Source organism: Capricornis sumatraensis, chromosome 6 (assembly GCF_032405125.1).
Source record: "Capricornis sumatraensis isolate serow.1 chromosome 6, serow.2, whole genome shotgun sequence".
Classification (NCBI taxonomy): domain Eukaryota; kingdom Metazoa; phylum Chordata; class Mammalia; order Artiodactyla; family Bovidae; genus Capricornis; species Capricornis sumatraensis.
In genome coordinates, this window is record NC_091074.1 from 83540679 (window position 1) to 83792474 (window position 251796).

A 251796-nucleotide genomic window follows, 5' to 3' on the forward strand; every position below is an offset into this window, starting at 1 on the left:
GCTCCTCTGTTCATGAATTCTCAGGCAGGGATACTGGAGTGGGTTGCCATTCCCTTCTCCAGGGGACCTTCCCAACCCAGGGACTAAACCCTGGTCTCCTGCATTGCAGGCAGATTCTTTACTGTCTGAACCATCAGGGAAGCTCCCTTTGTTTCTGAGCATCATCAAACCAAACAATGGGCTCTGACTTCAAAGGCCCATCAGCTGTGTGACCTTGACCAACTCACTTCACTGATCAGGCTCAGGGAGGGCCACAGACATCACGGTGGCTCAGTGGTAAAGAATCCACCTGCAATACAGGAGACCTGGTTTCAATCCCTGAGTCGGGAAGATCCCCTTGGAGGAAGAAATGGCTACCAGTATTCTTGCCTGGAAAATTCCACAGACAGAGGAGCCTGGCAGGCTACTGTCTGTGGGGTCACAAAGAATCAGACGTGACTTAGCCACTAAACAGCAAATGGAAAGGAAGCTCTTTTACCTCTAGAATTCTGTGATTTGGGGGTTCACCTCTAGGGCTTTTCATGGTCTGCTTTCCATCCCTGATCATGGTGAAGACATCTGGGTCCTCCTTGTGGGCAGGGAGCATGCCTTTTCCTCTTTGTATTAGTATCTCCCAGTTCCTCAACTTGCACCATGCACATAATAGATGCTTAGTAAAGTGTGTCTCTGCCAGAGCCTTCTATCCATTCACATCCAGGTATGAATCAGCCTGGGGGAGACCCACTGAGGCAGCCCAAGGTCCCAGGAGGTACCTTAGACTACAGATATGTCCCTGGAGAGACCCTAGAACTTTCCATGGCCCTGAAGAAAGCATGGGGAATGGTACACCTAGGGCAGTGGTTCTCAACCTTGCCACATATCAGCATGATCTTGGAAGCTTATTAAACTGAGGCCCTACATGGACACAGGGGAGGGTGGAGTGGAGGGCAGGATGAACTGGGAGAGTAGCATTGACTTATGTGCACTACCATGTGTCAAATGGCTAGTAAGAAGCTGCTGTATGACACAGGGAGCTCAGCTCAGTGCCCTGTGATGACCCAGAGGAGTGAGATGGAGGGGCGCTGGGAGGAAGACTCAAGAGGGACAGATTGTATGTGTTCGTATAGCTGATTCATTTTGCTATACAGCAGAAATTAATTCAACATTGTAAAGCAATTATACTCTAATAAAAAAATTTAATATGAAAAAAACCCACTGAGATCCTCAGGCACCATCCCTAGAGAGCCAAGATTGGTGGGTCTGGGGTTAGGGTCCAAGTACCTATAGTTTTCAACTTTACACCAGGTAAGTCTGGTGCTGACACTTGGTGACTCACACAAGTACTGATGCAGAGGCATTGTTATAGGTGCCTAGCAGAGCAGACACCACACAGCTATCTCATCCTACCTCTTGTCTTCACCGGTGGGCAAAGGTGAAGAGGGGTCAAGAACCCAGAGGAGTGAGGCCCACCCACACATCTGCTCTAACATCGTGCTCATTTGAGGCTTATCTCACCCCCACAGCTCTTCCTCCAGACCTTGGACTTTCCCAGCCTCTCTCTCTCTATTCCCTGTATCTGCTCACTGGACGGATCCCTAGGTTCCTGGACTCCCTTTCCCTGGCCTCCAACTGACTCCTTATCTGACAAAAGGCTGGCAGAATGCTTGTGATCTGGTCTTCCTGAAACAAGCATAGAAAGAGCCACCTAGACTCATAGTCAAAGAACTCAGTTCTGTTCCCAGCTCCATTGCTTAGTGGCTATGTGATGCTGGGCAAGTCATTGGACCTTCTTCTGACATGGATTCTTACTGGTAAAATAAGGATAATGCCCCTCCTGCTCATCGCATTGTGAGGATAGGGTATGATAAAATAAAAGTGTTTTGCAGTCTTTCAAATTGTATATCATGGCTTTATCCTCAGTATTTGTCTCAGGTTTAGCCGGAGTGCCCAGGCCACAACCTGTCCCAATCCCTGATTTCTTTTTCCTGCAAGAGTTTGTTCCTACCCATCTCTCAATAACTGAGGAAGCCTGAAATCAGACCCAGAACACTTCCCTCCCATCTGATACTTATGGAGGGCTCGTTGCCCCCCAAAGAATGGAGAAAGAGAGTGGATGGGGGTTGCCACATGCTGGCCAGCTGCAGGGCCTACACAACATCCAGATCCCCTGTGAAGAAACCAGATCTTTCTAGGAGCTGTGCCAAGGGCCTGAGACTCTAGGTAGATGGGCAGGAAGGAGCGGAGACCACGCTGCTCACCATGGGATGAGGCCACCGATCGGGTCCCGGGAGTCACCGCGCGGCAGGCGGCGCCTGGAAATAAAACACAGAGCTGGAGCTCTCCCAGGAGCCGCAGGAGAAACTGGGGCAGCCTCAGGACTCAGGAAATGAGGCCAGCATGTTCTCAGCAGTATGGGCTGTGCTTCTGCTGACACGCGGGACCAACCCCCATCTCTCACGTTTCTCTTTTCAGGTGACATCGTTAGGTTTATTGACAAAAGGCAGAATATTGGAGAGACCGGTGACTCACTCAGTCCACATCAAGAGGTCTGGAGAGGATCATGTTTCCTGCTCAGTGGGCAGCTCAGCTGGTTATGCCCGTGGCCTCAAGCCAAGAGCTCAAGTCAGCATCTTTCATTAAATCAAATCAGGGCATTTAAGGATGAAGCCAGGAATGTACAAAAGCATTCGACAGGCTTTCTCTGGAAGATAAGTGGTCTAATCTCCCTCGGACAATGAGAAATTTCAATTGTGTAGCTGGGCAATTCAGCCCCCCAAGGAATTCATGGTTTTTGGTTCGTTGGTTCATGGTTCTTGGCTCAGTTTATGGTTCTTGCCTGCCATCTCCCAAGTAATTCCTTGGAACTCTCTAAGGATCTAACCTAACAGAAATGTGGCCACTCCTGCCTGAGGCTACTTGCTCCCTGAAATGATAGGCATGTCCACTGTACTTGCCGTGGAAGGAAGAGCAAGTCCAGGAGTCTCCTCTCCAATCCAAGGCCTCTTACCTTCTCTTGCAGCCGTTCCAACATGGCAGCAAGGTGGGCCTCCCGGTTCTCCTTATTGGATTCCATCTTCTGGGCCAGTTTTTCCTTTGCCATCTTGATGAAGTTGTTGTTTTCCTCGATGGCTTTTTGGATCACCTCCCGCTCGTGTTCTCTCTTCTCTGCCAGGTGCTTCAGGAGCTCTGCTTCCTGGTACTGTGGGAGCATGAAGTGAAAAGGAGGCCCTTGCAGGTGAGCAAGCCAGGGTGTGATTTTATCATCATAACTTAAGAGCTGCACACCCAGAGTGCACACCTCCCTGAGCCTGGGCCCCTGGCCTGCTGGCAGAAAGCAAAGATGCTTCTTGGGTTCTCCCACTGGGCTCTCAGTCCTCTTTTTCTCATTGCCATCATTCATCCATCTATCCATCCATTCGTTCATTCACAAAAAAGTGATCAATACAGTGTAGCAGGCATTATTCTAGCAACTTGGGAAAGAAAAAAAAAGTCTAGTAGAGACAAATCATATATAAATAACTCTAACCCAGGCTAGCGTGTGACATATGCCTTGAGAGGCAGAAATGAAGTGCTATAGGCATTCAAGGGTGGTCATCATTTTCAGCTTCAAAGACGAAGGAACGCTTACACAGAAACGGCACTGGAGTTGAACCATAAGAATCCATAGAAAGCAAGGAAGGCACACCAAGGGGTGAAAGTATCGGGCTGGACAAAAAATTCTTTTGGGTTTGTCATAAGCACTAACCAAAAACCCAAACAAGCTATTCGACCAACCCAATATACCATGCCATGACCTTCTTCCCTCTCCCCCAGTTAAGGACCCCTTTCCCTAATTCTCCAGCCTTTCCTTAAATCCTTAGTGTTGACCCCGGTCACTGTAGGTCACCTCTTGGAGGCATGTAATATAGCATCTTCTTCCCCTAAGCAAGTTCCTAAACCCCTGGGGCTTTTACATCTTTGTTTCTCTCCATAGTGTCTCATTCCCTTCCTGGTATCTGGAGGTGCTGCCTTCATATCTAGAGGTTGGTGGTGACTCGACTCCAGCTCACAACCTGTCTTCTTCAACTTCCTCCCCATCATGGCCTGACAGGGAATATAAGGAGAGCCACTTACCTTCCTCCGCTCCTCAGCTGCTTCCAGTTTCTTCTGGATTTCTTCCAGCGATGGGTCTCGCCGTCTGGGAAGGGAGGCATTGAACTCAGGCACCCCATCAAAGGAGGGTGGCTTCAGGATGACTTCAAAGGACTGACCGGAGGTGCATTTATTCAGCTCGATGACTTCCATGTCGGAAATGACGCACCAGTTCAGGTCCACTGTGTCTGCTGCAGAGAACAGAAAAGGGGCTGCTCACCCCTCCTTGAAGACCATACGAGCCCCCCTATAGCATGCACTCATATGAGGGAGGGCCAGGGTCCCCAAGGCTGACCAAAGGCCAGGGTTCTGGGTCTGTCCTGAACATAGTGCCCAAGCTCGCTGGGCTCTGATGGGGCTGGAGTGGGCAGCCACTGGAGGGTCTCTGGCTCTAAGAGCTGGAGCCCCAGGACAGGGGATTTCTAATCATGGCTGTAGCAACTGCTTTTGTTTTGCTTCTGCCACAAGGGTTTCCCTCTTAGCTGGGCTCTTGATCAAACTGGCTTGCCTGGGAAATTCCATGGACAGAGGAGCCTGATGGACTACAGCCGTGGGGTCTCAAAGAGTTGAACACAACTAACACTTTCACTTTCAAATTGGTGCACGTGGAGGCATTCACCACCCACCGCCCATCGACTCCTCACCCCACTACAGATCTGACGCTCGGCCTGAGGACCTCTCCCCCGACCCCCTCCTACCCTGCTCTCTTCTTTCTCTCCAGTCAGCACTGTCTCTCCGCTGGCTCTCATCTTTTCTCCTACACTGTCTCCCACACCAGCCTAAACAGAAAAAACAATCTCAGGTGACCCGAGCATTCCCATCTCTCATTTCCAGACCAAACCCCTACCTTCCTTTTAAGCCCCAGGAAATTAAGAGGTGACCTGGCTTCCCCAACCACCAACCCCCCTCAATCAGGACATGGCCAATCAATGTTCCTTGTCCGTATCCTGGGACCTGTCACAGGGCTCGGGCAACACGGCCATCCCAGAAACTCCTTGAGTGGCCAAAGCACAGAAGTCCCTTCCCACCTCTGGACTCGCTCAGAGCATTCTTAACCCTTCACTAAGGAGACAATGGGCCAGGGTGTCTGGTGATTGACACATGACTGCCCCTCTTCTACGCTAGGTGTCCCTGAGGACAGACTCTCTGCCGACTTGGCCTCTACATCTTCCACCACATTTGTTTCTCACACAAGTGAACAAAAGCTGAGATCAAGGGCACTCTGAGAGGGTCTGACTCAGACCCTCAGCTGCTGTCTGGTCTCCCGGGTTGCAGCCTCACCCCCACCATCATGTTGCACATAGACCCCCCAGAATCAGCTGCGGTGACTTTACTGGCTCTGGGAAAGAAACTGTGACGTAGGGTGGAATCTCGGGAACCTAGGGTGGGTATGCTGGGCTCCTGGAGACAAGTTACAGGAAGCCTCAGTCCTTAGTCCCCCAACGGTGGCCCTCATGTACCTTCATATTTATAGGACGACTTATTCAGGGGGTCGGCCAGGAAGCAGGAGCAGAACAGAGACACCAGCGGGAGCTCCTTCATCTTCTCCTTGTAGGCTGTGGAAACACAGACAGGTGAAGAGGGCGAACCCCTTCCTAGACTCAGAAACAGACCCCGGGGCTCACCAGGCTCCACAGAGGCACCCAAACCACCCAGACCCTTGCACGGTGACACAGCCCTTTCTGCCCTGAGCAGCTCTCTTTAGAATCCCTGTGTATGATTTGGACCCACTTCTGCCCACCTATGAGAACCTGAGCCTGCCAGAGCTCCCAGAGGACCCTATCCTCTTGCCAGTGTATCATCTCCCTTTGTGATACTGAACGCAAAATATGCCCTCAGGTATGGACCCCGATGGCTTCCCAGGTCTCAGTGATAAAGAATGCAGGAGACTTGCAGGAGATGCAGGTCTGACCCCTGGGTCAGGGAAAATCCCCCGGAGAAGAAAATGGCAACCCGCTTCAGTATTCTTGCCTGGGAAATCCCATGGACAGAGGAGCCTGGAGGGCTACAGTCCTTGGGGGTTGAAAAGTCAAACATGGCTGAGTGACTAAACAGCAACAACATGGACCCCAAGCACCAGTGCCCTCAGGCCAGCGTGCACCCTGGACCTCTGTCTATTTCCCCCACGTGCCCAGGATATTCCATTCCTTTCACTCTAGGATAGAGGCAACACACTCTCCATTCTCAAGGTACTTGGCAGTACTGTGAGGGCAAAGAAGGCCGCCACCGTTCTTGTGATCCTGTCCTTCCCTGGGTGACAAGGTTAGGCTGTGAGCCTTCCCTGGTCATCCCAATGCAGTGGTCAAAGCCAAAAGGGCTGGTGTCCCTCCGTGAGGGCTGGACACATACCCCCACCCCTATCTGGTCACTCTGTGTCTGGAGAGGGTTTGGAAACCAGGAGGTCATGTTTAGAGCTGATGTTTTTTCCACACCACTCAGCTTAGAGGATCTTAGTTCCCCAACAAGGGCTCGAACCTGGGCCCTCAGAAGTGGAAGCACGGAGTCCTTCCCTTCCAGGGAAGTCCCTAGAGCTGATATGTTGAGTCCAGTCCAACCTAACTCCTCCAGGCCCTAGTGTGTGCTCCTGTCAGTCCCTTCCCCACCCCCACTGCCGCAACTCACCCCTCATTTCCTTTTACAAATTGAAAGCAGGATTAACTGCAAAAATACTACAAAGCCATTGTAGAAAACAAAAAACACACTCAGATGAGTAAAAGGAAGAAAAGCTCAGCTAGGATCCCACCCACCACCTAGAGATAATCTCTTTAACCCTTAGGTGCATTTCCTGTCAGCCTTGTATCTTCTCTGTGCACAAGTAAGTACAAACACGTGCGTACAGAAATATCCTGTGTTGTGGTGCCCATAACATAAGTGGGTTTTTGTACTTACCAGCAAGGGTCATGTTTTCCGGAATATGAGAGCTGAGTCCTAGTGAAAGTCAAGGTAAGTCTGCTGCCAGCTCAGGACACTGTCACAAATCCAAAAAATAAGATCATTTTAGCTGACAGGTTATTTACATGAGGAAGGTCTTTATACAACCAGGGAGGAAATTTCAGGATCATCTGTCCCCCACCTCCAGGCTGAATTTCCCTTCCCTAAACACCAAGCCACCCCTTCCACATCACCCCAGTCAAGTTCAGTTTCCAAGCACAATAAGAGTTTCATCATTGACTTCTCAATCTCAAGACCCCTCGAGCCTCAAACACGGGTTTCCCCAAACTGAATGTATCAGTAGATGTTCATCTGTCTCCTTGTGCAGCTCAGTGGCCTGGTCCAAGGCAAAGGTTGAGGTGAGAGACCAACCCTAAGTCAGAATCACCTGGGACATATTCACAAAATGACTCTGTGCCTTGAATTTCTCTTACACTCACCCTGGACCTTCCTGTCCAGACCATATGACAGTGGACAGAGGATATCAAAATACCTCTTCAGTGTGGTACATGTATACAGTGGAATATCAACTGTAAAAAGGAATGAAAGTGGGTCATTTGTAAAGACATTGATGGACCTAGAGTCTGTCATACAGAGTGAAGTAAGTCAGAAAGATTCATCTGGTACAGATGAATCTAATTAAGGGAAGAACTAGGAGATGCAGATGGAGGTAACGGACATGTATGTAGCAAGTGGACATTTGGACACAGGTAGGGAGAGGTGGGGTGGGATGAACTGGGAGATTAGAATTGACATATATGCACTAACCATGTGTAAAATAGATAGAGAGTGGGAACCTACTGTATAATGCAGGGAGTTCAGCCTGGTGCTCTGTGATGACCTAGAGGGGTGGGATGGGGGTGGGCATGGGCAGGGGAAGGTCCAAGAGGTAGGGGATATATGTACACATACAGTTGATTCACTTTGTTGCACAGCAGAAATCAACACAACATTGTAAAGCAAATATATTCCAGTTTTTAAAAAAGAAAATTAAGAGTATAGTTATTCTACGATGTCATAATAAAATGAAATACATTTCTTTTAGAAAACCTAAAGAAAAATCCAACAAATCAACCTCTTCAGTTGCCCCCTCACCTTCTTTTGCTCATTTCCAGAACCACTGTACTAAGCACTGCTTGACCCCCTTTAAGACAATCCTAGACTATGAAAAGAAACAAATATTGAATATTAATGTGATCATCATGTGATTCATGCAGAGATGGAAATCAGCATTGGGGATTACTGCAGGACCACAGAGACAGCGCTTTAGACTCTGCATGAGGTCCTGGGAGCTAGAAAGGACCCCTGGTGTTAGCAGCACCAGTACTGAGTCTTAAATGATGAGTCAAAATTAAGCAGGACCTTTTTCTGGGAGAATAGTACACGCCAGAGTCAGGGTGAGGGAGACTTCCCTGGTGGCCCAGTGGTTAAGACTTCTGCGAGCCCAGTGCAAAGGGCCCGGGTTCTATCTCTGCTTAGGGAATTAGATCCCACATGATGCAACTGAAGATCTTGCATGCTGCAGCTGGTATCCAGCAGAGCCAAACAAATGAACACTTTTTTTTTTAATAAAAGAGAGTCAGGGTGAGAAAGCTATGGGGGTACCAAGCTGATTGATGCTGGACCAGAAAGTGTGAAGGAGGAGGTGAAACAAGAGAGGCAGGAAGGAAACAGACTGGAGCGTGTCTGGAGGACAGATAGAACGCAATAGGATACTGAAACCTTCTATCTGGTGGAGTGAGGAACAACCAGCAGTGAGCCACCATCATGGGCACCACTCAATCCTTGGTTGCTGTGATGGTTCATTCTTGTGTCAACTTGACTGGGCTAAGAGAGATGGCCAGATGGCTGGTAAACAACATCCTTGGATGTGTCTGTGAGGGTGTCTCTAGAAGAGGTGAGCATTTGAGTCAAGAGACGGTGCAAAGAAGATGGGCATCACCCAGTTTGAGTGGGCATCACCCAATTTTTTGAGGGCCAGAGTAGGACACAACGGTGGAGAAAGGGAGGATTTTCTTGGCTTGAGCTAGGAAGGACATCCATCTTCTCCTGCCCTCAGGCATGGGAGCTCCTGGTTCTTTGGCCTTTAGACTTGGACTAGGATTACTCAGGATTTTCCTTATGGCACTAGTGGTAAAGAACCCACCTGCCAGTGTGGGAGACATAAGAGATGTGAGTTTGATCCCTGGGTCGGGAAGATCCCTGGAGGAGGGCATAGCAATCCACTCCAGCATTCTTGCCTGGAGAATCCCATGGACAGAGTAGCCTGGTGGACTATAGTCCGTGGGGTCGCAAAGAGTCAGAAATGACTGAAGCGACTAAGCACTCATCCACACAGGATTATACCACCGGCCTTCCCAGGCCTCCAACTTGCAGACAGCTGATAGCGAGACTTTTCAGCCTCCATAATTGCATGAGTCAATCCTTCATGATACATCTCTTTCTATATGTAGCCTACTGGTCTGTCTCTCTGGAGAACCCTGACAAACCCAGTCATCCTTAGTGGTCACTGTGCCAGCAGAAGGTGACATGAGCTCACTGCCTGCCACCCCAGGAGGGAAAGGGACTCTGAAACCAACTTAGAACCCTTTTCCTTGCTTACTGGGGTGTTTTCCTTCTGTGATCAGAATCAGTACTGACTGGAGATGGGCAGGGGAGTGGATGGGAACAAGAAGCGCCACCCAGGTTTTAAGGCTGGACCAGTGTGGGGTCAGACACAGGCTTCATCTCTCTTGTAGCAGTCACTAGTCACGTCACACATCTAACCTTGTTCTCCCCATCTTAATTCTGCACAGAGTTGTCCAAATAAAATGAGAAAAGCATCCAGCAAAAGGGAGCATTTCATAAATATTAGTTGCCTTTCCTCAGCCTTTTACATCAAGCTCACTACCAGGTATCGCACACCTACAGGTAAGGACTGTCATCCCCGTCTGCACACGAGGAAATAGAGGCTCAGAGGGTTTGTGCAACTTGCTCAGAGTTGCTCAGCTAGAAAGTGAAAGTGCAGAGATTTGAAACCAGGTCAACCAGACTTGAAGGGCTCTGTTCCCCTCAGGGCCTCTATGTTCTCCTTGTGCTTTGGAGCCAGAGGTCCCCGCCAGGGCCCCTCCCGATGCAACACAATGGGGCTTTGTCCTCGGAGTCAAGTTGATCCTGGCAGCACCAGTGAGTCCCCGAGCAGAGATGCAGGCAGAATGCCCAGAAACAACCGCTCTGGTCATGAGCTCTGTTCCACACCATCTCCCACTCATGACCAGGCTGCTTGATGGGGCGACTGGCAGAGGGAGTGAGACCTTGCCAGGAGAGGGCACAGCCTCAGACCTCAACCTGGGTAATGGATCAGAAGTGAGGGTGGTCCGCTGGTTAAGACTCTGAGCTTCCACTGCAGGGGGCAAGGCAGGGCAGGTTCCATCTCTGGTGAAGATCCCTCATGCCACAGAGTGAGGCCAAAACAAAAAATTCTATAGAAAAATAAGTAAATACTTGTTTTTAAAAGTGGGGGTCCAAATAGGAAAGAGGGGGCAGAGTAAGTACAACACTCTGAGGAAGAAGACCAAGCTGGGCTCTTTTAGTGAGCATGGCTAACTAGAGTCAGGGACCACATCCCTTGGCTTGAGCTGAAAATGATAATTAAGACCCTACACTCGTGGAGCATATGACTGATTACAGTCCTGGTTGCCAAATTATCCCAGTTGATCTTTGCAGGAGGCTGGGCTGGGCTGATAAGACAGGCATTGTCTATTTCACTTTTAGGTGAAGAACTTGGGGCTCAGAGATGTTAAGATTCTTAGCTAAGGATACACAGCTAGTTGGTGTAGAGCTGGTCCAAGTCTTCTGACTTACAAGCTCATCTCTTATAGCCAGTGGAAGGACTGAATGCTAACTACTGTTTCCTCCATGGTCCTGGGGACTCAGGGGAAGGCAGTCTAACCTCAGGATATGATTTGATAAAGTCTACGTACTAGCTGGTCTCTATACATCAATGAAAGATATTATGCGAGGAGTTTTAATTGCAGGAGGAATCAAGTACAGGTCGGATAGGCAGAGAAGGAAGACAGGGCAGGGAAGAGGAGACTCCTAAAGATGGGCAGAGGGGACTTCCCCAGCAGTCCAGTGGTTAAGATTCTATGCTTTCAATGCAGGGGGCAAGGGTTCGTTCGATCCCTGGTAGGGGAACTAAGATCCCACAGGCCACGCAGTGTGAATAAAACAAAAGAATTTTTTTAAAAGATGAGCAGAGGTATTCATGGCCATAAGATTTGCAGTTGCAAGCTCTCAGTTTCACAGGGTTGAAATCTGCATCATTAAACGTGTATTTATAGAGCATCTACTATGTGACAAGTGCTTTCACTTTAATTTTCATCATAACCTTGTGATGTAGGTCTTACTACCCCTGTCTTAAAGAGGCGTGAATTGCAGCTCAGAGAGGCTAAATGACATTACCAAGGTCATTCAGTGTAGTGCTTTGAGTGGTGTCCTCGAGCCTAAACTGTCCACATCCTAACCCTTGCACTTTGGGAATATGACTTCTTTGCACATTTAAGTAAGTTGAATCTCAAGATGAGATCATTCTGTCTGTACAAGTGGTACAAGCGCCCTTATAAGAAACATGCCGGGGAGAGATGCACACAGAGAGGACCTTGGAAAGGTGGAGAGAGGCTGGAATGATGCCGCCACAAGCCAAGCAAGGCCTGAAGCACTGCAACTGGAAGAGGCAGGGGAACCCTCCTCTGAGTCTCTGGGCAGAGTAAGACCCTGTTAACATCTTCATTTCTGAACTTCTGGACACCAGAACTGCACGAGGATGAATTTTTGTTGTGTTCAGCCGCTAAGTTTGTGATCATTTGTTACAGTAGCCCAAGCAATCTAATATACTTGATAAGCAACAGGGCCAGGATTCATTCAAATCCATGATTCATTCGTTCATTGTATCTCAGCTACCAGTATTTTTACATGGTCTGATTTGGTTCTCAGGATAATCTCTGGTACTTCCCTGGTGATCCAGTGGTTAAGACTCTGAGTTCCCACTGGAGGCATCATGGGTTTGATCCCTGCTCGGGGAACTAAGATCCCAAATGTCTTGGAGCTCAATCAAAAAAAAAAAAAGATGATCTGTGTATGTGTACCTGAGGTACATGGTACCCTTATAAATCCTCAGGCCAATAGTCACATCACTTCTACGGCACTCAAGACTCAAAAGAACGTTCTAAGAAAGGATATAACGGTGGGGGCAGGGTGGGGAGAGAAGATTCTTCTGGAAGGGCTCAACAATGCAAGTGGTCCTGAGTCCCTGGGTAGTGGTGGCCACAGCAGGGAGCCTGACTGCATCCCTAATTAACCTGTGGCATCAATGTGGGTGGTGGGCCAGCCCCACTCCCTCCCCAGCACTCAGCGTTGCTGCCTGAGGACTCCAGGTTTCTTGTGGATGACACCCAAATTGGACACTCACAGCTAGAAAGATCTAGTTATGCTAACCCCTGACCTTCAAGCCCTTCGAAGCAGCTCTCCATCCTCTGTTCTCCCATCTTAAACACCAACAGCCCAGGCCATTCTCCTGGGTGCATCCCATGAACCCAAGGGCCCACAGACCAGCCTTAGTTTAGAGACCTGGGCCCTGCACGCTTGTCTCAGTGCTGTGGAATATGTCAAACGGCTTGACAGTGTGGGTCGGGTTGTCAAGTCACAGCAGAATACCTGCAATGGAGTGGGGTCACCAGGCCTATCCTGGGACTACCAGAGAGGGACAATATGGGTGTTATTGCCAAGGTCAGGGAAGACAGAATGCTAGGAATTCAGGGAGGCAGGTGAAGTTTAAAAGACCATAGAGGCCAGAGTAGGGGGTAAGGCTAAGAGGTCAGGCCCATCAGTGGGAGATTCTATCCAAGACACCAGATATCAGAACATCATCTGACAAAAACCCTTGCTGAGGCACAGCTCTGGCCCTCCCAGAGTCTTCTTGCATGTTTTCTATTAAGGCAGAGGCCAATTCCAGGCCTTGGGTTGCCCCTAAGGAAGACCAGGAAACTGACCATATCCAGCAATAGAAGCTCAAAGGGGCCCGCAACAGAATGGGAACATGTCTCAATCACTCAGCCGATAGCCACAGAACCAGAGCCAGAGTTCAGGACCACAGCCTCCCAGTCGCCCCCACCTCCCCCATCCCATCCCCTGGTGCTCACTCCCACACCTTTCTGACGGGTGCAGACTTGTTGTTGGAGAGGCAGGGCCTCCCTGGGCAGCCCAACCCCTGTGCTGTCAGGTACGGTCAAGCTCAGCCAGTGGCGAGAGGACTCACTCTTCAGGTAGCAAAGGTGAGAGGCTGATGGGGTTATGATGCAGTGTGGCTTCTGCCGTGCTTCTAGTCTTAGTGGCTCTGGAACTTGCCTGTGTGCTGGGTGTGTGGACTGGTTTTACTGGTGAAACAGAGAGGGCCCTCTGGGCTGCATGCAGGCTGCATTGGGACCAGTTACTAGAATAGGAATAGGAAGATCAGAGACCTCCAGACCAGGGAAAGGTACTTTATCTTCTATTCAGTAGGAAGCCACTGGCATCTTTTGAATACAAACAAAGGGGAAAAATGGTGATGCTGAGGATCATTGCAATAATAACAGCTACCACTTCTTGGGCACCTCCTTGGTACCAGAAAAATTATAGGCATTATCTCAATTTTATTTTCTGAGGTCCTTTTATAATGAGGAAATTGGAGCTCAACAGAGTCAGGTTAATTACACTAAGTCCTACCGGTAGTAAGGGGCAAAGCTGGACTTTTCAGTCTAAAACCCATCTCTCTCTTTAGATTATACTGCTAGTGCAAAAAGATTCATCTGGGCAGCACCAGCTTGGGGAAAAGATTAGGAGACTAGAAGCTGAGATGAGGCACAAAGGGATGAGGGTCTGCCTAAATGAGCTAACCCCTGGACTGTTTGCATCCCATGCCGCACTGTTTTCCCATTTGCAAACTGGTCCCTACTCTTAGTCCAGCTCCAGCATCTAAGAGTCTGTGTATGGAAAAGCAAGCATTCACACATTTTTGTTGATGGATTGAACCATTAGCACAATTAGTAAAATTAATCAGTTAGCAGTAATCCCACCGAGCTGAGGTCCAGGTCATCAGAAGACACAGAAGGAGGAAATCTTGGTTGAGTGTAGGGCAGCCGACCATGAAGATCTAGAACCAAGGCTGTTGACAGAGGAGGGATCTCTTGGTGGGAGGAAAAAATGAAAGTGAGGAGATCAGAGCCTCAGTTCCCCCCAGAACATGAAAATGTCAGGGCAGGAAGAACTGGCCATCACTAGCTAAGGCATTCTCAACTAGGGGCAACCTCACTCCTGGGAAATATACGTGACTTTTGGAGGATTGTTTGACTGGAGGTGCTACAGGCATCCCTGTGGTACCAGGTAGCCTAAATGTCCTTCGTGGTACACAATGATCACACACAACCAACGACTGTCTCTTCCATAATGCCAATGTGTTCCTCCCTGGGGACTGGGTTTCTAGACGCCACACTTAGTTGGTGGCAGAGATGGAACCAAACCTCTGAATTCCAGAGTCAGTGCTTTCCCCTCTCTCCTCCCATACAACAGGAACATCCCATACGGTGGTGGGGGAGACTTGGGGGGCCCACCAGAGCCACTGATGGTGATAGGGATGCTGAAGGACTCTTTTACAAGATGAGAAATGGTGACTCGTGCCCTCAGGCTTTCTATAAATTAATCAATAGCCAAGAGCCAATAGAGAAGAGCATCCAGCTCTCAGATGCCATGTGGCCATTTACTGGGTGCATGCCTGACCTCCGGAGGCATCTCTGACCATCCATATGACCTGAGTGAACAAGCATTTTATTTGTCACTGCAAGCTCTGCCCAGAAAATGCCATCAAAATGTGTCAAATCCCCTGTAGACTATTATCCAGAAGGAAAAAAGCTAACGTGCATCCAAATGGTTTGAATAGAGTGGTCCCTGGCAAGAGTGTTCAGAGACAGTAAAAGAACTCATAGAATCATGCTGTGGAAGCTCTGAGTTCTGACCCAGTTCCTTTAACCACAAGCAGTAGAGGAAGCTGGCTCTTTTGATTTGTGCCAATTACCAGAATTTTTTAAAGTTCTGTTGAAATTATAACATTAACCTGAAATACAATGCACGAGCTGCCTAAATGTCATGGAATCATATCACGTCCATTCAGTAAACCTGGTTATTTCATGTTGATCCAAAGGCTCTGATTGGCAGTCATGTGTCTCATTTGGGTTTTCTTTAAAAGAAGAGATAAATTATTTTTTCATGATTGTGGTTTTCATTCTTTCCACAATATTTGTTGAATATTTAATTCCATGCCCAAGCCCTCAGCCAGGTCCTAAAATAACCAAAAGGGTTTTCAATAAGGAAAAAAATGAATGGGTCCCCTGGGTGTGAATTTAGAGTCTTGGAAGTTTCTGCTAGCCTTGGGCAAGTCTCTGGCAGTAATAAGGACCATGTTATAAAAGGAGAAAGAGTAGGTATTAGGATATGGGCCAAGAACGGATGGTTGAGACTTGCAGAGAGACACTAGACAAAGCAGAATATAGTCATTCCTCCAGATCCATGGGGGAATCTGTTCCAGGATACCTGTGGATACCAAAATCCCTGGATGCTCAAGGCCTTGGTGTGGTTCAGTGGGCCCTGCCTGTCCGTGTATGTGCAACCTGTGATTTTAAGTGATTTGAGGAACTGACAAGTGTTTGATCAGCACCTGCTTAGGTCTGCTTCTGAGGCTCCAAGGGGAAGAAATGGTGGGAGCCCTGGCCAAGAATAACCTCCAGACTGTCCCTAGCAGGCTGAGAAATGCAGCTTCATTTCCTAGAAACAGTGCTTCTAGGAAATAAGGAGCCATCACCGGCTGGCAAATGCAGAGCTCTGATGGCCTAAGTCTGAGGGGCCCCTGCTTGTTGTTGGCAAGCCAGAGGAGGAAAATGAAGTCTGGAAAACAGACAGCTCCAAATAATCCACAGTGATGGTGCTTTGGGGGCCAGTTTTATTTTCCATTCAATAGATACAAGAGAATCAACATACTAGAATATGAATCAGGCACATGGAGGAGTTGACACAGACACACTCATGGTACTAAGTATAAAATAGACAACTAATGAGAACCTGCTGTATACTCAGGGAACTCTACCCAGTGCTCTATGGTGACCTGAATGGGAAGGAAATCCAAAAAAAGAGGGGATATATGTATACACGTATAGCTGACTCAGTTTGCTTTACAGCAGAAACTAACAAAACATTGTAAAGCAAATATAATCCAACAAAAAAATTTTTTTTAAAGCATAGAAACACACACACACACAAGTCAGGGGCATGGGCTTCTGTGAAGCGTTGCTGGATGGAGAACAGGGAACTGGGACCCAGCTCTGTGTCACATCCTGGGGTCAAAGCCTTTGGAAGCATCAGCACATAGAGAAAGTCCCTGTAATCTTACTCCTAGTCACAATAGGAAGGTTTCATAGTGCTTTACAGCTTGCCAGGCACTTTCATGTGTGTGTGTGTGTATGTGTATATATATATTCCTTTTACTGATAATGTTTTAATTACAGACATATTAATACATTTCAGAACATCTATGTGACAGAGAAAAGGAAACGAATCTCTGGCATTTTGCTACTCTTTGCTATTGGTATTTCCTTCTAGTTTCTGTTTATGTCTATTATTTTTACATCGTTATCATCACTTTTATCCTTTCATTCTCTCTAAATTCTATCCAACAGATACTATTAAACCCACTTAACAGATGATCAATTCAGGAAGGTGACTTGATTTGCCTAAAGTCATATAAATCGAAAATCATAAAGATGAGATTTATGGGATCCCATCAAGATGGGATTTATCAAAGTCTTCCTATATTGGGTTGGCCAAAGATTCATTCAGATTTTCCCGTAAGATGTTATGGACAGTGCAGAATGAACTTTTTGGTCAGCCCAACATCACAGTTCCATGGTACTTCCTGAGACTCGAGGCCAAGTGTAAATGTAAGGAAGATGAATGATTGCCTGGGGCATGTGTTTGAAGGGCACACAAGAGCTTGCCTGTCCCAACTCTCCCTCCCAGCCACAAGTACCCTAGTCTCAACACTGAGCCTTCTTTCACGTTAGGCATTGCCTCGAAAAGTCCCTGTTAAAATGCACACACATGACCTACCAATTGCAATCAATTAAATCATTTTCACTGTCAACAGAGAACAAGAAACAGATTTGGGAACACTTCCAGGAGTCAAGTTCTGTGCCCATAAATGGGAGGAGCCATGGAGATCTTACAGTGCTTCTGGTTCACATCTATGTTCAGATGAGAAGACAGAGGACCCAAGAGGTCCAGTGTTGTTCCCAAGACTGAGTAGGAGGGGCAGAGCCTGGTTTCTGGCCCCACATCTAGCTACATGAGAGGGAGACTCCTCTTTTGCAATATTACTCCGGTTTCTTTGTTCTTTCATTCTTCTCCGATGCTTTGTTAAGTTTTACATCTTGATTTTATCTTGAAGTTAAAATCATTTGTGTCTACAGGCAGACCTTGGAGACGTAGCAGGATCCATTGACGACCACCACAATAAAGCAAATGTTGCAATAAAACAAGTCAGATGAATTTTTTGGTTTCCTGGTAGGTATAAAAGGTATGTTTATCTATACTAGAGTCTACTAAATGTGCAATAGCATTTTGTCTAAAAGATACTTTATTGTTAAAAAATGATGGTTATCCATCATCTGACAACATAGGGTCGCCACAAACCTTCAGTCTGTAAAAACTGCAATATCTGTGAAGCGCAATAAAATGAGGAACACATGTAATTTCATTACATGAAGAATAGAACAGTATCTAATGATTTTCTTTAGGAGATAAGAGTTTAGCACACTTTTACTTCCTTTCCCTACAAACCTGACTTTTGTCATAGTGACTTGGATTTTCAGTTCTAGAGTATCATTATTGATTTCTTTCTTACATTATTCACTCAACAAATACTTTTGGAGAAATATTTACTATAAGCACAAGGCAAGGTACTAAGGAGAAATACGATGATGAATTTAATATATATATATATATATTCCCTGGCCTCCAGATGTTTAACATTTGCATTCACGTTTCTGAGCAATTGATTATACTTAGACAATGACTCTAAATTCTAGCATTTTCTTTCTTGGTGGTCATTATCAATACCCCATCTTTTTTGTACTTGAGTCCTTTGATGTGATAAAATTCTTTGATTATCTAGATTATGCTGGAATAATTCTTTTCCAGGAGGGGTTCATGGAATCCTTGTTGAGTCCTTGCCTATCTGGTTTGGTGGCAGGTGTAGGAAATAGACCTACTGTGGGATCAACAGCCCAGATAGTTTGTGAAGTCAGCAGATAGTCGGTCCACCTGTTCACACACACTCAGTCTGAACCATGCTCTCTACCCGGTCTGGATTTCTGGGCCCCCATACCCAAATGACCCACTGGAACGCTGCACTCTGCCCAACCCCCACCCCAGTGGGTCTTTCAACACAGTCTGTGCTTAGCTCCTTTCTCAGGATTCACACTCACTACTTTGTTCTCTGAGCTCTCAGGTCACCTGTGCCCTGTCATAAATTAGGCCGCCACCCCCAGATTCCTGCCCCTTCTGATCTGTTCAGTCTGGCAGAAGCCCACCACCCACCACTAAAAGTAGGACCCTAAAAGAGTGGACATACAACGATCAGTCTGCAATGATAGAAAAAACCAGTGAGTTCTACTGGGGAAGCAGAATCGGTGTGTATCGGGATGCAGGCATGGTGTATTGTGTTGGCCAAAATGTTTATTCGGATTTTTAGCCAGATGTGATGAAAAATCCACACAAACTTTTTGGCCAACCCAATACCTCTATCTGTGTGTCTCCCTGTCTTTCTCGCGGGACTGAAAATGTACACATCTCAAAAATGCTTTTTTAAATGTCAAGGAAGATTTTTCTGGGGGGGGGTTCTCACTCTTCCCCCAAAGAAAAGGACAAAAAGTAACCTTTTTCCAAGACTACCACATCTCTAAATACAGCAAATTCTAATTTTAAAAGCAAATTAAGTTATGTATGATGCATGTTTATTTCCCAAGCCAAAAAAGGGGGGAGGTGAGATGGGAAGGGAGAGAGTTTGGTTCCCTACAGGGCATTATAAAAGTCTAGTTCCCTACAGGCCATTACACATGGCATGTTTTAGAATTTTCCTCCAAATTTCTCTTCTCCTCCCCACCCCACCCTCCAAAATGTCCACCTACTCAGGATTTCAAAATCTCTGGGAATTCTTTATCTCTGTATCTCCAAACGATAGTCTCCAGGTAAGTGGGAAATAATATAAAAATATCAAGGGGATCTGGAGAGAAGATCTTAGGAATTCAGGAAAAATGAAGCCTTTGTTTCTGATCTTGATTTTTAAAAAAAATATTCAATGATTTTAAACCAAGAACCCCAAAGATCTGAATTTCCCCATTCTATATGGCTGGTTTCATGTAGGCACTTTCTCTCTAGCTCTCTCTTATGCTCCTTCTTCGCCATTGTCTCTCTTTTCTGTTCCAGGACCTCGCTCACTGGATCTCAGCTTATGTCTTTATTGCTCTATTTTAAATCTTGCCAGTAAGCTCACGTCTGTCCCACAGGGAAAGTGTGGTTAAAACGACCTAGTTGGACAAGAGAAGACAGCTAACCTCACTTGCCCCTAGAATGTCTATGATTGAGCCACAGTAAAATCTAGATATGAAGCCAGAAATAAAAGACACTCCCACTACCCATCAGCATAGTATCTATTCCATAGTCTGCTCAGAGGGGACCATCTTACACCAGACTTCTCTGTCTTTGATGGGTCATTTAGAATTGTCTCTCCCTAAAGAGATATAGTTTTCCACTGAAAACAACACTTGGGGTTTGGGCACTTATTTTGTACCTGGGGCACTAATGAATCAGTTCTTCTTGTAGGAAGCTCACAGTCCACAACAGGGATGAACCTTGAAGACACTCTGCTAAGTGAAATGAACCAGTCATAAAAAGATAACTACTGTAGGATTCCACTTTGCTGGGGGACCTAGAGTACTCAGAGTCACAATAATGAAAGTAGAAGGGGAGCTGCCAGGGGTGGGGTGGAATGAATGGGGAGTTATTGTTTTGAGGACAGCTTCAGTTCGGGAAAATTTTAAAAGTTCTGGAGATGGTGGTGATGGTTACACAACAATGTGAAAGTATTTCAAAGCACTGGCTGAACACTTAAAAATGGCTAAAATGGTAAATTTCATATTATGTGTATTTTACCACAATCAAGAATTTTTTAAAATGTTAAATGAACTTCGTAGTCTAGTAAGAGTTATCTACAGGTTTACTGTCTTATAGTTAGAAAAAGTGGTAAGAGGTTATTTAGGCCAGTTTTTCTCAATCCTTTTTCTTACTGGAATCCACAATAAAGAAGCACATTTTATATCATGATCCAATACGTATATGCCATGATACTGACATATATATGTACATGTATTTACATATATATACACAAATATGTATGTCTATGTCTATGTATATCTATGTATACACATACACATATATATAACTGAAATATAAACATAAGTATATTCATATTTACTTATGAATGTTATTAAATATATTTATAAACTTAATAATATATTTATATTTAACATAACTGAGAATATGCAACTAAAAATGGTATAGGAAAATACTACTGTATGGAATGCATTTTTACTTTTTTCCTACTCTGTTTTATCCCATTTTATCTAAAAAAAGAAAATAACAAGTCACAACCCACAAAACTGATTTCAAAATCCACAAACAGGTCTCAATCTGCAGTTTGAAAAACACTGATCCAGACCAATCTCCAAGACAATGCAGAAATCTCCTCTATAGCTACCCTGCTGGGTGGTCATCTGACTTTGGCTTGGATGCCTCCAGTGATGGGGGACTCACTCTGTACTTTGCTCTGTGGCAGATCCTCCAGCAGTTAAGGATTCTTGCCCATTTCAAACCTGTTCCCTGAGCAGCCTGGGTGGAGCCAGGGATCACACATGGGCTGGGACTTGCTGACAGGTGCTCCAGCCCTATCAATGATAAGTGGGCTTCAGGGAAAATGACAGATCTTCCCAGCAGCAAGATAGGGACATGGCAGAGCCGAGGCAATGCAGGTCTGGCTGGCCCTGAAGGGTGGGGCAGGGTCTCTGGGCGACTCTACCTCCGTGCAGTGGAGCTGCCGATCAGACCTTTCCTCTCTACTAGCTCCAGCACTAGGATTATCCCCTAGTCTGAAGGATGATCTCATCTCCCTCTGGCACCCTGACTCCTGCCTGTGGGAGAGGCTTCCGCCTCTTGAGGGAGCCTCAGCCTTGGTGGAGACTAGATTCCCCCACATCCACCCTTAACCTCCCACCCACCCCACAGGTCACTGCTTGCCGCCTCTCCCCCACCACCACTATTCTAGCCTCTGGGGTCCCTTCTCCAGGCATTTGGACAGGTGCTATTGGTATATTTCTGTGCTGCCCCAGGGGGTCCTGCCCTTCTCAGGACATTGAGACTCCTCCACAACTGACTATGCCTTCCAAGAGGAATAAAACAAAGGCAGCATGCCACGCAGGGACACAGCTGGCCGCTGGCTGTCAAAACCCTGTGTCCCCAGGATGAGGCGGGGACAATGCCTAAACTCCTGGTGAAGGCAGGGGGCTTAGCACTGGGGCTGGGGAGGTGTCGCGCCCTGGTTGGGGCCACAGGCAGAGAACAGGGTGTGGCAGGTGTGGGTTCCCACAGATTGCAGCCTCACAGCCATCTGTCCCTGCCGAGGTAGGACCAGGTTGACCTCAGGGGTGGGGCGGGGCAAGAAGAGATGGTGAGCTCATTGTGTTATTAGAACCAAGAGAAAAAAGCAACCCAGTACAGACTGAGGAGAAAGCAAAGGAGGCTGCCAGTGGGCAAGGGAGACAGAATAGCTGTGGCTGAGAAAGGAAATGTAAACCACAGTCTGCTTTCAGTTTGTGAGGGCTCTGTGGGGCCAGAGATGATCCAGAGAAAGCCAGACTCTGAATAAAACCCTTCTCCCTCAGCAACAAAACATTTTTATGCAGAAAGAACTCATTGTGGATGGCTGATCCATAAGAAGCTCTGGCGATTCCCACCCATCCTCTGTCCCCTGAGGTCCAGAATAGAAGAGACTCCTGGAGTCCATCCTCGCCCCTCTGCCAGGCACCATCCTTTACGCTTCACCCCATTGCCCCCAGGATTTGGCAAAGTTGAACTGAGTGAAACCAAAAGGCAACACAATAGATACCAGACTCCTTGCTTCTCCTCTCTACAGCTGCTGTTTTTCTTTTCTTTTGTATGAAAAGCCTAAAATAATTTGCATTCCATTCTACTTACCTGCAGTCCAGTTAGATGCGAGCTGCTGCCTTCTTCACTCCCTCAATTAGTGGTACCCTGGGCTTCTCTCCACATCAGCACCACTGCTCAGCTCTCACCATGACATCACCTCCAAGCTCTGTGATTGGCTAACAGTGGGTTGCTTGGCAATTGGACAGTCTCCTCTGGCTGAACAGGGATTGCCTGAGTGAGTAACTCTTAGCAGACCAGGGAGTAGAAGATGATGTCAGACAAATAGCTTGCCTTCTGCACTGCCTCTGGAGCTGGGGAACCAGAGGGTGAGGTTGGGGAAGAAGAAAGAGAGAAGGAGTGGTACGGGAAGGTAGAGGTGAGGGCCCAGCTTGCAAACTGAGCTGCCCAGCAAAGAAAGAGCACCTGGACAGAGGGACTGATGAATGGTGTCCAGAATCTTTAGCTTTTTCTGATCTGGGGGTGGGAGAATATAGAATCTAGAGGAGAAATCAAAAGGAACAGATGAACCCTGAAAATAGCTCCCTGGAGGGCTTTGTGCCTGTTTCCGGCTCTTTCAGAAGGGCTGGTGGGTTTGAACAGTGAGTCAGAAGGCAAGGAGGGGCTGCCGGCACCCCAGGCCCTGGAGCGACAGGGTGGGAGCGACATGGTGGTCCTAGAAGAGCAGAGCCACCTTCTTGCCAGCTGGCTGGCACGTGGGCCACACATTTGCTGTAGCCACCTGGCCAGCACTGGTGGGTCCTCGCAGTCCACCTCACACACCTGTGCCTTCCAGAGGGAGGGAGACATGACTGATGCTGAGGGTGGCACCACCCTGGGGTTTCCCAAATGAGGTGGAACCCCACAGGGAGGTGACAGGGCATCCGTAGTGGCTTCAGCAATCAGGGGCAGGGCACCGGGACACAGCCTTCTCAACACCACAGGCGGCTGGAGGTGGCAGAGTGAGGCAGTTAGGGGCAGAGAACACTGCTCTCCATCAAAGCCTCAGATGAGCCCTGCACCCCCACGCCCCATGGCCGGGACAGAGCAATCCTCCACCCAGCCTCACTTCACCACCCCCTTTTGGGCGGGGGAGGTGATTTCTGCTACTGTGGTAAAATACACATAACCTAAAATTTACCATTTTGACCATTTTTACGTGCACCGTTCAGTGGCATTAAGTACATTCACAAGGCTATGTTACCATCATCCCCTATCTTTAGATCCTTTTCACCTTCCTGAGCTGAAACGCTGCCTCCATGAGGCACTAACTCCCTCTCCCCACCACAACCTCCCATAACCTCGAATCTATTTTTTGTCTCAATGAATTCACCTATTCTAGTAAATTCATTACCTCATCTATTACCTCATGTAGGTTGAATCACACAGTATTTGTCCTTCTGTGTCTGGCTTACTTCACTCAGCAGAACATCCTCAAGGTTCATCCAGGTTGTAGCCTGGGTCTCAATTCCACCACTTTTGGGAAACCTTTCAGAGGAGGGTTTGTTCAACCACCATCATTTTCAGGGGCTCTCACCTGCCACCACCACAGCCCTGCTGACTAAGAATACACATCATGACAGAAGGTTACCTTGAGGGTGTCCCTGTTGGCTCAATGGTAAAGAATCCACCTCCCAATTCCAGAGACATGGGTTTAATCCTTGATCCTGGAAGATCCCACATGCTGTGGAGCTACTAAGCCCGTGTGCCACAATGACTGAGCGTATGCTCTAGAGCCTGGGAACCGCAACTACTGAGCCCCATGCTGCAAGTACGGAAGCCCATGCACCCTAGAGCCGTGCTCTGCAACAAGAGAATTCGCCGCAACGAGAAGCCCGCACAGCGCAACAGCTCTCTGCAACTAGAGAAAAGCCCATGCAACCACAAAGACCTAGCACAGCCAAAGTGAATAAATAAATTTTAAAAAAATTAAAGTTACCTTAAATTCAGCTCATGCCTTGAAATGATTTCTTCTGACTACAAGAGCACCAGTGAGAGTTTAGCTGCACGTTGCAGGTCCTGCATGTGTAAGACATGGGTGTGTTCATTCTACAGGTGGGCTGGGGAAAAGGTAGGTTCTCAGGGTCTGCTGCTGACCCTCACAAGGCTGCCCTCCTCAGCTGGGACCCACTGGTTGGCATCTCATGCCCACTGTCCCTGTGTTGTCCTCTAGGGGGTCCCATGCAGAAATATATCTCCAAACTCCCTACTTCATGTCAGGAGGGGTGAGTATTCCTTAGGCTGCCCCACTCTGGCCAACCACATTGGGAATGGCTGAATAACCAATGCCCCCTGACAGCCTTTGGCATTTGCAAAGCTCATTGCCCCTGGTTCAATCAGGTAATCCCCCAGCCCCTGCCCCACCATGCTGCAAGAGCAGCAGAGACCCATCTTCTGGTTGAACCACACGCTTACCATGCCTGCCATGTGCCACTAGCCCCCCACCCTCAGGGCCCATGCTGGCCCTTTCTCGGAGGGAATTGGGGGTGCCTAGGGATCCCCAAGTGGTTTCCACAATGTGTGGGGACAACAGAGGGACCGCTGCATGCCAGGCTGGGATCAGGGACCCAAGCCAACCTGAGCTGCGTGGCCAGCTGCCTCTGCAGTCAAGGGAGCCTCCCTTCTCCCTCAGCCTCTTTCCTCTTCCCTCCCAGCCCTAAGAAGTCTGGAACTCCATAAATCTGCCAGCAGCACTGGAAAATGGGGGGTGGGGAGGAAGGAGGAGACAGTGAGTTGCCACGGTGATGGCAGTCAGGGAGCGGTCCTCCACTGCTGGGTAAGAGGGGCGCTCTGTGAGTCCCCTTGAGTGACTGGTAAGAGGATCGGGACTGGAACCAGGGTGTGGAGGACAGGTTATCAGGATCTGAGAGCAGAGATCAAGACGGGGACAGGAAAAGGAAGGGCTGCCCATTTCTAGAATTATCTAACTACGGTTTGAGTACTAAGACGTGATGTGATATATAAGTATAATTACAATGATGTGCTGCCATGCATCTCCAGAAATTGAAAAATTGTGCCCATTTAAACAAGAATTTCCCTTTCATTATACCATCACACCCCCTGGTATAACGGAATCCATCAATTTCACATCAGCCTTGTAAAAAAGGGACCCACTAAAAAGGAAGGGACCCCATTTATAAAGGAAGCAGAGTCAGCTAGGAAAGGTAAATTGCAGACAGCTTAGCTGGTAAGGGGGAGGGAAAATAATATTGGGAAGAGGGAGGTAGGCAGAACCGCCCCACCTGGAGCCTTTCTGGAAGGGAGAGTCCCAGTGTTGCAGGAAAGAGTGTGGGGCATGAGAAGACGGTCACATCCCAGGCCACATCTGAGAGCCTGGGACCACTGCCAAGTGTGGGTCTTGGCTTTGCACAGGGAAGAATTCAAGAGCGAGCCATGGTAAAGAGAAAGGTTTATTTGTGGGGAAACACACTCCACAGACAGAGAAGGCCAGAGAGTCACCAGGGTATGGGGTTGTCAGTTTTTAAAGGAGTGGGCAATTTCATAGTCTAATGAGTGGGAAGGGTGTAACAGCTATTTTAGGGAAGGGGTGGGGATTTGCAGGAATTGGCAAAAAGTCATGCCCACTTTTGACCTTCATGCAGGCACCTGTGGCCACTCCTTGAATCTCCATGTGTTGCCTGGCTGCGCCGTGGGCACCTCATTCATTTTGCCTCTTCTAAGGGTAGAAACATGACTGTCTAATGTGTGGGAATGTGTTACAATGTGTGAAGTTGACTTTTCCTCCATCTTGGACTTAGGTGGTTCTAATCCATTTACGTAGGGTCCTCAAGCTACATCATTCTTTTAAAGGTTGTGCCCTGCCCCTTCCCTGTCTCACCAGGGCTGCTTCCTTGAGGTGGCATAGGGCAACACAGTGGTAGACTAAAGAGAAAAACACGGTCTGGAGTTTTGTAAGAAAATGGGTCAAGCCTCAAGTCCAGAGGATAAAGGGTGAGGAGAAACAGGTCAAACCTGGGAAGCTCAGAGGGCTGGGTCATGACCAGGGAAGAGATGGAAAGGAGGGCAGTGGGCTGCGTGTTTCTCACACCTCCAGCACTGCCCTGAGTTTCGCGGAGAAAGATGTGCGGGCAGAGGATATCCCAGGACCTGCTGGGCCTGCTGGGGTTGGGATAAATGACTGTGACCAATCCATCAAAATGCGGTTGCTGAACATTGGTCCAGGGGACTTGGCCTAACAATGCCCAGATCTGTGGCTTCACTCTGCATGACGCCGCGCTGTACTAGGGCAATGGTACTGGGACCAGGCAGGCACCTGTGGCCACTTCTTGAATCTCCATGTGTTGCCTGGCTGCGCCGTGGGCACCTCATTCATTTTGCCTCTTCTAAGGGTAGAAACATGATTGTCTAATGTGTGGGAATGGGCTTTGCATCCTCCTGGGTTTTTGTTTTTCCTTTTTCTCTTTTTGGCTGCATAGCACAGCAAGTGGGATCTTAGTTCCCCAGCCAGGGATCATACTCACAGCCCCTGCACTGGAATCCCAGACTGCCAGGGAACTCCTGCATCCTCCTTTTGACTGGAAGTGTGGAAAGCAGCAGCAGCAGAGATGATTGATTGTGCAGATGCCAGGGGCCCCAAGGCATCCTGCTCAGTGACTCACCAGCAACACACAGTTACAGCCCTAAGGCACAGAGGAGTGTGTCCTGTTCCCAAAGGGATCTTGCCTGTCACAGCGGTGTTTCTACTGTAGGGCCAACTCACAGCCACCTCAGGACACTCCCCAAACCTCCCACCTCTCTCAAATCTCGGTAAATATGGTCCTAAACTCATCCAGGAATTCAGAATATCTGATCACTGTATTGTATCTGCTTTATTCACACCAATGTGGTTTTTTAAAACTATGTAATGTAAACAGGCATTTATTTTCTGCCTTGTTTTAGGAGGAGATGAAAGCTTGGGGGGATTTTTCTTTTTGCACAATATGTTGAACCGAACATTGACAGATATTTACTTAAAACAAATAATAAAGGTGTGTCCTATATGATATGTCTTGACTGTGGAAACAGATTTTCACTTGAAGAGCAGCTTTCCTGACTTGTACATCAGTGGCTTAGAACTTTTTCACACTTTTTAGACTAAACACAAATAGACTGAGCCAATTCGAATCCAGGCAATGCTGTGTTACCAGAGCTGTTTGTTTATGCTGACGGTTACTCGTAAATAAATTGCAGTGGTGATTACAATTTAGGACAGGAACACATGATATTTGTAAAATAACATATATACACTGAGCTAAAGCCTGTGAGTCACATAGGTCAGTGCCTGACAAAATGTGTGCTCAATAAGCATTAGCTGTTGCTATGATTGTCACTAAATACAACGTACACCACCCATGAGTCTGCAAGTACCAACAGCCCATTTCAAACTTATTAATGAAACAAGATAATTTATATCAAAACTTGATAGTAAACACATACATACAACCAATTATAAAATGGGCAAAAGATACAAAAAGACCTTTCAGCAATGAAGACATACAGACAACAAAGATATATGTGACAAAATGCTCAATATTATTAGCAATAAAGAAAATGAAACTTAAGACCCCCAGGAGGTATCACTCTATTCCTAGAAGAACAGGTAAAATAAAAAGTGACAGTATTGGAACTTCCCTGGTGGTCCAATGGCTGAGACTCTGTCCTCTCAAAGCAGGGGGCCAGGTTCGACCCCTAATCCGGGAACTAGATCCCACAAGCCACAAATAAGATCTCAAATGCCACAGCTAAAGATCTCACGTGCCACAACTAAGGCCCAGGGCAATCAAATAAATAAATAAAAATAAATATCCAAAAAAAATGACAGTACCCAGTGCTGGCAAGGATACAGAGAAACTGGAGGTCTCATGCAGAGCTGGTGTGAACATAAAATAATACAATCACTCCAGAAAATAGTCAATTTCTTAAAAAAACAAAACATACCCTCATTGTAATTGTACTTCTGGCATTATTCCCAGAGAAATAAAATACATGTTCACACAAAACCTATATACAAATGCTCACAGCAGCCTTTATTTGTAATAGCCTCAAACTAGAAACAACCATAATGTCCCTCCCTGGGTGAATGGTTAAACAAATGCTGACTGGTCCATCCTTCCCACGTGTTGTTCCTTCATTTATCCGTTGTTTAATTGCTCAGTCGTGTCTGACTCTTTTGTGACCCCGTGGACTGTAGCCCACCAGCTCCTCTGTCCATGGGATTCTCCAAGCAAGAATACTGGAAGTGGGTTGCTATTTCCTTCTCCAGGGGATCTTCCTGACCCCCGGTTCAGACTGGCATCTCCTGCATTGGCAGGTGAATTCTTTACCACTGAGCCACCTGGGAAGTCCCCCTCCCATGGGTTACTAGTCATCAGTAACGTGAGTGGATGAGTGAGACACACACCAGCTTGGATGGGTCTCAAGGGAATGTGCTGAGGAATAGAAGTTAGTCTCAGAAAGTCACAAACTGTGATTCCACTTACGGACTATTCTCAAAATGACGAAATGATAGAGATGAAAAACAGACTGGTAGTTGCTTGGGGTTAGGAATGGTGGGAGGAGGTAGCAGGAGGATCTTTATGGGTTACATGGTTCTAGCCCTTGACAGTAGTGAAGTAGTTACACAAATCCACACAGGTGATAAATCAGCCCATGATACTATGTATCAATTTCTTGCTCTAATTCTGTCCTATAGTTGGATAAATTGTAACCATGGGGGAAACACTAAGGAGTACATGGACCCATGGACTCATCCCCTTGTCCTGTCTTTGCAACTTCCTCTGGATCTGTAATTATTCCAAAACTAGACCTTTGTTTTTAAGGTGGAGGGAGGGTCAGGGATTCTCATGGCACCTGAGCATGGTACAACACCTTCTCCCAAGAAACAAAAACCAGGAAAGCAAACATGGATCAGTGTGTCTCCCTGTCTCTCTCTTCCTGTATCTCTCCATCTTTATCTCAATCCCTGTCTCTCTCCTCTCTTTGCAAACCTGCCTCCTTCTCTACCATCTCTGCTGCTCTATGCCTATAGCTGCCTTATTGCCTTCTGGCTGTGCCAGTATCATTTGTAATTGGGCTGCACAGAGAAATCCATTAGCTCTCTTTGAGTCAATTCAAAATTTCTAGGAAAATAAAGTCAACTAGAGACTGTCTGGTCCTGGAGTCTTGCCTCATCCTATGGCAGGGGGTCACAATAGCACGGACGTGCCTACCAATGTCAGGACCTTCACCTCTCCCGTGGGGGGCCCTGTTCCCAAACAAAGTCCCTATCTCCAAGTCAGTCCCCAGCTGGTACAACCTATAGAAGAGATGACAACAGCCTGCCATCTCCATTCCATCTGATATAGAATGCAGAGAAATCAGACAATACCCACAAAGCCCCCACTTAGAAATGAAGAAGGAGGAACCTCCAAGCAGTAACCCAGCGGCAGTCACTGGATATCTGACAAAGCACGTGGCCATCGCATGTTGACTCCAGTAGGAGGAGCTCCTTGGTTCTCCAGTAAAACCACTCCAGATTCTGCCCCTGGGAACATGGCCTTTGTCCTGGATCCCGCAGGACCACCCCCTGAAAGGAGATTGAGAAGAACTTCGCGTGTGGGGCACGAGACACCTTCTGAATGGAACTGGCCACCTCTGAGCATGGCCTTCCTGAGGGACCAAAAAGCCCTATGGCGTGGATTTGAGTCTCTCCAAAGACCCTGCTCTCCATGCTTGAGGTTTCTTGGCAGTGTAATGCCTGTAAGACCTTAACTGGCAGCCCATTGACATAAGTTAGAGATTCAATTTGCTGGACACCTTTCCTAGACATCTTGCACAACTAGGCAGCCAGAGGTGGGCCATGCCTGGGAGGCTTCAGTTTCTCAGAAGGCTGTGCCCAGTTCTGTGCTTAATGGGTTTCACCTTTGGGTGCAGAGGGCAATGGAGAGCCTGCTTCACCTCATTAGCTGAATAGAGCACCCTGAATCTGTCCAATGGTGGGTTTCACGGGGTATCAGTACCTCTCTCCAGCAAGAGGGCAGAGAAGACACTTGGAAGAAGCGTTGAAGGATCAAGATTCCCCAGATGTCCTCTTTCTAACTGCCACTGTCACTGTTTCATAATTGGTTCACCAGATTTCATTTTTGATGCCTGTTGCCACACAGAGTGTAAGTGCTGCAGTTCAGTAAGTCCTATGATGAATTTCAAAACTAGCCTGGAAGTGGTCTCAGCTCCCATACTATAGGCAGAAAGGACTTCCAGGAGCAGAGTTGCATAACTGACCTGCTCTCCCCCATCCACCTTAAGCCTCATACAGGTGCATGTCTCCCACACACCATACTGGAGTCCCAAGGAATCACCTGCATACTTCAAGTTGGCCCTGGAGCCTCCTAAAGCTTCAGCCTCAAGGAAAATCATCCAAGTCCCCCAAAACCACCGACACTAATTTCCCTGGCTGCTTTAGTCTCTGTTGCACCAACATTCCTCCGAGCATGCTGCAGTCCACGGGGTTGCAAAGAGTCGGACATGGCTTAGCAACTGAACAACAACATTCCTCCATATCCCAAGACATCATAATCCTTATTATTCCCAAGTTCTGAAATGGGCCATTTCTGTGGTTATGCGCAGCTTCATTTCCTGGTACCAGGTTGCATCTTATTTAGAGTCTTTTGGCTGCAAATTAACAGGAAATTACTCCAAATTACCTTAGGCAAAAACAGGAAGTTCATTCAAGTTTACCAGGCTATCACAGAGAAACTAACACAAAAGAACAGCTGGGCTGAACTAGAAACTGGGAAACCGACAGAATCTGGGCAGCCAGTTTCTCTCCCCGTCTCCCTCTGTCTCTCGGCCTCTCTCCTTCTTTCTGAATGTTGATGCCCTTCCCACCTCTGTCATCAAGTGGTCACACGTGTCCACATGTACATTCATCTACATGGCTATTTCCTTCCATCTCCATGACAGATTCCCTCTGCTTTGTGAGCCCTGGACATCTCATGTTCTTGGGGTGACAGAGAGACAGACTAGCTGCCTTTCAATCCCCATTTCAAATGTCTAGGGAAAAGAATCCACCTGGCCCAGTTTCACTGAGGTGTGTGTGTCTGAGGTCAAGGATTTGGGCCAGGGGCTGGGTTTCATTCCCTGAATCTGCAGGGAGTAAGGGTTCTGTTCTCAGAGGGGCATCGTGGAGAGTGGAGCAGATATCCCATACGGGTACCCCTCCAGGGTTCGTGACTCATAATAAAAGAGCAATATTGCGTTCGCTGCAAAAATGTCCTTGAACAAGAGCTAACTGCCAGTAGCAAAATGCTTGAATCAGGACAGGTGTAAAAGAGAAATGCGGAGGATGAGAAGAGTATTTGCCTTTCTGCATAGTTTGGCCTCTAGCACTAGAGCCAGCTCCATCCCCAGTGCAGAATTCCTGGGGGAAGCAAGGGTAGAATCCCTAGAAAGATGCCTCCTCTGACTGGTATCATAGCAGGGAGCTAGGAAGGGAGGCTTCAGGGACTTCCCTGGTGGTCCAGCAGCTAAGACTCCAAGCTCCCAATGAAGGTTGTATCCAGCCTAGGTTCTATCCCTGGTCAGGGAATGAGATCCCACATGCTGCAACAAGGAGTTCACATGCCACAACTAGAGATCCTGCAACAAAGATCAAAGATCCCATGTGCTACAACTAAGACCCAGCACAGTCAAATAATTCAATCAGTATTTAAAAACAATAACTGAAAAGAAGTGATGCTTCAAACACAGTGTGTCAGATGGCTTGGGGCTTGGGAGATGAGGGGACCACCTGCCCCTCAGTCAAGGTCACAGGTAGCCCAGCTGCCCAGGTCTGCTTGCTGCATGTTTCTGCATGTAGATAGAATCAGGAAGCTAGTATTATCTCTGGGGTCATCTTGATATGTTCCCGCCTTGCTCCACTCAGGAGGGTAAGAGAACAGTGGCGTGTGTGCTAATTCGCTTCAGTGGTGACAGACTCTTCGTGACCCTGTGACTGTTTGTCCATGGGATTCTCCAGGCAAGAATACTGGAGTGGGCTGCAATTTCTTCCTCCAGGGGATCTTCCTGACCCAGGGATCGACCCCATATCTCTTGCATCTCCTGCATTGGCAGGCGGATTCTTTACCACTACACCACCTGGGAAACCTTTAAGGTACTATAGGGATGAGGAATAGGGTAAGAGCTGAATAGGAAGAAATACACATAGTCCTGCCACAATGACAAAAAGCCCTGAAGACTCTCATTCACCATGTAGGTTAGCATCTGCCTCATTCTGTCCAAAGGCTTCATTTTAGATTGATGAACAGGCCAAATTCAAGCAGTCTTGAAGACATATTAGCCCATGAAAAATCTATTTATGTCCCCAAATCCAAGGAAATTAGAAACAGCCATAAGCAGAACGCCAATAGCATTTTCATACTGTAGTAAAATAAGTAAGACATCGAAGGAAAATGGCAACAGATAAATTGAAGGAAGGGCACAGCAGGAGGAGGCACAGAGATGTGGAGCTAATTGGAATCCGCAGTCAAGAGGCTACACTTCTGTGTGTTTGCCCTCTAGAAAGAATGAATATTGGTTTGCTCCTTAGAAGGAAATGATTCACATTTTTAAATGATTTTCTTATTTTTCAGAAAGAAACTGGCTTTTTCTTATCTACACAGGTTTCTTTCTTGAACTATCACATGTTACTTCAATTATATGAAACTCCAGGAAAAGACTAGTCTCATCTGAAGGGATAGAAGGCAGATGAGAGGGTATGCGGGGCTGGGTTGGGGTGTGAGGACTCTCTGGGGAGGGGCCCAGGAGAACTTTAAATCAAATTTAGTACAAGTTAATTTTGTTGTTGGTAACTTATATGTCAATAAAGTTGATTTTTCAAAAAACCGCTGCTGGTGCGTCACTTCAGTCGTGTCCGACTCTGTGTGACCCCATAGACGGCAAACAAATACCATATCACTTCCATGAGAATCTCAAAAAGTATATACAAATGAATTTATTTACAAAACAGAAACAGAGTCACAGAAGTAGAAAAGAAACTTACGGTTACCAAAGGGGAAACACAGAGGGGAGGGATAAATTAGGAGCTTGAGATTAACATATATACATTACTATATTTAAAGTAGGTAATCAACAAGGATCTATTGTATAGCACAGGGAACTCTACTCAATATTCTATAACGATTTATATGGGAAAAGAATCTGAAAAATTACTGTCTAATGTTCAGAAAACATCCCAAGTCATCTCTGGGCATTTATCTCTGCCTGACTCTCAGTTCACCATCTGTGACCTTCCTCAGCCGATGGGCATGCTCTCTGCACCTGGGGAGAGGCCTGCTAGCAACAAGCCCAGTGAGAGATGTCCGTGGGGGAAGGAGGCCTCAGGTCACAGTGAGCATGACATCATCCTGACTGCTGAGGCTCTGAGACTCCAGTGATGCCCTCAGTTCCCCCAGCAACTTCATGGGGCAGGTCCTTCAGGGACCCTGAGTAGCTGCATTTCTCTAAGTAATGAGCACCATAGCTTTGGAAGTCAGGTCATTATTGTCATCCTTTCCTATGGGGAGAACAATCTCACTGGGCTGGGGACCAAGGAAAGAGAAAGAGGGGAAACCTGCTCTTGATCATACCTTGACCCTCCTTTACAATCACCAATGGCTCCCCAGAACCTACAGAAAAGAGACCAGACCTCTCTGTGGGTCCCTGAGTCTTCCATGGGAAACATTCTCCCCTCCTGCCCTCCATTCCTACCATACACAGACTCATGCTACATGTGGACCACTTTTCAAGACCCAGTTAGTTGGCCAGAGATGTGCCATGTTGTGCTAAGTTGCTTTGGTCATGTCTGACTCTGCGACTCCATGGACTGTAGCCAGCCAGACTCCTCTGTCCATGGGATTCTCCAGGCAAGAATATGGAGTTTGCTGCCATGCCCTCTTCCAGGGGATCTTCCCAACCCAGAGATCGAAACTGCATCTCTTACACCTCCTGCATTAGCAGGCAGGTTCTTTACCACTAGTGCCACTTGGTTGACTAATAATTATGTAAGGTATTTTTAAAGTGTTCAAAGAATTTCTTTCAATAATGACTCTGATTCTTTAAACTTTCCAGAAACACGCTACATAAACTATTTCATGGCACAGAAAAAACAAGAAAGTTGTTCAATTGCACTATAAAAAGGGATGAACCCTGAAACAAAAGCTTGACAAACATAGTACATTACAAGGCAACTATGTGCCTATGTACACCCACTAATGTACCTATGAAAAAAACACTCAAGAAAATATTGTCAAGTTGAATTAAAGGTCTTGCACATGGGTTAGAAAAAAAAGCAAACATCCTGATATAAAAATGGGCAAAGAAGACAAAGAACGCAAAAAAGAAATATAAGAGGGGACTGAATACATGAAAACATGGTCAATATCACCAGTAATGAAGAAGATTAATTTTGAAAAAGCTTCATGAGCTATCTATCATTTTGTACTGGTTTGTTTAGGATGTGAAAAATTGAACACTCTTGTAGACTGTTGGCAACGTTTCTGGAGAGCAGTCTGGGAACATGCATTTTAATCTTTGACACAGGAATTTCACTCAGGAATTTATCTTAAGGAATTAATTGGACAATGTATATCAATGGACATGAATTTGAGCAAACTCTGGGAAATAGTGAAGGACAGGGAAGCTGGGTGTGCTGCAGTCCTTGGGGTCACAAGGAGTTGAACACGACTTAGCTTCTGAACAATAACAAAATATACAAAGTATATACAGTAGTGTTTGTGACAGTACTATTTTCAGTTGTGATCAGGGCACTTTTAAAATAAATTATGATATGCCCATACAATATTTAATGGGATACTTATAGAATGTCCATTTAGTTGAAAAGTTTTGCAGCCATTAAGTACTATTCATTTGAAGATCATTAATTATTCACAGCAAATAAATTTAAAATGCTACAAAAATTATAGTGGGAGTTAATTTCCATAAAAATCCCACACTTCTGAGTTTTAAAATGTAGGAAGAACCTGCATCGAAATGCTTATTATTGTTAACTCTAGGTGGTGGAATTCAAGTAATTCTTTTCACAATTTTTTCAGTGAATATATATTACTTTTATACCTTAAAAAATGGTATCTAGGCCTACATCTACAAAAGGTTTCCCTGGTGGCTCCGACGGTAAAAAAAAATCCGCCTGCAGTGCGGGAGACCTGGGTTTGATCCCTGGGTTGGGAAGATCCCCTGGAGAAGGATATGGCAACCCACTCCAGTATTCTCTCCTGGAGAATCCCCATGGACAGAGGAGCCTGGCGGGCTACAGTCCACGGGATCGCAAAGAGTCGGACACGACTGACAGCACGTATCTACAAAACCTAGTATCTGCTCTTATTCAGTTTATTTCCAACTCCATCTCCTTACTCTGCTGGCAAAGAGAAACCAGAAAAGATGACGGGCACTGCTTTTGCTTGCCTCTATGGTTTAGGAAGAGTTAATTAATTCGTAATTAATTCCTTTGCCTAGGAGGAAATGCTGACTTCAGATTGGCTGATGGTGACATCATGCCGAGAGCAAGAACCAATAGTAGCATCCCTGCCTATAAAGTGTCCTTAAGCCCCGGATGCCTTAAAGAGGCGTCTGGACCAGCTAAGGAACTGACATTTCCACCTGAGACGTGGGCGGCTGAATGCTGTGGACCAGACCTGGGGATCTGGATGCACCCCCACCCCCAGGCTGGGCTTAGACATGGGCCAGCTTAAGGTCTCTGAGTGCGGTGCTGGCCCTTGTGCGGCGGCTCTTTGAAGGGCTCTGGCTTCCTCCCCCAGCCACTCTATCCAGAGCTTCACCACTCCCCCCCCCCCCCCCCCCCCCCCGACACCTCTGCTGCTTGCTTTTTCAGCAGACGGCTGAAAACAATAGAAGGTTCACAAGTCAATGTGGCTGCTTCCGTTTGTCCTCATATTGTCACTCCTCCTCTCTGTGGGGACCGAGTTCAGCGTCGTAAGATTCCTGTCCCTCGTCAGTTCAGGCATCGCCCTCCTAGCCTCACAGTTCTGAAAATAAAACCCGGCATCATTTTACAACCACCCGTAACAGGCTCTGCTTTTCATAACGTTACATTTTTCTGAGTTTTAAGGTAATGCTTTCTCTTTTTAGAAAACAGAGGAGGAAAACAGACGCTAAGGGTGAACACTATCCAGAGATACCCATGGTTAACAATATCAGTCACTTTAGAAAGATGATAGATTTGCGAATTTGGAACTGCACTGATTAGAAATACTTTGTCCTCTCTCTTCTTCGGCTTTTCTCATGTAAGCATTTCCTCATGTCTTTAAATATTCTTAGTGGTTTGATTTTGTTTTAGTGGCATCACAGTTTTCCAGCAAACAGAATAATTTAACTATACCCCTATTATTACATATTTAGATGATTTTCAACTGTTCCCTATTTTAAATGTGTTGAACGAGGGGTCTTTTGTACATAATTTCTGGACCCAATATCATTAGTTTTCTTCCAGATGCAATCTTAGTGATAGGATTATCTTAAACACTTTTTGCCACAAATATTTTGGTTAAGCTTCCTTTCTACTTATTCCAAATTAAATTTAAATCACTTCAATTTTGAAGCCAAACCTTAGTTATTTTGATTTATGACTGGTCAGTCTAGTCAATTTTTTTTCATTAAAGTTTCTATTCAGTTCAAGGTAGTTCTATATTTTGGTTGATTTTGTGATTGGAATCTTATTTCTATATCATTTTCCAGCTGGATATTGCTGGCATAAAATTTTGTTTTTTATAAACTAATATCGTTTGGATTCACTTTACCAAATCTCTTATTAGTTCTGCTTTCAGTTGATTTTCTTGGGTTTATAGGCAAATATTATAGCAGCAAATCTGTAACGTATGTCTAACAACTTACCTTATATACTTTGATGCTTTTATGAGTATGAAATATTCTTTTAAATTCCACTTTGTCCTTTCCACCCCATTAGAGCCCCAAAGCCCAATGGCAGAACCCTGTAACACCTGGTTCACACAGTACAGATAGAGAGATAGGGGAGGATAAAGTAGCTTTTGATGTCTCTTGAGTGGACATTTCAAGAAGCAAAGTTTGGGTGGGAGCTAAAACTCAAGTTCCTCTGCTTTGTAATTTGGGATCATCCCTCCTAATCTCTGCCAACAGACTGGTCACCCATTGCTTCTTGTGGATACTGTACATTTTCATCTTTTCTCTGTTTTCCCTGATACTGGGAGAAACTGTGCCAGGGCCTGCAGGTAAACTGGAATCAATGAATTCTTTTTCATCTTCCCTTTACCTGACTTTCTGGGTCTTTTGATGTTGTGGCTTCCTCTGTTCTGCCTTTTACATGTTCAATTTGCTTCGGCCATACCACCTTGCCCTGCTTCCGCTTCTCTATTCCCTCATGTCTCTGATCTGGAATCCTCAGCCCACCTCCAACATGTCAATGCCCCCAGGACCCTGTCTCTGCTCCTTTTATTCCAGATACTCTCTACACAAGATCTCAGACTCCAGTAGTCTCAACAAGACAACTCTGCCAACGACTATTTCCCATCCTGTTCGAATCCTGGGCTATAGAGCTTCTCTGTAATTCTACTCGATGTCCCCTACACAACACTGAACTCACCTGCTCTCCTATGGTCCACCGCTCGGAGACTAGATCATCACTCAAGCTAGCAAACTGGCAGCCATCAGACTCCTGATTTTCCTCCTCTGGAGGATATTCCTCCAGAACCTTTCCTGACCCTCTTACCTCCTCCAGTATATCTAATGCCTATTTCTCCTCTTTATCCCCACTCCTCATCCTTCAGTTCAGGCCTCACAAACAGAACTGCCTCCCTGATGCCACATTTGATGTTGGGGACCCCAGAAGGTGTTTTTGGATTTGGAGATGCTAACTCCAGGGGACCTGGGGTTGAGGTCTGGATCTGCTGCCAGTTATAGGCCAGTCTCTTGACCTGGTGAATCTATCTCACAGGGTGGTCAAGGGAGAGTGGGGATTAAAACAAGAGGGCACAATATCATTTTCTGAAAGGACATGGAAAAATGTAACTGTAGTTAACACTGGGGTTAGGTAAGGAAGGAAACACCACAATATGAATATACTTAACACTATCAAACTGTACACTTAAAAGTAAATGAGATGGTAATTTTATGTGTATTTTACAATAAAAATTAAAAATAAGATAACGGAGAAGTGGGGGCATGGTGGAATGCTTTATAAATAAACAATGGAGAATTCACATGCTAAACCTTCTTATTGATGGACCCTTTAGTCAATGGGGCTACCCTGGTGGCTCGTCGGTAAAGAATCTGTCTGCAATGCAGGAGACCTGGGGTTCGATCCCTGGGTAGGGAAGACCCCCTAGAAAGGGAATTGCTGAGACAAAAAGGGGAGCAAAAGGGTATTAACTTTTGTAGAGCTCTCGGTACCTGTCACATCCTGTAGGGGGCGCCTTTCGCACACCACCTCCCTGGATCCTCGTGCTCCAAGTTGCAGCCTCTCCAAAGGGTGGGGATCTCAGATCCACGTCCCCGAAGGGCTGAAATGGAGCTTACCTACCCAGGCCCTCCAACTGTTTCCACGTGCCTCTATGTTCCTCCTGAGCCCACGTTGTTCCTAGACTGTCTCTGAAATACATGATGCAAATCCCAACTAGATGCAAATCCCAACTAGCCCAGTATCCATAGAAACCTGAATTTCCCATCCTCAGCCTGTTCCCTAGAGAAAGAAACCTACCCAAGCAACACCCACAAACAGGGACTGATGGCACCCACAGGAGCACTTCCCATGTGCTAGGGAATCAGGCTTTAATAGCCAGTGATCTGTCTTGCTGGGTCCTCCAGGCATGGCTGGGGAAGGAATAGGAGGCATAGAACCTTGTAAGAAGATGCATTTTCTTTCTGAAAATTGAAGGGACCTACTATAGTCCCCACCATGAACAATGAGTCATCTTTTGCCCAATCCAGCAGCTCTGAGGCCACAAGGATTATGGTGCACTCGAGTCAATATTTGACATCTTTAATCTTGCACATACAAGCACATGAACCATCTGTGAAACATGACTGTCAATTTTATTGTGCATGATTGATTACTAATCTTAGGAACAATTTCCCAAGACTTGCTCCTCTCTGGAACAACTTTGCCATCCTTCAAACATGATGACTATTTAGTTTTTTCTCCAGACTCAACACATGAGGAAACAAGGCTGCTGGTACTAAACCACACTCAGGTTCTTGAAAGCTGGTCAGCTGCAGCACCTGGAATCAGCAGCCCCTACTGTGTGCAGGATACCAGCCTTTGCTAGCGACACAAATTGTGAATCAAAGGACATTAGAACTGGAAAAGACCTTGAAAAAATCATGTGCATGTCTTCATTTCCCTGTTTACAGATGAGAGGTTGAATGGCTTTATCTAAAGTACCAGAGTAGCACAGCCAAGTAAAACAACAGTAAACTTTCAACTGTCAAGTACATGTCAGATTTTGTCCTGTTTTACACATCTGCTCACTTAATCTCACGACCACCTTATGAGGTAGGTTATTATCTCCACTCACCTTAAGATTTCCATTTTTCACATAATGAAACTAAGGCACTGAGAAGTTAGGTAACTCTCCAAAGGTCACACAGCGGCTGAGGCAGACTTTTAACCCAGGTCATTCATCCCCCACTAACACACTAGCTATATAGGTCACTAGATACCTTGGTAAGGACTGAGATTTTAAAAACGTATGTTGAGGTCTCAAGTGTAAGCTTTGTCTTCTATGTCATGAGCAGCTAAAATTCCACTCTGTTTTTTTCCCTGTTTTAAAACCTTACGGTGAAATAAACAAGCTGAATGCACCAGTTGAACTGACTACATGAAAACATCCATGACAAACCTCCTCTTAAAGGGGAGGAGATTATCTTAATAACATCCTTTGAGTTGTCTCCTTTTGTTGGGTTGCTTAGAGATACAGACCTAGAGTATCTGCTTTTGCTATTTTGGGTTGTGCTGGGTCTTCGCTGCTGCGCAGGCGTTTCTCTAGTTGCTATGAGCACCGGCTACTGTCTAGTTGTGGTGCACAGGTTTCTCACTGTGGTGGCTTCTCGTTGCAGAGCACGAGCTCTGGGGTATAGATTCAGTTGTTGCGGCACACAGGCTTAGTTGCCCCATGGCATGTGGGATCTTCCTGGACCAGGGGTCGAACCCATGTCTCCTTGCACTGGCAGGTGGATTCTGTGCCACCAGCGGAGCCCCCAAGTATCTGCTTTTAAATTAGAGTGTATCAGGGGAACCAGAATATACTCACAGCAGAATACTGCTGTACATGAAATCCCTCTGGAAGGATTTTTTTCATGGTAATATGACTGTCCACAAAGAAGGGGACTGAGTGTCTGGGCAGAAGTGGGAAAGGCTGTTCTTTTGTACCTTTTGAATTTACAGCCACATAAGCAGGTGATCTCATCAACACCACACACAAATTAGAGACAAATTGGGTGTTGCATGTCTATATGTATAAATCCTAGTCTTCTCGGTCATTACAACATAACCATTTTCCCACATTGTTTTTAATAAACATAAGTTTTATGTCTATAACCTTCCAGTCTCAAGAAATTTAAGCACTCCCAATGTAAGTTCATTTCTCAATTTCCTTTGGGGTTTTTCCTTAATATGAACCATAATGTTAACATTCAAAATCTTCCACTTTCTGAAGAATTAGCCAACACGCATTGAGTCTATAGTATGTTTAGGACATAATACAAAGCATTTGTAACCCCCAAATCCCCTCATTTAATCTCTACAACAACCTGAGGTAGGTACCCCAAATCCTCATTTAGATGAGGGAGCAGAGGCTCGAAGGCTCAGTAGCTCATAAATCATACAGCTGGAACTTGGGTGTAGGAATCTGGGTTTCTGGTTCCGGCTGCTTTCTCTTTACCAAAGATGCTGCCAGCTTATAAAACTTCCAGGTACAGCTTACCTGGGCTCCCATGCACACACTCAATCATCATATCATGTGGATAGGAGGGCTCAAGGGAAGAAGGAATGGGCTCCTGGACTACGGCTCTTTGTCAATAGAATGGCTACCCATGCTGAGATGGCTGCCCATGCCTGAGCCAAAACCTAGAACTGGCTTAAGGGCAGTGTCAAAGGTAAGAGTTCCAGGATACACAAACAGCAAAAAGAAAAATAAACCAGACCCCAAAATGAAAACTTCTGTGCTTCAAAGGACACCTTCCAGAAAGTGAAAATACAACTAGAGTGGTAGAAAATGTTTGGCAATCATGTACTTGATGAGGGACTTGAAGAACTCTCGCAACTGGATAGTAAAAACAATAACAACGAAAAAAAGATTTTAAAATGGGCAAAGGATCTGAAGTCGACCTAAGAAGGTAAACAAATGGACAATAAGCACCTGAAAAGAGGCTCCATACCATGAGTCATTAGGGAAATCCAAGTCAAAACTACAATGAGACATGACCTCACATCTACTAGGATGCCCAAGTTAAAAGATGGACAGTAACAAGTGCTGCTGCTCCTAAGTCTGCTCAGTCGCTTCAGTCGTGTCCAACTCTGTGCGACCCCATAGACAGCAGCCCACCAGGCTCCCCCGTCCCTGGGATTCTCCAGGCAAGAACACTGGAGTGGGTTGCCATTTCCTTCTCCAATGCATGAAAGTGAAAAGTGAAAGTGAAGTCGCTCAGTCGTATCTGACTCTTAGTGACCCCATGGACTACAGCCCACCAGGCTCCTCCGTCCATGGGATTTTCCAGGCAAGAGTACTAGAGTGGGTTGCCATTGCCTTCTCCGAACAAGTGCTAGTAACAAGTAATCAAATCCCTTACGATTATACAATGGAAGTGAGAAAAAGATTTAAGGGCCTAGATCTGACAGACAGAGTACCTGATGAACTATGGAATGAGGTTCGTGACATTGTACAGGAGACAGGGATCAAGACCATCCCATGGAAAAGAAATGCAAAAAAGCAAAATGGCTGTCTGAGGAGGCCTTACAAATAGCTGTGAAAAGAAGAAAGGTGAAAAATAAAGGAGAAAAGGAAAGATATAAGCATCTGAATGCAGAGTTCCAAAGAACAGCAAGAAGAGATAAGAAAGCCTTCTTCAGCGATCAATGCAAAGGAATAGAGGAAAACAACAGAATGGGAAAGACTAGAGATCTCTTCAAGAAAATTAGAGATACCAAGGGAACATTTCACGCAAAGATGGGCTCAATAAAGGACAGAAATGGTATGGACCTAACAGAAGCAGAAGATATTAAGAAGAGGTGGCAAGAATACACAGAAGAACTGTACAAAAAAGATCTTCACGACCCAAATAATCACGATGGTATGATCACTCATCTAGAGCCAGACATCCTGGAATGTGAAGTCAAGTGGGCCTTAGGACGCATCACTACAAACAATGCTAGTGGAGGTGATAGAATTCCAGTTGAGCTATTTCAAATCCTGAAAGATGATGCTGTGAAAGTGCTGCACTCAATATGCCAGCAAATTTGGAAAACTCAGCAGTGGCCACAGGACTGGAAAAGGTCAGTTTTCATTCCAATCCCAAAGAAACGCAATGCCAAAGAATGCTCAACTACTACTACTAAGTTGCTTCAGTCGTGTCGGACTCTGCGACCTCATAGACGGCAGCCCACCAGGCTCCCCTGTCCCTGGGATTCTCCAGGCAAGAACACTGGAGTGGGCTGCCATTTCCTTCTCCAATGCATGAAAGTGAAAAGTGAAAGGCAGGTCGCTCAGTCGTGTCCTCGCGACCCCATGGACTGCAGCCCACCAGGCTCCTCCGTCCATGGGATTCTCCAGGCAAGAGTACTGGAGTGGGGTGCCATTGCCTTCTCCTAAGAATGCTCAAACTACCGCACAGTTGCACTCATCTCGCATGCTAGTAAAGTAATGCTCAAAATTCTCCAAGCCAGGCTTCAGCAATACGTGAACCGTGAACTTCCTGATGTTTAAGCTGGTTTTAGAAAAGGCAGGGGAACCAGAGATCAAATTGCCAACATCTCCTGGATCATGGAAAAAGCAAGAGTTCCAGAAAAACATCGATTTCTGCTTTATTGACTATGCCAAAGCCTTTGACTTGTGTGGATCACAATAAACTGGAAAATTCTGAGAGATGGGAATACCAGACCACCTGACCTGCCTCTTGAGAAATCTGTATGCAGGTCAGGAAGCAACAGTTAGAACTGGACATGGAACAACAGACTGGTTCCAAATAGGAAAAGGAGTACATCAAGGCTGCATATCGTCACCCTGCTTATTTAACTTATATGCATCATGAGAAACGCTGGGCTGGAGGAAGCACAAGCTGGAATCAAGATTGCTGAGAGAAATATCAATAACCTCATATATGCAGATGACACCACCCTTATGGCAGAAAGTGAAGAGAAACTAAGAAGCCTCTAGATGAAAGTGAAAGAGGAGAGTGAAAAAGTTGGCTTAAAGCTCAACATTCAGAAAACGAAGATCATGGCATCCAGTCCCATCACTTCACGGGAAATAGAGGGGGAACCAGTGTCAGACTTTATTTTGGGGGGCTCCAAAATCACTGCAGATGGTGACTGCAGCCATGAAATTAAAAGACGCTTACTCCTTGGAAGAAAAATTATGACCAACCTAGAGAGCATATTGAAAAGCAGAGACATTACTTTGCCGACTAAGGTCCATCTAGTCAAGGCTATGGTTTTTCCAGTGGTCATGTATGGATGTGAGAGTTGGACTGTGAAGAAGGCTGAGCACCGAAGAATTGATGCTTTTGAACTGTGGTGTTGGAGAAGACTCTTGAGAGTCCCTTGGACTGCAAGGAGATCCAACCAGTCCATTCTGAAAGAGATCAGTCCTGGGATTTCTTTGGAAGGAATGATGCTAAAGCTGAAACTCCAGTACTTTGGCCACCTCATGAGAAGAGTTGACTCATTGGAAAAGACTCTGATGCTGGGAGGGATTGGGGGCAGGAGGAGAAGGGGACGACAGAGGATGAGATGGCTGGATGGCATCACTGACTCGATGGACGTGAGTCTGAGTGAACTCCAGGAGATGGTGATGGACAGGGAGGCCTGGCGTGCTGCGATTCATGGGGTCGCAAAGAGTCGGACACGACTGAGCAACTGAACTGAACTGAACAAGTGCTAACAAGGATATGGACCAACTGGAACCCCTCTACATTGTAAGACTATACAAAGGTGCAGCCATATTGGAAAACAGCCTAGCAGTCCCTCAAAAGGTTAAACGAGACTCAGGACATGATCCATCAAGTCTGTACCTAGTTACCTATCCAAGAAAACAAAAAACAAATGTCCACACAAAATCTTGCACACAAATGTTTACAGCAGCATTATTCATAATGGCAAAAAGTGAAAGCAATCAAAATGTTTTCACCAACTGAAGAGCTGGTAAGTAAAATGCAGTATATATATATCCATATAATAGATTATCCATGATAAAAACAAAAACATTGAATATATGCTACAAGGTAAATGAAACTTTTTGCTTATGAGAACACAGAAAGAAAAATGTCAAAAAAAAAGTATACTTTGGCTCAAACACTTTATTTTGGTAAAAAGGGGCCTAGGCAATCCACAATATCCTGTAAAAACAAACAAAGCCCTTCCAACACCTAAGGTAGAAAGGAAAAACATTTTTAAAAGTTTACAACTAACAAAACAGTTTCAGGTCAAGATTTATTAGGTAGTGATTTGCATTTAACGGTCTAGATAAATACTTTATGGTAGAAAGTGCACAACAGACTCAGATGTGTTGGGTCCAAAGTGCCTTAAGCTTTGCTGAATCTGAGCATCTTTAGAGGGGCCACTCAGCTCACATCCACCCCTTTGCCAACATCCTCACCCCTCTCCTGCACCTGGTCCCCTTGACTCAGTGGTATATCCTACCACTTCCCTCCCCTGGCCACCAATGATGGACACATCACACTTATAACCAATTTTTAGTTTTGAATCATCATTTCTAAAATGTCCATTTTGGTGAACCAGGAGACACAAGCAGGAGAAAGTGTATGACTCTTTGGTAAAAACACCTCCATTAGAACACTGCGCCTACAGGGAGACATTCCCTGTCCCAGGACACAAGTGAGGAGGTGACCATTAAAAACTCTGCACGGGCATGTGAAGACGAAAAGGTGAGACAGGAGTCTGGAGGCACGGCAGAGGGAGAAGAAATCAGGATGAAGATGTAAAGGGCAGCAGAGCAAGAACGAGCAGGCTGAGGTCAGCAAAGACCGGAGCCCTGGAGAGCCCCCCTCCTCATTCCTGACACTGACCCCCCTCCCTGGACAGAATCGCCTCCCTTCCCTCCTGACACAAACGGCCCCTCTTCTCCTCCTTCTGTACCTCTGTGAGAGGAACCACAGAAAGGTCCTCCACACAACTGCAGCGCACCCATCCCCTTCCAGATCTACCATCTCATTTGCAGATGAGGAAAGTGAAAACCATGCTATTTAAATCATGTTTTTTAAAGTGCTCTGGAAACTCTGTTGAGAGGAAATTGTGCAAGAAGTCTTAATCTATAAGTTAGAGCCAATTGGGTGGGCAGCCTTGTCCCCACCCCCGCCCTGAAGGGCGCCACCGAGGCCCACAGAGCAGCTTTAAACAGTATAAAGTGACAGACAAGCCAGGGCATGGGTCCTGCCCAAAGCCATGGCAATGGTGCTAGAATAATCATATTTTCTACTTTTCTGAATTCCTGACACTCTGGCTCCTGGGGCCACTCTGGCTCCTGGGGCCTCCCTGGCCAGCAAGTTCCTGCAGACAACAAACAACTCCCCTGTGAGTGTGCCTTTTGAATGCAGTCAATCTTTTACATGCAAAACGGTACCCCAACCACCTCCTGTGCCAGGCTCTCACCGGGATCCACTCCAAGCCAATAATCCCCTGTGCTAATCAACCCACAGGCTTCCCAGGTGGCTCAGCAGTAAAGAAGCCACCTGCCAATGCAGGAGATGCGGGTTCAGTCCCTGCATCAGGAAGATTTCATGGAATAGGAAATGGTAACCCACTCCAGGATTCTTGAATGAAAAACTGCATGGACAGAGGAGTCTGGTGGGTACAGCCCACAGAGTCACAAAGAGTAGGACATGACTGAGCACGCACACATGCACAGTCAACCCACAGCCAGGTTTCAGGACAACCAGGGGCAGCCACTATGCCCCAGAACCTGTGAAAAGTACTCAGACTTGCCGATCATAAACCCACTCACCCTGCCTCCTCTGTTCCTTTCCAAGAAAAGCACGGCCCTTGCCTCCCAAGGACTCTGGTGCTTCCCCTGGTGCGCCCCCAACGCCACCCCCACCACAGCACCCCTTCTCCTAGGAACTGTAAGTAACAAACTCTTTTCAACGGCAGTCCCTTCCCATCTGCTGGCCTCACAACACTTGAAAAGTGATTTTTTAAAAAACCTACATTTTTTAAACAGACCCACTCTAGAAACAAACATTATCCCCAGAAATCTTAGAATCTGGACCAGGAAATTCACATCCAGAGGATGCCACAACTTTGGAAAAAGCCTGACCCAGGAGATGTCTCCTAGCTGACTTTCAAAGGAGGGGAGAGAAGGGACCGAAAAAAAAGGAGGAAGAGGCCCATGGCCTGGAGCCACAGAAAATGACAGGGCAGGCCAGTAGGAAGATCCTGGTAAGAAGGCAGGCGGTAGAGAGGTACCAAGGTGAGCGTGGCTTTGGGAAGGGACAGGAAGGAAATGGGACCGATTGCTGGATGCAAGTGGAGTCCCGCGGGCCTGAGGGTCCTCAGCTGTCCAGCTCCTCCTTGATGGTGATGCGCAGCGGGCAAATGCGCAGTGGTTCTGGGGACCCGTCACCCCGCGAGCCGCCCAGGTAGAAGTAAGGCCGCACCTCCCCGAAGCGGGCGTGGAAGGTGTACAGGTGGCAGTGGCGCTCAGCGTCATAGAAGGACAGCTCGCCCTCCTCGCACTCCAGCTCCACGCGCAGGCGGCGCGGGATGGCGGGGACCAGGGGTGACGTGGCGGGATCCGAGGTCACGCAGTGGTCGCCGTCCACGCCCTGCGTGCGGCCCACATACCAGAAGCCCGAGCGCGTGTCATGGTAGCAGCTGTGTGCGTGGCCCTCGGTGCCCGCATCCTGTCGCGTCCGCACCACCCCCACGCGCCAGCTGGCCAGTGCCCCCAGGTCCACCTCCCAGGCATGTGAGCCCTGCGACAGGATGCAGGAGCCCAGCAGGCAGGGCGCCGACGAGAAGCGCTCTGGGTTCTCCACCTGCACCCGGTAGCCGTGGTTGGTGACGCTGGTGAGGTCATCGGACACGGAGAGCCAGCCAGCCGCGGTGTTGGGATCAAGGCTGAAAGGCACTGGGTGCAGAGGGAAGAGAGTGGGGAAATCAGACCAGCCTGTGGCCTCGGGTCCCCCTAAACTGACCCACTGTATTCCACCTGGCCCAGTGAACAAAGGGGGCTGCCCTGGGCTGGGGGTTGCATTATAAGTTGAAATGTGCCTTGCACAGCCTGGATGAGAAGGGAGTTTGGGGGAGAATGGATACATGTATATGTATGGCCGAGTCCCTTCACTGTTCACCTGAAACTATCACAACATTGTTAATCGGCTACACCCCAATACAAAATACAGTTCAAAAAAAACAATGTGCCCTACAAAAAAGCTATGTTGAAGTCTTAACCCCAGCACCTCAGGAAGTGACCTTATGTGAGAATGAGGTTCTTGGCAGATGTTAACAATTTAAGATGAGATCAGATGGGAAGAGAGGGGGCCCCTGATCCAATATAACTGTTGTCCTTATAAAAAGGAGAAAACCAGTTACATGACGGGAAAAGCCCTCTGATGATGGAGGCACGGGTCACAGTGCTGCAACTGCCTGCACCGAGCTCACCAGAAAATACCAAAATTTAGGAAGACGCGAAGAAGGATCCTCCCCTACAGGTTTCAGAGGCAGTGTGGCCCTGCAGACACCTTGGCTTTAGACTTCTAGCCTCTGGAACCATGAGAATAAAATTCTGTCATTTTAAAGCATCCAGACTTCAGTCTTTTGTGAGGATAGCCTCAGAAAGCCTGTGAACCTCACAAGATGCCTGTACCACCTTAGAAAAGCATGTGACATGCCCCTGGTCACTGACATTCCTCCCCATAAAATCACATCTCAGTTTGGGATGCTACTGAGAAAGTATCAGAGATGGGGTGGCTTAAGGGACAATATTTCCCATGGTTCTGCTTCTGGAATTCTGAGACCAGGGATCCAGCATGCTTACATTCTGGTGAGGGCCCTCTTTTTGGTTTACAGATGGCTGCCTTCTTACTATGTCCTCAAAGGCAGAGGGCGAGAGAGAAAAGAAGCCAGCTCTCTGGTGTCTCTTCTTAAAAGGGCACTAATCTGGTCATCAGAGGGCCCCATCCACATGCCCTCTTCTAACTATGATCACCTCTCAAAGGCCCTGCTTTCAAATTCCATCACATAGAGGTTCGGCCTTCAATATACGAATTTGGTCGGGGACACATTCAGTCCACAGGGACTTGCATGGGCTAGCATCACCTTGGGAGAGGCAGCCCTAAACTGAGGAGCTCTTCTCTTTCATTATCTATACAATATGGTTCTGAATAGAAAGGGAAGTCAGCTGCTCTTTCCAGAGAGGTGGCCAAGTGTCAGGACTCAAAAAAGGAAGGCACCCTGTCAGGAATGGTTTGAGCAGCAGGACAGGAGTGGAGCAGGGCACAGGGACCTGCGTGAAAGAGGCTGGAAAGATGACCAGTGCAGGGAGGAGGAGATCTTATGCGGCAGGAAGCGGGAAGGAGTTCGTTCAGCTGGCCCTCTGCCCAGCATTAACTCCCTCGGCCTCTTACACCTGCCTAGGGCCCCCACTCACCAGATTCGACACACATAACCATCTTCCTCCAGACACGGTACTTCAGGGAGTCCAGGTACTTGCAGACGTCGATGAGCATGCCGGGCTGGATGGGCTCCGGCTCCATAGTGCAGAAGAGGCTGGGAAAGGAGAAGTGGGCTTTGGAGGGCAGGGCCAGGGCCAGGCGTTCTGGGCCTAGCTCAGTCAGTTGGAAACAGGATCCCTTGCCTCAGGTCTGCATTTCCTGGCTGCCTTTTTCAAGGCAAACCTACAACGGGCTCTGTTGGGAGATGAACTAGGAACCAATTGGGCGGCTCATACCCTTCAGGACTCAGTACTAAAGCCCTTCCTGCCCTCGCTGGGATAAATATAAACAGGAGGTTCTGAGACATGGTTTAATTTCATGTGAGCAGAAATGACACATACACATCAGTTCATAGGATGTCTGAGTCGGAAGGCACCTTAGGGGCCCTCTAGTCCCACATGTTGAAAGTGTCACTGGCCTTTGCTTGAACACCTCCAGTGACAGGGAACTCACTACCACCCAAAGCATTCTCTTCCATCTTTGTACAGCTCTGACTGGGCCACAATTATTCCATATTCATCTCTGTGACCCCAACAACCATCAACACAAACTAGTATGTCCTGAGACTCTCGGTGGGGGGGGGGGGGGGGCGGGTGCTGACCAAGAAACAAGGTTAAATGTTGGGCTGACCATCAGAGAACTACGAGTACCATGAAGGATGACGATCTCTCCCCACAGAGTAGATGGTCACACTCCACCCTCAACAAGACGACGCTGCACCACTGCAAACTGGAGGTCTTGAGAGAGGGCTCTCCACTTGGCCGGTCCCACTGCTGCCTCTGTACTGCACCAGCTGGCCTCACCACCTGCCTGGCCCGGGAGCCACCTGAGGTTGCACCCCTGGTATTTCTGCCTATGCTTCCCCTCCCCCATCAGACCTGGCAACTTACCGGCGTTTTCGGCTCTTGTGTTTCTGGAAAAAAAAAAAAAACCAGATACACAAATGTAGACAGAGAAAACATATAAACCTCTGACCTCAAAAGGAGGCATACATCCCATGTTGATGGATTAGAAGTTTAATATTATTAAATTAATAATAATATTAAGGTTAATATTGCTATAATTAAATTATTAATAATATTGTTATGACGGCAATACCACCCCAAAAATAAACACTTTAATAAATAAATAGATATTTTAAAAGCAACATAGCCAGGGCTGCTGACCTCAGGGTCCCCACTGGCCGCTGACATCTGGCCCCTGTCACTAGGTCTGGACGCTGCACTCCTCACCATGAGAAAGGAAACGTCATCCTCCTTCATCTCCATCTGCAGCCGCTCAATCTCGTGGGCCAAGGCCTCTGTGTCCTCCGTCAGCCGCTTCATCTTCTCCTCCGCCAGGTGCTGCTTCTGCCTTGCCTCGCTGGCCATGGCATCCAGGATGGCCTGCTCTTCCACACGCAGGAACTCGCGGAGCTTGTCAAATTCCCGGCGGATCCGTGCTTCCAGCCAGGCGGCCTCCACCTGTAGCATAGGGTGGGGCCGGGTTGGGCAGAGGAGGGGCGGAGCCTCAGCCATCACCCAGCGGGTGGCCCCCAGATGTTTAGCAAAGGAACTCCATTTTTTAAGAAAAGAAATCATGTGCAGAACCTCTGAAGATAAAATAGAGATTCAGCTTTCTTAGCACATATTTGTAAGTTTAAAGTAAGTCAAACAGCATAGGGACTTCCCTGGTAGTCCAGGGGTTGAAAATCCCCCTTTCAGTGCATGGGACGTAGATCCCATGTGGCTTGGGGCAACTAAGCTGGTCCTCCAAAAGGAAGACCCCGGAGTGCAGCCAAAAGCTTTTTTAAAAAAGAAATGTTTTAAATAAAAATGTCAAACAGCATAATGAGATTGTTTAGATAAATGAATAAAACAAAATCAGTGCTTATAGAGGACAACTGCAATTCTATAAATTCCGCAATAATATTTTGTACTTGTACAGGTTGTACGATAGTGAGGGAAACTCTGAATCACAGAAGTGAACTGTTGCAAACAGCAACGATTTTTAAAAATCACTCACCTTCCAATATTAGGACTTCAAATTTGATAGATCTGATAGATGCTTACCCAAAAAAATAGAATTTATTTTGAAACCGAATCAATAACATGCTAATATGACTAAGTGATTCACTGAAAGGGAGGGAAATGATTTATTGAAAGGGCTTCCCAGATGACACAGTGGTAAAGAATCTGCCTGCCAATGCAGGAGACAAGGGTTTAATCCCTAGGTCAGGAATATCCCCTGGAGGAGGAAATGGAACCCTACGCCAGTATTCTTGCCTAGAAAATCCCATTGACAGGGGAGCCTGGAGGGCTACAGTCCATGGGGCCACGAAGAGTTGGACATGACTGAGCAAGCATGCACAATTTATTGAAAAAAGGCAAACTAGGAAAAATATTTCCAACATATATGAGATTGCTATTCTTCATATACAAAGTGCTCTTAAGTCTCTACAAGAAGACAAACATCCCAAGAAAAAGAATGTGAACATTCACAGAAAAAATACAGATAGCTGTTATTCTTATGAAAGGAAGCACACACTTTGTTTGACTTACTTTAATAACCAAAGAAAAGCATAGGAGGAGAGATGGCATAGTTGAAATATCAGGTAAAAAGACTGACAATGTACAGTGGAAGAGAGTGAAATTTGGGAGGATTCTTATCACACAGGGGGATAAAAAATACAGTGGACAGGAAAAGCCAGCCAGTGCAAAGTCAGCTCCAGCCAGCCTCACACTGGCCACGGAGCCTCTCAATAAAGGGGAAGACACAACCTTTCACCTCTCATCCACCAGGATGGACTGAATTGAGAGGAAAAGTATTAATCAAGCCAGAATCCTGACTCTCCACAACTGACTACATGAGAATTCTACAGCAGCTGGGATGGACAGACAGGGGCTGTCACTTGGACATACGGACACAACCCAGGTATCCCCAATGCATCCCACATCAGGCCAGCCAGGCAGATGGCACTGGCCAAGCTTGCGGGGAGATGAAGCTGGGGGGCATAGGGGTTGGATGAGGGCCCTTGAGGCCATGGTGAGGAGCTTGAACTAGACAGTTTTAAGCAGAGGAGTGACACAACCGATCTATTTTATTTAAAAGATCAGTCCACTGCAAGGAGTGTGGACTGCATACAAGAGCGAAAGCATGAGGCCCAAGTAGGAGGGCAGGCAGAGGTGATGGGGACCTGGAACAGATGCTGGGAGTGGAGAGGGCGATCAATGGACAGGTGCATTCTGGAGACGGTGGATGTGAGGTGTGAGAATCGGGGTGTCGCTGGTTTGAGAACCCCAGCAGGTGGTGCAGCATTCCACCTGTCATCAGTCTGAGTTCACAGACACAGGGGGCTGCGGAAGCTGCTTGGTGGTTGCTGGCGTGGCCATGCCCAGGTGTTTGAAGATGCCACAACATCACAATCAGCACCCAAGGGCACAGCTGTGCTCGCCAGCAGGGCTGGTGAAGGCTAACCCTGTAGCAGCAGCCATGGCCAGGGCCAGGGCCAGACCACCCGCACCTCTACCCCACGGTAGTCCAGGTGTGCCCATCTGCACCCTCAGCCCCAGTGTTCACTCACCTGATTGTGCTTGGCGATGGCCTCATAGGAGCGCTGCATCGCCCAGAAGGCCTTGGCTTTCTCCCGCAGCGCATGCTCCATGTTCCTGCACTTGGCCTGCCAAGAGGGACCAGAAGGAGGTGGGTTAGGGGCAGAGGCCGGGCAGGGACGCAGCACGCCACATCACAGCTGGAGGTGCACTTCACTGTGGGTACCATTATTTACTGAACCCAGTCCAGCCACATGCTGGGGGACACAGTGGGGAAAGCACAGCTCTGACCCTCCACCTGATAGTGTACAGCACAAAGGGCCTCCAATACCCTCTAACCCAGCACCTTTGTTTACACCCGATACAGAAAGGGAAACAGCTGAGGAGGCACAGGGACGAGTTTCCATGCTGGTCACAGGACAGAACAGAAGGACATCCTGCTAAGCCTAAAGCTGGTGCAGGCAGAGGAGTGAACCCGAGCTGGGGGCCAACAATGTGCTCACAGGCCTCCTTCATGACTTCGTGAACTGGACTGGTTTACAGTCATGAAAGAACAGGTCTGATCACGAGGTTAACCCAGTTCTTCCCACAGGACCTTGTCTAAACCACAGTCATCCTGGGTTGGTTCTAGGATCCCCACAGATACTGAAATCCCAGGATGCTTAAGTCCCTTATGTGAAAATGCTTCAGTGCTAGTATAAAAGTCTGTGTAAGTAGTTGCAGGTACAATGTAAATGCTATGTAGATAGTTAACAGAGTGGTAAATTTAAGCTGTGTTTTTAGTCCCTAAAGCCTCATCCCCACCTAGGCCTGGTTTAGATGACAAGATTCTGGACTTTGAGCTAATGCTATAATGGGACAAGATGACTGGGGATCCTGGGAGGGGGTGGGAGTGCTCTGCAGGTGGGAGGGACATCAATCACTGGGGCCAGACCGCAGGAAGCAGCCTTGGAAATGGCCCTAAGGATCCCCACTTCCCAGTACTGCACTGCGGAAAGCCCCTCCCTGAGGGCTGGATCTACAGAAGACATGTTTCTAATCAACAGAATATGGCAAAAGTGACGGCAGATGAGCTGAGGTGACAAAAAGCCTGCACTGACCCTTTCTCGCCCTCTTTTGCTCCCTATCAGATGGAAGTGATCCAACCAACAGCCCATGAGGACCTGAGTCCTGCTGCCAACCACACAAGTGAGCCTGAGTGGGGATCCTGGCCTCCTTGGATGGCCTCCTCTCAGATGAGACTGCAGCCCTGGTCCACACCGCCGCACCACTGAGACCCTGAGGCAGAAACACCAATCCAGTCATGCCAGATTCCTGACCCACAGACACCGTGAGACAGCAGACACTTTTGTTCGAGGCCACTATGTTTGGGGTAATTTGTCCCACAGCAGCAGATACCTAGCCCATGCGTCCTACTCCACAGTCTATTCTTTTAACCACACTTCTACAGAAAAATAAACAGTGATTCCCTTTACTGCAGGTTTAGTTTTCTTTTCAGTTCATTCTGGTCATCCTTATGTTCTTCTTGACAATATTTAACAGATTTTTTTAAAATATTGTTTTCTGTAATATCTCTAAGGTGTGTCACTTCAATAGCAAAATAACATTAGCATAAGTGTCCCACAAAACCACTGAAATGTCATCCCAATGTGTTATTTGATGGGACGAGATGTTTTGTAGCAAAGTAATGTAATATTATGCCAAAGAAAAATTCCATGATTTGTGAAATAACTGTGAATGTCAGGGTTAAAGCAACTGCCCACACACGTTACCCAGGGCTGTGCTGGCCCCAAAGAACACACCCCTGACCCTCTGCCCTTCAACCTCAAGTTAGGGAATTATGGGGCAATGAAGAGGGAAAGGGGTAACAGTCCCTTGTCTTTCTCAAACTTTTTAATCACTTGGACAGTTCTGCTTCAATTCAGCAAGTCCCAGCCCTAATATGTGCCCTTCTCTGAGTTGCTCGCTGGTGAGATTTACCAATGATTGTATTATTGCTGTGCTCTGCTAAGTCACTTCAGTCATGTTTGACTCTTTGCAACCCCATGGACCATAGCCTGCCAGGTTCCTCTGTTCATGGGATTCTACAGGCAGGAATACAGGAGTGGGTTGCTGTGCCCTCCTCCAGGGGATCTTCTGGACCCAGGAATCAAACCCACATGTCTTATGTCTCATGCACTGGCAGGCAAGTTGTTTACCACCAGCACCACCTGGAAAGTCTGTATTATCACTAATGAACAGTGATTACTGAGCATGCACTTTGCACAAGGCACTAAATCAGGTCCTTTACAGATATCATTCTATTGAATTCTTACATTTCTGCGAGCTAGGCACTATATTCCTAACACATAAAAGAGAAAAGAAGCCCAGAAGAATTAAGTAACATGCCAAAATTATAGTTAGCAGCAGAACCAGGCTCTGTCTGCAGAACTGCCCAAAAATAAAGGCCACAGTGTTAACCACAACATTACCTAACCTGTTTCATTAAGGTAGCTACTACTATGTTGCCCAGTTGTCTTCTGTGTTTCCAAATGTGCCATCTTATTTCCAAATTAGTTGACATCAAACATACTGTCAATGTTTTTATTTCTGGAGAATAAAAGCTTATAATTCTGGCCATACTTTGCCCAACTCCTTAAATAACCTAGCATGTTAATGAAAATTTCCTCCCATAAATGTCTAACTGAATGACACATCTTAAAAACTTAAGGAAAATCAAAAATTGGAAATGACCCAAATGTCGATCAACAAGAGATGGGTGAATAAATGATGATATTATTAAATGGGAAGCTGGGCTTCCCTGGTGGTTCAGATGGTAAAGAAACTGCCTACAAAGCAGGTGACCCAGGTTCAATCCCCAGGTCGGGAAGATCCCCTGGAGAAAGCAATGGCAATCCACTCAATATTCTTTCCTGGAAAATTCTATGGACAGAGGGGTCTGGTGGGTCCATGGGTCACAAAGAGTTGGACAAGACAGAGCAACTAACACTTTAACTTTTACATACGGAAAGCTACTTAGCAATAAATAAGGAATAAATTATTGATACATATACAGACGCATTTTCTGTGATTATGGTTTCAGTGATTATGGTTTCAGTGTGTGTCTAGACACACACTGAAACCATAATTACAGAAAACTACCCAATCTGATCACACAGACCTCAGCCTTGTCTAACTCAATGAAACTAAGCCATGCCGTGTGGGGCCACCCAAGACGGATGGGTCATGGTGGAGAGGTCTGACAGAATGTGGTCCACTGGAGAAGGGGATGGCAAACCACCTCAGTATTCTTGCCTTGAGAACCCCATGAACAGTATGAAAAGGCAAAATGATAGGATACTGAAAGAGGAACTCCTCAGGATGGTAGATGCCCAATATGCTACTAGAGATCAGTGGAGAAATAACTCCAGAAAGAATGAAGGGATGGAGCCAAAGCAAAAACAATACCCAATTGTGGATGTGATGTGATAGAAGCAAGGTCTGATGCTGTAAAGAGCAATATTGCATAGGAACCTGGAATGTCAGGTCCATGAATCAAGGCAAATTGGAAGTGGTCAAACAGGAGATAGCAAGAGTGAACATCAACATTCTAGGAATCAGTGAACTAAAATGGACTGCAATGGGTGAATTTAACTCAGATGGCCATTTTATCTACTACTGTGGGCAGGAATCCCTTAGAAGAAATGGAGTAGCTATCATGGTCAACAAAAAGAGTCCAGAATGCAGTACTTGGATGCAATCTCAAAAACAACAGAATGATCTCTGTTCGTTTCCAAGGCAAACCATTCAATATCACAGTAATCCAAGCCTACGCCCCAACCAGTAATGTTGACGAAACTGAAGTTGAATGGTTCTATGAAGACCTACAAAACCTTTTAGAACTAACACCCAAAAAAGATGTCCTTTTCATTATAGGGGCCTGGAATGCAAAAGTAGGAAGTCAAGAAACACGTAGAGTTAACAGGCAAATTTGGCCTTGGAGTATGGAATGATGCAGGGCAAAGGCTAAGAGTTTTGCCAAGAGGACGCACTGGTCATAGCAAACACCCTCTTCCAACAACACAAGAGAAGACTACACATGGACATCACCAGATGGTCAACACTGAAATCAGACTGATTATATTCTTTGCAGCCAAAGATGGAGAAGCTCTACACAGTCAGCAAAAACAAGACCAGGAGCTGACTGTGGCTCAGATCATGAACTCCTTATTGCCAAATTCAGACTTAAATTGAAGAAAGCAGGGAAAACCACTAGACCATTCAGGTATGACCTAAATCAAATCCCTTATGATTATACAGTAGAAGTGAGAAATAGATTTAAGGGCCTAGATCTGATAGACAGAGTGCCTGATGAACTATGGACAGAGGTTCATGACACTGTATAGGAGACAGGGATCAAGACCATCCCATGGAAAAGAAATGCAAAAAAGCAAAATGGCAGTCTGAGGAGGCCTTACAAATATCTGTGAAAAGAAGTGAAAAGCAAAGGAGAAAAAGAAAGATATTCCCATTTGAATGCAGAGTTCCAAAGAGTAGCAAGGGGAGACAAGAAAGCCTTCCTCAGTGATCAGTGCAAAGAAATAGAGGAAAACAATAGAGTGAGAAAGACTAGAGATCTCTTCAAGAAAATTAGAGATACCAAGGGAACACTTCATGCAAAGATGGGCTTGATAAAGGACAGAAATGGTATGGGACCTAACAGAAGCAGAAGATATTAAGAAGAGGTGGCAAGAATACACAGAAGAACTGTACAAAAAAGATCTTCACGACCCAGATAATCACAATGGTGTGATCACTCACCTAGAGCCAGACATCCTGGAATGCAAAGTCAAGTGGGCCTTAGGAAGCATCACTATGAATGAAGCTAGTGGAGGTGATGGAATTCCAGTTGAGCTGTTTCAAATCCTGAAAGATGATGCTGTGAAAATGCTGCACTCAATATGCCAGCAAATTTGGAAAACTCAGCAGTGGCCACAGGACTGGAAAAGGTCAGTTTTCATTCCAATCCCAAAGAAAGGCAATGCCAAAGAATGCTCAAACTACCACACAACTGCACTCTTCTCACACGCTAGCAAAGTAATGCTCAAAATTCTCCAAGCCAGGCTTCAGCAATACGTGAACCGTGAACTCCCAGATGTTCAAGCTGGTTTTAGAAAAGGCAGAGGAACCAGAGATCAAATTGCCAACATCCGCTGGATCATGGAAAAAGCAAGAGAGTTCCAGAAAAACATCTATTTCTGGTTTATTGATTATGCCAAAGCCTTTGACTGTGTGGATCACAATAAACTGTGGAAAATTCTGAGAGAGATGGGAATACCAGACCACCTGACCTGCCTCTTGAGAAATCTGTATGCAGGTCAGGAAGCAACAGTTAGAACTGGACATGGAACAACAGACTGGTTCCAAATAGGAAAAGGAGTACGTCAAGGCTGTGTATTGTCACCCTGCTTATTTAACTTATATGCAGAGTACATCATGAGAAACGCTGGGCTGGAAGAAACACAAGCTGGAATCAAGATTGCTGGGAGAAATATCAATAACCTCAGATATGCAGATGACACCACCCTTATGGCAGAAAGTGAAGAGGAACTAAAAAGCCTCTTGATGAAAGTGAAAGAGGAGAGTGAAAGAGTTGGCTTAAAGCTCAACATTCAGAAAACGAAGATCATGGCATCTGGTCCCATCACTTCATGGCAAATAGATGTGGAAACAGTGGAAACAGTGTCAGACTTTATTTTCTGGGCTCCAAAATCACTGCAGATGGTGATTGCAACCGTGAAATTAAAAGACCGCTTACTTCTTGGAAGAAAAGTTATTATTAACCTAGATAGCATATTAAAAAGCAGAGACGTTACTTTGCCAACAAATGTCCATCTAGTCAAGGCTATGGTTTTTCCAGTGGTCATGTATGGATGTGAGAGTTGGACTGTGAAGAAAGCTGAGCTCCGAAGAATTGATGCTTTTGAACTGTGGTGTTGGAGGAGACTCTTTAGAGTCCCTTGGACTGCAAGGAGATCCAACCAGTTCATCCTAAAGGAGATCAGTCCTGGGTGTTCATTGAAAGGACTGATGCTGAAGCTGAAACTCCAATACTTTGGCCACCTCATGCGAAGAGTTGAGTCACTGGAAAAGACCCTGATGCTGGGAGGGATTGAGGACTGGAGGAGAACGGGATGACAGAGGATGAGATAGCTGGATGGCATCACCAACTCGACTGAGTTTGGGTAAACTCCGGGAGTTGGTGATGGACAGAGAGGCCTGGCATGCTGCTATTCATGGGGTCGCAAAGGGTCAGACACGACTGAATGACTGAACTGACTGATACATAGATGAGTCAAAAAGTATATGTATATATTATTTTGCAGGAAAGTACATACAGTTTCAACCCATTTATGTGACGATCAAGATCAGCAACACTAATCCAAGGTGACAAATCAGAATTAGTGCTCCTTGGTTTTAAGAAATACCTCCCTCCGCTGAGGTCATAAAGATAATCTTCTACAGTATTTAAAGCTTTACAGCATGTCCTTCCACATAGACTGCTGCTTCTATCCGATCCCCGCCTGCTTCAGGCAACTATCCCAACATGGCCTTGAAAACTCCACTTGGGCCCCTCCCCCACTTCCTCTAGAACCCTGCTTTGATTTCCCCAGTGTAGTTTAGTTGCCCCTCCATGGACACTTTTACTTCATACCCAGCATCATTGTCTCACATTCCTGGAAAGGCTGCAGGCTTCCTGGGGGTAGGTCCTCATGCCTGGTCCTCTCACCAAGCACACTGATGCTTCATAAATTGCAGACAGAATGAAGGCTTGCTCTGCAAAGACAGAGGCTTTCATCCACTGCTCCCTGGTGGCTCAGGCGGTAAAGAATCTGCTTGCCAATGCAGGAAATGGGTCCGGAAGATCCCCTGAAGGAGGAAATGGCAACCCACTCCAGTATTCTTGCCTGGACAATCCCATGGACAGAGGAGCCTGGCAGGCTATAGTCCATGGGGTCGAAAAAGAGTCGGGCATGCCTGAGCGACTGAGGATGCATGCATGTATTCGATCATGCCCACCTGACTCCAAGAAGGCAGGGGATTGGCCTGGCACAGAGCAGGCACTCAGTCCATATCTGCTGGCCCACTGATGGGGGCCCTCATCCACACAAGCCTCTAAGAACCCAAACACAGAGGCAGCTGCCCTCACAGCTCCCGGAAAAGTGGGCTGGTAGGGAAGACCTTAGCCCGACACCAGAGAAGGGTCTATCAATGTCACTCACTGGAGTAAGAGCAGAGCAAGGTCCCAGGTGAACTCTACAGTAACTGCTCTGGCTTTGGACAAGTTACTTAATCTCTCTGAGACTCAGTATTACTGTCTGTAAAATGGGAAGAACAGTACCCAGGTGTAGTAAGCTGAGTACCAGTTCCTCCAGAGATGTGTGCTAAGTTGCATCCAATTCTTTGGAACCCCATGGACTGTAGCCCACCACGTTCCTCTTTCCATGGGATTCTCCAGTCAAGAATACTGCAGTGAAAGTGGGCTGCTATACCCTCCTCCACAGATGTCCTTGTCCTAATCCTGGGAATGTGTTACCTCGTGTGGCAAAAGTGATTTTGTAGATGTGATTAAAATATGGACTTTAAGATGGGGAGATCATCCTGGGTTGTCCACAGGGGCTCCCTGTAATCATGAGGGTCTTTCCAAGAGGGAGTCAGAGAAGACAATGAGACAGCAGAAGCAGAAGCTGGAACGATGTACTTCAGGATGATGGAGGAAAGGGCCTCCAAAAGTTGGACAAGACAATGAAAGGAACCCTCTTCTGGCTTCCAAAAGGCACAGAGTCCTGCCAACACCTTGATGTTTGGACTTCTGACCTCCAGAACTGTGGGATAACAAATCTGTACGGTGTTCAACCAGAGTCTGTGGCAATTTATGACAACAGCAATTGGAAACTAATACACAACCTCATAGAGTTTTTGTGAGGATTAAATGTGTTGACAAAAACACTTATGAGTACCTGGTACACAGTAAGTGCTCAAAAAGTATTGGCTGCAGACTTCTCTGGTGGTTCAGTGGTTAAGAATCTCCCTGCCAGTGCAGGGGACACAGGTTCAATCCCTGGTCCGGGAAGATCCCACACGGTGTGGAGCAACGAAGTGTGGGCAACTGAGCCTATGCGCTGCAACCAGAGAGTAGCCCCTACTTGCCACAACTAGAGAAGACCTGCATGCAGCAATGAAGACTCAGCACAGACAAAAAAACATACATAATTATTTTTAAAAAGAATGTTGTCTGCTATGGTTGTTATTTTTGGTGGAGTTCCTCATGTGGTTGCCAAAGTAGTCTCCAACACACAAATCAAATTGCCAAACCCCCATGCAAAAGCTTTTTGGGCTCCCCATTGGCCCCTTCTCACCTCTCCTTCCTTCCCATGCTACTCTCCCTACACCTCCACCTACTCCAATCATCCAGAACTACAACTTGACTCTCTGCTGGCTGACTTCCCCCAGCTCCATGGGGCGAGGGCTCTGGTTTACTGACCTCTGCAGCCTCAGCACCCAGGACAGCCCTGGCACACAGCTGTCTAATACAAGTGATGCCAGTTGGCACCAGGCTGAGCACACTCCTCAGATCTTTGGGACTGGACTCCTTGGCCCCTCAGACACTGTCCTGAGTGACCACTGCTCGGATGGCATCCTTCCTCTGCTTAAAACATTCTCACTACTTCCCAGTCTTTTGGGAGGTTTTTTGAGATTTTTTTGTTTTGATGTGGATCATTTTTAAAGTCTTTACTGAATTTGTTAAAATATTGCTTCTATTCTATGTTTGGGGTGTTGTTTTTATTTTGGACTCGAGGCATGTGTGATCTTGTCTCCCCAACCAGAGATCAAACTCACACCCCCTGCAATGGAAGGTGAAGTCTTAAACATGGGACCACCAGGGAAGTCCATCAGGATAAAGGACAAGCCTGGGACCTCCTGGCTCCTTCTGCATCTCCATCCTCATTCTTTCTCACCCTGAAATTCTCTAGGTACTGGAAAATCTGGCCTCCCTCCTCTGGACCCTTACACATGCCACTGCCTGAAATACCTTCCCTGACCCCTTTCACCTGGCTGCTGCTGCTAAGTTACTTCAGTCGTGTCTGACTCTGTGCGACCCCATAGATGGCAGTTCACCAGGCTCCCCCATCCCTGGGATTCTCCAGGCAAGAATACTGGAGTGGGTTGCCATTTCCTTCTCCAATGCACAAAAGCCTGGCTAACACCTCCCTATTCCTTGGGTCTTTGCTTAAAGCTCCGTGAAGGTATGAATTACTGTTCAGCTCCTGTTGTACAGTATCCCCAGGGCCTAGCAGTATAAGACATCTGTTGAATAAACAGTAACAGGTCATTAGACCATATGTACTTGCTGGTACCTGGCTCACTGATCTTGAATCCTGGCTTAGCCCAGACCTGGAGGTTCTGCCTTAGTGTTCTTGGCCTTGACCCCCGCGCACCTTCCTGATCTATATCTGCCAGCCCCATAGTGACTCATCACGACTTGATCCATGGTATCCCCTTACCTCGACACCAGCCCCCAGGATGCCCAGAATGCCCACACTTATTAATACATCGGCTGTCTCATATCAGGACCTGGCAGTTCCTTCAGGTATAATAAGAAAAAGCACTGCTATTCAAACACTCTTCAAATAAGCATGTTGATGACACTCTCCTTCACTCGGACTTTGCCAAAATGTATATGGAACTGTCTACTTTCACTGTGAACTTCCCTGGTGGCTCAGGAGTAAAGAATCCGCCTGTCAATGCAGGAGACGTGGGTTCGATCTTTGGGTCAGGAAGACCCCCTGGAGAAGGAAATGGCAACCCACTCCAGTATTATTGCCTAGAAAATCCCATGGACAGAGGAGTCTGGTAAGCTACATTTCATCGGGTCATAAAAGAGTCAGACACAGCTTAGCGACTAAATAACAACAACAAAGGCATTAAACCAAACTAAAACAGTATCTGAAGAATAGGCATTCTTATAGAATTATTTTCAACTTTTTGAAATACACTTATTTTCAATACACTCATCTTCAGACTAGCTAACCAGTGTTCTCCAAACTGTGGGTCTGACCTATGTATTAGTTGGTATTAGTAGGTGATAAAATAATGTTTTATAGCCTGTGCCATTTTTAAAATACAATGACAGAAAATGCCAGACTACAATAGAGATTTTCACAGAATTTTTGTTTCCACTGATACAGAACATGATACATACATGTGGCTGTTCTGAGTCATAATGGAAAAAAATATTTCTCACTGTGGGAAGCCTGGTGTGCTGCAGTCCATGGGGTCACAATCAGAAACGACTGAGCGACTGAACAATAACAATGGGCCAGCAAAGGTCAGAAATTCTGAAAACTCCTGAGCTGGCTAACCCTTATTTCCTGATCATTTTCCTTCCTGTGCCAAAAACTTCATGTTAGTTTTCCCTTATAAGTTGCTCCTTTATTTTTCTTGTTGTTCAGTCACTCAGTCATGTCTGACTCTTTGGCACCCCATGGAGTGCAGCACCCCAGGCTTCCCTGTCCTTCACCATCTCCTGGAGTTTGCTCAAATGCCTGTCCATTGAGTCGATGATGCCATCCAACCATCTAATCCTCTGTGGTCCCCTTCTCCTCCTACCCTCAATCTTTTCCAGCATCAGGGTCTTTTCCAGTGGGTTGGCTTTCCACATCAGGTGGCCAAAATATTGGAGCTCCTTTATTTATAATCAGTGAAACTCCAGGCATGGGAGATGCTGAGAGAGTGATCCAGGATATACTAGCTGGCCAGGGCCAGAGGCCTCCCCAGAGCTATCCAATACACGGGGCCCACGAAGTAGGTGAGGGAGGTGCTTCTGCTGCTGCTACGTCACTTCAGTCGTGTCCGACTCTGTGAGACCCTATGGACAGCAGCCCACCAGGCTCCCCCGTCCCTGGGATTCTCCAGGCAAGAACACTGGAGTGGGTTGCCATTTTCTTCTCCAATGCATGAAAGTGAAAAGTGAAAGTGAAGTCGCTCAGTCGTGTCCGACCCTCAGAGACCCCATGGACTGCAGCCTTCCAGGCTTCGGGTGAGACCTAAAAGCTCCATATCCTTGACCAGGACTTCGGGTGCTGCACCTCTGCCTTCTGTGTACCAAGTTCCAGGGTTACTGGACTTACTCACTCTGTGCTTCTAAAATGGGCATGAGCCACATTCGCCTGGTAGAAAGGGTGCAGAGCCTCAGCCCTTCAGACGTGGGCGGGCGGTCTTAAGAACATCTTGTAACCCCAATTCTCAGACTGCCTGTTGACAGTCTCTCCTCCATCTCAAGACCCCCTGGGCGGTGCTCGATGTAGGCTCTGTATGTTACCAGGAGAAGACGGGGTCCTGAGAAGGCACCAGCAAGCTGGCAGGGGTAAGAGGGACGGGACTGGGCACACCCAGCCCTGGCAGGCTGGAGTGCAGGAGCAGCGGGGTCAGGATGCTAGGTTCCGGTCCACGTGCGCGCTCGGCCAACTCCCGCCCCCAGCAACTCTTACCCGAAAGTCGTGGGCGGTGTCCTTCACCGGCTGCACGCGGTGTCCCTGGTGCCGGGGGTCGGCCTGGCACGAGCAGCACAGCAGCTCCTTGTCGTCGAGGCAGAAGAAGTTGAACTGGCCGCGGTGCAGGCGGCAGAGGCGCGGGGAGCGGTGGCCGGTCCAACGCGCGCCCTCCGCCTCCTCGCGCAGCAGCTTCTCCACCAGGTTGTTGAGGGTGTGGTTGGTGCGCAGGTCGGCGGGGGCCGCGCGGTCCTTGCACACCGGGCAGGTGGGCGCCACCTGAACCTCCCAGCAGCGGGTCACGCACCCGCGGCAGAAGTTGTGGCCGCAGCGCAGAGTCACGGCATCGCGGAAGGGGTCATAGCAGACGGCGCACAGCAGCTCCTCTTTGAAGGAGCGGGAAGGCCCAGGGGAGGCGGCGGGGCCTGGCTCCATAGCCTTCCCGGCTCTCGAGCCGGTAACTTTCGCTCCAGCCCCTCCCACCCGCCTGACTGCTCCCCCGACCCTGAGAGAGGCGCCCAGCCTCTTCCGTTCGGAGCACTGAGCGACAGCGGCCCCGGCCAATTGCTCGGGGCGTGCTTAGGAGGCTCCGCCCCAGTTCCGGTCAGCTCGGGAAATCCCGGAAGAGTGGGGCGCAGCCTATCTGCTCTGCGGTCTGCGCGGGTTCTAGGCGTGCCCGTCAAGTTTAGCCAAGAAAAAACTACCCGTCCGTGCTCAAGGGCTTCCGTAGCATTGAAACCTACTTCCGATTTCAAATGGAAAATGAAGTCTAGGAGACACTTCCTTGGTTCCCGGAAATCTCAGGCCCGCGAGGTGGGAGAAGCCAGAGCTCCTTACTTCCTGGTTCCGAGTAGAGTGTGATCTTACAGCGTTGTTAGCGTTTTCACCGCTTGAGTTTGCAGTGCCCCTTTGAAAGGTCTATGCCCGCCCTTGAATTAGTTGTTTACTTATTTTGGCCTGTTTAGTTCCTGCCTGCTGGGGTAAGGAAGAAATGAGAGCAGGGGGCAGTGGAAGACCTCTGAGAAGACCCAATTCTTGTCTTGTTTGGATAGGCAGGCAAGTCACAATCTTTAACAAAATCTATTTCCTCCTGAGTGAAATAGAGATCAAAGACGTCTGCAAAGTTAGCTATGGAGACTACAGTCCAGGCTGAATTTTCCTGCCAGGTACAACAGGTCTGAGTCGCTCAAGTTGCCTCAGGTTGATCACTTTACAGCATTCAGATGTAGGATTCCTTTCATTAACAGTTTCTGCTGGAAGACAATTCTCCACCTGTATGGTGTTCCTGTATGTTATCCAGAGACACTGCCATTTTTGAACTGTCATTTCAAGGATGTTTCTATGATGAAGAGCCTGGGATGAGAGACAATGTCACCCTTCAGGCAATCTCTCTGCATTGTAAAAGTTTTGGGTTCTCAACCCAATCAAAAAGTGGGCCAAAGAACTAAACAGACATTTCTCCAAAGAAGACACATAGATGGCTAATAAACACATGAAAAGATGCCCAACATCACTCATTATTAGAGAAATGAACATCAAAATGATATAGTGAGGTATCATGTCACGCTGGTCAGAATGGCTGCCAGCAAAAAATCTACAAACAATAAATGCTGGAGAGGGTGTGAAGAAAAAGGAACCCTCTTACACTGTTGATAAGAATGCAAACTGGTACAACCACTATGGAGAACAGTGTGGAGATTCCTTAAAAAACTGGAAATAAAACTGCTATACGATCCAGCAATCCCACTGCTGGGCATACACACCAAGGAAACCAGAATTGAAAGAGACACGTGTACCCCAATGTTCATTTCAGTGCTGTTTACCATAGCTAGGACATGGAAGCAACCAAGGTGTCCATCAGCAGACAAAATGGTTAAAAAAGTTGTGGTACATATACACAATGGAATATTACTCAGCTATTAAAAAGAATGTGTTTGAGTCAGTTCTAATGAGGTGGATGAAACTGGAGCCTGTTACATAGAGTGAAGTAAGTCAGAAAAGGAAAAACCAATACAGTTTATTAACACATATATATGGAATTTACAAAGACAGTAATAATAATCCTATATGCAAGGCAGCAAAAGAGACACAGATGTAAGGAACAGACTTTTGGACTATGTGGGAGAAGGCAAGGGTGGGATGATATGAAAGAATAGCATTGAAACATGTATATTACCATATGTAAAATAGATGACCAGTGCAAGTTTGATGCATGAAGCAGGGCACTCAAAGCCAGAGCTCTGGGAAAACCCAGAGGGATGTGGGTGGGGAAGGAGATGGGAGAGGGGTTCAGGATGGGGGAACACATGTGTAACCCATGGCTGATTCATGTCAGTGTATGGCAAAACCCATCACAATATTGTAATTATCCTCCAATTTTAAAAAAAGATTCAGATTCTCTAAGCTCTATCCTCTGGCCCACTCTACAATGCCTTTTGGGAATTAAGTCAGGAAACTGGCTCAAGTGACTATAATCTGACTACTGAAATTGCTGTTAGTAATAAACTGTCCTTTGTCTCTGAACCAAGAGTTTCATCTACCAGCATTCCTGAAATTTGCATACTAAAGTGTCAACTGAAAAAAAAAAATCTAAAAGTTGAGGATCATGTTTTATTTGGTGAACAAAACTGAGGACTTAAGCCAGGGACACAGCATCTCAGACAGCTCTGAGAGACTGCTCCAAAGAGGTAAGGGAGGAGCTATATATAGTTTTTGCAACAAAGACCAAGTAGTCAAAACTTCAAAAGATTGCTGTTAAGGAAAAGTAGATATCTCAAGGAATTTAGCACTTTTTCTGTGTACGGGAAAATACAACAGTCTGGACTCACTGAAATCATTCCTTTGGTATGCACCTCAGCTTTCTGATGCCAGTGCCCTCTGCTTTCTCCTGCTGAGTCTCTTCAAGGCACATCATTGATGGGTGGCTGCAGTAGCTGACTGCTAGGTTGGGGCAGCATTACTATGATGGCTTGATGGCTGCAGCACCCTTTGTTGACTGATAGGGCAGGAACCATTTTTTTTTTTCATTGATAATTTGTTACCTTGCAAGCAGGCTAAAATGTCAGACCTTTATAGTGCTAGACAATTTCCTTCCAAACTTGTACTCAGAATAGGCCTTTAGCCACAATGCCTAGGGGATGGATGCCACTAATTCTTATTGCTGTCTGCAGTATGCTGACAAAAAAATAGATAATGTGAGAGTTGTGAGTTAAATTTCATTGGGGGCAAAATGAAGACTATATTCTGAGTTTAAAAAAAAGAAAAAGGACTATAGCTGGGGAGTTAGCATTTTAGATAGCTCTGAGAAATCGCTCCAAAGAGGTAGGGAGGAAGGTCAGTATATATGTGATTTTGGTGAGGGGAAGTACATGAAATAAAGCACATATATTTTGCCAAAGGGGTCTGCTAGTCATGAGGAGCCGATGTCACCGTGAAGGATGTTAGTGCTTTTCTAAATATGAGGAGATACAAGAATTGGGCTCATAAAATCAGCTCCTGAAAATATCTAACTATTTGAAGATCTATCCTGCTAGTTTTTCCCAGAGTACAGAGTCTCATTTCTGCTGTCTACCCTGAACTCCTTTCAGAGGTGTTGAAAGTCAGCATCTGCAGCAGTACAAGATTTAATCCTTGTAGAGGTAGATGGCAAGTGCCAGTTTATTGTTGACAAGTGTTTCTTGCTCAGTGCCAGTTTGTTTCCTCTATAATCACCTGGGGCGCTTTCTAGAAGCACAGATTCTTGAGCCCAGATTCTTTGATCTATTTGCCTCTTTGGATGGAAAGGCCTAGGAATCTGCATTTTCACACCCAGGTGATTTTTTTTTTTTTTTAATCGGATACTCCAGTTGAGTTTGAAAGTATAAAGAGTTAGTTGCTCAGTTGTGTCCAAGTCTTTGTGAACTAATGGCTCCTCTGGCCATGGAATTCTCCAGGCAAAATAACCCAGGGATTGAACCCAGGCCTCCTCCACGTTGCAGGCGGATTTTTTACCATCTGAGCCACCAGGGAAGCCAAAGAATGCTGCTCCAGTTATGTTGACTGGTTCAAAAATGAACCTTAAGCAATATCCAAAAGGGCCACAAGATGGGGCTCATAACCCCACATGATAGGATGTTGTTTAGTTGCTAAATCATGTCAGACTCTGCAACCCCATGTACTGTAGCCCAGTGGGCTCCTCTGTCCATAGGAATTCCCAGGCAAGAATACTGGAGGGGGTTGCCATTTTCTCCTCCAGGGGATCTTACCCACCCAGGATCAAACCCATGTTTCCTGCTTGGCAGGTGGATTCTTTACCACTGAGCCACCGGGGAAATCACATGCCAGGCACCTTGCTGGAAAATCTCATCTTCTAATCTTGTTTTCTTTCACTGTTTTATCGATGTGTCTCAGTTGCTCTTTGAATCTGTCTTGCTATATATTTGTTTCCTTCTGTTCTTATGATGTTCCTTGTTTGTTTTGTTGTTGGTTTTTTCTCAACTCTCTAAGTAGAGCCACAAATCAAAGGTAAACAGTATATATTAACAAATGGATTTTTATTTCTCCTTAAGTAGAATACAAAGGTTAACATTAAACCAGTAAGGTCCTCCTGTCTTTCTGGAAATCTGGAAAGGATTTGATCCTATTCTACGCTCTACCATTAGCCAGGAACATGACCTGGGGAATAATGTTTCACTTTTCTTACTTCCTTTTCCTCAACTGTTAAGGAAAGATTGGACTAATTGCTGCAAATTCTCACAAGCTCCAACACTCAGAACTTTTTTTTATTCTTTGCATAATTTCAGGAAAGAGGGTGACTAAGACATAGAAACCAGGAAAGAGAAGTCTTGGTGATCATAATTCATGTGTCAGCAGCTCCTGTTTCTTCTTCCAGTATAAAGGGCCTTCCTTAGAGGCCCTGAAGTTCAGATCTTCTGTACACCAGTGAAACTATTGCAAAACTTGACTGGCAGTTCTCACTGCTATAACTTCCCCCTTTCCATTCCATCCCCAGGCATTTTTGCCAGGGCATACCACATTTCCAACCCCCTGCTATCATCATATACATTTTTCTATTTATTTTAATTTTATTTTTAACTGGAGGATAGTTACTTTACAATATTTGTGATGGTTTCTGGCATACTTCAACAGGAATCAGACATAGGTAAACATATGTCCCCTCCCTCTTAAACCTCCCTCCCACCTCCCTCCTCATCCCCCTCCTCTAGGTTGTCACAGAACACTGGGTTAGGGTTCCCTGTGTCACACAACAAATTCCCACCAGCTATCTATTTATATATGGCAATATCACACAAATGTATGTCGGGAATGACTTCTCTTTCTTAAGTGTTGTGTTAGGAGGAAAAAATATATATTCCTGGGTGCAGAAAGAAGAGTGACTTTTTCTCTCCCTTTTTTAAAGCAGTTGATTAGAAAGTGACTACTGCAAATAAAAAAGCAGAGATTGTTAGGTTTAAAAAGGCAAGACTCAACTATATAAGGAAACCACTTCACATGTAAACCTACAGGTAAGCTAAAAGTAAAAGAATAGGAAAAGTTATACCACACCAACATGAATCAAAGACAGCTGGAGTGGCCCTATTTTTTTAAGATTTTTTTTCTTTTTATGTGGACCATTGTTAAAGTCTTTATCGAATTTGTTACAATATTGCTTCTGTTTTGTGTTTTGGTTGTGGTTTTTTGGCCAAGAGGCATGTGGGATGTTAGCTCCTCAACTAGGGATGGAACCCATACCCCCTGCACTGGAAGGCAAAGTTCTAACCACTCAACTGCCAGGGAGTCCTAGGAGTGGCCCTATTAATACCAGACAAAGCAGGTTTACTATTGGAGAATATTATAGGGATAAGGAAGATGACTTCTATATTTGACAGTTACAGAGCTGGAAGTAGCATGAACCATTTTTAGAAACAAGCAACCAGAGATGCCGACATACTTGAACTTGTTCAGCAACATTACCAAGGACGTCTTTGAGGAAATCACTGTAGTCTCACGCTTGATAGTGGACCCACTGGTGGCTTGGGCCTTCTCTCAGGCCTACACCATGAAGAAAAGGAGCTGGGGGTGGGGGCAGTGGGGCTCTGAGTTTGCTTGACTAATGCACGGAGAACTGTCCTAAGAAATAGTCCTTAATGCAAGTGACTAGGGAAACATGAAATGGCAACCCACTCCAGTATTCTTGCCTGGAAAATCCCATCAACAGGGGAGTCCGGCGGGCTACAGGCCATGGGGTGGCAAAAAGTCAGACATGGCTTAGTGACGAAACAACGAAAACAAAAGAGAAACACCTGAGGTAGTAAATCACTGGCCTCTGGATCAGATTCAGTTACAGACTTCTTTTATTGGATCCATATTCCCCCTCTGTATCACTTATGATCTTCTAAGCTGCCACTTGTAAATTTCAACCCAACAGTAAGAGTATGTATGATCTCACGTAACAGAAAGTCTAGAGGCAAGAAGGCTACGTCCAACCCAATGACACTGAGACCCCCGGATTCTTCCCATTTTTCTGGTCTGCCCATGGCTGCCTTTGGGTTAGAATATTACTGCACTGCCCCAGACATCTTATCCTGATATAAACCAATGTCCAGTAATGGAAAGGACCATTTCTCCTTAGTATGTCTCCTTTTCAGAGCCAAGAAACCTTTCCTACAAACCTCCAGAAGACCTTCCCTCACACCTTATGGGTCAGAACTGGGTCACATGCCTACCTCTAAATCCATCACCAGCAAGGAAGATGAGCCTACTATGACTGGCCTGAATCAGTTAGGTTTTACCTGAATCAAGTGCTGCAGAGATTGTCACTGAGATACACCCGGGGCTTGGCTATTTATTACCAAAGAGGGGGAAATCACCACAAAATAGGCAACTAGAGGCTCAAAACAGTTGTCATCATATGCAAATTGGGAGATTTTCCATTAAAAAAAATTTTTAACTTTGCTTTCCCATTGTTTAAAAAAAATTTTAATTGTGCTAAAATAAGCATAAAATTGGCCATCCCAGGGACAGGGGAGCCTGGTGCTGCCATCTCTGGGGTGGCACAGAGTCGGAGATGACTGAAGCAGCTTAGCAGCAGCAGCAGCAGCAGGCATTTTTAAGTACAGTTCAGCAGTATGAAGCATCTTCCCATTATTGTGCAACACAACACCCAGAACTTCTCATCTTGTAAAGCTGAAACTCTGAACCCTTTAAACAAACAGCCTCCTCCTCCTTTCCCCGCTCCCTGGCAACCACCAGTCTACTTTAGGTCTCTAACAATTTGACTAGGCTAGGTACCACAGATATGGGGAATCAAATAATAGTTGTCTTTTTGTGACTGGCTTATCTCACTAAGCATAATGTTCTCAAAGTTCATTCATCTGGTAGCATATCTTAGTTTCCCTCCTTTTTTAAAGCTGAATAATACTCCACTGTATATATGTACCACATTTTTGCTAACCCATTCATCTGTTGATGGACATTTGGATTGCTCCCACCTGATGGCTATTGTGAATGATGCTGCTGTGAACATGAGTGTACAAATATCTCTTCGGGACCCTGTCTTCAATCCTTTAGAGTATCTGCCCAGAAGTGGAATCCCTGGATTGATTTTTACTTTTTTTAGGAACTGACATACTGTTGTCTACAACAGAGTCACCATCTTAACATTCCCAACAGTGCCCAAGGATTCCAAATTTCTCTACCTCCTGGCCAACACTTGTTACTTTCTTTCTTTCTCTTTTTTTCAGTGGCAGGCACCCTAATGGATGTGAGGTAATATCTGCATGTGCTTTTGATCTACGTTTCCGTGTTGATTAGTGATGTTGAACATCTTTTCCCATGTTTGTTGGCCACCTGGATTATCGTCTTTAGGGAAATGTCTGTTAAGTCTTTTGCCCCTTTTAAAATCAGGTTATTTGATGTTTTTGTTGTTGAGTTGTATGAGTTCTTTATATGTTCTGAGTATTATCCCCTTGCCAGATCACTTGAAAAATATATTCTCCCATTCTATCATTTTGTTGCCATCCATTTTCATTTGGCTTCACAGAATTTTTTTTTTAGTTTGATATAGTCAAATGTATCTGTTTTTATTTTTGTTGCCTGTGCTTTTGATGTCATATTCAAGAAATCATTCCCAATGTCATGAAAGTTTTTCCCTATGTTTTCTACTAAGAACTTTATAGTTTTAGGTCTTATGTGTAAGTCTGCATTGTATTTTGAATTAATTTTTTATACATGAAGTAAAGGAAGGGTCCAACTTCATTCTTTTGTATGTGGATATCCAGTTTTCACACCACCATTTGTTGACAAGACTGTCCTTTCCCCCATTGAATGGTCTTGGCACCCTTGTTGAAGACCATTTGACCGTATATGCAAGGGTTCATTTCTTAATTCTCTGTTGCACTGACCTATATGCCTGTCTTTATGCTGGTACCATACTGTTTTGATTACCGCAGCTTTGGAATAAGTTTGTAAACCTGGAAGTATGAGACCTCCAACTCTGCTTTTGTTTTTAAAGATTATTTTGAGTGTTGGGGTCTGTTCAGATTCCATATTAATTTTAGGATGGTTTTTTAAAATCTATTTCTGTATTAAATGGTGTTCAGATTTTCATAGGAATCACCTTAAATCTATAGATAGCTTGGGAGTAGTATTGCCATCTTAACAATATTGTCTTCCAATCTATGAATGCAGGATATCTTTCCATTTACTTGTGTACTATGATTACTTCCAAATTGGGAAAGGAGTACATCAAAGCTGTATATTGTCACCCTGTTTATTTAACTTATATGCAGAGTACATCATGCAAAATGCTGGGCTGGATGAAGCACAAGCTGGAATCAAGATTGCCGGGAGAAATATCAATAACCTCAGAAATGCAGATGACACCACCCTTATGGCAGAAAGTGAAGAAGAGCTAAAGAGCCTCTTGATGAAAGTGAGAGGAGAGTGAAAAAGCTGGCCTAAAACTCAACATTCAAAAAATGAAGATCATGGCACCTGGTCCCATCACTTAATGGCAAACAGATGGGGAAACAATGGAAACTAGTGAGAGACTTTATTTTCTTGGGCTCCAAAATTACTACAGATGGTGACCGCAGCCAGGAAATTAAAAGACACTTGCTCCTTGGAAGAAAAGCTATGACTGACTTAGATAGCACATTAAAAAACAGAGACATTACTTTGACAACAAAGGTCCATCTAGTCAAAGCTATGGTTTTTCTAGTAGTCATGTATGGGTGTGAGAGTCAGACCATAAAGAAAGCTGAGTGTCAAAGAATTGATGCTTTTGAACTGTGGTGTTGGAGAAGGCTCTTGAGAGTCCCTTGGACTGCAAGGAGATCCAGTCCATCCTAAAGGAAATCAGTCCTGAATATTCATTGGAAGGACTGATGTTGAAGCTGAAACTCCAGTAATTTGGCCAGCTGATGTGAAGAGCAGACTCATTGGAAAAGACCGTGAAGCTGGGAAAGATCGAAGGCAGGAGAAGGGGACAACAGAGGATGAGATGGTTAGATGGCATCACTGACTCGATGGACATGAGTTTGAGGAATCTCCAGGAGTTGGTGATGGACAGGGAAGCCTGGCATGCTGCAGTCCATGGGTCACAGAGTCAGACACGACTGAGAAACTGAACTGAACTGAACTGAACTGATGATTTCTCACAGCAGTGTTTTACAATTCTCAGTGTACAAGTCTTTCGCCTCCATTTTATCCTTTTTGATACTATTGTAAATGAAAATATTTTCTTAATTTCCTTTTCGAATAACCAGTCTGCCTTTGCTCTTAAAGAAGGAAAGATCTGCCTACAATTGCCACATTAAGCTCCCTCTCCTACATGGCAGGAGACTTGGGCTGAATAGCAGCTGCTCCCTGTAGGAGGAACATTTGTCTCTGTTTGCCGTGCTCCCCATCTAGCCAGCTTCCCTCACACTCCCTGCCTCCATCAGCATCCCTCACACTCCCTGCCTCCATCAGCATTTGGGATTTTGACTCGTTGTTTGGAGGTCCCCCTGGTAGCTCAGGCAGTAAAGAATCTGCCTCCAGTGCAGGAAACCTGGGTTTGATCCCTGGGTCTGGAAGATCCCCTAGAGAAGAGAATGGCTATTCATTCCAGTATTCTTGCCTGGAGAATCCCATGGACAGAGGAGCCTGGCAGGCCATAGTCCATGGGGTCACAAGGAGTCAGACACAACTGAGCGACTAACAATAACACTTGGAGGTCCCCAGTGACGGCTACACATTACTGCTTCTCCTTATGAAGGAGCGAGGGTGGTAAAAATACTCTGGTACAGACTGCAACTTGACAACTTGACAAAATGAAATCTAAACCGAGGTTCCATGTTCCCAAAATTTATCTTTAAGCCCCCAATTATTTTATGGCAAACATTTTCAACAGAAAAAATTTTAAATTACATCATGTGCTTTTCTCTCTCTAAAATAAAGGATGCAGAATATCATTTAAACTTTTCTTCATGACTTACCAAAATAGACAATAATCACTGGGCTAGGCTGGGTAATAATGGGGTGCCCTCAGAAGTTAATGAAGTGTGCAGGATTCTTTTTCTCTGCCCCTTCAATGGCCACAGATCCCTGTGATTTGCAGGTTCTTGTTCTTGCATCGGCTGGGCTTTCTTTCTTTCTTTGTTTATTAGAGCCTGCCTATAGCAACCTGCACTTCTTCTAGTTGATGCTTCTAGCATAGTGTGGGCTGGGAGCTGATAGACACGTGTGTTAGAATCTCTGGCATCAACAATGGCAAAACAAGATTTACACAGTCATTTGTTACTTCAGAACTTTTCCATAGGCTGGAGGTGGGGGGACCTGGTGAATTCATCCACAGGTGGGGCTAAGGATTGAAAACCAAAGTCAAAGTCACAGGACACAGAGCTGAGCCCAAGTGGGCAAGGCGGGCTCCTCTTCCATGCAAGCACCTTCCAGAAGCATCCCAGAGCCCACTGACCTGCCTCCACATTGAGGGGCTACAGAAGGACTGGCAGCAGTGCCCCAGGCTGTGGAAACTGCTGAAAACAAAACAATCTTCTGCCTTATCCATCTGCCCTTCCACTTGGGTACTGAGAAAATTAATTTCTCAGTGCATTTAATATCATTTTATTTTTCCAAAGGAGATACTTTGGATTGTGTCCTGGAATTCTTTCCCCCCCACTCTGTGGAAAGATTTTATTTATTTTAACTTTTTTACTATGAATATTTTCAAACACAATGTTAGAGAGAATAGTATAATTAACCCCCACATACCCATCATTCATCTTATGTCAGTTCTAAATTTTGCTGTTTTTGTTTCTCTTTTCCCCTATACTGTTGGAGGCAGGATATGGAATATTTCAAAGTAACCATCATTTTTATTTAAGGAACACAGTTTTTAAACTTACAACAGGTTACAATACCTCCCATTATTGTCCACTATGAACCACAGCACTAGCAAGAAAACTTGCATGTATTATTTCTAGTCTTCTCACAACTCTGTCATTATTCCCATCTTATAGATGGGGATGTTGAGGTTATGCCTTAATTTGTATATTTAAAAAATGAACTAAATGATGGTATATTCAAATGGGCTAAAGCATGCAGTTTTGGCTTTGGTTTTCAACAGAAAAGCCTCAAGGCAGTAGTAATCTGAACAACTGAAGTGTTTCTTTCTCTCTCATGTAAAAAGTTTACCCAGGTCCAGGCCAAGTCTGGGGCCAGCATGGTGGCTTGATGGCATTCAATAGGGACCCAGGCTTCGTCTCTCACGTTGCTTAGCTATTCTCAAACGCACAGGCCAAGAAGACTGCTTCAGGTTCCATCATCAGATGGAAGTGGAAAAGGGACTAGTGGAGGGCATACCCATTGACCTGAAGGAAGGACTTGGTCCTGATGCTGCACACATATGTCTACTCACCAGCCATCACCCAGAACATAATCACCCAGTCACACTTGCAAGGCAGACTGGGAAAGGAAGTCTTCATTTTGGGCAGCCTCTGGCCAACTAAAAATCAGGGATACTACTATAAGTGAATAGAGGAGGACAAGCAGGAGTGCTTTTATGGATAGAGTAAAGGATTCTTTAAAAGTCAAGGGTGTGGTTTTGAGTCCTTCATATTGGCTTCAACCGTGGCCCATTTAGTACACCTAGTGGTACCTGGTTAAATTAGAGGCAGATGGCTTTGGGTCATGAACAACTTAATTATTTAGTCCTTGTGCCCGTGAGTTTTTTGGTTTTTTGTTCAGGACACTTATAACCATGCTGTCCTTTTAAAAGGAAATGAATTGTAATAGTGAATTTATATCATGTGATTTAACTCCATTGTCCATAATGGAGAGACTCCAATTACTACCATCATGGCCCTGCTATTAATGATTGATAGATTCAGCTTATCTCTTTACCACCTGGGTGGTGGACAAATTTTTTATTTACCTTCTCCAAGCCTCCTTTACCTTTCTGCAAAATAGGAGTATTATAATCAACCTGAACTGTTGTGAAGATTACTTAGATGATGGGTAAAAGTTCTGGTCATAGTGAATACTCAATAAACTGTATAAATATAACAGATACATATGTAAATCTCCCCACTAATCCCATCCTATTTAATTCCTATCACATCTAATAATAATAATAATAGAGTATTTTATAGCATTTTCATAGTTGTTAACTTAAGCATCACAGAACCTTATGAAATAGGCAGTGAAGGTAGTCCCTTAATCTTCTAGATTAGGAGATAGGAGCTCAGAGAGAAGGATTCCACCCGCTCAAGTTCACGTCTTCCTTCTCGACTGGATCCTTCCCATGTGTGTTTAAACCTGCATCTTAAGCAAAGGATTAAGTAGCCATGTTTCAACCCACAAGCGCCTCAGCACCCCGTCTCGTCAATTTTCCTTTCAGCCAACATGCTGCTTACATGTTCTAACTTCTATTTCATTCATTAACTCCCCCCCACCCAACTGTTGCCTCTTCACTAAGTTTGCTCCTGGCAAGAGCCGGACCTTAAGATCTCTGCTCCTTCTCACTGCTGTCCCAGACCATCTCACCTATTCCTGTGGTCTCAGATGCCAACTGGAAGCTCATCACCTGATCAGACCACTTTACTGAACACTGGATAGCAGTGTGGGACGGATCAAAAGAATCCTTTTCTAAAGTCTAGGCATAAAACAATCAGACTGTGGCCCATGGCAGGAGCAATAGGACTAGAATGAAAATGATGAATAGGAAAGATGCTCAGAAGGATTCCCAGAACCTAGAGACTGAATGACTATGGGGCAATAAAGGAGAGTCAAAGGTGAATCCACCTGCCAATGCAGGAGTGCAACGGACATGGGTGCTATCCCTGGGCCTAGAAGATCCCCTGGAGGAGGAAATGGCAACCCATTCCAGTATTCTTGCCTGGAAAATTCCATGGACAGAGGAGCCTGGTGGGCTACAGTCCATGGGGTTGCAGAGTCAGACACAATTGAGCACACACACATTGGACAGAGTATAAGAAGACCTGAAGATGGAATTATACATTGCAGGGAATTCCTCAATGTCTCTTTCACAAATAAAACCTGTGATGCTACAATTCCAGGAGCTAGATTTTGGAGTTTCAAAAGAATTTGCTAAAGACTTAAACAATTTAAATATCTGAAAACTTTTCTTCCCCTGAATTGAGTCAATGAAGATGTAGTTCATGGATTTGGCCACCCAGAGGCAGCATACACAAATTCACCTTTTATTAAACCAGTCTGGAGTAGCTTTGCTCTTGAGTACTCACTGTCAAGACCAGGCACCAGACTCTCCACAGTTCACACAGGTTCTCGTGCCTTCACACCACTGGACCGTCATCACCTCATTCCCATGCCAGGAAGGCAATCAGGTCACCTGCTTTCTGATGCCCTCTGACAAGTTCCTCATAGGGTGGTCAGTTAGCGCCTCATCTTCCCCCATAAGTCCCCTTCTAACTCCAGTTTACCCTATCTGACTTGCCTTGTCACCCAAGCCCTGCCCAAGGTATCCCTGGATACCTACTTGTGTGTCTTCTCACTGCTTTGTAGACCCCGGCAACACTTGGTGCTGAGAACACGGCTGATCAGTGTATGGGATTAACAAGGCTGTGAGTTCCAACAGATGGGTTGTAAGTTACCCTGCATGAGTGGGTGGGTCCCAGGCTCAGAGATTCTGATTTTCAGTAGCCCCAGAGTCACATCCAGGTATCTGCATTTTAAGAGCTACAGACAGTCCACTGATCATAATTGCAGGAAACTGACTTTCTGATTTTGCAGCCTTGGACATTTTAATCTAAATCTGTTTTCTTTTCAGAAAATGGGAAGAATGAAAGGAAATGTTAACATAGATAAAATGTAAACTGAGTGTTCCTTGGCACAGTGGTTGGCATTTAGACATACTAACCAAATGCTGGCTCTTCTCCTGGGGTGGCCCGTCCTCTGAGTTGTAGAGTACACTGGGCTATCACAGGCAGCTGCACAATACCAGGGGGTGCCATGCTCAGGGACGCCTTTGTGAAGAGCATCCTCTAACAGTGTGGGAGATCCCAGTTCTTCTCAGGATACAGAATGAAGAAGTTTGGGGTGGGGCTCTGGAGAGGAACTTTGAGAAGGTGAGGAATGCTGAGTGACACACCAGCTTTTTGACTTTATGCTAAGTCCTGTTCACCTGCTCCTACTCAAGAAAAAGTCTAGAATCTTTCTAGTGACAGAGAAAGGGGTTACTAAGTGTCCTTGAGTCACTGCCTCGACTGTTGCTGCCCTGCTGGCCAGAGTGAAGAGGTAACCAAGCTTTTGGTCAACAAACCAAGTGGACTGATGTGGAGAGGGGACGAGAAAAGGCTGCCCAGCATCTTTGACTATTGTGCCTCTGGTCCTGGCTGTTGTAGTGCAGGGACCTGGTCTATGGCGTTCAGACCCTTGGACCAGTTCTGCCAAAGCCCCTGGTGACAGTCACCTGATCTCTGGTGCCCCCCCCCCCCATCCTCCCAAAGCAGCACTTTAGGCCTTGAAGAGACCCGGAGGGACACCGATGCTGGGAGCGTGGCAGGCTGCTAACAGTCTCTAGCTCTGCAACAGACCTGGGAGCTAAGAGGAAAGCTTCCCAGTGGAGAGGAAGGGAGCGCGAGGAGGGGTGGAGTTGGGGGTGCTCAACTGCTCACGAGGTGGAAGCGGTGACAAAGACTATCAGGAGACCCCACGTGGGGCTGGGGGTGGCAGAGATGGCCCCCTCCCAGGTGGGCACGTGCAGCTCCGGGAATTGGCAGCGGCGTCTATTTCAGAGTTTATGGTAAGAGGCTGGAGCCACACACGCTCCGCACCGCAGACAACACACCCCACCCTTTAAGGAAGTGGGGAGGAGAGCGGCAGGGGTGTGGTTAAGCCGGAGGAGGAGAAGGGGAAAACACAAACCTGTCAGCGCTCTTACTCTGCGGAGGCCTCCCGAGCCGCCGCGAGCCCCTCCGGAAGCGCCCCTTACCTGCCTAGCCCCCGCCGCACCTGGCCGAGCAGAGAAGAAGCCTCAGCCGCCGCCACTGGAGCCGGCGCTTCGCCCCGAGTGAGTCCCCTCCCGCGATCGATCGGCGCCGAGCGCCCAGCCAGAAGTTGGAGGCTGGACGAGGGAGGGGTGGGGGGCGACTCCCGGACCGTGGACCCAGAAGTGGGCGCCTCTGGGCTGGCTGGCCCTCGGCCAAGGGGAGAGGGAGTCTATTTGGGGAGTTAATTTGAAACTCAAGGGTGTTTTCTTTCCCCTCTTAGTTCTCTTATCGGGTTCAGACAGGGAAGGCCGGGATTATGATGAGAGGACTCAGAAGGGCCCCCTGCCTGCAAAGGTCAGATCAGAGAGCTTTCAGAATCCACCTTCCACTCCTGCCTTAGAGCCTTTGCTGGCGCCCCGCGCTGCACCCCCACCCCCCGCCCCTGCCCCTGAAGACAGCGCTCCCACCCCGGTCACGGGCCCATGAACACCCCGGGGCTCCCCGCATTGGATTCTTGTTCCCCCACCTGACCACCTCATGGGGCATCTTCTGTATGTTGCACCCCCGACTGGAAGCGAGCAGGGCTCTGCAAGGGCGTAGAGGCAGGACTAATGTGTGTGTGTGTGTGTGTGTGTGTGTGTGTGTGTGTGTGTGTGTGTGTGTGAGTGAGTACCTGTGTGTCCTGGGGAACTAAAGTTAAGACCTGCTGCCACCTTGGGTCTCTGTGAAACTACTTGGGAATGCCCCTAAAGAGTTAAGCTCCCTGCCTCCTTCTCCTGGCAGGCGGTGCGTGGGCAAAGCCTGGGGTGGGTGAGCAGGCAGCATATGGGTGCTGTTCTGAGCCCAGCAAGAACCCCACCAACTGCCCTAACCCTCAGCCATCTGACACTCTCTACTCCCTGCACCCCAAACTTGGTGCTCAATCCAGTTAGACTTCTCCAAGGGTCAGGAAAGGAAGGAACAGAATTTGGGACGCAGGGGACACTCACCAGGGGCACTCAGAAGCCAGAGCAGAGCTTCCCCTGACCTGTAGCTGGACATGAGCCCTCGGGAGCAGTTGGTGCCAAAGATGAGGGGAGGGGCAGGAGGAGGCCCCTCCCTCGAGGGCAAGGAATGCAGTTGTGGACCTAACCCCAGATTTCACAACTCCTCTGGGGGCGGGTGAGAGGAGGCAGAGATGAAAAAGTGAGTGAAGATGGACGGAGGGAGGGAAGTAGACACACCAAGAGACAAGCTCTGGCAGGACACTGGGCTCTCATTCCTTCATTCTGTACACATTGGCTGACTTCCTACCCCAGGCCAGGTGCTAGCACTGGGCGTGAGGGACCCCAGTGTGCACCATCCGCGCCCCCGCCCAACCCCCGCAACCCACCAGCAGTGCTGTGGGGAGGAAAGCAGCAGGTGGTGACCGCCCAGTGCTGGGGACTGTGGGAGGAACTGGTCAGGGTGTCCAGGAAGGCTTCCTGGCAGAAGTGGCTCTAAGTGGAGACCTGAAGGATCAGTAGAATTAGTCTGGGAGGGAAAGAGGGGGATGAACAGCGCAGGGCACAGCAAGTGCTGAGACTGGAGGCCAGAAACAGCATGACGCACCCAGGAAACTGAAAGTAGCTCGGGGTGTTCAGTGCGTGGAGAGTGCAGGGGCGAAGTGACGCTGCAGAAGTAGGGAGAGAAGCTCCAGGAGGGTCTGCTTGGGCTGCCATGGCAACTCCTGTCACTCAGGCCCTAGAGCCAGCAGCCTCTGACTTGACTCAAGGGCGGGGCTTCCAGATTTAGCAAATGAAAATACAGAACACTTGGATTTGAATCTCAGATAAGCAACGGTGTATTTGTCAAGTACGAGTATGTCCCATGCACTCTTTGGGACATACTTGTACTAAAACATTATTCACTGTTGATCTGAAATTCAGGTGTGAAAGGACGTCTTGTATTTTATCTGGCGCCTGTCTTTCAGTACAGTGGTCCCCAATCTTTTTGGTACCAGGGACCCATTTCATGGAAGACAGTCTTTCCACGGACTGGAAGGTGGGGAGGGATGGTTTCAGGATGATTCATGCTCATTTGTTGTGCATTTTATTTCTATGACTTTTACATCAGTTCCACCTTGGATCCCCGGGCATTAGATCCCAGAGGCTGGGGACCACTGGTCTGGGAGAAAGCTGAGGATGCTACTGTGCTTGGAAGTGAGGGGTGGGTAGTGTGCAGGCACCAAGGGAACAGTCTCAGGACATATCATCTTGTAGCCAGTCCTCCTAGATTCCACTTTGGGGCTTGTCCACTAATTGACCATGTTGTCTCTTAAAAACAAAACCAAACAAAAACAATTCCTTAGTCTTTGGAGCTGAATGGACCTGGTCAAATGCCAGCTTGGCCACCTGCCTGCTGTGAGACCCCCATAAACCACTTAGCTCTTCAGAGCCCCAGAACCTCTTCTCAGAAATGAGGACGAGAGTACCTGTTTGTCCAGGTTGTAGGCTGGCTCCCTGGTCATGTATGTAAATTACCCAGGGAATGCTGAAGAAAAAGTGGTAGATATTAATCTTTGTAACACTTTCCCGGAGGTGACCAAAGTAGCATCCTCAAAGGACTTGGGGCTCATTTATTTCTGTTTTTATTTATTGAGTGCTCAGAGGTACCATGGAGAAGGCAATGGCAACCCACTCCAGTGTTCTTGCCTGGAGAATCCCAGGGACGGGGGAGCCTGGTGGGCTGCCGTCTATGGGGTCGCACAGGGTCGGACATGACTGAGCAGCAGCAGCAGCAGAGGTACCAACATCTTCCCAGGTGGCACAGTGGTAAAGAAGCCGTCTGCCAGTGCAGGAGATGTGGGTTCGATCCCTGGATCGGGAAGTTGCCTTGGAATAGGAAATGGCAACCCACTCCGGTATTCTTGCCTGGGAAATCCCATGGACAGAGCCTAGTGGGCTACAGGCCATGGGGCCATGTGGAGTGGAACACTACTGAGTGACTGAGCACAGAGGTCCCAGGGGAAATATGCGGTGGGGATCCCGCTCCCAGGGAGAGAGTGGGTTAGCTCCTGAGAGGGAGAGCCTGGCTCATTTTTCAACTTTGTCTTTGACCTGCTGCCTAGATGCCCTGCTTCAAGGGAAGAGATAACCAGCTCTTCTATTGGAGGATACTGGGAGTGGAGAGGGGGCGAGGGGAGGGGAATGATTCAAAGAATTAACTGAAAGGAAATATGAGTGAAGTAACAGGGAGAATCCAGGTAAACAGCTAACACAGTGGCTGACAGAGACAAATGTGCCATAAAATTTGGCTGTCAATATTTGCATTTTTATATTTTTAAAGATTTATTTATTTGACTGTACTGGGTCTGCATCGCTGCGCCTGGACTTTCTCCAGCTGCCTCCAGCTGGGGCTATTCTTTGCTGCAGTGTTCAGGCTTAAACTCTAGGTGCATGGGCTTCAGTGGTTGTGGTGCACGGGCTTAGTTGCCCTGCTGCCTGTGGGATCTTCCCAGACTGGGGGTTGAACCTGTGTCCCCTGCATTGGCAGCCAACCACTAGACCACCAGGGAAGCCCAACGCACCCATTTTTATACTGAGTAACTAATTAGGAAAGTAGAGCTCAGGGGTAGAAGAAGTAAGGATGCCTTGTTTTGACTTTTATGAGGGTGTTTGTAAGAGCAAATTAACTGGCATCCTGAAAGGGAACATGGAAGGAGCTAAGAATCTGTTAAGAGAAAGAGGAAATGGAAAGTGTGTTTCCTTATGAGAATCGCTGGATTAAAAATGACCCTTCTTTCCAGTGGCTGAATCTCCCCATCCTCCTGCCCAGTGATAAGCATTTTGTCCCCAGCTCTTAGAGCAGCATTTGCCAAACAGTATTCAGAGGAACTCTGTGCCACGAGATGGTTACAGGTGTTCCACTGGTGACACATTCCAAGGAGCCCACTCTCAGATAAATATGCATTTGTCCCGCATGTTTGCATGATCTAGACCACGGTCAATTCCACAGAAAAGTCATCTGTTTCGCTGAACTTACGTGGTGGTGGTGGTTTCGTCGTTAAGGCATGTCCACCTCTTTCAACCCCATGGACTGCAACCATGGCTCCTCTGTCCATAGGATTCTCCAGGCAGAGAATAGAGTGGGTTACCATTTCCTTCTCCAGGGGATCTTCCTGACCCAGGAATCAACCCAGGTCTCCTGCATTGCAGACAGATTCTTTACCAACTGAGCTATGAGGGAAGCCCCAGAAGTCCCTAAATTTGACTATAGACCCCTTGTAGTGGGTTGTTGTTGTTCAGTAGCTAAGTTACGTCCGACTCTTTGTGACCCCATGGACTGCAGCAGGGCACTCTTCCCTGTCCTTCACCATCTCCCGGAGCTTGCTCAAACTCATGTTCACTGAGTCAATGATGCCATCCAGCTAGCTCATCCTCTGTCACCCCCTTCTCCTGCCCTCAGTCTTTCCCACCACCAGTGAGTCAGCTCTTCGCATCAGGTGGCCCAAGTATTGGAGCTTCAGCTTCAGCATCACTGCTTCCTATGAATATTCAGGGTTGATTTCCTTTAGGATTGACTGGTTTGATCTCCTTCCAGTCCAAGGGAGCTCTCAAGAGTCTTCTCCAGCACCACAGTTCAAAAGCATCAATTTTTTGACACTCAGCCTTCTTTATGGTCCAACCCTCACATCCGTATGTGTAGTGGGTTGGAGAGGCCACTATTACCTTCTCAAGGGAAACAGCCAACCCACACCTAGTGACTGTTGATGTGAGTGCAGTTCTTGGACCAAGCAGATCTTTCCATGGACATCATTCATCCCATACCTCTAGCCTGGACTCAGCAGTGTCTAGCTTATGGAAGATCTTCAGGTACTTGGCACCATGTGCCCTGTCCTAGCATCACTCGTGCCTCATGTACACAAACCCCGACACGTGTCAGCCTACAGCCTCCTACGACAGTTCCCACCCATTTCCCACGGTTCAGAGGACCCTGGAAAAGTCCATAAGCCCTCTGAGGTGATGGGGGAGTTCCGTGTGTTCAGATACTATTAAGTACAATTGAGGTAGGGGAGGGGAAGGAGTGTACCTTGGGCGAACCCTGCATGGTAGGTCTCCCGACCCCTAGTTTTCTCCCTGCCCAGGATTCCTAGACTCGGGGACCATGTGGTCCCAGCCTCTCAGGTAAATGGAATAGATATGGATAATCTGAGGTGGCTGGAGTAGAGATGGACAATTGCCAAGATGTGCAGGCAGAAGGGGTGGTAATTACCACAAGTTCTTGCTGGCCCCTGATCTAGAGTTTCTCTTAGACTCTGGGCCCGTTCTAGAGTGAAAGGGGAGGAGCAGGGAGATGGGTAATGGTCTCCGAAACACTAATGTGGTTGGTGGTTCTGTGGGCCAGTGCCTGGACTTGGTCAGCCAGCCCAGGTTCCAGCTTCAGCTCTGGGACTCATGGTATGACATTGGCTTGGCCAAGCCCTGTCACCCTCTCTTCCTCATCTCTGAAATGGAGACTATGACAGGGCTTTCTGTGAGGGGATACCAGGAGTAATAGCCAAAATATTACAAGCTGCTAAGGCCTGGGCAGGAATCTAACAGAACCCAGCCCGTTGTGTCAGTGCTCATGGGTAACCTGGGGGCGTGGACCAAGTAGGCAGTCAGGGCGCTGGGGGAGTGGACGTTTTCTAACTTGGATGGACTGCTGTGCTGTGCTAAGTCACTTCAGTAGTGTCTGACTCTTTGTGACCCCATGGACTGTAGCCCGCCAGGCTCCTCTCCCCAAGGGATTTCCTAGGCAAGAATACTGGAGTGGGTTGCCATGCCCTCCTCCAGGGGATCTTCCCAACCCAGGGATGGAACTCACGTCTCTTATGTCTCCCCCATTCGCAGGCAGGTTCTTTACCACTGGTGCCACCTGGGAGGCCCTCCAGTTTGGATGGACTAGTCCAGTGTTTTCATCTCCCAGATGGACTTATGCACCAGACTGTACATAAGACATTCAGTCCTTTATCAGGCACATGGTAGGCATCCAATAAGTGTCAGCTCTCCTTATCATTCTGTAGTCACACTTAGAGTTAATCTGAGCTGATGGGGAAGGAGCTTTTCTTTTTTTTTCCCCCTGGTGATAAGTCCTTCTTCTGAGGGGCAGAAGTCAGCTTCTCACATGGACTGTCTTACCAACATGCAATCACATATGAGGCAGAATTTGCGTCTTGCCTCCAACCCGTACCCCCTACTCTTGCCCCCAATTCACTCTGTCAGCAGCCTGGCTGGATCAGCTCTTTAGCCAACTGAGAGCCTTTCTACTCCCACGCATCAGACACTAGAGCCTGTATGGTCACTGAAGGTGCACAGAGGGCTCACAGGAGAAAATGGTGGCTTCAGCTTCCGGGGCGCTAGGCACCCAGCACAAAGCTCTGAGCCGTGTGAGGGGGTGGTGTTGGGGGAGGGGTGCAGCCTTTTTAGTCACTCTGCTGTTTCCCAGGGTATAATTATTACTCATGATGATGGTTTGATTAAGAGAGCAGGCTGGAGACCGTGCTCCGATGTACTTTTTACCTAGACCCGAGGAGTGGGTTGATAGCAAGATTTTGTCTCCAAGTGACCCTCTGGGTGGGCTGTGGGTGGGCTGCAGACCCCACCTAGCTCTGAACTTACCCAGCACTAAAGGCAGCCAGTCAGTGTGATTAGAACCGAGATCAGCCACCTCCAGTGCCTTGGAAGGGAATCTTCCTCTTTTTTTATCCTAGTGACCATCCACTAACATTTTCCTCCTCTTCTGTGTTCTTCCCTTTTGTGTCCTGAAATTCTCCCTCACAGGACCTGGCACCATCGCTGCCTAGACAAGAGTTCAAGGAATCCACTGGCCTGGTGTTGAGAGCTTGCTCCTGGGTTTAGTTCTTGTCTTGTGGACTATCTCCCTTTCAATAGAACAATTCTCCCAACAACTTGGAGGCACTCTGTTTCATGGCCCTTTTTTCTCTGACAGTCTTCCAGCTGGCTCGCTGACTCCCCAGCTGTTGCAATCCCCCTGGGACACATGCAGGGTGACCCATGCGGGGCCCAAGAGTGGGCTCTTGTCTGACACTTGGAAATGAGTTGTCTGAGGAGACACACATGCTGACAAAGCAAGAGACTTAATGGGGAAGGAGGTGCCCAGGCAGAGAGCAGCTGGGTAACAAGGACCCAGGAGAACTGCTCTGCCACGCAACTCACAGTCTCAGGTTTTATGGTGATGGGATTTGTTTCTAGGTTGTCTTTGGCCAATCATTCTGGCTCAGGGTCCTTCCTGGTGGCTCACAAGTTGCTCAGCGAAAAGGATTCTGGGAGGTGGTTGGACACGTGGCATCTCCTTTTGACTTTTCCCCAACTCTTCTGGTTGTGGGTGGCCTACTAGTTTAAGACAGGATCTCCTGTCGTAAAATAACACACACAAATGGTTACTACGGTGCCTGGTCAGGGTGGGCGGTTTCAGTCCATGTGCCTCCCCTAACAGGCCCGTCGGGAATTCTACCCTGAGTTCAGGTTTTGCTCTTCTGAGGGCATGGGTGCCATTTCCCACCAGTGAGAGAACAGTCCCCTCTCTGCTCCGTGCCATTTGGAGCATCACATCTTTTCCGGGTTTCTAAATTAATGTCCATTGTCCCTCCTCAACAACCCCCCAACTTCCTCTCTAGCCTTGAGTAGTCTCTTTGTTCTTCAGGAGCTTTGAGGGTGAGAACCCAGCTCCTCTCTCTTTGGCTCAGGTGTATGCTCTTCCCACCCTTAGCCCCTGCTCCAGCAGGTAACCAGAGATCTGACTCTCCAACACCTTCGAAGATGCTCTTACCAGCATCGGCTTACCTGTATTTGCTATGACATAGACACCAGGCGCTGAAACACGGCCATGCCCATTGAGCCAGTTGTGACTGGCTGTCCCCAGCTGAACTTCTCGAGTCTTCAGCTCAGCACTGGCAGATTGTCAGCCTGGGTGAGTGGGAAAACGGTCAGGGGTCAGGAGACCTGGCTCTGGTTTAGATTCTTCCAGTCGCTGGCTGTGTGACTTCGGGCAAAGTAACTTCACTTTTCTCATTCAAAATGAAGAAATAGTACCGCAAGTTTGATAGGGTTGTTGAGCAAAACACCTAACTTGTGTGAAGTTGCCCCATAAGACACCCCAGGCATGATTCCTGGAAAGACGAAGAGTTTGGGTCAGAAAGACGTGGGTTGAGTCTTTTTTTTCTTATTTATTTATTTCTGGCTATGCTGGGTCTTCGCTGCTGTGTGGGGTTTTACCTAGTTGAGGTGCACAGGCTTCTACTTGCAGTGGCTTCTCTTGTTGCAGAGCACGGGCTCTCGGGTGCCCTGGCTTCAGTGGCTGTGACTCCCAGGCTCTAGAGCGCAGGCTCAGTAGTTGTGGAGCATGGGCTTAGCTTCCCCGTGGCATGTGGAGTCTTCCCAGACCAGGGATCGAACCCATCCATATCTCCTGCATTGGCGGGTAGATTCCTATCCACTGGACCATGAGGGAATCTCCATGGGTTGGGTCTTCACCTGTCACTTTTTTCCCTAGATGACATCGCCAGTTATGTAACCTCTCAAAGCCTGAGTTTTCTCACTTGTGACTCATTCTTGGCATTTGTTCAACATTTCTCCCCTCCTTCAGCCCCCTTGTCACTCACAGAGTATATTCTTTCCCCGAGTTTGAAGGATTGTATCTTTCCTCAAAGAGTTTACAGTCTTCTTAGGGACATAATGAAAGTGAAAGTGTTAGTCTCACAGTTGTGTCTGACTCTTTGCCACCCTGTGGACTGTAGGCTCCTCTGTCGATGGGACTCTCCAGGCAAGGATACTGAGTGGGCAAGCCACTCCTTCTCTAGGGGATATTCCTGGCCATAATACATAAAGATAAATAACTGTGAGACCAGACAGGGACTTTTGGTTCCATAAAGGAGGCACCAATAAAGTACAATGAGGCCAGAGAACAGAGAGAATTCTTCTGTCTTGGGAGTCTGGGAATGCTTCCTGGATGAGGTGGAATTTGAAAAAGCTCTCAAAAGATGTCCAGAGTATGACCCTGGAAACATGGGATGGTGGCTGTGGTCAAAGAGCATGAATAAGAGGGAGGCTGGAAGGCATGATTTGAATGACTCATTTTGGCTGGAGCCAAGAGTATCAAAGGGCAATTAAGATAAGGGTGGAAAATAAGATAAGGTTGGAACATGATGGCTGAGGGATTGGACATGATTCTGCAGGCTATTGGGAGCCACTGGACTTTGTTCTGAACGTGGGTAAAGGGTTAATGATCAAGTTTGGGCAGCAGTGTATAAAGTAGATCAGAAAGAAGAGAGCTTGACCTGGAAAGAGGGCATGGAGGAGTTTATTATAACAGCTCCTGCCTCAAGAGTCTGGATAAATTCTGTGATCTGGGATGATTTGCAGGTCCTGGAGAGTGTCTGCTGGTTAGTCGGAGGCTTCTGTGTTCTCTGAATTGAAATTGGTCCTGACATGGATTTAACAGATGTAGCATTTATGGGAGCATCAAACTGTTTAGGTTATATAAGTAACTCGCCATTCCCCTAAATCTTCTCCTTCCTCCACGTTCTTGGTTCACATGTCAGCCATTTCCCGTGGACCTCATCTTTGGTGGAGATACACTGCCATCCTGTCTTGAGATCCTATAGCAAGCTTTGTAATGGCGGCCTTCCGGAGAGGCATACAGCTTTATCTACCGCCTCCAACCCACCCTCATCACTTCAGACGACTCCTGGTTCCCTCCTCCTGCCTGACCTCCTCCCTTGCTTCAGCTCTCCACTTCCAAGAAACGGTAAAAGATGTTTACTTGAGTAACTCATCTTCAGCGCTGCAGGTTGAAAAACAAAACTTGCTGTTTTCTTACCCCAAAGCCTCGCCTTCTGGCTCCCCTCCTCTGCACAAAGTTACAGTTCTCCTGGGCATGCAGTTGTAGTTCTCCTAGTCAGAAACTTTGGGTTATCTCCCCTTTCTCCTCCGCTCACATCTTGTGTGTGAAGTCACTCAGTCGTGTCCGACTCTTTGCGACCCTGTGGACTGTAGCCCGCCAGGCTCCTCTGTCCATGGACTTCTCTGGGCAAGAATACTGGAGTGGGTTGCCATTTCCTTCTCTAGGGGATCTTCCCAACCCAGGGGTCGAACCCGGATCTCCTGCTTTGCAGGCAGACACTTTATCCTCTGAGCCACCAGGGAAGCCTGCTCACATCTTACCCATCACTAATCCTGCAGATTCTTTCTTCGTGCCTCACATGCCTTCCTCCCCCTCCCCACGCCCCTACTCTAGTCTGAGCCATGTTACCTGATATCACCGGATGTTACCTCACTGCCTCTCCTTGCTTCTAGATTCCTCAGAAGGTCTTGTGCCTCTAGGTAGATCTGGATCCCTTACATCTACTGTTTAATGCCCTCTGTAATCTCACCTCCATTTACCTTCTCTCCTAACTTCCCCATACTTTCCAAACTAAGCCCTTCACCCCAAATAGCCTGGTCTGCTTGCTGGTCCCCATCAAACCTATGCCCAAATCAAATCTCTGCTCAAATCCTCTTGGACTACCTGCCAGGACTGCCAGCCCCTTCACCCTTCTTCAATCAGACTCCTCCCTCAGGGATCAGGCCAAGCCCCACCCACTCATCTATCCTTCTTCCAAACTCCTCAAAATTCCAAGGGTTGGAGATTCCATCTTCCTCCTTTACACACTCATCTGGCTTGGCTCCCTGGGGCCAGATGCAATCTTTGTCCTTTTTTGTGCTGGGCTTCACAACAGCCGGTTGCAACAGAGAGAGGACTGCATTCTCCATGTCCACCCACCATCCCCTACCCCCTCCTCCCAACCCCCTGAGGTCAGGATACTTTCCTGGCCTCTCAGGGAATGTGCAGGTTTTCGAGAGCCCAGAGAGAGGGAGTGGGTGATTTAGAGTTTGATAATCCCTTTGTTGAGCTGCTCCTGTCTCTAATCCATTGGATCCTTGCTTTCTTTTCCCTCTCATCTTCCTGCTTATTTGAAATCATCCTAGCCAGGCTAAGTGACAGTAGAAAGTCAGGGAGTAGGAAAAAAGACCAGAAGCTCTGGTCAAGGGTGAAGTCACTTTGAGGATACAGGAGAGATTGCAAGGCACAGGTTGGCAAAGTGATTTGTTCAGGGGTACATACATGGTGGTAATGAGAATCTCACTTAAGATTCAGGCTTTGGATGCTGGAAAAAGAGTCTCTCCTCCACTGAAAGCCTGAGTGATAAGGAGATCCTGAGTGATGAGAGCCACAGTTTTTAGCCACTTGGACTTCCACCCTTTTGTGCACAGGCCTGGGGCTTGTCGTGGTGGCTGCAACAGAGCTGTCCAGAGGGTGGTTCTCCGCGGTCCCGAGTGGCCTCTGGACCTCCTCCCTCTTTCTCTACCTGACTCTCTGTCTAGAAAAACTCTTCCTGCACCTGTTTGCTAAACGCTTAGCGGCCAGCCAGAGTTCACTCCTGGGGAGAGGCGTGGGGACAGAGAGCGCTGCCTGGAAAGCAGACCTAGGAAGTGGCTGCTCAGTCACCTCGCTGTCACTTGACCTTGGGTGAGTCACTTGGGTGGGCCGATTCAAGCCTCCGAGCTTTTATTTGTACTTAAAATAAGGGGGCTTGGGAGTTGTTAACCAGAGGATATCTTCTTCAACATGGATCTTAGGGGAAAGCCCAGTGTGTAAACCAGGTCACAGTAGATCTTCCCAAAGTTCAAGCAGGGAAGGCAGGTCCCTCCATGCATCTCGAGGGGCCCAGATCGTCTGGGATCCTCTCCAGGCCCCCAGTTCCTGAGGTCCTCATTGTTTATGTGTCTAAACACACAGACAGTGGACAGCAGGTCTAGATTCAGGTGCATTCAGTGAAGAAGGAACTCAAAGTAAGGAATGCAATCTGGGGCGTGGCGTGTGTACTGCAGGAGCTGAGGGGGGATTGCACACATGAACACCCTTGGAGAAGATGCATGATTTCCACCTCTGAGGAAATGCACAGGTTTATGAGAAGAAAGTCCAAAGGTTTCAACTAAGCTCCAAGGAACCTATGGCACCCCTCCACCAAATATTAAGAACAACCCATAGGGTTTTGTCATCAATTTTATAGATTTTTAAAGGAATGATCTCCAACTTAAGCTCTGTTTTAATTCAAGTGAACTAGGCTGTAAGCTCTGTGGAGGTCAGAACACAGGTCTCAGCGTTTGCACTGAGAGTGAGATGGACAGGTGGTGTTTAATACATATTTGGCATTTGATACATACATGTTTCATGCCTGGGCACATGTGTCTCCTGATAAGGAGGGTTGCACAGCTAATGTAAATATGTAGACATTTCAAAATGGGCTTCCCAAGTGTCTCAATGGTAAAGAATCTGACTGCCAATGCAGGAGAGGCGGGTTTGAACCCTGGGTCAGAAAGATCCCCTGGAGGAAGAAATGGCAACACAATCCAGTATTCTTATCTAGAGAATCCATGGACAGAGGAGCCACACAAACGTTTCAAAATATTTAGACACACATTTTAAAGCACTTGCTATTCATATAAAATAATATATTACATTTACAGTATGGCTTTTCCCCAACTCTCCCTGTTTACGAAACAGTCAACCTTTCACTCACATCTTGACACCAGTGTCCTCTTCACTTTTTGAATCAGCTCTCTGTGTTGTGGCCTGTATCACCGTCCCAACAGTCTAAAGAGAGTTGGCTCTTCCTTATAAACACAGAAGATGTTTGTAGGTTTTTCAGTAACAGCCTTTTGGAGATAGAATTCATTTATTATAAAATTCATCCTTTGAAAATGTGCAGCCTGGTGAATTTTGGATCTACAGAGTTGTGTAACCATCATGGCTGTCTAATTGCATGACATTTGTATCACTCTCTAAGAAACCTCATCCTGTCAGTGGTCACTCGTCATTCTCTCCTCCTCCCAGTCCCTGGCAACCACTGATCTACTTTCTGTTTTTGTGGATTTGTTTATTCTGGACATTTCATATAAATGGAATCATGTAACATCGTAGGTCTTTTTGTGACTGGCTGCTTTCACTTACAGTAATGTTTTTAAAGTTTATCCATGCTGTAGTGTGTATTGGTCCTTCATTCCTTTATATTTCCAGTTAATAGTCCACTATTTGTATATTCCACATTTTAGTTAACCGTTCATCAGTTGATGAACATTTGAGTTGTTTCTTTCTTTCTTTCTTTCTTTTTTTGAGTTGTTTCTAATCTTTGAGCATTATGAGTAATGCTTCTGGGAACATTCATGTACAAGTTTTCGCATAGACTTATATTTTCATTTCTCTTAGTTATAAACCCAGAAGAAGAATTGCTGGGCCATGTGATAACTACGTTTACCATTTTGAGTAATGGCCAAACTACTTTCAACAGCAGCTGCACCATTTTATACTCCCATCAGCAATGTGTGATGGTTTCCATTCTTGGAACTCTTGTTATTGTCAGTAATTTTGATTCCCTGGTGGCTCAGACGGTAAAGTGTCTGCCCTCAATGCAGGAGACCCGGGTTCAATCCCTGGGTCGGGAAGATCCCCTGGAGAAGGAAATGGCAACCCACTCCAGTACACTTGCCTAGAAAGTTCCACGGATGGAGGAGCCTGGTGGGCTACAGTCCATGAGGTGGCAAAGAGCCAGACACGACTGAGAGACTTCACTCAGCAGCCATGGCGGTACCCTGTTGTGGTTTTCACTTGCATTTCCCTAATGATTGAGGATGTTGAGCATCTTTTCATGTATTTATTGACCATTCATACAGCACTTTGGAAAAATGTTTAATCAAACCCTATAGAAGATATTTCTTTTAGATGTCTAGAGCATAACTACTTAGCGTATTGCTTTTTGAAAAATGGTCTTTAACAAAATTCAGCACTTGTAATTATGAAGCTATACCCTCAAACAAAGTTTCTGAATCTATATTACAGTACTATAATATGGCGGTAAACTTTAAAAACATTACTGTAAGTGAAATCTAACATTTATTGTAGTGGCGTCAAACTAATATGTTTTCCCAGCTTGTTCCAGATAGGGTGATTGTGAAAGCAGCCCATGAAATGAAAGATTACACAAGGACTAGAATGCAAACGTCCTGTTTTCTGGCAGATAATCTGGGGAGAGAAAGAGCACACATATTTAAAAACAGATGATGACCGAATGGATGGATGGATGGACAAATAACTTTAGGAATGAATCAATGAACAAAGGAAGGAATGCAAGCTGGTGAGACAGTCAATCAAGCAGCCACACCAATCTGGCCCTTTTTACTTCTTTATTCTCATGGAGAAAACCAGCACTGGTCTTTCATCTATACTCCATAGAATCGTATATAAATTCTTAATTTTTTTTGAAAACTTGTAGTTCCAAGTTGGAAACAAGACACTAGATTTTCTGTTGTCTGACAGTCTTTCTCACCTTCTTTAAAATGGGAGAACCAGAGTCTGCCTGGTTTCTGAAAGTGGTTGAGAAACCAAAGACCAGGTAAGAGGACTGCATGGTTGAGGGCTACACATTGGTGGAGCAGGACCTTTAGGGATGTGACGTGGTACGAGGGTTTTCTTGGGTTTGCCCTGGTCAGGCTCCAAGTCCACCACTGCTCTTCCCACTAGTGTGAGGACTTGGGGTGTCTAGCCCTGGAGGCTTCTCTCCCTCGCTTCTCGGGGGTGGGATGGTCTGACCATCTCACAAACCGCATTCCCTGGTGATTCACCAGCGGACTCCTCAGAGAGAGACTGGCCCTTCCATGCTTCCCTTCTGATCTTCTCTTAAGACGCATGTGAGCTGGAGCATACAGCCCTCCTGGGTTGGGAACCGTTGCTGCTGCTGCTCAGTCATGTCTGACTCTTCTGACTCCAGGGGTTGTAACCCACCAGGCTCCTCTGTCCATGGGATTCTCCAGGCAAGAATACTGGTGTAGGTTGCCATTTCCTTATCCAGGTGATCTTCCTGACCCAGGGATTGAACCCACATCTCCTGCATTGAAGGCAGATTCTTTGCTTCTGCACTACCTGGGACACCCAGGTTTGCTATAAGAGTGAGGAAGGGAAAGAGGAAGATTGACTGGCAGGAGGACCAGAGTGGAAGTTGTGGCCAGACGTGTGAAGAAGTGACAGACAGGGATGGGAGCTTGAGGGGTGGCTTTTAGAGGCCCAGACCCCGGAGGGGAAATCAATGATGGACGAGACTGCTCTTTAGAAAGACCTTCACAGCAGCCACAGAGGGACAGCCACAGTGTGGCCAGTTTGGGAGGCTGTGAACAGCTCAGGGATCCTGGACCCAGCAGGACTGCAGTTCTACTGGAGTGTGTGTGGTTGAAGTAGGAATCAGAGAACAAGGGGTGATGAAGGGAAGTGTTGATGGGCCTGGTCCCCCCTTCCTTTACAGATGGTGGTCCTAAGGGAAATGGGCAGCACATCTGGTAAATCAGGCAAAGCCTGGGTCCCTTCCCACGACTTTATTTTCTTTTAAAGGTATATTTTTTATTTTTAAAGTCCTTATTGAATGTGTTACAATATTGCCTCTGGTTTATGTTTTGTTGTTGTTGTTATTGTTTTTGCCACGTGGGATCTTAGTTCCCTAACCAGGGACTGAACCTTCAACCCCTGCATTGGAAGGTGAAGTCTTAACCACTGAACTCCCAGGGAAGTCCCTCCACCACTTAGTCCATTCCTAGGCAGGGTCCCAGCATCCTCCAGTGACAGCTAGTCCTTACTTCTTTGCCAAGGTGGGACTAAGTCTAAGCTCTCTTCCCCTCACCCACCCACCCCCATGTGATTGTTTATCTTGATGTTAAACCTCTGCAAGGAAGGAGAGTCTGTATTCTTCCTCCCTGAAGTGCTGTTTCCTTCTTTAAGAATGTGGAATCAGTGGGAGTGTTATGTGGTGAATCTGAAGCCCAGCTCCTCATCACTTAGTACCAGCCTTGGGCCAGGTGATAAGCAAGGTGCCAGGGTTACAAGGGTGCACAAGAGAGCATCCTCAAGATGAAAGAACCATTCAAGAGCCACGGTAAAACCAGATGGGCTGCGAGATGATGGCCAAACGCTGCAGATACACAAGGTCAAAGCCACCCACGTTACTGGGGGAGGCTAACAATGCTGTACTGTTGAGGTGATGCTGGGAAGGGTTTTGAAGAATGGATAGGGGTGTACCAGGCAGAGAAAGGGCAGGGAGGTGCCCCACCAGGCAGAGAGCACAGCAAATTTAAAGACAAGGCATCAAAGAGTGTGGATGGTCTGGGAAGCTGTGAACAGCTCAGGGAGGCTGGAGCTGGCCGGACAGCAGTGGGAACAAAGCTAGAGGGACGCAGAGAGGCACTTTATTATGGTCACTTGGCACTGGACTTTGTTCTCTAGCAACAAGAAGCAACAAGACTGATAAGAGAGTGTGTCTATAGGATGTGTAGCCGTAGGAGTTTTCGAGCAGGGAAGCGAGTCAGATTTTTGTTTTGAGAAAGAGGACTCTGGCCCCAGACCAGAGTGGCTCTTGCGCCAAGTGCAGACAAGGATTGGCTCAGAGACCTGTAGACAGGCATTTCTGGGGCATGGGCATGGTCAGCAGCGGTGCCGTGCCAATGGCCCAGAGTTCCCGTCGTCAGCTTGGGTGTCGCAGCTCCCCACACTGCGGGCTGGCCAGAGACGGTGGTGTTGAGGGCTGGCCCACAGGACTGGCTCTGAGAAATAGCCTACTTCTCATTTCCTTCCCCTGGACATCCATCCTCATGCAGTGAGGAGGGGTCTGAGTGGATAGAGAGGGGCTTGGCCAGGGGAAGAGGAACCAGCCTGCCTTCAGTGGGCAGGTGCAGTGGGTGAGACTCAAGCTGCAGGAATAGGGAATCTAGGAGAGGATGCCTGCTGCAAAGCAAGGGGGATGCCCAGCACCCTTGTTGGCCCCTCCAGTTGGAATAGGGTGTCCCACAGTTATTATGGGATGTATAGGATATTCAGGGCTTCCCAGGTGGTGCTAGTGGCAAAAAGCCTGCCCGCCAATGCAAGAGACATAAGAGACGCAGGTTCGATCCCTGGGTTGGGAAGGGCCCCTGGAGGAGGGAATGGCAAGCCCACTCCAGTATTCTTGCCTGGAGACTGAATCCCATGGATAGAAGGGCCTGGTGGGCTACCATCGATAGGGTCTCAAAGAGTAAGACATGACTCGGAGAGACTGAGCGTGCTTGCACACACAGGATATTCAGGGCCGGAAGACTCTGGGTGGGGAGTGGTGGGCAGAGGGATTTGTCACAGGATGAAAGCTCACACTCTGCCTCCCCCGAGCCCCCCTCCTCCCAGAGCTCTTGGCTGTACCCTCCACTTATGCCAGGCACATGTTATCTTGAGATAAAATTATTTTTTCACAAGTACACGCCTTGTTCAATGGAATGGGGGAAGGCGGGGACCTCACCTCCTGCCCCTGGGTCTCCCGACACTATTCTAGCAAATGTCAGGCTACAAACTCGTGCTCAGTAAACACTTGTACAGACAGGAGGTTTTAGGGAAGAGAGCAGAGGAAAAAGTGCTTTATTTAGAGATGGTCTCCAATACTGGTGAAAATGAGGGACATCAGAGGAGTTCAGATAAAGCAGGATGTGAAAAATCTCATCAGCTGCTGAAAGAGCCAAGTGGGCAGAGGACTTCCTGACCTCAGGCCACGTGTACCTCGGAGAACTTTTCAGAGCAGAAGCAACCTAGGTCCTCCAGCGGAGCAGACAGTGGTGCTGATCAAACATCAGTGCCACCTCAGAATCAGCTGGAGAGCTTTCAAAAGCACACGCAACTGGGCTCCAACTCCCTCTGTGTTTCTGACAGGCTTAGAAGTGACGGCGATGCTGCTAGCCTGGGGACCACTCTGTGTGTTGTGACCACTCTGTTACCTGGGGTGTGTCTTAGAGCTCCCCTGGAACCCCTGTGTCTATCTGCAGTCAGACCCACACAGACATCTATCCCCTGTTTTGGTTTTGCTCTGTTTTGCCCTTAACGCTCCCCAAATGGTTCTGATGCCCACCGAGGCTGAAATACCTACTGCATCTCCACAGATTTTGACATGACGCCTTTCTTGTCTGCAGCCACAGGCTGGCTTCAGCTCAGCATCCTCTCTATCCCCAACACTCTCTTCCTGACTCTGCTAGCACTTTCTTCCTGCCTTGTTTTGTCATTTATTATGTGTGTGCCTTTTGTCTGAGTCAGTGCAGTGGCCGTAACAAACTCAACTGAGTGGTTTAAACAGCAGTCCTTTATTTTCTCATGGGTCTAGAGGCTGGGAGGCTGAGGTCAGGCTGTCAGCACAGTTGGTTTCTGGTGAAGACCCTCTTCCTGCCTTGGAGATGGCCACCTTCTTCTGTGTCCTTTCTTGCTTTATCTTTGGTGGGTGTGTGTGTATGAGAGGGAGGGAGAGAAAGAGGGAGAAAGAGAGAAGGAGGGAGGAGAGCACACTCTGGTCTCTCTTCCTCTTCTTACTGCCGCTGTTGCTAAGTCGCTTCAGTCGTGTCCGACTCTGTGCGACCCCACAGACGGCAGCCCACCAGGCTCCTGCATCCCTGGGATTCCCCAGGCAAGAACACTGAAGTGGGTTGCCATTTCCTTCTCCAACGCATGAAAGTGAAAAGTCAAAGTAATGTCGCGCAGTGCTGTCCGACTCTTAGTGACGCTATGGACTGCAGCCCACCAGGCTCCTCCGTCCATGGGATTTTCCAGGCAAGAGTACTGGAGTGGGGTGCCATTGCCTTCTCCGCTTCCCCTTCTTACAAAGACATTAATTCCATCCAATCAGGGCCCACCCTTACAGCCTCCTGCATGTGTGCTAGGTTGCTTCAGTCACGTCCCACTCTTTGTGACCCCACGGACTGTAGCCCACCAGGCTCCTCTGTCCATGGGATTCTATAGGCAAGAATACCAGAGTGCGTTGCCATGCCCTTATTCAAGGGATCTTCCTGACCCAGGGAATGACTTCATGTCTCTCACGTCTCCCGCATTGGCAAGCAGGTTCTTTACCACTAGCGCCACCTGGAAAGCCTCTTAAGACCTTATTTATCCTTAATTACTTCCATAAAAGCCTTATCTCTAAATACAGTTGCATGAGCCATTAGGGCTTTCACATATGGATGGGGTGGGGTGGAGGTGGGGCGGCGCAGTGGGAAGGTCTCTCTGTCCATAACAGGAAACACTCTGCCATAACACTGTCTTTCCCAATTAGACTGGAAACCTGGGAGATCACAGGCGTGGTGCCCACGTGCCCCTCAATGGGTCTGTAGAGGACTAATTCAATCTGTGTTTGCTGAATCACACTGAGCGTCTGAAAGAAACCGAAACAAACTGAGAGCTGTTTACTTTGGCCTCCCCTGGGCCCCCGTTCTTGGAAGACTGAGGTGATGGAGAAGAGAAGGCATTTGCTGAACCCCATCCGTGAGCTGATACGGCCAGGTCCCAGCATTGTGGATGGGCTCATCAGCCTTGAAACTAATCTGATTACTAATCTGTATCACTCAGGGAACTACCACCCCCAGAGCTGTATTAAGAATGTTTTTCTCAGGCAAAAAAAAAAAAAGTGCTGTCTTTGGCATTCAAGGCAGCCTCAGAAATTTCTTTTTATGATTGATTCTTCTCTCTCTGGTTTTTTTTTTTTTTTTGCTCTTTCCTGTACTCCTTCCAGATCTCTCAGTTGACATATAACCAACCCCCATGCTGCCCTCTCAACACTCAAAAAACTTTCCAACATAGTTACCTTCCCGCAACACTGTCTTGCAGTTCTTGTTAAGAGAACTCACTCCTTTCCAGTGGGGCTGCTGAGGTTCACCGGGAGTTTGGTCTCCCTGCCCTGAGGACCCCTTGTGAATCACAGAAGCCCCGGGTGACCCGCATACATCTCTGGGACCACTGCCCTTTGCTGTTTATTTACAACTGTCTAATAACATGTGACTCAATGGTAAAGAACCCACCTGCCAAAGCAGGAGACTCAGGTTCGATCTCTGGGTCGGGAAGATCCCCTGGAGAGAAGGAAATGCAACCCACTCCAGTATTCTTGCCTGGAGAATCCCATGGACAATTCTCCCTGGAGAATCCTATAGGCTATAGTTCATGCAATTGCAACAGTCAGACACAACTAAGCGACTAAACAACAACAAACGACAAAGTCAGCCGGGAGGAGACCACAGAGGCGTGCCCTTGGTAATCCTTCTACAAGCTGTACATTATTCATTAACCTTGTCCCCTGCCTTCTGGCCTTTCCCCTCTGTTCCTCTGAGAGCTGTGACTAAGTTAAAAATGGCCTCAGGTTGGAGAATGGGCTCCCAGACTCTGCTCTTGACCCCATCTTTCACTTCTCAGGAAAATGGCAAGCGTATCAGCTGCCTTATTTGTGTACAACCACGCCCCAACCACTCCAAATCCTCCCCTCCCCAGGCCCCACCGGCTCCCCAGCACAAGCCTGGGTCTGACATTATTGCTCCCTTAAACATGGGGCAGTTGAGTTTCCCAAGGAGGCAGAGGTTCCCCCAGCTCGCACACAAACAGTGACAGTCCATCAGCGAGCAGCGTTGGTAACTGGAAGCAGCAGTGGTCTGCATCCTGTGCCCAAGGAGTGGCTCCTTACTCCCCAGCCATGTGGTTGCTATTCCTCAACTTTCCTCCCAAACAGCCATCAGGCTAGTGCTTTCCTTAAAGGGATACTGCAGAGGTTAAAGAGACATAATATGGTTATGTATGTAAAGCACTCAGCCTGGGTGCAGGGCATGTAACAAGTACTCCATTCATGGAGCAGTTGCTGTTATTAATGGCACCTACGATGGGAAGACAGAAGTAGGTGCAACTGAAGTGCCTCCGGGGGTCCTTGCTCCTCACCTGTCTGGTCACGGTTGACAGAAACCCCAGCTCCATAGCCCACGCCTGCCCACGATCTCTGCCAGCTTAGATTCACTTCCTTGTGCCTCTGGTCACCTGCGCCATCAGGTCTTGTTCTGTCACGCCTCCCCACGGCCCAGAGCTCCGCCCCCTTCCCCAGTTCCCTACACACAGATCCTACAACGTTCCATTCATTCTCTGGTCTCCCCCCACCCCACCCCTTCCATTCATTGTCTCCATTCTTTCCCAACACAGTGAGAAAGCATACCTGCCGGGATTCCCTGCGCTTCACTTTCTAACTCCAGTGATGCAATAGAGTATTACCTTAGTCCGCTTGACAGCTAAAACAAGATACCATAGATTGAGTGGCTTATCAGTAGAAGAGATGTATTTCTCAGTTCTGTTGCCTGGAAATCCAAGATTAAGTCACCAGCAGATTCTGTGTCTCTTGGGCACCTGCTTTCCGGTTAGAGAGAAGTCTTCTCGCTGTGTTCTCACATGGTGGAAGGGGCAAGAGATCTCTCTGAGGTCTCTTGTCATGCAGTCCCCACCTTTATGAACTCATCATCTCCCACCTCCTAGTACATCACCTTATGAGTTAGGATTTCAACATATGGATTTGGAAGGAACACAAAGATTCAGACCATAGCAGACACATTTCTAAATAACTACAGCTTTATTCCTGGAGGAATTCTGTTATCATCTCCTAAGGGAGTAGAGATCTTATCATTCTTTTTATTGATTGATTGATTGCTTTAGCAGCATCAGGTCTTAGTTACAGCCAACAGGATCTTTGTTGGATCATGCAGGATCTTTCCTTGCAGCACACAGACTCTCTAGTTGTGGTCTATGGGCTCAGTAGTTGTGGCACATGAGCTTAGTTCCTCCACAGCATGTGGAATCTTAGTTCCCAGACCAGGAATCAAACCCTCATCCGCTGCATTGCTAGGCTGATTCTTAACCACTGGATCACCAGCAAAGTCCCTCTTTATTCTCTACATGTGTTTAAGCAAACACAAGATGCCACATCCTGCCAACAGGACCCCAAAGTTTGTGTCTGGGGAGCTGAAATGGTGAACAAGGCCACATGGGACAGCTGCCCATGGCTGGGGACAGAGCAGTCGGAGAATAGAAATTATGAAACAGATGCCCACTCCCTGTGAAGGTAAACTGAGCCTAGTTGGGGTGTTTACTGCTCATGAAGGGCAGCAGACTGCAGACCGGGCATTCTGGCGATGAGACTTGTTAACTCCCACATGGACTTCCTGATCAAACAAGTCAACAAGAGAGAGAGAGGTTCTGTTAGCTATGGATGAGTCAGACTTGGAAAATCGAACCAAACCTAAGACAGGGTTGATGCATCCCAGGACAGGTGAGTCAGATGAAAATATAGAAACAGCTGCCATGGAGGAGCCAGGAGCTCACGACCCTGGAGGCGTCGGTGAGGACTCCAGGCTGTGGTATGGAATTTTGAGAAGCAGGAGAGGCTCAGGGAGGGACTAAGCCTGTCCCACTGACTCCATCACAGGGGTCCAAACTCCTAGTCCCCCAAAGTGCTATTTGCTCCCACACTTTTTCCCAGAAGGGGATTCTCTGATTGTTCAGTTGGTAAAGAATCTGCCTGCAATGAAGGAGACCCTGGTTCAATTCTTAGGTTGGGAAGATCAGCTGGAGAAGGGATAGGCTACCCACTCCAGTATTCTGGCCTGGAGTATTCCATGGACTGTATAGTCCATGGGGTTGCAAAGAGCCAGACACAATTGAGCGACTTTCACTTCACTTCACTTTTTTTGCCAGAAGCACTGTTTCATCTACCCAAATGCTCCTCAACCCCACATCTCACTCTTTTTATTCACCCTTTAAAATTCTTCTCATCTTTCCCCCACACCACCCCTGAGAGGCCTTCCTGAGTTCCTCTTGCCCATCATCAGAGTGAACTGCCCTATTCTCACTGGTCTCCTAGCTCACAGCCTTGGGTGACAGTGAGCATTCCCCTCCTTCTGACTTCCAGCGAACTCTGTAAAACAATCTAACCTGTTTTCCAATCCACTCTCAGCCTTATCTAGTGGCTTCAAGTGTCTGGAATGCAGTAAGGTCTCCACAAATCTTTTAGAAATCCATGCAATGAAATTCTGAAATTTCAGTTTCGACTGAAAGTGCGGTCACTCAAGACCACTTCTGGGGTCATGGGCAGTTGGCCCTCGTGGAGTTTCCACTTCCCACTTGCAGATAAGGATGTTCTGTGGGTCCTTATTTCTACTCTATTCTTGTAGAACTACTTGCCTTCTGCAGGCCATGCTGCTGTGAGTAATGAGAAAAGTGATGGAGAATTTCTTCTGAGCACAGAAGAGCAGAGCATCCCAAGGACCAGAGATTACCCCGCTGCTGAGAGCATTATTTGGGGGAAGGAGCAGGTGGCCTGCTGAAGTTGTCTAATCTCAACTCGCGAAGAAAACTCTTCTTTTCCTTGAGCACTTGTGGGAAATACCTCATCCATAGAACTCATTGTTGCTGGAAAACTCTTATTGCTAGAAGGTTCTTCCTTTCACTGAGCTGAAGTAGCTCTGAAACACACCCCACCAGTGCTAGATCTGCCCTCTGCAACAGCTGTGATCATGACCTTTTCAATATGGCTACTCTGAAAGATAGGGACCACCCACCCCATGATTCTTGTTGAAGGCTTCACATAAAGAACTGTTTCACCTCTTTCTTGTATGACATAGTTTTCAGATGCCCTGCCTTTCTGGCTCTCCACTTCTACATGAGTGATTTTGTTGCCATCTTAAAAATGCCAAAGCCAGCCATAGACATTAACACTCCATGAGAAACAAGACTTATTAGCTGGTTCCAGCCTCTTTATCACTTATGGGCTCCCATCTTTCCCCTGTCCAAGTGGGACTTCTGTTTTGAAACATCCTCATTAAACTTTAAAAGTAAAACCCATCTACAGTCCCTTTGAATTCCTCAGCCTGGCTCTCATGTTCCCAGAAACTCCCATCAGATTCTCTCTGGTCCATTCTCTCAGTCTTGCTTCCCATCATTCTTGTATTCCTCAGCTCAGCTGCGTAACAAATACCGCTGACTGGGCAGCTTAAACAAACATTTGTTCTCTCACAGTTCTGGAAACTGAAAGCCCAAGATCAAATATTCACAAGATTAGCTTCTTCTGAGGCCTCCCTCCTTGACTGATAGATGGCCACCTTCTCCTGTGTCCTCACGTGTACTTCCGTCAGCTCATATCCTTGTCTGTATTTCCTCTTCGTTCAGGGACACCAGTCATGCTGATGAGGGTCCACCCCCAATGACCTTGTTTTACCTTAATTACCTCATTAAAAGTCGTAGGTCCAAATACAGCCACATTCTGAAGTCCTGGGGGTTAGGACAATACCATGTGAATTTGTGTGTGGGGGAAGACAGTTCAGCCCATTACATTCTGCCTTACCTTTTCCTGGTTTGACCCAGTCTTCTCAGAACACATCCTTTGCTTTCATCTCTCCTGCCTTTGTTCCTCCTGCTTCTTGCCCTGCCTACCCTGCTTCTCCTTCAAGGCCACTCTTCATAGAAGCTCTCATGCCAAGTGGTTGTCCAGTCTGTGTAGACACCCCAGAGATGAAGAATTCCTGTTCTCCTAAACCAGTCCATTCTCCTGGCTTCCACAGCTTTCTATACCAGCAACCTGTACCTAGTAGCTCCAAGCTTCACAAACAGAAGGAGCTTCCCCTTCCAATTTAGATAAAGTGATCCCAAATAAATAAAATGATCTCTGGACACAGTGAGAACAGAATAGCATGTGGGGGAAAACATCTGAAATACTCCGGAAGTTGAAAACTAGTGAGACTAGATGCCTGAGAACTGTCTACCCTGAGATATTGTTCCTGAGATACAGACTTAAACAGAACTCAGGCCTCTTCTCATATGGTGAATAGTCAGGTGTCTTCATTGGTTCCTCACAGTTCAGAGTCTTGCAGTCTCCTCCATGCTCCCTCCACAAGACAAGGTTCTCCCAGACTTCACCTGTCGAGATGCCTGAGTTAAACTGAAATCCACAGAGCCTGTTTCTCTTTCCACTCCGCTCTGCAACTCTTCCCCAGCATGCACACTCTCCAGCACACACCTCCCAGAGCTTCAGCCTGGCATATCATCTTAATGCTGTTGCTTAGCAACGAGCAGGGGACGTGTGATCACACCTCCGCGCACTGTCCATGGAGCACTGCAGACAATACAAACAGTTCCCTGGTTTCTCTGTGCAACAAGAGGAAGGTAACTGTCAGAGGTGGCCAGCATCATGCTCCAGAGATATTGGCTCATCCCCCGGGAACCCTAAATTGGTTGCCGTTTCGCTCTTACTTGGCATTGGGTAATGTCTTTGTGGGGGCGGCTGGGTAGGTGGTTCTTGAAGGGCCGGATCTCTCTGCTTGCACTTGTTCTCAGGATGCCTGTGATGCAGACAGGGCAGCTTGCAGATCCTCTCTGCTCCCACGCAGCCCTGCCCTGCACCAGGCCCGCATCCCCCAGCCCCCAGCCGCCACAGTTCCCCTCACTTTCTTCCATTTGGAGGTGGTTCTTCAACGTGCTGGCACTGCCCTTTCCCCACCCCACCCCCTTGCAGCCCTCTGTTCTTCCAGTCCCTGGTCCCTCTGCCTTTCAGATGCGCCTCCTGTGATCAGACAGCTCCCAGTTCCTCAGATCAGCAATTCCCCTCACCTTACCGGACCCCCCTCGCCCCCTCCTTGCCATTTCCTGTATTCCTGTATGTTCTTTACATTCCAACCTCAGGCCACTGGGCCAGACACCACTCAGTGGACTGAAGTCCCCCTCCTACCCGCTGTTGGTGTCCTGATCAGAACCGCATCTTTGTGAGCTGGAGTTCACCGATGTGATGTATGTAGCATGAAACAGAAGAGAAGGTGAGAGTCTGAAGTCTGAAGACCTATATTCCAACTCCTGATCCTCTGTTTTCCCCCTTGATTCTGTGATTTAGATCAAGTTTCTTTAACCTCTCCAAGTCTTTGTTTTCTAAGGGGTTTGGAATATTTGCCTCGCCAGGCAATGATGACAGTCATACAAGGTAACATAGAAAGAGCCCAGCAAAATACATTGCAGAGAGCTGGAGAACTCAGTTTTTGTCCTTCTCCTTCCATCTCTATCTCTTTACCTTTTCTTTGGCAGCTTCTCTCTCTCAAGGGAAAACCAGTTTTCTGATTGGATTCTCAAGTGGCACCACTGTGCAGTGACAAGGACATGGGGCCCAGAGGGGCTGGACATGCTCCAGGTCTCCGGGTCAGTTCCTCTGATCTTGGGTCCTGCCTCAATAGCCCTGAGATTCCTTCTGTTCACCTGTAAAATGGAACTAAGAACACCTGAGTTGTCAAATGCATATTCAAATGCGTGTTATCTCCTTTGAGCTGTGTGCATGCTAAGTTGCTTCAGTTGCTTCCAACTCTGCGACCCCATGGACCATAGCTCACCAGGCTCCTCTGTCTATGGGATTCTTCAGGCAAGAATACTGGAATGGGTTGCCATGCCCTCCTGCAGGGGACCTTCCCTACTCAGGGATCAAACCCACATCTCTTATGTCTCCTGCACTGGCAGGTTCTTTACTACTAGCACCATCTGGGAAGCCCATCAATATCCTTTACACATTTTAAAGTCTTTCACAAATTTTAGAGATCAGGATTATTTTGGACAACCTGGTCCCATTTCCATCCTTGTCAAATGAAAGAGTTAGATTAAAAAATGCCTAAAGCCCCCTTAAGTGCAAAAACTATAGCAAACTGAGAAATGGCAGTGCCCTTCAAAATTTGCCTCTGTAGAGAGAACTGAATCCTTCTTTACAGAGTGTATTTGTCCTGTGGCCAGAAGAATAGATTCCTCATCTCTGGACCCCACGACCAAGGTAGCTGTTTATTATCCAGTTAGAGGCTTCTTCTAGTTCTGGTTTGGAGTTATATGGAGAGCTCTGTCTTTTCAATAATGAAAACAAATGAGTCAGAACGTGCCCAAGGTGTGACAGAGGTGCTGGGGAAGAGGCGTTTGGATGGGTATCATGGAGACTTCCATGGTGCTTCTTTGTTTAATAGTGACCTGAAAAGGCTGAATTTGCAAATATAGGAGTCCTGAAGCCAGAGATACAAAAGTTTGTGACGTCAGCAGTTTACAGGAAGTTAACAAAATAAAAGTGTAGCCAAACCATAAATTTGGATATTACTGAAATCTTGAAGGGACTTCCTTGGCAGTACAGTGGTTAAACTCCAGGCTTCCACTGCAGGGATTGAGGGTTCTATCCCTGGTTGATGCAGGTAACTAAGATCCTGCATGACTCACGGTGTGGCCAAAAACAAAAATCTTGGAGCTTGGGAGTCTGGCCAAGGATGAACAAACATTCCAGAGCCTTTGCAGTTTCCTCAGTGAGACTTCCCCAGGCAAGCACAGTGTCTTCATACAAGGAAGATCCCAAGAGGAAAGATGGATACTTTGAGCAACTCTCAAAACTCTGGCTTTGCCCAGAAGATCTATTTCCAAGCCCTTAGGAGAGAGGGGTCAACTTCACTCGGGGCCTTTACCCATTCTCCAATCCCATGGCTTCAGGAGAAAGATGAATAAACACATTACAAAGTTGGGAATTCTTCCTGGAGAAGGAAATGGCAACCCACTCCTGTATTCTTGCCTGGGAAATACCATGGACAGAGGAGCCTGGAAGGCTACAGTCCATGGGATCGCAAAAGAGTCAGACACGACTTAGCTGCTTTGCTAAATAACTATCTCAGGCCATGGGGTATCATTTTTTAGCAATCATTTGTGAATCACTTAAAATTTTATAATAAAAATTTGATATTTCTTGAGAGACAACAAAAATTTGGGAATTCTTGCTTTGTAATCAAGCTGCAAGGGGTCCTGTATTGTACAAGTATCAATGGTTAACCACATATTACCACTAACTTTTCAAAAATGTAGGTGTTTGGCGGGGGAGCGCCAGGGAGACAGATCTGATCTCTGTTATGACTGGACCCATGTAATAATTTGGCTTCCCAAGTGGCGCTAGTGGTAAAGAACCCGCCTGCCAACGCAGGAGATGTAGGAGACATAAGACATGTGAGTTCAGTCCCTGGGTTGGGAAGGAGGAGGGCATGGTAACCCACTCCAGTATTCTTGACTGGAGAATCCCAGGGACAGAGGAGCCTGGTGGGCCTGGTGGGCTTGCAGACTCGGACACAACTGAAGCGACTTTGCATGCACACGTGGAATTATTAGTCATCGAATTAGAGAAAGTTAAGCTGAAAGAGATCTTGACCATCACCCGTGACAGTCCTTTGGTCAACAAACAAGACAAGAGTCTGCAACATGTAAACAGTACTTCATTTGGAATTGTGGAAATGTGGGTGACCACCACTTTCTAAATTTTTGCTTTTCAAATAAAAATACAAAAATGAGAAACCCAGAAAGTGATTTGCCTGAGGCCCCTTCGAAGTGTCAGGACAGAACCTGCCAAGCCCCCCTGTCAACTTCTGTTCCTCTGCTTGTCCCCAGAGGATTCCACCCAGGGCTAGACCTAGGTTTGCAAAAAGATCGTTTACAATAAGAACAGAATCATGCCTCCAATGAGACTCCACAGTTTAAAACCTAAAATGATCAGCATTTTCCAGTCATCCAGGTTCATCTTATAAGCATTTTCTGTTGAATACCAAGGAGCCTCACTCTGTGTTGATCTTGCTGCTGTTGTTTAGTTGCTCAATTGTCTCCGACTCTTTGTGACCTTATGGACCACAGCCCACCAGTCTCCTCTGTCCATGGGATTCTCCAGGCAAGAATACTGGAGTGAGTTGCCATTTCCTTCTCCCTGGGATCTTCCTGACCCAGGGATTGAACCCGGGTCTCCTGCATTGAAGGCAGATTCTTTATCGCTGAGCCACCAGGAAAGCCACCTCACTCTCTGGGGAATGTTAAAAGTGAAATGTCAGTTGTAAGCCAGTCTCTCCAAACATACCTGGTTTATGGGGTTAAACCCGCCCACTGAAGGAGAATGTGCAAAATGGAACCTGTGTTTGATTTTCTTAACCCACAGCCCACATAGCCCGTCCACTTGAGGAAAGAGAAACGCTGCTAATGGGTGGTAAAAGCAGTGTGAATGCTGGCCCCCGCACAAGCTCCCAGTGACAGCTTTTGTTCCCATGGTCTCTTCAATAAGTATGATTCAATTCGCTGTTCAGGCTCCGCTTCCCCAAACTGGGAGCTGACTTCGGCACTTGCTCTGCAGGGCCTGTCATGCATGACTCAGGAGGCATGTTGCGGGGGGCGGGGGTGGTGGTGGGACCCTGATTGAGTTACCTCCCCTCTCCCTTGATGATCCCCCTTCTGTTCTTTTGAGCTCCAAGACCCCCACCCTTCCCACCTTTCAAAATGCTCACCCATTAATACAAATGGTGTCCCCCTACCACCCCGTTTTTTAAAATGTACTCTACACATATCCTGACAAAGTGCCAAAGCTTTTTTTCTCACTCACCTACTCATCCTCAGAGTTGGTAGTCTCCAGCATAGGCAACATAGGCATGATACCCTGAAGGCCAAGTCAAGGTCAACATGGGTTCCTGTGAGCAAGGAAAACAAAAGACAGGAAAAGCCTTGCAACCAGCTTGCCTCATGTCAGTGCTTGTTAGAGCAAGAACACTATCCTCACCATGCAGAGGGGACGTGTCATCAGGGCCAGCCCACACTTGTGGGCTTGTTTTGGCTCTAGGAGTCAAGAGAGGAACTTTAATTAATCGGAAGGCATGTGATTTTGAACCCAAGGGGATGGCATGGTGTCCTGGCATTTTCTATCTCAAGAGCAGCAAGAAGCATTGAAGGAAAACTGTGTCTCTTTCCCCTGAGACAGAGGAGGCCACGCCCCTTCAAGGAGACACAAGGCAAAGAACTACATGCTCACAAGACTGCCTATCTAGTCTCAGACTTGAAGGGGATTCATTCCAGAATCCTACTCCAAAAGAAAGCCAAAAAGTCTAGAGCAGAAATTTGCCATGAGCTCTTCATGGACGGGGTTGTTCCTGTTGGAGGTTTGTTCTATCAGATGTTCAAGATGAAGGCAGTGGGGCAGATAAAGAGCTACCAGGCCAAGCCAGTGAGTCACCCTTAATTTGGGGATGGGCTGCCTGTCCCAAAATTCTGTTGTTTACTAGGACAATTCAGAGATAGTGTCCATTGCTTTCTAACCCATTGTCAAGTTTTTTCTCCCTCCTTTCTTTTCATGGGATTCGCTCAGTCATGTCAGACTCTTTGTGACCCCATGGACTGTAGCCTACCAGGTTCCTCCATCCATGGGACTTTCCAGGCAAGAATACTGGAGTGGGTTGCCATTTCCTTCTCCAGGAGATCTTCCCGACCCAGGGATTGAACCCAGGTCTCCTGCATTGTAGGCAGACTCTTTACCATCTGAGCTACCAGGGAAGTCCAAGGAAGGAAGGGCCCAGCTTGGACTAATTGTACGTGTTGACCTATGAATTGTTCTTGTTGCTGTTCAGTCGCTCAGTCTTGTCTGACTCTTTGAGACTCCATGGACTGTAGCCTTCCAGGCTCCTCTGTTCATGGGATTTTCCATGCAGGAATACTGGAGTGGGTTGCCATTTCCTTCTCCAGGGAGTCTTCTCGACCCAGGGCTCAAACCAGTGTCTCTTGCATCTCTTACATTGGCAGGCAGATTCTTTACCACTGTGGCCACCTGGGAAGCCCTGTGAGTATGAATAAGCAAAGTCCCTAGTGCATTCATTCACACATTCACAACCTCTCTCTCTCTCTCTCTCTCTCTCTCTCTCTCTCTCTCTCTCTCACACACACACACACACACACACACACACACACACACTCATGCTTTGGTTACCACAACACAATCTCCATGTGTACCCTTTAATGGCAGATTACGTCAAGACCAAAGCTTAAGTAAAAGAGGCACTTTGGTCACAGGATTGTTCTAAGGTGATGCTGCTTTGAAGGTATGATCTCCCACTATTCATCTGCTTGAGGATGACTAACCTGCAAGTGCCTACTCATGAAACATCATCAGTCACATAGACCTTCAAAGGGTGGCTTTGGAATAAGTTTCCCAAAAGCAGGAGCAAGAAAGAATCCACAGAAAAGAACCTGCTGTTGAGGATAGAGCAAGAAAAGGAAGGCATCCCACACCTGTCATGGCCACTGTCAATAGCCTTGTAGATGCAGATGACACAAACCCCAAAGATGCTGGTCCAAAGACAGGATTTGCAGGATCACATATCCAAACTAAGGGAAGATTCAGGAAGCAACTGAACTCAGGGTCAACTCAAATCAGGCATTTAGACATGGCCAGGGACTCCTGGCTCTGCCCGTCTGCCTCTCTGGCTCTCATTGCATGTTGGCTTCATTCTTTCAGAACAACTTCTCCAAAAGCCAGGGGCATTGCCACTAATTGTGTCAAGTTTTCATCCACAACCTTCTCACCCACAAGGGAAATCCTCACTCCCTAAGCCAAAGTTTGAAAAATGCCAAAGAAAACTATGATTGGTCTGGCTAAGGTCATGTGTCCTTTTCTGGGCCACTGACTCATGTGAAAAGACCCTGATGCTGGGAAAGATTGAAGGCAGGAGGAGAAGGGGGATGCCAGAGGATGAAATGGTTGGATGGCATTACTGACTCAATGGACATGAGTTTGGGTAAACTCCAGGAGTTGGTGATAGACAGGGAGGCCTGGCGTGTTGCAGTCCATGGTGTCGCAAAGAGTCAGACACAACTGAGTGACTGAACTGAACTGAACTGAACCTCCTGGCCAACAGGGCGAGTGCCATTTTGCCCTAGCGAGGGTGTCCTGCATCCTATCTGTGGTCCAGACAGGAGGAGGAAATGGTCTCCCATGATGGCCAGCCTCCACTAGAACCAGCTGGTTGCCATGGAAGGAGGACTAGCTCCCCACAAAGAGAACTAGGGAAATTCTGAAGAAGGGGAAGGAGGTTTGAAGGCAGACAAAACAATGGAGATTCCCCCTGCAGTAGTCTTCCCAACTTTGATCATACAGCGAAGTTACATCTGCTGGCAGGTGTGTGTGTCTGTTGGGAAGATAATTCAACTTGAGGAATGGAGGGAAATGGTGACATCTAAAGTGCTTGGGAATTGGCAATGTAGAATTATGTTACAGCCAAGGATTAAATACAGCTTTGCAGAAAGGACAGATTGTAAGGTCATAAATTATATGTCCATAAATCATTTAATACTGCTGAACTGCTTGACAAGAGTTATTATATGAAGGAGGAGATGACTGAATTCGACTTCTTGGTCATGCAGTCAAGCTTGTAGAATTTCCCAGACCAAGTCACCTGCTCGCTGGTTTTTCTTTCCTGGACTTGAAGGCAATGTCACTAATAGTGGTGATCTCCCCACAGAATCATCCCTGATTTTCTTTTTTATTTATTTATTTTTTTGGCCACACCATGCAGTACTTGGAACTTCCCCATCCAGGGATCGAACCCATGCCCCCTGCAGTGAAAGCCCAGAGTCTTAACCACTGGATTATCAGGGAAGTCCCATCCTTGGTTTTCAAGAATGACATTTTTATTGTACTGCCTATGTCTGAAATTTTAAAACCAAAGTGTCCTTTTGTCATGAGTGAAAGTTGTTTTTAGAATAAATGACTATTTTCAATTCTGCCTCTTCAGTCTCTAGACTACACTTTGCTCTTGTTCAAAAGGAGTCTTAATGCTTTAATACTGTGCATCTGGTGTATAATCAGAACCTCCCAAAGATGGCCAGGTCCTAATCTGAAAACCTGTGAATGTGCTGATTTACAGGGCAAAGGAGACTCTGCAGATGTGATTAGGTTAAGGACCTTGTGATGGGCAAATGATCCTAGGTTGCCTATCACATGGGTCTTATAAGAGGGTGACAGGAGGGTCTGGGTCAAAGAAGGTGATGTGATGTCGGAAGTATGGCTCACATGGAGAGTGTTGACGATGTTATTCTGCTGGCTTTAAAGATGGAGGTAGGGACCAGAAAGCTGACAGTTTCTAGAAGCTAGAAAAGAGAAGGAAAGGGTTTCTGAAGGAATGCAGCCCTGTGTATCTGTGTCTGTGCTCATTCATTAAGTTGTGTCTGATTCTTAGCGACCCCATGAACTGTAGCCCACCAGGTTCCTCTGGCCATGGGATTCTCCAGGCAAGAATACTGGAGCGGGTTGCCATTTCCTTCTTCCTTCTTCAGGGGATCTTCCTGACCCAGGGATCATACCCGCATCTCTGCATTGGCAAGCAGCTTCTGTATCCCTGAGCCACCAGGGTGGCCCACACAATCCAAAACTATTCAGTAAAAAGAAAGGGACTGTTGATAAACACAACAACCTGAATGAATCTTGAGGGCATTATACATAGTGAAAAAAAAGAATCAATGCCAAAAGATTCCTGTATGATCCCAATATGTAACATTCTTACAAGACAAAACTGTAGAGATAGAGAACAAAGCAGTAGTTGCAGAAATGAAGGGTAACACAAGTGAGTTCTTTCATGGTGTTGGAACAGTTCTGCATTTTGATTGGGGAGATAGTTACACAACCATACACATAGGATAAGAGTGCATAGTACTACACATGCAAATCCTTGTGGAAAATGGTGAAAATTGAATTAGGTCTGTTGTCCATGGTGAAAATTGAATTAGGTCTGTTGTCCACTCACGGCAGTAAACTGATGTCAGTTTCCTGGTTTAGATATTTCAGCATCACAGGAAGATGGATCAAGGGTACTTGGACTCTGTACTACTTTTGCAACTTCCTATGAGTCTACAATTATTTCAAAATAAGAAATTTTTAAAAAGCTACAAACTAAAATTCATCTGTCTGATGATATTTCTTCTGTCCCCAAGAACTTCCTCATCACTCAAATAGTTCTGGGTCCATTTCAGTTATTGTTTGAACACTTCATGGTTCCCCCATCACTTTTAGACATCTGCTCAGGATGGGGAGATGATGCTAGCAATTGGCAGCAGAGAATAGAAAACTCACCTCCTCCCAGATCTCTAGTGCTGTGCAACACTCCATGCCTGCCTTCTCCCTCAACAGCCACCGGGAGCATTATTTCCTGGTATATAGGGAGATTGACTGTGTTTATGAGACACACTGGACATATGAGAGCCTGGCTTTCTTCTGTCTCCTCTGCCAACTCTGGATGAGGGAGGGGAAATGGCCAGTAAACAGACTGCAGAAAGGAGAAGCCTTTGTTGTGGGGGGAGATCTGGGGAAAGTGAAGAGACAGATAGTTAAGATTAAGATGGGTAAAATAGGTGCTATAACTTAACAGAAAAAGCACAGATTGGAATATTATCTGAATTCATCCATTGATTCAGCAAGCATCTTTATCTGTTCAAGCTGCTGTAACAAAAGAACCATAGACTAGGTGGCTTAAACATCGAACATTTATTTCTCACAGTTCTGGAGGCTGGGAAGTCTGAGATCAAGGTGTCTGCAGTCTGGTTAGAACCTGCTTCCTGTTCACAGTTGTCTTCTCCCGATGTCCTCACGTGGTGGTGGAAGAGTAGTAATTCCTCTAATATCTCTATTATAAGGGTGCTAAACCCATTATTGGGGCTCTACCCTCATGACCTAATCACCTCCTAGAGGACTTGGCTTCTAATTCCATCACTTTGGGCATCTGCACAGTTCTGTAGAGCTCAGACCACATCAAGTATGGAAGGTGAAAATTCTTTATGTATTTCTGTTCATTTTTGCTGCATATTTTTATTTCATTGTGTTTTGATATGTTCATTATTGTATCTTCTTGGTAAATTGTTTTCTTTTAAAAATCATTCTTCCTCATAATCATATTTTTATTTTTTTCTTCAAATCCAGCTAGCTTGTTATTTTATATACTTGTATCAACTATCTTTCATTTAGTAATGGTCTGATTTACAGTTTTCCCCTTATCTTCAACTTTTTAAATATTTTAGTTTTATTTCTTGTAAAATACATAGAACTGTTTTTTTAAAAATTGAATCCAAAGGTTTTTATCTTTTAACAGGCAATTTAAGCTTTTTTTAAACAAATTATTAAGACTTCTAATACATTCAGTATGTTTCTACTATATTATTGTATATTTGGAAATCCATTTTCCCTTTGTCTTTTTCCTGGCTTATTGTCTTTCACTGGATTGACTGTGCTTCTTTAATTTCCTCCTCTTTTACCCTCCTACTTTAGAAGTTATACATTACAGTTCTATTATTTTAGTGACTTACCTCATCTTTAACATGTTACTTGATTTGAAAGTCTGTTGCCGCTGGTGCTAAGTCACTTCAGTCGTGTCCGACCCTGTGTGACCCCATAGATGGCAGCCCACCAGGCTCCCCCGTCCCTGGGATTCTCCAGGCAAGAACACTGGAGTGGGTTGCCATGTCCTTCTCCAATGCATGAAAGTGAAAAAGTGAAAGTGCAGTCACTCAGTCGTGTCCGATTCTTAGCGACCCCATGGACTGCAGCCTACCAGGCTCCTCCGTCCATGGGATTTTCTGATTTGAAAGTCTAGCATTAGCCAATATCATTGTCCTCCTCCCCAAAGTGGAGGATAGGACACCTCAGCTCCAATCGTTGACCGTCCATCTTTCAAGCTATTACAGACAAGCATTTTAATGTCACCTTGTTTTTAAAATTCTCCCTCCCAAATTTAGCCTAATTATCATCTTCCATTTCTCATATCTTTCCCCTGCCCACTCTCACATTTACATATTTGAAATAAACTCTTTATGGCCCTGGAATTATTCTGTTAACCCCAGGTCTTGCTTTTCTTTTCTTTTTTATTATAAATTTATTTATTTTAATTGGAGGCTAATTACTTTACAATATTGTATTGGTTTTGCCATACATCAACATGAATCCACCATGAGTGTACACGTGTTCCCTATCCTGAACCCCCCTCCCACTTCCCTCCCTCCATGAGCATCTTTTCATGACCATCCCTCTGGGTCATCCCAGTGCACCAGTCCTGAGCATCCTGTATCATGCATCGAACCTGGACTGGCGATTCATTTCACATATGATATTATACATGTTTCAATGCCATTCTCTCAAATCATCCCAACCTCACCCTCTCCCACAGAGTCCAAAAGACTGTTCTATACATCTGTGTCTCTTTTGCTGTCTAGCATACAGGGTTATTGTTACCATCTTTCTAAATTCCATATATATGGAATACTGTATACTGTTAGTATAATGTATTGGTGTTTTTCTTTCTGGCTTACTTCACTCTGTATAATAGGCTCCAGTTTCATCCACCTCATTAGAACTGATTCAAATGTATTCTTTTTAATGGCTGAGTAATACTCCATTGTGTATATGTACCACAGCTTTCTTATCCATTTGTCTGCTGATGGACATCTAGGTTGCTTCCATGCCCTGGCTATTATAAACAGTGCTGTGATGAACATTGGGGTACACGTGTCTCTTTCAGTTCTGGTTTCCTTGGTGTGTATGCCAAGCAGTGGGATTGCTGGGTCATATGGCAGTTCTAGTTCCAGTTTTTTAAGGAATCTCCACACTGTTCTCCATAGTGGCTGTACACGTTTGCATTGCCACCAACAGTGTAAGAGGGTTCCCTTTTCTCCACACCCTCTCTAGCATTTATTGCTTGCAGACTTTTGGATAGCAGCCATTCTGACTGGTGTGAGATGGTACCTCATTGTGGTTTTGATTTGCATTTCTCTGATAATGAGTGATGTTGAGCATCTTTTCGTGTGTTTGTTAGCCATCCGTATGTCTTCTTTGGAGAAATGTCTGTTTAGTTCTTTGGCCAGGTCTTGCTTTTCAAATCTAAGACTTTTGTCTGCTGAGCCTTCTTCACGGGTGGTTGTTAATCTGCATGGTTTGCAATTTTGAATTGTGTGTTTGTTTATGTGAGGGGTGGGGATTCCCACTTCACTTCTGATTGACTTATCCCCCCTCAGCAAAGAGTTTTGTTTTTCCCCTGCCAGAATCACTTGTCACTATTTCTGTATTTGTTTTCATTGATTTATTTTTAGTCATGCCACCACCATGGCATGTAGGATCTTAGTTCTTCGACTAGGGATCAAACCCACAGCCTCAGCAGTGAAAGTGAGGGGTGCTAACCAATGGACCACCGGGGAAGTCCTTGAATTTGTTTGTTTTAATTACTTGGATTAGAATTCCTGGTGCACATTGCTAGAATGGCACAGGCTTTGGTTTCTAGGAAAAATTTCTTTCTTTCTTTTTTTAATCGGGCCCCAGTCAGAGGTCAAGCTTTCTCACCTCCCTGGGCTGGTAAGCGGTGTTCCCAGGGCCCATCTCTGTGTATTCTCAGTGCTCCACCGCTGCCTTGAAAGAATCTGGACCCGGAAGTCACCCTCTGCATGAGTTCCTCTACTCTGGCTGTGAGTCCTTCCGTTTCTGATACCTAAGCATCTCCTCTCTTGACGTTGGCTGTGATAAGATTTTTCTGATGTATTCTGTCCAGCATTTCTGCATATTTGGAGCAGGGCAGGCCAGATCTATACTAGGTATGTCTCACTATGACTGTAAGTCAGCCGATCACATCTCACATTCTTAACCCTGACTGAAGCCCACTTTCATTCTTTTCAGTCAGCAAACATCACTGAGCCAATGAGATCAGAGGGCTACAGTGCAGAGTGAAGATCTGCCCTGCCCTCCCAGAAGGTAATACCCAGAGAAGGAGAAAGCCTTGAATCAGGTAGCCTGAGGAATAAGTGTAAATTTGCAACCTTAGCTAAGAAAAGGCATGTTATTGTGTCCCAACTGAGGCCTGATTCAGCCAGATGTCAGGAGCGAAGCAGCCCAAATGTCACAAAGGCTGAAGGACCAGGCACCCGATGTGGTCCAACCTTACAGGTGTGGGAATGGGTGGCAGGGGCAGGATTTCCCCTGGCACGATGCCCTAAAATACTGCAAAATACCCTCACATATGATGCCATATATGCCGTGAACAAAAAAAGAAAAAGGATGTGAAAGACTTGTCTGTGGAACATTGCACCTGGTATATTTTGACTGGCAGGATGGAGGGGGGAAGAAAGGCAGAACTGTGTTTCTTCTGTCTTCTGGGTCTAGCACTGGGGAGTCCTTCTCCTTCCAGACGATGACCAGAAGAAAGGGTCCTCGATTATCCTCCAAGTACAACATTTTGGTTATTCAGATAGCCCGGGGGGGGCGAAGAAGGATGGGTGCGTGCATGCGTGCTAAGTCGCTTCAGTCGTGTCTGACTCTTTGGGACCCTATGTACTGTAACCCACCAGGCTTCTCTGTCCAGGAGATCCTCCAGGCAAGAATACTAGAGTGGGCTGCCATGCCCTCAACCAGGGGATCTTCCCGACCTAGGGATCGAACCTGCATCTCTTATGTCTCCTGCACTGGCAGTCACCTGGGAAACCCGAAGGATAGGTGGGGAGGATGCTTTACAGGAAAGAGCCCTGGGAGAACCACGGCCCAGCTCTTTCTCCAACTTCCTGATGGGACCACGGTCAGGGGCACCTGGCACCAGGCCCCTTCTCTGTAAGCTGAGGAGGGCTCTGGGTCTGGAAGGACCCTTCTACCTCTGATGTTCAAGATGCCTCCCAGGGGAAATGGGGTGCTGGGGAGGCCCAGCCACCTGGTTCCCCCAGGGTCCCCAGTAAACTACCCCTATTCATGGGGCTATGGAGCAGCCTCCCAGCTCACCTCTGCACCCCGCCCCCCACTTCCTGTCACTGGTGACCCCGTGATCCAACACCCTCCCTTAGTAATTCTTCTCGTCTTCAAATCCATCTTGGCAGCCAGCTCAGCCCTTTTGTGCCAAGAAAACAGTCTCTGCGTCATGAGTGTGAGTGTGCACCTTCTCGGTGTGTACCAACCTACCCACGTCGGGTGGTGGGGAGCCCGGGCCTGGTCTCCCTTTGGAACTTCCATTTATGGACACAGACTGCTGACCAACCCTTTGCAGGCCTGTACTAATCCAGGGCTGGCCCCGAGCCTTCTCTCTCCTCCAGTTCTGCTGACCCAGTTTATAAGCCTGCAGGCAGGGCAGATGGAGTTGAAAAGTCAGAGCCTGCAGCAGTCAGGAACCCCAGCTTCCCAGGGCCTCATTCCCCTCCCCTTTCCCCTACCCCGAGCTTCTCTGGGCCAACCAGTTCTCCCCTTTCCACTTCCGGGGTGTGATTCACCCGGAGGCTCCCTCTCAGCATGGCAGGTGTGTGTCATTTCCTTATTGCTCTGAGACCCAGGCTTTGAGCGTGTCCCACCCCTGCTACCTCCAAGACCCCTCTGATCTGATTGAACTGGACCGAAAGGGTTGGACCTTCAAGCCCACTGCAGCATCCTGGTAGGGATTTATTTTTGGAGTGAATTTATCTATCACCTGCGGGAGAAGCTGTCTGTGTTTTCCACTGGGAGGTGTTTGGGAAAAGCAGGGGCCTGGGACAGTGGGCTTCATCTTGTTCTCTGCCACCCTCACCCCCACCTCCATCCCCACACCCTCCCCACCAGTCCCCAGAACTGTTCCACTTTCTCCTCACCTTGCCACCAGTGATGCATTCTTTGGCCTTGTGGGCAAACTTGATGTGGCAGCCTGCCGCTCCCTGGGAAGGCCAGCGGGGTGATGCTAGGCGCTGTGACTGAGCAGGAAGGATCTAGCCTCACAAATCCATCCCTGGCCTTCCTGGTTAGAGCAGGATGGGAGAGACCAGCAAGCAGGCAAAGAGCCGTTCCCGTGTGAAAACTGGAACTGCTGGGTGGAAATGAGGTTTCATCATGCGGGCATGGCACCACTCTGTAGGCACTGTCCCGCCTCTCTGTGACCTGTGGTGCCTGTGATGCCCACACAGCAAGAGTTTGGCCAGGAATCCTTGTGATGTGGGCTCCAGGGGCAGGTCTTCTGAGGAGAGCTGCCATCCTGCTGCTCACAGTGGGAAGTGGGAAAAAGAGCAGGGTCCCATTGACCTCAGGGAAGTCTCCCTGTTGGCAGAGGGACCAGGATTGGGCCAGCACAGTCTAGGAGGCCGTGGTACTTCTGTGGTCTCAGACCCAGGTCTGAGGGCCCCGTCTCCATATAATGGTACAAAGCTTGCTGGAAGGATCTAGGTAAATGAAGGAGCTGAAGGTCGCGTCTCACGAGAACTGTCTGAAGGACTGGAGAAGCCCTGGAGGAGCAGGTGAGCTGCTCTCTGCTACCAAAAGGCTGTTCTGTGAAAGTGAGATGTGCTGTGTCAAGTGGAGGTCCAGGAGACAGACTCAGAAACTTACAGAACAGTGTATCTGGGCTGACTGGAAACAAACACCTGCCTATAATGAGAGCTTTGGATAGTGTGAACAGACTGCTCACATTTTGAGATAGTGAGCTTCTTATTGCTAGAGGAATGAATTCAAGCAGAAGTTGCCCAAAACGGAGCTTCTGCACCTGGGCTAAAGCTCAGGCTGCAGGGTTGTTCCACTCTCACCTCTAAGAGTTTCTGATCAGGTCCAGCTCTGCCTGTCTTCCAAACCCACAACACTCTTGCAGCAAATCTCCATCTTTCTCATCGTGGGACTCCTCCCCTGAGCGAGACAGAAGCCCACAGTCTGGCCTGTGCTCCGGCCTGGGGTGGCGCTAGTGGTAAAGAACTGCCTGCCAATGCAGAAGACACAGAGACATAGGTTTGATTCCTGAGTTGGGAAGATCCCCAGAAGGAGGGCATGGCAACCCACTCCAGTATTCTTACCTGGAGAATCCCATGGACAGAGGAGCCTGGCAGGCTACAGTCCATAGGGTCTCCAAGAGTCGGACATGACTAAAGCGACTTAACATACACATCAGCCTGGGGTGGGCTGGGTGACAGCTCTTGGCAGAGGCCCCAGAAAAGTCTGCCATGTGTTGAGCCAGTCCAGTCACCAAGCGTTTCTGTGACACATGTCTGTGAATTCTTACTGGTCATCTCATCCACCCACCAGTCCTGTGGGTCAAGATTATTCTCCCTCAGGCTGCAGATGAGGAAGTAAGGAAATATCCAGGCCACTGCAGGGCTAAGATTAGGCCTGGAGCCTGGCCTGCTCTTTCTGACGCTGTTCATGGGGTGCCTACATGCTGTACATCCTACACACAACCTCAAGTCTAATCCTTAAGGCCAGTCCGAAACAGCTGTGTTATCATCTCATTGCACAGAGGAGGAAACCGAGGCTCAGAATAGTTGGAACTGTGCATGGGACACAGCTAGTAAGGGACAGAGCTGTGCTGCTGGCATCTCCACCAGGAGCTGTAGGGACATCCCGTGGACTTGCCGGAGGGAGCCCCAGGCAGCTACCTGCATGTACTCCAGGGTTCAGGACCGAGCAGTTCAATTCCATACTCCTGGAGATGTGACCTTCTCCATAGATTCAGGCCCTGTTCTAAATACAACAGGGGTGGGGGGAGGAAGAGTACGAGGTACTATTTCCAGCTTATGAGAAAGCTGTGGTTCCAAAAAGTGAACATTGCGTGTTCACAATAAGCCAGGTGCACCTCACTGGGCCTAAGAGATCAGCGTATTGAAGGACAGGAGGAAAAGCTTCATAACAGACATGGAACTTGAAATGGACTTTACCAACAGGAGCCTTGGGTAACAGAATTGGACCTGTGAAGTCTTGAGCTGTTGTTTAAGCAAGCATGCCTGACCCTCATATTTTCTCTATCCACCCTTGGGTGGCCCCAGCCCCCAACAGAACTGTTCAACCCAAGCTTCTCCTCCTCTGACTTAAAGAGCCTTACCAGGCTGCCAGCAACTGGAGGTTGTAGTAGGCGACATCAGGGCCTCTTCCAAACCACTAGTGATGCCTGCAGCTTCTCTGTGGACACCTCCCTTTATCCATCCTTCACTGCTACCTCCTATCCTAGCCGAGACTCCCGTGCTTCTTGCTTAAATCAACCTATCAGGCACCAGGGTCTTTCCCTGCAAATCCACCTTATGCATAGTTGTGCGTAGAGTCACCTTTATAAACCTTGGCACTTGGACTGAATCCACAGCAAGACTTCCCTTTGCTGCGGTTTGGCCCACATTTATTCTAGGCTTTGCTGACAACCTTCCCTGCCCATCTCCTTTGTTTTACAAACTGTTTATAAACCTCACCACTCCCACCTCCCAATGCCTCCTCTAGTGAAGTTAACTCCTTCTGTTTCCTTGCTCGGGGGTATAATTGGATCTATGCTCCTCTGCTAGCACATAGGACACTTTGCCACGTGGAGTTAATCTGTGGACACGCCTGCCTGTCTGCCTAGCTTGGCTCTAAGTTCCCACATGGCGAGTCACTTGCCTTTGTCATCCCTCTTCTGTCAGCCCACTCATGGATTTGATTGTAATCACAGGGCCTGAGGTCCAGCCCCAGACTGAAGGGATGCAGATGGAGACCCTGGGAAAGCAGCTGCACACAGGGCTTGACCTTGGCAGAGCGCCACACACGCTTTCTATGGGAAAAGAAACAGGTTAGCAAGAACAGGGACCTGCCATTGCCATGGCTGTTCTCCTCCACTTTGTGACAAAGTCCTGTATGTTTCCTTGAGAGATGTGTGATATACTGTGAAGGGAGTGGGAGCCAGATCTGCAGCTTCCAAGCTCCGTGGCCCTGGGAAAATCACTTAACCTCTCTGTTCCCCACAAGTAACATGGCAGGAGAATAATAATGTTGACCTCTTTGCTTCATTTTGAGAATTAAGTTAATATTTATGTCACTGGTGTATTAAAAATACCCAATATATGTTATTATTTTAAGGTTATTATATTAACCTTATAAGTATAGTTGCGTTTGTGTATGTGTGTGCTAAGTCGCTTCAGTGGTGTCTGACTCTGTGTGACCCTATGGACCATAGCCCACCAGGCTCCTCTGTCCATGGGATTCTCCAGGCAAGAATACTGGAGTGGGTTGCCATGCCCTCCTCCAGGGCATCTTCCTGACCCAGAGATCGAACCTGTATCTCTATGTCTCCTGCATTGGCAGGCGGGTTCTTTACCACTAGCACCACCTGGGAATACTATAACCTAAATAATGTAATAATAATATATTACTAATAACCTGGCCTCCTCCTAGCAGGCAAGAGGCACATATCTGAGAACCAGAGATCCTGAAGGGGGCCCAAGTGATGGGTACTGTTGGGGATAGTTGTTGGAAATGTACCTTCCTGACCACAAAACAGACCCTGGGAGGGTTCAGATGTGAGCTAAGGTCTGAGGGGCTGTTGACTGAGCAGTCCTGAGAAAAGGACTCACAACACTCATCAGATCTCATGTTATAATGTTTCCCATTGGCGTTACCCCAGAAATACAAGACCTCCAGCCAGCAGTCCTACCAGCACCCTCTCCTTCGCTCAGCCTCTTTCTCAAATAGGACAGTAACCCACCTGACATTCCACTTCCTGTGCTCAACAGGAAATCTGAAACCCAACAGGCAAATCAGCCTAGGGACTTGAGTCTCAGGGAAAGCAAGCACATTCTAGAAAATCTTAGGGGACTCCAGAATTAATTCAACCTCGCTGAGGACAGGTGCCCCCTGGGCACTCCCATCTCCTCAATCCCTCCATCTGGTGTGATCTGAATATGTGACCCCACCCCACCCTGTCACCACACACAAATCCATGTGTTCAAGTCTGTAACCCCCTCAGGTGATGGTCTTAGGAGGTGGGGCCTTTGGGAGGTGATGAGGTCATGAGGGTGGAGCCCTCATGAGTGGGATTAGTGCCCTTATAAATGAGACCCCCTCCTAGTTTCCTTAGCCTCTTTTCCCATGTGAGGACAGAGTGAGAAACCTGTCAGCCGACCCAGAAGAGGACACTGTCACCCTGATCTCAGACTTGCCAGCCTCCACCTGGCTGCTCAGCCACCCCACCCTGCCCCTGTAGGCTTCAGGCTTATTTCAGACTTTGGACTAATTCCCACCCCTCCCTCTTGTAGCGCGATAGGTTTTCCAATAACCCAGTTTGTTTCCCATGTAAACTGCACAGTCTGTCCAGGCAAAACCAGCTTCTAAAGATGTGGATGCCTCATTCAGTGCAGCAGGTCTTTCAGCTGCCCAATCAGCATCTGCCTTGAATGGTGCAGAGTCTGTCCCAGGCCAAGATCAGAGTGGCATCAGGGGAGGGCAGAGACCTTCAGCCTCTTCCTTGTCCCCCTTGCTACCTAACCTTCCCCTCCCCACTCCCCCCCCCCTCACCGCCAGGGAGGTACCGCCTGAGCATAGCTCCTGTGCTGGTCTGGTCAGACTGCACAGTATGCAAATTGCTCACGACAGAGCCTGTATCCCCCAGGGAGGCAGTGGAACAGACTCCAAGAGAGAACAGCTCAGGGCTCTAGCTCATGTTTGTCTGGGGTGTTTGTGCTTATGGGCCAGTGTGTGGGGGTTGTACGGTGGGAGAGGGGTGGGTGCTGGGCAGAGGGGAGTGACAAGAAGCAAGGGAAGTGGAGGAGAGAAGATGGGAAGGGAGAGAGTGAGAGACTATTCTCTGGCTTACCTGGCATTCGAATCTTCAATTTTAAAAAGTAAAAGTTCCCTGATGATGGGGCTGCTCAGGTTCTAGAGAAGTCTGGACTACTTCCATTTTTGGAGGCTCTCTGCATTAAAAAAGCAGAACTATCAAAGGAGGGCAACAGATATCAAGATGCAGTTTAAATGTTTACTTTCATCAACTAATAGTTTTACGTACAAGACACACACACACAGATATATGGTGACTTTGTGAACAGACTCACTTAGAAATAATGACAGAGGCCCTTTGTCCTGTGAAGCCTGAGCCAGTGGCCCTCTTGGCTTTGGGGCAGCCCAGTCCTCCCTGAGGGACCATCTTGGGGGCACTGGGAAGCAGAAGGAACCATCATGGGGAAGGGTTGATCTCTGTTACCCAGGCCTGCAAGTGATGGTAGAGCCATGTTCAGCTCCAAGCCCTGGGGACTCTGGGAAGAACCATGACTGCCCTGAACTGGAGGGGACAAGAGGGAAGCCATCAGTGTCCCCTTCTAGGCTCTTCCTGCTCCCATTGCTTGAAAAGAGCTGTTCTAACCTTGGTTCCCTCAGAAACATTCTGTCATTAGAGGCGTTTCTTGGCATATCTATTTTGGAGCTGCAGCTGGTTGCTTCTCAGAATAAACAGAGCTGTGATATTGAGATAAAAGAAGAAAGGAATATCATCTCCTCTTTATGCCCTCACTTCTCCCAATGTTTTCTAGTCTCCACTTTCCTCTTTTTACAGGTCTTCCCCTAAAATCCTTCCACTTCCCTCCCTGCCCTGTAGCCCTCCTTCAACCATCTGATAATCACAGAATCCCCTCCCAGGCATGGATGGGTCCCTGCTGTAGCCAGCCTGTGCTAGGCTTGGGGGCTCCTGGGCCTACAGAGAACCCAATGTCAAGTGATACAAGGGTTCATATACTAAGGACTTGGGTCATAGACTGTTAAGAACTGGCTCAAGTCCCTCCTGCTTAGATAAGCAACTAATGTCTTGCTGGGGATGTCCTGTGCCAAGGATTAAGGTAGGAACTGTAACACCCTGACTTGCAGTAGTCCTCAGACCCTCCTATTTTGTTTTCAGAATGGGTGTGGGTTTTTGTTTTGTTTTGTTTGTCTTTTATTGAATTTGTTACAATATTGCTTTGGTTTATGTTTTGGTTTTTTTGGCTGTGAGGCATTTGGGATCTTAGCTCCTCAATCAGGGATCAAACCTGTACTCCTTGTATGCATGGGTGCTAAGTCGCTTTAGTCATGTCAGATTCCATGCAACCGTATGGACTGCAGTTAGCCAGGCTCCTCTGTCCATGGGGATTCTCCAGGCAAGAATATTGATGTGGGTTGCTATGCCCACCTCCCAGGGATCTTCCTGTCTCATGGATCGAAGCCGGGTCTTTTATGTCTCCTGCATTGGCAGGCAGCTTCTTTACCACTAGTACCACCTGGGAAGCCCCCTGTACTCCCTGCACTGGAAGGCAAAGTCTTAACCACTGGACCACCAAAGAAGTCCTGGCTGTATTGTATTGCAATCATTGAAATGAGAGCTCATTGCTTCTGGGACAGAAAGAGAAACCAGACTGTTGTTTGTTCTAGATAAAGCAAATGTGGTGTATCCAGAGTACTTATGGACTGAAATGGCCCCCTGGAGGGATCCAGACAATGATGCTTTCCAGATACATGCTGGTGGGAGGGGTTGGTCATTAAGAAGCAAATGAAGAGACTTGTGTATGTGGCCACATTCCAGACCAAGTTCTTAGTCATCCTTTGCTGTGCCTTCTACTCCAGATGGGTCCTATGGGCATCCATGATTTGGTCAACCTCCCATCTCTTTGTGGTCCGTCTGGAGCCCCTCCTTCACCTCCCCCTCCTGCCTCTTTCCTGTGCTTGCTGTGTTTTGCCATTCACGAGCTTTACCTAACTCCACTCACTACCCACTGTTTATCTGCCAGCTTGCTGTGCAGCTTGACCCACGTTGGGTTACAGAGGCCAAATGTAAGGAGGTGGTAGTTTCTAGAAATTGTGCTCATTTCCTCAAAGCCTTCTTCCTTGCCAGGGCCAAGAGTGGTCAGCTCCCCTCAGTCGCTCTATGATCTGGCCTCTCAGCCTGGGCATCGGCCTGCTCAGTCTCCTCTGTTCCCTGAGGCAGTTCTGAAACAAGGAGGTGAACAAAGATCTCTGCAGCCAGTTTCCCATCTTGCTTTTGTCTTATTTTTAAAAATGAAACTGTGGTTAGATGCTCAAATTAGTCTTTCGAAACCTCAGTGGACAGCTTGGTAGCAGGGCCATCAGCGTGCAGGCGGGTGAGGGGTGCTGAGCGGTGAAGGCTCTCACGCCAAGCACCCACATTGGCTAAGAGAGTGGTAGGCATGAATGTCAAGGTCAGGCACTGGAGACCAGCACCCTGACTCCAGGCTCTTCCATGTTCACTGGGAAGAGGGCAGAGGGTCAGGAATGTGGGATGCTAACTCAAGTGATCTTGGGGTTGTCTCAGCTCCACCATTCCTCAGTCTTGTGACCCTGGGTATTAGCGTCTCTGAGATTCCATTTCCCCACTTGTAACATGAGGATATTAACTGTATCTCTTTTTAAGAACATTTAATTCAATGCATAATTTATTGACCACCCCCTTCTTGGTAAGTACTTGCCAGGCACGAGCATCATTGGTGGGAAGGGCTGATATGGCTCTTGTCCTCTTGATACTCAGGTATTCCAATAAAGGACTAGGTGATGTTCAGATTAAGAAAGTACATGTGTATGTATTTGCGTGTATATATGTGTATGTGCATGTTACCTATCGTCATACGTGCTTGATAAATGGTAATTGTTACTGTTATTATATTTCTTGCATCTAACACTAAAATATGGTGTAAATGGCCAGGCAGAGAATCAGAAATGATGTTTTCATTCAGTAAAATATATAGCTTCTTCAGACTTATAGTTCTCTTTTGGTTAAGGAAAGACTGTATTAGGCAGGGTCTCCCAGAGAAACAGAAATGGTAGGAGATGGGTATATATATATATATAGTAATATATATGTATCTCATAGGTATGATGCATATATATGTGTGTGTGTGTGTATACGTGCTATGCGCTGAGTCATGTCCAATTCTGCAAACCCCTGGACTATAGTCTGCCAGGCTCTTTATCCGTGGAATTTTCCAGGCAATAATACTGGAGTGGTTTGCATGTATATGTGAATGTATAAAGAGATTTATTATAAGACATTGGTTTATGTGATTGTGGAGGTTGACAAGTCCCAAGATCTGAAGTCCCAATCTGAAAACACAGGAGAGACAGTGGTATAGTTGGAGCCAGCAGCCTCAATACCCAGAAGGAGCCAGTATTTTAGTTCAAGATCAAAAGACAGGAAAAATCCAATGTCCTACTTCAAAGGCCATAAGACAGGAAGAATTCTCTCTTATTTGGGGGAAGTTCAGCCTTTTTTTTTTTTTTCTATTAGGCCTTCATCTGATTGGATGAGGCCCACCTACATTCAGTTCAGTTCAGTTCAGTCACTCAGTCGTTTCTGACTCTTTGCGACCCCATGAATCACAGCACGCCAGGCCTCCCTGTCTATCACCAACTCCCAGAGTTCACTCAGACTCATGTCCATCGAGTCAGTGATGCCATCCAGCCATCTCATCCTCTGTTGTCCCCTTCTCCTCCTGCCCCCAATCCCTCCCAGCATCAAAGTCTTTTCCAATGAGTCAACTCTTCACATGAGGTGGCCAAAGTACTGGAGTTTCAGCTTCAGCATCATTCCCTCCAAAGAAATCCCAGGACTGATCTCCTTCAGAATGGACTGGTTGGCTCTCCTTGCAGTCCAAGGGACTCTCAAGGGTCTTCTCCAACACCACAGTTCAAAAGCAAAAATTCTTTGGTGCTCAGCTTTCTTCACAGTCCAACTCTCACATCCATACATGACCACTAGAAAAACCATTGCCTTGACTGGATGAACCTTTGTTGGCAAAGTAATGTCTCTGATTTTGAATATGCTATCTAGGTTGGTCATAACTTTTCTTCCAAGGAGTAAGTGTCTTTTAATTTCATGGCTGCAATCACCATTTGCAGTGATTCTGGAGCCCCCAAAAATAAAGTCTGACACTGTTTCCACTGTTTCCCCATCTATTTGCCATGAAGTGATGGGACAAGATGCCATGATCCTAGTTTCCTGAATGTTGAGCTTTAAGCCAACTTTTTCACTCTCCTCTTTCACTTTCATGAAGAGGCTTTTCAGTTCCTCTTCACTTTCTGTCATAAGGGTAGTGTCATCTGCATATCTGAGGTTATGGAGGGAAATCTGCTTTATTTGGTTTACCAATTCAAATGTTACATGCTGATGTGCTCAGTCATGGCTGACTCTGCAAACACATGGACTGTAGCCCACCATGTTCCTCTGTCCTTGGAATTTTCCAGGCAAGAATCCTGGAGTGGGTTTCCATTTCCTTGTCCAGGGAATTCAAATGTTAACCTTAATCCAAAATACTCCTACAGAAATATGCAGAATAATCTTTGATGAAATATCTGGGCACCCCAGTCAAGTTGATACATCGCAATCAACCACCCCCGGTACCTATGGGTGGAGGAGGTTTTAGCTGAGCAAGTCCTTGAGGAATCACTGAGTGACCACCTATCCTGAAGGGGAGGGTAACCCTGGCTGAGGTCAGGACAGGATGCAAACTAGTTGTCCTAGGGCTCTGTCCAATCCAAAGATGTATTGTTGATGGTTTATGCTGTACTTAATAAGTTTGTGCCAACATCTTGAAGAGTTCCCATTAAAAGTCTGAATTTCTAGCTTCTTATAAAAAAAAAAAATAGAAGGCTTCCTCAATGGCTCAATGGGTGAAGAATCTACCTGCAATAAACAGGAGATGCGGAGACACAGGAGACGGGGGTTCAATCCCTGGGCCAGGGGAAGATGCCCTGGAAAAGTAAATGGCCACCCCCTCCTGTATTCTTGCCTGGAAATTCCCATGGACAAAGGAGCCTGGCTGCCTATAGTCCATGAGGTCACAAAGAGTCAGACATGACTGAGCACATGAAAAAACAGAAGTGATTGTGTAGAGGTTAGACATCTGAGCTGGGGCTGCCCCCCCACCATGAGGTACCCCCAACCTGTTGGCTTAGCCTCCATCACCCACTCCTGATCTGCTGCACTCATGTCTATTACTATCATTCTGCAATGTGGGAGACCTGGGTCCAATTCCTGGGTAGAGAAGATCCCCTGGAGAAGGGAATGGCTATCTACTCCAGTATTCTTGCCTGGAGAATTCCATGGACAGAGTAAGTAGCCTTGTGGGCTGCAGTCCATGGGGTCACAAAGAGTTGGACATGACTGACTGACTAACGCTTTCACTTATTCACTGCTATAGGAACAGAGACACCTGACCTGAACATCAGCACCCCACCACCACCACCCCAGCTGCCCCTAGCAGAGAGCCTATGCCAACAGCAGGCTGTGTCCTCTCCTTGTGAGAGCAGAGGGAGAAGCAAGGATGAGACTGTTCAAGCACTCACCAGGATCTTGCCCAGGTCTTCTCAAAAGCTTCTCTAACAAGCTTCTATCCAAAGTAGCCCCATGGCCACAGGCCCTCCAGAGTTCTATGACTGGGAAGGATCTTGGGTGGTGGTGGGAAAGCTCGAGATGCCCTCCAACCAGGGAACAGCCAAGTCATCCAGAGGGAATTGGCCTTGAGAGAGTGGCTGGGAGAGGACCAGCAGCCCCATGCTGCTACCATGTTTTATGAGTTCATAGCAACATTTAAAAATTTGATTTCAGATTCAAAATCTCATGAAAACCTAGGAGAAGTCGTCACATGTAAGATCAGGGTGTCATTTCTTCTTCTTCAAGCCCAATGCTCAGAGAGGGGCCTTGGGATGGAAACTTCTAGAGTCACAGAATCATGAAAAACATGACTTTCCACTAATGAGGCACAGTGAAGGAACCGGAGGTGTTGAGATGGGAGAAGAAGTGCCTCTAGGGGAACCAAGAGCTGCTTTTAAAAAGCTGAAGGGATGTCATATGGAAGTTTGGGATTGCACCGACTTGGTACATCCCCAGAGGGCAGGCATCAAACCGGGAACCAATAGTCATGAGAAGGCAGGTTTGTGGTGAGCATAATGCACACTTTTCTAGCAGAGAAGGCTCCTTGGAAGTAGAAAGGCATAGTGCATAATACAGTAAAGCCCCATGGCCATGGGGACTACAGAGGGGATTTGATCTGTAGACTGGAGGATGACTGTATCAAGAGTCCCAAACCTCCTTCATGGGTGGTACACACAGGCAATGAAAATATTCTTACGACAGTAGGAGGTTGACTAGTGGGAATTTTAACCCTAAAGGGGTTGCATACCGGCCCAGGGTTCTAGGCCATGGCAGTTTTGAGGAGATCAGGGCTTATTATTATTGTTTAATAATTTCAGTTGTTTATTTGTGGCTGTGCTGGGTCTTCACTGTTGCGTGTGCTTTCTCTCATTGTAAAGAGCGGTGGCTGGTCTCTGGTTGTGGTTCGCGGTCTTCTGATTGCAATGGTTTCTCTTGCCGTCGAGCATGAACGTTGGGTGCACGGGCTTCAGTAGTCATAGCTCCCAGGCTCTAGAGCACAGGCTCAATAGTTGTGGCATGTGGGCTTTGTTGCTCCTCGGCATGTGGGATCTTTCCAGATCAGCGCTCGAATCCATGACTCCCGCACTGGCAGGCAGATTCTTTACTACTGAGCCGTCAGGGAAGCCCAACCAGGGATTATTTTTAAGCAGGTCTGGAAAGATGTGCAGACATGGAGATGACAGGCATGCAGGAATAATCCTGTGGACAGAAGAGCCTGGCGGGCTACAGTCTACAGGGTCGCAAAGAGCTGGACACAGCTGAAGTGACTTAGCATGCATATCATGCAGGAAGAAGTTTACGCACACGGGTTTCTAGAATAAGAGGCAGGACATGCCACACAGGGGGCCACATAGGGAAGCACCAAGCTGTGTCAGGAGGCAGAGGAATGAGGGGGGAAACATGGGGAAGAGCCATCCATGTGATTTTTTTTTCTGAATAACATCAGAGGACTCTGGGCCATGGGGACTGTCTCTGGTTGTCTGATACCTGGCCCTGGGGTGATGAGGAGAAGGGGGTAGTGACCAGAGTATGAGAACCCAGTAAATAAGGTGGTTAGGAGTGATTAGGGACTCAGCTGGCTTTAGAAAAGGCAGAGGAACCAGAGATCAAATTGCCAACAACCACTGGATCATCGAAAAAGCGAGAGGATTCTAGGAAAACATCTACTTCTGCCTTATTGACCATGCCAAAGCCTTTGACTGTGTGGATCACAACAAACTATGGAAAATTCTTCAAGAGATGGGAATACCAGGCCACCTGACCTGCCTTTTGAGAAATCTGTATACAAGTCAAGAAGCAACAGTTAGAACTGGACAACAGAACAGTTCCATGTTCCAACATGGAACAACGGACTGGTTCCAAATTGGGAAAGGAGTATGTCAAGGCTGTATATTTTCACCTGCTTATTTAAGTTAGATGCAGAGTACATTATGCAAAATGCCAGGCTGGATGAAGCACAAGCTGGGATCAAGATTGCAGAGAGGAATATCAATAACCTCAGATATGCAGATGACATCACCCTTATTGCAGAAAACAAAGAGGAACTAAAGAACCTTTTGATGAAAGTGAAAGAGAAGAGTGAAAGAGGTGGCTTAAAACTGAATATTCAAAAAATGAAGATCATGACATCCGGTCCCATCACTTCATGGCAAGTAGGTGGGGAAACAATGGAAACAGTGACAGACTTTGTTTTCTTGGGCTACAAAATCACTGCAGGTGGTGACTGCAGCCATGAAATTAAAAGACGCTTACTCCTTGGAAGAAAAGTTATGACCAACCTAGACAGCGCATTAAAAAGCAGAGACATTACTTTGCCAACAAATATCCGTTTAGTCAAAGCTATGGTTTTTCCAGTAGTCTTGTATGGATGTGAGAGTTGGACTATAAAGAAAGCTGAGCACTGAAGAATTGATGCTTTTGAACTGTGGTGTTGGAGAAGACTCTTGAGAGTCCCTTGGACTGCAAGGAGATCCAACCAGTCCATCCTAAAGGAAAGCAACCCTGAATATTCACTGGAAGGACTGATGCTGAAGCTGAAACTCCAATACTTTGGCCACCTGATGGGAAGAACTGACTCATTTGAAAAGACCCTGATGCTGGGAAAGATTGAAGGTGGGAGGAGAAGGGGACAACAGAGGATGAGATGGCTGGGTAGCATCACCGATTCAATGGACATGAGTTTGAATAAACTCCAGAAGTTGGTGTTGGACAGAGAAGCCTGGCGTGCTGCAGTCCATTGGGTCACAAACAGTTGGACACGACTGAGCGACTGAACTGAACTGAGGGATTGGCAGGTTTTTACATGAAAAGCACCTTCTCAAGAATTTGCTAGCAGAGGGAGGAGCAGTCCCTCCAGAGTCAGCGCAGACCCTGGAGTCAGAGCACCAAACACAGAAACGAGGAAACATGGTGCTTAACAAGGCTCAGCCCACATGCTGGGGGCTGGGGAGATGGGTTTCTCCAGGTGTACCAGGAGGGGAGCGCCAGGCCAAGTGATGCCTGCGTCTCCTTCCAGCCCAGAGGTGCTGTCAATCAGGTAGCACCTCTGAGCCAGAGGTAACCCAAGAGTCCAGCCTTACTCTTGCTTTGTTCAGAGGGGACCATGGAAAGGTCCCCAAAGGGGTAAACAGACTCAGTCAAAGTCTCAGGTTCACTTCAGAGAAGGGCCTGGAACCCAGTGCCCCTTTGGCCACTCTCTGTGGTTAGAAGGGGCTAGAGGGAGGGGGGCACAGATTCCTCATGCATAAAAGTCCACAATGGGAGAGTGTGGACTAGCCAGCACGTCCTAGGGGCTGGGGCTCCTGTTGTTGTTAGTCACCAAGTTGTGTCCAGTTCTTTGCAACCCCCTGAACTGTGGCTGACCAGGCTCCTCTGTGCATAACATTTCGCAGGGAAGGATACTGGAGTGGGTTGCCATTTCCCTCTCCAGGGGATCTTCCCGACCCAGAGATCAAATCCACTTCTCCTGCCTTGGCAGGTGGATTCTTTACCACTGAACCTCATGGGAAGCCTCTGGGGTTTCTAGGGCAGGTCAGAAGTGCAGTTTCTGGTAGTGCAGCAAAGCTCCTGATTTCCCCTCCTCTGCCCTGAAGGCAAAAGGAAGACGTGGAACCAGGGTCTGCAAGCAGATTCAGCCTGGGGGGAGGAGGTGCCACACTCGTCTCCGCTTTGTTGGCCCTGCTCCAAGTGTCTCACTTGGGCAGCTTATTTCCCTCCCTGTCATCAGGCTTATCAACTGTGATACAGTCTTCCCAACCTGCTGCCTGATACCCTCCCTGTTAAGATGCAGTTTCCTCTTTCTTTGCCCCACCCACTCATTCTGCCTGATAGACCTTGAGTTCTACTGTGCTACCGCTACTGTTCTTAGTAGCTCAGTCGTGTCTGACTCTTTGCCACCCCATGGGCTGTAGCCCACCAGGCTCTTCTGTCCGTGGAATTCTCCAAGCAAGAAGACTGGAGTGGGTTGCCATTTCCTTCTCCACGGGATCTTCCTGGACGAGGGATCAAACCCATGTCTCCGGCACTGGCAGATGGATTCTTTATCACTGAGCCACTATTGACTTCACTTTTCCCTAATTACTTCTTTAAAGGCCAAATCTCCAAATGCAGTCACATCTGAGGACCTGTGGGGAGGGCTTCAGCACAGGAAGCCCATAGCCCTGTCTCCTGAGGCTGCATTTCTGCTCTGGCCCACATGTCTCTCCCATAGTGGGCCTCCCCCAACCCGAATCCCACCCCCCATTATGCACTTAGCCCTGCTCCCCGCTGAGCCCAGTGTATACAACAAGTGCACTGTGTCCATCCACATCAGGCTCAGCGTTCTGCCCATACCAGCTGTTCGCCCTCAGAAGGACTGCGGGCTTGCAGCCCCTGCTCTGGGTTCTTTATTCCCCTCACCTGGCACACGGCCATGTACAATTAGACACTTGAAAAACGATGGCAGTCGTGATGGCAATGTTGACAGCTGAGAATAGTGGGAGGTGAGTCTGCTCAATGGGTGCTATGGGGACTAAAGAGGGCAGGTATGGTTGCCACCCCAGTTCGAGGATGAGCAGGGACCAGTGCTCAGAGTGGACTGAATGTCCCCAGGAGCCACATCGGTGACTCCAAGGCCATGGGGAAGATCTAGTCTTCAAAGTCTGTTTGTTGTTGTTGTTTAGCCGTCCAGTCATGTTCCACTCTTTGTGACCCCATGGACTGTAGCCCCCCCAGTCTCCTCTGTCCATGGAATTTTCCAGGGTAGAATACTGGAGTGGGCTGCCATTCTCTCCTCCAGGGGATTTTCCCGACCCAGGGATCAAACCCATGTCTCCTGCATTGGCAGGCAGATTCTTTACTGCTGAGTCACCAGGGAAGCCCTTCAAAACCCATGAAGTGAAGAGTTAGTCGCTCAGTCACGTCTGTCTTTGCATCCCCGTCGACTGTAGCCCACCCAGCTTCTCTGTCCATGGAATTCTCCAGGCAAGAAAATTGGAATGGGTTGCAATTTCCTTCTCCAGGGGATCTTCCTGACCCAGGGATCGAGCCCGGGTCTCCTTCTTTGTACAGAGATTCTTTTCCATCTGAGCCAACACATATGCAGCTCTAAAATCCTAAGAACCTAAGTCTAGATCCAGAGACCTGGCACCTGGGGCAGGCTCAGGTCAGGCAAGTCTGCAGGCTGAGTGGTCTCTGGAGGTGTCCAGTTACCATCACACTGGTGCTGGCATAGCTCATCCATTTGATTTCTATGGGTTTCTTGGCATTAAGATGTGTATGTGCAGCAGGTGGTTCTGGTGTGGAATGATCGAAGAGTCCTGCAAACCTCCCTATTTCCCTGCAGCCTTGTGTTTGGAACCAGGACTGGCTGTGCCAAGGATAGGTGAAGGGGCAGAGCTCATGATTAGCAGCTTCCGAGGCAGGTCCAGCACTTACTGATATAGAAAAGTGCCTTTAACGCATCACAGGAAAAACCTCTCTAGTACTGAAATTGGCCCCAACACAGGACAAATGGGTTTCTTTGACAGGAATGAGTCCTTGTCACAGAAATGTTTGTGCAGATGCTTCAAGGAACCCAGGGATTGTGGAATAGGTATGATTACGACCAAAGCTCGAGGATTTAGTGTTTCCCCAATGCTTTTTTTTTTTTAATATTGTTGTAATGTTCAGTTGCTAAGTCATGTCTGAGTCTTTGCGACCCCATGGACTATAGCATGCCAGCTTCCCTGTCCTTCACTCATTTTATTTATATATTTATTTTTGGCTGCGCTGCTCTTCGTTGCTACCCACAGGCTCTCTCTAGTTGCAGACAGCAGGACTACTCTAGTTGCTGTGTGCAGGTTTCTCATCGTGGTGGCTTCTCTTGTTGTGGAGCACAGGCTCCAGAGCGTCTGAATTTCTGTGGTTGTGGTGCATGGGCTTATTTGTTCTGTGTCATGAGGGATCTTCCCAGATCAGGGATCAAATCTATGCATTCCAAGACAGACTCTTAACCACTGGACTGCCAGAGAAGCCCCTATGAAATGCTTTTATATATAGTTTTTTTTAATTCCTCTTCACAGCAGTTCTAGGGAAGATAGTATTAACATACCTAAATTTTGTGAGTGAGCACACTGAGATGCAGAGAGGTAACAGAATTTGTCCCAGATGAGTGGCCTGAACCAGGACAGACCTCCAAACATGTGCTCCTTCCAGCATGATATGAACTTTGTTCTCCCGGAAGGCCTCCTTTGGCTGTTGATTGGGAGGCTTCGGTTCTGTTTCCAGCTGAGCCATGGACCTTAACTTTTCTAAGCCAGTGTCTCTTCCTCTGTAAAGGGATGAGTACCACCTCCAGAGAGAGGAGGAAGGAGAAGGACAAGTTCTCTGTGGACTGTTACTTTCGATTACCTGTGTGAGGGGGGAGTGTTTCTAGCTTGAAAGTGTGAAAGTGTTAGTCGCTCAATTGTATCCAGTTCTTTGCGACCCCATGGACTGTAACTCACCAGGCTCCTCTGTCCATGGAATTCTCCCCAAGAAAACTGGAATGGGTTGCCATTTCCTTCTCCAGGAGATCTTCCCAAGCCAGGAATCAAACCCATGTCTCCTGCATCTCCTGCATTGCAGGGACATTCTTTACCGCTAAGTCATTGGCTTAGGTCGCCATTGAAATGTAGACTTCCTTTCTGGGCAGCAAGAAAGCTCTCCCAAGAGGGCTGTGCACGATGGGCAGGGCAAGGTAAAGAACACAGAAGTGTTAGAAGGAGATGCATAAGGTTCTAGAAGGCAGAGTCCTCCTCTGTTTAACCCTGTTCCTGGCTGGCATCACCTACATAGTCAGTCCCTATGGGGTCGCCTGGTCTCTAGCACCCACAGGGGATTCCCTTTTGGTGAGATGGACCTCTTGACAAAGACTCAGGCCCCCCAAGTTCTGTGGCTGACGCATCAAAGGGCCCCTGCTCTGCTCCCCCACATCAGGATTTCAGCTCTGTGTCTTTGGGAAGGTCACTTGACATCTCCAACCTCAGTTTCCTCACCTAGAGGTGAGGTAAAAATAAGACAGAAGAGGTAAAAATATGTCATTTATGAGCCCCTTCAGCTCTGGTTCTCACCACCAATGAGCTTATAATCAGAGTCATTATGTTTTCTCGCTCATCAATATCCCAGATCATTCCTTTTCTTTTTGTACTCATGACTTACCCCTCCCTGCCCTTGTTTCAGTGACCCAGGTTCTCTCCTCGGGACTAATGACCTCAGCTTCCAGACTTTTCCGTCTAAGAGGGCCCTTTGGGAGGCATCTATCCAGCAGTTCTAGCCTGGAACTCAGGGCCATTGAAAAGGACTTGGGTGGGGGGTTGCAAAAATGGAAGCATTTTCAGCCAAACAATGAGCTGAGTCACCCCAGGAACCCCTTTTAAAGTGAAATGTTCGTGCTCTAGAGTTTGTTGGGGAAAATCTTCCTCTTACCCAATCCCCTCACTTTTTAGATGAGAAAAATGGGATCCCAGCAGGTGAGGTGACTTGGCGTAGTTAACCAAGCATTTCTTTGGCATTTAAGTTAGATGTGATTGAAAAGAATTCACATGCTATAGCTTTTGTGGGTGTATGTGAGGTAACCAGAAAATTCTCCGTCAACAGAAGGAGGGAGGTACCAGAACTGGGTTCCTCTGGAGGCCCTACAAGACCTGGCTGTGGACATAACCCCTGCTGCTACCCTCCCACCTATTTCTGCCGTCTCCCATCCTGCCCTGTGGGGCACGGAGGGCCTACCGGTCCCCACGCCCCTCCTCTGACACGGGGCCCTTTCTGGGATCTGCTGTGCTCTGCACCCCACCCCCACTGCCTCTCATCTGTGGTGATGCTGTGGAGGAGTGGGTTGCTGTTCTTTTTTCTGACTTCCTGTGTGCTTTGGAAACCTCAGTGAAAGACCAGCTAAAGGAAGAAAGGGCCAAGGACCGTTATGCCAAACATAGACTTACATCCGACATGCAGGGAGGAGATCCACGACTTTTATAGACCCAGACCCCAGGATTCTGACCCCTGCCTGGCCTCTAGGGAACACAAACGCCTGGAAGTAGGTAGTGGGATCCTCAACATTTTCAGGCTTGGGTCCACTATGCCTCGGGAGGTAGCCCAAATGATTCTTGAGAAAAATGTATCACCGGAATCAAACGCGTTAAAAGAGAATGCTTACTTACCTCTTTACCACAACCATTTTAATTTCTCTGTCTCCTTTTCTGCATGCAGCTAGTTGTAACCATGGGAGCATATATATTTGTGTAACGAATATGCATCGAATCTTTGGAGGTTTTTTTTACATTACTTTAATTGTATATGCCTAAGTTGTCTCTTTATTAAATACTTTTTAGAACAGACCAGAAGTAATATATGAGTGAAATTTTATACCTGGGTGAGAAAGACAAAACTATGGAGAAATACGAGGCTCCTCCTTTCTTTCTCTTTCATTTTTCCTTCCTTCCTTTCCTTTTTTTTTTTTTTTTTTCTAATTTTTTTTGATGGCACATTGCTGAGCTTCTGCCCATAAACCCCCATTCTCAGGGCCTCCTACTCAAATCATGACTCAAACTTGGGTCCCTAAGGGTCAGTTCTTCCCCATCCTAGCCTGGCCACCTGGCATCAAGTTTGTATGCCTGCCTTTGGGTACATGAGACCTTTTCCTTGCATAGCCCTTGTAAAAGGCTAACAGTAATTTTGCTACCTTTTGGGCTCAGGAAATTTTGGCTTGGGTTTTCCCTTTGTATTTTGTTTTATTTTTCTAACCAGGGGAGGAAAAAAAATCCTACCACACTTTGAGAAGTGGTTGAGAAGATAGTGAGAGAAGGGGTGTAAGCTGGGGGATTTCTTGCCACTGCACTGAGGGTTTCCCTCCCTTGGAACTACAGTGGCTAGACTTTTCAAAGACCAGAGTTCCCCCAAATTTTCTGATTTTTCTGAGCTCTGAATAACTGAAGCCACCTGTCTCTTGTCGCTCAGTCCATTTCCCAATAATAGACTTGGGTAACAACAAGAAATGAAATAGAAACCAGTTACTGTGCTTTGCACTCAGTCTCAATGACAGCCAGGAAGGCCCCACACTTAAGAATCATAACTCACTGAGACCTGTCTGCATCAAGTGTTTATCAGACACCACCCTGCTAGTGGGAGCCTGCAGCCTGGGAATGGGAAGACCTGGGGTTCAGCCAAGAGTTCTCAGATTTTAGTCTCTCTGAAACTAAGTGCTCACCAGGGAGACAAAGGCCAAACCAGCTATTCTACACCCTCAGTGTTATGTATCAGAATCACCTAGTATGTGATTTAAAAAGTAGATGACTGGGCCCCAGCACAGAGGGCGTCTTCATTCATGGAAACTAAGATGAGATGTCTTGTTCTTTAGTAGCTCAGTCGTGTCCGACTGTTTGTGACCCCATGGACTATAGCCTGCCAAGCTTCTCTGTCCATGGGATTTCTGAGGTAAAACTGCTAGAGTGGTCTGTCATTTCCTTCTCCAGAGGATCTTCCCTACCCAGGGATCAAACCTGAGTCTCCTGCATTGGCAGGTGGGTTCTTTGCCACTGAGCCACCACGCTTTGGGATATTTACACATGTAAATTATTAAAGCAAAACTATTAACATTCAGAGGCTCGCTAAAGAATGGTAAGGCAGACCTTATTCAAGGGAACCACTACAGTGGGTTTTTGCAGTAGGGGAAAGAAATTGAAACCAAACAAGGGAAAGAGGAAATTATTGCCAAGAACCATAGTGGGGGATGGGGGTCAGTGGATAGACAGAGTAAGAGGACAGGGTATTTCTTTTCTAAGTTAACCTAACAGGATTCTTTCTGAAGGCAGGCTACAGCAATCAGATGTTACCTTGGGAGTGGGAGTAGGGAGCTATAGAAAGTAGGGAGTTCTGACTAAATCCGCTTAGTGAGATTCTTACTAAAATCTGGACTCTACAAAGACAGGAACAGAGAAGCTGATATCCAGGCCTAATAGAGCAGAGGGGCTCAGAGGGGCAGACTAAAGTTTGGTCAAGGAGAGAATCTTTATCCATACGTGTATTAGCACATGAGCTCACAGCCAGCTGAAGAAGGCAGAGTTCAAGTGCTGTTAGGTGTTATGTGTCGGGTCAAATAGTCCACTGTTTTCACCATTAGAATTCAGAGCCCCAAAAGGAATTACTCTGGTGTTGTCTGTGTGCCAAGGCCTCCTCCCCAAGTAGTCCCAGACACAATTACTGCAGGGTATGGCAGTCAAGAGCCCATACTCAGAGCCCTCAGGACAATGAGGAATCCCATCTGGTCTCTGCCTCCCCTGTGACCTTGGGGAAGTCACTTTGCTCAGCCTAAGCTGCCCTCCTCAATTTGTTGTTAGGGCTGAACAGGCTTTATGTGAATTGCTGCCGGTTCTCAGAAGTGAGCCTTCCACGGGTGTGCAGGGGAGAAGGAAGAGAACACGGGCTCAGGCTAGAGACCTGTGGCAAAGAGCCCCCCACCAGGTCTTGCCATGTGCTCTGGTCTCTTGGAGGACTGTCTTGGCCTGAGGCTAACTTTCTGTAGCTCCAGGTTCTCTTGGTAGCTTTTATTGCACTCCCTCTCTGCCTTTTCACCCCAATTCCTGCTTTGAGTGGGATGCTGACATCTAGATATGGGGTCTGTTTGCTCTCTAGTCAAGCTCTGGGGTAGGAAGATTGGCCATTCTGGGCTACGTGGAGAGCACAGAAAATAAGAAAGTCAGACCATCAGAAGGGGAGCTGGAGGTCGGAAGGAGAGACAGGGCCAGCTTCTAGCCTTGTGGGAGCCACTTAATATTTGCTTACATTTAACCAGAGAGACAGACAGTGTGTGCATTCTCAGTTGTGTCCAACTCTTTGCAACCCCGTGGACTATAGCCCACCAGGTTCCTCTGTCCATGGGATTTCCCAAGCAAGAATACTGTTGTGGGTTGCCATGCTCTCCTTCAGGGGATCTTCCCAACCCAGAGATCAAACCCTAGACTCCCGGGTCTCCTGCATTGGCAGGCGGATTCTTTACCACTGAGCTACCTGGGAAGGCAACCTAACATCGAAAGATCTTAACGTCTTTGCAGTTCAGTTCAGTTCAGTTGCTCAATCATGTCCGACTCTTTGCAACTCCATGAATTGCAGCATGCCAGGCCTCCCTGTCCATCACCAACTCCCCGAGTTCACTCATACTCATGGCCATCAAGTCGGTGATGCCACTCAGCCATCTCATCCTCTGTCATCCCCTTCTCTTCATGCCCTCAATCCCTCCCAGCATCACAGTCTTTTCCAGTGAGTCAACTCTTCACATGAGGTGGCCAAAGTATTGGAGTTTCAGTTTTAGCATCAGTCCTTACTGTATGTAATTCAGAATGTATTTTTACATAGTTATGATCTGTACATAAGCCCCATTCCCTGTCACTTAATATTTTTAATATAAACATTAGGTTGGCCAAAAATTCATTCAAGTTTTTCCATACGATGTTGTAGGGGAACCCAAACGAACTTTTTGGCCAACCCAGTATTTTCATGAATTACCACTGTTCATGTTTTTAAATGGGGTTTATCATTATGGATATTGCCTAGATAGAATTCCCCCTCAGCATTTCCCTGAGCATTTTGTTCTGATTTCACTTTTACTCTTATAAATATTACAGTTATGAACATTTCTGTGCACGTGATCCTTGCTTCCTCTTTAAATATGTGGGGTGTGCATTTCCCAAAGTTGAACAGCCATGTCAGCCTATGTCAGTTACTTGTTATGTTTTTGTTTTTGAAGTATAGTTGATTCACAGTGCTGTATTTGTTTCTGGTATACAGCAAAGTGACTGTTATACATATATGTGCGTGTGTATATTGTGTATTTTCTTCAGATCCTTTTCCATTAGAGATTATTACAGGATATTGAATATAGTTCCCCTGTGCTATACAGTAAACCCTTGTTGTTTATTTTATATATATGTATATGTGTGTGTGTGTATATATATATATATATATATATATAGTAAGGTGGTTCTGTTAATCCCAAACTCCTGACTTATCCCTCTCTCTCCCCCTTTCCCCTCTGGCAGCCATAAGTTTGTTTTCTACATCTGTGAGTCTGTTTCTGTTTTATAAATAAGTTTATTTGTATTGTTTTTTAGATTGCACAGATAAATGATATCATATATTTGTGTTTATCTCACTTAGTATGATAACCTCTAGGTCTATCCATGTTATTGCAAATGGCAGTACTTCATTCTTTTTTATGGCTGCATAATATTCCATTGTGTGTGTGTGTGTGTGTGTATGTATATGTATATGTGTATATATATATATATACGTATATCTCACATCTTCTTGACCCATTCATCTGTCAGTGGACACTTAGGTTGCTTCCACATCTTGGTTTTTGTAAATAATGCTGCTTTAAACACTGGGGCACATGTATCTTTTTGAATTATAATTTTCATCTTTTCTGGATATATACCTGGGAGTGGGATTGCTAGATCATATGGTGGCTCTATTTTTAGTTTTTTAAGGAATCTCCATACTGTTCTCCATAGTGGCTGTACCAATTTACATTCCCACCGACAGTGTAGGAGGGTTCCCTTTTCTCCACACCCTCTCCAGCATATGTTATTTTTGATAGACTTTTTGAGGCTAGCCATTCTGACCAGTGTCAGGTGATGCCTTACTGCAGTTTTTATTTGCATTCTCTAATAATTAGTGATGTTGAGCACCTCTTCATGTCCTCTTGTCTTCTCTGGAGGAATTTCTGTCTAGGTCTCCTGCCCTTCATCAGTTGTTTTCTATTCAGCTAGCTTATTCTTCAGGAAGCTGGTTCTGAATCAACTGGCAATTGTACTAGTTTTATTTCAGGTCCATAAACATAAGATTGTATTGTTTTCTCCAGCTATGTTGGCTTGTTTAAAAGGTTTGTAGTGGTGCCTCAAAGTGTTTTTTTATTAGTATTTTTAACTGCTGAAGATTTTCCCCTCTATTTTTAATTTTCCCAAGTCATTTCACACACAGGTAGCATCCTGTTTACTTGGCAGGGCATCTAACTTCACTAAAGTGAAAGGCAATCACTGCAGTGTACAGACTGGGGCCACCAGCATGTTTAATGGCTTGGATATCTGGTGTACAAAAGGCAAATTTGTAGTGTCTACTGAAGTTGCAAAGAGCAGCATATTGGAGGCTGTCAGGTGGAGAAGCTTGTTCAGGAGGATGTTTTGGTTGTTTTCAAGTGGTACTAGATGAGAAGACAGTACCCATACTGTCAGACCTGGGTTTGTACTATCTAGTTGAAAATAAAAAAACTTGAGTGTTCTTTTCATGGTCAATTTTTTTCTGTTTATTAACTGTATCATCAAAGATAAAATTCTATACACCATGATTATAATATTAATATATCAAAAGGCAAGTATCCCTTTTGGCACTGCAGGGCTGGAAATTGATGTTTATGTGTGAGCTTTCATCTGAGCAGAATTCTAGGGATATCAGAAAAGCAGTGTCCACCTGAGCACAGGAATCACTTGCTGTGTGGAGACAAAGCACAGAGTTAGGGGACTCAGGCTGTGGGCTTTGTTTGTTGGGTTAAGATGGGAAATTCTGAGTTCTGGTCCTGCCTCTGCCATTTAACAACAGTGACCCCAGGCAAGCTACTTGATCACTTTTCCTCATCCTCCAAATGGGAGTGAAGTCTGCCTTGGGAGAGAGCAACAAGATAGCAAGTGATGGTGCAAACAGTCCAGAAATGGGTGCACAGAGGGTATGATGTGTGTATAAAGACCCTCTTTCCTCCCATCTGTCTGTTGCACTTTTTAAATATTTTTTAATGTGGATAATTTTTTAAAGTCTTTATTGAATTTGTTACAGCATTGTTCCTGTTTTGTGTTCTGGTTTTTTGGCCGCGAGTCATGTGGGATCTTAGTTCCCCAACCAGGGATTGAAGTCGTACCCTTTGCTTTGGAAGGCAAAGTCCCAACCACTGGACTACCAGGGAAGTCCCTGTTGTACTTTTTTAGAAACAATGACCTGGATGGGGTTAGTGAGTCCATCTCTTGCATGGCAGCCCTGCAACTATTTGAAACCAGCCATCCAGTCCTCACTTCCCAGGACTCTCATCTGCCTTTAGCCTCAGGGTTGGCCCTCCAGGTTCCCAGGGTTCTGAGTGTCCTGGGAGATTCATCTTAGAACACAGCCTATCAAACCTAGGAGCCCTAGACCACCAGTTCCATAGATGCAGTTGTTCCCATGCAGAGCCCCGGGGGGAAGTCACCATCCTTATATTAGGGATTTTTCTAGTAACCCCAACAGTGTTAACTTTTTGGCAGCTATTTCATGGTGACACAGCTTAAGCCCCACTTTTTAACCCATGCTGTTGTTCAACCACATCTTCCTCATCCCAGATTGAGGGAGATTTTCTTTTCTCTACATGAAGAACTTCACATTTAGCCCATTTCACTGTTGCATTCTGTTCCCCTTGGTATGTCTTCCCTCTTGTGCAGATGTCAGGGGTCCTTCAGCCAGAGCCACAATCTCCCCTAATCCTGTGCTGATCTTGGTGCTTCTTGTTTGACAACCACAAACTCCTTAAAGCCAAGTGCAGCGGTGTGAACAAGGGCCAGTTTGAACAGCCATTGGTCCTCAGGTTAACACAGACATTTGATCAGTTGTTGGGGAAACCATTTGACCAGTTGTGAATTCACCTGCTTGTCATCTGGCATCCTCATTCACTTCTCAGGAAAATGGGGAAGAGCTCAAAACACCCAATGGAGCATGGATTCATCATGGTGCCAAATTTCCCAGCCCAACAACCAACACTTAAGCACGCACCAAAAGAGAAATGGGGTTTGCTGGAGCTGAAAGCTGGAAGAGAAGGAAAAGCCTGAGACTGGGACTCATAGTGGAGAAGTTGGAGAATTTAGCTGATGGTTAATGAGGACAGGGTGTGGCTTTGAAAACTACAACTTTTAGGAAACTGGAGGGAAACAGAAGTTCCTTGAAAAAAGGAGCTAATCTTAACATTCTGTGCTTCTGGGTCTTCCCTCGTGGTCCAGCAGCTAAGACTCCATGCTCCCAGAGCAGGGGGCCAGGGTTTGATCCCTGGTCAGAGAGCTAGATCCCACATGCCCCAAATAAGGGTTCTCCTGCCCCAACTAAAGTTCCCACATGCTGCAATGAAGGTCAAAGATCCTGCCTGCTGCAACTAAAACCTTGAGCAGACAAATAAATACAATAATTACGTATATTTTAAAAATTCTGTGCTTCCATACAGCTTATAGTATGTTGCTATCTTGCAGTACTGGCTGGCCATATCACTGCCAAGAGCAGGCAACATCCAGGGTCAGAGGTGGGCTTGAAGCAAGTGCTCTAGTCTCTGCCCCCATCCTACCCCCAGGTCTCTCCCTGATAAAGCCCTGCAGTGCTGGGACCAGCGTGAGACACCCTTCTCTCCCCGAGTCTGCTGTCAGTGAGGTCACACTGGTAGCTTGAAAACAGAGATGCCAGAAGCATTTACACGAGAGAAATCAACAAACACTGCAACTGAGCCATCTTTCCTCTGGATTGCTGGTTGTGAAACTCATGTGCATGCTCAGTCACTTAAGTCGTGTCCAACTCTTTGCAACCCCATGGACTGTAGTCCACCAGGCTCCTCTGTCCATGGGATTTCCCAGGCAAGAATACTGGAGTGGGCTGCCATTCCCATCTCCAGGAGCTCTTCCTGACCCAGAAACAGAACCTGCATCTCCGGCATTGGCAGGTGGATTCTCTACTACTGAGCAACCCGGGAAGCCCATTGTGAAACTCATACAAAGGCATTATCTGAGCCTCTCCTCCTGCCTCCCGTCTCTCACCTATGCTTCATTGTATGGCCCAAATTCTATTTTCTAAATGAAAATCCGCCTCTCCACAGGGTGGTATGTTGCTACCACCTCATCTCATTTCCCAACAGCCCTTCAGGACCCTCCTGGCCAGCCCTGTATCATGTCACATGATTTCCTGATCTTACTGTGTCTCCTTTTCCTGAGACCCCAGGGCCCCAGAGGCAAGTCCTCTTCTTTGATCCTCTGACACCTAGGGGAGACCCCATTAGATCCTGTATCACATTGTGGCTGCTTTGCTTAATCCTTTTCCTTTTTACTGGATGAGTCCCTGCTTATGGGGACCCTCTTCTTTCTTCTGTTTATCTTCTTATCTCTGGATTCTGGCATGCCTTCTGAAACATAGCAAAGCAGAAAGGGAGAGAGAAAAGTGGGGGGAAGGAAGGGGAAGGAGAAGAGGGGAAGAAGAAAAAGAAGGAAAGAAAAAAGGAAGGGAGGGAGGGGGAGAAAAACCAGCCAGCCCAAATCACTCATGAACTGGCCAGTTAGAAGCGAGGGGAGGGGGATTTCGTGAAGGGTTGGGGAAACAGGGGCACCCAGAAGTCACCAGGAGGTAAAAAGGCTCTGCCCAGCTGTAGGGCTCAGAGCCCTTGAACTAGTGAGAGAACAGAGGTTCTGTGAACAAGAAAAGGCAGGTCTCCCACCCCCCGAGAGCCAGCCCCAGTCAGGTGACCTCTGGTCACAAAGTGCTGGTAAGAAAATGATCCGGAGTGGATAATGTGTGCGGAGGTGGCAGGCTGAAAATGTGATAGAGTCTCAGTAGAGGTTTTTTGAATGACATTGAATTAGAGCTGGCATTAATCACAACCTTCCTGGGTCCTTCCTTTGCAAGGTAGTGGGGAGGGGTGCTTGGAGAGGAGGGGAAGGGATTAAACAAGTGATGGATTGGGCTTCCCCAGGGTGAGCAGAATGCTGCCACCCAGTGGGAACGGGAGTTTGAAAGGGCTTGGGCTGGGGAGGGGCACTGCATGAAGCCAGTAGGGCCCGGCTTCCCAGAAACACAGGCCTGGCTCCCCAAGACTGCAAGGTCATTGCCAATTCGTTAAGTGGCTGTTCTCAGCAGGCCTCTGCAGAGGAAAGGCATGTGTTCCCCATTTTGTTGATGTGGAAACGGCAAGAGGAAGTGACTCAGAGACAGAGTGGAAATAAAGTGTGTGTCTCATGACATTCTGGCTTCTGCTGGACGCAGAGGACTGGCCTTTCAACTGTGTCCTGGGGGGCCTCCTTCCATGTACAGAACAGACGATGGCTCTAAGTGTGAGCAGAGGGTTGGAGGTGGAGGTGATCTTTTCCGGTGCCAAGGTAGATGGAGTGGGTGGCACTGGTACTGGAGATAGGAAGGATTGTCACAACCCCCTGAGCCTGGACTTACTGGCCCTGTTTAATCTTTTACAAGCAGACACTGGTATTGGGTTTCTGGTTCTTTCTTCTGCCAAGTCACAGGCATTTAAAAAAATACACGTGCCAGGGAATCTATCTAAGTAATCTCTGATTTTTCAGAAAATTCTCTAGGATAGGTAATGTCAGCCTCCTATCCCAAGAAAGGAAACTGAGGTCTTGAGAGATATCCTTGTCCAGATCACACAGCTGATAAGCAGCAGAGACTGAAGGCCACCACACTGCCTAACTGTGAAATCCCTCGTGAGTACCGCCCCAGACTTGTGCAGCATGGCAGCCCCGAGGACATGAGTTTTAAACCAGGTCCAAATGAGTCAGGTGTCTGTGCTCTCTTCCTGATACTGTGCCATCTTCCTGACTAATGGTGCCCTGTCTCTGCTCCCTGAATCCAGGGCAGAACTTCCAATCCTCAAGACTTTGCCTTTTACCCTTGGAACTCCCAGTGTCACCTCAAGTCTGGTTGCCCAAGAGGCCCAACTTCAATGTCAGTTGCCAAAGGCTATTACTGTCATCTCATAAATTAATGAACATTGGAAAACCAAACCAAACCAAAAAAAAAAGGTGGAAAGACAAAGAATGAAGACTGCCCCTGCGCCTCAAATGAAATACATTGAGTTTTATGATGGATCCTCCATAGTGTCCTTATTTTTTCTTATTTTTCCAAGGACACAGCAAAATATCACCAAAGGCCATCATCCACCTGCCAGCTGCTGTTTGGGAACTCTGTCCCATCCCAGCCTGACGTCTCAAGGTACAAGGGCTGGTTGGTGGCAGAGCCAGACACTTGGTTGGCAGGACGTGATACCATGGGCCCTCTAATCTTTGGCAACTCGGCAGCCTTAATTCTCTGCCCTTACCAGTTGTGTGATCTGGACAAAGTCACCTCACTGGACGTCTCTAACATTACCTATCCTGCAGACTCCTTCTAGAGAATGAACAATTGCTTACACAAGCTCCCTAACACACAGTGTGTGTTCAGTAAGATGTAACGTTACCTTGCAACATCTTCAAAAACAAGAGGATATTTTTCTAACAGAAACAGACTCATAGACTTAGAGAATGAACTCATGGTTGCCAGGGAAGAGGATGGGAAGAAGGGATAGTTAGGGAGTTTGAGATGGATGTATACACCTTGCTATATTTATAATAGATAGCCAACAAGGACCTACTGTATAGCATAAGAAACTCTCCTCTATGTTGTGTGGCAGCCTGAATGGGAGGGGGTTTGGGGAGAGAATGGATGCATGTATATGTATGGCTGAGTCCTTTCACTCTCCACCTGAAACTATCACAACATTGTTAATCAGCTATCCTTCTTCAGTTGCTAAGTCATGTCTGACTCTTTTCGACCCCATAGACTACAGAACACCAGGCTTCCCTGTCCTTCACTATCTGCTGGAGTTTGCTCAAACTCATGTCCATTGAGTTGGTGATGGTATCTAACCATCTCATCAGCTATACTCCAATATAAAATAAAAAGTTAAAAATAAATAAATAAATCTCCTAATTTCCCCCCTGCCCCCTTCAGGCAGGTGAATGTCTCATGTTCAGGAAGAGTGTCCTGTATTTTTTTCCTGAAGTCTTCAGGGACGCAAAGACTGTTCAGCTTCCATCAGTGCCCTTGGCAGTTCTTGTCCAAGACGTTCTTAGAGCCAATCAAAACTTTTCCTGTTTTAATTTGAGCCCATTTCCTTGTGTTTGTTATTCTTTGGCTCTGACTTGGGCAGATCTGGGGGCTGGGAGGCAGCCCGGAGCCCACACTGGCTCACTGCCAGGGTTCTTCCCAGGGTGGTGGGATGGTCTCTGCTCTGCCAGTGCTCACAGGGTCTGGGGCTGGCCGGGACGCAGGGAGAAGGGGTCACCAGGCTGCGGTCCAGGTCTGGACTGGAAGGCAGGGGTTTTGATTCACACATGGAGAGCCAGAGGATTTTGTGATCATCAAAATCCAGAGGCAAGCTGTCCATGAGAGATTCAAGTAATCAGGCAAAGTCTGGAAGGACAGGCCGGTTGAGCTAGAGTCAGTGGCTTATTCTCCTGTCTTCCACACTGCGTCCACTGCCATTCGTTGGTAGACTGAAATCAGCCGTGGTGGGCTGGGAGAGAAGACCATGCGTGAGGCTGAGGGCTGTTTTCCCTAAGACCCCAAAGGCAGGTGACTGAGGCTTTGATTATAGAACACCTTTCAGTTACTCAGCTTCAGAGAGTTCAGGAGGGACTCCTTTGGCAGTTCACTGCAGATCTGTACTGACAGCTGGTGGTTTCGGATGCCCTTGAGGGAGTTGCCATGTGTCATCAGAGATGTGGGTACCACCTTTCTGGACTGAGGTCTTTTGCCCAGACTCTTAAGTCCCTCCAGGACCTGTCATGACCGCATCTTAGCTTGGGAAGGGGTGACACTCTCTAAGCCAGGAGGGTTCAAGACTCTTTACAGATTGGGATGTTCCATGTTGGGCTGACACTTTTTTTTTTTTTCTTGCATGGAGTTTGTGCCAATGTCAGTGGTATCAAGGTACAGAGATTTCCCATCTACCCCCTGCCCTCAAACATGCATAGTCACCCTGGCTACCAACATCCCCCACCAGAGTGGTACATTCATTACATTCTGGTGTGTGGTGTGTGTTCAATCGCTCAGTCATGTCCAGCTCTTTGCAGTCCCATGGACTGTAGCCCACCAGGTTCCTCTGTCCTTGGAATTTTCCCATCAAGAATACTGGAGTGGGTTATCATTTCCTTCTCCAGGGGATCTTCCCAACCCGGGGATTTAACCTGCGTCTCCCGCTTGGCAGGCAGATTATTTACCACTGAGACACCTGAGAAGCCCAGGTCCTTATTAGTTATCTATTTTATATGTAGTAGTGTGTATATGTCAGTCCAAATCTCCCAATTTATCCCTCCCCTCCCCTTACTCTCTGGCAACCAGAAGTTTGTTCTCTACATCTGTGACTCTATTTCTGTTTCATGAATAAGTTCACTTGTCACTCCATCCTTCAGCCCCCAACTCCTAGTCTAGGAATGTCCCCCTAAAACCACAGTCTCTTGTTAGAAGGGAGAGATTTCTCTGTAGGAATGGGTTTTGATGAGAACTAAATTTAGTCTAGAACGGAAGTTCCCAACCTAGCCTGAATGTTAGAAACATCCTTGGAAACTTAAAAATACCAATGCCAGACCTCCCCCTGACCACCTTACTGACAACCTCTGGGCATGGGTCTGGATTTATACTTTCTTAACAGCTTCCCAGGGGATATTAATGTGGAGCCAAGGCTGGCATCTCCAGTCTGGTGTCAGACTTCTTTTGCTCCCTTTGAGTATTCCTAAGGCAGGAATAGCTTTAGACCAGCGATAGGAAACCCTACAGAGCTGTTGTTGGATCAAGAAGCCAGGGCCAATGTTGGCTGAGATTCGGGGTGAACTGAAGATTCCTAGGATACTTATAGTCCGTGTAGATGTCAACCAAACTGTCGTCAGAACGGGGCTGGGTCTTCTAGGGGCCCAGTCGCACCCCCTAACCCCCTTGACACCCCTCCCCCAGCAGAAAGACCTCTCAGATTGGGATGCCAGGGTGCCATCTGATATGGTGACAGATGCTCTGGGAGATGACTTCCAGTGGGACCGAGGCTGCCAGCCCTGAAACCCAGGCTGGCAGCTGCAGGTGGGTACGGGCAAAGCCATCAGCTCCCGGCTGGTCCCCTACCTGGATCCTTTTCTGATTTCCCCATCCCACTGCCCTCCAGGCTACCCATTTTCCACTTCTATTTCTTCCCGGCTTCTCCCCCTCTTGTCCCTGTTCCTCTCCTGCTATTTTCTACTGTCTTGCTTTTCACTTCTTCTGCTCAGCTGTGCCTTGGAATCATGCTGGGGCCGCCTCCTCTCACAGCTGCGTATGCAAAATGTGGGCCCCTTGCCTAGGAGCCAGTGTGGGAGGAGGAAAGTGATGGGGAGAAGGGGCCCCTCACAGAGAGCACCCGCCTGCACACACCAGATCCCCTGGCTGGTACCTGGATGTTCATTCAGACTGCTCCTTTGCACTTCTGCTTCCCCATCCTCCAAGCTGGATGCCTTTAAGGGGCGTCTTCAGGAGTAGGAGGAGGTGTGCTTGCGGGTGCTGCCCCTGGGGGGTGAGGCAGGTGGGCCCACGACCATCATTTCAGGGCCATCCCTCTGCTGTCTCCGCAGGACTGCGATGTTCTGGTCCTAGCCACCGTCAGAGAGGATGTCCAGGGTGTCTGAGGCCCTGAGCCGAGTGAAGGTGGGCACATTACGTCGGCCTGAAGGCCCCGCAGAGCCCATGGTGGTCGTGCCAGTAGACGTGGAAAAGGAAGACGTGAGGATCCTCAAGGTCTGCTTCTATGGCAACAGCTTCAACCCTGGGAAGAACTTCAAACTGGTTAAATGCACTGTGCAGACCGAGATCCGGGTGAGTGTGGCGGGCACCACCTGCTCCATCCATTTGTCCGTCTCTCCCTCACTCTTCCTGGGTGGCTGAGCATCTCTGCTTCAGCCTGACAGCTCTCCTGTATCCACTCCCTGGATGGCAGGGACGAGTGGGCACCAGAGGGATGCTCTCCTCCTGCAGCTCTGGGCTTCCTCTCCAAGGCTCTGCTGCTCTAGGGGTGGGGGCAGAGTGTGTAGCCTTCCTTCAAACCCTAGGTCATTTGCTCAAGCTTTGATTTATCTCATTTCAACTTGTTCCTTATTTTTGACATTTGAGGCTCTGCAAGGGATATACATGCTCCCTCTCATATCAAAGAGCTCACACTCTCATGAAATTGGAGTACACAAGTGATTGCATTGAACACAGAACAAGAGGGATTTTCCCAGACATGCCCTGGATGCTTAGAAATATCTCTGTGGAGACATTTAGAGGATGGTAATAAACTAGAGATGCCCTTGACCAGGTGCCTGGTTGCCAGGCCCTTTCTGAGGCTGTACTTCAACTGGTTCATTCTCATCCAGAGTCACATAATCTGTTTTGCAAATCCAAGTGTCCACAGTCACCAGGGCACCTTGACACCAGGAAGCTAACTCACCTTAACCAAATGTATGAGAGCTTGTCATCAGAAGCAGAGCCGCAATACACCGATTAATTTTAAATGCAACATTTATTGAACAACTCCTATATACATGGGACTTCCCTGGTGGCTCAGATGGTAAAGAATCCGCTTGCAATGCAGGAGACCCAGGTTCAATTCCCAGGTCAGGAAGATCCCCTGGAGAAGGACATGGCAACCCACTCTAGTATTCTTGCCTGGAGAATCCGATGGACAGAAGAGCCTGGCGGGCTACAGTCCATGGAGTCACAGAGTTGGACATAACTAAGCAACTAACATTTTGCTTTCTTTCCTATGTACATGCCTGAATCAACCCCTCTACATTATCTGGTTGAACCTTTGCGATAGATACAGCAAGGATATCACTTTCCACTGCTCAGAGTATTCCTTTCTGATGATGCGAAAGTAAGCCAAGGCCAAACTGATTCTCCAGAGATGGCTTTGCTGGGTTTGTCATTTGAACAAAGGAAGCAGGAGGATCTTGGGAACACTCATCAGATCTGAGAGAGCTGGATGAACCATCTCTAGTTCTGTAATCACCAACCCTTCCATGTCCCAGAAGTCACCATTTCTCAGACTCAGAAAGCATCTCTTCCAGTCGGCACTGGCAGCAGCCTCTCCACGTCTGTGCATTTGGCTGCCTTCTGTCTGTAGCAGCACACGCTGTGCTTCAACATGCTGAGCCTAATGTAATTGATTAGGTCTCTGTCTTGGCCTATTGTCACAGTTGATTCTGGGTTGGTTCTTCCCCCTGTTTCCTATAACTGATCTGATGAGGGCCTTGTCTGCATCTTATGGTTCCAGATATGTGTGTACAATTGTGTCCCAGGAGAAAGTCCTAGGCACTTTCCTCCAAAAGGATGTTTTCAGATCTCCTTAACTCTCTACTTCTTGAGCCTTCCTTTGAGTATATCATCTTTGCAGATAGCTGATGCCATCTACAATGGGGTTTACTAGTTTAATTTCAGAAGGCAATCTAATTTCCATGTTTGGAGCACCTTCTTGCCCTTTGGGGCTGAAACCCAAAGAGCGTGTAGTTAAACTAATCATATTAGGATGTGCTCTGTGGTGTGCATGCATGCTAAGTTGCTCAGTCGTGTCCAACTCTTTTCAACCCCATGGACTGTAGCCCATGCTCCTCTGTCCATGGGATTTCCCAGGCAGGAATACTTGTGTGGATAGCCATCCTCTTCTCTAGGGTGCCTTCCCATCCCAGGGATTGAACCCAGGGCTCCTGCATTGCAGGCAGATTCTTCACCATCTGAGCCACCAGGGAAGCCCGTGTTCTGTGGAGGTATGGTGAAAAGGAACCCAAAAGGATTGGTGGATTGGAAGAGGCAGTACTGAAGAGGGCTTTCTAAGAGGAGAACACGGCAAGAACAAAGACAGGGAGGCTGCTGAACAGTGGGTAGTTGGGTTTGGCTGGGGCATGGGTTATATTTAGAAAAGTATCTAGAGTCAAGATCAGAAAGGAAATTTGATGGCGGATAAGGGAGGGCCTAGAATATCAAGCTGAGAAATCTGGGCTCAGACAGGCACTAGAGACACACAGCTTTCAAGAAAGAGAGGCTTTCCTGGAGCCATCTGATGTCTCGCTGGGTGCTTAAGGGGAAAAAATACAAAAGCCTACAGAAAGGGCGAGGAGACCTGAGCTTAGAAAGAATGGTTCAGGGACTTCCCTGGCATCCAGTGATGAAGACTTCACCTTCCAATGAAAGGGGTACAGGTTCAACCCCTGGTCAAGAGCTAAGATCCCACATGCCTCATGGCCAAAAATCCAAAACACAAAACAGAAACACTGTTGTAACATAGTCAATAAAGACTTTAAAAATGATCCACATCAAAAAATCTTAAGAAAAAATGAAGAATGGCTAGTACTTGAAGTATTATCTGGAGAAGTGTAAAAACAGAGGTGGAAAAAGAACAAAAAAATAAGTGGTAGCCTCCTAGGAGTTTATGTCCCAGCCTTCTGATTTTTCCTGTTTCACATCTGTCCTAGAGACAACATGTCACCTGCTCACTGAAAACAGCCATGCCTTTAAAATCATCTAGACCTTGAACTTTATACCACTCCACCCTTACTGGTTGTATGGCCTTAGACCCAACACTTAGCCAACCTGGCCCAGTCCCCTCACCTAGGGACTATGCCTGCCTGTAGCCTCATTGTTAAGGATCAGAGATGGTAGATGAGAAACATCCAGAATATAGCAGGAGCTCAGTCCTTGGAAGTTATTGACTGTGTGGGTATTATGTCTTTACCCTGCTCAAGAATCTCCAGGGGTTTCTAATCGCCTGTAGAATAAAATTAAAATCATCGTCTTTTAGTGTTTATCCACTTACCTGTCATATCTTCAAGTAAAGTAAGATGATCAGATTTGTAGTTTGAAACAGTTTGTAGTGTCCTGCAAGATGTTAGGAAGTACATTCTGGAAAAGGTTTTTTTATGGTCGAAGGAGTTTGGAGATGCTTGGTTAAATAATTCTGAACCAATTCCTTTGTGACAGGACTTCTTAGAATCTTTAATATGCTGTTCTGCATGATGGGTTCTAATAAAGAGCCACAGCAGTGATGTTCTCTTCAGTTCAGTTCAGTTCAGTCCCTCAGTCATATCCGACTCTGCAACCCCATGAATTGCAGCACGCCAGGCCTCCCTGTCTATCACCAACTCCCAGAGTTCACTCAAACTCACGTCCATGGAGCCAGTGATGCCATCCAGCCATCTCATCCTCTGTCGTCTCCTTCTCCTCCTGCTCCCAATCCCTCCCAGCATCAGAGTCTTTTCCAATGAGTCAACTCTTCGCATGAGGTGGCCAAAGTACTGGAGTTTCAGCTTCAGCATCATTCCTTCCAAATAAATCCCAGGACTGATCTCCTTCAGAATGGACCGGTTGGATCTCCTTGCAGTCCAAGGGACTCTCAAGAGTCTTCTCCAACACCACAGTTCAAAAGCATCAATTCTTCGGTGCTCAGCTTTCTTCACAGTCCAACTCTCACATCCATACATGACCACTGGAAAAACCATAGCCTTGACTAGATGGACCTTTGTTGGCAAACTAATGTCTCTGCTTTTGAATATGCTATCTAGGGTGGTCATAACTTTCCTTCCAAGGAGTAAGCGTCTTTTAATTTCATGGCTGCAATCACCATCTGCAGTGATTTTGGAGCCCCAAAAAATGAAGTCTGACACTATTTCCACTGTTTCCCCATCTATTTGCCATGAAGTGATGGGACCAGGTGCCATGATCTTCATTTTCTGAATGTTGAGCTTTAAGCCAACTTTTTCACTCTCCACTTTCACTTTCATCAAGAGGCTTTTTAGTTCCTCCTCACTTTCTGCCATAAGGGTGGTATCATCTGCATATCTGAGGCTGTTCTCTTAAGTCAGTCATTTCTTATTTGCCTAAGAAACCCTTTCTCCTATATGTTGGACAGCCAGTTCTCTAAGAAATCATTTAGGGATTTGTTTTCCCTCAACTCCTACCAAAGTACAAAAAGTATAGGAGAGAGGAAAGGCTGGCGAAAGGCAGAAGAATTAGAAAGCCATGGCTGTAGTGTAGGTGGGATAGGATAAACTAAGGGAGTGGCATAGGTTACAAAGACAAGTCAGCAGATCCAAGTGCATCTAAACAGGCAGAATCAATAGAACTTGATGATTAACCTGATGTAGGGAGGAAGAGAAAGAAAGGAAACAAGGATGACTCAAGCTTTTGCTTGGGCCACTGAGTGGGCGTTGGTACCATTCACTGAGATACCAACAGAGAAAGAAAGGGCGTTCTGAGATTTCAGCTTTATGAGTGTTCTGTTTGACATCTTTATGAAACACCCTCATAGAAGGGCATGGACTTGGAGCTGAGGAGGGAGAAAGGCCCTAGAGATGAGGATTTGGGAGTCATTATGCAGTGGATATCATATGAATAGGTAGGATCACCCATGGAGAATGAGAAGAGCAAAAGAAAGGTTCTAAGTAGGAAACCCTGGGCAATCAACTCCTAAGGGGCTGATCAGTTCAATTCAGTTGCTCAGTCATGTCCGACTCTTTGCAACCCCATGAATCACAGGATGCCAGGCCTCCCTGTCCATCACCAACTCCCGGAGTTCACTCAGACTCACGTCCATGGAGCCAGTGATGCCATCCAGCCATCTCATCCTCTGTTGTCCCCTTCTCCTCCTGCCCCCAATCCCTCCCAGCATCAAAGTCTTTTCCAATGAGTCAACTCTTCACATGAGGTGGCCAAAGTACTGGAGTTTCAGCTTTAGCATCATTCCTTCCAAATAAATCCCAGGACTGATCTCCTTCAGAATGGACTGGTTGGATATCCTTGCAGTCCAAGGGACTCTCAAGAGTCTTCTCCAACACCACAGTTCAAAAGCATCAATTCTTCAGTGCTCAGCCTTCTTCATAGTCTAACTCTCACATCCATACATGACTACTGGAAAAACCATAGCCTTAACTAGACAGACCTTGGTCGGCAAAGAGGGGCAAATGAAGGAAAAAAGAAGAATCATCCAGAGGAAGATGAAAAGAACCAAGAGAGCAGAAAGGAGAGACAAAGGCAGAGGAAACGTTGAGGAAAGAGTGGTTAGCTGTCAGATTCTCAGAAAGGTCAAGTCAGATAAGGCTAAAAATAGATTCATTGACTTTACCAGCAGGTGCTATAATGCTCTTTTTCTGGTCAATTTCAATGAAGAGATGGGGGAAGAAGCCATTGTGCAGTCATTTGGAGAGCAGAGACAGTGAATGTTACCATTCTAGAGAGGCTTTGCTCATGTAAGGAAGGAAAGAGGAAAAGGCAAGAGGAACAGTGTTACTGGCAAAGGAAAGAGCTTTCGCTAAGATCCTGAAGTGACCAATACACCTGTTAGTTTTGAGGCTAAAGGATGTCCAAGGTTGACTAGCTAAACCATGTTAACAATTTTGGATTTTACCCCGTCTTCCATGGAGAGCTACTGATATAGTTTAAATATGTGAGTGACATGAGATTGTGTTTTTAAAAGATCACTTGGGTTACACAGTGGAAAATAGATTGGAGAGGGCAAGAATGGATGTAAGAAGATGTTAGGGGGCTATTGTGATGATCCAGATAAGAGATGATGGTATTTTAGATTAAGACTGTAGCCATGGAGGTGATGGTGGTGATCACGATGGTGATGGTAATCTTGAAAGGGTTGATGGTGCTGGTGGTGGTGATAATGGTGCTGGTGGTAATGATGGTGGTGATAATAATGGTGACATTTATGGTGATGGTGATGGCAGTGATGATGGTGGCAGTAGTAGTGATGATGACGGCGGTGGAGATGGTGAGGATCGATGATGATGATGTTGATGGTACTGATGGTGGTGATGGTGGTGATGGTAGTGATGGTGGTGATGGTAGGGATGGTGATGATGGTGGTAGTGATGTAATAGTGGTACTGCTTATGGTGGTGGTGATGATAATAGCAACTAGCAATTTTGAAAGTGCTTCATAAGCATCATCTCATCAACTTCTCAGAAGAAACCTAGAAGCACATACTACTATTATCTCCATTCTCTACATATGGAAATAAGGTTCAGAAGTGTTAAGCAAATTGCTAGTAAGTGGTGGAACCTGTTTTCAAACCCAGGCAATCTCCTTCCAGAGCCTGCACTCTTAATCACCATGGTCTATGGAGAGAAGTGATTGTAATCCAGAAAATTTAAGAGATGAAAAAGAAAGGTTTTGCTAATGAACCAGAGATTCAGAAACAAAGAAGAAGGTGTCAAGAACAGCAGCCCTAGTTCAGGTGGTCAGGGTCCCAACTCCTTAAGGTGAAAGACACTTGAAGAGAAACTGGTTGGAGAGTGGGGAGATCCCAGAACCAGTTGTGGACTGTCGAGTGCAATTGGGATGCTCTGACATTTTCATGTTACGTTATATATGTGAATTCTTCCCTGGTGGCTCAGACAGTAAAGCGTCTGCCTACAATGCGGGAGACCTGGGTTTGATCCCTGGGTTGGGAAGATCCCCTGGAGAAGGAAATGGCAACCCACTCCAGTACTCTTGCCTGGAGAATCCCATGGACGGAGGAGCCTGGTGGGCTACAGTCCATGGAGTAGCAAAGAGTCGGACATGACTTCACTTTCACTTTCACTATATATGTGAAGATGTTGAGTAGACTGTTTGATACGTGATTCTGGAGGAAAAACTGGGCTGGAGAGAGACACTTGGATCTTGTCAGCCTCTGCATGGTGGTTAAAGCCGTGAATGTGGGTAAAATCATCAAAGAAGAAGTCCTGAATAATTTCATCATCCATTCCACAAGGATGTGTTGAGTGCCCCCATGTACCTGGCACCATGCCGGTTATGGCATGGAAGTAAAATCAAACCCCCAAACACAAATACAATCCCTGCTTTCAGTGGGCTTTCAGGCCAAGGACCCACAGAAATGAATGACATTGACCCCCACTGATGAATGAACCTTTACAAATGGAGACAAGTGCTCCGACAGGAAGACAGAAATTCTGTGAGAGCACAGAATACGAAAGAGCTTGGTCTAAACATCAAGGAACTGTTTAGCTATTCATGGCCTGTTTGTAGATGCTATGTTCCAGTCGTGTAGATCCAGACCAGTTTCCCTGCCTGGACTGGGCCCTCCCACCCTCTGCTTCTAGTATTTCTTTCCCCAGCTGGGCTTCATCCTCCGATGGATTTTTCTCCTTCCAGCTCTGTATCTCCTTTCACCATCTTCTCTGCGTCAAAGTACTGCCAGTCCTTTCAAGCTTGCCAAGCACTTGTCCTTCCACAAGAACACTCCAGAAATTCTGACCTCCAAATAGTGGAGGTGTCAGAATTGTGTCTGATGGAATAGAAGCCATGCAGAATGGCCCTGGCACAGTCCACTTGGCAACACATTTCCAAAACATAGTTGCTCCATGTGTACCTGCCGATCTCGTGTTTTCCCCTTTTTTCTCAGCCTCTTTCTGCATAAATACAGTTGCCTCAAGACGTTTTCTCTAGGTTGTTAAAAGCTTTGTAAACAAGCTCTGGCCCCTGTGTTTAGGACCCAACAGAAATTAGACAGGTGTTGGAGAGAATGGAGCAACGTGCTGAATGAGAAATGGAGACTGCTCCTCTTGATTTCCTGTTTCCCTTTTGTTTGATATTCATAGGAAAATGTGTGTGGGGGGAGCTCTAGAGCAAGTGGAGGCTTCTATCATCATATATTTTTCTAACATGCTAATTTGCTTGTCTGGGAAAGAGGTTAAGATAACACTTTGCAAACAAGCAGCTGAGTGCCGCCCAGACATGCCCACACAGGGCATCTCTCTTTGACTCTTACAGCCTCTCCTTTCTCTCTCCTGTCTCCCTCCTCTTTTCTCCTTCTCTTTTCTTTCTTTAGGGTAGGTTAACCATATGTCCCAGTTGTATGGGAGAGTCCTTCTTTCCACACACTGTCCAGGGATGAATATGAGCAGTACCCCTGCCAATCTCGAAAGCATCATGATTCGGAGGATAAATCACCTACGGCTAAGTGCCGTTCTCACTCCTCTCTGCATAAAACACTGATTGGCTGGTTCATGGTGTTTTCTCTCCCCTGCTGACACCAGCTGACCCACACCCTGCATGGACCCATCTCTCTCCATCAGTGGACCATCTGTGTCTCACACAAGAGGGCCTTAAGCAGAAAATGAGGCACTTGTCTGTGATACGGTGTGGCAGCAGAGCCCCCACATTAAAACCCTCTCCCTCAGCCAGCCTCTATTGTGCTGAAAAGCCATGATCAAGATCTGTCCTTGGGACTTCCCTGGGGGTCCAGTGGTTAGGAGTCCGCACGTCCACTGCAGGAGGTGCGGGTTCACTCTCTGGTCGAGGAACTAAGATCCTGCATGACATGTGTACAAAAGGAGACAAATAAACAAAAAGATCCATCCTTCCTTAGTCCCGAAGCATCACCTTACTTAGAATCCACGTCTACATCCCCGGGAGGGTCAGAGACAGAGCCATCCTGTGCCCTTTCCCGGATGGTCCAGTTCTGTCCCCTCCCCTCTACAGCAAGGATTCCAGGCTGTGGGGCGGCCAGTAGAGGCCACTTACCTGGCGAGTGAGGCGAGCACAGTCCAGTCCAAAGGCAGCCCACTGTACACCTGCTTGGACTCATTGCCCTCCCTGTAGATTCAGTGGTCTTACAGGACATCCCAGAATATTCCCAGAGAGGCAGATCTCAGATGCTGCCACCCATTGTCCCTGCCCTACCTTGTCAGACATTCATCCCAGTTACTCTGGAGTTTAAACCTATCACTTAACCAGACACAGGGTATTATGGCTTGAGCATCTGCCCCCTCCCCCCTAGGTGGCTCAGTGGTAAAGAACCCACTCTGCCAATGCAGGAGACATGGGTTTGATCCCTGGGTTGGGAAGATCCCCTGGAGAAGGGAATGGCAATCCACTCGTCTTCTTGCCTGGAGAATCCCCATGGACAGAGAAGCCTGGTGGCCTACAGTCCATGGTGGTCACAAAGAGTCAGACGTGGCTGAGTGACTGAGCAGGCACGCCCCTCCAAAATCTGTACGTGGAAGTCCTGACTCCCAGTGCAGTGGTATTACGAGGTGGGCTTGAGGTCATGACCTTTAAGCTCCCATGAGGTCTTAGTGCCCTGAGAAGAAGGCGAAGAGACCAGAGCTCTGTCCCCTGCCATGTGAGGACACAGCCAGAGGGCAGGTCTCTGCAAACCAGGAAGACAACACCCACCAAGAACGGGGTCTGCCAACACCTTGACCTTGGACTTCTCAGCCTCTCCAACTCTGAGGACTACATGTTGGCATGTAAGCCACCCAGTCTATGGTCCTGTGTTACAGTAGCCTCAGCAGACAGAGGACCAAAAGCTCCTTGTGGTCAGAGGAGGGTCTACAGGCCGCAGTTCATGGACTCAGGTTGTTTCCAGAACAGTCCAAGCTGCCCTTATCATGTGTCTCTGGGGGCAAGATCATGAGGCTGAGGGGTAACAGGAAAGGAATTCATGTCCTGGGAAGCTGCTGTTGCTAAGAGAAATGTTACTCTAAAGAGCCACACAAGACCAGCCCCCCATGCATGAGACCAGTCAGTCCCTGGAAACCTGAGACAAGGGGTTCAGCCAGGAAACCACAGATCGACACCACAGAGACACAGTGGGACAAAAAAAGGTACATTCACAAGGACCTCCTCCTTTCAGCACCCTCTCCCCATTTCCTGTGTGTGCTTGGCAGCCCAGCCCACCCACCCCCAACACCCACAGAGGTGAGTGTGAGGCAGCTGTGCAGACCTCTGCGCCCCTTTATTCACTGCGCACCCAGATCCATGACATCCACAAATTAGCAGTGAGGTGCCGGTGCTCACATTTCTATTTTTAAATGGCAGTGGCATCACTGAATGTCCTTGTTAGGTATACGCTTTTAGCACATCCAAATGAGTGCTTTCAGAGTGATAAATCATGTTAACGTTATTATTTTGCTCTTCAGGCACTTTTTTAAAATTATCCCCTAGGTGTGTGGAAAACTCAGAACTCGTCCTGCTGTTGTTATTTGTTTCCTGGAGCGGCTGTTGTGAATCACTGTGATCCTTGTGGATTCAAACACAAAAGTGTTTTCTCACATGGTTCCCAAGACTGGAAGTCCTGTATCAAGGGGTCCCAGGACTGCGCTCCCTCGGAGGCTCTAGGATGGAATCCTCCTTTGCTTCTCCAGCTTCTGGCCACTCCAGACTTCCTCGGCTTGTGGGCTTATGGTTGCATCACTGCACTCTTTGCCTTCATCTTCACCTTCCATTCTCTCTCTGTTTCACTCCTTTGTGTGTCTTTTTATAAGGACACTAGTCATTGGATTTAAGAGCCGCCCCCCACCTCAGATAGTCCAGCATGATCTCATCTTGAGATCCTGAACTTGATGGTATCAGCAGAGACCCTTTTTCCAAATGAAGTCATGATCACAGGTTGCAGGACACACAGACTCATTTTCAGGGGGCCACCATTTAAACCCTCAGTGGGATCACAATGGCAGATGCTGGTACCCTCATTCAGGAGCCCATAGGCCTGTGTACACAGTAGACAGGGTGATGTGAGTACTTTGCACACCTTTGCACCTCCACACTGACACAAGGCCAAGTGTCAGAAAGTGACCACAGGCTGATGAAGGCCTATCACTTTGCCCTGCCTTCTCCTGGGACTCTCAGTTGCTGGCCAGCTGTGGGCTGTCCCCACTCCAGCCTGATTCCCATGACAGTCAGCCCGGGTGACACCATAGGCTGGTCCCTTGTCACTCCACAGGTGTCACAGAGCTTGAAATTCTGATTTTACCCAGTGGCACCTAAATGTGTAATACTGGCTCCCGCTTCCTTCCATGACCCCAGGCCATAGGCACACCTACCTCCCCGCCATCTCCACTGGCTGCCCACCTCCGTGTGAAGAAACAGCTCAGAATCCTCTCCTGAAATTCAGCTTCTCCTCTAGTCTTTCCAGCTCCACCAACTGCAGCTCTGTTCTTTCAGTGACCGTGTCTCCAGCTGTCAACCTCCGAGTCCTCCTTGAATTCTTTCTTTCTGTCACACTCTGTACTTCATGCATTAGGAGACCCTGTCTGCTCGACTATTAAAACATATCCAGATTCTGAGCATTCCTCCTCAGCACCTCCGCTGCCTCTTCCCTGGTCTAGGCCGACAGCATCTCTTACCTAGAATAATGCATTCACCTCCTTACTGCCTCTGCCTGTATCCCCGTGTGCTCCATCCCACAGGCAGCAGACATGGTGAATTTTTCAAACACAAGTCAGTTAGAGGGATATAGTTAAGATACACCTTCGATCATATCACTGCTCTGCTTTAAACTCTCTGGTGCCTACCTTCCTCACCCAAGGTAAAATCCAAAGTGCTTGCCTTGACCTGCAATAGGGCCTGCAGACCAAATATGGCTCACTACCTGTTTTTGTTAACAAATTTGGTTGGGGGTGGGGGGGAACCTAACCACACTTGTTTGTGTATTATTTCTGGTGCATTTGAGCTACAATAGCAGAAGTGAATAGTTGCAACAGAAACCATTTGGCCACAAAACCTGAAGTATTTGCTACCTGACCCTTTCCAGAAAAAGTCTGCTGACCTCTGGCCTGGCCTTCTGACATTTTCTGCCGTCATCTCCTCTGTGCCTTCCCCACCTCAGCCCCACTGGCCTCTTTACAGTTCCCCAAATGTGCCAAGCACACAGAGCTTCATAAATGCTCTCCTTGGGAACTCTGTACATCTGGTCCCTTTGCCTGGAAGATCCTTCCCCTCACAAGGCCATCCCTCTCTCCCTGACTTCCTTCAGAGATCCATTCAAATGCCCCCTTATCAGAGAGAACTTTGCTGGCCACTCCACATGGAATGGCTCAGATGTTAAAGAATCTGCCTATAATAGAGGAGATCAAACCCAGGTTTGATCCCTGGGTTGGGAAGATCCCCTGGAAAAGGAAATGGCAATCCACTCCAGTATTCTTGCCAGGGAACCCATGGACAGAGGAAACTGGCAGGCCACAATCCAGGGGGTTGCAAAAAGCTGGACACAGCTGAGCACACACAAACACACCACACAGAATAGCAGCCTCTCCTGACCACCATTCTGCTGCCCTGCCTTCTTTGTTTGTCTTCCTGGTATTTATTAGGACCTATGATATTATTATGCTTATTTGTTTATTAACCCTCCTCTCAACAGAAAATAAGCTCCATGAGAGAGCAAACTTTTGTTTTCCCAGTTTGCTGAATTGAGTAGTTACTTAATGATGGATGGGTGGATGGATGAACTCCAGTTATAAAGTCAACAGAGACTGGCTGGAATTCCATGTCTCAACTCTAGATTCCAGCAAGGGAGAGAGACTTTTGGACTGACCTGGTGTGTACAGAGGGCAGTGTCTGGGGTCAGTGGCATTGAATGCTAAGAGATGGTGTGAATAGGGCAGGCAGAGGGGTTCAAATAATCACTACTACAGTCTTCCCAGATGAGGCAGACATGCTAAGTCACCAGGGAGACTGAAAGTATCAGTTTTCCAAGTCACATCCCAAATTCACTGCTTTGAAATCTCAGGTTGCTGGGATTGGTCACTGCCCCGAAGTACCCACTTCTGCCTGCAGGCTGCCCACCTAGCTCACATGCCCTGGAGAATTATCAACCATCACCCAGGTAGGCCGGAGCCCAGGCTACGGAAGCATGGTAGAGGATCTGAGAGCTCACAAGATACTCAGAGTCTTGGAGGAACTGTGAAAAAGTGACAAGAGTAGGTGGGATGGGGTGGGGTGTAGGTGGGTTTCATGGGGTTGGAGGTGGTGCCACTGTGCTCCCATTTCCCTAATCTGAGCCCTAGAAAGGTTGTACGGTGCCTGCCTCTTGTCAGCCTCTAAACAGAGGTGGCTTCCTGGAAAGCTGGGACTATGTCTCATTCACCATTCTCCCCAGTGGCTACTTAGTGCCTAACAGAAAGCAGACACTCAGGTCTGTACAATAAATGGATGAATGAGTGAATGAGCTGAGCCTGTAGGCCACAGAGGAGACCAGGAATCTCCTACGTCACTTGATGTAAAGACAAGGAGGAAGTTGACCTCAAGGAAGCTTGGCCTTCATAAGTGATAAAGTGTAGGAGAGTTAACAGCATTTCAGCTGGCTTAAAATAGAATCTCCTGTATATTCCTGGGCAAGTCACTTGACCTCCCAGGCTCGCAGTTTCTTCATTTAAAAACTGAATCAAATTAAGTGATCTCTAAATTTACTTAAGAGTCTAGAATTCCGGTCTAAGTTTTATGAGCTTATTAATGTCTGAATATTTGAATATCTGTGGAGTTGTAGATTGTATTGCTGTGGTTGCATCAGTGAGGTTTGCTTTTACATATGGGCTTCCAAGATCCAGAAGGCAAAATAGTTGTTCAACTTAACTTTCATCAAGACCTGAGTGAGTTTGGGCCATTGTTTTTCTCTGATCCTGTGACATTTGCTGTCCAGTCAGCATTTTAATTTTAGAGTGTTATATTGCTCTGGGGAGTTTGTATATCTCTTAAGAGCTGATCCTATAAGTTGGGTAGGAGGTCCCTACCGGGTAGCATGTAAGCCAAACATGTAGGCAAAAGTTACCATTTGTCTCGGACTGGAAGCTGATGTCTGCTCTTATTTCACTGTGGATTTTTTATGCCTCATCTGCTAAACTAAGCCTAATAGCCAAATTTAGACATTTATTTTCAAAGTTTTTTACAAGTATAATATGAATATATGAAAGATGGACATGAATGGAAAACTATAAATCATTTTCTCTCATGAATATACAGGTAAAAATACTCAACAAAATATTAGAAAATTGAATCCAATGATATGTAGAATGGAATACATGTTCATTCAATAATAGTACTTGCTGTTGTTTTTGCTGTTTTTTAGTCTCTAAGTCATGTCCAACTTTTTTTGTGACCCCTTGGACTGTAGCCACCAGGCTCCCCTGTCCATGGGATTCTCCAGACAAGAATACTGGAGTGGGCTGCCATTTCCTTCTCCAGGGGACCTTCTTGGCAGGCAAATTCTTTACCACTGAGCCACCAGGGTATATATATACTACACCTCCCATTTATAATAGAAGCTGTTTCCAAAAGTGATTACAAGCTCTTTATACAATTTCTGTAAAATTACACTAGCACATAAACCCTATGTGGTCCTCCCATCACTTTCATGGTCCTTTTCAAACTATTTGGATTGGTGGCTTATGCTGGGGCTTTTGCTGTTTTTATAACTGCTGCAGTGAGTTTCTTTGTGTACAGAATATTTCTGGGGTTTGAATCAGTTCATCAATTTATGCTTTGGCTGCTGTAACAGCGTGGCCACCATAACAGCATGGCCACCGTAACAACACAACACAGGCTGCAGGCCTTAAACAACAGAGAGTTGTTACTCCCAGTTCTGGAAGCTGGAAATCCAAGACCAGGGTGCCAGGAGGGCTGGGTTCTGGTGAGAGCCCTCCTCCTGGCTTGCAGACGGCCACTTCTTGCTGTCCTCACATGACAGAGAAAATGTGCATCACCCTTTTGTCTCGTCTTATAAGGACACTAGTCTCCTACATGAGGGCTCCAGCGTCATGACTTATTCACCTCTCAAAGGCTTCACTTCTAGATACCATCGCATTGAGTACTAAGGCTTCAGAGTATGCATTTGGGGCTGACACCAGCAGTCTATAGCACACTTCCAGGCATAGAACTAAATCCGAGATATAAACGCATTTCGGATTCTTGATGCTGTGCTGTGCTCAGTCACTCAGTCATGTCCAACACTTTATGACCCCATGGACTGTAGCCCACCGGGCTCCTCTGTCCATGGGATTTCCCAGGCAAGAATACTGGACTGGATTGCCATTTCTTCCTCCAGGGGATCATCCCGACCCGGGGATTGAACCCGCATCTCCTGCATTGGCAGGCAGATTCTTTACTGCTGAGTCACTTGGGAAGCCCTTCAGATTCTTGATACTTTGCACTGGGATGGGAGCTCCCTGGGTACAGGACTTTCTCTCATTCTCTGCTGTATCCACAGCACCTAGAAGGGAGCCTGATGCAAGAGTATGTTAATTATTGAATGCATGGATGAGAATCATTGAGAGGTTTTCTTGATTAATTTTTGGTGTCAATACATGCAGAAGAAAACAGTACCAAATAGATGAGTTGGCAGTTCACCCTGAGGGCTGTTCCACATCTCCTGGAACCTGACATTTGGAAACATGTAGGGGCCTTCTTTTTTGCTTGTCACATTGTCATCATTGTCAGAATGACGGAGGCAAGGCATTCAGTAGGCTGCAGCCATGGATGCCACATGGCACCACACAGCAAAGAATCATCTGGCCCCAAATACCAATGCCTGTTAGGACTCACTGATGTGAGCTATGGAGCATTATGGTGAAATGAACAACCTGGAACCCATCGCCCTATATGAGAATAAAGCTTCACCAGTCACAATGAAGCAAACTCGCTCTAAGGCAGACACTATACGCCACACAAACAAATCACCGAGTCATGACTTCAAGAGATATTTTGGTAGGAAGACTTTTTCAAAGAAGGACATGAGGGACTTCCCTGGTGATTCACTGGTAAAGGGTCCGCCCGCCGTTGCAGGGGACAAGTGGGTTCGATCCCTGGTTCTGGAAGATCCCGTATGCTATGGAGCAACTAAGCCTGGGCACCTGAAGCCTGTGCTCTACAATAAGGGAAGCCACTCCAACGAGAAGCTCGTGCACCTCAACGAAGAGCAGCCCCCACTCACTGCATGCAGTGAGAGTCTGTGTGCAGCAATGAAGACCCAGTGCCGCCAAAAATAAATAAATGAACAAATGAAAACAGTTAATATTCAAAGAAATGAGACAGAAAGAAAGAAGTGCATGAAGTCCTCTTGGTTCTGTCATAATGGATTATCTCATTCCTCCTCCCTCTATTAATAAATCTCAGCTTGGCAGCCAGAGTCTTTTCTTGGGGTTTATTAGTAAATCCAAACATTTGACAGAACAGTCTTATTCTTAACAGAATATTTTCCAGAGGACACCTCCTATATTCTGTACAAGTCATTTAAAAAGAAGTCCTTTTCCACCTATTTCTGCCTTTCTCAGAACTTCACTTCCTGTCTCTATGTGTGGCTGAAGGGGAAAAGAAGAACCTGCTATCATGAGCGTTGCCCTGGGAATGCAAAGCCCTTTGTGGCTTTCTTGCTCCGGGCAGAAGGAAGTCATTTTTGTCTGCACTATTTCTTCCTGGGCGACTTCTCCACGGCCATCACCTGACATCCTCTGAGGCTCATTCATCACTCGTCAGCCGCCTGCCCCCACCAGGACTATCTTCAGCTTAGAAACAATCTCAGATCCTTTTACCAGAGACGGCTTTCCTTAGCCACCTGGACCCCTTCGAAGGAGCTGAAGAGCTGTTACCAGAAGTTACTGGTAACCATGGTTCTCTCTTTCTCCTTCAGCCTCTACTCAGATAGTTTCTCCATGGGTCCATTTCCCAGGGCGCCAGGTCCCACTCAGGCTGGGAGAGTCAGAGGAGCCTCTAGTCAGGCAACTTTAGACTGTATTTCAGGCTCTCAAATTTTGTGTCTCAGCTATAGACTTCTTGGGGATCTTCCTGGTGGCTCAGTGGTAAAGAATCCGCCTGCAGTGCAAGCTGCACGGGTTCTATCCCTGGATTGGGAAGATCCCCTGGAGAAGGAAATGGCAACCCACTCCAGTATTCTTTCCTGGGAAATGCTATGAACAAAGGAGCCTGGTGTGCTGCAGTCCATGGGGTTTCAGAAGAGTTGGACATGACTTAGTGATGAAAACAATGACAAAATAGACTTCTTGAGTTCATTAATCCAACTCCCAGGATAACTCGACCTTGAGCCAAGCTCATCTCTCCTCCTTTGTCCACCCACCCTGACAATGGCCACTGTTTATCAAGCACCTACTCCTCTGTGTTGGTTTAAGGCTAGGTAAGCTTGCTATGTAAGCTTTCTTCGTAAGCTCTTTACATGTGTAGAACCCACCAACAGCTTACTTATCCTTGCAGCCAATCTTAGTAGTATCACATTCCAAAAAATTATTAGTCTGCTATCTAAAAGTCCATTCTGAAGGAGATCAGCCCTGGGATTTCTTTGGAAGAAATGATGCTAAAGCTGAAACTCCAGTACTTTGGCCACCTCATGTGAAGAGTTGACTCATTGGAAAAGACTCTGATGCTGGGAGGGATTGGGGGCAGGAGGAGAAGAGGACGACAGAGGATGAGATGGCTGGATGGCATCACGGACTCGATGGACGTGAGTCTGAGTGAACTCCGGGAGATGGTGATGGACAGGGAGGCCTGGTGTGCTGTGATTCATGGGGTCGTAAAGAGTCGGACATGACTGACCGACTGAACTGAACTGAACTTGAATCTTTACAGTAATCTTTTAGGAGAAAAATATCATTGAGGGATCACTTTTAAGAAAAATAGCAACATTTCTTAACATTTTAATAATCATGTCTTAATATCCAATCGGGTTGACTGCTGACCAAAAATATCTTTACTTGCATTTTTAAAAAATTCCTGAAATCCAGCCCAGGAAGGCTCTTATCTTCCTTCCCTATACTGCTCATGGCAAAATCCATTCTTTTTCTTCCCTTAGTCAACTCTTAGGCTCCCCAGGTGGCACTACTGGTAAAGAACTCACCTGCCGATGCAGGAGATGTAAGAGACTCTGGTTCGATCCCTGGGTTGGGAAGATCCTCTGGAGGGGCGCATGCCAACCCACTCCAATATTCTTGCCTGGAGAATTCCATGGACAGAGGAGCCTAACGGGCTACCATCCATAGGGTTACAAAGAGTCATACACAATTGAAGTGACTTAGCACGCACACGTACAGTCAACTGTTTGCTTCTTCCAGTGTATAATTCAGATTCAACTGCATTGCTTCATGCTCCCCATTACCAAGTTCAAGAGTTGAGTGGTACATGGAAACCTCCTTAGAAGGTGGAAAAGGGACAGTGTTACATGTTTATAGTTTTATATCTGCTCCTTATATTTATACCACATGTTATCTTATCTAATACCATCCAAAAATCTCATAACAAAAGAGGTATTCTCCCCATTTTTCAGATGAGGAAGTAGAGGTTTGCTAACCTGGTCATGGCCTACTACACAATCTTGGCTGGATCTGATAGATGCCAAAGTCTTGGTGATGTCATTAGTCACCACACTCTTGATTTCTTGAACATCTTTTAATGTGGGTCCCTGTCTCTCATAACCCTGACTTCTTATCCAGAGAGCTGGCTTCTATTCATTTACTCATTCATTCATCCCTGAAGTATCTGAGACTCTCCTGTGGGCCAAGTACTGGGCTTGTCAAGAGGATAATATTGTATGTAAGGTTTGGCTTCCGACCTTGCATTTGAAAGGTTAGAAAGACAAATATCAACCATTGCCTTAGTTCTAATTGGTGAATGTCTGTATTAATTTCTTCTGGCTTCTCTAACAAAGTAACACAAGTGGGGTGAGTCAAAACAACAAAAATTCATTTTTATCACAGATCTGCAGGCTAGAAGTCCAAGGTCAAGTTGTTGGCAGAGCCATGTTCCCTCAGAAATCTGTAAGAGAACAATGTTTCCTTGCATCTTCCTCACCTTGGGTGGTTCCTAGCAACCATTACCATTCCTGGGCTCGCAGAAGTATCACTCAGAATGAAAAGGAAAAGTTAAAATTTTACATAACCTCCTGCTCTTTCTGCCTCTGTAACTCAGCTCGCTCCTTGCAAAGTCTGGATCACCTATATCATGTAGTCTCAGAAAGTGGGGACTTAAAATACTAGAAGCTGGAGCTTATCTCACTCACCCTTGTGCTGCTTTTTGCAAGGCCCTGCAAACCTGCTTAATCGTGCCTCTCCATGTAAAGGTCAGGCATCCCCTTCCCCATCTTGACTGCTGTTCCCAGTGCGCGAAACCCCTTAGTTTAAACCAGCCTATTAGCAGCTAGTGTTGCCCACTATAGTCTGTCTATAAAAACTCTGTAACCTCTTTGTTTGGGGCTCAGAGCTTAGAGTGTTAACTCCTGTGGTCCCGCCGGCGTCATAAACCTGAGTTCTCCAACTCTCCGAATGTGGTGCTTGGTTTCTCAATTACTGGTTTCTGCAATAAGATCCCCTATCTTCACATGGCATTCTTCTTGGGTGTGTAATTCCCATTGCGTCCGAATTTCTCTTTTCTATAAAGACACCTGTCATATTGGATTAAGGTCCGCTCTAACTACTTCATTTTAAGTTGATTAGTCTCTAAAACTCTTGCTTCCAAATAAGGTCATGTTCTAAGGTCTGGCAGTTCGGATTTCAACATATCCCAGTGGGGAGGGTGGGAAATTCAACCCATAACAGCAACCTGAAAGACAAACATGAACGTGAAAATCACTCAGTCGTGTCTGACTCTTTGCAATCCTATGAACTGTAGTCTTCCAGGCTCCTCTGTCTGTGGAATTCTCTAGGCCGGAATACTGGAGTGGATAGCTGTTCCCTTCTCCAGGGGATCTTCTCAACCCAGAGATCACACCCAGGTCTCCCGCATTCTGCATTGCAGACAGATTCTTTACCATCTGAGCCACCAGGGAAGCCCAACAGCATCTCAGAGTGTGCAAACTTCTTTGGGAACCCAGGGACGAAAACAAACCCTGTCAAGGCAATTCAGGCAGGGCTTCCCAGGGGACCTCAGAGAGCTTGTTGTTATTGTTCAATTGCTAAGTCCTGTCTGACTGTTTGCAACAGGCTTTGCTGTCCTTCACTATCTCCAGGAGTTTGCTCAAATTCATGTCCATTTAGTTGGTGATACTGTCTAACCATCTCATCCTCTGCTATCCCTTTCTCCTTTGGCCTTCCATCTTTCCCAGCATCAAGGTCTTTTCCAATGAGTAGGCTCTTCGAATCAGGTGGCCAAAGTTTTGGATCTTCAGCTTCAGCATCAGTTCTTCCCATGAATATTCATGGTTGATTTTCTTTAGGACTGACTGCTTTGATGGGACTGCTTTGATGCAACTCAATCAGGAGAGGACAGGAGGGGAGGGGACCTGGCATCCTCTAGGAGGGAAGAGCCTCCTGGGCATGGAGAGTAATACTGGGAGATGGCAGGTGCTTAGAATTCATTGTGTGTCAGCGTGGGAGATGATCTGGAAAAAATACACAGAGGAAAATTCCAGAGAGCCTTTTATGCCTCATGTTAAAGAGTCTGGATCTTATTGTCTAGAAAATGAGAACCCAGTAACAAAAGTCACCTCCTTAAATGTGCCTTTCGTTTCAAAGGGGTAACTTTTAAAGTACAATTTAAGCAGGACTTTATAAAACCAAAGTTTCAAGTTATTAAAATTTTAATTTCTATTATTTTAAAAAGATTTTTTAAAATATGGACCATATTGTTTCTGTTTTACATTTTAGTTTTTTGGCCAAGTGGCATGTGGGATCTTAGCTCTCTGACCAGGGATGAAATCCAAACCCTGTGCATTGGAAGATGAAGTCTTAACTATGGACCACCAAGGAAGTCCCTAAGTTCCATCATTTTGTTTTCATAAGCCAAAGAGTAAGAAGTAAGGAGAGTGAGTTAGATCAAGCCTGGAAAGCAAATGAAGGCCAGAGCCTCAGGTGGGTTCCCAGAAAGCAGACCTTAATGATCTTTGCAGGCAGGAAGCATCAGTGAGCATGCCCATGAACCTCACCTGGAGCGAGTGATTAAAAAAAACAGGACTGGGCAGAGAAAAGAGTTGGGCTGTGACAGGACATGTCACAGGGAGCACTGGAGCTGGGATGGGATGGCTCTGCTGGGCATGAAAGGATAGGGGCTTGAAACCCCCACGGTGACCAATCACTGGTTGCAGGCTTCCCCCAGTAAGGGGTGTGACATCAGGCATGATGGTTTAGTTGCTGGCCATATCTGACTCTTTGTGACCCCCTGGATTATAGCCCCCAGGATCCTCTGTCCATAGGATTCTCTAGGCAAGAATACTAGGGTTGCCATTCCCTTCTTCAGGCAATCTTCCCAACCAGGGATTGAGCCCGGGTCTCCTGCATTGCAGGCAGATTCCTTACTGTCTGAGCCCTCACACTATATATAAAAATCAATTTCAAAAAAAAAAGTCAATTTCAGATGGAAAAAAATGTGACTCAACTCCAACAAAAGAGCAAGAAATGGATTGAGGAATAATTGCTCGGATCTTTTTTCTTTATAACTACATTATCCTGGGCATGGGGATAGGCAGCTAGTCCTGCCCATTGTTTGTTTCTGACCTGTAAGAGGAGATGCCAGAGAACAGGGAGAGAGATGAAGGCAGTCTGAGGTCTTCATGCTGGTTGATAAAGCCAATACTTTTATGTCAGTCAAGCAGGAGGAAAAGCCACAGAAATCCCACTATTTGCACATCTGAAGCTGTGAGCCATGGGCTGATTGGGGGCCTGCCTTTCAGTAGCCCTCACATGGGCAGAAGGAAAGATTTTCTTGTAGCAAAAAAGAAAAAGAAAAAGAATCCTGGGCTTAGCTCAATAACAATTGATAAAATTAAGACAGCTTCCCCACTCGTGAGCAGGTAAACATCCTATACTCTTGTTTTTCAAAGTGATTTATTCATAGAGAAAGAAATATGGAACTCATTAATGACAGCTTATGAGCTGTGGTCAGAGGGCTGATACCGCTGCTCCCACCGTTTGGACAAGAAGCTATGTGGATGTGAGAGAAGAGGCAGTGAACGGTGAGGGGGCTGCGGGACTGATGCCGAAGCCTCCATGGTGAGATCATGTCAAACCCCAAAGTTTTTTTTCTTTTAAATTGATTCCCCTGCTCACTCTAGGGGCCCCTTCCTCTTAAGCCACGTTCTCCCTTCCACCCCCAAAAAAGAAGCGTCTTCTTTTTTATTTATTTTATTTTTAAAGTTTTTATTTTTAAAGTTTTTATTTTCTACTGGGGTAGAGTCGATTAACAATGTTGTAATAGTTTCAGGTGAACAGTGAAGGGACTCAGCCGTACGTATACATGTATCCATTTTCCTCCAAACCAGGCTGTCACATAACATTGAACTGAGTTCCCTGTGCTATATAGTAGGTTCTTGTTGGTTATCCTTTTTAAATATAGCAGTGTGTACATGTCCATCCCAAACTCCCTAACTGTCCCATCCCCCCATCCTTCCCCTTGGCAACCACAAGTTCATTTTTAAAATCTGCAAGTCTATTTCTGCTTTGTAAATAAATCCATTTATATCATTTTTCTTTTTAGAGTCTGCATAGAAGGGATATTGTATTATATTTCTATTTTTCTATCTGATTTACTTCACTGAGTATGACAGTCTCCAGGTCTGTCCATGTTCCTGCAAATGGCATTATTCCATTCCTTTTAATGGCTGAGTAATATTCCATTGTATTTGTGTATCACATTTTCTTTATCTATTTGATTTGATCTTCCAACCTTCCACCTCCTCCTCAGCCAGGCTAATAGCATGTAATTCAAAGCTCTAAATCTCTAATGACATGGTTGGTTTTTCCAACAAGGCCAGCCCTCATCATGAGACTTTTCAGGGGCCCACCATGAATCACTTCATCAGCATAAACCTCAGTCCAAGGAACCCACCAGGAACAATAAAGATACTCTAAGTGATACTTAGGAAATTTCAGGGGTTCAGAGGCTCCCTTCCCAGAGCAAGGACAAAGAGAAGCCAAGTTCTTTTATGTACAACATCCTTTCATCAGTAACTAGTGGGGTGACGGTGATGGTGACGGTGGGTGAAGTAGCCATTTGGTAAAGCTCCCTCCCCCCAGAAGCTTCAGGTTTCCTCCTCTAGGAAGAATGCCTTCTGGTAAAAGTCTGCTCAGTACCAGGCAGCCCCCCAGATAGTACACTTCATACTCTTCCTTACCTGAAGCTGAGATCAATCTTCCTGTGAAAATCTGTTGGATGAAGAGTCTCTTAATGAATTTCCACTCTAAAGATCTAGAGTTAACCTTATCCCAACATCTCCATGATAGAAGTTGGCTGCATTTTAGAAGGAAACCTAGGGGGAAAAAATTGCACCAGTTATGCCCTGTAGAGTTTTACAAACCACAGAGCAAAGAGTGGATACAGTCTGGTTCCTCTCAGAGACTCTGAGTGGAAGAGAAGCTGGACGCAAGGCCCCTGTCCAGCTGGGCAGAAATTCTATTAGTCCATTTGATATGGTGCCTTTAATTCTTATATGGCTGGGAATCTCCCTTACCAGAGACTCTCTTCATTTTGAGATTATTTAAAACATAAAAAAGTTGAAAGACGTGGCCGAAGTCCCATATCACCTACCTCCCGATTTCCCAGTCGTTTAAATGTGTCATTTTCCATACGCAGTGGCCCTATCTCTTCATAAACACGCATACACTATGCCCACTATCCTTATTCTCTTCCTGAGTTATTTGAAAGCAAGTTGCAGCAGTACTGCTCCATCACTGGAAAGACTTCAGTGTTTATTTCTCCCACACAAGATCACTCTTCTACAGAAATGTGACTGTCCAAAGTGGGAAATCACCATTGCTACAATCACCACTACCATCTAAACCATTTGCTGTTCAGTTGCTAGGCCGTGTCCTACTCTTTGAGGCCCCCTGGAATGTAACCCACGAGGCTCCTCTGTCCATGGGATTCTCCAGGCAAGAATAATAGAATGGGTTGCTATTTCCTTTTCCAGGGGATCTTCCTGACCCAGGGATCAAACTCATGTCTCCTGCATTGGCAGGTGAATTCTTTACTGCTGAGCCACCAGGGAAACCCAAACCATAGAACCCATTCAAATTTCACCAACTGTGCCTAAAATATCTATTTTTCCTGTCTGGTCCAGGAACACACATTGCATTTGGTTGTCATATCTCTCTGGTCTCCTCCAATCTGAAAGAGTTTCTCAGTCTGAGAGAGTTAACCCGTTTATTCCATCTATCAGTCTCTGAGGAGACCACTCGCCCAGGTCCGTGCCTAGACTCATCGTGAACTCAGAGCAGAGACGGCACAGAAATGATGTCCTGTACCCATCTCAGTGTATCAAGGTGGGAGGCATGTCCTCTTGACCTTGTTCTAGCACTGGTGAAGTTATCTTTGTTGACCTGGTCACTTGTGTCTGCCAAGTTTTCCTTTGTATTTGATTAGTGTCTGAACAGTGAAGGGACTCAGCCGTATGTATACATGTATCGATTCTCCTCCAAACCAGGCTGTCACATAACATTGAACTGAGTTCCCTGTGCTATATAGTAGGTTCTTCTGATTAGTGTCTGAAAGGAGATACACTCAGACCATGTCAGTATCCTCTGCCCTCCAGCCTTATCTTCCATTGATTAATCATGCCTGAACTAACCAACACTGAGTTTGTTGACAGTTATTTTCTATTTCCATCCTCCTTGCATCCTCTTCTCCCCCATTTATTTGCTGATCTGTCCTAGATTCTGTTTTATTCTGTGGATGCACTCCACCATGGTAGACTGTAATGCTTATGTTCTCCCAGGCTTGGCTTGTCCAGCCCCTTTAAGCTGATACGGGTTCCTTGTTATGCATCCCCCAACATTCTCTAAACACTTCCTTTTCTTATAGCATAAAAAGATATTCCAGGCTCATCTCAGACCTTCTTTGCCCCAGCCAGGGAATCAGCATTTCTCCAAGGAATCCTGGATCTGTTTACTACAGAAGGGTATTTGGAAAGTAAGACTGGGTGTTTGATATCCAGCTGACTCTCAGGGTGTCATTGGTCCTAGGTTCTCTCAATAAACAGACCTTTCTCTCTCAAACCATGTTGTTGTAGTACAGTTGCTAAGTCGTGTTGAACTCATTGTGACCCCATGGACTGCAGCATGCCAGGCTTCCCTGTCCTTCACTATCTTCTGGAGTTTGCTCAAACTCATGTTCATTGAGTCAGTGATTCCACCCAACCATCTCATCCTCTGCCGTCCCCTTCTCCTCCTGCCCTCAATCTTTCCCAGCATCAGGGTCTTTTCCAATGAGTCATCTGTTTACATCAGGTGGTCAAAGTATTGGAGTTCCAGCATCAGTCCCAATTGTTAAAATTAGGAATGAATTTAACAAAAGACCTGTAAAACCTATACACTGGAAACTACAAATCACTGCTGACAAACATGAAAGACAAGCAAAATGAGTGGAGAAATATACCATGTGTGAGGACTGGAAGACTCCGTGCTGTTAAGATGCCAGTTCTTCCTCGCTAAGCTATAGATGTAACACAGTCTCAATCACAATTCAGTAGATATTTTAAATAGAAAGTGACAAACTGATTCAAAAATGTATATGGAGATGCAGAGACCCAGAATAGCACAATAATCTTGGGGAAGAAATGGTGGAAGGCTTATGCTGTTTGACTTCAAGATCTCCTCTAGGCACTTCCCTGGAGGTTCACTGGTTAAGAATGGTGGTTCGGCGGTTCACTCGTTCTCTGGTCTGCCGGCCAATGCAAGGGACACAGGTTCAATCCCTGGTCTGGGAACTAAGATCTCACATGCCTTGGTACCTGACTACTGAGGCCCAGGTACCTAGAGCTCCTACTCCGAAACAAGGAAAAGACACCACAAAGAGAAGCCCATGTACTGCTCCTGGGGAGTATCCTCCACTCACTGCAACCAGAGAAAGCCAGTGTGCAGCGATGAAGACCCAGCACACCAAACTAAATAAAATAAATAAATAAAAATTTGAAAGATCTTATCTAAAGCTACAGTAATGCAGACAGAGTGGCATCGGCACAGTGCAGGCAGAGATCAATAGAACAGAACTGAGAGCCCAGAATTTATATGGCCAATTGATTTTGACAAAGACAGCAAAGCAACTCAATTAGGAAATGAAAATCAACAGCCAATGCTAAATAACCATAGATCTTTATGATTAAAAAAAAAATTTATTTGACCCCTATTTCATGCCAGACACAAAAGTTAACTCAAGCTCAATCACAGAGACAAAGGTAAAAGCTAAAACTATGAAGTTTTTATTTTATAACCTTTTAAAAATCGATTAATTTTTGGCTGCACCAAGTCTTTGTTGCTGTGTGCAGCCTTTTCCTAGTTTTGGACAGCAGGGGTTCCTCTCCGGTTGCAGTCTGCAGTCTCTTATTGTGGAGCATGGGCTCCAGGGAACGAGGACTCCAATAGTTGTGGCACACAGGTTTAGTTATCCCTCTGCACGTGGAATCTTCCCAGACCAGGCATTGATCCCACGACCCCTGCATTGGCCACTGGACCACCAGGGAAGTCCTAAAGCTATGAAGTTTATACAAAAAAAACCAGGAGAATATATTCATGATTTGGAGACAGGCAAAGATTTCTTAAGATGCAAAAAGCACTGACCATAAAAGAATATTTTGGTAAATGAGACTTTATTGAAAGATGCTGTTAAGGAAATAAATAATAGGCACAGTACAGATCTGGGCTTCCCTGGTAGCTCCGCTGATAAAGAATCCACCTGCAATGCAGGCGATCCTGATTCGATTCCTGGGTCTGGAAGATCCCCTGGGGAAGGAATAAGCTACCCACTCCAGTGTTCTTGGGCTTCCCTGGTGGCTCAGATGGTAAAGAATCCACTTGCAATGTGGGAGTCCTCAGTTTGATCCCTGGGTTGGGAAGATCCCCTGGAGAAGGGAATGGCTACCTACTCCAGTATTCTGAGCTAGAGAATTTCATGGACAGAACAGTCTGCTAGCCTACAGTTCAAGGGGTCGCAGAGTCAGACATGACTGAGCGACTTTCACTTTCACTTTCTTTCACAGGAGAGATCTAGAGAAGATATTCATAAAACATATGCAAAGTACTTTTATCTAGATTGTATAAGGACCTCCTACAATCAATACACACACACACACAATGGACAACGAATTTGAACAAGTACCTCACAAAGGAAGACATATCAACTGTTATAAGCAGATGGAAGAGTGCTCAATATTGTTAGTCTTCAGGGAAATGCAAGTTAAAAACACAGTGGGATACTATGCATACTCACTAAAATGTCTAATATTCCACATGGAACAACAGATTGGTTCCAAATAGGAAAAGGAGGACGTCAAGGCTGTATATTGTCACCCTGCTTATTTAACTTATATGCAGAGTACATCATGAGAAACGCTGGGCTGGAAGAAGCACAAGCTGGAATCAAGATTGCCAGGAAAAATATCAATAACCTCAGATATGCAGATGATACCACCCTTATGGCAGAAAGTGAGGAGGAACTCAAAAGCCTCTTGATGAAAGTGAAAGTGGAGAGTGAAAAAGTTGGCTTAAAGCTCAACTTTCAGAAAACAAAGATCATAGCATCCGGTCCTATCACTTCATGGCAAATAGATGGGGAAACAGTGGAAACAGTGTCAGACTTTATTTTTTGGGCTCCAAACTCACTGCAGATGGTGACTGCAGCCATGGAATTAAAAGATGCTTACTCCTTGGAAGGAAAGTTATGACCAACCTAGATAGCAGATTAAAAAACAGAGATATTACTTTGCCAACAAAGGTCTGTCTAGCCAAGGCTATGGTTTTTCCAGTAGTCATGTATGGATGTGAGAGTTGGACTGTGAAGAAAGCTGAGCGCCGAAGAATTGATGCTTTTGAACTGTGGTGTTGGAGAAGACTCTTGAGATTCCCTTGGACTGCAACGAGATCCAACCAGTCCATTCTGAAGGAGATCAGTCCTGGGTGTTCCTTGGAACGACTGATGCTAAAGCTGAAACTCCAGTACTTTGGCCACCTCATGCGAAGAGTTGACTCATTGGGAAAGACTCTGATGCTGGGAGGGATTGGGGGCAGGAGGAAAAGGGAACGACAGAGGATGAGATGGCTGGATGGCATCACGGACTCGATGGACATGAGTCTGAGTGAACTCCGGGAGTTGGTGATGGACAGGGAGGCCAGGCATGCTGCGATTCATGGGGTCGCAAAGAGTCGGACATGACTGAGAGACTGAACTGAACTGAACTGAACTGAACTGAAAAACATTTCTATCACCAAAAGTTGGAGAGGATGTAGTGTAATGGACATCTCATATATCACAATATATATATAAAATGGAATCATTGTAGCAATCATTTATAAAGTTCATCTACCTTTGACCCAGTCATTTTTCTCCTAGGTATTTGTCCAGAGGAAATGACAACACACATACTCAAAAAGACTTGTACATTAATGCTCATAGTAATTTTATTTACAATAGCAAAAATGAGGAATAGCCCAGGTATTTAGCAACGAGGATGAATAATATATATGAAATGATGCCAACTATATGTAGTTCCACAACAGGCAAAGCTAAGTAAAAGTGGGAGGAAAAAATTGTTGCCTAGAACCGGAAGTAGGAATGTACCATGAAAGTTGACTGAAAAGGGATATGAGGGAACTTTCTGGAGATCTGGAAATATCTTAATTGATATGTGGGTTGCACAGGTGTGTTCATGTGTCAAACTGTGTAGCTAAACTTTGTGTCTTTAATATAAATTTCACTGTGAAAGAAGAACTGTAAAAATTGATGATAGTTGAGTGGTGGTTAAGTAGTAGATGGTGGTGTTATAGAAGTAAAAATGGTGAAATGTTAGTAACTGTTGAGGATGGGTGGGGTATACATGGGGATTTATTATACTAAACTACTGACTTGTATCTTCTTCATATATATTTGAAGTTTTCAGTATTCACAGGGGTCTCAGACTGGGTGGCATGTACTGCAAAGATACTCAGCAGAGATTGGTTAGTGCTTGTGAGTTTTTCATTTGCCTTTAGAGTACTTTTTACTCCATCCGGAGTGGGCTTGATTGACCAGTTATGTGTGGAACTCCATGAGTAACCTGAGTTAAAGTGAAACCAATGTGACTTCAGAACTAGGCAGGACTTTATAGATGGTGGTCTTCCAGGCTGCTGTCAATAGGCCTATTAATCCAACTCAGGCTCCAGGCCAGGAAGCTATGGCATCAGGCTGTGAGGTGGGCTGGCTTCTGGTCAAGAAAGCAGGAATAAGGAGGGCACCTAATTTTTTGTCAGCACTCTGTTTCTGGTGGCCAAGCTTCTTGTACAGAAGTGGTGCCACCGAATCCCTAGTGCGAGTCTGCCCTTCTGTCTTACCCTGCCCACATTCCCATGAAGCAGCTTGATCTAGCACTAGTCCTCAGAGTCCAGGGCTCAGAGTCCATATTCCAGCTTAATGCCATGAGCTGTGTGATCTCCATTAAAGTGAAGTGAAGTGAAAGTCGCCCAGTTGTGTCTGACTCTTTGCAACCCCATGGACTATATAGTACATGGAATTCTCCAGGCCAGATTATTAGAGTGGGTAGCCTTTCCCTTCTCTTGGGGATCTTCCCAACCCAGGGATCAAACCCAGCTCTCCCGCATTGCAGGCAGATTCTTTACCAACTGAGCCACAAGGGAAGCCCAAGAATACTGGACTGGGTAGCCTATCCCTTCTCCAGCAGATCTTCCCAGGCCAGGCATTGAACTTGGGTCTTCTGCATTGCAGATGGATTCTTTACCAACTGAGCTATCAAGGAAGCCCCTGTGGTCTCCATAACTTTCCCCATCAGCCAAACAGGAATGTAACACCTGCTCCCTTGTGTTGCACAGATTCAGTGAAATAATGTATGCACAGTTCCCAGAAATGCCTGCTGCAGATGCTTAGTAATCCTGGCTGAATTGGAAACCATTCAAAGGGCGCTTCTTACCTGGTCAGTTATGGATTGGTTGGGTTGGAATGAAATGCATAAGCATGGAATCCATGCTCTTTGCCTCACTGCCTTTTCTCCTTTGCTTCTCCTCTCAGTTCCTCCATCTCTGTCTGACTTTGCAAACTTGCTCATTCATCACATAGAGCCTACTGCATACCAAGCCTTACACTAGGTGCTAGTGAATCAGAGACAAATAAAACGTTTAAGTCAGAATCCCACCCTAGAGAATCACACTTCCAGGGGCTCTGTGAGGACTGTGGGAGCCCAGAAGGGCATACCCCTGAGTCAAGCCTCCTCTTTTCTCCTCTGTAGGAAGTCATCGCCTCCATCCTGCTGAGCGGGCGGATCGGGCCCAACATCCAGCTGGCTGACTGCTATGGGCTGAGGCTGAAGCACATGAAGTCAGACGAGATCCACTGGCTACATCCGCTGATGACAGTGGGGGAGGTGCAGGACAAGTATGAGTGTCTGCATGTGGAAGCCGAGTGGAGGTAAGAGAGGAGCCGCAGGTTCTGGAATGGGGGTGGGGGGAAATGAGCAGTGGGGAGACCCTGGGGCGCCTTTCCTCAGAGCACTTACCAACGTCTGAGAATATTATAGAAAATCTGAGTGGCATATTAGGTTGGCCCTTCTGCAGCATCCAATAAATGTGTTTGCTAAGACCTAATAAGGGCTCATCACACATCCGCATTCCAAGATGGATATCTAGGTGCATCCCTGGACTGGATGCTCTTGGCGGGATGGAGGAGGAGGAGGAGCAGAAGTGCAAGGAGGAGGGGGAGCCAAGCCAAGGGCTGGGGAGTAAACCTAAGGAGAACAGCTACCATCACGGGGCGGAGACAGAGAGTCAGAACCAGCACTGACCACTGTGGCTGGCAACCCCCACCTCTGTCCTCTGCGGTCCTCCCCCCACCCACGGAAAAGAAGGAAAGAAGGAGCAAGTCCTGAATGGGTAGCCAGGAGCTCCGTGGCAGCCCCTGGTAGGACCAGCTTCCCTCTGTCAACCAGAGAATTTGAACTTCCTGTCCCAGGTATGACCTTCAAGTCCGCTACCTGCCAGAGGACTTCATGGAGAGCCTGAAAGAAGACAAGACCACGCTGCTTTATTTTTACCAACAGGTAAAAGCATTTTATCTTCCAGTCCCCTGGGTCCTATGACCAACCTCTCCTGGGGAGATGGAAAGACAAGGCTTGCATTTTTGAAGGTCTCATTCCAGGAAAGTTCTCTCGGGGACATTCCTTGGTCCCTGGTCAGCTATCCAAACCTGCTTCCTTCACACCTGAGGGCTGAATGACCCCTCCCCATAGGCACAGGCCCTCTTGGATTTTCCTAGTGGCTATTTTCTACCCAGATGACCTGGCTGGGGAAGCAGGCAGAGCAAGTCCAAAGAGAAGGGGAGCGATCATAGCACACAGGCTCAGCTGTCTGACACACCTGGTTTCTAGCCCAGTTTTGCCACTTCTCAACCTGAAACCCCTCGGGACCTGATTTACCTGCATGAGGTTGTTTCCTCTTCTATAAAAAGGGGATGATAAGAAGAATACGCACATTACTGGGCTGCCATGAAGACCTAACTATAGTACTAGCAGTGTTCTCATAAACCAACTCTCTGATTTGTAGTACTTGCCAATTTCCATGGTGTAAATAACCCCTGGTAGCTCAGGCAGGAAAGAATCCACCTGCAGTGCAGGAGACCTGAGTCCAGAAGCTCCCCTGTAAAAGGAAATGGCAACCCACTCCAGTATTCTTACTTGGGAAATCCCATGGACAGAGGAACCTGATGGGCTACAGTCTGTGGGGTCACAAGAGTCAAACACAACTTAGCAACTAAACTAAATCAAATACTCCCATCTTGGCCTATTTCAAAAGACTAACATATCAAGCAGCTCACAAAATTTTGGAAAACTTAATAACTGACTTCCATGAGCTGTTTGGAGCTCACCGCACCCTTGGCTGTAGTGCCCCTGAGGTGCCCAGCACAAGACATGGCGGCGAATAAGCACTACGTGCACGAGAGCCGCCACAGCCGTTTTGTGTCTGGCCTTTGCCCCAGCCTACGTCTCCCTCCCAGTCCTCTAGAGACCGAGCCAGACTTTTCTCATATCTTGAGTGACATCTGTCACTACTTACCAACAAGGCTTTGGGTAAATTACTGTGTGCGTGTGTGCTCAGCCGCTCAGTCATGTCCAACTCTTTGCAAACCCAAGGACTGTAGTCCACCAAGCCCCTCTTGCCTCTCCAGGCTAGAATCCTGGAGTGGGTTGCCATGCCCTCCTCCAGAGGATCTTCCCAACCCAGGGGTCAAACCCTCATCTGTGTCTCCTGCACTGCAGGAGGATTCTTTACCGCCGAACCATCAGGAAGCCAGAATAAATGACTAACTCCTCCTCCCATTCCCAGTTTCTTTATCTCCAAAGTGAGGGGTGGGAGAGGGGAACCTGAACTTCCTGCCTTGTGGACGCTTAAAAAAATGTGCTTTGAAAGTACTTCAAAAACTCGATCACGCCTGTGGGGGCACAATCAACACTACCCAGGGCACCTCCCCCTCCTGCTATGTGGTTGTGCATTTGTGGGGGGAGGGATGAGAGACCACTCAGGGCAGCAGGATGGTGTTCAAAGCCCCCTCCACCTCCTGGGGCCTCTGCTCATCTCAGGGAAATGGGGAGCGAGGGCGGGAGGCTGAACCGTGGCCTTTCTCCCTGCCAGCTCCGGAACGACTACATGCAGCGCTATGCCAGCAAGGTCAGCGAGGGGATGGCCCTGCAGCTGGGCTGTCTGGAGCTCAGGTAGGTGGCCTCCGGGCCACTCCAGGGAGGTTGCCTGCTCCTTCCCTCCTCCACTGGGCTCTCGGCCAGCTTGGACTCTCCTCCAAGGCAGGAATGTGAGAGCCGGAAGGGGACAAGTGGTGGCTGACAGATGGTAAGGCCCCGAGGTGCTCACCGTCTGGCCCTGGGAAGAGAGGCGCCAGCCCTCTCTCTGGTCGGTGTCCCCTGTCTGCCTTTCGCTGCCACTGTTCTTGCCTCCAGGCTCTGGCTTCTTCCTTCTACCTGCCATCCAGCTGATCCAGTAAACGTTCCTTTGAACACTAGGCAAGCTTCTGGGAGACACTCGAATGCTGGGATTCCATCTGTGTTGCTCACTGCTGTATCCCCTGCTCCAACAGGTGCTAATAGATGTGCACAGAGTTAGTAAATCATCCAGCTCAGACAGTCCTTTCTGACTCTGTGACCCCACAGACTGTAGCCCACCAGGCTCCACTGTCTGTAGGATTCTCCAGGCAAGAATACTGGAGTGGGTTGCCATTTCCTCCTCCAGGGGATCTTCCCAATGCAGGGATCGAACCTGCATCTCCTGCACTACAGACTAATTCTTTACCACTGAGCCACCAAGGAAGTCCCCAAAGTTGTTTGTTTTCCCTCAACATTCTTAGAAAACCTCGGAGCACGCCTGTGAAGCACACCTTGAAAACAGGCAGTGTGACCCTGGGCTCTTCCTACAGTGCCCACTCAAGGGTCTCTCCGTCTTGAAGTCTCCCATTGCCCAGGTCCACCCCACCTACCCCTCCCTGCACGGATTGGCCATAAGGCCGTATGTATCCACCACTCTGTCAGATGCCGAGTGGTTCACATGCACTAGTCTGAAATCCATCAAATCCTTGAACTCAGGGTCGGTGCCACCTTCTCCTGGCACACGGTGAGGGCACAGTGTGAATTTGTATGGCTGGGTAACCGTGAAAGATCTGAAGACCTCTTTGCTGGTGGACACGTGCTGACATTTATTTTGTAGAGTTACTTAACTGCATGCAGCATGCCAATATGGTCAGTTACCTGGAAGTACATTTGCAGCTCACCCAACCCAGGGGGCGTTGCGGATGGCCATGCTGCCTTGTACGATGTGGAGTATTTGGAACATGTAGGGAAGGAGAAAAGGTGACTAAAATCATTTGGAAATCCATTAACCAGAGATAACCTCCACTAGCAGAGTAGCTCCAGGTCAGGTTTTTTCCAATGTATTTTTTTTCCTCTAAAATCGGGACCATAATTATTATTACTTATCTTGATTGACAATATGTTCAAAAATACCATTTAATAAAAACTTAAGGACATAGCACTACATGTTTTAAGTTTTTATGTAGATCTCTTCTATGATTTCATGCTTTAGATATTCTTCTCAGTTCCATGATTTGAGAATATTTCTCTAGCTTTTCTTCTAGTTTTAAAATAATTTCATTATTAACATTTTCCCTTTAATCTATCTAGAATAAATATTTAGAATAAAGTATGAGATGAAGGCCTAACTATACTCTTTTCTAAAGACTGTAAATTTTGTAAATTGTTTATGAATCATAAGTTACTTGCCCTTCTGGTATCAAAAGCATAAAACTAGTCCCAGATGTGCACAAGGACACATGAGTTAAAGTAACACTGAGTTACTAATGTATGATCAGGAGTGGGACAATGTCTGCAACAGTTGAAGAAATTACTAGACACAATGATCCAAACAGGGAAGGGAAGATAAGACAAATAGTATTGGCTATTTGGTCTCCACGTAAACAATTATTATAAATAAGTAATACCTAAAAATCTCTATGAAGACATATGTTTTAAGGGAAAATCATGCTTAAAGAATATGTATAAAAATTTAACAGATGTCACCCCAGGTGGCAGGATTATGGATTTGTTTTATTTTCTTCTTCTGTCTCATAAATGCTGAAGTTTTTATGTGTACTATATTTTATAATTATTTGCATGCATACACATAGATTTTCAGAGGTAGCAAATGAGGGGAAAGGAAGTCACAAAGGGAACACAGAACCTAAAAGGTGGATGTCAGTGTTTCTCAGCTATAAGTCGAGTGTTGGCTGCTTTGGGTCATTTATTTTTAGAGACCACTGGTAGAACCCCTGTCCTCCTCCTCTGCCCACCAACTGCATAAGCCAGAGGTGGACACCCTGGAGTACAACTGGAGTCTTTCCTAGGAAGGAAATTTGTGGGTTTTCTAAAATTCATAGTTTTCTAAATACTGAATTTTTCACCTCTCCTTCCTTTCTCCCTCCTAGTGGTTCCCACATCCGGCAGGGGAGGGTGCTTCTGGGCCAACATGTGGGCATTGGGTGGCCCAGCTCTGATGGCCTGTGGCTTCTCTCTCTGCAGGCGGTTCTTCAAGGACATGCCCCACAATGCACTTGACAAAAAGTCCAACTTCGAGCTCCTGGAGTAAGTCCTGGGACTGGCCCCAGCCTCTCTTCCCTTCCCATCTCCTGCTTTGCTCTTCTTGCTCACCTCCTATACACCTCCATCCCCAGACCAGAGCCAGGCAAGACCCATCTCCCTGGTGTGCTCACCTTTCCCTGATTGGCCCGAAGTCCTGAGTTGGGGATATAGAAAGTATTAATCACCCAGTCTTGTCCAATTCTTTGCAACCCCATGGATGGTAGCCCACCAGGCTCCTCTGTCCATGGAATTCTCCAGGCAAGAATACTGGAGTGGGGTTGCTGCTGCTGCTGCTAAGTTGCTTCAGTCGTGTCTGACTCTGTGCGACCCCATAGACGGCAGCCCACCAGGCTCCACCATCCCTGGGATTCTCCAGACAAGAACACTGGAGTGGGTTGCCATTTCCTTCTCCAGAGGATCTTCCTGACCCAGGGATCGAACCTGGGTCTCACGCAACGCAGGCAGTTCTTTACCATTTGAGCCACCAAAGTGAACTCAAGTGCTGCTTTTTCCCCCTTACTTTCAGGAAAGAAGTGGGCCTGGACCTGTTTTTCCCAAGGCAAATGCAGGAGAACTTAAAGGTGAGGAAACCAGTAGATGAAGAGCCCAGAAAGACTCCCTTCGTGTCTCCCTTATGTCGCCCAAGGAATACATCTATAAGGGATGGAGCTGGGGACCCTTGGGCAAGCCAGGGTGTCTGTGCTGCCTTAGGCCATCTGGACCTGGGACTGCTCCATGCATCCCGTGGGCCCATCTGTGTCCGGGAATCAAGAAACCCTGCTCTAGTTCCACATCAAAGGCCAGTTAGCTCTATGGTCTGAGCACCGGGGGTGCTACCACCCGTGCCTGCCTCCCAGGGCCATGGTGAGCTCCCTTGAGACCACCATGGTGTAAGAGATCACCACTGCCCTCACGGTCTACAGAGGCCTAAGGAACTGTCCTACAGCAGTGCGCAGGCCTGCGGTGAGATCCTAAGGGAAGGAATCGGGCCCCGCTCACCCCTGACCCTCTCACCCAGCCCAAGCAGTTCCGGAAGATGATCCAGCAGACGTTCCAGCAGTACGCCTCGCTCCGGGAGGAGGAGTGCGTCATGAAGTTCTTCAATACCCTCGCAGGCTTCGCCAACATTGACCAGGAGACCTATCGCTGTGAACTCATTGTAACACCGCCCTCTTTTCATTCTCCCCCTGACCCAAATCCCAAGTCTCTCCGGAGAGCAGGCCACGGGGGCAACTCAGGGTGGGGATGGGGGTCGAGACAACCCTCCAACCTACTGCTTGTAGGTTCTATGGCACCAGGACCTCCCCCAGTATATCTGAAAATGCAACTAATGCTAAGCTACTTGCTTGCCAAAGGGAGCTGAAACCTTGGCTCCAACTCTGGGAGGAGGTGGGCAGTGCTGGCAGAGTGTTGGGAGCAGGGTGATCTGTATGGTGGGAGGTTAGGATGGAAGGAGCTGGAGGGCCCAGGAGACATGGCTTGTGTCTAGCTAGTGAACTGTTTTCAAGCCTCTGAAATACGGGCAGACAGAACAGAGGCAACAACCTGTCTCTCCTTTGATTCCAGCAAGGATGGAACATTACTGTGGACCTGGTCATTGGCCCTAAAGGCATCCGCCAGCTGACAAGTCAAGATGCAAAGGTAGGGAGAGATGGGGTGGGGAGGGGGGCAGGCCCCACCAGCTCCAGGCAGAGTGCTCTTTCCCTTTTGGCTGCCTCCCATCCTGGCCTGTCCCATCGGTTCTTCCACACCGTTGCTGAGAGCAGAGAGGTTCTTGGTATCAGCAGCTGTGGGGAGGCTATTTGGGATAATGGCCTGGGGAGCGTGGGCCATTACATCCCTGGGACTGTCCCTGGCACAGAGAGGGTGGGGACAGGTGTGGGTAAGGTGGGGGAGGGGAAGAGGGAAGGATACTACTGTTGCTTTTCTGGCAATAGTAGTTGCTCTTTCAATGGCATATGGGCTATCATGTCCCTGGGAGTCAGAAGAACCAGGTCCAGCCCTGGCCCTACCACCAGCTTGGCATATGACTGTGGACAAACCTTGACTCTTTCCAGGCTCATTTTTTCTTCTGCAAGGGGCTTGGGTAGGTGATCCTTCTAACCTGAGTGGTCTTTGATTCCCTCTTCATCCCCGCCGAGAGACTCCAATGCCTGGTTCTTCCTCACTCCCTACCCCCACCCCATACTGATCAATCCTCGTGGCCCGATCCCAGGAATGGGATGGTCTGAAGGAACCCCTCCTTTCCCACAGCCCACCTGCCTGGCTGAGTTCAAGCAAATCAAGTCCATCAGGTGCCTCCCTCTGGAGGAGGGCCAGGCAGTACTGCAGCTGGGCATCGAAGGCGCTCCCCAGGTGAGCATCTCTGAGAACACTGGGCATGCCTGCTCAGGCCAGCCTGGCCAAGGCTTCCCTGGCTGCTGAGATCTTGTTAAGTAAAGGGCACCTAGTTCTTAGACCAGGTAGCAGGATGATGTCAAACTAAGGAAAAGTATATCAGGAAGCAAAACTGTTGTTAAAAATGTCAAGAAAGAAGTTGCAGGAAGTTTGGGGGAGGGCAGGAGTAAAGTGACCAGAAATCAAGGTACAGATCAGAGGTCTAACTGTGAACAGGAAACAATGACTCAGAACCAAGACCTTGGGGACCCATGGCTTTTTGTAGGTGGGAGAACGAGAGAGACCTCAGACCACAAACAGATTGTATGCCCGTCCTTTCACCCACGTGTCCTCTGCCCCACTCCCTCCCTCTTCCCTTTTCTCCCTTTCTGCTCAAGCATACAAGGCATGTGCTGTGTGCTCAGTTGACTAGAAAAAGGAATTCCCTTCCCGGAGTGTAAGGTGGTCAGTTGGGCGGGGTGACGAGAGCGCCCCCTGGTGGCAATGGGGAATACAAGCCGAGCCCCAGAAGAGGAGCTGGTGGAGTCCAGGCAGGCCATGGTTAGAAGTCCTGCAGTCCCGTGGGGTTGACTCTAGCCAAGGCTCTGGGGTCTCATCCTTGGCTGGTCTCTTCCCTGCAGTCCTTGTCCATCAAAACCTCCTCTCTGGCAGAGGCCGAGAACATGGCTGACCTCGTAGATGGTTACTGCAGGCTGCAAGGGGAGCACAAGGGCTCTCTCATCATTCGAACCAAAAAAGGTGTGTTTCCACTCGAAGGTAACCTGGCCCAACAGGCAGTGGGTGGCATACCCAAGCCAAGCCTCTGGGGAGGAGCAGGGAAAGCTAAACCATCGACGGATATGTGAATGAAGAGCGTTTCGAAGTGTGAGGAGGGGCTCCCCCAGCCCTGCTGGACACTCCCTGTGATCCCATCCCAGATGCTTGGCTACAGCCCTGGCCCCGCTGACCAAGGGTGGCACGGGGTGCTGGGGGCAACTTCTGATGGAGAGATCTTTGTCACCCTGGGAAGATCAAAGCTGTTGCCAGAACATTGCTGGTCCGTCCTGTCTGGGGATGGAATCAGAAAGCAAGGGTCAGGCTGGGACGTGTGACAGTGGCAGAGGAAGTCTGAGAGTTGCTTCTTAGTGCTAAAGGATTCCAGTTCAGGGCAACAGCCTATCCAGCTTCCACTCCGACTCTCAGGGGCTATAGAGTGGCGGGAAGGGTCTCCTTTGTGTCGGCTGGTAGAAGCAATGAGGTCCGTCATCCATCTGGGACCCTGTGTCCCTGGTTCCAGCTCTCCTTCTTCCTCTCCTCTCCCCAGATGGTGAGAAGCGGAACAGTCTGCCCCAGATCCCCACGCTGTGAGTACAACCAGCCACGAGGGAGAACCGGCCCCGTCCTCAGCCCGTGTCTTCCTTACAAAGGCAGACCAAACAGGGAGGGGGCCTCCCCCGCCACGTTTTCCAGTTTCTGGCCCCCAGGAGAAAATGCTGGAATTCCAGCATTTCACAAGTGGTTGTTTTTCACCAGTAAATTTCTCCCAGTAAATTCGTGCAGGGTTATTCCTGTGTCCTAAAGCCACCTGGCACCATCTTGGGCGGGGGAGGGCGGAGGCGGGGGTGGATTGCTGCTGTCCCCTCAGGTGGCGCTAGTGGTAAACTAGCGAGACATGGGTTCAATCCCTGGGTAAGAGACATGGGTTCAACCCCTGGGTTGGGAAGATCTCCTGGAGAAGGGCATGGCAACCCACTCCAGTACTCTTGCCTGGGGAATCCCACGGACAGAAGGGCCTGGCAGGCTACAGTCCATAGGGTCGCAGAGTTGGACATGACTGAAACGACTTAGCAAGAAAACCTCCCTCCTGTCTCCTGGTGGCCTGGGCCATGCTCCCAGCTTAGTGCCATCAGAACACGCTGCTTCTCCAGGCAGGGTGGGAGGAAGAGAGGGGGAATGAGGCTGCCCTGGATGGGCACTGCCAGGCTCTGAGCTCACTTGTCTCCTGCCCTGTTCTCTCCTCCTGTAGAAACCTGGAGGCTCGGCGGCCCCACCTCTCAGAAAGCTGCAGCATAGGTAAGCCTGCCCACCTGCTGTCCTCTGCCTGCGCCCAGAACCTCCCTTCTGCCTGCTCTTGTGGCATCCTGAAGGATTCCCTCAAAGTTACAGAAAAATGAACTTTTCCTATGACTGCTCAATGACAGCTAAAAATATCAAAATAGCTAACATGTATTGGGCGGGGCTTCCCTTGCATCTCAATGGTAAAGAACTGACCTGCCAATGCAAGAGACACAAGAGACATAGGTTAGATCCCTGGGTCAGGAAGATTGCTGGAGAAGGAAATTGCAATCCACTCCAATATTCTTGCCTGGAGAATCCCAGGCAAGGCTACAGTCCATGGGGTTGAAAAGAGCTGGACACAACTTAGCAACTGAACATGAGCATAAACATGTTAGGCAGCTAGTATAGGGCACCATGTTTGTCTTGGTCAGCTCAGGCTTCATAAAAAAGCCACAGACTGGGGAGCTTAAACAACAGACAATGATTTCTGACAGCTCTGGAGGTGGAAGTCCAAGATCCAGGTGCCAGTGTGGTGGGGTCCTGGTGAGGTCTCTCTTTGTGGCTTGCAGACAGCCACCTTCTCTGTGTCCTTGTGTGGTGCACAGATGGAGAGCTCTAGTCTCTCTTCCTCTTCTTCTAAAGACACTCATCCCACCATGGGGGCCCCACCCTCATGACTTCATCTAACCCTAATCACCTCCCAAAGACCCCTTCAAACACCACCACTCCTGGGGTCAGGGTTTCAACATATGCATTTGAGAGGACACAAGCATTCAGTTCATGACAGTGTTAAATACATAATCGATATTGTTTTCTTTAATATTTACATTCCCCAGAAATAGTCATTTCACAGAAAGGGAAGCAGATTAAAGGAGATGAACCAACTTGCCCTAAACAGCCAGGCAGCAGCAAGGAGGGATTCAGGCCGAGGACCCTGGACCCTGTGGCTACCCAGATACCTGGGGGAGACCTGTTCTCCCCTGGCTCCTCCCCAAGCCCCTCCCAGTGATGTCAGCTTAGTTCCACTGACCTGTGGCTGGCGGGGCAGGAAGAGGGCTCATACCCGGTTCCTGGTGATGCCCCCCTCAAGGCATCTTGCCCATAGGGTGTCCTCCTGTCATTTCAGAATCAGACATCTATGCTGAGATCCCTGACGAGACCCTACGAAGACCAGGAGGTAGATCCCTGACCGGCCCCCACCCCATGTCAACCACCGCCAGGGCCGTGGGAAGTGACATCTGGGGACACATAGGACATCACAGGGGGACTTTCTTTCCTTCCTGTGTTGTCTTCCATGTGTGTCTCAGCCAGGGACACAGCTGAGTGAGGCACCTGTGATTTGAAAGAAGAGATCACTGTTTTTATCCCGTCACCATTGACCCTTGGTGTGTCTGTGGTGGAGGAGTGTGCCAAGAGCATGGACATGGGACTCAGCTTTCCCAAGTCTGAGACAATGGAACCTTCTAGACTCCCTTTCCCAGCCTAGCCCCTGGTTCCTGGCTGAGGCATTGGTGGGGGAGGTCTGGTCACACCTGGGCAGGAGGGGTCGGAGCCTGGTGTTAGAGCCTCTGGATACTCAGAATCCCAGGAATATGGGCATTCAGAATCCCCAGGGACGTTGATTCTTGGATTCCCAGGGGGTGCCAACCAGTTTCTGTGCCCCAGGACCGTCTGTTTTATCACCTGTGCAGGCCCACAGTATGGCATCACCCGGGAAGATGTGGTCCTGAATCGTATTCTTGGTGAAGGCTTTTTTGGGGAGGTCTATGAAGGTGTCTACACAAATCACGTGAGTTTGTGATATGCAAGTTCTATTCTTCCATAGAAAGAGAAAGGAGCTCAAATACTCTAGTGTTGGGGGAGGGGGTGTGCTGTGGTGTGTGGAAATTCACACATTTGGCCTTTGCAGTGTTTATGAAATACGCAGAGAGTGATGAAAACAAGACTCATTTCCCAGAAATGCTGCAATTGCAGGGATCGGAAGAGAGGCAACATCCATGGGGCATGGGATGGGGCCCAGCGGTGGGGACCGACTCTTATGGGAGAACATGAAGGGGGAAGCTCCATGTGAAGCAGTTGTTAGAAAGGTGGGCTCCAAGGTCGCTGATGGGGCTGGACAAGTTTGCCTTTGTGTTTGTGCTTCAACCAGGCCTGGGGGAAAAGCAAAATTGTAAAAACCAACAATAAAGAGAAAAAGGCCTGGACGCCATATCCGACAATGGCCTTGCATGTGACCTGCACGCACTCGCTAACTTTGGGCAGGTCACGTTGACCCCCAGCCTCTGTGTCCTCACCTGGACAGCCAGGGGCTCAAGAGATCTGATCTTCAATGTTCCTCCAGTCCAAATGTACCCTGATCAGGAGGAAGTGGGTGTGGAGGAGAGGAGGGGAAGAGATAGGAAGTGCAGGCTTTGCAGAGACCCAGATGTCACCTGTCTACTGGGGACGCTGGTGTGGGGAGCTCTGGACAGAACTGAGGGTCCCTGGACACACTCTTATTGCAGAAAGGGGAGATGATCAACGTGGCTGTGAAGACCTGCAAGAAAGACTGCACTCTAGATAACAAGGAGAAGTTCATGAGTGAGGCAGGTAGGTGTCCCTGGGGAGACACCAGCACAGGGGCTGGAAAAAAGCCTGGAGACTATGCAGACTGGGAAGCGGGAAGGGGTTGAAGCATCTGTGCTGGAGGTCAGGGAGGCAGTGGACAGAGCTGATATCCGCAGGGGAAACAGGCTGCACCCTTGGCTCTGGTTCCAGCCAGCAGACCTTGATTGTTGCTTTGGACCTTTGAGGCGCTGGAGCACCTATCCCTAACCCCTAGTTCCTAGTCTCTAGCACCAAAACCAAACCCCTCACCCTAACCCTAACACCTAACCGCTAACCCTAACAGCTAACCCTACCCTAACCCTAAACCTAAACACTAGCCCAAACCCTAACCCTAATCCCTAACCATAACCCTAAACACTAACCCTAACCCCTAAACCCTAACTCCAACCCCAACCCTAAACCTAATTCCTAACCCCAAACCCTAATACCTCACCCCAACCCTAATCCCTAACCCCTAAACCCTAACCCTAACTCCTAATCCCTAGCTCCTAACACTAATCCCTAACCCTAACACCTAACCACTAAGCATAACACCTAACCCCTAACCCTGCCCTAACCCTAACCTAACCCCTCACCCTAACCCTCTCACCCCCACTTGCAGTGATCATGAGGAACCTGGACCACCCACACATTGTGAAGCTGATTGGCATCATTGAAGAGGAGCCCACCTGGATCATCATGGAACTGTACCCCTACGGGGAGGTGAGCTGGAGGGCCAAGGAGGACCCCTGTGAAGACAGCTGGCCTGCAGTGGAGCAACACTTGGGGAGTGGGTGGCCAGGGAGGATGCATTTGGAGCCAGGGGCCCTTAACCCCTGGCAAGGCTGTTTGGAGAGGAAGTTGCCAGATTCTTCTGCCAGCCTGGGTGTCCCCTCCCCCATCCCCCAGCTCCACACCCAGGTCAGGCAGAATCCTCAGGGCATCTTCCCTTTCCTGCAGCTGGGCCACTACCTGGAGCGAAACAAGAACAGCCTGAAGGTGCTCACTCTTGTCCTGTACTCGCTGCAGATCTGCAAGGCCATGGCCTACCTGGAGAGCATCAACTGTGTCCACAGGTGGGGCTGGGGAGGGGCCTGGAGAAGGTGGGGTCAGGCACAGACCAGGGTGGAAGGCCTGGCTTTGGTCCCGCTTAGGTGACAGCTTGAGCACCTTCTTGGGACCCATGTCCCCCTCTAAAAATACAACAGCCAGAGGTCCCTCCCAGGATTGCTAGGAAGAGGAAATCTGAAATCAGGGGTGTCTGCCTGTTACTCAGTAGCCCACATCCCTGTGGGTGCAGGAAATCACTTCCCTGCTTGCTGCTCACTTATTCTCTGGCATTTCCATTTGGTGGCACCCAGCCTAGCAGGAGAAGGCAGTGGTACCCCACTCCAGGACTCTTGCCTGGAAAATCCCATGGACAGAGGAGCCGGGTGGGCTGCAGTCCATGGGGTCGCGAAGAGTCGGACACGACTGAGCGACTTCACTTTCACTTTTCATTTTCATGCATTGGAGAAGGAAATGGCAACCCGCTCCAGTGTTCTTGCCTGGAGAATCCCAGGGACGGGGGAGCCTGATGGGCTGCCATCCATGGGGTCACACAGAGTTGGACACGACTGAAGCAACTTAGCAGCAGCAGCAGCAGCCTAACAGGAGAGACTGGGTTCTGGCAGCTCTAGGACAATCCTGGGGTCCCGGGCCTTCCAGCCCAAGTGAGTGGCACTGCCCTGGTCTCTGACACCTCCAAGCTGCCAAGTCCAGTCCTCCGTCTGACTGTGGCACTGGTCCCTTCTCTACCTGGCTTTGTCCCCTTCCCTGAAGGGAGGTCTCCATCATGGGGGATATGATCCTCTGGAGGAGAGAGTTCAGTTCAGTTTCTCAGTTGTGTTGAATTCTTTGCAACCCTATGGACTGCCCCACACCAGGCTTCCTTGTCCATCACCATCTCCTGGAGCTTGCTCAAATTCATGTCCATCAAGTCAGTGATGCCATCCAACCATCTCATCCTCTGCCATCCTCTTCTGCTTTCCATCTTTCCTAGCGTCAGGGTCTTTTCCACTGAGTCAGTTCTTCACATCAAGTGGCCAAAGTATCAGTGTTTCATTTTCAGCATCAATCCTTCCAATTAATGTTCAGGACTGAATTCCTTGACTGATTTGATCTCCTTGCAGTCCAAGGGACTCTCAAGAGTCTTCTCCAACACCACAGTTCAAAAGCATCAATTCTTCAGCACTCAACTCTCTTTATGGTCCAGCTCTCACACCCATACATGATGACTGGAAAAACCATAGCTTTGACTAGATGGACCTTTGTTGGCAAAGTAATGTCTTTGCTTTTTAATATTCTGTCTAGGTTGGTCATAGCTTTTCTTCCAAGGAGCAAGCATCTTTTAATTTCATGGCTGCAGTCACCACCTGCAGTGATTTTGTAGCCCAAAAACACAAAGTCTGTCACTGTTTCCATTGTTTCCCCATCTATTTCCCATGAAGTGATGGGACCAGATGCCACGATCTTCATTTTTTGAATGTTCAGTTTTAAGCCACCTCTTTCACTCTTCTCTTTCACTTTCATCAAGGGGCTCTTTAGTTCCTCTTTGCTTTGTGCCATAAGGGTGATGTCATCTGCATATCTGAGGTAATTGATATTTCTCTCTGCAATCTTGATTCCAGCTTGTGCTTCATCCAGCTCGGCATTTTGCATAATGTACTTTGCATATAATTTATATAAGCAGGTGAAAATATACAGCCTTGACGTACTCCTTTCCCAATTTGGAACCAGTCTATTGTTCCATGTCAGGTTCTAACTGCTGCTTCTTGACAGATTTCTCAGGAGGCAGGTCAGGTGGTCTGGTATTCCCATCTCTTTCAGAATTTTCCACAGTTTGTTGTGATCCACGCAGTCAAAGGCTTTGGTGTAATCAATAAAGAAGTAGATGTTTTTCTGGAACTCTCTTGCTTTCTCGATGATCCAACTCAAAGTCCTGGGATGAGCAGGTGAATTCTTCAGTCCAACACCATCCCCCTCAGATATGGGGCCATATGGCTGACACTATGCGCAGTGATGTTCGGGGATGTGAATATGCATCCACTCATTCATTCACTCACTCATGCAGCAAATATGATGGAACTCTTCTTGTGGGCCTCCAGGCAGTGTCCTAAGCTCTGGGATTAAGTCACAGTCAAAACAAACAGAAACCCCTTTCCTTGTAAAACTCACCTTCTAGCATCTTCTAGGGTGAACAGTCATGGGGCAAAGTGGTATAATAGATTTGCATCCTTGTGTGACATTGTTGGGCTTTGAAGTCATCTTTTCAATAACAAAGACAAACAGTGGGGTGCAGAACCTGCCTGGGAGAAGCAAGAGATAGATAAGCCAGTTTGAGGTTAGAAGTGATGTGGGGATTCAAGATGACTGAGTGGGTAAGGGCTCCCAGAGTGGGGGATGGAAGTGGGGGGGATGAGAGCTCAGCTCTGGGCGGCACCTCTCACCTGCCAGCTGCCAGGTGTGTTCCTCTAGCTCTCTGCCCTGTTCTCCCCCATACCAGGGGTTCCCAGGGATTCTGAGCCAGGTCCTGGCTCTCCCAAGGAGCTGTGAGCAGCTGTGGGGTCACAGAACAAGGAGAGGTTAATTGTGATCAGGAAAGTGGTCAGGCTTCCTCCCTGAAGTGTGAGCAGGGTGACGGCATCCCCAGCAGAGGGGACAATACATGCAGTGACTGGAGCAAATATGGGGAACACAAGACAGGCTTGGAGGTGGAGATGCATGAGAAGGGATGATGGGAGACAGGGCTCAGCAACGAGATGCAAGGAGGCCACCAGGGTGTGTGAGCAGCAGGGAAGACCAGCCAAGGCTCCTGCCTGAGCCAAGTTCCAGCAAGACGAGTTGTGGGGCCAGGAAGGACTGACCCACAGAAGCTGCTTGATTCTCCTCCGGAGGCTGGGGCCCTGCAGCTCTCTTCTCCTCTGCCTCTCTGTCCATCTGTCTGTCCCCCTGAAGTGTTATGAACCACCTCTCCCTGGTCTCTGCCTCCTTCCAGGGACATTGCTGTCCGGAACATCCTGGTAGCTTCCCCGGAGTGTGTGAAGCTGGGGGACTTTGGCCTTTCCCGATACATTGAGGATGAGGAGTATTACAAAGGTGAGGTGGGGGGTGTGTTACAGCTTTGTCCCCGAAGGGCATTCCTGAAGCCAAAATCCCCCCAAAAGGTGACTATAAGGCAAGTCTAGGCCAACAGTCTCTGGAGAGTACGCTGTCTTTCTGGATAAGTCTGGATCATTCTTCTCTAAGAGCTCCCATAAACCCTTGGTCCACCCACAGCCTCTGTGACCCGTCTGCCAATCAAATGGATGTCCCCCGAGTCCATCAACTTCCGCCGCTTCACGACCGCCAGTGATGTCTGGATGTTTGGTGAGCAGACTCTCCATAGGGCGTGGACAAGGGTTTGATCACCTCTCTGTGACCAGAATAACAGGGGGCACAAGAAGCAGGGGTATGGACCCTCAGGTTCTGTTTTGCTGCCACCACTGAGGAGTCCCAGAGGTGGGGAGTCAGTGGTGGATTGGGGGTGACACGAGCTAAGGGCCAGCCTGCATTCATCTTCATGGAAAAGGCTCTTGATATGAGCGTGAGCTCCCAAAACAGCCCCAGGACTGAGGTGAGGCCACCCCGCAGGGGAGCCTCAAAGGCAGAGCTGAGCTCTTCTCAGAAGAAGGTGCAGGGTGAGGAGAGAGGAAAACCAAGTGATGGACAGCCACTTAAAAGGCACACAGCCATGTAGATCCTCTGTCTCAGGTCTCCACAGCCTGCCCAGTACAATCTCGTCATTCTTCTTCCCATTTTCCAGACAAGGAAACTGAGGCTCAGCGAGTCAGGGGCTTGCTTGTGATCACACAGGCAGCAAGCGTTGGCTCTAGGCTTCGTATGCCAGCTTTCTGATGGAGGCGTCACTCCCTCCTGGTGGTCCCAATGAAGTTCCTTTGACGGTCCCCTTCTCCAGAACCCTAACAGCTCCATGTGGAAAGGGCCTGGGTATGGGAGCTTAGTTCACTTACAGTCATAGGCGATTGGTCCCTTAGCAGACCACCACATGGGCAGGACCCCCAGAATGCTATCTATAGAGGAGAGAGAGGAACACAGGGTGGTCCCCAGCAGGCACTGAGTGTTGACCGCACGGCTATCTCTGGAGAGGGTGGGCTGCCTCTCCAGGTTCGAGTCCCCTCAGCACGGGCCCTGAGCCCTCTCCTCCCGCCTGCAGCTGTGTGCATGTGGGAAATCCTGAGCTTCGGAAAGCAGCCCTTCTTCTGGTTGGAGAACAAGGATGTCATTGGGGTGCTGGAAAAGGGGGACCGGCTGCCCAAGCCTGACCTCTGCCCGCCCATTCTCTACACCCTCATGACCCGCTGCTGGGACTATGACCCCAGTGAACGACCCCGCTTCACCGAGCTCGTGTGCAGCCTCAGGTGAGCAAGGAGACAGGTGTGGGGTGGAGGACTGCAAGCCCAGGGCCCCCTGAGAGCAAGTCTCCTCTTTAGCAGCACATAGAGGTTTATAGCCGTGTGTGTGTGCTCAGTCACTAAGTCATGTCCAACTCTTTGTGACCCCATGAACTGTAGCCCACCAGGCCCTTCTGTCCATGACATTTCCCTGGCAACAATACTGAAGTAGCTAGCCATTCCCTTCTCCAGTGGATCTTTCTGACTCAGGGATCAAACTAGGGTCTCCTGCATTACAGGCAGATTCTTTACCATTTGGGGCCACATAAAAATAGGTTTGGGGACTATATTTGGCCTGTGGGCCTAGTTTGCTGGCTTCTATTTTAAGGAACCCAATGCTTAATTAACATTAAATACTACAGCTTTAAATACTGTAGGCAACTTGTGGGCATTTTTTTAGAAAATCATCCCCAGAAACTGCCACTTGGGAAGGCACCACAGGAGAGGCTGGGAATCCCAGGTCCGGACAATGGGAATCTTTGAAAAAAATTTGCACAGTGTGAGAGCTGGGAGTTAAGTTTTGTTGCAGGGAAAATGAGGACTGCAGCCTGGAAGACAACATTTCAAATAGCTCTGAGAAACTGCTCAGAAGAGGTGAAGGGGGAGCCAGCTTATATAGAAGTTTTGCAACAAAGGGCAGGTTGTCTGAACAGCAAACAATTATTGTTAATTAAAGAAAACCAGATACCCAAGTTAAAGCGTTGAGTGCTTTTCTATGTATGGGAAGATCCGAGAGTCTGGGCTCACTGGAATCATTCCTTTGATCTGCATCTCAGCTCTCTGGGGCCAGTATCCTGTGTTTTCACATCCTGAGTTTCCTCAGGGCTCACCGTAGGGAGTGGCTGCAGTTTGATGGCTCCTAGATGGCAGGTTTTCTTTCCTTCCTGAGTTCCCTCAGGGCTCACCAGCTCACTATCCATGGTGGAGGCAATTGCTGATGACTGTGACATCCTTGTTTACTGATATGGCAGGAAATATTCATTTCTCAGAATGATAGTGCATTTGTTTATAGGTAGGGCTCTATAAACAAGCTGTATCATGAATTTTTATATTGCACACAATAGAATGCATATAAATCTGAAACATGGTACCAAATATTATATGTTTAGTAGTACTGTTTAGGGCTTCTCTGGTGGCTCAGATGATAAAGAATCCACCTGCAATGCAGGAGACCTGGGTCCAATCCCTGGATTGGGAAGATCCCCTGGAGGAGGGCATGGCAACCCACTCCAGTATTCTTGCCTAGAGAATCCCCATGGACAGAGGAGCCTAGTAGGGGGCTACAGTCCATGGGGTCGCAAAAAGCTGGACATGACTGAGCAACTAAGCACAGCACAGTACTGTTTAAAATGATTAAACAAGGCAATTTAAGTGATACAGACAAACTTTAACACTGCGTGAAGTGCCCATCTCCATTTCCAAGAGCCAGAGCAGTGGCGAATGGGAGCAGAAGGTAGGACACTTTTATAGGATAAAGAATAAGGAACAAAGAAGAGATAATTAGAGAATGAATAGGGAATAGGAAACAAATAAAAAGCTGAATGGGCTTCCCTAGTGGCTGAGATGATAAAAAAAATCTGCCTGTAATGCAGGAGACCTGGGTTCAATCCCTGGGTTGGGAAGATCCCCTGGAGGAGGACATGGCAACCCACTCCAGCATTCTTGCCTGGAAAGTCTGCATGGACAGAGAAGTGTGGCAGGTTGCAGTCCATGGGGTTGCAAAGAGTCAGACACTACTGAGCAACTAAGCACATAAAGCTGAATTGGCATTTGGATGGGTATTTGGGTTGGCATTTGGGATGGTACTTTGATTCTGATAAAGCATAGCATTTAGAAGGACGCAAAAGTTATCTGCATTTTGACCTGCTGATGCTACCCCCTGGGCAGAGGCAGCTCCATCTTGGGCCTAGAAATGTATTTCAACAACACACAATCCCTGTCTGCAGACAGTGCTTGGTACACTTGTGGATTCATGGACCCCCTGCCTTTATTTGAGTCCTTGGAGGTGTGTGATTCCCAGGTTGGGAACCACTGTTGGGTAAAAGAAAAAAAAGGCAAGAAGCGTGCATTCAGCTAACCTGGGAGGAAATCCATGGCCCTTTCCTGTTAGCACATACCAGGAATGTGTGTGTACCCTTTCCCATTAGCACACACCAGGAATGCATAGGTTGGGGCGGCTGCAGGGTCCACGATACTGTGGCCTGTCTCCTAGGGATCTCCCCAGTGCCATCTGCAAAGGACGTGGGAGAAGACTTGGGAGTAGGATCCCGGCCACAGTGGAGCACAGAGGGGAGCCCCCAGGAATGTATCTGACCTTGTTTCTGTCTCCTTATCTGACCTGACTTCCTGGCAGTGACATTTACCAGATGGAGAAGGACATCGCCTTAGAGCAGGAGAGGAACGCTCGCTACCGACCTCCCAAAATCTTAGAACCCACACCCTTCCAGGAACCCCCACCCAAGGTGAGCTAAGCCCCGAATTCATCGGCCCCATTGGCCCCATGAATCACAGCAGAGCAGGGACCCTGTCCAGCCCCTCCCAGATCTGACTGTGCAGCTCCCCTTACGGTGGCGGTCAGATGGGCCCTGCGTCTTCTCAGCCCTTCCACCCAACCATCCATCAGCCCCGAGGTCAGCGCCCATCAGTCACCTCGGCAGATGGACCCTGAGACAGCCAGAGAGCATGCACCTTGTGGGGCTGCTGGAGCAGGCAGTCACCCCGGAAACATTTCCCTCGGGAGACAGTAGCACTTTCCCTTTTGGTGTTTTTAGGGACAAATTAGATTCCCTTGAAGGTACGTGATGGGAGCCCTGAAGTCCAGCCTCTGATGTCCATGGCATCTCTGGGCACAGGAGCCAGTGCCCTTCTGCCCCACTATTAGATGGGTGGGACCACGTCTGTAGAAGTCAGCTTGGGGTGCCATACAAGATACTACAGGCTGGGCAGCTTACATACAGACAGCATGGAGGCTGGGAAATCCAAGATCAAGGTGTCTGGTGAAGACTGTCTTCCTGGATGGCAGACGTATCCTTCTCACATGTCCTCACATGGTGGGGAGAGTGAGCACTGGTGTCTGTTATTGTTATTAATACGACTGCATGCTAAGTTGCTTCAGTCATGTCTGACTCTTTGCCACTCCATGGACTGTAGCCTGCAGGGATCCTCTGTCCATAGGATTCTCCGGGCAAGAATACTGGAGTGGGTTGCCATGGCCTCCCCATGGCCTCCTCTAGGGGATTTTCCCTACCCAGGGATTGAACCCACATCTCTTATTCTCCTGTATAGGCAGGTGGGTTCTTTACCACCACCTGGGAAGTTTATTAATGCTACTACTAATAATAAGAATCATAAGAGTCCTACCCTTGTTACCTCATCTGATCCTAATTACCTCCCAAAGGCCCCACCTCCAAACACCATCACCTTGGGGGTTACGACTTCAACATATGAATGGGGTGGGTGGGGTGGGGTGGGGGAACAAACATTCAGTTCATAACAAAGCCCTGTGGGTGCTGGGCCTCTTTTCGAGGTCCCCCTGATCTGCTGTGCCCTGCACCTTCCCGCAGTCAGGCCCAGCTCAGGTTTCATCACCTCCAGGAAGCTGCTGTGGACGCCTGGGCCTCCATGACTCACCTCTGGATGTCTGCAGCTCCTGATTACTGATTTGGCAAACTCTGCACATCCAGGGTTCACATACTGTTGAAGCCTAGCTTGAAGGATTTTGAGCATTACCTTGCTAGCTTGTGAAATGAGTGCAACTGTGCGATAGTTTCAACATTCTTTGACACAGCCCTTCTTTGGGATTGAAAAACTGATCTTTTCCAGTACTATGGACACTGCTGAGTTTTCCAAATTTGCTGGCATATTGAGTGCAGCACTTTAACAGCATCATCTTTTAAGATTTTAAATAACTCAGCTGGAATTTCATCACCTCCACTAGCTTTGTTCAGAGTAATGCTTCCTAAGCCATAGTTGACTTCACACTCCAGGATGCCTGGCACATGCAGAGAGGCTACACAGAGACTGGCAATGCCTCCAGTTAGCAGTGACCTCCAGAAGGAAGGCCACTGGCCTCTTATCACTCAGCAGTGATAGATGCACAGTTAGCGGACATGAATGAGTTTAGTGATTACTCTGTCCCTCGTCTTCACCATCTGGAACAAGGCTGACCCGACTCCTACCTGATACTCCCCTTGGTGAGCTGTGCTCTCTCAAGAGGACAGAATGAGGGACTGACTCATCTCCATGTTCTCTCTGCAGCCCAGCCGACCCAAGTACAGACCCCCTCCACAAACCAACCTTCTGGCACCCAAGCTGCAATTCCAGGTAAACACGTAAACTGGAGGGCTGGGGAAGTGCAGGCCTCATCTCTGTCCTTCCTGAATTTCCATCCTCGCACCTTAGCAGAGCAGCAGTCCTATCTGCTCAGGCAGTGGAAGCAGTTCTTTAGTACCCAGAAAAGAACTAAAACTCAAAGTGCCCAGAGATCAAAGAATCTAATTGAACCTCTACCAGGTTGTCCTCAGTTAAGACGACTTCAACCCACATCTGTCTGCCCACAGTATTGGCTGCTGCATGCGCCCGCCTACAGCTAAGTCTCTATTCCTGGCCTCCCCAGCCCTGAGCAGAGCCTCTGAAAAGGAATCTAGGCAGCTAGGGACCATTGATGTTCCCCAGAGAATGGAGCTGCTCACTGGGGCTCCCTGCAGGGGCCCTGCTGAAAACCTCGGTAGCTGGTGGAGAGAGAGCAGGGTTCCCCCTGTGCTTCCCCCCCCCCCCCACCACCTCCATGGTTACCAACCACAGGACCTGCCCAAGCTGTTGGTTCCCCTCAGGGTGTCTCTGTCCTGTGTCTCTCTGTTGCATCTAAGTCAGAAGGAGCCAGGGGCCCCCTCTCTTTTCTTCCTTTTTATCCCTCAGCTCAGAGTCCCTCCTTTAAAAATGGAAACAGTGTCTTTTATTTGGTGCTTCTTCATTTGGTGTCCTGTGGTCAAGGAAATGCTCCTGAGCCAAAACAAGCCTAACCAGGAACAAACAGACAAACCATCTTCATATGAAAAAAAGAAAAAGAAAACAAGCCTCAAGGCAGAAGACAGGAGCGATATCCCTAGAAAGAAATATACCCCTTTGTGATGTTTAAAATAGTGGGTTTTATTTTTTTTTTTAAGATTTTTTTTTAATGTGAACCATTTCAAAAGTCTTTGTCCAATTTGTTACGATATTGCTTCCATTTTTTATGTTTTGGTTTTTGGGCCATGAGGCATGTGGGATCTTAGCTCCCTGACCAGGGATTGAGCCCAAAGCCCCTGCATTGGAAGGTGAAGTCTTAACCATGGGACTGCCTGTGAAGTCCCCAAATAGTGGTTTTTTAAAATGTGTGTGTATATATATATATAGACTTCCCTGTGGGCTCAGTGGTAAAGAATCTGCCTGCAATTCAGGAGATGTGTGTTTGATTCCTGGATCAGGAAGATACCTGGAGGAGGAAATGGCAACCCACTCCAGTATTCTTGCTTGGGGAATCCCAGGGATAGAGAAGCCTGGTGGACTACAGTCCTCGGGGGTTACAAAAGAGTCAGACATGACTTAGCAACTAAACAACAACATATATATACATGCATATGTTTGTTTGTTTTAGTTGCTCAGTCATGTCCAACTTTTTTGCATCCTGATGGACTGTAGCCCGCCAGGCTCCTCTGTCCTTGGGATTTCCCAGGCAAGAATACTGGAGTGAGTTATCATTTCCTTCTCCAAGGGATCTTCCCAACCCCGGATCAAACCCATGTCTTCTGCATTGTAGGAAAATTCTTTACCACTGAGCCATCAGGGAAGCCCGTACACACACATACTTGTGGGTTAACAGTATCTGTTAGTTTCTAACACAATGATGACTTTTCCCTGGAGAGTCCTGAAGGAGGAGATGGAGTCAGTAGGTCAGCGCCACCCATGGACCTATGGTATGCACAGCATCACGGGAACAGTTATTAGATGGAAGAGCAGCCACCATGTCTGTGCTGACTTCTAGCCAAGAGCCGTGTATGTCGCTCTGCCACGTCTCCCAAACTGTACCAGTGAAATGCCCACACTTTGTTCTTTATAAGCTCCTGGAGCGCAAGTCCCGTTTCTCCCATGGAGCTCCTGTGTCGTTTCTCTGTGCTCGTGTTCGTAGCAGCTAACTGTCCACCTTCTTGCCTTGTCCCGTGCCTGGTGCTCCTCTGCTTCTCCTGAATAGGTCCCTGAGGGTCTGTGTGCCAGCTCACCCACGCTCACCAGCCCTATGGAGTATCCATCTCCTGTAAACTCGCTGCACACCCCACCTCTCCACCGGCACAATGTCTTCAAGCGCCACAGCATGCGGGTAAGAGGACTCTGCATGCTGGGTCCCAGCCAGGACAAGGAGGCTGCTGGAGGGAGGTGCCTGGGATACTGGGAACCCTGCGTCCTCAGGCTCAGGAGGTGCCCTCCCTACACCAGTCAGCCACAGAGGGGCTCTGTGCCTCCTGCACCTCTACAAACAACAGAGTTTGGGGGCCAAGCCAGGCACTGCCCTTGAGACTCCAGCTGGACCCAGACCTGCCCCATCCCTACTCTGATGCTGTGGCCTTCCCTCAGCCCTGGTGACAGTGTGAAAGCTCATAAGCAGAGGGCAAGGAAGCCTGATGGTGCCAGAAAGTAAAAGATCCTGGAGGTCTTGCCCCACTCTGCCCTTCCTCCTGCCTGATTGTTGTGATTGTTCAATTTCTCCTCAGTCAAAGGAAAGTCTGCCTTGTGGTTGCCATTCCTGCTGCTTTGCAAAAGTTGCTGCTATGTGAGAACAAACTTGGGGACTAGCATAGGGCTAAGCCATACCCTCCCCAGTCACCTCTTTGTTGTCAACTACCAATGAAGCCTTGAGTATTTCATTGTCGGTCGCTCAGTCACTCACTCATGTCTAACTCTTTGCAACCACATGGACTGTAGCCCTCGGGCTCCTCTGTCCATGGGATTTCCCCCCAAGAACACTGGAGTAGGTTGCCATTTCCTCCTCCAGAGGATCTTCCTGATCCAGGGATCGAACCTGAGTCTCCTGCATTGACAGGTGGATTTCTACCACTGCACCACCTGGAAACTAGCTTCTAATTGTCACGTCTCCTTTAAAAAAAAAAGTGCACCTTTGCTTGTCCACTTGTTACTAGTCACCATCCATCTTTTCCTCCTTCAAAACAAATGGGCCCCATGGTCAGTTGCCATGAGCATTTGATATATTTCACTGAATTGAGTCTTGATATGTGATATAACAGACTAAAACCCTTATTACTTTAGCTCTAACTCTGTAACCATGCATCATATTTCAGACTCAGGTATATAGAACTCTAAAAATTGGGGGAGACTACATTTCCATTACAATAGATATACAAAAATGTAGGAAAGTATGTTGAGATAGCCTTGCTGTTTTTCTTAATTTAGTAAAACTTTGAAATGATTAAGATAACTTCGAATTCAAGGCAGTGAGAGCTTAGTGGAATTGGTTTTCCCCTGATCTAGCTCATTTTTCTTTTTTACATTAGTTTAACCAATTTATGACTTAGCATATACTCAACGATAATAAAACTGCATCTGTAAGCATGCACTATCTTTTAGGTAGTGCTCAACTTCTCTCTCTTGCTCTTAACTCTTTATTCATAATTAATTGGGTTTTAGTGAGTTTGGCTTTAAAATATGCCCTTTCAGAAAGAAAGTGTTTTGCACATTTGAGAGTCGGCACTGCCTTTGTCTAACCCCTGATTCACCAAAAGGTCTTTGTTCCCTTCCATAAAGACAAACTGTGCAGCAGGAAAAAGGGCCTTTTGTGTCAGGGGTTTAGATGTACTTGCCATAGGAAAGCCTATGAACATAAAAAGAACATAATAAGCATTTCTTAAAATAAGCAAAAAAGAAAAAAGTTAAAAATATAAACTCCATCTTATGGTATGCATCAGAAACATCGAGAAAGCCTCTTCCAAGTAGAATGCTGAAAAGGTATAATAGACTCCCTGCAAAGCATTTGAAAGCATTTAACGAAAATCAGAGATGGTTTTCCCACAAAAACAACTTTTCTAGTGACTAACTCTATTGCCTGACTCATCTGAGAATCTGTGGGATTCAATTCCAGAGTCAGGATGGCAGCAGTCTCCCTCTTGAAGACCTCACAATTGAAGTTTAAAACAACAGTTTAGTAAACAGCACCTTTTTTTTTTTAAGGGACTCTTTGCTGGGCGCTGTCCTAGGTGCTGAAGGGAGAATTGCCTTCAGTGAACTTACCATCAGCCAGAAGGAACAGGGCAGATGGTTGCCTATAATGTAAACCAGAGAGCTGTGAGTAGCACACAGAGGTACAGCCAACGTGCAGAAGAAGTTCAGAGAGTAAAACAACTCTTTCCAGCTTCTTTTTTTTTTTTTTTTTTTTGCAGTTGGGCCTCAATGGATGGGAAAAATTAGAAGGGTCCCCGGGGATGAGGTAGGCAGAAGCATGAGTTGGGGCCCAGATTGAATGATGGGAAAGCTTACGATGAGTGCAGGAGCTGTTTAATTACAATAGAAATAGGCCTGGCAGGATGAAGAGCCAATTCCTGGAAGGGGTCACAGCTTATCAGAGTCTTTTTAAAACACCCCAAGGGCCTAATTCCTCTTAAAAATGACCAGCAGTGTAAGCATTCATTGCCTGATAAGAATTCTTGAAGTATACTTTGGACAGTAAGCCCTAAAGAGATCCAGTTTTTTTTTTTTTAAGTCTCATTTGCTTCTTGAGTTTTATTAGAAAATTGGAAGACATAGGAATACATTCACCAATATATGTTAAAATATTTGGTCAGATGGTGATCAAGCCTGGGGCATACTAGACATTTGAGTGGTAGGAATCTTCTTTGGCAATTTCAAAACTACAAAGTGTTTTCTTGAGTCTGGAAACTCCTCCTGTCAGTATCTACTCTAGTCTTTCTCCATCCATGCATTTTCCTTACCTGGAGATTCCTAATGCTGTATTCAGAACGTTTGACACTTAGTTCCTATTTGTCATGATTTGCCAATAGCCTGATAAAGACACACCATTGTGTTTGCACATGCTGGCATTTAACTGAGGATATTTACAGCCTTAAAACCCTTTCATTTGGGGGACATAAGCCTTTATTAAGTAAATCTTATGTATTTTATCAATCCTATGATGATAAAATGGTCTTATGTTCTGAAATTTGCTTTTATTTCTTAATTGGGATAGGTATGGTTGCTTTACAGTGTTGTACAATGAAGTGAATCAGCTATGGCATGCATATATCCCCTCCTTCTCGGACCTCCCCAGCCCATCCTACCCCTCTGGGTCATCACAGAGCACTGAGCCAGGCTCCCTGTGCTGTTCAGCGGCTTCCCACTGGTTATCAGTGCACACATGTCAATCCCAGTCTCCCAGCTCATCCCACCCTCCTCCCCCACACCATGTCCACAGGTTAGTTTGACATAAGGTCTAACTCAGTAAATCAACTCTGGGTGGACATTTGGTAATGTGTGGAGACATTTTTGTTACAACAGGGGAGGTGTTGTAGGCTTCTAGTGAGTGGGGTTGCTGTAAGCATTCTACAGGTTACAGGACATCTTTCCCCAATAAGGAATCATCTGGCCCCAGTGTTAATAGTGCTAAGGCTGAGCAACCCCAGTCTGCAATTGGTTCCATAGCCTCATGAAAACAGGAAGGACACTGCGTATTTAACCATCACTGCCCTTCCAGCCCAGCCTGGCCCAGCCCTGTCCCTGCCACACAGTAGTTGCTCAATAAACAGTCGTTGACTAGCGTAAGGAACAAGGACTATTTCAGCAAGACATCTTATAAGGAGAAGTATTGTTAGAAATTGAGAGCAGTTATTGTAGCCGACAGCCTAGGAAAAACACACCAGTGTCACTATTTTCAAACTGTGCTGTTTAGAGACTTTAGTGGAGATAATCTTTTTTAGGGGCTTGGCAGAGATTATGGCTTGTTAAAGTAGACTGAGAATCATTTTTAGCATTTTATGTAAGTGACTTGTATGTAAACGGGCCAGTTCAAAGAAAGGGATCTGAGCAGCTTGCGGACATAGAAGGGTCACCTGCCCCCAGCAAAGGTCACCCCAGGCTTTACACAATCAAAAGAATGCTGGTAACACTCATATGTCCAGGAGACCCAGGTAATCTTGTGCAGCAGAAAAAAGCAAGCCAGTTTAAAGGGACTGAGCAGATATTTATATAAATGAAACCCTGGGGAAGATTGAGGGAAGAGAAATAATAGGAAAGGGAAACATGCAGGGAGAAATAACAGGGAGAACTATGAATAGTCCAAAGCCCCACAAATGAGTTGAAATGGGGTTAGATTAATAAAACTCAGTAGAGGAACCACTTATTGCATATCCATAGATCCTTATTTCTTTAAATTTTGTGCTTCACTTTATCTCTTAGCTCATGCATCTCTTTTAACCTTTGGTGTCATAACCCAGGCTAGTTTCTTAATCAAGAGAATGATGCAGAAAGATTCTTTACATTCTGAGCCACAGAAAGTGAAAGTGAAGTCACTCAGTCGTGTCGGACTCTTTGCGACCCCATGGACTATAGCCTACCAGGCTCCTCCATCCATGGAATTTTCCAGGCAAGAGTACTGGAGTGGGTTGCCATTTCCTTCTCCAGAAGATCGTCCCAACCCAGGGATCGAACCCAGGTCCCCCACATTGCAGGCAGACACTTTACTGTCTGAGCCATCCATAACTAGGATGGGGAAGCTCAAATAACGAGTATCTTCTGATAAAAAGGCACGATCAGATAGGTGCACGCTCTTGCTCCTTCTTTCAGGCTCCACCCTTCAGTGGACAGCTTTGGGAGACCACACACCACTGCTCCTTGAAGCTTCCAGACCTGCCATCTCGGTTTTAGCTAAGCACTCAAGGCCTCCCGGAGGGCTGGCTTTGCATTCCTAAGTGTAAATTCAGTGACACCAGCCATGACACACGCCAGCTGAGAAAACAGTATTAGGACAGTCACTTGAAAATAAAATGGTACTAACGGACCACGTGACGATTTGAAACCAGTACCTGTTAAACTCTATGCCCTGCGATTCAGCATTTCACGGACACGCTGCATGTGACTGGGGCTGACGGAGCCAACAGTAATAACCATCTGCATAGATGGCTGCAGATCTGAGGCCAGTGAGGCCAAGGCGTGTGGCTCCCACAAGGCGCTCCAGAGGACTGTCCTCCCTGGGTGCGGAGACTGGGCTGACTGTGTCCTCTGCCATCTCCCCCCGCTGTGCTCCCAGGAGGAGGACTTCGTCCGGCCCAGCAGCCGGGAGGAGGCCCAGCAGCTGTGGGAGGCCGAGAGGCTCAAGATGCGGCAACTGCTGGACAAGCAGCAGAAGCAGATGGTGGAAGATTACCAGTGGCTGAGGCAGGAGGAGAAAGCCCTGGTGAGGAGAAAGCCCAGCCAGGGGAGGGAGAGGACATGCTCCGACACCACTGCTGGACACCTTCTTTTTTAAATAACTTTACTTATATTTTTATCTTTGGCTGTGCTGGGTCTTCGTTTCTGCGCACGGGCTTTTCTCTAGTTGTGCCAAGCTACTCTACAGTTGCGATGCCTGGTCTTCTCATGGCAGTGGCTTTGCTTGCTGTAGAGCACAGGCTTTGGGGAGCTTGGGGTTCAGTAGTTGTGGCTCATAGGCTCTAGAGCACAAGCTCAGTAGTTGTGGTGCCTGGGCTTAGTTGCTCCGCAGCATGTGGGATCCTCCAAGACCAGGGATCAAACCGCTGTCTGCTGCATTGGCAGGTGGACTCTCTACCGCTGAGCCAGCTGGGAAGCCCCTGAACACGTTCTGATAACCTTGCTCCCCTGGGAGAGATCAAGCCATCTTGTCCCCTTTCAGCTCCCCACCTGGCTGGAGTGAACTGCTCTCCAGGCATCCTTGGAGCTTTTGGTTATAGAATCCTAAGTCCTCTGATTTGTTTTCCCCCTCTGCAGGACCCCATGGTTTACATGAACGACAAGTCCCCATTGGTGAGTCACCAGGAGAGCACTCTACCTGGAGGGAGGGCTTGCAGGTAGTTAGTAGGACCTCCGACTCCACACCTGCCCACCTCGCCCTTTCTGCCTCGCACCACGAGAGCACCTTTTCCCACTTCACTCTGATCTTGGAGTCTCCTTGCTGAGCTCACACTTGATCTGCACTCTTAGCACCACCCACTCCGGCACAGGCCGCCCCCTCCCCAAGTCACTTCCGGTCAGGGAGTCCCCAGGTCCCCCTGCAGCTATGATCTCCAAACCTCTCAAGGGGAACGGGAACAAGCTAAGGGGGGACGTGGGTGGCCCCCAGGGCTGCACCAGTGACCTCTTCTCTTTCCTTCCTTCCAGACCCCAGAGAAGGAGGCCGGCTACAGTAAGTGTGAGCACCCTTCCTCTTGGCGGGAATGTCCCCGTTCGTGGCATCTTGTGTGCAGCCGTCTTCCCTGCCCCTTGCAGAGAGCAAACGGAGTGTATTTGCCATGGAAAGAAACATCTGTCCTGTGTTCGGAGAGTGTAGAGAGGCCCAGTTTAGGAGTCGATATTACACCACCTCCTATCCTCCACCTCTACCCCTGCTCCGACTGCTGCCCCCCACCCCTCTCATGGCATGGCTCCTGTTCCCGCCTCTCTGCTGCATTTATTTGGAGGACTTGGTGATCCTTCCTGTCTCCCACCCACTCTATCAGAAGCTCTAAAGTAGCGCCATGGCATCTCTCCCAAATGACTCTTCGCCTCCCTAGGCCCCAGTAAGGGAAGAAAGAAAGAGGGCGGGGCCAGCTGAATGGAAGCAAGAAGAGGGCGGAGCCAACTGATTTTCCCACCCACCCCTGCCCCGACCCCAGGGTCTCTCTAGGAGCCTCCCTGAAAGGCAGGGAGGGAGTGGTACCGGGCAGGATGTTGGCCTTTCCCAATTAACAGAAATTGACTAGAGGCCTGACAGGAAATTCAAGCAAAGTTTACTGGGGCTCCTGCGCTGCGGGCTGCAGGAGGACGCAAAAACAGGCTCCCTTGCTTGCTCCCAGAGGCAGGGGCGAGTTCATTCCTTACATGGGGGTGAGGATGGGGGTGGATCCAGGCGTCATGCAGGAGGGGTGGCTTAGGTGGTTTGCCCGCCCTTCTGTGATGGTGCGTGCCGCGGGGCATGCAGCAGTACCCTGCTTTTGTTCCCAACACCCAGTTTTTCGCTCCTGGCTCTTCAGAAATGGTTCTTGGATTTTATTTTGGGTTTCTTTTTTGTCTTTTTTGTATCTTTTGGTCCAGCATTTGCCCCAACTGCGGCATGCACACAGCTATTTTTAGTCCCATATCATTTCTTTGTATTGTCCTGGTGCAAACTTTGCTGCAGAGGTTCCCAGGTCCCAGTCCTGCAGTGAGCCAGGCTCTTCATCACCATCCCAGGGGAATGAGGCTGATGATGACGGTGATGGTGACCATGGCAGCCACCAAAGACAGTGACAAGCACTGGCCCCAGGTGCTTTAAAATGTCAGTTTAAACCCCACAGCAGTCCTTCCTATGCAATAGGTACAATGTATCATGATGCCCATTTTACAAAGGACATGAAACATACACCGGAAGGGCAAGCAACTTACCCAAAGTCACACAGCTAGTGATTGCTGCAGCTGCTGCTAAGTCACTTCAGTCGTGTCCGACTCTGTGCGACCCCATAGACAGCAGCCCACCAGGCTCCTGTCCCTGGCATTCTCCAGGCAAGAACACTGGAGTGGGTTGCCATTTCCTTCTCCAATGCATGAAAGTGAAAAGTGAAAGAGAAGTCGCTCAGTCTTTTCCGACTCTTAGCCACCCCGTGGACTGTAGCCTACCAGGTTCCTCTGCCCATGGGATTTTCCAGGCGAGAGTACTGGAGTGGGGTGCCATTGCCTTCTCCACAGCTAGTGATTAGCAGGGCCTAGATTTGAGCCCAGGCATCTGGCTCCTGCAGGGCCTTTCTAAGCAAACCTCCTACTTGGCAGATGACAGACCTGGGGCCTGTCAGTGAGCTGCCCTAGTCTCACGCCACTCTGGGGGAAGAGTTGAAAGTGGAATCAGGTCTTCTGACTGTTACTCCAAGCAGTCCCATGCGGCCTGTGTCTTTTGTTCATCAGAGTGGCCAGAGAACAGCATGCTTCTAGCAGTTCACTTCCTTGACCCCCAGATGGACACAGCAGACAATAGGGAAGCTTCACAAATCTACCACATAGGTGGCTGTTGCACCCACTGGGTGAGGCTCCAGGATCACCTGCTGCCTTCAGAGCAGGTTTCTCCCTCATGACAGTCAAGGTCAGAGTCTCAGGGCCCGGTGTGCTGGAACACCCACCGCCATCACTCCATCTCCACGGGGACTTTGGCTTTGTCTCTCTTTGAAATGGACAGTAGTGCCTGTCCCTGCGTACAGAGGACGAGGGAGACCAGAGGTTACTTTCCATTGTCCTGGGTTTCAGGTCCCATTTCCCTGGGGTCTCCTGATAGTAGTGGAGAAGGGCTGGGCTTGGTCATCAGCACCTATGAAGGGAGGGGTCAGGGTGCTGAGGACATCCCCTACTCATTGTCCCTTCCCTTTGCAGCGGAGTTCACAGCCCCCCCGCAGAAACCACCACGGCTTGGCGCACAGGTATCTGCTGGCTCTGCTGAAGCTGGTAATGGATTGGAATCAGGGCCTCACAAGACTGAAGGCCTGGACTGCAAAGACTGCAGAGGCCCACAGAAAGAATCGATTCCTGGATTCTCATTATATAGCTGAGGCCCAGAGAGGGCAAGTGCCTTGTCTACAGCTAATTCATTTAAAAAAAATTAAAAAAGCAGGGGGAAAACCAGCCCCCTCCCTGACCTGGAGGAAGGCTCACCCGTCCCAAGGAGCAGGAGGTGTGGCCCCCAGGCTCCCTGCACCCCCGTGTTCTGGGGTCGCTGCTGCCTTCTTCGCTCTGGAGCAGCAGTTCTCTGCGTTGGCAGCCCGTGAGAATCCTCTGAGAGCTTTGACACGGCCTGGCCCCCACGCCCAGGTGATGGTTCGGTTGCTTTGCTGTGAGGCTGACCACCAGCACTTTTTTAAGACACCCAGGCAGACCCTCACATAAGAACCATTGCCCCAGAAGCAGCAGGGAAGGAGGCCCCCCCCCCAGGCCCAGGCACTATTATTTCAGAGAAATGTCTTGGTGGCTGAGTTGGCACCACTAGTGCATGCCCAGGAAAGAACAGTGTGTCCCTCTGACTCGCCACCCTCCCCTCTGGCCACCTTCTTCTCCTCCTCCTCTCCCCGCCACAGTCCATCCAGCCCACAGCCAACCTGGATCGGACCGATGACCTGGTGTACCTCAACGTCATGGAGCTGGTGCGGGCCGTGCTGGATCTCAAGAATGAGCTCTGCCAGCTGCCTCCCGAGGGCTACGTCGTGGTGGTGAAGGTGAGAGCCAGGGAGGAGCCATGGACTTAGGGGACGGAGGCCACTCAGTCCATCCCTGGAAGGACGTGGGAGGGGCTGAGCTTCCCAGTCTGCCCGATTAGACCCCATTAGAGCAGGTTGTCAAAGAGAAGTTGGTTCCAGGTAGCCTCGGAAGGCAGGCACCATCCCAGGAGGGCCCTTCTCAAGGGAGACGTGGCTTTCTCAAAGAGCAAAGGGTGGGACTTCCCTGGAGGTCCAGTGGTTAAGACTTCACCTTGCAGTACAGGGAATGCAGGTTCAGTCCCTGGTCGGGGAGCTAAGATTCCCACATGCCTTGGGACCAAAAAAACCAAAACATAAAACAGAAGTAATGTTGTAACAAACTCAATAAAGACTTAAAAAAAAAAGCAAAGGGTGACAGCCACCCGCCCCTCTCTCTCCCAGAATGTGGGCCTGACCCTGCGGAAGCTCATCGGCAGTGTGGATGACCTCCTGCCCTCCTTGCCGTCGTCTTCACGGACAGAGGTGAGTGTCTCGGTGTCATCCACTGTCCCTTGCCCCCTTGTCCTGCTCCAGCTGTGTTTCAACAGGAGACCCAGAAGGGCCACCTGGGCAGCCCCGTGTCCTCTGTGAGCCTTCAGCAGGTGGCTCTGCACTGTATATCGCTGCAGGTACCACTAGGGGGCGGAGTTGGAACCCAGGGACCTCGCCGGCTTTCTGGGGCGAATTTCCTAGTTTAGGTCTCAGATCGTGGCAGTGACTTCTTAATGCCTGAGGACAGGCAAAGGAAGACACACATACTCCTTTTTAGCCCCATCCTGTCCATGACTCTTTGTCTAGTCACCCTTCTTACTAAGGTCAAGGTGAGTGTGTCACAGAAATAGCAGTTAAGGTTTCTTCAATTGATCATTTAATCTTCTTTATTTAAATGAGAAGCAACCACTGAAAACCAAAACGGGAATGCCAGTGCTCTATCTTGAGATGGTGCCAGTGGTAGGCAGAATAATGCGCCCCCATAAGGTAGCTGGAAAAGAGCGTTTCTGGGAAAGATCGAAGGCAAAAGGAGAAGGGGGCAGCAGAGGATGAGATGGTTAGATAGCATCAGCGACTCAATGGGCATGAGTTTGAGCAAACTCTGGGAGACAGTGGAAGACGGGAGCCTGGCATGCTGCAGTCCATGGGGTCACAAAGAGTCAGACATGACTCGGCAACTGAACAACAACCAAATAAAGGATGTCTGGGTCCTCAGAGCCTGTGTCTATGTGACCTTACATGACAGACAGGACCTTGCAGGTGATTAAGTTAAGGATCTTCAGATGAGAAAGCTATGCTGGATTATCCAAGTGGGTCCGGTATAGTCAAAAGGATCCTTGTAAGAAGCGGGTGGAAGCAGAGGTTTGTTTCATAAGAGTCAGAGAACGAGATGGGATAACAGAAGCAGAGGTTGGAACGAGGCCATTGCTGGAAAGATCCACAAGCCGAGGAAGGCAGCAGCCTTGTGAAGCTGGAAAAGGCAGGGAACAAATTCTCCCCTGGAAGAAGGAAGTTCCCCTTCTGGCAGAAGGAACTTAGCTCTGCCGTCACCTGGCCATTGGCCCCAGGGGACCCATTCCAGACTTGTGACCCCCAGAACTGTAAGAGCATAAATCTGCCTTATTTTAAGCCACTGTGTGGTAGTTTGTTACTGCAGGACTAGAAACAGAGGCAGTGCCTCTGAGCATTCTGTCTGGAAGCCCAGTCACAGACTCCCACAACTCCTGCCAGGCTATAGGTTGAGCTGCCACTGTCTCCACCATCTGTGACCACTCAAGACAGGCAGGACAGGGCAGGGGGGCCTGGGCACTTCCCAGGTCCCTTCAGGGTGGCTGCGGCAGCCCAGCGGAGCACCCTCCAGGTTGGTCCCGTTTGGCATGAGAGCGCTGCACCTGGGCAGTGAAAGCCAGTCTTTTCTTTCATTTGATAACTATCTCTTGAGTGCCAAGTCTTTGTTCAGCAGTGCACTAGATACCAGGATATAGTAGTTAATAAAAACCCTACAAGCCCAGACCACAGTCTGTGATCTATTGATGTGATTGTAGAGAGTTAACAGATGTATGGAGGCGCTTGACTTTTCTCCATTCACTCCGTGTCAAGCCAGCACCCAGGCATTTTGCCAGGGAGGGAGTGTTTGTGGGGCTGGATCGGAGGGGGCTGACTTGGGTAGTTTGGGGCCTGGGGTGCCTGCAGTGTTTGTCCTAGACGACCTGGCTCCAACCAGCACGAGCCTTGGACTCAGCCCAGGGCTGAGTCAGACCTGACCCCTACCCCAGCCCTCTCTCGGCCCCACCTTCCTGGGCCATCTCCGAGGTGGACCTCTATAGGGCTTGCCTGTCCTCCGGGCCTGGACTTGGCAGCCCCTCAGGGTCCCAGCCCCTCCCCTGTGCTCTTCCTGCAGATCGAGGGTACTCAGAAACTGCTGAACAAGGACCTGGCAGAACTCATCAATAAGATGCGACTGGCCCAGCAGAACGCTGTGACTTCCCTAAGTGAGGAGTGCAAGCGGCAGATGCTCACCGCCTCCCACACGCTGGCCGTGGACGCCAAGAACCTGCTGGACGCCGTGGACCAAGCCAAGGTCCTGGCCAACCTGGCCCGCCCACTGGCAGAGTGAAGAGGGCGGCACCCCCCGCCCACATCTCCGCCCCGCCCGCCCGCCCCTCCCTGCTCTTGCCCCTGCCCCTGCCTCGCCTTCGGTCCTGTGGGCCCACTTGGGGAGGGAAGGCCGAGAGGGGTCCTTCTTCCCTTGCCGTTTTGCACGACCCCTCTCCTCCACCCTACTCCCAGACTGTGCTGCCCAGGCTGCAGCTGGACAGAGGGGACTCAGGGCTGCAGGACACCAAGGGGTTACAAAGAGGCTCAGAGGGAGCATGGCTGCTGCCCACCAGCCACTCCTACCTGGCCCAAGGGGGTCACATGGCAGTCCCTTGTGGCCAAGATGGCTTTACGCAGGGACAGGGCAGGCCGATTGGGGAACCAAGCTAGTCCTTCTCCTTCCTGCTCCGCCCACAGAGGTCCCCTCCCCTAACCCCATGCACAGAGGGAGGGGCCGAGAGGGGTTTTCAGTGGGGAGGCCGGTGGCTGGTGCCATGAGGGATGGACCTGGCCTTCTTGTACAGTGTATATTGGAATTTATTTAATGTGAGTCTGGTCTGGACCAACAGCCGTGTGCCCCACTGAGGGGTGGAGCAGGGCCTGGGACGGTCAAGGGACAAGCTATTGGGAGTTGGCGCCCAGGAGGCTGTGTACTCCACACGCAGAGAGGGGAGGAGGGGAGAAGCAAGGCCACACTGGACCTGGGCGCCTTCCACACTCCTCGCCCCCTGGCTTTGCTTCCCTCCCTGACCCCTTCCTTCTCTCTTCTTACTGTCTTTTCTTACTTGTCTTTTCTCGCCCACACCCTGTCTCCCTCCCTCTCTTGTGTTTGTGCAGAACACTCTTACCTCCTTTATATTTGACTTGTGGATGAATTAAAATTGTACCATTTGCTTTGTGGTTTGATTGTTTTGTTTGTTTGACCTTCTGAGGCCCTGGAAAGAATCAACTGTGCTTCTGTTGGGCAGAGATCAAGAAGCCGAAAGAAGCCAGGGCTCAACCCCCAGTTCAGTTCAGTTCAGTCACTCAGTTGTGTCTGACTCTTTGCGACCCCATGAATTGCAGCACGCCAGGCCTCCATGTCCATCACCAACTCCCAGAGTTCACTCAAACTCATGTCCATTGAGTCAGTGATGCCATCCAGCCATCTCATCCTCTGTCGTCCCCTTCTCCTCCTACCCTCAATCCCTCCCAGCATCAGAGTCTTCTCCAATGAGTCAACTCTTCGCATGAGGTGGCCAAAGTACTGGAGTTTCAGCTTCAGCATCAGTCCTTCAGAAAAACACCCAGGGCTGATCTCCTTCAGAATGGACTGGTTGGATGTCCTTGCAGTCCAAGGGACTCTCAGGAGTCTTCTCCAACACCACAGTTCAAAAGCATCAATTCTGCAGTGCTCAGCTTTCTTCACAGTCCAACTCTCACATCCATACATGACCACTGGAAAAACCATAGCCGTGATTAGACAGACCTTTGTTGGCAAAGTAATGTTTCTGCTTTTCAATATGCTATCTAGGTTGGTCATAACTTTTCTTCCAAGGAATAAGTGTCTTTTAATTTCATGGCTGCAGTCACCATCTGCAGTGATTCTGGAGCCCAAAAAAATAAAGTCTGACACTGTTTCCACTGTTTCCCCATCTATTTGCCATGAAGTGATGGGACCAGATGCCATGATCTTCGTTTTCTGAATGTTGAGCTTTAAGCCAACTTTTTCACTCTCCTCTTTCACTTTCATCAAGAGGCTTTTTAGTTCCTCTTCACTTTCTGCCATAAGAGTGGTGTCATCTGCATATCTGAGGTTATTGATATTTCTCCTGGCAATCTTGATTCCAGCTTGTGCTTCTTCCAGTCCAGCATTTCTCATGATGTACTCTGCATATAAGTTAAATAATCAGGGTGACAATATACAGCCTTGACGTACTCCTTTTCCTATTTGGAACCAGTCTGTTGTTCCATGTCCAGTTCTAACTGCTGTTTCCTGACCTGCATACAGATTTCTCAAGAGGCAGGTCAGGTGGTTTGGTATTCCCATCTCTCTCAGAATTTTCCAGTTTATTGTGATCCACACAGTCAAAGGCTTGGCATAGTCAATAAAGCAGAAATAATAGATGTTTTCCTAGAACTCTCTTGCTTTTTCCATGATCCAAAAGATGTTTGCAATTTGATCTCTGGTTCCTCTACCTTTTCGAAAACCAGCTTGAACATCTGGAAGTTCACAGTTCACGTATTGCTGAAGCCTGGCTTGGAGAATCTTAAGCATCACCTTAACTAGCATGTGAGATGAGTGCAATTGTGTGGTAGTTTGAGCATTCTTTGGCATTGCCTTTCTTTGGGATTGGAATGAATACTGACCTTTTCCAGTCCTGTGACCACTGTTGAGTTTTCCAAATTTGCTGACATATTGAGTGCAGCACTTTCACAGCATCATCTTTCAGGATTTGAAATAGCTCAACTGGAATTCCATCACCTCCACTAGCTTTGCTCATAATGATGCTTCCTATGGCCCACTTGACTTCCCATTCCAGGATGTCTGGCTGTTGGTGAGTGATCACACCATCATGGTTATCCAGGTCATGAAGATCTTTTTTGTACAGTTCTTCTGTGTATTCTTGCCACCTCTTCTTAATATCTTCCACTTCTGTTAGGTCCATACCATTTCTGTCCTTTATCAAGCCCATCTTTGCATGAAATGTTCCTATCTCTAATTTTCTTGAAGAGATCTCTAGTCTTTCCCATTCTGTTCTTCTCCTCTATTTCTTTGCATTGATCACTAAGGAAGGCTTTCTTATCTCTTCTTGCTATTCTTTGGAACTCTGCATTCAGATGCTTAACTGTGATATTGAATGGTTTGCCTTGGAAATGAACAGATATCATTCTGTCATTTTTTAGATTGCATCCAAGTACTGCATTTCAGACTCTTGTTGACCATGATGGCTACTCCATTTTTTCTAAGGGATTCCTGCCCACAGTAGTAAATATAATGGTCATCTGAGTTAAATTCACCCATTCCAGTCCATTTTAGTTTGCTGATTCCTAGAATGTCGACATTCACTCTTGCCATCTCCTGTTTGACCACTTCCAATTTGCCTCGGTTCATGGACCTAACATTCCAGGTTCCTATGCAATATTGCTCTTTACAGCATCGGACCTTGCTTCTATCACCAGTCACATCCACAGCTGGTTATTGTTTTTGCTTTGGCTCCTTCCCTTCATTCTTTCTGGAGTTATTTCTCCACTGATCTCCAGTAGCATATTGGGCACCTACCGACCTGGGGAGTTCCTCTTTCAGTTTCCTATCATTTTGCCTTTTCATACTGTTCATGGGGTTCTCAAGGCAAGAATACTGAAGTGGTTTGCCATTCCCTTCTCCAGTGGGCCACATTCTGTCAGACCTCAACCCCCAGGGTACATGCTAAAGCAGGGTGGTGGGGTCAGGTACCTGCGTGCTCCAGCCCTTTGCCCCGGTACCTGACCCAAGGGCAGCTTTCCAGTGGGGACCCAGACAGCCCTTCCACTGCCACAAAGAAAAGTCAGTGCACCCTCCCAGCTGCCATCCACGTAACCAGGGCCCTGGGGGGCTGGAGAGGGGTCCCAGCTGCCTGAGCAGTGACTGCGGCTTTATTTGCTCTCTTTCCTCATTTGCAAGTTGGTTGGGAGATGGATTAACCGGAAGGAGTATCTCTACATCAGGAGGTCAAGGCTGGGAGCATCCCTGCTTCAGGAGAGGTGGGAGGAGGGGTAGCGGGGCTGGGGCTGCATCCACAGAGCAGGAGGGGTCAGAAATAAGAATGACCCCCGGGGGGGCGGGTCTTGGAAAGAACTGAAGCAGGTGGACTGGGCCTGGGGTGGCCAGTTTTCCCTGGAGTGTCAGGGAGAGCATGTGGAGGTGTGGAAGGGGTGGGCACCTGAGCTACCTGTCCCCTGAGGCACCCTCTCCCCACACACCCCTCCTTTGATGTCTGAGCCTCCTCACATGGCCCCATCGCATCCCCTGGGTCCCCCAACTTGGCCCTCCCATCCCTCTTTCATCCCAGGAGCATCTTATCACCACATCACCATCTTCACATCATCCTCACCACATGGTAACCCTCTGCAAAGCAAGTTCCTCCTCGCCCAACTCCAAAAACCCAAACAGGGCTCTGTACCCAGCAGATTCTCAGCACATAGTATAAACATGTCAAGTGAAGCATTCTAAGAAGACTTGCACGTTGGGACTCCATGGACAGACAGCTGCAGTCGGTTGGCGTTGACCCCAAAGGCGAACTCCAGAGGTGGCAGCAGGGAACGACAGTCAGCCATGACACCTCAGGGCCAGAGCAGGTGATGTGACATCAGATCATTCCAGCCAGGAAGGGAGGGAGGAAGAGTCCGACGGTCCCCAGGAAGCAAACGAGGATAAACAACCAGAGGAATATCCTATCAATGACCATGGCCACGTACCTCCAGTCTTCCTTCACCTGCAGGGGGAGATGGGTGCACAGTGAAAGGGGAGGTGACCCATCCACACGCAGCCCCTGTGAGAATGGCTCTGGGGGCGGTGGCAACCCCACTGAGACCTTGGGAAGCTAAGGCAGTGGAGGGGGCAGGGACAACAGAGATGTCTCAAGACTCAAATAACCCTCACTTAGTGATTTCCACCCTATCCCACCCCTATGACAATAGCCCAGAGCCTTTCCATGGGCTCTCAAGTTCCAGGTTATGGAAGTTAGAGGGACACAGAAGGTTCTAGAATCACCCAGGGGCATGAACCCTCCCTGGAGGAGGGTGATTTTCAGCACAACACTCAGAAGTTGCAAAATGGTGAAGACTTTGTTTCCCCCAAAGTTGCCTCGCCAATCACTCACCCAGCCCCTGGGAAGGTAGGTGAGGGTATGGCCCAGAGAAGGCTAGCAGGGGTATATGCAGTGGGGGTTGAGGGTTTCACAGGACTGGGGCTCACAGCCCAGCCACGTGCCTCCAGATTAGATAATAATTATTCTTATCTACTCAACAAGGCCACCCAGTCATAACCTCCTGGCCTTTCATCCTTCCCAAGGTTGGTGAGAAGAATTCTGTGACCCTGGGCGGTGGCCTTGTCACCTAATATGCAGAACACAGCAGGGGTGGAATGGAGGGGAACTCACTTGGCCCAGCCAAGCTCCTCGGGGTTTGTGGGTAAATAGTGAAGTTGGCAAAGTGCCCAGAGCCCAGGTCAAGGACAAGGAAGGGGAGCCCACCAGGACAAAGGAGCGGGCCGGTTTTGGGGGATCTCCTGATGAATCCCCTCCGCCTGCCTCCACTCATCCCCGTCCACCCACCTATGGGCTCTGGTGGGAAATGGCTGGTGTGAGGATGGCGTGGGGGACCCCTCCTCCTCTGTCCTGCTGCCTCCCAGTTAAGCTGAGCTGGGACAGCCTTTACTGCTGTTCTGCCAACAAATGTCATAAGAGCGGCCAGCCAGCTGTTCTCCATCACAATGTATTCCAGATTCCAAGGCCATGACTAAGGGAGTTGGTCCTTATGGGGGAGACTAGGGTGGTGCCAGCTAACACCCTTGGGGGAGGGGGGAGTGGTTCCATTCTAGGCTGGCAAAGTCACCCAGGGGAGGGACCCTCCCCCAGCCCGCACTCACCGAGGAATCAGCATCCTCAGCCCGCAGGTGATCAGCAATATAGTGCACACCCTCCAGGGCCTTCTGTACACGAGGGGAGAGCAGGAGCCCGCCCTCCAGCACCTGAGCCTCTGCCTTGGGACCCGAGGCCACTGGGTGCAGACTACCATGGGTGTAGATGCCCACGGAGGGCGACGAAGGACCCGCACACACCCATCTGCCTTCCTCCTCCTCCTCCTCTCTCTCCTCCGCGTCCACGTTGGTCTCCAGCCAGTGATAGGAGGGGCAGAGCTTCAGATCCGGAGTGCCTCGGAGCTCCAAGGGTGGCAAGGGCCGGCTTATCAGAAGCCACCGGGACACACAGCCCAGAAAGGCCACCCGCACCCAGTGGGGCATGTTGTGGGTGCTGGCAGAGCGGTGGTGGACATTGAGCACGAAGACGGTGATGACAATGGACAGGGTGACGAAGATCATGGTGAAGAGCAGGTACTCGCTGATGAGCGGGATGACCAGCGAGGTGGACGGGATGATCTCGGTGATGAGCAGCAGGAAGACGGTGAGTGAGAGCAGCACAGAGATGCACAGGGTGATCTTCTCGCCGCAGTCGGAGGGCAGGTAGAAGACGAGCACAGTGAGGCAGGAGATGAGCAGGCAGGGGATGATGAGGTTGATGGTGTAGAACAGGGGCAGGCGCCGGATGAGAAAGTAGTAGGTGACGTCGGCGTAGACCTCGGCGCAGCAGTCGTACTTCTTGGTGTTGTAGGTGCCCGTGGCGTTGACGATGGCCCACTCGCCACTCTCCCAGTAGTCCTTCAGGTCCACCGTCTGCTCCATCTGCACCAGGTCGATCTTGGCCTTGTCGTACGACCAGGAGCCAAACTTCATCTTGCAGTTCTGCTGGTCGAAGGGGAAGAAGGTGACGTCGATGCTGCAGGAGCTCTTGTAGATGGCGGGCGGTGCCCAGTGCAGCAGGCCCGAGGAGAAGAGGTGGGCCTTGGTCATGTGGGTCACCACGAACGCCCCATCTGCACTGAGGAGAGGAGAGGCATTGGGGGGCGGGGGGCCTGGGGCACCCCAGCTGCCCAACCCAGGCTACTCCAGATAACTACCAGCAGGGGGACCCCGATAACACAGCCAGACCACGCCGGGTTGTTGGGACTTGAAGAAGCAAGACTCTTCAGCTAACAGACAGCTAGAGCTGCCTGAGTTGTCTTTCAAACACCATCTTCCTAACTACAAAAGTAGGAATTTTGAAGAATATAGGAAAGTACCAAGAATTTTAAAAATAATCACTGTTGTTGATGATATATGTATATATATACATATCACATATATTTGATCATCATCTAGACAACACATATAGAATTTCTATATATTTGTGATCATAGGGTATATACATAGTTTGATGGCCTGTTTGTATTCATTTAACATTTTAGGGTAATTGTGCTATGACCCCATGGACTGAAGCCACCCAAGCTCCTCTGTCCATAGGATTTCCCAGGCAAGATACTGTAGAGTGGGCTGCCATTTCCTTCTCCAGGGGATCTTCTCCAGAGGACTCAGGGACTGAACCCATTTCCTGTGTCTCCTGCATTGGCAGGCGGATTCTTTACCGCTGGGCCACCCTGGTTGTTTTTTATTATATCCTCCACCATGTGCTGCAGGTGGTGATGAAGCCCCTCTGCTGGAGGTCTTGTCTTTTCTACCTGGGATTTTAGTTTCTTCCTCAGCAAAGACCTGATAATTTTGCTGGTGAAGAAGGAATCCATCCAGTTAACAGACATATTTGAGTCAGCTGCCCCCACCAGGGCCACTATAGGGACTGTTGGGGGGAATGAGGTGGGAGACTCAACGCCTGCCCTGAGGGAACCACGAGGAAAAGATGAGCCTCAAGCATCTACAGTCCAAGGGAGGCAGTTTGGCCACAGCATTAGGAGGCCAATCAGAGTTCTCCCCAAGAACTATTGGGGGGAGCTTCCTTCCGGTGAGCAAGCTGTCATTTTAGCAAAGCCCTGATGGATGGATGGTAGGATCTGGCAGAAAGCTGGGGTGGAGAATGGACCAGCAGAGCTTCCGCAGAACAAGGAATGGAGGACGAAAGGCTATGGCTCACAGACAATGCTTGGGCTAGGGGAACTGCTGGACGGTGAGTTGGGGCGGGGTGGGGCCTCGGTGGGGGTGGTGAGAGAGGAGGCCAGCAGCGTCCTGAGACTACCCATCTAAGGGCCCATAAGGACGCTGATGACACTGGGACAACGGAGACCAGTCCAGTTGGGCTTCTTGGGAGCCTGAGTCCCTGACTGCCCCTACAAAGTGGCACAATGGGCTCTTAGCCCCAGCCATACTTCCCGCCACAGTTTCCACAGTCAATCCTAAAAGCAGGTGAACCAGAATACACAGAAAGAGACACTTCTTTCCCTTGCAGTAGTTCCAGGGTAGAGATTTAAGCCGAGTGGAAACCGGAACTTTGAAAAGGAGGTACAAACTGATTAGGGCAGAAGTTTAATTTTTGAAGACATCATACTTAATGACCACTAGATGGCACCATGGGCCCCTATTTTGAGGAAAGAGCCAAACACTGTCCCGGGTCTTCTTAACCTGAAGTGGAGGGTTCGGCTGGAGGAAAGACCTTTCTTCAAATGTCTGTAAGAATTTGATTTGAACTTTTGTTCTGTCAAAGGCATTTCCTGTTATAATCAGGTAACACTGGCCTTATTGGCAATCCTAAAACTCCAGGCCCTGGCTGATGCGAGGACTTTGCTCCTGCCCTCTGCCAGAAACGAGAAGCAGAAACTAGAAGGATCCTGAGTGAGGTGAGTGGTCTAACAGTGGCAGTGTGAGACAGTGCGGATAATCCCTGCCGAATATGTGTTTACAGAGATGGCTCAGATGAAAGGGCTCTGGACCTGTTTGGGGCTGGGCAGTATAAAGGGATCACTGTCATCTTCCTGACCCAACTAAGGACACCAAACTTCAGAATTGAATCTGTTTCCCTTTATTCTATTGTTTAAAAATAGCTTTTTCCAAATTTGGGTCAAACGAATTGGGAAATGCTGGGCTCAGGGGGTGTCTTGTCTGTACAACTTCTAACAACATTTAAAATGACATTTTCCAAAGAACTAGGGATGGGGTGCCAAAGGGGTTTTAATGACATACAAGGTTATCTAGAACTATTTGACCACAAAACTATTTTTCATACCTAGTCACATCTCCAGGGACTAGCGCTTTCTGGAGCCCCACTTTAGAAAACATTTTTAGACAAATATCATGCCAAACATCCCTTAATTTTCAGTTCTTGACTTCTAAATAAATAATTACTGGCTACTAAACATAAATGAAGTTATAGTTCTTCATATCTTCCATTTTTAAAAAAAACCGACCTGGTCCTCTGGGGCTCTCTTTAGATTCCCCTGCCTTCTGTTTTGGGGCTTCTTTAGGGGCTCAGATAGTAAAGAATCTGCCTGCTAATGCAGGAGACCCAGTGAACCCGGGTCAGGAAGATCCCCTGGAGAACTTCCAGTCCTTACACTCAAAGACTGATCTTTTTTGGTTCTGAATACAAGGCAACTATAAATAATATTTTTAAATGTCACTTTCGCTCCCTTCAAAGGTGCTGCCGGGAGATGCTTCTTACCTTTTCCAACAGTCATGCCATCCTGCAAAACTCCCACCCTTAGGCATTGTTTTCACAGCCTGCATCAACCGCATTTTTCAAACAATATTCAGTGTTGGCAAATCTGTGTCCTACTAGCAGAGCGCAGGCACGGATATATAGTAGGTTCTCAGTAAACTTGGGGTGTATAAGTGAAAGCATGAAATCAAAGAAGAGAATCAAGAGACAAGGTGGAGCGTCGAGCAAAGCAGGAGCTTGAGAGGAAGGCAACGCAGCTGGGCCACGAGGGGGCGCGCCTCCCAAGGCCAACGCAGCCCAGCACCCAGTTACCCGCCTCCCGCAGGCACGGTGTCCCAGGACCCCAGCCGCTTCCTACTTGTTGTAGAGGACTATGTCTGGGATCCAGATCATCTCCGAAGGGACACGGAGGGATGTGATGTTGCCGAAATCGACCGGGTTCCAGCGCAGCTTGTAGTCGCTCCACTCCTGTGCGTGGGGAAGGGAGTTCTGTAAGCGGCCCTGCCAGGGGAGGGGGCCTGGGAAAACCTCGGGCGGCTTAGGGACGCCCCGCAGCCGATTACAGAGCATTCGGAGCTCCTCACCCGATCCTGCAGCATAAAAGGGCCACGATGCCCCAAAAGGGCCCTGAGATGGGAAAGAGGAGTTCAGTCTAAGACAACCAAGCTCTCGGTTTGCCCCACCTCTAGTACTCAGAGTCCGGGTCACATCTGACCATGGGTCACCCTACTCACGCTTTTGTTATGCTGGTCCCTAGCTGGACGACCCCGGCAAGCAGCCTCACTCATTTATAGTAACATTTGTTTTTTTCAGTGCATCACAGCTTACAAAGGTTTTTCACACCCTCTGTCTAGAAAGAGCCTGAATGGGAAGAGCTGGGCAAAGAGGGCAGAGCAGGTAGAAGTATTGCCCCATCTAACAGATAAGGAAACTGAGGACCAGATGGATAAAAACAACACACCAGAGTTACACAGTTGAGAAAGGAGAGTCAGCTGAGAAAGGACAGTTTCCAATTGTGCTCCAGAGCGCCCCCCAATAGCCCTGATTCCACTGGCTGGTTCAAGTGAATCTGTGTTTTTCAAGTGAAGCTTGGAGGGTACGCCGTCAACAAGTGGCGGCTCTAGGGCTTGAACCCAAGTCTCCGAGTTGTCAAACTTGCCCTAATTCTAGGGGTCATTTTCCTTTTGTGCATTTGCACTAAAATAGTGCAGTGGTGCACTCTTGAAAAGGCTCCCGTGCATGGTAACCTTTCCCCTTCTAAGGATAGCTGTGAAACATTTACACAAACTCATCAACTGGGTAGGGGTCCAAGAAGGCAAACAGGAGGCTTTGCAGGAGGCAGGTGCATGAGAGGAAAAGCACTGATCCTGCTCAATGATTCCCAGACTTCAAGCACTCAAGCCCCAACTTCACAAGTTTTGCCCATATATATGCACCACCTTAGCAGTGTGTTAGCATTTACTTAGCTTTAGTATTATGCATTTACTTAGTATTTTCCTTTAAACTGATTCACTAGTTTAGTTTAGTCCCTCAGTCGTGTCTGACTCTTTGCGACCCTATGGACTATAGCCTACCAGGCTCCTCCATCCTTGGGATTTTCTAGGCAAGAGTACTGGAGTGGGTTGCCATTTCCTTCTCCAGAGGATCTTCCCAACCCAGGGATCAAACCCGGGTCTCCCATATTGTAGGCAGACGCTGTACTGTCTGAGCCACCAGGGAAGTCCTAGTTAAGCTTACATAAATTTTTGAATTTTACATCATTGAAGTAGCTGGAAAACCCACATCATTTGAAGCTATCTACTGAAATATACATGTATGACTTTTTAAAAAGAGGTTTTGGAGCCAACTAAAATCATCTCAAGAAACTGCCATTGGTACCAAAACCATGCTTGGGAAGACATTGGCTTAGCAGTGGTGCTAATTATTTGTGTGTAGGTGAAAGCTTTGGAGAAGGAAATGGCAACCCACTCCAGTACTCTTGCCTGGAAAATCCCATGGATGAAAAAGCCTGGTAGGCTACAGTCCATGGAGTCTCAAAGAGTCAGACATGACTGAGCGACTTCACTTTCACTTTCAGATTAAAGGTTAGACAGAAAGAGAAGCCAGATTGCAAATAGGAAAGATAAAAATGTTCCTAAAATTGTCATGATTTTTCAGGACATTGAGGAACCATTTTGAAAGGGATTGGCCTTTGCAAATATTTCCCTTTCCCCCAGTCCACTGTGCGTCAAGTTTTCAGATTCGACCAACAGTGTAGGGGCATCCACACCAAGATGGGATATATTAATTGGCAGATAGATTGTAGTATCCCCATTTTACAGATGAAAAAAGTGAGGCTTTGAGACTAACTTGCATGGTATCACAGGCTGGTCAGAGGCGGTGCTGTTGGCCTGACTCCTGCTGCGGTGCTTCTTTCTCTCTTTACTACCCCAGTCCCTGAAGCCAAGATAACTGGTCCACAGGGACAACTGCAGTCACCCAGGTTCAAGATCTGATCTTTGCACTGCCGTGGCTTCCCAAGTCCCTTCATGACTCTGCATCTCATCTGTAAAGAGGAACCTCATGGCCCCTGCAGTTCCAAGGTCAATAGCATCAGAGCGGTCTGATCCATGCCATCCATCTAAACATCCAGTTGTAAAGCCTGAATGGCCAGCAGACAGACCCCCACCATCTACAGCCTATGGCGCAAGAATGGCACACCCGCCACTGACCAAGTATCCCTGGTGGTCCAGTGGTTAAGAATCTGGCTTGCTTCTATATAGCACAAAGAACTATAGTCAATATCTTATAATAACCTATAGTGGAAAATAATTTAAAAAATAATGTATGTGTATAGGTATAACTGAACCACACAAAAACCTACTTTTTAAATTTAGTTATGTTTATCCTTTTGCCAGTTTTTCTAAATGTCCTGTGGACATCTAATAACAGCATATGAGATACAAAAGTTTAAATATATTTGTGTGGGATATAAGATTTATACAAAATAATATAAATGGAAATCTATCATATTTAAATTGTTAATAACATCATTCAAGATGCTCCTATTCTTATTTTTTCTGCACTTGATAAAATATTCTCAGAGAGATGTTAACGTGTGTCACTATTATATTTTTTCTTTTCCCTTATATTTCTTCTGATTTTTGCTTTATATATCTTAGCTTCTTTAGTGTTTAGTGTCTAATGGTTTATGACGTCTATTTCTTTGTGCATTGTACCTTTTTTCATTTAAAATATTCATCTTTGTTTCATTTAAAAATAAATTAATTAAAAAAAAAGAATCTGGCTTGCAATGCAGAGGATGCAGGTTGGACCCCTGGTCTGGGAAGACCCCACATGCTGGGGAGCAACTAGGCCCATGCACCACAACTACTGAACCCACGTGTGGCCACTACTAAAGCCTGAGTGCTCACCATACTCGGCAACAAGAGAAGCCACCACAATGAGAAGCACGTACCCTGCAACTAGAGAAAGCCCATGCACAGCAACAAAGACCCAGCGCAGCCCCAAATAAATACATATATTTTAAAGTGACTCAAACAGAAATGTCCATCAAAATTCTGATGGTTATGGTTTTCAAAGTGCCAGCCTCTGAGATGGGGAGAGTCAGGTTGCCAGTGGGTTGGGGAGAAGACGCCCTGGGAGGGACGTAGGCAAAGGGCTGGGCCCTCTTTCTTGTCTTCTCCCGTCTCCAGGGAGAAGGCACCTTCAGGGTCTGGGGAAGGGTGAGCAAGGAGGAGGGCCAGGGAGAGAGACCTGAAAGCCCGTGCGCCCGAGTCCTGCCCTCGTGAGTGGCACCTGAGAGAGGGCCGCTCACCCGCCACCAGGACTGACGCTGAGCCGGCTTCCGGTTAAGAGGCAGCAACTACACTTCCTATCTCTTGGGACCCTTTCTCTGGGGTCCCTGGGCCATCGGGTGAGGAGTCCAGCTCCTCTTCTGGAGAGAACAGATGGAGAGACCCTGGAAGTGCCAGGAGGAGAAGGCATGGCTGGGCCTGGCTTTCAGAATCTTTCAGAGTCTTCCAGACATCCTTGCTGAGGGATGGACAGGTGAGTGAAACCACCTTGGACTCTCCAGCCACCAGCCAAGTGCTGCCAGGAGTCTCCAAGCAAAGCACTAAAACGCCTGGCCATGAAATCTCTTGCTATAATAAGCTATCTGTTGCTTTAAGCCAGTGAGGTCTGGGGAAGCCTGTTAGGCAGTGTAGACACAGAGCACTCGATGTTCTCCAGTAGAAGGAGCCTGGGATACACAGTGGGACACACCTGGTCTCTCTTCTAGCACTCTGCTTCTATTTCCCTCAGCTGTAAAGCGGACAGAATAAAACTGCCCATGTTTCCAGTGACAGTTCAGTGAGCTGACCTGCAAATGTAGCAGGGATGTAGGCAATGTCCATTCCCAGAAAGGGAACCATGTGGCTCTTGTAGGTGGAGTCTCTATACTGGACTCAGAGCCTGGCCGCAGGAGCACAGCCCCTCACGAGAAGCGGCCTGAAATCGGCTGGCTTTGGAAGGGTCCTGAGCGGCAAGTCTCAGGCAGAAGGTGAGTTTAGAATCATGCTGTTAGTGAAAGAGTCCTGGGAGGGTCTGGGGCTCATGAGTTCCCACCCTGCTCCTGCCTTGCCCCGGGGAGGGACACTCACCTGCTTTAGCCAAACGTTGGTAGTCATCATTTGGTTCTTCTCATCCTGACCAGTAGCGGGAGAGAAAGCAGTTAGACTGAGGAGCGAGTCCCAGGAAACAGGGCAGAGTGGGAGGAGCTGATTCAGGATCCCACTCGCCAAAGAAGCTTTGACATGACGCCCCAAGTCCAGCCCGCCCTCCGCCCCTCCTGATACTGCCCTTCTCACTCAGATTCTTCAGGATCACACGGGCCTCTGGGTCCTCTGGGCTTATGTCAGGTGACACAAGGAGGGCATTTAGAAAACCCACTGCTGCCAATCACCGTCCTCCCTGGAGGGGCTCCAGGGCTGAGAGTGGGAGGGAGACTGAACACCTGTGATGCTGAAGGGTGATGCTCTGACTGAGGCGGGCTGCGAGCGCTGGACATAGGGAGGAACAGAGGAGCCCTGGAAAGGGGTCCGTGCCCGGGGCTGATCCCGAGGGGGAAGGATGGGAGGACAGACGCACCACATCGATGAGCTGGGCAATAGACAGCCCAAAGCGCACGATCACCACGTCCGAGGTGTTGGGCACCGGTCTCGCCCAGCGGTTGTAGCCCCTAAAGAGGTGTTTGAAGAGGCGGTCCTCAGCGTGGGTGTGGGGGGCCCTCTTCGAGGATACTGTTGGACAGGAAGGGAGATGGGGGTTTCCAGAAGTCCGTGGTGCTGGGCGCTTGGCTCCCTCTCCCATCCAACCAGAGCCACTCAGCCTCACTGAACCTTAGTTTCCTTATCTGCAAAATAGGCACACTAATCCCGTACCTATGTCAAAACACTGCTGAGAATGAAATATAATAACGTCTGTTCGAGCTTACAAAGCAACCGATCAGTGCATAGTCGGCACTCAAGCAATATCAGTTACTCTATGACTGCTGGATAAGGACTGATGCTGAAGCTGAAGCGCCAGTACTTTGGCCACCTGATGCAAAGAGCTGACTCATTGGAAAAGACCCTGATGCTGGAAAAGATTGAGGGCAGGAGGAGAAGGGGGCAGCAGAGGATGAGATGATTGAATGGCATCATCGACTCAATGGACATGAGTTTGAGCAAACTCCAGGAGATGGTGAAGGACAGGGAAGCCTCGCGTGCCAAAGTCCACGAGGTCACAAAGAGTCGGACACAACTTAGCAACTGAACAGCAACAACAATGGATAAGGGGTGAAAACAAGTGCTCAGAGGGGTGCAGAGCAGTGGGAAAAAGTCAGACAGAGGGAAAAGATTAAGCCTGAAACTGAGGAGACCCAAGGGACAGCAAACTGTGAGAGGCACCTGATTGTGAGGGGTGAGCTGGCCCCGGGAACTTTCACTCCCATCCCCTTATAAGGAACCTCTAATCCTAACCATGAAATTCTCTGCCACTCAGAGAATCTCCCCTGTTTTTCCTCAAACCACTGGTATCTGCTCCTTCTCATCAGCTAGGTAAAGTGTCCCCAGATTGTCTGATGGAATCACCCTTGTCTGGTTTCACCCTGTTCTGTAAACAGCTTCATCTCTTCAGGGTTCTCCTGCCTGAGCAGATCGAGAACCACCGCTCTAAAATTCAAAACATCGATAGCAGCTGCCACGTATGTATCTCAGGTGCTAGTCACTAGCCTTTATTCCAGGCCACACCCCCAGGAGCCCTGGGAGGGGCACAGCACATTTAGCATTTTGCACTTGGGGAGAACTGGGCTTGCGAGGTTCAGATGCCCAGCGAGCGCCCCCTACCTTCCCGCGATGGAACAGCTACCCTGAGACTCGCGGGTCACCACCAACCCACTTGCAGCAGTTTCAACCCGAGGCATGTGCGCTCGCATGTGTGACAGGATGCCCTGGGGACCGTCCCTGCTCACCTGCCGGGATCAGAAGAAGCCACCAGAGCCCGATCTTTGTCTTGAACGGGATCACAAGACGGGAGGGACCCATGGCTTCAGAGGAGTGGTCTGGAGGCTGCTGGACATCAGAAGGAAGGCCGGCTTGGGCTTGGCTGTGGGGTTGAAGCTGGGACCACTCCCCCAACAGGGCCTGGAGAGCTAGCGCGGCAGAACTCCCTGGTTCCTTCTCACCTCAGAACCTGAGTGAGCCCAGCAAAGTGTTCTTAGGGTGATGCCTCCTTGACACAAGAAGGCATCACCTCCAGTGCCTCACACCTTTGACCTCATTTGGACCTCCCATCAATCCTAGGAAGGTACAGGGAAGGGGATAGTATTATCCTTTTTATTTAAATTAAAAATACTGATGATCAAAAAAATTGACTGATTTGCCCAAGGCCACATAGTTATTGATGCTTTTGAATTGTGGTGCTGGAGAAGACTCTTAAGAGTCCCTTGGACTGCAAGGAGATCAAACCAGTCTATCTTAAAGGAAATAAACTCTAAATATCCACTGAAAGGACTGATGTTGAAGCTGAAGCTCCAATACTTTGGCCACCTGAGGCAAAGAGCTGACTCCCTGGAAAAGACCCTGATGCTGGAAAAGACTGAAGCAAAAAGAGAAGGAGGTGGGAGAGGGTGAGATGGTTAGATAGCATCTCTGACTCGATGGACATGAATTTGAGCAAACTCCAGGAGATAGTAGAGGACAGGACAGCCTGGTGTGCTGCAGTTCATGGGGTCGCCAAGAGTCGGACACAACTTAGCAACTGAACAACAACACAGTTAACAACTGATGAAGTTGGAATTCAAGCTCACATCTCAGCTTCTCAACTATAACGTGTTCTAGTGCCACTCAGCGGTGGCAACTAGAAAGATAATTGTGTATGGGCGACTCGGCCAGTACTGGCTTGTGTTTTGTAGGTTGTGACTGTCATTGCTCTGCCACAGTCACAACTAAGGTCTGTGAAAGACAGGTGGTGACAAGGCCCAGGTGCCCTACACCAAAGCCAGTCTCTTCACTCCCTTCTCCTTCCAACCAGTATCATGGCTGCAGATCCCAAGACTATAATCTGTTTCACCTTCCCACCAAGGGCACTAAATAAAAGCATGTTTTTTTTTTTCCCCACTCATAAGAGTAGGGGGAAAAGAAGTAGAAATCAAGGCATGCTGAACTTGCACCATATAAAGATTCAACCAGAGACATCCAAGACCCTCTGGAAGAATATGCAAATGAGATTCAGTCGACTCTGGTGGACATATTCCTGCAAGAAGACTCACACTTGCATATCTTGTAATTAGTCCACTATGATAATTTAATTTGTCACTGGAAACCAAAGGAGAAACTCTTCCGGGTAGTTAGCAGTAATTAGAGTAAATTTCCACCTCTTGTTAGAAAGATATGAAAAGAGAAAGAGCCCCAAACCCTTTAATCTTCTACATGCCTGGACTGGCAGGTTAGGGGAGTGGTGCCTGCAGGGTGATGACCCTATTTGTAAAGTGGGTCTGGATGAAGGGGGTGCACAGGGAAAACTATGCAAAAAGTATTACATATATAAAGGACTCAAGGCTTCCGTGTGGCTCAGATGGTAAAGAATTTGCCTGCACTGCAGGAGACCTGAATTCCATCCCTGGGTCAGAAAGATCCGCTGGAGAAGGGAATGGCTACCCACTTCAGTATCCTTGCCTGGAGAACTCCATGGACAAACGAGACTGGCAGACTACAGTCTATGAGGGTGGCAAAGAGTCAGACATGTGACTAACACTTTCACTTTCATTTCAAAGGGCTCAGACATGCTCACTGGGCTTGCATTGCCGTGACTAGAGCTCCGTACACCCCAACCCAAGTCAGCCTCTCTTGCCCACATCCTGAACCCTAATTCCACTGAAGTTAAGGTGGTATGCACTGACTTCGTCCATCTTCCCACGGCAGATGGTTTTCACCTTCTCACACTGTTCTACTGTTTTCACAAGGCTCACCTTCTCCACTCCAGTACTTTTGCCTGGAAAATCCCATGGATGGAGGAGCCTGGTAGGCTGCAGTCCATGAGGTCGCTAAGAGTCAGACACGACTGAGCGACTTCCCATTCACTTTTCACTTTCATGCATTGGGGAAGGAAATGGCAACCCATTCCAGTGTTCTTGCCTGGAGAATCCCAGGGACGGGGGAGCCTGGTGGGCTGCCGTCTATGGGGTCGCACAGAGTCGGACACGACTGGAGCGACTTAGCAGCAGCAGCAGCAGCAGCAGCAGCAGCACGTTCTCCATAAAACCTGTTTGCATCTCGCTGAGCCCCTGTCCATTACCCGGCACATCCCCAGGCACGGGAGTCTTTGCTCTTCTGTAACTGCCAATACCCCAGAGAAAGTCCCTCGGTTAGAGGAAATAATAATGTTTCTTCTTCCAAATCACTTCATCAGAACTGCTTAGGCAGTGATAGAGAGAGCCTATTTCTAGCTTTCTTATGATTGGCTCGATACATTGATTAATCATAGAAGCTTAACCTCTCAAGGTTGGATGGAATCTGAAAGGTCATCTGGATTACCACACCAGCTGGTCATTTTCCTGGTTATTTTCTTTTACAAATTCCAGCCTCAGGGGGAAAAAAACAGCAATGATAGAACTTGCTACCCTCCAAGCCAGTGAATACCATGGATGTCTGTTAGACTTTATTCAAGGATATGGAATACTGAGTGAATAAGTAAATGACAAAAGAGGAATAGTGATATTAAAGACATAGAAGCAGATTCAATAAAGTAAAGCCAATAATGCCTGAGATAGAGCTACCTTCACAGTGAGAGGAGGTGACTGTCACTGGACTTGTACAGCCCCAGCAGGGACAACCAAAAAACTAAAATTGTTATAGAGGCAGGCATCTTCCAGCAGTCTGACATACACCCCCCACCCACCCAAGTACCCAGAAGCTGCTAATCCTCTCATATTCCTTTGAATCACCCACTTAATGTCCACATACCCACCAAGTTACCAACACATGCCGGGGGTGGAGGGGGGCACCTTTCTTACCTGTGACCACAGAGAAGACAAGTCATTCAACAAACCAGCCCAGTTTGGAGGTCCTGATCAGCTGGCAACAGTTCCCCCTCCACCCCAAGAATAGAAAGGCAGGCACAAACCAAGGCTGGGTGACTTCTCTTCCTGGTCAGACAGATGCTGGGGCAGGACTTGCCTCGGTGCATGAGAGAGGTCTGACTCTGACAGGCAGGTTGTCTTCCTGGGGAGGGCTGGTTAAGTCCTGAAGTCAGGCTGCTATTTCCAGGCTCTCAGCCCTGGAGGCAGAGAAGCTGCACATTTAAGTCCTATAGAGGAGCCTGGCATGGAGGCTTCTGCAGGTAAGAGAAAGGCAGGTCCAGGGCAGGGGTTGCCAGCTTGGCAAGCACACAGATGCATGCTCGCATTCTGTTTCTCTCTCTCTCTATCTCTTATACGCGCACACACACACACACTCTAGAGGGGAGGAGGAGGAGCCTCTGACTTTCCAGTCCGTGTCCAGTGGGGACCGACAGCAGATTGCTCACCCTCTGCGTGGTTACCAGGATGCTTCGTTCTTTGCTCTGAAGGATTCTGTGCTCCAAGATCACTTCCTGGGCCCCCGACCCTCACCGTTAGATGGGGAACCTCCTGGGTCCATCTGTCGATAGAGCAGTGCAGTTTCGAGTAAAGCAGGACCACGGAGAGGACGGCAGGTCAGCAACCTGCCGTCCTCTCCTTTCCCTCCCCCCACTAGGAACCACCCTCCCAGCCCCTCCTCCTCCCCGCAGCCAGCCTCCTGCAGGACCCGGGGTCACTCGTGCTGAGACCTGGTTTGGCTACAGCTTTCCTGTCTCCTCCTCAGCCCCCTTGCCAATGACCTTGCCTTCAATTTCCCAGACAAGTAAGGTCACTTGACTTCAAACCAGAAGCTGACCCCTGCCTCCTTCTGGACCACATCAAACCAGGACTCTTGTTCCTCCTGCCACGTATGGTATATGGTGGAACTTGACCCTGGGGTTCTGACAGCGACTCCATCTATCAAACGTCCCCAGGCTTCCTCATCTTTTCCTCTCCTCCTTGTTCTTGCCCCTCAGCCCATAAGGAAGCCCATCCTCTGTTCTAAATACACCCTCTGGGGTCTGCTCCCTGCTGTCTCATCTCCCATATATTGTTAAAAGCCAAGGACCCAGGATACAACTGCCAAGGTTTTGCTTCGGGTTCTGCTCCCTAAAAGCTGTATGGTTTTGGACAGGTCTCTAGTAGAGCTTTCTGTGCCTCAGTTTCCTCATGTGTAAAAGGGGGATGTGAATACTGGTTCCACTGAATAAGTGTGTAATGATGAGTAAATGAGTTAGTATAAATAAAGGGCTTAGAAAATGGAAATTATACATGATACATATATGTAAGTATGTAAATATACATGTGATACATATGTGTGATATCTACAAATATGGGAGCCCTGATGACTTAGTGGTAAAGAATCTGCCTGCAATGCAGGAGATACGGGCTCAATCCCTGGCTTGGAAAGATCCCCTGGTGAAGGGGATTGCAACCCACTCCAGTCTTCTTACCTGGAGAATCCCATGGACAGAGGAGCCTGGCGGGCTACAGTCCATGGGGTTGCAAAGAGTTGGACACGACTGAAATGACTAAGCACTCACACACACACATATGCAAATATGATATATAAGAGTATATATTTACATATATGGAGATGATAGATTATCTTTTAACAAAAAGATAATAGCCCATAAAATACAAAAAATTTAACTACCCATATTCCCACTATCCAGAATTAATGAAAGTTAATATTTTATCATGTGTACTTTCATATTGATATATATGGATATATATTTAACTCTGTGTGCATAGAGTTAAAGTATTAAAGGCATAAAGAGAGAAAGATTAAAGGAAGGAAGGAAAGGGGAAAATAATCATTGATTGTATCAATCAGGGTTTTTGGTTTGAGCAATAAAAACATCTATTGATTAAGCGAAAGCAATTTTATTAAAGGGCAACAGGAAGTTCACAGGTGCATGTACAAAATGAGAGAACCCCGTTGGGGCACAGGTGAGAGCGAGGGAAATGCCTGCTGGAGTAGAGCCCGAGTCACAGGCCAACCCCTGCACCGTGGGTTCTGCTGCCACAGAACTGGATGTGGAGGCTTGCACCATCTGCCACTGGTTCTGTGCCACCGCTGTCCCTGGAAACCAGGCACTCCTGCTGCTGCCAGAATCGCTTCTCCTCTCTCCCTGCTTCTCGGTGTCACTGGCTCCCAAGACAAAGGCCAAGACAGACACATCTGATTAATCTTGTGCTGGTCAACTATCTATATGAAGCCTGAGGGAGCAGGAATCTGGTGTTTTGAGCTTCTATGTGGAAGGAAGCCTCTGCCTCCTTCAAGGGGGGAACTTTCACAGAATACAGTAACCTTCTGGTTGCAAACTTTCAAAGACGAGAACGTGCATCTGGTATGCCATCAACGTCAAGTGTGAGTGAAATCACAGCTTGCCCTCCATCTTCTATGACTGATGATCCTTCAGCTCTACCATCTACCACCTCCTCTCCCCCTGCCAGTCAGTAACTCTTCTTGCCTGTTCAGTTGATGCCAGCTTCTGTATGCCAGCTGTCATACTGGACTACTGTACTTTTCAAGGTACTGTAGTGATTAAAAATGATTAATGATTTAAATCTTTAATGATTAAAGATTAAAAATGTTTTATTTTTGTGTTTGTCTTTTTATGTATCATTTGTGTGAAAAGTATTATAAACCTATTACAGTACAGTACTATATAGCCAATTGTGTTAGTTGGGTACTCAGACTAACTTGTTGGATTTACAAACAAATCAGACTTACGAATGCACTTTCAGAACAGAACTCATTTGTATGTAGGGGACTTAGTGTATTAGAAAGCAATTTAAATGCTGAGAAGCTCCCCCAAATCAAGCACTTTGGCTCTTACAATAAAAAAAAAGAAGTTGACACACCCAAGTTTCTTTCGTAATTACACTTTGAAATAATGCATACATCTACATATCCTGTTCTAAACTGTATACTCAAAATTTGTTTTAATCAGGTATGGTAAGACATGCAGACATGTGAATGATTTCATGGAGGAAGAAGTTTATACGCATAGATCCCCAGAAGCAGGAATCATAGCATGTAAGGTAGGGCCACTTGGGGAAGCACATGGGCCAGACAGGGCAGAAAGGGCAGTGGAGAAAGCATGTCCCAGAGTGTGTACTGGAGTTTCTGTAGGGAACACAAGGCAGGACAGGGTAAGTAGCCTAGGACTGGAGGTTTGGGGTGTGACTGCATCTCCTCCCAGGTTTGTCCTTTGAACCTGCCTGCTGGGGCATGTGGGGACCCGACCCTTGTTCAAGTTTAGAGGCAGTGAGAGGTGGTTAGGGGAGGGAAGAAAGATGGCTTGCCCGGGATAAATCTTTCAGATGAAGAGGGGAAGGGAGTCGGGGGAATGAGTGAAATAGGTAAAGGACACTAAGAGGTATAACTCCCAGTTACAAAATAAGTGAGTCAGGCAAATGAAATATACAGTGGGGAATAGAGTCAATAATACTGTGATAATTTGGTAGAATGACAGATGGTAACTAGACTGTGGTGATCCCTTTGGTAGTGCATAGAAATAGCGAATCACTGTGTTGTGCGGATGGAATTAACAGGGTGTTGTAGGTCAATTATACTTCAACAAAAAAATTTTAAGATTAAAGAATAAAAATCCTTAGGTGAGTTTGTTGCAAGAATTTTTGCTAAGGAAGAAATGAGCTCATCTGATAGAGGAAGAAAAATACATTTTCCTGACAAGGGAGGCTTCCTGGCATTTGTCCTGGGATCTTGCCCACGCCCCTGCTATAGATGCTATAAATTAAATTGACACAATAATTAGGCAAATCACAGGATCTAAACCTGAGTTTCGTTTACCCCTCTGATCAGTTATCTAGGTTCAGCCTCTCATTTCTAAATGTAGCTCTGACACATGCTTCTTCAAGCATTTCTCCTTTGAAGGTGCATGATGCTAAGCATTCTCAGGAGAGAATTCTGGGGAGACACTGCAGGTGGAAGAGAGACAGGTTTCCTGCAGTTCCCAGCACAGACAGGGCTGGGGTGCAGCTTGTAGTCTCAGCGTGGCAATCACTTCTCTGCAGCTTTTTGAACATGAAACCCAGAGGCCTGTGTGGCCTTCACACAGAGCTGTCTGTGGCCAGGCAGTCACATATGAGGAAGACGACAGAAGAGAGAGTTTAGGGAGGAGGAGATCAGTTGAGATAACCAACAGGATGAACGTAGATGAAGAAGAGAAGAGGCCCAAGGACTGACTTTTACCTTAGAAACCGGAAAAATGATGGGAAGGGGGGACTTCTCTAGTTGTCCAGTGGTTAAGACTTTACCTCCCAATGCAGAGTGTGTGGGTTGGATCCCTAGTTCGGGAGCTAAGATCCCACATGCTTCCTGGAAAAAAATAAATAAATTATATATATAACAGAATAACAAATTCAATAAAAAGTTTAAAAATGGTCCACATCAAAAAACAAAAATATTTTTAAAAGAAAGGAAAAAATGATAGGAAACCCGCAAAGAACACTGTAACTGCTACTGCTTAAGGCAGAGGGCCATGGCGCCCGCATCACCTCTGACAGCTGTGGACCCCAGATGCTGCTGCTGCCCTGACACTGCCAACCAAAACCCTTTTCCTCGCTGCCTGTTCTCCTCACCAGCCCCTGTTGTATAGTCTGGGCTGGGTGCCTCTGATTTGCTGGGCTAAGCTCACTGACCTTCACCCCCGCCTCAAGGCAGGGAGCTGGGAGGGTGAGCACTTGGCAATTTTAGATGCGATGGTCAAGGTGGCTCTTCCAAGACTCACAAGGTGGCTACATCTGGAGTGTGCGCTAAGTAGCTTCAGTTGTGTCTGATTCTGTGAGACCTCATGAACCGTAGCCCACCAGGCTCCTCCGTCTGTGGGATTTCCCAGGCAAGAATACTGGAGTGGGTTGCCATTTCCTCCTCCAGGGGATCTTCTAGACCCAGGGATCAAACCCATACCTTTTATGTCTCTTGCATTGGCACTAGCGTCACCTGGGATTTCCTAGCTACGACTTATGGGATTCTTATTTGCTACCATAGACATTTCTCTTAGTCTTATAAGAAAAAAGGGGCTTATTACAGGATACTGATAGCTCACAGACTCTCAGGGAGGATGAGAGAAGCAGGTGTGGAAACCACACAGCCAAGAGCAATGTAGTGACGGCAAATCATGCCAGCACAATGTTAACAAGGCCACCACTGCGCAGCAAGCACGCCCAGGATTAGACTGGAGAAGCTCTGTCTCAGCTCCCCAGTGAATCTGAAGTGGGAGATAGATGGGCCCCTGGGCTGGACAGCTGGTGTTCATCAAGTGGAGGATCACCCAGACACTCCAAGGACAAAGCTAGAGGCAGAATTGAGCTCTGCTGAAGTGAAGGAATAAGATGACTGCTCCTGGAGTCAGGAAAACTCCCCTGCCCACACATACACAGGAAGGCTCCTTGGGGGTAAAAAAGGGGGGAGGGGGTGCCATCCCATAATAAGTGTGGACATGCACCCATAGTCCTCTGTGTGGGATCCATCTTAACAAAAAGTTGCATATAGATGTTTGGGAGGGCCCTAGAGAAAAAAAAAAAAACGAGATAATTGGCCAAAGGTAAACAAAAACCAGGAAGGGCTGTCCTATACAAGAGATTTAAATCAGGAGTTCACGTCTGGGATCTAATGCCTAGTGATCTTGTTACTGAAAGGTATGTGGTGGGCCCAGCTGCTTGCTTCTCAAAAGCCAATTAACAGGCCAGGTTGGTGGAAAGGAAAATTTGCTTTTTTTCAGATGCCAGCAACTGGTGGGGGAGAGTGGACACCTGTTTCAAGGCCGACTCCCCCAACCCCTCATGACAAGCAGGGGGTGACAGCTTTTGTGGACAGAGTGGCAGGAACAGCTTTTGTGGACATGCACAAACAGCACAGTCAGCTCTAAGAGCCACCTTCAGATTGGTTGTCGGTGGTCTCACCAGCATCCTCTTGGTTGTTTTAGGTACACGACTCGATGGACATGAGTTTGAGTGAACTCCGGGAGTTGGTGATGGACAGGGAGGCCTGGCCTGCTGTGATTCATGGGGCTGCAAAGAGTCGGACATGACTGAGCGGCTGAAATGAACTGAACTGAACTGAATCTTCAGCTTCAGGGTCTATTTGTTACCATTTCTCTGTGGTCAGTTCACGGAATTGTGGCAGCTTATGTCATGGCTACAGTCTGATCATTAAGCAAGTAACTTCTCCACCTGCTGCTTTAGTATCTATAAGACAGCTCATAGGACATGGCTCAGAATATTATCTGCAGCCCTTGAGAAAGAACGAAAGGTCCTTGACTATGTTTAATGACTCGTTATCATTATTTGGTCTCCTTTGACTGTGTTCCTTTGTTTTCACACGTTCTCACTTCTCTGATTAAACTTATTCTTTGACTAAAGTTTTCCAGACAAAATGCAGGCAGAGGACTTGGTAGGACAAGGACCATATTGTCCTGCTCTGTTTCAATCTGAGATAGAGGGGATGTAATAATAATAGAAATGAAGTGTCCAATAAATGTAATGCACTTGAATTATCCTGAAATCATCCCCTCTGCCACCGCCGGATCTGTGGAAAAACTGTCTTCCACAAAACTGGTCCCTACTGCCAAAAAATGTTGGGGACTGCTGATTTAAATCACCTCTTTAATATGTTCCTCATTCAGGACACCTGTGCTCCTCCCTGGGTGTGTATTTCTGTCTCACTTCTGGTTTAAATAAGCAAACTGTTTCTCTGTGTGCTCTCCTACGTATTATGCTGTGTCTCTAATAATAAACTTTGCAACTGTTTGTTGAGTTTTTGCCTCCTTGAAACGTTCTTGCTTTCAAACCGGGAAAGAGCCAGGGCCACTTGGCTTCGTCCAAAGATGGAGAAGCTCTACACAGTCAGCAAAAACAAGACCGGGAGTGGCTGACTGAGGCTCAGATTATAAACTCCTTATTGCCAAATTCAGACTGAAATTGAAGAAAGTGGAGAAAACCACTAGACCACTCAGGTATGACCTAAATCAAATCCCTTATGATTATACAGTGGAAGTGAGAAATAGATTTAAGGGACTAGATCTGATAGACAGAGTGCCTGACGAACTATGGATGGAGGTTCATGACATTGTACAGGAGACAGTAATCAAAACCATCCCCAAGAAAAAGAAATGCAAAAAAGGAAAATGGCTGTCTGAGGAGGCCTTACAAATAGCTGTGAAAAGAAGAGAGGCAAAAAGCAAAGGAGAAAAGGAAAGATATACCCATTTGAATGCAGAGTTCCAAAGAATAGCAAGGAGAGATAACAAAGCCTTCCTCAGTGATCAATGCAAAGAAACAGAGGAAAACAACAGAATGGGAGAGACTAGAGCTCTCTTCAAGAAAATTAGAGATACCAAGGGAACATTTCATGCAAAGATGGGCTTGATAAAAGACAGAAATTGTATGGACCTAACAGAAGCAGAAGATATTAAGAAGAGGAGGCAAGAATACACAGAAGAACTGTACAAAACAGATCTTCACAACCAAGATAATCACAATGGTGTGATCACTCACCTAGAGCCAGACATACTGGAATGTGAAGTCAAGTGGGCCCCAGGAAGCATCACTACAAACAAAGCTAGCGGAGGTGATGGAATTCCAGTTGAGCTGTTTCAAATCCTGAAAGATAATGCTGTGAAAGTGCTGCACTCAATATGCCAGCAAATTTGGAAAACTCAGCAGTGGCCACAGGACTGGAAAAGGTCAGTTTTCATTCCAATTCCAAAGAAAGGCAATGCCAAAGAATGCTCAAACTACCTCACAATTGCACTCATCTCACACACTAGTAAGGTGATGCTTAAAATTCTCCAAGCCAGGCTTCAGCAATACGTGAACCATGAACTTCCAGATGTTCAAGCTGGTTTTAGAAAAGGCAGAGGAACCAGAGATCAAATTGCCAACATCCGGTGGATCATCGAAAAAGCAAGAGAGTTCTAGGAAAACATCTATTTCTGCTTTATTGACTATGCCAAAGCCTTTGACTGTGTGGATCACAATAAACAGTGGGAAATTCTGAAAGAGATGGGAATACCAGACCACCTAACCTGCCTCTTGAGAAAACCTATATGCAGGTCAGGAAGCAACAGTTAGAACTGGACATGGAACAACAGACTGGTTCCAAATAGGAAAAGGAGTACATCAAGGCTGTATATTGTCACCCTGCTTATTTAACTTCTATGCAGAGTACATCATGAGAGACACTAGGCTGGAAGAAGCACAAGCTGGAATCAAGATTGCCGGGAGAAATATCAATAACCTCAGATAAGCAGATGACACCACCCTTATGGCAGAAAGTGAAGAGGAACTCAAAAGCCTCTTGATGAAAGTGAAAGAGGAGAGTGAAAAAGTTGGCTTAAAGCTCAACATTCAGAAAACGAAGATCATGGCATGTGGTCCCATCACCTCATGGCAAATAGATGGGGAAACAGTGGAAACAGTGGCTGATTTTATTTTTCTGGGCTCCAAAATCACGGGAGATTGTGATTGTAGCCATGAAATTAAAAGACGCTTATACTCCTTGGAAGGAAAGTTATGACAAACCTAGACAGCATATTAAAAAGCAGAGACATTAGTTTGCCAACAAAGGTCCGTCCAGTCAAGGCTAAGGTTTTTCCATTGGTCATGTATGGATGTGAGAGTTGGACTATAAAGAATTGCACTGCAGAACTGATGCTTTTGAACTGTGGTGTTGGAGAAGACTCTTGAGAGTCCCTTGGACTGCAAGGAGATCCAATCAGTCCATCCTAAAGGAAATGAGTCCTGGGTGTTCATTGGAGGGGCTAATGTTGAAGCTGAAACTCCAATACTTAGGCCACCTGATGTGAAGAGCTGACTCGTTTTAAAAGACCCTGATCCTGGGAAAGATTGAGGGCAGGAGGAGAAGTGGACGACAGAGGATGAGATGGTTGGACGGCATCACTGACTCTATGGACATGGTTTTGAGTGGACTTCAGAAGTTGGTGATGGACAGGGAGGCCTGGCGTGCTGTGGTTCATGGGGTCGCAAAGAGTCAGACACGACTGAGCGACTGAACTGAACTGAACTGAACTGAACTGAACTGAACTTCTAGCTTCTAGCCCCTGGCAGTCTAGTGGCTAAGGTTTCTGGTTTTCATCCAGGTTGCTGCTACTGCTGCTAAGTTGCTTCAGTCGTATCCGACTCTGTGCGACCCCATAGACGGCAGCCCACCAGGCTCCCCCGTCCCTGGAATTCTCTAGGCAAGAACACTGGAGTGGGTTGCCAGTTCCTTCTCCAATGCAGAAAAGTGAAAGTGAAGTTGCCTGACTGTTAGCAACCCCATGGACTGCAGCCCACCAGGCTAATCCGTCCATGGGATTTTCCAGGCAAGAGTACTGGAGTGGGGTTAACATATATGTTAAACAAGACAACCACAAATCAAAAATATACAACAAATTCACAAAGACCAAAATGAAGAGAACATAAGCATAAAATAAAAGGAAATAAAACAAAAAAAAGAAAGAAAGAAAAAGGAAAATGGAACAAAGAACCAATTGGAAAACAAGGTTTAAAATGGCAATAAATATATATGTATCATTAATTACCTAAATGTCAATGAAGTGACTGCTCCAATCAAAAGACATTAAGTAGCAGACTGGATAAAAAAACAAGAGCTTTGCTGCCTGAAAGAGACTTACCTTAGGGCAAAGGACACACACAGATTGAGAGTGAGAGGACTGAGAAAGACATTTCAGGCAAACAGAGATGCAAGAAAAGGGGAGTCAGTATTCGCATCAGACAAAACAGACTTCAAGGTTACCCAGGTTCAATTCCTGGGCAGGAAGTTAAAAATCTCTCTTCAGGACCACTCACAGCTATCTCTCCAAGGTCAAAGCTAGATGTTTCTGCCACTGCCAAGGCTGGAAGCAAGTTCCACCTCACACAGCTGTCACTTCAGCTTGCTCATTCCCTTACCCAACAGGCGAGCACATTGACTGGCACCACCCAAGTCATGTGATCAGTAGGACAGCCTGACTAATGTGGTGTTTGTGTAAAATTCAAAATATGAGAGATATCAAAATAGAGAGATGTTTGAAGAACATTGTGCATCGCTGACTGACAGATGTCCACTTTGGGGCAGAATTTTCTAAAGGTAGCAAGAGTTTATAGGTGTTGCTCCTGCTGCTGCTGCTAAGTCACTTCAGTCATGTCCGACTCTGTGCAACCCCGTAAACGGCAGCCCACCAGGCTCTGCCATCTCTGGGATTCTCCAGGCAAGAACACTGGAGTGGGTTGCCATTTGGCAGCCCAAAAACTGACAAGAAAAAACAACTTAAATTTCAGAAAAAAGTCTGGCAACTTTCAAAATACAAGCTTTACACTTCTATTAAGCTTATTTTTATTATTTTACTCTTTTTGATACTACTATAAATGGAATTGTTTTTTACATTTTGTATTCATATTTTTCACTGCTAGTGTATAGAAATACCGTTGACTATTTTATATTGACCCTATGTCCTGCAACTTGCTCAGCTTACTAGTTCTAGCAATTTTTAGTGGACTCCTTAGGATTTTCTATTTTTAAGAACATGTCTTCTGAAAATAAAGACAGTTATATTTCTTGCTTTAAAAAAAAAGTAGCTAACATCACTATTCCCAGTCTCATTTTTCTCATTGCCCCACAAGCAACTGGCAACTCCTTAATTCATCATTACACTAAAAATGGAAACTTTTTGTTCCTATTTTTGGTCTGTTTTATTTCCCAGTGGATCCCAAGTGCTGAGAAAGTACCTGGCACACAGCAGGTACTTGATACGTATTTGTTGAATGAATAAAAGAAATTTATTTGCTGCACTGAATAAAGACCAACCTTCATGTGAAATGAAGGCTTAGAAAACACTTGAGGCAATTTTGAGCTTGATTCAAACACCTACAGCAGGAGAAGCAGCGCTGTGAACCTCTCTCTCAACTATTAGGAATTAAACAGAGTTTTTAAATAGGGTTGGAGGATTTCCCTGGTGGTCCAGTGGTTGAGAATCATCCTGCCAATGCAGGGGCCATGGATTCAATCCCTGGTCCACGAATATCCCACATGTCATTGAGTAACTAAGCCCATGCACCACAACGATTGAGCCTGTGCTCTAAAGCCCTCAAACCACAACTGCTGAGCCTACAGACCACAACTACTGAAGCCTGTGGGCCTAGAGCCCGTACTCCACAACAAGAGAAGCCACCACGATGAGACGCCTGCACACCACAATGATGAGTAGCCCCTGATGACTGCAGTGAAGACCTACTGCAGCCAAAACTAAATAAAAATAAATACGTCTTTAAAATAGAGTCGGAAACGACCCAATCAAAAAATGGGCCAAAGAACTAAATAGACATTTCTCCAAAGAAGACATACAGATGGCTAACAAACACATGAAAAGATGCTCAACATCACTCATTATCAGAGAAATGCAAATCAAAACCACAATGAGGTACCACTTCACACCAGTCAGAATGGCTGCGATCCAAAAATCTGCAAGCAATAAATGCTGGAGAGGGTGTGGAGAAAAGGGAACCCTCCTACACTGTTGGTGGGAATGCAAACTAGTACAGCCACTATGGAGAACAGTGTGGAGATTCCTTAAAAAATTGCAAATAGAACTACCTTATGACCCAGCAATCCCACTGCTGGGCATACACACCGAGGAAACCAGAATTGAAAGAGACACATGTACCCCAATGTTCATCGCAGCACTGTTTATAATAGCCAGGACATGGAAACAACCTAGATGTCCATCAGCAGATGAATGGATAAGAAAGCAGTGGTACATATACACAATGGAGTATTACTCAGCCGTTAAAAAGAATTCATTTGAATCAGTTCTGATGAGATGGATGAAACTGGAGCTGATTATACAGAGTGAAGTAAGCCAGAAAGAAAAACACCAATACAGTATACTAACACATATATATGGAATTTAGAAAGATGACAATGACGACCCTGTATGCAAGACAGGAAAAAAGACACAGCTGTGTATAACGGACTTTTGGACTCAGAGGGAGAGGGAGAGGGTGGGATGATTTGGGAGAATGGCCTTGTATCATGTATACTATCATGTAAGAATTGAATCGCCAGTCCATGTCTGACGCAGGATACAGCATGCTTGGGGCTGGTGCATGGGGATGACCCACTGAGATGTTATGGGGAGGGAGGTGGGAGGGGGGTTCATGTTTGGGAACACATGTAAGAATTAAATATTTTAAAATTAAAAAAAAATAAAATAAATAAAATAAAATAGGGTCGGAAGACCAATGTCTGGCAGGAGGTGGGGAAGGGGTTGCAGGGGCAGAAAATCCAAAATAAAATCTGATAGGCTTATTACAAATTGAGTGATTGATAGCAGGTGTAATTTCTGAATTTTCACTACTACACTGGCCATGTTTTATGATTCCAGTGCTATCACCTCAAACATATTTATAAATATTAAGATTAGTAGACATAAGAGTTTACATCTCAAAAAGGTATACCATTTCCATTCTCCAGCTGAGTGAACTCACATCTTCCTATATCTTGTGTGGCAGAAAATAGAGGGGGACAATGACCTATGAGAAAAAGTGGAACACAGAGAAATACAATTGAGACCTCTCATCTGTCCCTAAGTAATTCATCCAGGAAGTCCTGTAACTCACAAGGTATTATAAAATAGTCCAGATCAAATCACTCTCCTAGTTTACAGCCCTGGAATAAACAAAGGATCACAATTTCATCTTCAGCAAAGATGATTCCCATCTAAAGTGGGGTCTCATATTCTAACTTTCTAATTTTTTTTTCTCAAAGAGGGGATTTATAAAATCTAATTCTGTTGATGTGACCTTCCTCTTCACTTCGCTGTATTTCACAAACACATATATGTATTCCTAAACAATATTGCATCAGTCAGGCAACAGAAATCACTCTAGTTAATTTAAATAGCGAGAGATTGAATACAGGAAATTAGGAACCTGTAGAATCTTTGGGGGGAAAATGGCAGAATGAGCTCCAGACGGGGCCTTTAAGAAAGCAATAGCATGTGATATTCCTCTTTCTCTGTCTGAACTACTTCATTCCGTATAACAATCTCTAGGCCCATCCACATTGCTATATATGGCATTATTTCATTCTTTCTACAGCTGAGTAATATTCCATTGCAATGTGACACAAAATATTTCCTGCCATATTGGTGGGTAAGAAATGTCACAGCTATCCATGATCCTGGCCCTCCAAATGTGAGTTTCTGAACCATGTTGACAAGTGTTCAAGTTCCTACATGAGGAACATAAGGATTTTATAATCATCAGTGATTATAGCAATCCCGTGTGAACTGCAAGGTCTTAAGGAAATTCAAGAAAGAGAAAAATATCTCTGTGCAGGATGCTGGCCCCAGATAGCTGAGACGCATATGAAAGGAATGACTTCAATAATCCCATACTCTTGCATCTTTCCATGCATAGAAGAATGCTAAATTCCTTAACTTGATATCTGGTTTTCCTTACTTCACAATAATCTTTGATGTTCAGACTGCCTGCTCCCTATGTTGCAAACTTGTATATAGCCTGATTCCCTCTCCTGCCTCTTCAGAGCAGTTTTCTCATGGCTGCTGAAATGATATCTCCCAGGCTTGGAGTCCTTAACATCCCCACCAAATAAAATAACTCTACTTTCAGGTTGTGATTAATTTTTTAGTCGACGGTATATATGTACCATATCTTCTTTATCCACTCCTCCGTCGATGGACATTTAGGTTGCTTCCATGTCTGGGCTATTAACTTTAGGGTGCATGTATACTTTCAGACATGTTTTTCTGCAGATGTATGCCCAGGAGTGAGCTTACAGGATTATATAAATGGGAAAAGAATTTGAATAAGGATACACGTATCAGTTATACAATATGTATAGCTGAATCACTTCTCTGTACATCTGAAACTATCACAACATTGTTAATCAACTCTATGATAAATTGCATATGTTGTCACTCAAATGTTCATGGTTAATTAATTTATAAAAGGATGATTAATAAAAAAAAGATTTTATTTACTTAAAAGAAAAAAAGACTCCCAGAAAAACACCACCACTGAACTGGAAGCTGTCACCTCTGCCCCAATTAGCCAGCCTCTACTGGGATTAAGTTCAAGGACACTCTTAGCTGGGAACCAGAGATATGTAAGCCACTCCGAGTTTTTTAGATTGAGCAACTGCCTGAATGGAAATACCCTTTAGTAAGACCTGGAGCAGACTTGGGAGGTGTGAATGCAGCAAGAACTCTGTTTCAATCATGAGAAATTCAAGATGCCTATGAGATATTCATGAGGAGGTATTGAGTAGGAAATTGCATGTGCATATGTGGAGACCACAGAGAAGTCTAAATTGTAGATCTCAATTTAAGAGGTTTTAAACTACATAAGTCAGGCAGCCATTTTCTTTCTTTTTTTTTTGACTCAATTTTACTTTTGAGATCACCAACTTTTTAAAAAAATTTTCTGATGTGGATCACTTTTAAAGTCTTTTAGTGAAATTATGACAGTATTGCTTCTATTTTATGTTTTGATTTTATGGCCCCAGGCTTCCTGACCAGGGATGGAACCTACACCCCCTGCATTGGGAGGTGAAGTCTTAAGCACTGGACCATCAGGGAAGTCCCTAAGTTCATCAACTTCTTGAGTGACTTTATTCACTTTAACTCTGGCTCAGTCTTCAAACCTAGGGTCTTTGAGCATGCATCCTAAGTTGCTTCATTTGTATCCAATTATTTGCAACCCTCCCTGTGGACTGTAGGCCCCCAAGCTCCTCTGTCCATGAGATTCTCTAGGCAAGAATACTGGAGTGAGTTGCCATGCCTGCCTCCACGGAATCTTCCCAACCCAGGGATCGAACCCACATCTGAGCAAGTTGGAACATTAGGCCAGGAATATGCTTTAACTCACAGAATTTACTACAAAGGCACCGAGAATCCAACAACCCATTAGTAAGCACAGCTCAGACACTCCTAAGATTTAGGTTTTCCAAAAACACAAATGAGCCAAGAGTTTAGTTTAAAATGAAGTTCAAACATTTTAAGGCAGCATTAGCATAAAAAGAATGTACAAAGGAGTAATCATAGTTCAAATGCATGTCTTTTGTAGGAATTCAACCCTGAATAAAAAACTCATTGGAAGGACTGATGCTGAAGCTGAAGTTCCAATACTTTGACCACATGATGCAAAGAACTGACTCATTCGAAAAGACCCTGATGCTAAAGATTGAAGGCAAAAGGAGAAGGAGGAGGCAGAGGATGAGATGGTTAGACAGCAGCACTGACTCAGTGGACATGAATTTGAGCAAACTCCAGGAGATCATGAAGGACAGAGAAGCCTGGCGTGCTGCAGTCCATGGGGTCACAAAGGGTTTAGACAGGACTGAGCGACTGAACAACAATGTTTTCTAAACCTCATTCCACAAGAGGCTGGGGTGGATGTATTCTGGGTTGGCATACCATACCTGGGGCATTCTATTTTATTCCAGAATTACATTTTGCCTTGACAAACAAGTGTGACTAGAGGCACATGGTCAGGATAGTGAGGAATCTGTATGTACTGAATCTAGAAAATAAGGGACACAAATCTATTATTTTCCTAGATATTCCAACTGAGATGAATACCGAAGATCCAAATATTGAATGAAGAAAGATTTGACAACACACACACACACACACTCTCTCTCTCTCTCTTTCTCTCTCAAAGGTTCTGTGGCCTCTGGCTTTTTCTCAGGTCCCCATCTTTGCCCAGACTGGAAATTCTGGCAAGTACACTTTAAAGCCTGTCGGCCCATTCCCTGGCCTGGGTCCATCTCTGCAAGCAGCCATTGCTCCGGCCTGAGGCTACTTGTTGTTTAGTCACTCAGTCAAGTTCAATTCTTTTGTAACCCCATGGATTGTACCCCACCAGGCTCCTCTGTCCATGAGATTCTCCAGGCAAGAATACTGGAGTGGGTTGCCATTTCCTTTTCCAGGGGATCTTCTTAGGAATTTCGTTTTGGGGACAGAAAATGATGCATTCAGAAGCGAGATTCCAGCCCCAGATCCAGGCGCCAGGAGGCAAGGAGATGGAATCCGGGCCTCGGACGGTGCGGGTACATCAAAGGAGACCTCAAGGGACCTCCTGGCGACCCCAGCGGGGACCAGGACAGGAGCCGGGCGGAGATGGGTGGCGACCAAGTC

General features: G+C 47.4%; 4 protein-coding genes across 9 annotated transcripts in view; 1 reads left to right on the forward strand and 3 right to left on the reverse strand.

Moving 5' to 3' along the window:
- STMN4 (stathmin 4) overlaps window positions 1-7012 on the reverse strand; it is a 7659-nt gene extending 647 nt beyond the window's left edge. Inside the window, exons 1-5 of one of the 4 annotated variants that reach the window (XM_068974356.1) lie at window positions 7000-7012; window positions 5571-5666; window positions 4809-4889; window positions 4093-4301; window positions 2987-3178 (exon numbers count right to left, since the gene is read on the reverse strand). In XM_068974356.1, the coding sequence (XP_068830457.1) occupies window positions 2987-3178; window positions 4093-4301; window positions 4809-4889; window positions 5571-5666; window positions 7000-7012 (591 nt within the window). The remainder of the gene's footprint in view (window positions 1-2986; window positions 3179-4092; window positions 4302-4808; window positions 4890-5570; window positions 5667-6999) is intronic. The other 3 variants (XM_068974358.1, XM_068974357.1, XM_068974359.1) reach the window with 3 other exon arrangements.
- Window positions 7013-46707: 39695 nt separating this feature from the next.
- TRIM35 (tripartite motif containing 35) lies at window positions 46708-64777 on the reverse strand. 2 transcript variants are annotated; one of them, XM_068974402.1, is made up of 6 exons: window positions 64331-64777; window positions 52832-52927; window positions 50502-50732; window positions 50160-50182; window positions 49206-49324; window positions 46708-47684 (listed from the first exon to the last, which is right to left on the reverse strand). In XM_068974402.1, the coding sequence occupies exons 1-6, from the start codon at window positions 64763-64765 to the stop codon at window positions 47107-47109; spliced, it is 1482 nt and encodes a 493-aa protein (XP_068830503.1). In that variant the 5' UTR covers window positions 64766-64777; the 3' UTR covers window positions 46708-47106. The 2 variants fall into 2 exon arrangements, with proteins under 2 accessions (XP_068830503.1, XP_068830502.1); XM_068974401.1 differs by having other exon boundaries at window positions 50436-50732.
- Window positions 64778-79711: 14934 nt separating this feature from the next.
- Window positions 79712-217596, forward strand: PTK2B (protein tyrosine kinase 2 beta). Its single transcript, XM_068974277.1, has 31 exons — window positions 79712-79841; window positions 150998-151238; window positions 181318-181496; window positions 182037-182124; window positions 183713-183792; window positions 186160-186222; window positions 186746-186800; window positions 187238-187378; window positions 187786-187860; window positions 188473-188574; window positions 189237-189354; window positions 189920-189959; window positions 190622-190668; window positions 191780-191830; window positions 192345-192442; window positions 193158-193242; window positions 193862-193962; window positions 194200-194315; window positions 197276-197376; window positions 197557-197646; window positions 198494-198698; window positions 201085-201193; window positions 202989-203054; window positions 204961-205086; window positions 210016-210162; window positions 210714-210749; window positions 211104-211128; window positions 213318-213364; window positions 214016-214153; window positions 214577-214657; window positions 216567-217596. The coding sequence occupies exons 2-31, from the start codon at window positions 151035-151037 to the stop codon at window positions 216780-216782; spliced, it is 3030 nt and encodes a 1009-aa protein (XP_068830378.1). The 5' UTR covers window positions 79712-79841; window positions 150998-151034; the 3' UTR covers window positions 216783-217596.
- A 3495-nt stretch (window positions 217597-221091) lies between these two features.
- CHRNA2 (cholinergic receptor nicotinic alpha 2 subunit) lies at window positions 221092-232547 on the reverse strand. 2 transcript variants are annotated; one of them, XM_068974278.1, is made up of 6 exons: window positions 232475-232547; window positions 231112-231263; window positions 230625-230669; window positions 226340-226449; window positions 222372-223380; window positions 221092-221217 (listed from the first exon to the last, which is right to left on the reverse strand). In XM_068974278.1, the coding sequence occupies exons 1-6, from the start codon at window positions 232545-232547 to the stop codon at window positions 221092-221094; spliced, it is 1515 nt and encodes a 504-aa protein (XP_068830379.1). The 2 variants fall into 2 exon arrangements, with proteins under 2 accessions (XP_068830379.1, XP_068830380.1); XM_068974279.1 differs by lacking the exon at window positions 232475-232547 and having other exon boundaries at window positions 231157-231225.
- Window positions 232548-251796: the final 19249 nt, after the last annotated feature.

Excerpts from the sequence above, each read along its gene's own strand:
- TRIM35 (XM_068974401.1), bottom strand. The coding sequence starts at position 64,765 with ATGGAGCCAGGCCCCGCCGCCTCCCCTGGGCCTTCCCGCTCCTTCAAA. Across the intron at positions 50,183-50,435 it reads CGGCCAGTGGGGACCCTGAG|AAACACAAGAGCCGAAAACG; the intron begins GTCAGCAGCCCT and ends TTTTTTTTCCAG. Across the intron at positions 47,685-49,205 it reads GGTTATGTGTGTCGAATCTG|TGCCTTTCAGCCTTGATCCC; the intron begins GTGAGTGGGGGC and ends CTCTGCACCCAG.
- PTK2B (XM_068974277.1), top strand. The coding sequence starts at position 151,035 with ATGTCCAGGGTGTCTGAGGCCCTGAGCCGAGTGAAGGTGGGCACATTA. Across the intron at positions 181,497-182,036 it reads CATGTGGAAGCCGAGTGGAG|GTATGACCTTCAAGTCCGCT; the intron begins GTAAGAGAGGAG and ends TTCCTGTCCCAG. Across the intron at positions 205,087-210,015 it reads TCAAGCGCCACAGCATGCGG|GAGGAGGACTTCGTCCGGCC; the intron begins GTAAGAGGACTC and ends CTGTGCTCCCAG.
- CHRNA2 (XM_068974278.1), bottom strand. The coding sequence starts at position 232,547 with ATGGGTCCCTCCCGTCTTGTGATCCCGTTCAAGACAAAGATCGGGCTC. Across the intron at positions 230,670-231,111 it reads TTGCCCAGCTCATCGATGTG|GATGAGAAGAACCAAATGAT; the intron begins GTGCGTCTGTCC and ends GCTACTGGTCAG. Across the intron at positions 226,450-230,624 it reads CCAACGTTTGGCTAAAGCAG|GAGTGGAGCGACTACAAGCT; the intron begins GTGAGTGTCCCT and ends CCCCACGCACAG.